Below are 288,358 nucleotides of genomic sequence, written 5' to 3'. Positions count from 1 at the left end.
AATTCCCTCAATGCGGCAATGAACTGAGCAGTGGTGTCGCCCGGTCTCTGAGCACGCCGACGGAACTTGGTACGCTGAGCAACGACATTAATCTTCAGTACAAAGAAGATTTCTAGCGCATCACAGGCGGATTTGTAAGAAGTGCCAGTGTTGGCAAGGGAAAGAAAAATTCTGTGCCTAAACAGTGCAGCAGTAGTGCGCGTTTTCGTTCGTCTGGCATTTCGTTAGCAGTCAATGCTAGCAGGTAATTTTCGAACATCTGAATCCACCCGGGGTTTCAAGCAAAGCAAGGGGTTGTGAAATTCCGATCCAAGTCATCCTCGTCGCCAATATGTTGTTTATGTAGTAGGGTTGTAGTCGGATCCAGAGACAGGCACGGACGGTACATTCATAGAGTGTTTTACTTAACTTCTTCTTCGGTAGTTCTCAAGCCTAAGTACAAGGCTGCGCATTAGTATACAGCGACACCGCAGGAAGGGGAGTGTATTACACGACACCACACAAATTCCTCCCCCTTTTTAGTTGTAGTACTTTATGTTTCGATCATTTTCTGTTCGCGGGCCGATTGAAAAATCCTGAAGGGCCGCATGTAGATGGTAAGGCGCCCGCTTTGAGACTGGGAGGTTCGGGTTCGCGCCCCGGCCGAGTCATTCCTAAGACTTAAAAAGTGGTCGGCGGCGCCCTCTCTTGGCTGCGGCTGCATCGGGTCAGATGCAATCGACATTTCGTTCTGTGTACATTGTTACACAGAATGACAATACAAGGAAATTATTATTATTATTATTATTATGTGGCTTTCTGGCTTTAGTTTGCCCATTCCTGATCCAAACAAATTTGTAGTGTTCATCCCACAAAGTAACGTTTTATCATATTATCATAGTGCGTCTGTATTTTAGGAGGATACATATAGGTGGGTATTCATAATTTTGGCAGATTTGCTCCTCCATGTTGTTCTGAGTGGTAAGATCCAAACTTTAAATGGACGGTGTGCCTCCTAGTGGTACAAAAAACTTTAAGTAAAAAAAGAAACATTGAATTTAAAACTAGGCCAAAATACATAAACCATTATACAAATATTATAATGTTTTGTGAAGAAAAGATATATAGGTTTAGGAATTTCTTTATTTTACGTAGTGGTATCCATACCTAAGATTCCCGCCATATTTGAATGCTGTCTTCCTGCCTGCATTAGACAACAGTGGGGCTTCAACGTCACTGTGTTAATGCTACAGATAAATACAGAAGACTAGATAGGACAGTCGGGTCAAACTATGAGAATCTTCCAGTACATGTGGACAGAGACAAAAAAAATCTAAAACAGAATGCAGGCTAATTGTGCTGCAATCACGCCATACCATGGAGTCCTGGAAAGCTGGAATAACTTTTCATGGGTAAAAATGTTTTTGCCTCTTTTAATTTCATTATTTAATCTTATCGAGAGAACAAATTGTCCCTAGGTGTGAATGAGCGAGCGAGTTGTCTGTCCCTGTGTGCCCTGTGATTGGCTAGCAACCAGTTCAGGGTGTCCCCTGCCCACTGCCCAATGATTGCTGGGATGGGCTCCAGCACCCCCGCGACTCTACTGAGGATAAGCGGTGCAGCTAATGAGATGAGATGAGAGGCCCAGTAGCTACTTGGTGGCTTACATTGTTTCAATGTTTTAAAAATAAATTAAAAATGAGGCCACAGCCTGCACCACATCGCCAGACTCCTTTCCCTTGATTTACAAGGCGCAAGTACAAAAACAAACATCTTGTAAAATGGTCCTATTTGAGGGTTTCTTGAACAGTTTTAAACCTTCATGTTGCTAAACTGTATATGGTCACTTTAATAGACATCAAAACTAGATGAATGCCCAAAGCATTTTGAAAGTGGCCACGCCCACATACAATGATGCTGGACTGTAACCTTTCATCTTTCTAATATTTTTATACGCACACGATTGTTCTTTTATATATACATATACATATAAATAAATATAGGGTGTGCTTGAGAGCGCGCCCCCTGAGGACTCCTTCATACTGCCGGGAGACTTCAAAGCTCACGTGGGCCATAACAGTGAGATCTGGAGGGGCGTGATTGGGAAGAACGGCCTCCCTAACCTGAACCCGAGTGGTGTTTCGTTATTGGACTTCTGTGCCCGTCATTGTTTGTCCATAACGAGCACCATGTTCAGACATAAGGGTGTCCATATGTGCACTTGGCACCAGGATCCCCTAGGCCGTAGTTCGATGATCGACCTTGTTGTCGTTTCGTCGGACCTGCGGCCGCATGTTCTGGGCACTTGGGTGAAGAGAGGGGCGGAGCTGTCAACTGATCACCACCTGGTGGTGAGTTGGCTCCGATGGTGGGGGAAGATGCCGGTCCGACCCGGCAGACCCAAGCGTGTTGTGAGGGTCTGTTGGGAACGGCTAGCAGAATCTCCTGTCAGAAGAAGTTTCAATTCACACCTCCGGCAGAACTTTGTCCATATCCCGAGGGAGGCGGGGGACATTGAGTCAGAGTGGACCATGTTCCGCACCTCCATTGTCGAAGCGGGTGATCGGAGCTGTTGCCGTAAGGTAGTCTGTGCATGCCGCGGCGGCAACCCTCAGACCCGTTGGTGGTCACCGGCGGTGAGGGATGCCGTCAAGCTGAAAAGTCTTCTCGGGCCTTCCTGGCTGGCAGGTATAAGCTGGCCAAGCGGAATGCGGCTTCAGCAGTTGCCGAGGCAAAAACTCGGCCATGGCAGGAGTTTCGCGAGGCCATGGAAGCTGACTTCCGAACGGCTTCGAGGAAATTCTGGTCCTCCATCCGGCGTCTTAGGTGGGGGAAACGGTGTGCCATCGACACTGCGTATAGTGCCGGTGGGGCGCTGCTGACCTCGACCAGGGACGTTGTGAATCAGTGGGCGGAACACTTCGAAGACCTCCTCAATCCCACCGACATGTCTTCCTCTGGGGAAGCAGAGTCAGGGGACTCTGACTTGGGCTCCCACATCTCTGGGGTTGAAGTCCCCGAGGTGGTCAAAAAGCTCCTCGGTGGCAGGTGGCGGGGAGTCGATGAGATCCGCCCGCAGTTCATTAAGGCTCTGAATGTTGTGGGGGTTTCATGGTTGACACGCCTCTGCCACATCGCGTGGACATCGGGGACAGTGCCTCTGGACTGGCAGACTGGGGTGGTGGTTCCCCTCTTTAAGAAGGGGGACCGGAGAGTGTGTTCCAACTACAGGGGAATCGCACTTCTCAGCCTGCCTGGTAAGGTCTATTCAGGGGTACTGGAGAGGAGGGTCCGCAAGAAGGTCGAATCTCCGATTCAGGAGGAACAGTGTTTTCGTCCTCGCCATGGAACACTGGACCAGCTCTACACACTCAGCAGGGTCCTTGAGGGTGCATGGGAGTTTGCCTGTGTTTTGTGGACTTGGAGAAGGCATTCGACCGTGTTCCTCTGGAGGCCCTGTGGGGGTGCTTCGGTAGTATGGGGTACCGCACAGTCTTATCCAGGCTGTGCGGTCCCTGTATGCCCGGTGTCAGAGTCTGGTCCGCATTGCCGGCAGTAAGTCGGATTCGTTCCCGGTGAGGGTTGGACTCCGCCAGGGCTGCCCTTTGTCACCGATTCTGTTCATAACTTTTATGGACAGAATTTCTAGGCGCAGCCTTGGTGGGGATGGAGTCCGGTTTGGGGGCCTCAGCATTGCGTCACTGCTTTTTGCAGATGAAATGGTGCTGTTGGCTTCCTCAGGCCGTGATCGTCAGCTTTCACTGGAGTGATTCGCAGCCGAGTGTGAACGGGATCGGCACCTTTAAATCCAAGACCATGGTACTCAGTCGGAAAAGGGTGGCATGCTCCCTCTGGGTTGGGGATGAGATCTTGCCCCAAGTGGAGGAGTTCAAGTATCTTGGGGTCTTGTTCACGAGTGAGGGTAGGATGGAACAGGAGATCAACAGACGGGTCGGTGCAGCGTATGCCGTTATTCGGACCCTATACCGGTCTGTCGTGGTGAAGGGGGAACTGAGCCGAAAGGCAAAGCTCTCGATCTACTGGTCGATCTACGTTCCTACCCTCACCTTTGGTCATGAACTTTGGGTCATGACCGAAAGAACACGATCCCGGATACAAGTGGCCGAAATGAGATTCCTCCGCAGGGTGTCTGGGTTTTCCCTTAGAGATAAGGTGAGAAGCTCAGTCATCCGGGAGGGACTCTGTGTAGAGCCACTGTTCCTCCGCATTGAGAGGAGCCAGTTGAGGTGGCTCGGGCATCTGATAAGGATGTCTCCTGCACGCCTCCCTCGGGAGGTGTTCCGGGCACGTCCCACCGGCAGGAGGCCCCGAGGGTGACCCAGGACACGCTGGAGAGATTATGTCTCTCGGCTGGCTTGGGAACGCCTCGGGATCCCGTCGGATGAGCTGGAGGAGGTGGCTGGGGATAGGGACGTAGGGGCTTCCCTTTTAAGGCTGCTGCACCCGCGGCCCGACCTCGGATATGCGGAAGATAATGGATGGATGGAGATATATATATCATCTCATCTCATTAGCCGTACCGCTTATCCTCATTAGGGTCGCGGGGGTGCTGGAGCCCATCCCAGCAATCATCGGGCAGTGGGCAGGGGACACCCTGAACTGGTTGCCAGCCAATCGCAGATATATATATATATATATATATATATATATATATATTCAAATTAAAATTAGAGCGCTCGTCTTGGGATCAAGAGTTTGCAGGTTCGATTCCCGGCTCCTCCGTGTTTTATATTGAAGTGTCCTTGGGCAAGACACTGAATCCCTAATGCCCCCAATAAGCAGGTAGGCGCCTTGCATGGCTGACTCCCCATTGGTGTGTTAGTGTGTGTGTGAATGGGTATGTGTGAAGCACATTGTAAAGCGCTTTGGGAAGTCTTCATTGACTTTAAAAGCGCTCTATAAATGCAGATAATTTACCATTTCAGTAGTAACAGCACGTGTTGGTGTTACCTGCATTAATATCAGTTGTAAAAATAGCAAGTAATTACGTACATAAATAACTGTGGCCTTGACCCAACCAATACCGCCGCCATGTAGGCACGCTAGTTAGTGGCATGCCACAGCGTGCTGACGTTTCTAAATCTTCTATAGATATCTGTGGTGTTGCCACAATGTCTCTAAGAGATTTCCCCGCCAATACGACGTCACTGACCATGAACTGACCAGTGTGAAAGTAAACTGTTTTTTGTTTGGTTCTTAGTGACGTCATGTAAACATGTTTTATTCCTGCCGCCAGTAGAATGCGCTATTGCCCTTGACAACCGACAAAGGGGACGAAAAAGAAATCCAAACCGGAAGTTCTCTCCTATTTCAATTTCTCACGTAAATCTTATTACAATTTTTTCCCTCAGCAGCACTCTAAATGGTAAGAAAAGATGATAATGCCATCCTCTTGTATTTACGGACAGTCTTGAATTCGTGATGTCTATGAGTGCAGTGTGTTTTTTGTTAATTATTATTTTGGCCTGGCTACCGTCAAGGGATTTTTTTGTTTTTTTTTATTGTTTGTTGTTGCTTGGGCGTTGTCATGTTGATATCGTCACTTGAGCAAAAACACTTCATTATTTATTTTACTATTCATTATTACTAGTATTGAATTCTAAGTCTGAGCATTTGTGGGTTGTAGCATTCTAGTTCTTCCGTATATCACTACACTCTTGTTACAATGCAATATTCTTTTACATTACATTCTTATTATATCTTAACACACTTTTTCTTAGCACGACTTTGTAATTTTTTCATACCTTCTTATCCTGACCGTCATTTATCTAATTTCTTCAAAGTCTTTAGTACTTGTTTTACACTGGAGTGCCACTTCTACATACAGTTACATACGGTGGTTCACAACGATGATATCAATTACGATTTTTGTTTTAATCTCGTCAAGGAGAAAATCTTGAGTAATTTTTGGAGCTGCTGAAATTGCACCCAATATTCAACAAACATGTGACATAAATTTGATCGAATAGTCTTTGTCATTAGTATCAACATTGTGAAAAACGGTCTATGCAACAAGATTAGACTTGGCTCTTCAGGGTAAACATGTGATGAAGACTAACTCTTTATTTACGAAGTATCATGCAGACCGCCTGGAATTTTCAGAAATCATGCTATGTTTTGGTCATTTTTTTTTCAGAACAACCAAAACTTTCAATATCTGGCATTATATATACCATAATTATGAGCTAAGAAATTGTAATAAAAGTTCTAAATGAAAAACAGAATAAAAAAAAAAACTACTTTTTTGGATGATAAAATATATACCGGTATACTAAAAGGTTTTTGAGTCTTGCTCTCTCAGTTGTCCATATATTGTCTAGGGCTGCAACTAACGCTTATTTATATGAATCTGTCAATTAATTTATTTTAATTAACCAATGAACCAGGATTTTAAAAAAACACATTCTCAATTCCTCCCCTTAATTCAATTAAAGAAGTTTTATACAGATAGAAAAATAGTGCAAGATACAACAGAATATTCTATAATCCATCCATTCATTATCTGCACCACTTATCCTCAGTAGGGTTGCGGTGTCAGTAGGGTCGCGGGGATATATTATAATATTAAACAATAAAAAAAAGAAATCCAAATATTTATCAATTAACTTGACAATAAACCAAAATACCTACAAACATATGCTTATACACCTGCAAATATATAGGATTTTTTGCCCTACCACATTTTTCTAAGATCATATTATATTTGGAATTATCATACCAAACAAAAAATAGATAGCAGCACATTTTGTGTTTAGCAGGTTTTTTTCATCCACAAAAAATGTATATAAAGAAATGTTAACCCACTTTTCAAAATGTTGTCAACACATTTGTTAATTTGTTTGAATCTTTGAATAGGATAAACATTCCCAATATGAAAAAGGCTTCAAGTTATTGTCTCACCTGTTTTCCGGCTAAGATGCCCATGCTACACTCTTGCGGGAATTTGATCGCAAAAAAAAAATAATTTTGGCGAGAATAAAAACCTATTTCTGTCTGTTCCAACTCAGATTATTCAATGTAAATAACACTTTCAGTGATTATTTCAGTTTCGGACAAAATTTAAGGGCGTTATATTTCAAAACAGTCCATATTCTCCATAACGTTTCAAGAACAGCATTCAATTTACTCTAGGTACGTCTTGGATTGGGATTTTAGGCAAATTTTGTTGGAATGGTAAAGGGTTAAGAAACTTTTTTATATAAACTGTCTTTGCGTCCCACTGCCGGACCAAAGTGAACGATGATGACTGTCAAACACAATTGCACTTGAACATTTACTGATTTAATTATGCTGCTATTGATTTTGATTTTACCTTGTCTGAACTTTTACTATATATTGGGTTATCTATGAGTAATGGGTTTTTATCTAAATTTACTTTGAATATTTATAGACCTTTGCATTTTCTGTTAACTGTGAATGGATGGATGACTGGACGCTCCAAACGAAGTTTCGTTGTTCTTTGACAATGACCATACATTTTCTAAACTGAATTGAACTGAACTGAAGTGATATGCATAAAAAACTGGTAGCTGGCTCTTTGCGCTAGTCATGCACAAAAAATATTATCTGCCTTAAAAAAGGTAATATACTCCTGATCTATTGTCATGTCTAACATATGCTAATTAGATTCATCAGCGATATAAATGTAAATGTACTGATTTATACAGTCCTTTACAACAATCCAATCAAGTGATTTAAAAATAGGAGAGATATACGCATGTCTGCTGGTGTTGGTTAAAATAAAGGGCAGAAGCGTTCTGCCCAAGAAGAAGGCTACTGATATACGACTGGTAAATGGCAACATTAAGCGCATTGCAATAATCCAACATTGAGCTTATTAAGGCATGTATGGCTTTCTCGCAAGTCAGGACATCTTAAAAACAATTTAACTTTTGCTAAAAGACACCGCTGAAAGAAGCTCGTCCTCGCAACATTGTATATATGTTTGTCTGAGGTGACTGTCAAAAGTCACACCCAGGTTTCTGACAGTTGAACTCAACAAAAAAGACAGGGTGCAAAGACAGGTCATCATGGTATCCCCAAACACCATATATTGACTTCTGTCTTTGTTTCAATCAAGACAATGTATTTTGTTATAATGGTGGCCTGTTACACCGCAATCCACACAGCTGTTTGATGTAAATTATGGAAAGTTGATGAAATAAATAAAGAAGGATTTGGAAAGATGGGAAATTTTGCCCTTAAGCCTTATCAGAAGGGTAGAAACAATTAGAATGAACATATTACCAAGAATATTATTTCTTTTTCAATCTCTTCCTATTCTGATCCCGGCATCCACATTTAAAGTGTTAAATAAATTGATATCAAAATTCCTTTGGCAAAATAAGAAACCTAGAATAAAATCCAAAACCCTTTTAGCTTCTAAAGAAAAAGGGGGCCTAGACCTACCCGATATTATTATTGAGCGGCCCTTATTTTGTGGATTACTAGAGACAAAAATACAATATGGGTGGACACGGAATAGCAGTCTTGTCCAAATGTGCCTGTGGAATCCTTACCATTCATATCAGTAGTGATGTGGAAGAAGTTGAAAATCCAGAATGAATGGATTAAGGGAACTATTAAAACAATCCCCGAAAAATAAAAATATCAAGGCCTGTGAATAGGGCTACAAAAATTGCGAAAAACCCAGACTTTAAACCTGGAGTTATGGATGTAGGATTTGAAAAATGGGCCCAAAAAGGATTGATGTTGATTACCCAAATGTTCGAAGGACAGGCAATGAAATCGTTCGAACAACTCCAACAAATGGTAAACGATCTCCATTTATACAGCGCTTTTCAAGTCCATGAAGACCTCCCAAAGCGCTTTACAATCTGCTTCACACTTACCCATTCACACACACACTCACACACCAATAGCGGCCATGCAGCCATGCAAGGCACAGACCTGCTTATTGGGGGCATTAGGGATTCAGTGTCTTGCCCAAGCACACTTCGACATATAACACGGAGAAGCCGGGAATCGAACCTGCGATCACTTCATCCCAAGACAAGCGCTCTACAAGAATTTGACCTACCTAGAAATGATTTTTACAAATATTTGCAACTAAGGCATTACCTCCAGAAACATGATGAATGGGGGAAAATATGTAAGGAGCCAACTAAAGTTGAAGAATTATTATTATCATACTCAAAAGGACAATTAATCAAGAGGGTTATCTCAAAATTGCATAAAGCTCTGCGGATTGATCTCTGTAATGAGAGGGTGGTTAAGGGAAAATGGAAACAAGAAGCTAATGTAGCGATAAAAGATGACGAATGGGATAAAACTTTGAAAGAGGGACACAAAATAACCAGCAGTCCGACATGGAGGGAGTTTGAATGGAAAGTAAAAATGCGATTCTTCTAAACACCCTCTATCACTTCAAAATATAAAAATACCTCCAATCTATGTTGGCATAACTGTGGGAGGTCGGAGATTTCACGCATATTTTCTGGAATTGCCCTGTAATATTAAATTTTTGGAGAAGTATTCGGACAGAGATAAAATTAATTATTGGTTGGGAGTTTGGTTGGACCCAGTGACCTATGGATTCTGAATTTTACCAGATGAATTATTGACTGGTCAACATAAATATGTACTAAGGGTTATGCTTCTGGTAGCAGAGAAAATGATCACAGCTTCCTGGCTGAAACCACAACCTCCTGACATAAAACAATGGAGAGAAAAATTAAAGCAAAAGTACATTATGGAAAAAGTCACTGCAAGACTTCAACTGAAACTAGATCAATTCAAGAAAAGATGGAAGCTTATTACACAATTTTTACTTGATGTCTAAAGACCTCACCTTTTATTTTATAATTTTTGTTTGTGGTTGTTTCCTTTGTTATTTATGGGTATGTCAATTGTATACATTTTTGTTTGTGTTGCTGTATGATGAATGAATCAACCCTCTGTCTGTGTGTGTGAGAAATAAAAAGTTATAAAAAAAAAAAAATAACGGTGGCCTGTCGAGCCTTTTGAGACTTTGTGATGAAGAGAAAGGTGGGCGCGTTTGACATGGGGAACTTTTTTTCTGTCTAAAAATAAAGTGCAATTGAACCTCAACTACATTAGGTGGCAGCAGCTCTCTCATTGGCAGTGTGAATTTGGTGGTAAAGCATCCACGCTTTGCACTTACATAGCCAAGAGAATGAGTATGAAGTGCAGACATAAGGTATTGCAAACCCTCCATTGACACCATTAAAAAATATATTTAACTGAGATGAGAAGACAGGAAAAGAAAGACTCGGATAAAGAGAAAAATGAAAGCCCCCCCCCCTAAAAGTATAGAAGAGGAAATTTACCAAAACATATGTAGCAGCTTCTTGGGGACCGCTGTGTCAGACGATATTACCTGTGTGCTTGCTATCGTTAAAAATGTTGGCAGCAGACCGCATGAAGCCAAATAAAAAAAGCTATCAATTAATACCAAAATCAGGCTGATAAGACGCTTTTTGGGGCAGGGGAGGAGGGCGCAAAAGTTGTTCTTCCGATGGAGGTGTGTGACAGAAAATAATTGAGAAGCCAAAGCTCTGAACCCTGAAATCATGACTTGATTTGACCAGCAGCTTTCAGGTTGTTTATCCTGAAAACTCTCAGAAAGTGGAGTGGCTGCTGGGCCTTCCCTGCCAAAGCCCTTGTGTTGACTCAATCAGGATGATATGTTCGATATTTTTGATTATCGAATTGTAATTTCTCATCAGATGTGCCTTCATGTGATTGATTTATTGTGCAGGCTGAAGTGGAGGAGACCCTCAAGAGGATTCTTGGACAGAAAGGAGTTCAGGGCCTCATTATTGTCAACTCAGACGGTGAGATTACTGTACACTCCCTTCAGTTCCAAGTAGCAATCGGAATTTCGTCTGATTTCTGAGAACCAGCTTTGTCTGCTCGACTTGCTAAAAAAGGTTGCTCTCTCATTTTCCAAACGGCTCTTCAGATTACTTTTGAGGGCTTGGAGGGGGTGGTTAAAGGCTATTCAAGTAAACATGACTTGACTTCTTTTATTACCTTAAATAATCCTATTGGTAAATTGAGAAATGTTTTTCCATATACAATTTGTAGTACAGGATGTAGTACAGGTCATCCATTTTGGTTTACTTTTGCTGTAATTTTGGATTTGACTATATTTTTAACCTGTTTTTAAAGTTATACTACCTATTTTTTTATTTTCTGGAAAAATAACAAATACTTCTTAAAATTAGCACAGATGATCCAAAAATTAATTTTTTTTTACTATGATAAGACTTTATTTAAGTAAAAACCTTTACTTTATTATTTTGTATGTATTTTTTTTGTTTACAGTGCATTATTAAACAGCTTCATCAAACAAAATATTCTATTAGATATACTGTACTATGTCATCAGCAGATAATTTGTATATAAAAAGCAAAAAGTATTCTTCTGTCACCTACTGATATGGATGCATGTTATAGTTACTCAAGTGATTATTGGATGAAAGTAAAGATAGTGGCCAAAGGTATGCATTTGTAAAGATAAAATTGGGGAATTTTCTGCGGCACACTAGACGAGGCCTCGCAGCATATTAGTGTGCCCCGGCACACTGGTTGAAAAACTCTGTATTAGTGCAAAGATTTCGTATCCATTATGGACATTTTTTATGGCCCATACAAACAATTAAGATAGTGTTTTCCAGCGGTAAAAGCTACATATTACTGTCATTTTATCCACCACCTACGTTAGAGCTTTTCTCTTCAGATCCCAAAATATATTTGCGATTTATTTAACATCTAAAAATCATATGTCTTGATAAATGCACACATTTTTGTGATCTACAAAATACATGACTCAAACTGATTTCTTCTTTTAATGGTACTGGAGAAATTGAAAAATTGGCTCTAAAAGTCCTGTGCAAGTCTTGTGCAACATTGGCAACTTTTCTGTTGACCCACGCAATCAATTTGAGCAAGAAGCATGAACAGTTTATCTTTGGAGACTGCTCCCTTCTGTTAAGTCGCCACCATGCAGTTCTCATTTCTCATTAGTTTTTGTCAAGTCATGTTTATTTCTGGGTTCGAACGGGGTCTTGAAATCCTTGAAAATTCTTCAATTCTAATATTGTGTTTTCAAAGCCAGTAAAATGCTTGGAAGAGGACAGGTCTATTTAGAAAACTGTCTCTTTTGGCTATGCTCACTGAGAAGATTTTGTTGTTTTTAATTATATATTATTGACTGGGAGGTTCGGGTTCGCGCCCCGGCCGAGTCATTCCTAAGACTTAAAAAGTGGTCGGCGGCGCCCTCTGTTGGCTGCGGCTGCATCGGCTCGCTACAACGGGTCAGGTGCAATCGACATTTCGTTCTGTGTACATTGTTAAACAGAATGACAATACAAGGAAATTATTATTATTATTATTATTAATGATAAGAAGGAGTTATTCACCAAAGTATTTAGTAATTTCATGTGTTTTTAAGCATTAGAAAAAATAAACAAAACAAGTTTAGCTTTTTACACATTGAACAGATTTAAAGTCACAACAAAATTCCTGAAAATGCAAAACAATGAAATAAAAATTAAAAATGTTAACTCTTTGGTGCTATAAATAAATGATAAAATACAAATAAAACCTAGTTCTATTTCAACCTATTTGGACACAGATCCTCCGAATACCACTCAAAAATAAATTAAAATAAGCTAAATAATAAGCAAATGATCAGTAGTCTCTAAGATTGAATACACTCTGCTCCAGAGCGATCAATAACATAAAAATGATTCAAAATTTGGCTCTTTCTATGGCGTTTTATACATTCGGTATTTTCTTTTTTTTTGTCCTCTGTATTGAACTCTATTATTACCCAACCCCTATAGAGCCCTTTCTGTGTTTGAAAACAATTGTGACGTTTTGAAGCTGTGCGTGCATTGTTGAAGCAGAATGGCAGAGTTAATGTCAGTTTATAGCAGCCCATTGACACAAAAAGATCATAGATGGGAACAGCTCAAAATCGCATTGTATGTGCCACCAGCACAATAGCAACTTTATTTTAGTCATCAAAGTCAACAACAACCAAAAAACTTTCTTTTGATCGGCACTGGATTTCTTCCTTTGGTGGCACTGGAAAATTTTGACTTAAAATTGCTTGAAAAGTGCTTGAATTAGGCCATGAAAAAGCTGTGCTAACCCGTTTATTTTTTGTGACGCCCTTATTCAAAAGAGGTTTCAAAGGGCTGTACAGAGTATAGACTACTATAATACTATCCCCTGATCTAAAACCTACATGAGGGCAAGGAAAAAACTCTAAAACCTCAGGATGAGGAAATAAAACCTTGAGAATGCATACCTGTCAACCTGTACGTTTTTGCCGTATAAAGTACGTTTATTATGCATTTTAAGATGTGTATAACCTACAACAAAATCTGTACGGAAAAAACGCAAATTTGTCAATTATGGGTACCATCCGGTATATACCGACCATAATGAAACGGCAAATCAATCAAGTTAAACGAGTTCGCGGCAGTAGCCTCTATCTCGGTATCGTTTTCTTCATTACAAACGAAGCGAGCGTTTGATGCTACTGTGCGCATGCGTCTGCCGCTGTAGTGCCTAATTTCGACTCCCCTGCAAAATTCTCCCCCCCTCGGTGAACGTTCATTCTGCTGCGCTTCCGACAATAGCGATCGTATTCTATATAATAAGCTTATTAAAACAATAAAGCTATTGCGTTCACGCTAGGGGGGAGGATTTTGCAGGGGTGTCGAAATTAGGCACTACACCAGAAGACTCCTCAACACCTGCAGAAGTGATGTTTTGCCATTTCATCGCAGAGCACAACATACCTCCAACAGTTGCCGATCACTTCACAAGGCTTATGAAAAACATATTTCCCAGTCACAAGGCTGCAAAAGTTTGTATTTTCTGTCCCTGTTAAATAGTCTATTTGAAATTCAAAATACAAGCATCAGTGGTTGATATTGTGGTTTGGTTTACAAAATAGAAATGCCACCTAATTTTTTTCCTCCCAAAAATATCTGTATTTACAAATTTAGATTTTAAAGTGTTATTAATGGATATTCTAGTTACTAGAATATATATTATAGTTAGTTTTTTTTTTTTTTTTGCTATTTATTTCCCTTTTATTTTCTTTGTTATTGTATGTGTGTGTCTTGCTGTCGGTCCCCCCCTCTTGACGGATATGACCAATGTAGATAGATAGTTATGCTGATAACAATTGTTCCTGATTTTTTAATTTTATTATTAAGAATATGTAGAGAATGATATAACGAAACACATGTACAATATAGCATGTCAAACTACATAAGTAAAGACGTTTGAAAAAAACAATGGTGTAAGATTATTTTGTAAGGGAAAATACGACCGTTTGTAAGGGCATGGAGCCGTGGAGGTTGACAGGTATAAGAATGGGCCTTCCAGGATGACCAGGCTTCAATGGATGTTGTAAGGGTTTTAAAAGACAATACACAGACATCATCAACATGAAATATGAGCAATCACAGAATGTCCGCGGGTCAACATTGGTCATTGGCTATTGAATATAAGTGTGTTTAAAGCCTAGATTAAAAATCAAAACTTATCTGGCCATGTGCGAAAAAGCAATTTCCTCTTGAACCTAGTGGCACCTTTGACTGTGATGACAGTAATCAAACATTTATGACAATTTGTAATGAGTCTTAAACAAGTCTGTGAAGTAATTTTGGCCCACTCTTCTTTGCAAAATTGTTTCAAATCTGCCCTAATGGTGGTTCCTATCTCATAAGTGGTATGTTGTTAAAAAGTAAAAATTAAAGGTCACATTCAAGTCAAGTCACATTTTTTTGTTTTGCCCTTAATCACAAGATGTCTAAAATGACTGCACAGGATTACAATTACACCTTTACCTGATCTTAAACCAACATGCTGGCAAGGAAAAACTCAAAACTTCAGTACAAGGAAAATAAGCAACCTTGAGAAGGGGCCTCACAAGTGGTAGTCCCCCATCCAGGATGACCAGGGTGCAATAGATTTACCATTGTGAACATCAATAAAAGAAAACAATCGGTAACATGTTGAAATTTGTCCAGTAAGTGCAATGACGCCTAAGCCTGTAAAATAGTCAAAAAAGTACATAACCGCAACGACGCAGCTTCCCATCTCTGCTGGCTAGTCAATGCAGGCGTTGACATGCTTCAGGTCCAGATGCTGGTCAGCTGACTCATCTCAAATCTTCCTTCTCCTTCCTATCACCACAAGCCAGGCAGTCGGAAAAAGACAGTAAAAGAAAAGTATGAGGTGGGCTTCAATCATAAGCTATTGAATAGAAGCGGGTCTTAAGTCTAGATTGAAAAACTTCCACTGAAGTTGTAGATCTTATCTCCGGAAGCGGCGCTTTCCACAGCACCTGGGCCCGGATGAAGAACGCTCTCGAACCTGCAGACTTCTTCTTGGCTCGTGGAGTCACAAGCAGACCAGCATTTTCAGAGCAGAGGCTCCGTGCAGGAACATAGGGGGAAACCAAATCTGAGAGATAAGAGGGCGCACGTCCATGCAATTATTTGTATGTTGGTAAGAGAACTTTAAAGTCACATCTTAAGTGGACTGGTAGCCAGTGCAAGTTAGCTAATATAGGAGTAATATGTTCAAACTTTTTTGTCTCAGTCAAAAGTCTCACTGCCTCATTTTGAACCAGCTGCAAGTTTTTGATGCTAAACATTGGGAAACCGGAAAGCAATACATTACAGTAATCAAGCCGAGAAGTAATGAACGCATGAATTATAACCTCTGTATCTAATTGAGACAAGACGAGTACAAAAGCTACTCAAGTAATATTTTTCACATGTAACTGAAACCACAGATTAGGATCAAATATAACACCTAGATTTTTGACCGAGTCGCTATGGGAAATTACATTTGTTGAGGTTCAGGGCAGTGTTTGAGAACAAATCACGAAAATGAGCTGGACCAACAACCAACCAATCAACATTTCAGTTTTTTTTTTTGGTTAAGGTGGAAACAATTAAGTGACATCCATCTTTGTATCCCAGTAAGGCAGGCCTGCAGATTTCCTCAACTTAACTGACCAGTTGTCGTCAGTTGCAGATGTAGTTGAGTGTTATCTGCATAGCAATGGAAACTAATATTATACTTGCGGAATATCACCAAGTGGAAGCATATAAATATTAGAAAGAAGGGGGCCAAGTACAGCGACCTGTGGACATCAGAATGTTTAGAGGTCAGATTTGCGTAGTTAACACATTGCGTCCTGTCTGACAGGTAGGACCTAAACCACGAGAGTACGATTCCTGAGATACCGATACATTTTTCCAGATAAACAAGTAATATTTTGTGGTCCACGGTATCAAAAGCAGCACTGACATCCAGCAGCAGTAGCATTGACGAGGCACCGGAATCTATTGCTAAGGGCCCGGTCACACAGCCGTTTGCGGCTGAATCACGGCCAGAAATTTCTGCCTGTGAGGCGGACGCTATTGGACGCTTTGAGATCGCCATACAGACGAGATACAGCAGTGCTTAACACGCGGTCGGAAATTCATGCGCGGTTGGCAGCGCGAAAAAGTTTTGCGCTGCTCAATACCTTAGAGCACGGGTACACAGCCTTTCACGGGCGTATCGAGGCTGAATCACGACCAGAAATTTCTGGCCGTGTAGCAGACGCTGTTGGGCGCTTTGAGACTGGCATATAGACGAGATACAGCAGTGCTTTACACGCGGTCGGAAATTCACACGCGGTTGGCCGCGCGAAAAAGTTTTGCGCTGCTCAAAACTTTAGACCACGTGTTAACTGCGGGCGGCACACGAGGTAATGACGCGGAAATTACGCGGAACGACGTGCTCTGGCCGCGGCCAGGGCGTGGTTACACATGGGTAGGACGCGAAATTTCAGCGGGTAATCGTGGGTGGAGCACGGTCATTGCATGTTCCGCGCCTGTATCGCGGTGTTATTACATGAAATTAGCGTGTTACGCGTGTGACGGTCAAACGCCTTTCTCCACGTATATACAGCGCGATTTGCCGAGCACACGTCAGTTGTGCTCAAGACGTCAAGGGGTGGACATGGATCCCCGTCACCGTAGTGACCTCGTCTTAATCCATTTTTATTTCTTGACATTTATTTTCATTTCATAACAAGATAATAAAATCAAAATGAAAAACTATTACAATAATAACATATTGGCTTCTTCGGTGCCATAGCTTGAAATCTTGATCTTCACGGGACTGTGTCTTGAGCGGTTATGATTTCTACAGCCCGGTGTTATGCCGAGAAATGCATCCCTGCCGAGATTTGCATCCCCTCGCTACTACAACCACTTTTACCTCGTTTTATCTCACTTTTATATCACTTTTAGGGAATGTAATGGCGAACATAACCAAAACCACTTCGTCTTGCATTTGTTGGGAATGTAATACAACTTAAACCATTCCGTCTTTGTTTTTGTTGTGAACGTAATCGAACGGTAATGCACACCGTATATAAAATCCTCCCCCCCTCGCGTGAACGCGCATTCTGCTGCGCTTCCACAAAAGCGATCGTATTCTATATAAAACTCTTATTAAAACAATAAAGCGAGCTAATTATAACAATTGGGAGATCCTAGTCTATATAACGCGTTTATTTAAACAATAAAGTGCGATCGTATTCTACAAAATGCGTTTGTTAACGCGGATGAAAAAGTCACCAACGTCAATGCACGCTTCCAACAAAAGTGATCGCAGCAGAATGCGTGTTCACGCGAGGGGGGGGGGTTGCGTAGGAGTCGGATTTGGGCACAACACCGGCTCGGGAGCTTTTATACCCGTGGTCCACACGAGAAAATGACGCGGAAATGACGCGATGAGGAAGCGGAACAGTCGCCGGCGTCTGTTTTGCGGGCATACCACCGATGAACAGCGGGTTGGCCAATTTTGTGCATTTTCCATTGCGGGCAACCACGGGCAAAAAAAAACCCGCAAAATTTTACCCGCGATACAGACGCAAACGGCTGTGTGACCGGGCCCTAAGAGGAGATCAGTGGTTACTTTAGCCAGGGCTGTCTCAGTGGAGTGATTTTCTCTAAATGCTGACTGGACAGTTTCAAAGAGATTATTTTCAGACATAAAGTCGTTCAGCTGCTGTGTAATGACCTCTTCAAGTAATTTTGCAAAAAGAAGTATTTCTATTTATTTGTGTCAGGAATTCCCATCCGCTCGACTTTGGACAACAGCAGCACGGTTCATTACGCGGGCCTGATCCACCAGCTGGTCATGAAGGCACGCAGCACCATCCGTGACATCGACCCACTCAATGACCTTACCTTTCTGCGACTGCGATCCAAGAAGAACGAGATTATGATTGCACCAGGTCAGTCCCCGCTAGTAACATTTGAATAGTTTTGTACAACGTTGGAAACATTATTTACAATATGATTATACATGGCATTCCAGGATAAACATGTAATAAAATGGTAAATGGTTTTCATTCATATAGCGCTTTTCAAGTCACTCACCAGCATTCCCATTCCTCAAACCTAATGTATTTCACTCCGAACAGCTCTAATAAAAATAAGAAAGAAGGACACAAGTGCTAAATAAAGGAAAGCACAAGGGCTTTTTGAACTCAGTTGGGCATTGTTGACACATACTTAATAGAGAAAATATTTTAACTTTTTGTGGACAACTCAAATGACACAAACCCAACTTAAATAATAATTAGGCAAAGATTTGTCTTAGTTGCATTAGCCGGAAATCTAACTCTGGCCTCCATAGGAGGCCAAAATAATACCACTAAATTCATGTCAATTTAATCTACAAATTCCTCCAACTTTCATTGAGATGGTGCGCAATTGCAAGTCTGTATCTGGACGCAGGTTTTGTACAGGTGCTTGAAGTTTTTGAAAATGCTTGAATTTTAAGGTTGTGTTTTGAAGGATTTAAGTGTTTTAATTTTGACTGGATTGATTGTAAATGCTTAAAATTGTTGCCATGTTTCTCAACATGTCTGCTTAAAAATAATGTCGACACTGCTTTCTGGTGTCTTCGTTTTGCCATTACATTTCTTCACTCATAATTAACGGCAACTCGCATAAGTTTCTATGGCATTGTCCTATGACGCGTCATCGCCCCCAAGGGTCACGCCTAAGAGGACAGGTGCATGCTACACCTAAACAGGGCACTATGAAATGTCTTAGTGAAAGTATTACGTTTCAAGTCAGGTTTTTTGTATAGCCCTTAATCACATGGAGTCTCAAAGGGCTGCACAGACCACAGATTATTGCCAAATACAGTATATCACATCATCTAAAATCTACATGAGGGCAAGGAAAAACTCAAAAACCTCAGCACGGGGAAAATGAACTCAGGAGGTAAAGCACTTACCTTGGGATCAAGAGGTCGCAGGTTCGATTACCGGCTCCTCCGTGTTATATGTCAAAGTGTCCTTGTCCTTTTCTAAAGATGAGGACTCTAGCATTCTTTTGATACGTCCTATGCCTATCTAGGTACAGACATTAATTTTCTGTATGCTTTCAAAAATGAGTCAAAATTGCAAAAATTGGCTGTGACCCGGACTTTCTGTTGAAGAAAAACATCCGGCTTTGAATGAGTTTCAATTAAAGACATTAACTATGGGCCATGCAAAAAAATAGGCAGCATTTCTCAGTGGTAAATTGTAATCCTGCAGCTGAAAATGCAAGTTACATATTAATGTAATTTTTTTATTACATCAATTTAAGGAGGGATTTGTCTCAAAATTATATACACACGTACAGTTCAGATCCACAAATATATTTGCGATTTACTCAAGATCTAAAAATCATGTGTCTTGATAAATGTGTGCAAGATTAAAAATCACATGCGAAAATCACAGATATATTTGTGGATCTGCAAAATACATGATTCACACCAGATTTTTTTCTTCTAATTGTATTGGAGAAATTGAAAAATTGATTTTGAAAGGGCTTGAATTCGACCATCAAAAAGGTGTACGAACCATGCATTAAGCTTGACCCATAGGGGGTATTGATGTTTCACAGCACAATGCCACACAAACTAATGCCAGCTACCGTTCATCACGAAGGAACAAGAAATCCAGTGGCAAAATGAAGAGCAGTTTTAAACCGATTTGTGAAAATCAAAGGTACATTCACATTAGATTATTTTTCTTATTGTACTGGAGAAATGGAAAAATCGATTTTGAAAGTCCTTAAAAAGGTCTTGAATTTGACCATGAAAGGTGTATGGACCATGCATCAGGCTTGACCCACAGGGGTCGATGATGTTTCTGAACAATGCCACACAAACTAATGCCAACTGCCCTTAATCACAAAGGAAGAAATCCAATGGCAAAGTGAAGAGCAGTGTTGGCGTCATTCTTAAACAGACTTGTGAAACAATTTCAAGCATTAACAAGTACTTGACCCCAAATTCCATCACTTTTCAATCCTTGAAAACACAACATTAAAATTTAAGCATTTAAGGATTTCAAGCTCTAGTACAAACCCTACAGTTTAAAAATGCAACAGGCCAAATGTCATCGTGTGGAGATGATTCTAATACTTCCAAATTATACAGTTGTTCTCAGTATCAATTGTTTTGCTTGTTTCAATGTTCGTTTTTGGCATTGCTAGTATCTGTGCTCTTTAACTTAAGGTGCGTCGTTTTAGGACTTCCTAAAAAAGTTGAACATTTTCTCTGTTGTCCAGTGGTTAGCACATTCGGCCAACACGCAAAAAGTCCATGGTTCAAACCGGGTGGAAACATTTGTTGGCCTGGACAGAGATGAGCGCCACCAGGCTGTACTTGCTAAAGACACACCAATTGTGCCCTTACGACCCTAGTGGTTAAGGGAACCCATATCCAACTGAGGTCAAAGATTCTTTATTAAAAAAAAATCCCCACCGCGCCTTACTTCTTTGTTATAAAGGGCTAAACAAATAAACATGACTTCACATGTACTTTCACGTGATGAAGAGCTTAATGTCATAAGCCAGGAGATGGTGGCAGCAAGTAAGTTACATATTCCGTACAGCTCCTTAAGGATTTACACTTTGTGTTGAGTCGAACAAGTTGTCATTATTACTATTTTCTTTTATTTTAATTATGTTGTATGTACTTCTGTGGCATTTGTTTCCTTGAAAATAGTTAATTTTGTATTGTTGTTTAACTGGTTCATGCCAATTTTGTTTTGTAATGTTCCATACATGCCAAACCTTTGACATGAAAGGCTGGTAGATTGTATTTTTTTTTTTTTTTTTTTTTTTGCGCCCAAAAAACGATCCTTTTTTAGTGTGCTTCATTTAAACAGATTTTTAATGCGATCGTTGGAGCGGTTCATCGCACAAAGACTTTGTCTTGCTTCAAAATAAAGGAACCGTTGACTAAAATACTGGTTTCAGGTCAATATGTTTTTTTAAGTTGTTTATAGGAACTGTACGCAATTTGGAACCTTTTTACTGACTGCCGCCATCTCCCGGCTTGTGTCATCATTCTAGCCTATATCAGCTCGTTCATGATGCGTGCAAGTACGTGCATTACTTAAACTTACTCAACTAAGTCAGTTAGTTCTTTGTTCCTTTTGTCTCTTTGTTTACTTATCCTCACTGTAAATGTGGAACTGGAGTCGTCCAATTTCGTTGTCACAGCATATCCCATGTTGTAACAATGACAATAAAGGCATATTCTTTTCTATTCTAAAGTTTGCTTTTTTCATCTTTCTTGTAGTATGGGTTGGCATGTACACCGTACTTTAAAAAGGCCTCTTCTTATTTTCACCATTTCTTTCACTTTCACAAGTATCTCACTCTCTCATCATCACTCTCCAGCACTGCCCCCCCTCTACATATCTCCTTCTTAATGTGTTCCACCCCGAACCGCTTTGCTCAAAGTAAGATAAAGTAGGTACAAAGTACCGCATTTTCCGCACTATAAGACGCACCGGATTATAAGGCGCTACAATGGGAACGTCGACAAAACAGTCAGATAGTTCAGTCAAACTTATTACCCCCCTAACATTCCCAAAGCTTGCAAAGAAGCAAATACGTGTCATAGACACGTGCGGATGCGGTGTCCGTACGATGTCACTCAAATGCATCGTTCCATCATTCGGAAGGTTAAAGTCTTGGGATTCAAGAAATGCCAACCATTCCTTAATTTCTATTTTCTTTTTCGCTCGCAACTTTGCTGTGCATATGACAATAAACACTTGGAATTGAGTATAATTTAAAAATAGACACTCTATTCCATCCATTATCACAGAAACATCGAGTTCAGTCTGAAACAAGATACACAGGGATCAGAATTTTCCGCGGATCCGCGGATTTCCGCTGTTTTTGAACCCCAAAGGCATTCCGACTTTTTCACTTTTTCTCTTGCGTAGCAAACAAATTCAAAATCCGACTGTCTCACCCTTTCCTTTATTGCTCTGGCGCACCCTGGCGGCCGTTAGAAAAATTGGCCGCATTGTTGCTCTCAAGCTGCAGGGACTGAACTGCATTTGAACTTATCTTGCAGTATTTACAAAAAAATCAGTTATGTGGGCAAATTATTTTAATCTTCTAAAAATGTTACTTAAATGATAAATATAAGCATGGTTTTGGACAAGTAAATTGCCTAAAACCCAGGAGCTTGGGGGGGGGGGATCTCCGCCCTGCTTTATTCCTGGACCCTGGCTATTTCAGCTGAAAATGAAAATCTCCATTCTGATCCCTGGATACAGGGACAATATTAAACCCGGAGTAGCTCACCGAAGTCGTTGTGTTCATAATAATGTGCAGCCAATGTCCTCTTATATCCGTGAGGGTAGTAAATCCAGGAGAATAAAATATTTATAAATACAGAATAGAAAAAAATGCTTTCTCTATGCCGTCAGCCACGTGCTATACGCATTTATCTTTTTGGGCCAATTGCAGGCTTTGTTTTGCCGTTCAAGCCAATGCCAGCCTGTAAATGATAAAAAGGATCCTCCCCTTAACCTCCGAATAACTTTAGCCAATAGTGATCCATTCAAATGATGATTGACACAATGGTTAGTCAATGAAACACCGGTAAACGAATCCCAGCATACACCGCGGACTACTGGGCGTTCGGGGGGAAATCTAGTCGGCGGCTGCAAGTTAGTTGCAAGACTTTGTGAATTAATATTGATCCATAAATAAGGCGCACTGTATTATAAGGCGCATGGTCAGCTTTTGAAAAAAATAAAGGCTTTTAGGTGCGCCTTATAGTGCGGAAAATACGGTAAGCAAGCAGATAGAGACGCTCCCCTACTTGCAACCATTCGACTTGCGTAAAACTGTAGATACGAACATTTTTTTGGGGATGTCGAAAAATATCCAGGCATTGCTGTAAGATAGATTTTGTAGTGTGTGGACCCTTTTCCGAGTAGAGGACATTACTGTAGTTCTTTTTTTCGACGCTACTGGCGTGTCCCGCTGTGAGAGGTCACCCAGCATCCACCCGTAAGTAAAAAAAATCTGATTTCCTTTTCCTACTTTGTATGTAAACATCTTTCCTTCACCGGCTCGTAATCGCACCGCTGCCACGTGTCGTTTTGTGGGGGTAATGGATTGCTCCTCCTTCCTGAAAAAACACTTACGGTCTCTTTGGAGAGCGACAACCATCAGCACCCGTCTATTGAAAATACACCGAACTCTCTCCAAAACTAAACTTTCGCGCTCCCTTACACTCTCCCGACATTCGTCGCCCTACTGACATCATTCATGCGCACCTCACATTCTACGCTTACACTATCTCCAGCGCTCTAAGAACTTTGACATTTTTAGTGTTTAATATCTCGTACATCCGTTCAATATGGTTGGTGGTAAGTGTAAAGAAGAGGCGAGTCCTTTCTTTTTAAATGAAAGTGAAATAAAAAAGCTTGATGCGGTTAAGAAAATGGTCTGACGTCTTTTTTTCGGCCACTTTTTACCAAGGAGTAGGACCTATTGCAAAAGTAAGTTAAACCTCACTTTATTTATCTTTATAGAGCATATTATTTTATGAAATGTTTATTTTTTCGTACAAAACAATACAGGTTACTGATACAAGCCTTAAACATATATAGCAATGAAGCAACTTACGAACAAATTAAACTTACGAGCGATCGTCCGGAACCTAACTCGTTCGTAAGTCGGGCAGCGTCTTTATGCGCCGTGCAAAACAAAGCATAAGGGTTCATTTGACTAATTTGGGCATTGTTTAAAAATACCTAAAAGATGAAAAAAAAAAAAAGTAACTTAAAACTTTTTTGACACCTCAAACCACGCACCCCACCTTATCACTAATGAAACCTGCTGTCTGCATTATTTCACCTGAGTTGTTATTTCTGCAGATAAGGACTATTTCATGATCGTCATTCAGAATCCATCGGACTGAAATCCCGAGACTGCGTTCCTGTTTTGAGCATGACAAGGAACAAATATAGCAGCAAGTTACTACTATCAACAGTTTTTGTCTTTGTACCTTCTCCTCCCTCCTGTTGCTATCTTATCACACATATAAATTGTATTCAATATTCAGATGATTGTAATAAAATTGTCTGATGAAATTCACCTGACTGTCTTCAAAGCTCAATATTTGTGATCAAGTTGGTTGAAAAACTTTTTTGTTAGAATGCTTTGTTTTGGTCAAACATGACAAATCATTGGGTCGAGGGCCCAAGCCTTCATGGACCCTAAGCAAAATTGGATTTGAAGCCCCCTTATTACTTGATCATTAGATAGATAGATAGATAGATAGATACTTTGTTCATCCCCGAAGGGAAATTCACATTTCCAGCAGCATCCCTGAGCTGAGAACAATCGAGAACAATCGAAAATAACACGGGAGCTGCTGGAGTGGCTGCCATTCGTGACGGCGCCGGAAGAAAAGATTCAATTTGAATCATGTACAAACAAACAAACAATTGAATCATGTACAAACAAACAAACAAACAAAATATTCATGTTTCAATAAGTGGAGTGTTAATAAAATGGGGGGAAAATTATTTCTGATACTGATATAACCAGGTAAAACTAATTTTAAGTTACCTGTCCAAATGAATGTTGTGCCATCTCACCTTTCCCACTCTCTCTCCTCTCACCTTTCCCACTCTCTCTCCTGCAGTTGACTTGCTGCTGCTCGCTCCTGAAACTAATACTTACCTCTTTGTGTATTGTGCAGTCCCTTCTCAAGTTATCTAATCTAGTTGAAATGTTCTCAATGTAACTTTCGATGACAATGAAGACAATTGGAAATCCTGGGACAGTTACAGTCGTTACTGCACTTCTCTCCGGTCTCCCGAAGTCCAAAATCAAGAGCCTTCAGCTGGTGCAAAATGCTTAGTACACATATGTAGGGATTTTTCTAGCTTCAGTTTTGAAAATCGTTAGGATTGAAACGAATATGATTATTGCAATCAGTTAACAACTTTTCTTCTATATGTTGCTTGTGCTTCACCATGAACCTTTTATTTCTTTGAAGGATGCTAGAAAGTCCTACACTGATAAAAAATAATGAATTATGTTATCACTTTGAGTTGTTGGAGATCTGAATTACTAATCCCCCCGAAAATTGAATCAATGAACCAGGCCGACTGAAACGGCACAGACATTTTATTAACACAAAGAATTAATGATGGGGAAAAAAAAGGCTGTGGGGGGAGCGCCAGAGATTATGGGAGTTTTCGACCCCTGAAAGTCACTAGCACAAAAAGTTTCCCGTTATAATGCTAATCGATTTTGGGAGATTCCCTTGTACAGAAAAAAACTCTCAGTCCCAAGAACCAGCAAACATGGAGTTAAATCAGAAGCCGTCCCCTTATTCGTTGTCGTGGAGGGATTTAGTCTTGTGCAATGTATGGCCCACGTGCTGATCTCAAAGCCGCAGTGTGGGCCTGACCGGATAAGCCAAGCGGACGTCGTGCGAGACAAACCAGCCAGGCAGAAAAAAAAAAAAGAGAATGGCTATTCCTCAGCCAATTCTTTTTTAAGGACCAGTGAGTGGCACTTGACCATATTATGCCTCTTTGGGTGTCGTCTCAAATAGCTAATACCACCAGTATCGGATGACTGTGTTTGAAATTGCTGAACTTGTTAGAAAGCCAAATAAGTGAGAAATTTGCGTAATGTTCTGTACTTGAGGATGTCCCTCCAATTCACATAATTCCGTAGGGTAAGAATGTCATTTTACAATACATAACCTTGAATGTTTTAATTACATTCAATTACACTCAGTAGTAGTCGCGGGGCTATTAGCAGCCGCTTAGTTTGCTTATGCCTTGGGCCTATTAACAATTAGGTTTGAAACAAGTCATGTTTATTTATATAGCCCTTAATCACAGAGTCTCAAAGGGCTGCACAGATCAAAGACTTGCAAACTACAGACCATTATGACACCATCCCCTCATATAAAACCTATGAGGGCAAATATTACACATATTATCAACATAAAATATAGGTCATTCATATGCTTATAGAGTAGAAGTGTGTTTTAAGCTTAGATTTAAACATTTCCACTGAGGTTGCAGATCGAATCTCAGGGGGAAGGGCCTTCCACAGCACCGGGGCCCGGATGGAGAACACTCTCAAACCTGCGGATCTCTTCTTGGCTCTTGGGATCACTAGAAGACCACACTTTGATCGATATGCGCCCTTGTAGGCAAACATTACAAGGACATGTTGGCAAAAAGTCAATTAGTTATTGCAGATTTTTGTTCCCTATCTGCCGGTCCAGTTCTAATGTCTACATCTGAAGCTCATGCATCCCTTGGACAATAACCAATTTCCATTGCGATAGCCGTCTGCAATTAACAAGCAGGAACATGTCTTTTTCATGTCGTTTTAAACTTTTTTTAAACCCAGGCCCGCTTTTTTTAATAAGTTTTGAAACCTTTTGTACTTCTCTGAGTATTTTTAAATCACAATACTTTTTACTTGAGTAGATTTGTGAAGAAACTCTTACTTTGCTAATTTAGGCTACATTGAACAATGAGCAAACGAGTCATAATAACAGCTAAACGCTCACGGCTACATACTAACGCGTCATGCTAATAAATTATGCTAACAGCTTCATGCTAACAAATTATGCTAACAGCTACATGCTAACTAATAATGCTAAGGGCTAATTGCTACCTATTCATGATAACGTCTAGATTATAACTCTTTCACGCTAATGAATAATGCTAACGGATACATGCGAAGAAGTAATGTTAACAGCTAAATGTTAAGGGTTACATGCTAACACGTTAGGTTAAAGGCTACATTTTAACGGAAAGTCATTTTATTACTTTCGTTGTTTTTATCCTAAGAAAAAAAAAGCCACATCTCCATGTAGATAGCACAGTCCTCTCTCCCACTAAGCTCCCTCGATCAATCTCTCTGTTTATCCTGAGTAGGTGACCGACAGGCAAACTTTTAGCACCTCTCTCTACCTGGACTGCTGCTGCATCCTGCCTGTTAGGCAGAAGAGAGGGGCAAATCTACACCCACACCCTTATCAGATGCTAAATATGACAGAGGCAAATGGGACTTTTTTTAAAAACGTAGACAATGCCAGGTGTTTTTTGTGTGGTAAAATGGTCAAATTTACACTAACACATGAAAAAGGTTCACCCTACAGTAATCCACAAGCTGCAACCAAAAACGTTAACATGCTGTTGCCTTTTTTGAACAAAAACCTGTATATCTCTTGTCAAGGCAACAGAGACAAACGGGCTTCTCTGTTACATTACTGCTTTTTTTATTTGACTATCTTGGCTTTGGTTATGAAACAGTTGTCATAGAAATATATCCATTTATTTTTCTATACTCCTTAAGTTTAAACTGTAATTATTTAAAAAAAAATAAAACATTTTTAGTGCGTAAAATCTTTGTGCTGTGTTTATTGCAAATACAAACTAACTCAAGGGGGAGGGTTCCATTATTCAATAATTAGGACATTTCCAAGCAAAAGGTATCCATTTCACTACGGTGTATTCACCAGGATCGGATTGATACCCAAATTCCCTGCACCCCCCACCCCAACTGGCAGATCTGTGATAAAATTTTCAATCCATTGCCATAACTGGTCAAATCATAAGTTTTGTAGGCCTGCACAAGTTGTCACATTGTCCAATCTGCTTCAAATATAGTCTGTTACATAATGCAATGGAGGGGATGCGGTGACGACATGGTGGAATCAAACCCCGCTGGCGACGACGACCCGGTGACTGGAGCGATCGATAGTCGTAGAAAATGAAAAATTATTTTACGACACAACCTTCCATACTTTTGTTAGTCTACTTATTATACAGAAATGAGCTTTATCATGCAGACAAGACAATGAAACATTTAGACATGTCAGAGTTCAAGTCAAGTCACATTTATATAGCCCTTAATCACAAAAAGGTCTCAAAGGACTGCACAGGATTACAATTACAAAATTGCACAATTACCTGATCTTAAACCAGCATGCGGGCAAGGAACAACTCAAAAACCTCAGTGTGAGGAGAAAAGAGAAACCTTGTGAAAGGACCTCACATGTGGTAATCCCCCTTCCAGGATTGACCAGGGTGAATCACAATTAGCATTACTGTACACAGAATAAAAAAAAACTCTGTTGAGGTTGCAGATCTTATCTCCGGAGGCAGGGCGTTCCATAACACCGGGGCTCGGATGGAGAACGCTCTCGGAGTCACAAGTAGACCGGCATTTTCCGAGCGCAGACTCCGTGCAGGAACATAGGGAGAAATCAAATCAGAGAGATAAGAGGGTGCAAGCCCATGCAAACATTTTTATGTTAATAAGAGAACCTTAAAGTCACATCTTAAGTGGACTGGGAGCCAGTGCAAGTTGGCCAATACAGGAGTAATATGCTCAAACTTTTTGGTCTTAGTCAAAAGTCTAGCTGCCGCATTCTGAACCAGCTGCAAACTTTTAATGCTAGACATCGGGAGACCAGAAAGCAATACATTACAGTAATCAAGCCGAGAAGTAATAAACGCATGAATTAAAACCTCTGCATCTGATTGGGACAGCATCGAACGAATCTTCGCAATATTACGGAGGTGGTAGAAAGCTAGTCACTATGGGTGATATTACATTTGTCTAGGTTCAGGGTAGTGTTTGAAAACAACTGACGACCGTGAGCTGGACCAATAATTAACATTTCATTTTTTTCTGGGTTAAGGCGTAAAAAATTAAGTTACATCCGTCTTTGAATCACAGTAAGGCAAGCCTCCAGATTTCTACAACTTAAATGTCCAGTTGTTTCCAGTGGCACATACAGTTGAGTGTCATCTGCATAGCAATGGAAACTAGTATTATACTTGCGGATAATGTCACCAAGCGGGATCATATAAATACTAAAAAGAAGGGGGCCAAGTACAGAGCCTTGAGGAACACCACAGGGGACATTAGATTGTTTAGAGGTCAGATTGCCATAGTTAACACATTGCATCCTGTCTGACAGGTAGGACCTAAATCACGAGAGTACAGTTCCTGAGATACCAATGCGTTCTATACGAACCAGTAATATGTTGTGGTCGACAGTATCAAAAGCAGCGCTGAGATCCAGCAGCAGTAACATTGATAAGGCACAGGAATCTATTGCTAAAAGGAGATCATTGGTTACTTTAGCCAGGGCTGTCTCATTAGAGTGATTTGCCCTAAATGCTGACTGGACAGTTTCAAAGAGGTTATTATCTGACATAAATTCATTTAGCTGCTGTGCAACGACCTTTTCAAGTAATTTTGCAAAAAATGGGAGATTTGACACTGGCCTATAATTACCTAAGCTTTCTGGGTCAAGGTTAGGTCGCTTAAGCGTGGGTTTAATGACGGCAGACTTGAAGGCTACAGGAACAATACCCGAGGATAGCGATATATTAATAATATTTAAAACTGATGGTCCTAAGATCCCAAACAGATCCTTCACCAGTGAAGCTGGAAACGGATCGAGCAGGCATGTAGTTTGTTTGGCCCTACTGACCATCTGTGTGAGATTATCAAGGGACAAATCATTGAAACTGGAGAATGTTTCTGTGAACAACCGCCGACACGGTCCTTACCTAACACCCCCACATCTATGAGATAGGAGGATACAGAGCGTTCTTTTAAAATTTCATTCCTGATTAGTTGATTCTGTTTATTAAAAAATTCCATAATGTCGTTAGCAGAATAAGTACAACTATTTGAGTTAAGTTGTTGTCTGGTAAGTTTTGACACTGTCAAACAAAAATTTCGGATTATTCTTATGTTTAACAATAATCTTAGAGAAAAACGATGCTTTAGCTGAGGCAAGAGCTACTTTATATTTCAGCAAACTGTCACACCAGGCCAGTCGAAAAACTTCCAGCTTAGTAGTGCGCCATTTTCGTTCAAGTTTTCTGCAACTTTGTTTGAGTAACCTAGTTTCTTCAGTAAACTAAGGTGTATTCTTCTTAGGTCGGAATTTATGCCTTAGGGGCGCCACAGAATCAAGAACATTAACCAAAACAGTATTGAAGTTGTTTGTAAGTGAGTCAACAGACAAGTCAAGTCAAGTCATTTTTATTTGTATAGCCCTTAATCACAGTAAGTCTCTAAGGGCTTCACAGATTAGTACACTATGTTACACAGACTATTTTTCAGCCAACAAGAAGAGTAGGTTATTATTCATATGCAATGGAGTAGAAGTGAGTTTTAAGTTTAGATTTAAACATTTCCACTGAGGTTGCAGATCGGATCTCAGGGGGAAGAGCATTCCACAGCACCGGTGCCCGGATGGAGAACGCTCTCGAACCAGCAGAACACTTCTTTGCTCTCGGGATCACCAGAAGACCGGCACTCTCAGATCGTAGTACGAAGGGAAGGCTGCAGTAACCGTAGGTAATAATTCTTTTAAGGCTAATATCGTTTTAGGGCGGATATTGCGACTGCTAAAGCCTAAATTTTCCTTATCACAGTAAACATTAAACAGCACCTCACACTTAACAAAATAGTGATCAGAGATGGCATTAGGATACGGTAACACTGTAACATTTGAGGCTACTACGCCACGGGTCAGAACGAGATCTAGAGTGTTCCCATCTTTATGAGTGGGCACATCAACTATTTGATTGAAACCAAATGTATCAATCAGTGACTTAAAAGCAAGTGCAAGTGAATTTGATGGTGAGTTTATGTGAACATTAAAATCACCAATAATTACAACATTGTCCGCATAAGTTACCAAGTCTGTTAACAGTTCCGAAAATTCTTCTAAAAAAATTGAGTATGGTCTAGGTAGGCGATACACAACAACTAAATTGGTGTTGACATTAAGGACCTCATAACAAGTGCTTCAAACGTTTTAAAACCAGTATTATGGGTCTTGTGCCTTGCATGACGGCAGATGCGGCCCGAATTCCATACGACAGGAATATTGTTGATAGGTGGAGTAGCAGGATGACTATTGGTAGAAAATAATGTTATTTCTTCTCCCTCCTCACCTAACAAGGGAGAAACAGAGGTAAGAAGCACAGAAGAAGATGCTATAGAAGAGTACAGATCAGGGTGTATGGTGCAGTCAATAGAACGCTCTAAACTACAAAAACTATGTGAATTGCATGTTAAGTTTAAGACTCATACACAAAACCTAAGACCTTTTCAAGGCTTTAATTTGCAGTGATTATGAATTTTTTCAGGTTATTAGGACCTTGGGGAAACCCTATTTTTAGGGTATGGGTTGGTATTTGGACAATCCTTTTCTTACTTTCACCATTTTAATCCTGGAAAAAAAACTGTGCAGAGTGATGGCCATGGTTAACATTTTATTTAAGAAGCGCATTTAAAATTATAAAAAAAACTATGTACACTGCAGTTGCATGTCATTAAAAAGGTTTGTGGGGGTGACAATATTTTTTTGTACCAATCTGAGCATGTTACACTGATTATATGGCTTGCGATTGGTTAAATTAGCGATTTAAACAAATACACACACCCTTTCATAGTTACTTGTTTGACAAGGGCGCTCTCAACCACTGTTGAAGATTGGCTATAATTCAAGATTCACCCGATATACATTCCAATAAATGTGACATTCAAAATGACATAAAAAACCCTTAATGCGTCAGTGAAGATTATGTACAAATTTCCAAACAAAGTAAACAACCGTGGTAACCTTACAGAAAAATTCCTGGGACCTTGAAAGTACACAAGTCAGTAAATTACTTAAACATTGTGCAACCCTTCCAAAGGCATCCTGCAACATGAAAAATAGACAGCAACCCAAAAGTTATGTACCGTATTTCCGAGACTGTAAGTCGCAGTTTTTGTCATAGTTTGGCCAGGGGTGCGACTAATACTCAGGTGAGACTTATATGTGAAATTATTAACACATTATATCATTGAGTTTTAAATTGTAATTAAAGTTACTGTTTATCACTTCACATGATGTTTTCACACTTTAAAGCCGGAGAGCCCTCTAGGCCTGTGTTGAGAACTTTGAACCTTGAACGAGACTTGAGAAGCTTTCGTTTACCTTCCGATTGGGGGGAATTGTTTTCCTGCAAAAGTGACCCCGAGGAGGAATATTTCATTAGCTTTAAGGATTTGAAGTGGAATTCGAACGAATAGCGGGGCGGCCGATTATCGTGCGGATATTTGAGAATTTGACAGACATCGGTATCCGCATTCTTTTTTCATTCACGAACCAATTATAACGTCTTTCTCTTTCTTGCTTGATTGTTCCCCACTTTTGTCCCTGCTCTCATTAAATACATTTGAAAAAAAGACTCCTCCCCTGATAGAAAAGCGTGTGTGTGATTAAGAGATAGCATAAAAAGTGTACTTAACTTGTTTTAGAGAGGTACGTTTAGGTGGAGACAGATAAATTACCTCTTATTATAACATGAGTGCATAAATCAAGCGTGTCGGTTTGCGATTGAGAGAGCGAGCATAAAAATCATGCTATAGCTTGAGTGGAATAACATTATACAGACGCTCCCCTACTTACGACCATTCGACTTACGAAAAGCGTTAGATACGAACAATTTTTTCGGGATGTTGAAAAATATCCAGACATTGCTGTAAGTTAGATTTCATATTGTGTGCACCTTTTTCCGAGTACAGGACATACTGTAGTGCTTCCTTCCGCTGCTACCGGCGTGTGGTGGCTATGTGAGAGGTCACACAGCATCCACTCCGAAGAAGAAATCCACTTCCTTTTCCAAGTTTGTGTGTAAACATTCTATACTGTATCTCCAGCGCGCTAAGAACTTTGACATTTTTATTGTTTAATATCTCGTGCATCCATTCAATATGGTTGGTGTAATCTCGCTCGTAAGCAGGCCAGCGTCTGTATAATAATGGAATAACATTAGTCTCTCTGGACAATAAACTGGACCATTTAACAACTGGAAGTGGCATCGAACCGCGAGATGACGAACTGCTGCGCTAAAATTCCGACGAAGACATGGTTAATCTTATCTATCCCGGCTGATGTTCAAAGAACCTGTGCGGGTCAGATGTATCGACATTTCGTTCTGTATACACGTGTACACGAATGACAATAAAGTAAATCTGAATCTGAGTATGTCAAATTTTCAATTTATGAGCTCCTTTGAAATGCTGTTGCACTTTTTGTTTTAAGTTAATTTCAGTCATGTTGGTTATATTGATATTTGTATTCATTGTATTAAAAAACTGGTAGCTATTCATGTTTTCATGCTAGAGTTATCTGAACAACTCTTAGTATGTTATGTTGTTACTGACTAGCGTGTCAAGTAGCCTTAGTATACTGTGTTCTCTTTTTTTATTTGTAAATGACATGTATATTTTTGGCGTAGGATTTTATCAAATAAACTTCCCCCAAAACGCGACTTATACATGTTTTTTTCCTTCTTAAAAATGCATTTTTTGCCTGGTGCGACTTATACTCCGGAGACAGTCCGGAAAATACGGTACCTGTGCCACTTTAAGTCATAAACAATTGTGTTCATAAGTAAGCAGGTTCTGCCAATTTTTCCAAACGCAATTTGGCAAAGCAGGTGCCAGTAGTCATGCGCTTCATTTGGATGTCTTGTGGACACTGTTATGATGGTGCCCAATATCATTGGGAGCTCTTAAGCTCAAAACGACTGTAAACCTGCTTGGATTTCATCTTGTTGTACTGGTTGACTAGATCCAGCTTACTGTGGCCCAAAGTCATGCGTTTCTGGTCCTGTCTGGTTATCTGGTCCTGCCTTTCTATCTGGTCTTGTTGGCCACTTTGCTTCTCTCTGCTACTTTTGTCTTGTTTTACGATCTCCTTCGAGACCTTTTGCAAGGGCGGTGGGAGCGGAGGAGCCTGCTTTCTCTCGGGCTCACTTAGTGAGGGATCAGGACCCGCCCAAGCCACTGTGCCGTGGGGAGAATCTTTGCCTGGAGGCGGCAGAAAGAAGTCCGACAATTTGTGAAGGAACTGACCAGATGAGCTCCTGTGCTTAGGGCCAAGTTTGGATTCGGGCACTAGTGGCGGGGTGCCGCTTCGGTGTAGGCGAGGAGGTGGCGGTGTAGCGTGGAACGGGGTGACTTTATGCTCATAGAGTCCAAGAGCTTGGAACTTTGAGTGCACCCCCGCCCGGTGGGCCCACATAATTTCGGCTGGGTTAGCTTTGGTACGCTCCAGCCCGTAGGCTAGAGTCCGGCGCTCCAAAAGTGGACTGTGATTCATGGCGCCGTTGGAATTTGGGAGCTGGGGCGCCAGGTTTTGGAGGCGCCGCTCAGCGCCGCGTCGCTCCAAACTGAGGTGCAAGGCCAGCGGTTCAGCTTTGTCAATGCCTTGAGTCACTTTGTAAATGGGGTTGGAGTTTAAGCCGGGTACTGCCTTGACGCTGGACAAGCTGCTTCCCGATTGGCTGCTGGAGTCAGAACTGGGCCGCTGCCTGTTGGTTAAAATGACCTTTTAGTATGACAACAAAGATATACAACGAACTGGCAGAGTGACTTTACATAAAACTTTGTATCATAAGGCATACATAAAAGTCTCAAGTTTTCTTCAAATTGAGCGGCAAGCCCTATCGTCCAGTGCACCCTGTCTGTATCTTATGTAAAGCAGGGGACATAGACCAGCTCAATGGCCATAGGGTCGGGTGCTCGCCCTGAGACTGGGAGGTCACATGTTCAAACATTGGCCAAGTGTTAGACTTAGAACATTTTTGGGTCAAATCTGTTGTTTTTATGAGATCGTTCAATTTTCCAAATAAATGCGAGTTGTATGCGATCTTCTGTGACTAGTATGCGAGGACGTGACGTCACACACAATGCGACCATTGTTTGCCGAAGTACTTATGGGTGAAAACGCCATAGCGTATCTAGCTGTTTGAAAGTTATCGTCTTGGTGATTCTGTTTCATGAAACTGTCACTTTTCAATGTGGAGCAGGACTACGGTGGCGCAGAAACCTCCAGCTGATTATGATGAAAATAATGGATTGTCTACACTTGTTTGAGCTTTCACAGAAGCAGGCAACATTTTAGAGGAGCCGCACAGCACGAAAAGTCACTGTAAAAGTGAAGAACGTGAACCTTATAATGGAGATTTAGCACATCTTTTTTGGTCAGAAACAGAGGGCGAGGATTTTTACTGATTTGTTTGCCATTAAAAAATATGAGTATCGAACTCTGTTTTATATCAGCTATTTTTGAAAAAAAAAAAAAAAAAAAAGTTTTTATCTGTGTGTTTTACAGTGTGTACAATTCTTAAAGAAACCACAAACAAACTCAGTTTGGCTCCTGCTGTATTTTTGAATACGCAAACTTGTATGCTGGTCAGTGTCGTAAGGCAGCCTCAGCAGATGACACCCACGCTCTATCCAGCTACAGAGACTGTGCCTTTTAACAGAGTGCGCCCTATGGTCGTGAAAATACGGTACTAAGTCACAACTAGATTTAGAAGAAAAAACTGTTCAAATATTTATGTACACTTCATTTTTAGCATGGAATTGCCTGATTTTGTTTGTGAAAAGCTTACGTTCCCTCATTGATTTTAAAAAGTAAAGGAATGGCTTAAAGGGAATGAAACCTGTCATACCGTAAAATTCTGTCTATGAATATGAGTATATATAAAAAAAAAAACACACACAAACAAAAAAACATTTTGTACATACATAAGCCGCACATGACTATAAGCAGCATGGGCCCAAGTTGTAACATTAGATATTTACAAAGAAAACGGTACACAGAAAGAGTTTTAATATACGGTACCTTAACCCTTTGATGTTGCGAAAAGTCGCGGCTCATAGTCTGAATTTTACGGTACAGGTTGTTGGGAAGTTTTGAGTGAAAACTAGAAAAACCCACGCAGGCACGGGTAGGACATGCCATAGAATACATATAACTGGCCTTGTGTGGAGGCCCAGGCTACTGCAACCTCCCTGACAATGACCTAGCAGATGAGCAGGCCAGACTCTGCTCCTCTCTTCCCCAAACTATGGCCCCGTTAGAAGCTCAGACTCGTCATTCGCAGGAGCTGCCAACCCTCACAATCAACCCACCCCCGCCTTATCTCCCTTACTTCCGGATGTGTGTCCAGCCACCATTCATCCCTCCAAATGACAACATTTGACATGGGAAATGAAGATGATCGGTGGTGAAGAAGATTAGGCCGAGCCCCTCGAGCTTTTGTGCCACACACTCCAAAATGCCTATAACCAACGCTGACTGGGATTCTCTTTTGGTGAACTAAAAAGCCTCCCACAGGCGAGTCTAGCGATACTGAGAATTATCCTCAGGGCCCTCAAGTGATTAAACAACAACAACAACAACAACCTCAGCAAGGTTCTGGTCCTGAGGGAGCAAAGTAACCCCAGACCATCACACTGCCATTACCATGCTTGACACTTTTGGCATCATGTTCTTTGTGTCAAATTCTGTGCCATTTTTACGACAGATATAACGGGCTGAATGCTTCTCAAAAGTCTTGAGAATAATCAAGATGTTTTTGGCAAATGTGCCAAGAGTCTTTAGGCGCTTTTGCACTACACGGTTCAGCCTACATCGCCTCGCCTTTTTTGGTTTTCAGTTATGAAAAAGTACCTAATTATTGGTCCTTGGCACCACAGTTTTTATGTACCACCTCTGTCGAGGTTCCAAAAAACATTGTGGGTCACTGACGACCACTGATTGGTCAGCAACGTCAGTCACTGTCGACCTCTCATTTGTAAGAAAATAACTTCTCCAAGAGTTTCACCCCTAGGAAATTTCCGCCATTTTAGCTCGCATGTTATCTTTACAAAAAAAAAATATTTTTTTCGAGTTTTAGCTACCCGTAATTCTGCCCGTGGTCAGTTGGCAAGTGAGAGGTCGACGGAACAAAATTGAAGTGGGTCCAAGTGCTTCATATTAAGCTATAGGGTAAGCTAACGTCCGTAGCTAATATGAACATGTGTGCTCAATCATGGTAAAAAAAACACATAGCTCATTATTATTTAGGTCTTAAAGTCTCTTTTTAAATGTTTGCCAGGATGTTTCATTTATATTTTTAAAGCGTATGTGTTGCAATGCAGTGTTAACCATTTTCCATGGCCATTAGCAGATTACTGATCTCACTTCACATATAAAATAAGTCTATTTAAATTATGTCCTTTCATTTAAAAAAACATTGAGAGTTTGTGATTGCTTATACAGTAATAGGATAGCATTTGCCAGTGTATTATGACAACATAATGGGTTTTTCAACCTTTTTGAGCCGAGGCACTTTTTATTTAATCTTAAAGTTCACCGCCATCTGTAGAAAATATTCAAAAGTTCATTTTTAAAATCTCAAATTATAATGACACTAAAATAAGATTATAAAAAGTTTGTTTTTTTCATTTCGGTTCACTAGTTTACTGTAATTTGGGATTTTACTACATTTTTAACGAGTTTCTCATATTTCACAACATTTTAATCTTATTCTTTTATAAACATAACAACAACAAAAAAATATTTAAAATGAGATGAAACATATCTGCCAGGGGAACAAACATTTTTTTTTACTATGTTCCAACTTTTTTTCCAGAATGTTTTTTTTAGTTAATTAAATAAAAACTACATCAGACAAATTATGTGCAAGACTTTTGACCTAATCATGTTTTCTGTGGAGTGTTACTTTCTTACAGTTGACATTTTTATTTTGTCACACACTAGCGTGCCTCGGCACTCTGATTTAAAAACACTGCAATATAGGTATCTACAATTTTCCTCTGCTACCGAAACTATCTGGATTAGCACCAAAATGGGAAAGACGGAATTGGTCTAACAAAAAACAAGTTTTTAAAAAAAGTAGTCATCATTCCAGGCTTCAACACCACATAACCAAGAAGAGACCTTTGCAACCTTACTTAAAAGGGGTGCACCTGCAGACCCAGCCAAAGACTCTTCTGTGCACAAATCTATTTTTTTTTATTTTGTGTGAACATATCATAAATTAATCTTTTAACCTATATGTGGTTCCCTTTGTTGTTGTCAAACTATTTTTAAATGTTATTTTAAATGAAATGCCAAAACCCCTGAAATAGGAAACCATGACAAAAAGTTATTAAACAAAATATTGATTTACATGGCAATAATTTATTAATGCCATTGAGGGCCATCCCAAAACTTCATCAGGATCTTCAGGTAGATAAGTGCAATTCAGAATCAGAATCGCCTTTATTATCATTGGATTGCTTCAATGAAATTACGCTTGCACTTCAGTTGGAAAAATATACAAAGTGAAGACTGATAAATAGAAAATTGTAAAGTGTTCACATTTGTAATAAAATCCACGCCCAACAGGGATAATGCACTTAAAGCTAACAATTCAACATGACAACTGAAATACCCTTCATTTGCGAAAAGCTATGGAAATCAAGTCAAGTGTAAATAAAGTAAACGGTACAATATAAAAACATTTAACAGTACGAAAAAAGTAAAAATACTTCTTCTGCAAAAAAAAATACTTATACTGCCAAAACTGTTCTACAACCAAAATACAACTTTTTTTGGACTATAGGGATGGTCAAAAACACATAAAAACATTTTTCCTCTTGCCTAGAAAATAAGTTAATACAGTTTTAAAAATATATATGATTATTTTTGAGGGAGCCACACATTATATTTTAAGACAAAATCAACAAAACCTCTCTCCAGACAAAAGCTAATTCTTCAGTGCATTTTATTTGATGGTTTCCCGTGTCAATATGAATACACCACTTAAAGTTTGTCTCCCTTCTGCAGTTACGAGTGTTGAGACTCATTTTGTCTGTCATTTTTGTTCTAAATAATGGTTTCATAAAAAAGTGTGAGCAAAGGTCTTTTGTAAAATTGCCACAAAATACTACAATCGAGGATAACAATGTATTTACCTTCAGTGCAGACACTGCTGGGGAAAGAAGAAAGAGTGCGCACTGCCTGTCCTGTGTATAGCTCTGCCCATTCCTACCGCTCACTCAATCAAATTGCTCTAGGTCAGGGGTGGCGAACACGTGGTTCTAGAGCCGCATGCGGCTCTTGGCCAATAAGAATGCGGCTCTTTGCCTCATTATATTTTCTATATACTGTGGCTCTTTGCCTTGTTTCATGTTTAGTTTTTTTGTGTGTATTGAGGGTGGACACTTTCCTTGAAATCAAAAAAAGAACAATACTTGTAGTATTGTAAGGGGAGGAGTGTGTTATGGGAAATAATATGTTTTTAATTGTGTGGGTTTGTGTATGTCTGTCTGTCATGGCAGGTCAGTGCGTGGTGTGGCTCTTTGACTCTCACAGTTCAAAATTTCGGCTCTTTGTATCAAACTTGTTCGCCACCCCTGCTCTAAGTGCTTTGCCAAAGCTTTTGGTTAAAAGATTTGTTTTGGGTTAAAATCTGTTCTGTGAGTTTTCATAATTAAATGTACCAACAGTGGACCTAAATTGTTTAATGAGCTTCCATATAAATGATTATTTAGCGATTTACAGCCAAAACGGGGTCTGCTGGTGTAACACCCTAACTGTAAACCGTAGTAAAAATTGTATTCAATAGATGCTGGACCAAACCCCTGTACTATCAACATTATTTTTGCTTTGAATGTACGTCAATTGGTTCCATATGAAGCAATTTATTAAGGATTTCTATTTGATCTCCAAGACATATAAACTCATGAAAAGGGCCATAAATGGCTCGGAAGCCATATGTACTTATGAAAAGAGCCATATATGGCTCGCAAGCCATATGTACTTCTGAAAAGACATGCTAATTCAAGCTTTAAAAACAGACAAAACATTAAACTTGTGCCAAGAACTTTCAATGGTGTGCCTCGAGTTTTTTTCTTAAAAATAATGTGCCTTTTTAAAAAAAAGGTTGATGCTAGATTTGAAGGGTTGCAGCCACACACACACAGGCACAGGTGGGTTATAAATTCCTAACTATTTTTGAGCATGCTGATCCACTTTAACCTTCCTCAAGAGATACTGTGTTGCCATGCTTACCTTTCTGCAAGCAGATCGGCCTTGATGAGCGGCGTGCATCCAGTCATCATCAGAGGCATTTGGTAAGGTGGGAAGTACGGGACCCCATCGTCATCCTCATTGTAGAAGCACTCAATGATTTGGGAGTCGGCGTACAAACAGCGGAACTCGCGGTCGAAACTCTCTGTGATGCGACCAGAGAAATGCATCACCATGTTGCTGTGGACTTGAGCTGACAGCCATGTGAAGCTGCAAGCATGCGCAGACATACAAAAGAAGACACATGTGATCAGGAAATTACATTAACACACACATTAAGGCATTTAATCAAACAAGTTCATCAGCAGCAGTTGCAAAAACAACTGGCTTAAGTACAGAGTTCGTAAACCTTTTCATGGTCAAATTCAAGCACTTTTAAAGTGAAATTTTGAATTCCTCCTGCACTATTAAAACGTATATCAGAGGTGTCAAACAGTCGGCCCCCGGGCCAGAACAGGCCCGCTAATGTATTGAATCTGGCCCAATGCTGAAGGAAGCGCAAGAGAAAAACGAGCTGCAAGTTGGAATATGTCCACTTGATGTTGTCAAAGCCAGGTGCCTCTCACAAAAGCTGTACTTGTATTTCTCTCTCTCTCTCTCTCTCTCTGTCTCTTTTGTTTCTCATGTTTTCTCTCTGTTTATCTCTCTCTCTCTCTCTTTCTCCATTTCCCTTTCCTTCTCCCACACTCTCTTTTTCCCCCCCTCTCTTTCTCTTATTTCTTTCTCTCTTTTTTTCTTTGTCCTCAATCGACTTGACCGGTCCCCAAGAGAATGTTTGTTAGATCGTTTGGCCCGCGAATTCAAATGAGTTTGACACCCCTGACGTATATCATGATTAGCTTCCAGACAATTTTTTTTTTTTTTGTCTTCAGATCTAATAGGTTTTGAACACACTTGTACAAGTTCTTCCTTCTGTCAGTGTCAAGATTGAAACCAAGGGGATTTTGAACCCATAATTCTTCTTTTCCAGACAATTCATTAGGTGTAAAATGGTGATCAAATGTTCAATTTTTTTTGAGTTGACTCCCATAATCCTTAAAATCTTCCAAAGGTCTGAGCAAGTTGACACCAATGTTCCCTATAACCTTCCACAGGTCTGAGCAATCACACAAAGTCGCTTGGAACAACAGGGAGAAACGTCAATCACAAAGTGTGGCAACCAAATCATTAGCCAACATGTCCAAAACCTGACATAAAATTAAGTTACATTCTGCTGGCTTTCAAGCAATAGTATCTAGTTTTTCAAATTTTAATGAATTGGCTAATGTAAGCAGAATGGCAGCTGAGTGGTTAGCGCGTTCGGGGCACAGTTCTGTGGTTATGGTTTCAAATCCAGCTGCCAGACTTCCTTTGCGGAGTTTGCATGTTCTCCCCGTGCCTGTGTGAGTTTTCTCCGGGAACTGGTTTCCTCCCACATTCCAAAAACATGCATGTCAGGTTAATTGGGCAGTCCAAATTGTCCCTTGGTGCGAGTGAGTTGTCCGTCCCTGTGTGCCCTGCGACTGGCTGGCAACCAGTTCAGGGTGTCCCCCTGCCCACTGTCTGAAGACAGCTGGGATGCGCTCCAGCACCTCTGTGGCCCTACTGAGGATAGTCGGTGCAGATAATGGATGGATGGCTAATCTAATATTAGAAAAGTTGCACGGCCTACATTAAATGAGATTACCGTTTTTAAAAAAAATATCACAATACAAACATTTTGTGGATTTATTTAGTTGGTTGCACACTACAAATCTGTATCACACTTTTTAGTGAAAGTAAAATGTTGGCAAAAAGATTGACTATTATTTTAAAATAATTTGCAAAAAATTATTTGAATGTAACACATGAGAGATCGGGGGAGACTCTCAAAAACTATTTTTACCCATTTTTTTTTTTTTTTTACCCTTTTCACTTTTTCTTTTTTTGCTTCTGATTTTCTAGGTTTTTACGTTGTTTCTCACCCCTTTATTTGCTTTTGTTCTCTAGTTTCCCTTTTCTTTTATTTGTTACTTCAGTTTCTATCCATTCTTTTTTTTACTTTTATCTTGCTTTTACCTTCTTTTTTCCAGTTTTTCCCTTTTTTTCTTCTCGTTTTTCTTTATTTTTTTTCCATTTTTGTGCCATTTTGTGCATAATGTTACATAATAATTGGTAATAAGTAGATGAAAGAAACAAAAACAATCGTACGAGCTCTTTGGAGGCTGTTAGTGATCCGAACCGAAAGAGCAGCTTCTCTGAAAAAAGAGAAGCTTTAATGGAGCTCTGTGTGCCAGCCAGTCGCAGGGCACACAGGGACGGACAACTCACTCGCACCTAGGGACAATTTGGACTGCCCAATTAACCTGACATGCATGTTTTTGGAATGAGGGAGGAAACCAGAGTTCCCGGAGAAAACTCACACAGGCACGGCATCATTGACATAGTCGCGTAGGTAAGATTATGTGCAGGCAATAATTAAAGTAAACCATACTCGTCCCTCTATATTTAAATGTCTTAATGATAAAAAAACAGCACAAGAATAATCTTTTTTTTTTTTTTTAAGTAAACTCCTTCATTTTAAATCGTATATGTGCATTTGACAAGGCATGTGATTTCAACCCCTAAACATTACTGTAAAATTCGCCTAAAATCTCAATCCAAAACGTACCCAAAGTAAATTGAATGCTTTTCTTGAACCACGTGGAGAATATGGACGGTTTTAGTCTATTTTGAAAGGTAGGACTATGAAGTTTTGTCTCAAACTGCAAGTGCTACTAACATTGAGTAATCTGAGCTGGAACACACAGAAATAGAAGGTTTATATTCTCACCTGAATTGTTTTGCAATCAAATGCCTGCAGATAAGTGTAATGTGCGCATATTAGCTGGATAACAGGTGAGACAATAGCTTGACGCCTTACCTGGTACCTTGTCAAATTTGATAACAATCTGAAAAAATAAAAATATTTTACACATTTTTCTTTTGTCCCTCCAGATGAAAAATATGGCTCAAATCCAATTTTACGTTGGCCAATTTTTTAGACATAAAGAAAGAGTTGTAGATGTTTGACTATTCTTTCCAGTAGTCAATCAATGATTGTGCACATTTGCGAGTGATGACTGCCAGTAAAAGTGGATCCCAGGTTCCATGTATGGGCATTCATTTTTGGCTCTGATTTGAATACACACCTGGAAAATGGCATACAATTACGTTGGGAATTTTATTGGCTAACCAATGTGTCAATCATCATTCAAATTGATAATTACTGGCTGAAAAAATTCAGCGCTAAAGGAGGCAATTTCCCTTTTATCAAACAACACAACGCCTTTTTGGCTATTGCGGGCTGGTGACCATAAAAAAAAGCCTGCTATAGGCTGAGAGCAATTAAAAGGTCAGAGGGTAACGACCATATTGGGAATGATTTTACGCACCTGTTTATTTTTAAAGGGGAGTTTTAAAGCGAAACTGACGACATGCAATAAGGGGTGTCCATCGAAGCACTGGACCCCCACCAGTTTGCCTACAGGGCAAACCGCTCCACTGACGACGCCATAAACACAGCACTTCACACCATGCTGAAACACCTGGACCACCGGGGGAGCTACGTCAGAATGCTCTTTCTGGACTTCAGCTCAGCCTTCAACACCATTATCCCGGAGATCCTGGTGGAGAAACTCACACACCTAGGAGTCTCTCCCTCCATCTGCCACTGGATAATGGACTTCCTCTCCAACCGCCCACAGTCCGTGAAACTCTGTAACCACATCTCTCCCACGCTAACACTGAACACTGGCTCCCCCCAAGGCTGTGCACTGAGCCCCCTGCTTTTTACCCTCTACAGCTCCGAGTGCTCACCGACCCACCCCACAAACACTATCATTAAGTTCGCCGACGATACCACCTTGATCGGCCTCATCTCTGAAGGGGACGAGGCGGCATACAGGGATGAGGTGGAGTCAACAACGTGGTGTTTGGAAAACTACCTCATACTGAACACCACAAAAACAAAAGAACTGATACTGGACTTCAGAAGGAATGGCAGGAATCCAGAACCACTCATCATAAAAGGAGACTGTGTAGAGAGAGTCCACTCTTTCAAATTTCTGGGTGTGCACATCTCCGACGACCTCTCCTGGACTGCAAACACGAGAGCAGTGGTAGGAAAGGCCCAGCAGCGACTGCATTTCCTGAGAGTGCTCAGGAAAAATAATCTAAAACAGCAGCTGCAGGTGTCCTTTTGCAAAGCCACAGTGGAGAGCATTCTAACATACTGCATTACGGTGTGGTATGCTGGGTGCACAGCAGCAGACAGGAAAACGCTACAGAGGGTCATCAAAACAGCCCAGAAAATCGTCGGTTGCTCTCTGCCCAGTCTGGAGGACATTGCCTGCTCTCGCTACCTCAGCAGAGCAGAAAACATCATCAAGGACTTTTCTCACCCCAGCCACCACCTCTTCGACCTGCTGCCTTCCGGCAAGCGCTCAGGAAAACTCTTGAGCGTCGTAGAAAAACAATTGTATGCTCACTAATGTCACGAACATAAACATGATGAGTGGAGTGTTAAAAAAAATACATCAGTGATCACTTTCCAATATTCACTATATATGACTAATATTAAGGCTGGACGATTTTTAGAAAAAAAAAACTTAATTGTGACTTTTCTGACCAGTATTGCAATTTTGATGCAATTCACAATTTTAAAAGAAAGGTGCATTTTTCTGTGTTAGTTTTGTTATTTTTGCATGACCTACCTATATACATTCTTGCTTTAGTGGAGTCGGTAATTAGTGGGGGAAAAATAAAAATACTAATGGCATCATGTCATGAATATGTTATATAAGTAATGCCTAGAATATGACAATATTACAACTGTTTTTTTTTTTTTAAGATTTTGAAGAAGACACAACCCATGGGCCCGTGGCCTCGGTCATAAAATAGTAATATGTGGCCCGCCAGTAATGTTAATCACAGTATAAAATAATTTTCTACAAAAATCACCATTTCTCTTGATGATGGCAGTAGCCCTTTGGCCACCTTGCCCTTGGCTTTCTGTGAGAGTTTTAGCCCAACCAATTTTCGACTGTAATTGAAAAAAGGAAAAGTTGAGTTTTATTCCCGTGTCATCAGCAATCTGTGACATTTATCCATATCAGTAGGTGGCAACAGATTGCTATTTTTTCCTTCCATTTTTTTAATATGCTCATGAGTTACTACAAGCAAATATATTTATTAAACTTAATGTATTCGAACTAAAAATTATCAGTTTAAACTTTAGTGGACACAAAGTAAGGAGAGACAAAATCATTGGATTTTCAACGTGCGAGAACAGGGCAAGAATCCTGCTCTAACGGCCTTCCACTAAGCCCTTTCTTTTTATTAAATGTTTGCACAGAAAAATAACAACAATAGATCAAATCATGTAAAAATCCTGCATGTGGTTTCGAGGATTTATTGTATTGTTTTCTTATTTAAAAAAGAAAAAAAAACTAAGATGGTTTTTAAAAAAAAGGCCCTGGCTAATATTTTTTGTTCATTTTAAGCATTATTTTTCTTATGATTGTTATGTTTTTTGGTATGTTTCTAAACAAAAAAAAATAAAAAATGACAGCAAAATTATACACCAAAATGAATAATAACCAGTGACATGTTATAAGGGAATGGGCAGGGCACCTGTATGATACGGCAAGGATAAACCAGTGAAAGCTGTCGGCCCTGCTGTTGAACACAGTGTGTTGTGTCACCCTGACCCGAGTGACAGGGTCACTTTCTTGTGTCCCATTTCATCTGGAGGGACGAAAGCATGACTAACTTGGGTGCCAAGGTGCTTAACTTGTTTGGGTGTTTGGGCATTTGGATTGGCCACGGTCAATTTTTTTGTGTTTTTTGCAACTTTTTTCCATTTTTATTTTATTGATTTTTGTCTATGCGTTTGTCTTGCTGTCGGTTACCCCTCTCGAGGGATATGACCAGGATAGATTGATAGATTAGATCCTGAGCCGGGTAACCACAAAGGAAAAAAAACAATACTGTCAATTTAGGCAATAATATAATTTAAGTTATAAAAAAAAAAAAAGTAGTGCTGGGGATTCCTTTTTAAAGATTTTCGTAGGACAGTGTGCCTTGAGATTTTTTAATAAAAATACGTGTGCCTTGGATAAAAGATTGAAAAACACTGCCATATATTGAATACTGGATCTGGTAGCCAGCTGGTGCCTTGTTAGCGTGTCAAACAGCATTAAAAAGTATAAAGAGTATACTTTCAGTACCTCAACTAAAACGAGGGAAGAGGTAATAGTAATAATAATAATAATAATAATAATGTTGACACCATTAGCGCAATCAATTTTCTACCTACAAAAACCAGATAATTTAAAAGTAAAAGAAATCCCCTAGTATTATTGTCCTTTATTTTTCTCGAGCTGAAAAGTAAATTTCTATTTGTAAATTTAGTATAATTTCTAATTACACGTTTTGATTACTTGGACACCAGAACGTTGGTTTGCAAATGTCTTGTGTTCTATTTTAACCCTCCTGTCTTGCTGTAGCCAGTTTAAGTGTGTTTCAGCTAACAGGCTCGAAGCTTAATTTAAACTAGGGATTATGTCATGTTAGCTATCTGCCAAGTTATCCAGGTAAAGCAAAATCAGAATAAAAAGTTTTATGTCCTCTAAGTCACCAACGCTGAACTTGAGCTTGAAGCCTGCTGTGTAAAACACACACCCAAAAACTGGCTGCAAGACACAAGGATAAAGATAAAACACAAACATTTGCAACCAAAGGTTTTCATCACTGAATGTCCTACAAATTGACATTGTAGGGACATGGCAACACCGATACGATACCTGCCATTGATGCTCAATCATTCCTAATTCAGGGTTCGTAAACCTTTTTTATGGCCAAACTCAAGCACTTTTTAAGCAGGCCAAGTTTCCATATTTTCTCCAGTTTTATTAAAAGAAAAGAATCCAGTGTGAATTAGAGGTAAGATCGGGCTAAAAAAAAGCACCCGAGCCCGACGCAGGCCCGAGGGGTATTAAACCCGACCCGGACCGAGCCCGACTAATTAACTGGATTTGCTGGCCCGGCCCGAGGGGGCCCGAAATTACATATTTTATTTATAAGGAGGGGTGATTTATGATAACAAATTAAACTCTGCCTTTTGTTACAACATCTAGGCCTAAGTTAAATAAAACTGTATAAACATTTACATCTTTTATATTTCTGTGTCTGCACTGCAGATGTTACATTAAGCGACAATCTGTCATTGACGTTTTTTTTTTTGAGGTAGCGAAAACATTTAAGGGCGTCCGTCATTTTGACGACTTGATCATTGGGCCATAATCCACAGCAGCAGTAGTAGTACGTCCTTAAGATTTTAGCGCACCACTTTCATTCAGGGGGTGTTGACGTGTTGTGCCCTTTTCCGACTCCTATGCAAATTCCCCCCGCCCCTGATCGTATTCTATATAAAACGCTTATTAAAACAATAAAGCGAGCTAATTATAATAATTGGGAGATCCTAGTCTATATAACGCGTTTATTTAAACAATAAAGCGTGATTTTATTCTGCAAATTGCGTTTAACGCGGATGAAAATGTCACCAACGTCAATGTACGCTTCCGACAAAAGCGATCGTATTCTATATAAAACGCTTATTAAAACAATAAAGCGAGCTAATTATAACAATTGGGAGATCCTAGTCTATATAACGCGTTTATTTAAACAATAAAGCGCGATCGTATTCTACAAATTGCGTTTTTTAACGCGGATGAAAATGTCACCAACGTCAATGTACGCTATGATTTCCGCAATCACAACTAATTGTACACAAATAATATTTATTTGATTTACTATATTCCTTGGTCTAGTATCCATACATAGTTTAAGTATATATTTTTAATGAACATATATTTATAATTATCAATTAATTAAAAAAAAAAAAAAAAAAAAAAAAAAAAAAAAAAAAAGCAGGACCGAACCCGACCCGACCCGACCGTATGACTGACATTTCAGGCCCGACCCGGCCCGAAATTGCCTCGGGTTCGGGTTCGGGCTCGGGCTCGGGCCATAAATCTTAGGTCTAGTGTGAATCGTGTATTTTGGAGAGCCACAAATATATCTGCAATTTACATAAATGATTTTTAAACATGCGTGTGCAATTATCAAGACATGATTTTGAGTAAATTGTGAATATATTTGCGCATCTTCAACTATATGTGGAAACATTTTTGAAACAAATCTCTCAGTGTAAATATGACGGAACAATCTACTACTAAGAAACGCGACAATAACTTTCTACATGGACCTAAATCCATAGTTGATACATAAACCTTAAACTTATACACATTTCATAGTGCCCTGCTTATATGTAGCATGTAGTCAAGCAAGTCATCTCCATGTGTTACCTTCTGCTGTGAAATTCCCTGCGGGGATGAATAAAGTATCTATCTATCTATCTAAATGACTGTAAAGTGCTGATTCTTTCATTGAGATGATTTTGATCTTTTTGTGCACACTTTGCAACGAGCTGTAAGCGGATTTGTTCCTCTTTTAACCATGGTGTGTATATTTTGGCATCTTAGGTGTTCTAATGCACCTTTCCGAATGCAAATGTAGGGAGCGATGACGCTTCACATGACAATGCCATACAAAGCACTGAAAAGGTAGCCTCTGTGTAGGCGTCATTTTAAAAACTACCATTATTTTAGTTTTCGTCGTTTAATGCGTCGAGTCAGACTGCCAAGAAACATGGCAAGAATTTAAAGCATTGTCCAGCACTTTACCCAAATTTAAAATTTAAGCATTTTCCCGGATTTCAAGCACCCATTTGAACCCTGCTAGTTCTGATGGTAGCGAGCACAGAATGTGCTGGATTTGCCTGCGCCTAGCGTTAAGGCAAACCTCAAGCAACCAGAATGACAACTTGCGCTGGAAATTCTTAAAAATTGTTCTTTGCCTACAGCCAAAACAAACGAAACACGGTCTATGCAAAGAGAATGTATGTTCACATTCAAAGCTTTTGGGATTGAAGGACATGTAGCTTCAAAGTACATTTAATCTAAATGCGGATAATGCAAAACAATCTTGGGTTTTCCGTGCATGGTTCAATGTGGGCAAAGAAAAAGCAGGCTTGCTGCTAAACTTGTCAAGACAATAAGAGCCAAAATTCAAAGTCGATTGGTCTATGCCACAGGGAATTTCTCAACTTAAAAAAAGCTCAATGAAAGAACAGGAAGAACTCGGCCAAATACAGATCCATCCTGCCTCCGTTCTGTTTTACTTTTGCAGTAATATATTTTTCTCTTTATTTGGTTCTCGGGATAATGTGCGGGGGGCAAAACACCGAGATCTAAGTTCTTATGTGATTGAAGCACCGTTTCATTTATCCATCATCCGTATTTTTCAGACTATAACTCGCCCTGTGTCAAAGTCGCACCAGGCAAAAACAAATGCATAATTAAGAAGGAAATAACATGTAAGAGTCAAAATCGCTTTTTCGAGGAAAATTTATTTGATAACCAAACACCAAAAATATGCATGTCATCTTGAAAGGCAATTTGTAAATACAATAGAGAACGGGGTATACTAACGTTGCATGAACGTGCATATCTTAGAATCGCCCTTCAGTAACAATGTAGCATATTAAGAGTTATTCAGATAACTCTAGCATAAAAAACATGATTACCTGTCAGCTTCACTCCAAATCACTAAATTACATAAACGGAGCGCTACCAAGCTTGTGGTAGCGCTCCGTTTATTGTGGATGGTTTCTGTCAAACTGGTGCAACAGCTTGCTGAAGTACAACCCCTAGCAAAAAGTATGGAATCATCAATCTTGGACAAGTACTCACTCCAAAATTTTATTCTGTAGAGCAAACTCAGATACAAAGCATGAAAAAATAGTAAAGGTTTTCAAAAGTGCAACTCCTTGGCATTCAGTAACACTAAAATAAATGAATAAAAAAAACTTTGTGGTGGTCAGTAAAAGCTACTTTTATAGACCTAGCACAGGGGAAAAATATGGAATCACTCCATTCGGAGTAAAAAAATATGGAATCCTGTAAAACAGACAAAAAAATAACAATGAAAACATAGCATTATAGGATTAAGTTGCACCCCCTTTGGCTTTTATGGCAGCTTGAAGTCTCTAAGGCATGGACTTGATGAGTGACAAACGGTATTCTTCATCAACCTGGTGTCAACTCTTTTTGATTGGGGTTGCTGGATCATCATTGCAGGTAGGAACCTTGCTGTGGCTAATTTTTTTTCAATTTCCACCGCTGGTTTTTAATTGGGTTGAGATCTGGGCTATTTGCAGGCCATGACATTGACATGATGCGTCTTTCTCCTAGGAATGTTTTCACAGCATTTGCTCTATGGCATGATTCATTGCCGTCTTGGAAAATCAGTTGATAATCCTCAAACATTTTTTCAATTGAGGGAATAAGAAAGCTGTCATTTGTCTTGTTGTGCATTTTCTGATTTCAAGACATACAGCCTTTAGTTGTTTGTCTTGACGCCGACGTTTCTTCCTTGGCCTACCACTACGCTTTAAAAACCATCCCATACTGTTTGCACTTGGTCCAAATCTTCGATACAGCTGACTGTCAACAGCACACATCTTTGGCAATCATACGAGTAGAGTTACCTTCTTCAAGAAGTTTGACAATCCTGTCTTTGGTCTCAAGAAACATCTCTCTTGTTGGAGCCATGATTCTTGCCAATCCACTTAGTCCAAAAGCCCTCCAAGGTGGGATAACTGCATTGTTTTAAACTGCTGATTAACGAGCAGACTTAATCTAAGCCAGGTGCCCATTTAAGGAAGGAAATTGACTGTGTATGTCCTTATTTTCTACTCAAAATGCACTGATTCCAAATTTTTATTCCACATTTATTTCCCTGCACCTGCTCTATAAAAGTAACATTTACTGACCATTGCAATATTCTTTTCTCTATTTTTTTGTGTTTCTGAATGCCAATATTTTGCACTTTGGAAACCCCTTACGATTGTTTCATGTTTGTGATCTGAGTTTTTTCTACGGAATAAAATGTCAGAGAGGGCTTGCACAATACTGGTGAGTCCATACTTTTTGCTAGGGCTTGTATAAAGCAGCCCTTGCCTCTGCTAAAATAGCATATTTCTTTAAGGTAATTGCTGCACAAAAAATGGTTCTACCTACTCAGCTCATGATTATATGGTCTTCTTTAATAAGAAGATTCAACACATCCGGGAAAAGATTTGTAATGACCATGTAAATACGCACATGACAAGGATCTGGAAATCATAGATGCACGAAATGGTGGCTGTCTGGTGATTTCCCCCGTTTTATTGATATGTCACCTGATAATCTTACACAGCTAATAAGTACGGCTAAACTGACTACTGACCTGTTTGACTCACTTCCGGCCCCACTGATTAAAGATCTTTTTGGGGTTCTTAGACCTTCAGTTTTAAATACCATCAAGATATCGCTATCCTCAGGTGTTGTTGCAGCAACTTTTAAGTCCACTGTCATTAAACCTACACATAAACAACCTAACCTTGACCCGGAAAGAATATGTAATGACAGACCTGTATCAAACTTTAGTTTCTTTTTAAAGTACCGGTACTTGAAAAAGTTGTAGCACAGCAGCCTAATGATTTTATGACAAAGATAAATCTTTTTGAATTTATGCAGTCAGGATTCAGGCCTAATCACTATACTGAGACAGCCCTGGTTAAGGTAACCAACGATTTTCTCCTAGCAATGGACTCTGGTGCTTTATCAATGTTGCTGCTGCTGGACCTCAGTGCTGCCTTTGACACTAAGGGCCATAATATTTTTCTAAAACAGCTAGGGAAAAAAATCGATTGGTCTCTCATGAACTGTTCTCTCATGGTTCAGATCCTATGGCTCAGATAGGGGGCATTGTGTTAGATAAAGTGAAATGACCTATGAAACCCTTTAGTGTCACCTGTGGCGTTTCGCAGGGCTCAGTTCTTGGTCCCCTTCTTTTCAGAATTTATACGCTTCAGTTGGGTGATATTATTTGCCGGTATAAAATCAGCTTCAATTACTTTACAGATCATACTCAACTGTATCTTCCAATGGAGGTTTCTGCCCCACTGAATTGTGGAAATTTGGAGAACTGCCTCACTGAGATAAAAACAAGGATATCTCTTAACTTATTACGCCTCAACCCTGAAAATAATGAAAAATAAATTGTTAGTACATCTAAATGCTGTGACTTGTTTTCAAACTGCTCTAAACATTGACAAATGTAATATCACCTAGAGTGACTCAGTCAAAAATCTAGGTGTCATATTTGATCCCAATTTGACCCTCCAAACAAACGTTAAGAATGTTATTAGAACAGCTTTTTTCCATCTTCCGAAAAATGGTAAAATTTGCCCTATGCTGTCCCAGTCTGATGCAGAGATTATAATTCATGCGCTGTGTTCTCGGTCTCCCGAAGTCAAGCATCAAAATCCTGCAGCTGGAACAAAATGAAGCGAGGCTTTTAACTAAGACAAGAAAGTTTGATCACATTACCCCGATTTTAGCTTACTTGCATTGGCTTTGTGTCAGTTTCAGATGTGATTTTAAGGTTCTGTTGGTATAATACGAAATTATTATTTATATCTTTCAGCCGACGCTTAGAAAATGCTGTTCTGCTAGTGATCCCAAGAGCCAAGGAGAGAGATGCAGGTAAGAGAGCGTTTTCCATTCGAGCCTCGGAGCTGTGGAATAGGCTACCCTCTGAGATTCTATCTGCAACCTTCATGGAACTGTTTAAATCTAGGCTTTAAAACAAACTCATATTCTATAGCCTTTGAATAAACTAGGTTTGATGTTGACAGAGTCTGCGTATTGCAACAGCCATTGCAGCCTGGTCAATGTGGAAGGGGGATTACCTCATCTGCAGGCCCTTCTCAAGTTTTCTTAATGTCCTCATTCTGAGGTTTTCCCTTGCCCTCTTGAAGGTTCTAGATCAGGGGATGGTGTAATAATAGTCTGCAATTATCTGTGGTCTGTGCAGTCCTTTGAGATTTCTTGTTATGAAGGGCTATACATATAAACATGACTTTACACATGACTTAAATCCAATGAAATATTAATCCTATGTGTCACTTTTACCAGAAAACAACTCCCAGTAGGTCCCTGAGGTAGAAGAGGCACCGGCATCCTCCTTCCACTTTTATGACATAGGCTTAGTGCGCCCTCTTGCAGTTTTATATGAAAATAACATGTGAAGTAATATACAGTACCGTTTTAAAACTCAATGACATAATAATGAGTTAATGAAGTCACATATAAGTCTCACCAGAGTCTAAGTAGCAGCGCTGGCCAAACTATGAAAAAAAAATTGCGACTGATATTCTGGAAAATATGGTATGTAACTATCCAACAAGCTATTCTTGGATTTGGAGGGGCTCATTCACTTATTCAGAATGGGTCACAATGCAAGCAGCACCTCTCACAGGAAAACTGAAAAAAAAATGTACCGGTACATCGTTTTAGTAGCAGTAGCAAATGCACACAAGACCTTTTTTGTGTGTACAAATAGGAATCAGTCAAATTAGGGTGGACTCACATTGGGGCCATTTCCTCTGTATTGTACTGGAGTTCGGCTTTCCCACCTCACCTAACCTCCCTTTAGGCTTGCACTCACAATACTCCACTAAACTGTCAGGGCTCAGTTGCCTCCAAAATATACGTCAAGAAGACGACGACATGGTAGGAGGGTGTTTGTTTTGGCGGTGAATGGAGCGCAAACTCAATGCCACGGTACACACTGTACATGGCACATTAGTATGTGATATCATGGTTAAATTTTGGTTGGCAAATACTCCTGTGTTGCATATGTGACTTATCACACAGTGGTCTGGCCTACCTCTTACAAGCGTTGCTGCCTGGGGATCGGTTAGATGCTCAGATGGACTGTGCTCACACTACCTTTAAATACGGAATAGCAGCAAGAGTGCTTGGCAGAGGTACAATGGCGCTCGTGCTCATATGTAAACAAAACTAGGACTGCAACTAACGAGTATTTTAATAATCGAGGAATCGGTCGATTATTCTTACGATAAATCAATGATTCAGATTTTTTTAAAAACACATTTTTAATTTCATCCTATATTCAAATATTGAAGTTTTGGGCGGATATAAAACAATACACAACAAAAAAATATTCGATCGGATAAAACAATAAAAAAACAAGTATTTGACAAATAACAAAAATACATACAAATGTATGCGATACAGTACACCTGCAAATACTTTTTTCCTACCAACTTACCCAAAGATCTTTTAGACTCATCACACAAAACAAAACCAAAGAATCAGCAATAAATTAAATTTTTATGTGTAGCAAAAATTTGAAAAATGTAAACCTCATTTTAACACTGTTGTCAACAAATTGTTTTTTGGGGTTTAAATCTTTGAATATGATCAACATTCCCAATGTGAAATATACAATATACTTAAAAGGCTGCACCTTGTGTTGGATAAACATCTCATCATTATCATTTTACTATATTTTATTAATTTATTTTCATATTTTTTCTCTATATTCTTGCAGCACTTTCTGTTCCCTTGTTAACTTTGACTGTTTCATGCCAATTGTGGTTGTAATAATGCAATGTTAGGAAAATGATTTTAAAAAATATATATACTTTTATAAAAACGGTCTCAAGTGCCCTCTGCCAGACCAAAGCGGTACTACAACTTTACGACTTAACAACGAGATCCAATAAACTCATTTGCATCAACATGCGTATTGGCTTATAAATTGGGAACCACGATGAATCGATGAGGTAATTCAATGCCAACGCTTTTAATGATCGATTTTATTCAATGTTATCGATTTTTTGTTGCAGCCCTAAACAAAACAATGCCAGAGAGAATGCCACTACCCCCTAAAGTAGAGGAGGCTAGGGGAGCCCACCCAACTATTTGAGAACCACTGCATTAGTTTGATTGAGCACTTAATCAAAAATCCAATTCCCGGTGTGACTTTTGACATATCATCTTCCTTCTCTTCTTTCTTTCCAAAGTGAAGGAACAAGTTTGATAGAGTCTTAGACCCGGCCGTTTGAAGAAAAAATTATCTTATTAAGAACAAGCTAAAAAATTGAATTATTATTGGAAGGGATGGGCTCGATCGACTTATTTTACTTCATCTCTTTTCTTCCTCGGCTCATTTTATTAGCATCTACATCCTTGCACTCACACTAATACATTAGTACCAGTGGCTGGTTGTGAGAGTCTGCAAAGCCTTCTCTGTGGCCTAAAAAATTCAAAATCATGTAATGGTGATTATATTTTGTCCATCCATACTTATTAAATAGTTCCAAATTTTTTGTCAGCTTCATTTCATTGCCTGTCTGGTTGCACTGCTTCCAGATGTGTTCTTCCATATTTAAGCATTTAACGAATTACATTTTTTCCATTACTTGTTGCTAGGTTCAGAAATCCTTTTGGATACCTTTAGGATGAGATTTGCAGGCCCTGGCCTATAAAATCAGTCTTGGTGAGAGCAGTTGGTGTAGCCCAAATTACAGCCCATGAGAAAATTTTTACTGGGCCGCGGCCTCTGTTATAAGATTAATAATACAATAAGGTTGACCGCGTACAAAATACATTCGCAAAAAAAAAAAAAAAATTAAAAATCCCTTGCTATTTGCTTTTGGATAGAATTTTAGCCCACCCTATTTCCGACATGGTGACTGTGGGTAAATAAAAAAAAGAAAATTGACAGTGAGGGCCACCACTTCCAGGCGATGTAGAAATTTGAGTATTTTTCCACCAAAATCCGACACTGCGTCAGCCTAATTTGCCAAAAGACTATGGTTGTTTTCAAAGAATACAATATCAAAAAGCAATGCCACGTCAAACATGCATACCACAAAAAGCTAACTGGTATCGAACGCTGTGAAAATGTGAAGAAACTAAAAGCTGTTGTAACAGCACAGCAGCGCTTTTTCACAAAGACCCTGTGAGTCAAATGAAAATGCTTCAGAGGGAAGCTATGAGGTCGCTATGCTGATCACCAAGCACTGCAATATATAGATTTCACCTTTGAGCAAGTTGAAAATATATACTTTCGGGGCATTTTCACTCGTGCCGGTTCGTTCACAAACGACTAATATCTAGTTTGGTATGCAGCTTAAGGCGTAGTTCTATAATCCACGGCACACCACTGATTAGTACAATACAAAAACAAAAAGCTTGCTATTGTTGTCTTCATAAAAAGAGGCAACTGTATGTTCATCCAGTGTTGGGATGGTTAACTTTTAAAAATTCAATCCAATACGGTTACTAGTTACCTGTTGAAAAATGTAATCAGTAACGTAATCCTAATAGCATAACATTGCAGTAATGTAACTTCTTGATTGTTTTTTAATTACTTTGGAATTACTCCGATACCAGATATGCTAATAAAAGACAAAATAAACAATATAAATAAAATGTAAATGTTTCCAAAAATTAGAAGTCAAGTCCTTGGATGATAACAGCAGTTTCACAAGTGAAAAGGCATAACTTGCACTGCACGATGATTTTGTTCTCCTTTTCAGCTCAATGAAGAAAATAGTGACAACATTTCCAACCAGTAAAAGCATTATTTTTGTTTAGGGCCATACCAGGAACTACACTAACAAAGTGTTGTTGTGGTGTATGCGTGTCTAGGGAGTATAGGCGGTCATGCAAGTCAGGTAATATGAAACGGTAATGAACAGGGAGTAAAACATTCTCATAACATAATACAGTGATCCTATTGTGGATTTTAAAAAATTAACTGCAAAATACAAATCAAATCTACTAAATGTCCTTGAACGCATCACTAGAACATGACTGTGCTGCCTTATACGGAGAGGTGGGTATTAACGAGTTACATTTACCATATTTTCAGGACTATAAGGCGCACCCCCAAAAAATATTTTTTATGTCATATTTTCCATACATAAGGCGCACCGGACTACAATGCACCACAGTGGGAACATCAACATAACAGTCAGATAGTTCAGTCAGACTTATTAACCCCTTAACATTCCAACAGTTTGAAAACATGCAAATACGTGTCTCAGACACGTACCGACATGGTGTCTGTACGATGTCACCAATCACTCAAATGCGTCATTCCACATATCATTAGGAAGGTTAAACTCTTGGGATTGAAAAAATGCCAACTATTTCTTAATTTGTATTTTCTTTTTTGCTGACAACTGTGTGGACAACGAAGTAAGAATTTCATCGTGCAGGAAAAAATTGTTCTTTTCTGTGCATATGACAATAAACACTTTGAATTGAATTCAATTGAATTTAAAAATAGACTTATCACAGAAACATCAAGATCAGTCTGAAACAAGATACTGGGAAAATATACATTAGTAAAAGCCACTAAGTCAAGGAAGAAACTCAACTTTTTTTTTAGACTGCATACACCAAGAAGGCTTGGTACACTCCAAAACACGCAATAATGCCGACGAATAAAAGAAAAAATCCGCCAAGAAGCATCTGCATCATTAGACGTTGCTTGTTGCTGGCTGTCTGTTTAGCCCCATAATTCCTGTTTACAAATACAGACTAGTAAAAAATATTTTCTCCATTCCGTAGAAAAACCTAACGTGTGATTCACGTTCATCTTTTTTGGCCAATTGCAGGCTTTGCCCCGCTTTAACCTATGCGAGCCTGTAATTGCTAAAAAGGACCCGCCTCCTTTACCTCCGAATAACTTAAGCCAATAGTGACCGATTCAAATGATGATTGACACATTTGTTAGGAAATGAAACGCCGGTATATATGCATACACCACCGACTACTTCGCCTACGGCGGAAAATCTATTTGGCGGCTGCTTGCCTTAGTTGTGAGACCCCGCGACTGAATATTGATCCATATATATAAGGCGCACTGTATTATAAGGCACATGGTCAGCCTTTGATAAAAATAAGGGCTTTTAGGTGCGCCATATAGTCGTGAAAATACGGTGAGATTTACCTAAGTACGTTTTGGGGCATTTTGTAATTTTATGAGTATTTTAAAATCCCTACACATTTTTCTTCTATTTGAGTAGATTTGTGAAGAAACTGTGCTCTTACTCTGCAGTATTGGGCTACATGGAACACGATATTCACATCATCTCCACGTGAGTACGCGTTTCTCTGTGTCTGTTAAGGCACATTTATTTTTTCAGAGATGTTGTTCCTATTATTTAGGTTTGTATAGTGACTCAAAACACCATTAGGTGGTACTTGTGAGCTGGTTTAGGAGGTTGTTTTTTTAACTGTATTGTATGGGCAGTGTTTATTTGTAGCCTCACATAGATGTATATTTTTTTAATCCACAGATGGTTTACACAAACAAACTAAGTACACACACTTACAATTACACAGACTTATATCTTATTGTTGATTGGATGGACTTCGATAATTATCTAATAGAATGGTTGTCTTTGGAAAAAAAATCTATAAATGAGACGTGGCTACAGTGACTTAGTACTTGAGTAGTTCTTTCGCCAAGTACTTTTTAAAATTTACTCAAGTAATTATTTCAATGAAAATTTTTACTTCTACTTGAGTCATATTATTTTGAAGTAACAGCAGTACTTGAGTAAAACTTTTGGCTACTCTACCCACATCTGCTTATAAGCACACAATTAAGCAGCCTTACTTATTAAATGCAGATCATTAGGTTTGGTGTCACTTGATTGCTGAATACTCCTGCAACGCTCTCATTGTCACAGAAACCCCTCGATCCCTCGGCAACATTCTCTGAAGGGTAAGATTTTTATATTCACTAACAAAGTAAAACAGAATGTAGCTATGGTGATGCTGCCGTCTCAAGCACATGGTACGAGAGTGCTGAATTTCTCCACATGGGAATATTCTCCACATTTACAACTAAAAAATAAAATACTGAAATCAGGGACCAGCTTAATCCTCCTATTTGGCCTTGTGTCACCAGTAGCGAATGATAGGCAGCAAGGAGGGAGGGTGGCGTGGCTTATACAGGAACAACAAACCAATGGGAAATCAATGGGGCAAACGTGAGCAAAAATCCAAAAATCAGAGTTCGAACGCCGGTACGCTAGGGTGCGATGCTGAGCGGCGTACGGGTGTTTTAGCCCCTAATTATGCCTCCGAAGAAGGTCGGTGCAAGCAGGACAGGTGAAAAAAGACAACTTGTTCGTAAAACTATTGCCTTTAAGAAAGACATAATAGCTAAATATGAAAGAGGTGTACGAATTTCCGATCTTGCTAGTGAATACAGCATGGCTAAATCTACTATCAGTACGATAGTAAAGAATAAGGAGGCTGTGAAATCGAGTGATGCGGCTAAGGAAGTTAGCGCTATAAGCAAGCAACTGCCGCAAGTTTTGGAAGAGGTTGAAACACTTTTGATGATTTTTCTCTCCCCACCGTCCACCACAAAGGTAAGAAATCCTATTCATAATCCTTTCTTTTAATTTTTACACGTTCATGTTAGCGTAATCTTTCGTATGGAAGATTACGCTAACGCGAACATACGATTAGCCTGGGTTAGCTTCATGTTTACGTTCATGGTAAACATTCAGGGTGTTGGAACGAATTAAAACGATTTTACATTACTTTTAATGGGAAAAACGATTTCGGTGATTGAACAAGGTTCTGGAACGGATTATGGTCGAGAACCGAGGTTCCACTGTACATTGTACTTTTTTTTTGTTAAACTGGCATGAGACCTCAGATATGTCTTATATGTCTATAGTGACGACTCTGTACATACATAAATCACTGGGTCCAACCGCAACTCCCAAACAATAATTAATTTTATCTCTGTCTGAATTTAATATCACAGGGCTATTCCAGAAAATATGCGTGAAATCTCCGACCCTCCCACAGTTACGCCAACATAGATAGGATGTATTTTTATATGTTGAGGTGATAGAGGGTGTATAGAAGTATCGCATTTTTAATTTCCATTCAAACTCCCTCCATATCGGACTGCTCGTTATTTTGTGTCCCTCTTTCAAAGTTTTCTCCCATTCGTAGTCTTTAATCGCTACATTAGCTTCTTGTTCCCATTTTTCCTTAACCACCATTTCATCATTACTGAGATCCATTCGCAGAGCTTTATACAATTTTGAGATAACCCCCTTTATTAATTGTCATTTTGAGTATAATATCAATAATCCCTCAACTTAAGTTGGCTCCTTACATATTTTCCCCCATTCATCATGTTTCTGGAGGTAATGCCTGAGTTGCAAATATTTGTAAAAAACATTTCTAGGTAGGTCAAATTCTTGTTGAAGTTGTTCAAAAGATTTCAATCCCTGTCCTTCTAACACCTGGGTAATCAACATCAGCCAGTTTTGTAGCCCTATTCACAGACCTTGATTCAAGTCAAGTCAAGTCATTTTATTTTTGTATAGCCCTAAATCACAAAGAATCTCAAAGGGCTTCACAGGTTATTGCACTATATTACACAGACTATTTTTCAGATTATTATTATACATTCCCCTGCTCTGGAGCCGACGAGAAGAGTAGGTTATTCATATGCTATAGAGTAGAAGTGAGTTTTAAGCTTAGATTTAAACATTTCCACTGAGGTTGCAGATCGGATCTCAGGGGGAAGAGCATTCCACAGCACCGGTGCCCGGATGGAGAACGCTCTCGAACCAGCAGAACACTTCTTTGCTCTTGGGATCACCAGAAGACTGGCACTAGTGAATACTAGTGCCAATTCACCGGCAAAGTTGTGATTTTTTAAAAATTTGGTATTGTTGACCATGTTTCAATAGTTCCCTTAATCCATTCATTCTGGAGTTTTAACTTCTTCCACATGACTACTGATATGAATGGTAACGATTCCACATTTGGACAAGACCGCTGTTCCATGTCCACCCATATTGTATCTTTGTCTCTAGTAATCCAATGAATAAGAGCTTTAATTTGAGCTGCCCAATAATAATATCTAATATTGGACAGGTCCAGCCCCCCTTTTTCTTTGGAAGCTAAAATGGTTTTGTATTTAATTCTAGGTTTCTTATTTTGCCAAAGGAATTTTTGATATCAATTTCACAGTTTAAATGTGGATGCCGGGACCAGAAAAGGAAGAGACTGAAACAGAAATAATAGTATTGCTAATATGTTCATTCTAATTGTTTCTACCCTTCCAATAAGGCTTAAGGGCAAAATTTCAAATCTTTCCAAATCTTTCTTTATTCCTTTCATCAACTTTCCATAATTTGCATCAAACAGCTGTGTGGAATGGGGCGTAGTAGTCACCCCCAAATATTTAAACCCGTTATTTGTCCATTTGAAATCAAATCTATCAATCTATCACCTCTGTTGGACATTTTCCTGATATAATCATTGCTACTGATTTGCTCTCATTATATAAATACCCAGCTACTTCTCCATATACTTTAAAGATTCTCCAGCAGTGGTGGTATTGATAATCTCTTTTTGTTAGCGCATAGTTAAATACATTATGTAGTACTGGTGTTACTTCTTCTTTAAAGCTTTTGTAGAACACCCCTGGCAATCAATCAGTTCCTGGTGATTTGTTTGTTTTTAAGGTTTTTATTGTATCCTATGTAGTTTTTCCAAAAGGTTTCGTGCCGTGCAGTTATCCGAATAATTTTCTGAATCATTAAATAAATCTTTATAATAATCTGCAAACGCTTTTGCAATACCTTTGGGTTTTGCTCAACATTGTTTAGAAATAGGATGTTTTATCCGTGAAATAATTCTATCTGTTTGGGCTTTTCTAAGTTGGAAGGCTAGTAATCGACTGGCTCTATTGCCCATTTCATTTCATATCTCTGATTCATAAAAACGGAAAGCCCCTTCTCCCTTATTTGTTAAAAGTTCATCTAAGATCAAAGCGGCGCTGCCACGAGCGGCTGCCTTTTCCAGCAGCTGCCCTATTGTTTTATTGTCTGCTCCTATCTTCGGTGTTTTTTCTTCCCGTTTTGACAACTACACTATGGATTACTTCTATCCTATAGACATGGGTTTTAACGCACAAAAAATGCGTGTATTCAAGGAATTTCAACTCCTTGCCCTGAAGAATTCTCGTGCCGGCGTGATGAAGGGGCCTATCGTGGAGGAAAAGCCGGAGCTAGCGAAGCGGCTAGCGGCGTTATAAGTCTTTGGTACCATCCGTAATCATGGTAAATGCGAACTCACGACCAAATAAGATCATCGAGTGCTTTTGGAAAACATCGGAGTGCACAGGGAGCGCAGTTGCTGTGTTTTGCGGAAACGTGGCTCACGTTTAGCATTCCGGACGCTAACGTGTAGCCACACGGAGCAATCCGGCTTCAACGCCGCTAAACGGAGACAGCAAAGCCGGGGGGAATCGGAGAGGAGGCGGACTTGCTAACACGAGGTGGTGTATCCCTGGATTTTCGCAAAGAAAAGTTTTCCATCTGCCGCAGGGATGTCGAATTTTTGGACTGGCGTGACGTCATCCACTTCGCTACAAGCACCCCTCGGGCATCATGTTCATCTGTTAATAAACAACAGGGTAGACTGCTGGAAGTGTGAATTTCCCTACGGGGATGAATAAAGTATCTATCTATCTATCTATCTAATTTGCCTCTTGTTGTTTTTAATACCAGCAATCTGGATTCATTTGGCGTTCTTTTATGTTCTGCTTCTAGTTCTTAATCTTATCCTCCAATTCTTTTTGATTACTTAATCGGGCTCGTTTCAATCGAGAAGATATTTCAATTATTTTCCCCCTTATTACAGCTTTCCCTCCCTCCCATAATATTGATGGAGGAACCTCTCCGTTGTCATTGATTTGAAAATATTCCTTTATACGCTGCTTTATTTCCTGTTCTACATTTTTATCTGAGAGGAGAGACACATTCATCCTCCAATACATGAAATGTGGTTCATTGTCCAAAATTAATTTTAAAGTAATTGGAACATGGTCACTTATAGTAATATTTTCTATACCACACTCCACTACTGTGTGCATATGTTGTCTTGAAATGTAGAAGAAATCAATCCTTGAATAGCTGCCATGACAGTTTGAATAGAAAGTATAGTCTTTTGTTTGGGGTTCTTATTTTTCCAAGGATCTATCAGTGCCAGTTCGTTAGTTATGTTATTTAAAACCCGTGACCTCTTTGTACTTGGTCCATGTACTGATGTCCATGTCCACTTTGCCATTTTGTACAGTATTAAAATCACCCCCTATTAGTAACATTCCCTTCGCACAAGTGGTTATTAATTTGCTAATAATTGAAAAGATCTCCCCTTTTCTTCAATTGGTGCATAAACAATCATTATTGATATTTCCATACCAGCCATTGACCCTATCATCATTATATATCGACCCAGATTGTCCTTCACTTCTTTTTCGACTTTAAATGCTACACCTTTTCCAAATTAAATTGGTACTCCCCTTCTCTTACCATAAGAGGCGTAAAACACCTGGTTAACCCATTCTCTTTTTAATGTCTTATGTTCAATCTCTGTCAAATGTGTCTCTTGTAATAAAGCTACGGAGATTTGCAATTTTTTGAGTTGATCTTCTTTCTCGTAATGGGGTGGTTCAGCCCATGTACATTATATGAAACAAGATTTAGATAGCTCAAGTTTTATATTGAGACCCACTGGATGGATGGAACTCCATTGAAAAAACAAACTAACTAACAAACACACATAAGACCCCACCAAAAAGAAAAAAAACACACCCAAAAAACAGAAACACATGTCTTCCAAGAGTCCCATCTGAGAGTTGTGGCTACCCTCCTGGAAATATGCACTCAGTGCTTGAACAACTTTTGTATAGTTGTTCATAGTTATAACTAACTAAATATTTTAGTGTAGCTCTACACAAAAAACAAAATATTGCTTTAATTTAAAATAATACGTTTACTAACTTCTAACTTATTGAATACTTAACAAAATGGGTAGAAATGGTCCTTTTTCCTTCACGCAAAATCAGAACTTAGCTTTGTTTTACTCCATGAGAGCCTGCTGGTCTCCTTCTGTGATGGGGTGTTCCTTCGCCTTCCTCTCGTTCCAGTCACTGTGGTTCAAATGTTCTTCGCCACCATCCTCTGTAGTGTCTCTGTCTTGTCTTCTTTCACGTCGATCCCCATTTCTTTTAACAATGGTGCTGTATCCAGTAGTGTGAAAAATGGCTTTATTCCTGAGTCCAGAAACACCTTCAGCTGAGCGGGGTATGGGGAATGTGCCTTCACGTTTTTCTCCTTTAACTTTTTGATGACGTCCCTCACTTGTTTCCTCCTATTTTGAATTTCCATGGTGTAGTCTTGATTGATGTAAACAGTCTTGCCTTCATACGTTGTCTTTTGTTTCCATGCTTCCTTCATCACGGATTCTTTTACTCTGTAGTCAACGAAGCGCACGATAATTTCTCGCGGCGGTGCCGTTTTACCTTGAGGCTTGGCCACCAGTGAGAGGTGTGCTCTCTCAATACGAATGTTCATGTGTCCCGTTGTTGGAATTTTCGATTTGATGAAGCCTGTTATGAAGCCGATTGTATCGTTCCTCTCGGCACCCTCTGGAATGCCATGTATTCTAATGTTGTTGCGTCTTGATTTTGACTCCAAATCCTCATACTTCGTTGCTAATTTGGCAGTTTGCCGAATCAGGAGGGCTGTGGAGCGCTCCAATCGCGCCGTTCGATCTTCCATGTTAGAGTTTAGCTTCTCCATGCGCTCCACTTTTTGCTCCAGCAACACAGTCCTTTCCAGAAGCTCTTTGATACTTTTCTCAAGTTTTGCCATTTCTAATCTTGTTCTCTCTGGCTGCTTCGGCATGCTCTTGCCTTAATTTACGTATATCTTCTAGTATGGTCAAGACGTGTCTGCCGCCGGCCGGGGCTGTCCCCTCTGCTCCCTCGGTCTGTTTCTCCTTTGCGCCAGTTTCCTCGACAAGTCTCCCCTTCTTGACCCTATCTTATTGAAGTATTTTTCTTTGATACAAATTACAAATGATCCACTTTCAGTTGTTTCCCTGGTAGGCATTACGTTAGTTTGTAATGGTTTTTGCCAGAGCTACTTTTCTTGCTGCCATGGTAACACGGCGCCACCGGAAGTCGTTAAAAAAAACTAAAAAAGAAAAAAAAAACTGAAAAACTTTTAAAATTAAGTAATTGGTATGTGTTACGTATTACTGTTCTTCAGTAACGTGCCCATCACTGCTCATCACAGACAAATCATTTTAGGCAAAATCTCCAAAATGGGTCTGCATAGACATGTGGAGTTTCCGCCTGAAAATGTCAAGTTCCTGAAGGTGTGTGATGTGTAGACACACCCAGCTAGCAAGCTTGAAATTCCTTCAGACAGGTTGATGGGGAAGTGGAGCCCCACCTCTCATTCCAGTATTAGGGCTAGTTTGTGCAGTCGCACCTTGCACGCCAAACATCTCACTCAACTATCATACAAGATGTTGGCCAAACCAAGCTCAAGCCAACTCTTGACGGTTATATACGAAATGCAAACTAGTACCGGACAATGAGCTTTCGTGCCTTTAATATGTTAAAAAAGCAAAGGACTAAAGATCGACTGATATGGGTTTTCCAGGGTCAATACTGACAACAATTACAGAGATCCCTTGGTTTTCGCAATTAATGTGGACCAGAACCACCCGCGAAAACTGAAAACCTGCAAAGTAGTGTGTAACCTTTTTTTTTTTTGGGACGTCTTCATTTAGAGGAAAATTGCAGACTCACTGACTGAGAATGACAAAGCAATAGAGAACAAATGGAAACCGAGTACTGAATTTTCCAACCCTAAGGCTCACAAAAAAAAAGTTTTGGATTTTCTTCAATATGTGTGGCGCGCCCTATCGTGCAGGGCGCCCTGTGTGACATGCAAAGCGGCGGACGAAGAAAAGTTCGGTGGCCTTAGGATTTGGCGCCCGCCCCCTAAGCAGGGGGGTCACAGGTTCGAACCTTGGCCGAGTCTAGACTTAGATGTTTTTTGGGCGAAACCTGATGTTTTTGTGAGTTCATTCCCATTTCCAACTAAATGTGACTCGTATGCCTTATCCTGTGTAAACGTGACAAGTTTCCAACACGCAATGCGTCCACTGTTTACGGAAGTACGGCAATCATGGATGCTAATGGTGTAGCAAAATTTGCAATTTGAAAGTCTTGGCGATCTTGTTTCTTGTCTCATTTTTCCAACAGAACCAAGAGTACAGTGGAAGAGAAACTTCTAGAGGATTATAGTGAAAAGAACGGATTGTCGACGCTTAGGCTAACCTGTCTCGTTCCAACTTTCGGAAACCCAAATGCTTGTCTCTGTTGTAACGAGGCCACAGTGGGTACCCGTGCCCTATCGGTGCGCCCAGTGTATGTGTTCTATACAGAAATATAACCAGCTAGAGATTGCGCCTTTTAGCACGGTGCACTGTGAGGTTGTAAAAATACACTACCATTCGACATTATTTTGGGGGGGATCTACGTGCGTGCGAGTCGGGGCTTGCAGAGAGCGAGATATATATAGATATATATATATATATATATATATATATATATATATGTCCATATCATCATCAAATCATTTTCAGTCAGATGCAGAAGAAGGCAGAGCAGTGTAGCTGAATATCTCTCTGAAACCTTTTACAACTAAATCAATTACAATTTCATCACAACTAACTAATGTTTGGATTAAACCAAAAACTAACTGTCTACGACTCTTTCAGTATGTTTTGAATGGGTATTCTGGCTGTTATCCTTTGTCTCTTTATCCCTCATTTTGAGGAGGAGTACAGCACTGTGCACATAGCTCCGCCCACCCCTACCGTCCACCAATCAAACTGCTCCGTGTGCTTGGCTGGCGTTTTTGTGTTTTTTACAGTTTAATGGGTTTTCATCATGTAGTGTTATAACAGTGAACATAGATTGTTCCATATGAAGCATTCATTAGCGCTGTACAACCAAAATGGGGATCTCTTGGTGTGAAACCATGACTCTTTATATACTGGACGAAACCGCTCATTTTAGTAGCGTTACATCGGCTATACATGCACCAAACTCAACTCTGTGCTTTCAGAATTTTATCTCCCAGCCATATGTACGCTCGAAAAGAGCCCTATCTGGCTGGCGAGCCATATGTACTCTCGAAAAGAGGCCTATGTGGCTGGCGGGCCATATGTACTCTCGAAAGGAGCCCTATGTGGCTGGCGGGCCATATGTACTCTCGGAAAAAGCCCTATGTGGCTGGCGGGCCATATGTACTCTCGGAAGAGCCCTATGTGGCTGACGGGCCATATGTACTCTCGGAAAGAGCCCTATGTGGCTGACGGGCCATATGTACTCTCGGAAAGAGCCCTATGTGGCTGACGGGCCATATGTACTCTCGGAAAGAGCCCTATGTGGCTGACGGGCCATATGTACTCTCGAAAAGAGCCCTATCTGGCTGGCGGGCCATATGGACTCTTGAAAAGCACCCTATCTGACTGGCAGGCCATTTGCACTCATAAAAAGAGTACTGGCTGCTGAGAGATTATTGTACAAACTGAAATTGTGTTTGTATCCTTGGTGACCAAAAATCAGATTAAAATTAAAATACAAAAAGTTACGCCTTGTACACCAGAAATTGCACAATGTTGCACATCATTTTTCAAAATAGGCCTGTTTGAGACCTACCTGTAAGATCCCGCTATCACTTCTTCGCAGTCAATGATCATAAACTTTTCTAGGACTTGGCCAGTGAACTTCCTGCCACTCTTTGTGCAGTACGTGTCCCCGCACACGCTTCGTATGCGCATGTTCTGTAGGGAAAAAAACAGGACATCAGTTGTAACACCAGGAAGGTGATTATTAAGGAGCAGAAAGTCACAGTGCCTTACTGCAGTATTCTGAGCTAAAAGTTTGCCAAGTTGTTTTCAGGGAGCCATATTAACTCTTCTTTGTCTCAACTTTGCATCAAACATGATTGAGAATCATTTATCTTTTCAATCAGCCTTAATGGAGAAAGGTTGATGTGTCCAATTGCAAAATGTTTAAGGTATTTGTTGGCACTTTTTTTTAAATTGGATTTATTTTTTATTTCCCAAATCAGTTCTACAACAATGATAGCTGTAATGCAAACATAAGCGTACAAATCCCCTGCTGGAAACAAATATTCTTTTGAGAAAAATAAATAAATAAATAAATAAAAAAGGGACCAAACACTGCTTAGTTTTTCATCAACATCTTGATTTAAAAAAAAAATAAAAAAATAAAATAAAACAATTATAAAAATACTTATGAATGTGTGAAAAAAAAAAACCCACAATGGTTCCATACAGACTTGTTCGATTGGGCCAAGGTTCTTCTGAACTACATCTTGTTATTAACATCGCTTGTGGAGTCCGCTTCCTCAACCACCATTGTTTTTCCCTTGCCTGGTTTTCTTGGCAGGCTGGGGTTCTAATAAGTTTTCAAAGAGGTCCGCTTCAGTATTATGTGCATTCTCCGACTGCTGCTGGTCAAGAGTCTCAGTGTGATCAATGGGCTTAGAATTCTTGCCGCGGATTGCTTTAGTGCAGCTCTCCTGGATCTCTCCTGAATTTTCGTGAACTTTCAGGACCCACCTCAATGTTCTTTGGGGTTTTCGGGATTGGGTGGAATTCTGCAGATTTTTGCTCGATTGAGACAAATCTTTGGAGGATTTAGCCAGTGGCTTCCCTTTTTTGGCCATTTTTTTTCTAAAACTGGACCTGGAAGTTCTTGGACCTCCTCATGGGAAGAGTGGTGTCGTGCTTTCCATGCAGATTGTGTTTAGCACTTTTGTTTAATGTCCTCTTTTAAAGTACTTTTCACGCCTTTTCCCTAGTGTGCTTCTTCTCAAGAGCAGATTTTTCCTCAGAGGTCGTAACATCTTCCGATGGTTTTTCCCGACTGCTTCGTTTGAGTGCGTCTCAACCGCCCTTCCACAGCTGAGGGGAGCAAACAAATGGAAGAGAGACCTAAGAAAGTATAGAGAATGAGATGACTCTGCTCAGAAGAGGAGGAAGAGGAGCAGGAAGTCAGTGGGGGATGTGAACAAGGAACAGGAAGAATGGAAAAAGAATCAGAAGGTTACCACTAAAACAAGAAGGGAGGAAGGAAGTCTGCAGGAAGATGAACAGGAGCAGCCAGAATCATCAGAAGTTTGGGGAGACGAGTGATAGGTCAGTGGAAATATGGAAAGGTAGTAGGAGACCTGTGAAAGATGAAGAAGAGAAGAAGAATAAAGTCAAATGAAAGTGAAGGAAGACGAGATACAGGAAGTTGCACCTATTGCAGTCATGCTCTACGTATTAGTGATTATTGAAACCGATTTGAAGATAGAGATAGATAGATAAATACTTTACTCATCCCCGTAGGGAAATTCACACTTCCAGCAGTATCCTTGTGTTGAAACTAAAATCATAATAAAATAAAAGAAGTAGAATGTGTCATAATAGTCTGTAATAATAGTTTGCAATAGTCTTTGATCTGTGCAGCCCTTTGAGACGCTTGTGATCAAGGACTATACAAATAAGGATGACTTGACTTGACTGACTTGAATACATAAATAGTCAAGTCATTTTTTGTTTGTATAGCCCTAAATCACAGAGAGTCTCAAAGGGCTTCACAGGTTATTACACAGACTATTTTTTTCAGACTATTATTACACCATCCCCTGATCTGGAACCAACATGAGGGCAAGGAAAAACTCAAAAACCTCAACATGTGGTATCCCCCTTTCAGGATTACCAGACAGCAAAGGATGTTGCAATCACAAATAATACAGAGATATTGTCCAAGAAAAGTATAGGTTATTCATATACTATAGAGTAGAAGTGTGTTTTAAGCTTAGATTTAAACATTTCCACTGAGGTTGCAGAACGGATCTCAGGAGGAAGAGCATTCCACAGCACCGGTGCCCGGATGGAGAACGCTCTCGAACCAGCGGAACACTAATACCCAATATAACGTGTTGATATAGAGTATTTAAATAGTGCTGCATAAAATACACGCTGTAATAAAAAGAGGGTAATATGTAAATGTGGGGGTGGGGTTTAATGTGGTCTTTTACTCCCCCAGGTGGAGTTAAAGAGCCTCGTGGCATGAGGAAGAAATGATCTCCTCAGTCTGTCCGTGGAACAAGACTGTGATAGCAGTCTGTCGCTGAAGCTGCTTTTCCGTTTGGAGATTAGATAGATAGATAGATACTTTATTCATCCCCGAAGGGAAATTCACATTTCCAGCAGCATCCCTGAACTGAGAACAACACAATAATAAAGCAAAAAGAATACAATTTACAAATACCCAGTGTGACGTGCAAATGCCCTCTGTAGCGTGTTATATAGAATATCTAAATAGTGCTACACAGAATACATATTGCAATGAAATTCGGTAATATGCAATGTAGGTGGGGTGGTTTAATGTGGGCTTTTACTCTGCCGGTTAGAGTTAAAGAGCCTCATGGCATGAGGAAGAAAAGATCTCTTCAGTCTGTCCGAAGTACAAGACAGTGACAGCAGTCTGTCGCTTTAAAGTCCGACGTATACAGGGTGAATAGGAACGGAGAGAGCACGGTCCCCTGCGGCGATCCCGTGCTGCTGACCACAGTGTCCGATGTACAACCCATTTTATTTCACATACTGAGGTCTGCCTGTCAGGTAGTCCGTAATTCATGCTACAAGGTGTGAGCTTACTCCCATCTCTGTCAGTTTACCACTAAGTAGCAGAGGCTGTATGGTGTTGAAGGCACTGGAGAAGTCCAAAAATGTAATCCTCACAGCACCCTTGCCCCGGTCCAGGTGAGAGAAGGATCGGTGTAGCATGTAGACTATAGAATCCTGCACTCCCACCTTCTCCTGGTAGGCAAATTACAGAGGGTCGATGGCGTGGCGGACCTGTGCCTCAGGTGGTGCAGCAGCAACCGCTCCATGGTCTTCATCACATGTGATGTCAGAGCGACCTGCCTGAAATCGTTGAGTTCCTCAGTTCTTGATTCATTTGGGACTGGGATGATGCAAGATGTTTTCCACAGCTGAGGCACCCTCCCCTGTTCCAGGCTCAGGTTGAAGATGCGCTGTAGAGGGTTTCCCAGCTCCAACGCACAGGCCTTCAGCAGTCGGGGGGATACTCCATCTGGACCAGTTGCCTTGCTGGTTTGCAGCCTCCTCAACTCTCCACACACCTGAGCTGCAGTGATCTTGAGTAGGGGGATGTCCTCCTTCATGTTAGTGTCCAGAGGGGGAGGGACAGCTGCAGTACTCTGGGGTGAGAACGAGTGGGGGTGGTCAAAGTTGTTTAACCGGTTAACCCTCCCTGCATCTACTCCCATGGCCACACTCTGTTTGGTGCTGCAGCCGGTGATGGTCTTCATCCCTTCCCACACCTCCTTTATGCTGTTGTTCTGCAGCTTTTTCTCCAACTTCCTTCGCTTCCCGAAGCCGGACTCTGAGCTCCCTCTGTACTCGTTTTAGCTCCTGCTGATCGCCATCTTTAAAGGCCCTCTTCTTTTGGTTCAGAAGGCACTTTATGTCGCTTGTGATCCAGGGCTTGTTGTTGGCATAGCAGCGTACACTTCTTCCATACAGTAGTTGATGTAGTCAGTCCTGCAGTTTGGCACCTCCACAATGTCCCCACTGCTGAACCCCAGCAGGACATCCCAGTCTGTACATCCAAAGCAGTCTCTCAGAGTCTGCTCTGCCTCAGTAGACCATTTCCTGAATGAGCGTGTGGTTGTTGGTAGCCTCCTCACTTTTGGTTTGTAATGAGGTTGTGGTCTCATTTCCTGAGGGCAGGCAGTGGAATTGCACTGTATGCGTCCTGTTTGCATACAGCAGGTCAATAATCCCATTACCCCTGGTTTTGCAGTCCACATACTGGAAGAAAAAGGGCAGTGTTGTATCCAGAGTCACGTGATTGAACTCCCCAGAGATTAACACGATGGCCTCAGGGTGCTGTGTTTGTAGTTTGGCAACAGCGGAGTGGATGACGTCACACGCTACTTCCGCATCAGCGCGGGGTGGGATGTAAACAATAACAGCAATGGCGTGTCCAAACTCTCTGGGCAAGTAATAGGGACGCAAACTTACGGCCAAAAGTTCGACGACCCGGCAGCAGATAGAAATCTTTGTGTTTACATGCACCACCTCGTCTTCACGTATATAGCCAGTCCGCCCCCTCTCCGCTTCCCGCAGGCTTTTGTGTCTCTGTTTCCCCCAACAGCTCGACGTTAGCGTCCGGGATAATAGACGTGAGCCACGTTTCGGTAAAGCAAAGCAAACTGCACTACTTGTATTGCTTTGATGTTTTTCACGAGCACAGCCAGTTTGCAATCTTATTTGGTAAAGAGTTGATATTCCCCATGATTATGGACGGTACCAAAGGCTTACATCGCCACTTCGCCGTTAGCCGCTTAGCCTTTACCATAGCACTGCAGCCACGATAGTGCCCCCTCACCTCATCAGGTTAATGGGGAATCACGCCGGCAGAAGAATTCTTCAGGGAAAGGAGTTGATTCCACGAATAAACGCCTTTTTGTGCGTTAAAACCCATACCCATAGGATGGAAAGTAATCCAAAGTGTAGTTGTCAAACGGAACGCAAACACTGAAGATAGAAGCAAACAAAACAATAAATCACAAAAAGAGTAAAATAACACTGAGCTGCTGGAAAGGCTGCCACTCGCAACAGCGCCTATGCTCAAATAATGAAAGGGTCCACCCCAGATGGGACTTTAACCCACAATCCCTGGTTTAGGAGGCCAGTGCCTTATCCATTAGGACGAAGAATAATGTGTTGACCGGGAATCGAACTTGGGTCAACTGCTTGGAAGGCAGCTATGCTCACCACTATACCACCAACGCCTGATGAACAAACATGCACAATATCAATCAGGCACAATTCATTCCAGAGGACTTTTATTATATTTTCAACAAAGCAATGGTCTATCTATCCATCCATCCATTATTGTTAGGTTAACCCCAACACTTGTAATAAAAACCTGCACTCAAAGAAGACACAGAGACGTGAGTATCACTTACTTGCAAGGAGAGATGACCATAGACTGCCTGTTACAGTCTACTAGACACTCTGAAAAAGTCTAGTTCGTCCTTGCCTTTTTATTGTATTAGGAACGCCCTAATTTACATGTTTCTTCTGCTAAAGGGAGGGGGAGTGACAAAAAAACAGTTTGAGATCTGTTTTCACAACAACATCTTATCGTATCAACACCGGTTTAAACTTACAACAAGTTATTGTATCAACAATATTACTACTATTGAACTAGGCCAGAATGGCACACTAAGCAAGAATAGAACACAGTGTGCAACAGTAGAATAACTTATTTACAGTTTAAATCCATCAATTATCTGCACCGCTTATCCTCAGTAGGGTCGCAGGGGTGCTGGAGCCCATCCCAGCTATCTTCGGGCAGTGTGCAGGGGACACCCTGAACTGGTTGCCAGCCAATCGCAGGGCACACAGGGACAGACAACTACCTCGCTCATTCACACCTAGGGACAATGGTCTACCCATGTCCCTCAAAAAGGTGTGCTTCTGTTAATCAGTGAAAAGAAATAATGATAAAGTTGGACAAAAGACGTACATTAGATGTTGTAACCTTTCCCATCATGTTTTTGTCATACTTCAGTTATAAAATCAAATAAGCGTAGGTGCGTATTGTGATGATGCAAATGGAATCAGAGTGAGGAAAGCAATGATATCAGAGAAGAGAGCACGTACCATCACCTTTAAATACAAAGATTAATTTGGAGCAAAAAACATTCTACAAACGCGGTAAAGTCGTCTTTAGAATTAAAGGACATTTGATTTGACGGTTGTTGTAAAAACTCGAATTTAATAGAAAGTGTTGGAACATTTTCAAAGATAGTTATTGGCAATTTAGCAAGTGCTTATGGAAGGTATGAATATTGTTAATTATAGGACCATTTAAGGTGAGGATTACAAAATACATCAACGAAGGCTAACAGCATGGTGCTTTTGCAAGCGTTATATCCCCTGCCCACTGCCCGGAGATGGCTGGGATGGGCTCCAGCCCCCCCGCGACCCTAATGAGGAGAAGCGGTACGGCTGATGAGATGAGATATCTGTCATTACACTTTGAAAGAATAAATAAATGAAACTTTTAATTAGAACTGAACATAACAAAGCAAAAACAAAACAAATTTTAAAAAAAGAAAATAAAACACACAAACAATGTTATCGTACATGTTCGAAAAGGAAGTAGGAAGAAGCATATAGTATATATATACCACAGCCATATCCCCTTAGTGGGATGTGGCTAGAGTCATTTCTGACACTTTTTGGGAGATTGATTCAGAGGAGAGAATTCCCAGCCCCCTCGCTCAACCCAACTGAAGTGTTGGGAGTCATTAAGGTGACCAAACCCCCCAATTCCAACCCCTAATGCTGAACACCAAGCAGGGAGGCAACGGGTACCAATGTTTAAGTCTTAGGTATGACTCAGCCGAGGCTTGAACCACAACCTCCCGGTCTCGGGGCGGGCGCCATACCCCCAAGGCCACCGAGGAAGAAGCATATGCTTATTAAATCCTACCCCCAGACTTCATCAACAATTGCATTGGCTCTGTGGATTCAGTCTCTTCTTTATTATCATCAGCATCATCACCATAGCTAATTTTACCATCATCATTATCATTATTGTTATTTCCACGCATTTTCGGCATATTGTATAATTAGAGTGTATATTATGATAACAGTTTCTTGGGTGCTCATGGGGTAACTGAGTGCTATGTGGTGTGTGTTTTGCGGCATACAAGTATCTTTGGACCTGCTACCTTAGGGGGTCAGCCCCCAGGCATCAGGACCACCATTTTTGAGTGTCCTGATCTGTGCATTAAAAAGACAAGGTACGGGAGCTTGAACCAGATGCAAGCATCAAGCTCTCACTTGTCTGCTCTAACTCTGAGATGTGAAGAATATTTATTTTTAAGATGTATATATATTTGATTGTATCCCCATTTGTTTGTTTTTTTTCACCTCATAGGTTTTTTTTGTAAAAATAGATCCAGATTGTGATGGATTTGCATAATTTGATGGTGACAGTTATATAATAACAATGTTCAACAATATCAATAAGCAGAGACATATATTTGATAATGATAATGATAACAATAACATTATAGTCATGTTAGTATTTGCAATAATAAAAAGCTTAATTATTAACTGGACCCAGTTGTAGATAAGGCTTCTGCTCCACATATTATTTGAATACCAATAATACTACTAATAATAACAATAATAGTCACATAAATGTTAAAATAATAATCATCATAATAACAGTTATAATACCAGGTCAATCTAGGTTAGTTTCACCCATCTATTAACCATATAATGCTAGTAATCACTAAATATCATTCAGACACCAATAATGACATTATTAAAAATGAATGACAGTTGTAAATATTATTAATATTATCATCATAGTATAATAATAACAACGTTGATTTGCTTGCATCTTCCATTTCATTCAGACACCATTTTCTTCCTCTCTGTACTTTGCCAATATTGTTATTTTGAATGTGAATATTTGGACATTGTTTGAGCTCATTGTTTCATTAAACAGTAGATACTTCAGGTAGCCGTGGCAAACGTTATCTAAACAAATCACAGGGATGTACAGAGTGTCGGTATCTGAAATCAAATTAAACGTGTGTGCTCAAGTGTTGTAAAAATAACATCTTTTAAATCATTGTAAAAATAAAAACTGAGATATAAACTACACTGACCAGTTGTCCATACGTGGAAACAATTCAACAATATTGAATAGCTGAGAAAAGGAAAAATGATTTGGCATGGAAGGATATTGCCATTTTTCAAGGAATCATAGTTTTGTCTCCACCAATATTATATTATGTGATCACTTCAAAAAATATATATATCTACCAACGTCTCATTTACTTATGAGCACAGAAAGGGTTTAATCAAATTCTCTGCTGAAGTGCTGACAGACATCTGCACAACATCTACACAATGTGCCTTACCCAAAAAAATATATACGGCCAATGAAACGACCCATCCTGCACACTGTCTATTCAGCCTCCTGCCCTCTGGAAAGAGTTTCAGAAGCCTCCGCTCCCGGACTGCTAGACTCACTAACAGCTTCATCCATCCACCAGGCAGTGAGACTTCTAAATTCTCTTCAAACCCAGTAAGACTAACTAAATACTTATGACTGCATATTAACTTCCACACACCTGCTAATTGTATTATTATTTTACCTAGATTATTTTATCTTTTACATTTGACCTTTTGTTGTATTACTGCCACTACTGCTGCTGCTTGGAACATTCCATGTCAATTGCATTACTAAAAGGTCACTTGCACTTACTTTTAGTATTATTATCTTTCCACATTCTATTTTTAGTTAATTGATGAACAAGAATAGAGGAAGATAAATTGGTGAGCTATACGATTTTTATGTATATCCATGTTGTATATTTGGACTGGTGTAAAATTACAGCTCTGTAGGATATAAAACACACTGAAAAAACACACTTGCACACTGATTTACAAGGAAATTTGGAAGTGGCACTCCACACCAAAAAAGTTGCTGACCCCTTGTTCTAAACTGATTGATGTGAAGAGTGTCTGCACCACAGCAGACATTTGGTCAGCCCAAAACCGTAGCTACTTTGGAGTCAAATGTCATTGGATTGACAAACACAAATTAGAGAAGTGTTCTGCTGCTTTGGCCTGCACCAGTCTTAAAGGTTGACACACACACAATGCAGTTGCATCTAAGCTAAATGAAATTTTGACACCCTCTCGAAACAGAATGACTGATATCCAAATGGAGCAGGTCTTACTGTTCTGTTACAACAAACAACACTGTGCTGATCAAACCCAATGAATCAGGTGTTTTTTTTTCTCATTTACATTTGTTTAATTTTGTTGCCTTGAGTTTTTCAATGCAATGTTCAAAGACTTTACTCTTGACAATCCATTGCAGTGTCCACAGTTGTAAAATAACAAGACAAATAAAATGTGATGTAGAAGTGGGTGTTTTGAGACGCTTTTGCTTTGAGATCTCGCAGCCAGATGAACATAGGTCAATACTCATTTAAACCGCAAATTAATCCAAAAGTAATCCAAAAGTAACTAGTTACATTACTTTAAAAAAGTAATTGAAAAGGTTACACTACAATCACATTTTAAACCAGGTAACTTGTATTTGGAATGGATTACATTTTTTTAAGTAACTTACCCAACACAGGTTATGAGTTGGTCCACACCAATGCAAAGACCAAACTTACATCTTTGGCTGAAACGCTCGAGTACCGTAAATTGTAAACCGTATTTGCGGTCACGCATACATAGATTCAGCTGAAACGGATTGCAGACAGGTAAGTATATGTGAGGTTGCTTACACTCATGTTGACACTATGCACGTCTAGAGAAGAGCACATGTCAGTGAAGATTTGAAGATTCTTGTGGTCCAACAGGATATATACGGGAACTTGGCGCTTGCTGGACGCTTCCATCAGGTCACACAGCAAATCCACATCACTGAACTCATCCATGACCAGGGCGATCACCTGCAACATGCATGCACAAGTTAGTCAGAATAAGCTGTCCAGAGAAAGCTTTCGAGGCAGACCAGATAAAGAAAACACTGTATACTAACTAGGGCTGCACAACTAATCGTAATCCAATTGATATCCCGATGCAACGTGTTGCAATTGTGTAATCGCAAGCAGGGTTGGGTAGGGTTACTTTAACTGGATTACTTATAATTACTTTTGGATTACTCCAATACCAAATATGCTAATAAAAGACAAAATAAACTAAATATGAATAAAATTACTAAATTTTGTGCAGGCTTGGGGAGTAACGGAATACATGGAACGGCAAAAATGATGTTGGCAAGCTGTTTGGATTTATTTTCGTTTTGTTTCTGTCGCATTTTATGTTAGTTTTGCCGGAGATCAAAAAGATCAAAGCCAGGAGAGAAACCTTACCTAGTGTTGTGAATCATAATTTTATTCATATTTAGTTTCTTTCGTCTTTTATTAGCATATTTGGTATTGGAGTAATCCAAAAGTAATTGAAAGTAATCCAGTTAAAGTAACCCTACACAACCCTGATCGCAAGACACTGCGTTTTTTTGAAGGATTTATAGTCCCATGTTTGGAGTATGAAGTGCTTGGCCAACCGAAATTTAGAGGAAAGTTATAATGACAATAGCCAATAAAAGCGAGGCAAAGTTTGCAGGCAAAGTTACCATAACAAACTGCTATGCGACGCGAGAGCTAGAAGCCATAGCGGCTCGTTACATTGAATATGAATTGTATACCAAAACATTTTATGTAACTTATGACCATCAATTGTGAATGTGCTCCAAGGGAATCGTATAAAGTTGGACTGAATGCAAACCCTTGCGTGGGGATTGTGTCAATAAGCCCGATTTTGCAATTTTGCTTAGATGGGTGGCAGTAGTCTTGTTAGTTCATTTACCATCAAAATATCCAATTTATTGGAATTGGGGTTAACAAAAATTGAATTAATTTGATGAATTTGTCATTTAAAATCCCCCTCGGCCGACGACCCTAGCACGGCGCGCGGTTCTCGTTTCCCGGCGTGCAGTTTCGGTGCGGCTTCCGCTTCACCGCCCCCCCTTAACCCCACAGGTCCCCCCCAGCTACCCCTTTCCCCCGCGGCCGCCCGTCCATCGGCCGGAGCCATCGAGGGCCGTGTAGCGCGCGCGCGTGGGCCGCTAATTTGTCTCAGATCGTCCCGGGCGGACTTAAAATCGCCAAGCTGTACGACTCTTAGCGGTGGATCACTCGGCTTGTGCGTCAATGAAGAACGCAGCTAGCTGCGAGAACTAATGTGATTTGCAGCTGCGATTGGCTGGCAACCAGTTCAGGGTGTCCCCTGCCCACTGCCCAGAGATGGCTGGGATGGGCTCCAGCCCCCCCCCCCGCGACCCTGATAAGGATAAGCGGTGCAGATAATGAGATTTTTTTTTTTTTTTTTAAGGGGCGTCACTACATCGCAGATTTTCACTTTTAGCGGGTGGTTTTGGTCCCCAATAACCGCGATAACCGAGGTCTTACTGTATTGCGAAACTGAGTACAGTACAATATTTGAATTCATTTGAGTTACTCAAAGCTGGGGGTTAGCGTATGTTGCGTTTGCAAAAGCTATACCTGTAATTACACTTTCTTAAAGCAGTGGATATGGAAATGGAAGTCACCTCAAGGTCGTGGTGTACAAGGTAGAGAAGTGCTAAAGCGCTCCTGCCACAAGAAATAAAAAAATAACGTAGTATTCCCGGCCTAAATACGTTAAAATAGTGAATTTGATCTCCAAGCTAGATTTTCTGGAAAAACAAATGCTATTCTGAAGATATGCTCCTTTTTTGAGTTTATTTCAGTCAAAGTTGACAACATAAAGGTATGTTGTATTCCATGTTTTGGTGACAAAGTGCAAGCAAATTTTCTTACAAACACTGTCTTTATTTCATGTTTGTAACATTTTATTATCTGACGTCGAGAGAGCTGATTTTAAACAAGAAGCCTAGTTACTCTTTTTATTTAAAATATTTTTGCTTATTATGTTATTTTATTTCTTATTTTATATTATTTTGTTTAAATAATCCATATTAATAGTATTTCTGTTACAATAAGGCAACTAATATTGTTTTAATAAAAATGTAGAAAATAAAGTATTTACAATGCTAATGTCAATTTTGCATTAAGGCAATGTTTCACAGCCTCTGCAAAATGTAAATGAAAAATCTATTCATAATATGATGTAAAACCAAGTAATCAGTAAACTGTGGCAAAACAGATCGCCCAACCCTAATGGATGACTTTTTGACCTTGGGGCTCAAGTTATCCAGGCCCATTGGTAAATAATGATGTGTTGATCAGTTATGTTAAGTTTTATTTTTGTGGGTCTTTATTTCTTACCTGGTGGATTATTATTTACAATCGATAATGATTTCACGGGCAGTAGGTTTGTTGAAATCCTGTCTTATCGTCACAGTGCAGGAATCGGGAACATATGGCTCACAAGCCAGATTTGGCTCTTTTCATGAGTAGATACTGTATGGCTCAGAGATAAAAATGCTACTTGTGCGAATTTCCTATGAAGCATTCCAATTTTTATGCACAATTTAATAGAACAGTTGTTCCAGTCCAGCATTCAAAGGGCCCAGTCTCAACTACAGTCTAGTAAAGGTGTATCACCAACAAATGTCGTTTTGACTGGATGTCACTAAGAAACCCTTTATATGGAAACTCAATAAATTATTTATGTTCACTGTTGAGACTGACAAGACACAGCACAAACTGTAACCACCCAAAAGTGCCAGCCAAGTACACAAGGAATTTGATTGGGTGAGGAACTATGCACACAGCATACGCACCCCTTCTTCGCCTTGCCCAGCACCGAAGGTAAATACGATGGTATCCCCATTTGCAGTATTATGTGACATTTTTCAAAGTAACTTTCCTCACATCTTATTTACAAAAATAATTAAGGTCAAAATGATCCTCAACGATCCTAATTGTGGGAGGGAAACAAGTTTGAGGTGGTATATTCATTGATATGGGACACAGGCTCTGGCATCATTATTATTTTAGCAATTTTATCTAATAGTCAAATTTAGCTTTTGACTGGGCAGCAATTTTGGTGTTTTTTTTTTTATGGCTCTTTCAGTCACACTACTGCTATAGTGCAATGGTGCACACTAAACTCTTTGTTCACAAACTATTTATTCGCAACTTCTGAAATGTCAAACTGCCCACTAAGAGCGGTGCCCACTATCAATTGCAAGAAATGTGCTGAAATGCTCCCAGTGCAAGAGGAGTCAGAAGGAAAATATTATCACCCACGAGCAAAATGCGTGTGGTGATAACGTTTTCGTTTGGGATCCAAGTATATTTATCTATTTGTTTGTTTGTTTGATTGTGTGTCCGTCTACCCATGAAAAGGGGAAGGAGTAGATACGACAACCATCTTTTAAAGGCAGTTACAGTAGGTTACCCTATATGTAAACAATGCTAAAAAGCTAACTCAGCATGTTTTACTTTGTTGTCTCATAATTTAAAACAAAAGGAAGAGAAAAACGAAGGAAAAAATTAGAAAAAAAACAGAAAAAAAGAAAAGAAAGAAGGAAAAAAGTAATTTGAGAACAAAAAGAAAATAGTAACAGCTAGGAAAAAATTAACACAATGAGATTTTTTTAAAGGAATTTAAAAAAAAAAAAGTAGAAAAAGTTTGTGTTGCATTCAAATAATTTCCAATTATATCAAGTGAATCTTGTTGCCAAAATTGTACTTCCACTAAAAAAATGTGATTAAATACAGTTGTGTATCGTGCAACCGACTAAATAAGCCCCCCAAAATGTTAGTATTATGCGACAAAAGATATTAGGAAAAAAAGAAATGGAATTCTTGAGAAAGAATTGTTGTAAAAACAAATGACGTTTGTAGGCCGTACAACCTTTGCAATAATACATTAGTCAATTCATTCAAAAGTGAATTTTTTTTTGCATTGCCGGAAATTCAGCAAAATGTAACGTGATGTCAAGTTTTGGACATGATTAGTTGCCACACTAGGGGTTGCTGTTGCTCACTGTTGTTTCAAGCGTTGCTCACCAACTTTGTGTGAACGCTCAGACCCGTGGAAAATTAGAGGGAACATTGCTGAAAAAAACTGCCAAAAAAAGCCTGTTTGAGTGTCTGTCCAACCAGAAAAAAGGGGAAGGAGTTTAGATATGACAACCTTATTTTACAGGCAAGTCAAGTATGTAATTCTAGGGGTGAGAATGCCCCGAAAAACAGATTCAGCACTTTTGGTGACTTAGCAGTGTTCCTATTCAACTGAATCTCTCTTTAATGAGTTGAGCCGAAAAAGACGGTTCTCTAAAAAGAATGTGGCTGTGCAAGTTAACATTTATACATGTAACTTTTTGGCTTATTGTGAACTTGTTGCTCCCAGGGTAACTGGTTATTGTGGTCCTAAAATAACTCCAGCACACAAAGGCAACAGGAAGGAATTAAAGCAGATACAGTACGAAACAGTGTTGTGAGAACGCGTTACAAAGGAACGCGCTCCTCGAAGGCAATTACCTTTCTCAATAACAAATACTGAAACACGTTGCTGTATTACGGGGTTCTTACATCTTTTTCATGGCCAAATTCAAGTACTTTCAAGGCCATTTTTTAAGTTTTTCCAGTCCCTTCAAAAAAAGAAATCCCGCAGACTGGTAAAAGCTTTTTTTGTCGTTTGTCGCTTTGGTAACTAAATTGAAGTCGCTATCTTGCTGCTAGCTTATACTTTGTGCTATTTTAAACTGTGCCTATTTATGATCTACGATTGTTTTGTGTCAATGGGCTGCTATAAACTGAAATGTATTATTTCATTCTGCTTCAAAGATGCTCGCGCAGTTTGGCTACGTTGTTGGGTAATAATGGAGTCCAAACGAAAGGCAAAAAAAGAAAAAAGAAAGTAAAGTATCTATTTGAAATAATTAATATATGATATTGATTGTTCTGAAGCAGAGTGCATTCAACCTTACAATCTTAGAAAGTGCTGATCTTTTGCTTTCTGTTTACTTATTTTAATGAAATTTTTTGACATGTTTTTCAGGAGATCTGTGACTAGATTTGTTAAAATAGAATTGTAAACAGTTCATTTTTTTACATTTTATCATTTTATAGTACTAAAGAGTTAGTATTTGTAATTTAGATTTTATTTTTTAACTTTTTCAGGGATTTTTTTGCTCAACTTTAAATCTGTTCAGTGTGTAGAAATCTAAAATTGTTTTATATTTTACCAATTATCTTTTAGATAAGTGACAATTTTAATTAATATTTCATGTGTTTTGTTGGGATCCCCTGCACAACATATGAAATTAGTCATTACTAAAAAATTTGGTGCATGTTTTATTATACTATTATAATATGTCACTAAAAGAAATCTGCAATAGACACGGCAATGTAAATAAAATATAGTACTTCAGCCAAAATTCAAGCATATTCCTGACATTAATTACAAAACATTAAAATTCATGCATTTTCAAAGATTTCGTGCACCCGTACGGACCACGGTATTAACAAAATGATTTAACTTCACGGTCGTTACTACTGTGTTATTCCTGCTACTTATTGCTAAATGCTCCGGCATCATTCATGTTGTCACATAAAACCCTCAATCCGCCAGCAACATTCTCTGAGTGGCCATGTTTATAACCTACAAAGTACAACAAAATACAGTTATGTCGGCACAGTCTCCCGATTATATTTTTTATTAAATAAAATCCTCAAAAAAATGGATTCTTAATTGCATTTTTTTTCATGTAACAAAACAATCAAATATTCTGTATTTAATAAATGTAGTAACGAAGTTAAACTTGAGGCGGTACCATACAACAAATAAGTCACGACATTCTCCACAGAATGTGCTGCATCCAACTTTCATTTTGATAGTAGGCTAATATATATACATACAGCATGTGTTGCGTTCATTAAAAGACTTTCAGTAAATATGGCTTTTAATTTTTTGTGTCTCCTGACATTTTTTTTCTTTTGGTACAATATGGCTCTTTAAACATTTTGGGTGGTCGACCACTGAGTTAGCTTGTTATTCGGATTGCAAACCTGTTGAAAAATAATCACTGGGAGCTATTTGTGCTTAATGTATTGCTTTGATTTATATTATCATAATGTTATTGTTTATTTTCAAATTAAATGTAATTTACTCGAGTTGACTTCAATGGTCTGATTGAATGGATTTTTTAATTTTATAAATAAGACATTGCTATAGTTACTTAGTACTTGAGTAGTTTTTTCATCAAGTAATTCTTTGAATGACTACTGTTTACTTCTACTTGAGTCATATTACTGTATACTGAACTTAACAGTACTTTTACCTGAATAACGTTTTGGCTACTCCACCCACATCTGCTCAAAAGTTCCAAGCACATTTTTCTCACACTCTCTAGGTCTTTCCGTGTACTTGTACCTTCTTTGCCTTGTTGATGAGTGAGCGTATGGTGTCTTTGACGTTGATAGTCTTGTCCCTCTGGAAGTAGATCTGCGTTTCCGACGGTCCGTACATAAGCGGGGCGTCCGGCCAGCCAAGCTCCAAAACCGGCGGCTCGTCATCCGTCATGCTAGGGAAATATGTCCCAGAGGTTAGCTCTGACACGACGTCGTCAAAGTGGTCGCTTTGGCCACCATGTAGCTGTTCCTCGTGTTCCCCCGTTCCCGCAGCAGTCACCGGGCCGGTCCCGCTCTCGGCTCCTTCCCTAAGCCGGCTCTCGCCGTCTTCACCAGCAGGGTTCAAATCCCTATAGTGCGTAATGTAGCGGATCTCGGCGTCGGACAGAAAGCTGAGCTCCCGTTCCTCTGTAAGGACGCGGCGGTACTCGCGCTCGCCGTGCTCGAGCAGCGCGTCGGTGGCCAAGCGGGCGGCTTCGCTATGGCTTAGCTCCAGCGAGGACACCTGCCGCCATGGATTTTTCAGCTCTTCTAGGCGGGCCGCCAGCTTGCCGAGCGGCTTGCGGCCTCCGGCGGCCGGACGCAGAGTCTCCGAGGAACTCATTTCTACGGACCCTCGCGCAAACTTTCAGCAAACTTGTCCCCGAAGAGGAGACCAGAAAATGCTGCAGCGCGGCGTCCGGTGATAAAGAACTCGAGAAAAAAAGGAGACTGAGTTAAGCGACGAAGGTTTAGTGACTCGGTTAATTTGTTCGTCGTTGACTTTGCTACTTGCCAGGTTCCGGATTACCTGTTGGGACGTTACCATCTCAGCCCCACCCTTTGCCGCGAGACTTCCGTTAGCGAGAAATGAGTTGGCTTGACGTTCGAAAATGAATATTCATTTCACGTTAAAGGTGGGTGGATCGATCGAAACGTCGATATTATCTATAGAGGGCTCCGCGCTTTGTGCTAAAAATAGTAACACGGCTTCGTGCCGCCATCTTGGAAGTCTGTCGATTACAAGCGGTGATAGCAAAAGGAGTAAATATTTACTCAGTTTGTCTATTTATTTACTCAACTAGCTTCGTTTGTGTACGGATTTTGTCCATCAACACTATGGAAAACTACGTGGAGAGTTTAGACAAGCAAGCACGCGAGCGGTACGCTGCCAAGTCGCATTTTATTGGAAAATTGGATCCCTACAAAATTAAAAACAAGGACTGGAAGTCTGATCCCGATTTGTTGCCGTGTGTGACTTACATCGAACTTGTTAACTATCTTATTTTTCACCCAAGCCCCTTTTGTGAACTGAAGGATTTTCAAAATTACAAAAGTATGGAAGCCTACGACAGATTTGTGTCTGGTTGGGTTCGGGATGTGTCTGTGCACACAAGCGAAGGTGATGAAAACAAGATTGTGAAAGGGAAAGTTCTACATTCTCAGAGTTTGTCTCAGCCAAGTTTACAACCATGGATCATTGTTGACAAGTCATCATCAATTCTGTGTGCCCATTGCAACTGTGTTGCAGGTTTAGGGGAATGTTGTTCTCATGTTGCTTCCCTTTTGTTCTATGTTGAAGTTAAAAATCTTATGTTATAAACAATTTGACATACTTTAAGTGTGCTTTACATACTCATGGGTCACAGATGGTTAGAATATTATTTTACATTTTTTAAACAATTTTACAACAACAGTAGATCAACATCTAGATCTTTTAAGAATATTTTTTCAGAAATGTTGCTCAAGAAGCAACACCTACAGTATTTAACCTAGCCATACTTGAATGGTGTCGACAGATGTACATGAAGTATACATGTCCCATAACCTTTTTAAAATTTATTTCTACATCATAAATAATTCAATTTACCTGTCAGAAAGTGGTCAGAACAAACACGAACACAGTCAAGCTTTGGCAAATTCGACCGGTTGATAGCTGCCAGCCACATTCGTCTTCGCCGTTCACTTTTCTCCTGAGCTTCAATCCCCTGATTGTAAACACACTTCGGAAGTCTAAAGAAGCCCTTCCCACACTTTTCCCCTCGGCTACAACAGCCAACAATAACGCACGTCTTCGGCATTACAATGTAGAATCTAACTGGTTCGCTGAACAATAACAATGAAGTTAAAAGCTTTGTGGACTTCCAAAATGGCCGCCAGAAATGCATTGTGGGTAATCTTAGGACCTCGAAGCACTCTATACCAGGGGTGGCCAACTGTTTGGAGTTGGGGCAGAATTGGGTTCAGAAATTTGGTCAAGGGGCCCATACTGGAGACCAATACATTTTTTTTTTCATTTATAAATTAAAAATACATGTAGACATCTAATTTTATATTATTTATAATTGTTTTCAAACAGATTAATTTCATCAAATTGTTTTTGCAATTAAAGCAAAATGAAATACTAGGTCCCGGTTTTCAGCACTAATTATGATATTTAGTTTTGTATTATTACCATAGTTGTATTTATTTATTCCGATTTTTTTAGTATTTCTGCAGTCAGATGTAATTAAAGCAAAATGAAATACTAGCTCCCGGTTTTCAGCACTAATTATGATATTTAGTTTTGCATTATTACCATAGTTGTATTTATTTTATTTTTTTTACGATTTTTGTAGTATTTCTGCAGTCAGAGTTTTGTTATATTTATGTAGTATTTTTGTAGCATTTCTATAGTATTTTTGTAGTATTTCTGCAGTAGTATTTTTGTAGTATTTCCATTGTGGTAGTTTTGTAGTCTTTCTGTAATATTTTTGTTGTATTTTTGTAGTACTGTATTTCTATAGTGGAGTTTTTGTTTTATATGAGTAGTACTTTATATTCATTTATTGTATTATAATATTACTGCAGTGGTATTTTGAAGTACTTCTGTCATAGTATTCTTTAAGTATTTCCATAGTAGTGTTGTTTAGTACGTGTACAGTATTTCCATTGTTTTGTAACATTTCTTTCGTATTTTTGTAATGTTACTGTTGTAATATTTCTGTAGTAGTATTTTTGTATTATTATATTATTGACATTTATTTAATGTATTTATTGTAGTATTTCTGTAGAATTATTTTATAAGTATTTCCATAATAGTATTGTTTAGTGTTTCTGTTGTATTTTTTTAGTTCTTGGGTAGTATTTCTATAGTTGTATTTTAATGTATCTGTAGTCGTATTTTTGTTTCATAATATTACTGTAATTTTTAAAGTATTTACAGTGAAGAAAAAAATTCATCATAGGTCCATGTCCACTGCAAACTGTAAATCTCATTGCATGATTTTTTAAACAATTTATTTTTGTGATGCAGCTGCAAATAAGTATTTGAAACCCTTTGTATAATCTAGATACTAGATTCTAGAACTATGACCCTGAAAGACCTGTTAGTCATCCTATTAGGAGTCCACCTGCACTCCATGTATCATCCTGTTTGAGGTCATTAGCTGCATAAAGACACCTGCCCATTCCAGACAATCGGTAAGACTTTAAATTGTAACATGGCGAAGACCAAAGAGCTGCCCAAAGACACCAGAGACAAAATTATACACTTCCACAAGGCTGGAAAGGGCTACAGAGCAATTGCCAATCAGCTTGGTGATGTAAGGTCCACCTTTGGAGCAATCAGAAAATGGAAGAAGCTAAACACAACAATCAATCTCAATCAGAGTGGAGCCCCATGCAAGATGTCTCCTGGTGGGTTTTTTCTAAAAAAGGTGATGAATCAGCCCGGCACTACACCACAGGGGTTGGTCAATGACCTGAAAATAGCTGGGACCACTGTTGCCAAGGTTACTGTAGGTAATACACGAAGACGTCATGATTTGAAATCATGTATGACATAAAAGTTTCCCCTACTTAAACCAACATATGTCAAAGCCCATCTTAAGTTTGCATATGACCATTTGGATGATACAGAGGAGTCATGGGAGAAAGTTTTCAGGTCAGATGAGACCAAAATAGAACTTTTTGGTCATGATTCCACGAAGCGTGATTGGAGGAAGAAGGATGAAGAGTACAATCCGAAGAACCCCATCCCTACTGTGAAGTGTGGGGGTGGAGGGATCATGCTTTGGGGGTGTTTTTCTGCACATGGGACAGGACGTGTGCACTGCATTAAAAAGAGGATGACTGAGGCTGTGTATTGTGAGATTTTGGGGAACAACCTCCTTCCCTCAGTCAGAGCATCTGGTGGCTGGGTCTCCAACACGACGACCCGAAGCTCACAGCCAGGAAAACAAAGGAGTGGCTCCGTAAGAAGCATATCAAGGTTCTAGCATGGCCCAGCCAGTCTCCAGACCTGAACCCAATCGAAAATCTTTGGAGGGAGCTCAAACTCCGTGTTTCTCAGTGACAGCCCAGAAACCTGACTGATCTAAAAAATATCTGTGTGGAGGAGTGGGCCAAGATCCCTCCTGCAGTGTGTGCAAACCTGGTGAAAAACTACAGGAAACGTGATCTCCGTAATAGCAAATACAGGCTACTGTACCAAATTTTAACATTCATTATCTCAGGTGTTCAAATACTTATTTGCAGCTATGTCACACAAATAAATCATTAAAAAAACATGCATTGTGATTTCTGGATGTTTCTTTTTAGTTTATCACTCTCACAGTGGACATGCACCTACGATGAAAATTTCAGACCCCTCCAAGATTTCAAAGTGGGAGAAATAGCAAAATAGCAGGGTGTTCAAATACTTATTTTCTTCACGAACATCGTAGCATTGTTGAGTATTTCTGCAGTATTCCTGAATTATTTGTGTAGTACAGCGATCCCTCGATTTTTTTTTCTGTTAATGGGGACCAGAAACACCCACGAAAAGTGAAAATCTGCAATGTCGCGGTGCACCTTCATAAGAACCCCCCCAAAGGATTAAACTTCTTTTGAGATGACGTCATTACCGACAGTATACGGCTGTAACAAAATACTATAGATATAATTATAACACATAATTGCAGTTGAATAAATGGTTTTATTGTCATTATACAAAAGTAGAACGAAATTAAAGTGCTTCTCCTTTCAGAGTAAGAAAGCAATTTAGAGAGCGGCTGGTCGACCTCGAATTGAGCCAAGTCTCAGCCATAATGAAATACAAGAGTTCTGAATTTAGCGGTTTCCCACGATTTTTAGCTTCAGGTAATCCATTTCCTTTTTAACGGATCTGATGTTTCTGAAATACAGGCTCGGCAGGGGTAGCTTGTCAGGGTTGTTAACTTGTCAGCTTAGCCGTAGCAGTAGGTCGGGCCTGCAGCCTCGCTATTGGTTTCTTTTCTGATGCGGCCTCAGTCCATTCCGAGACCTGATAATAATCCACGGAGAGCCGGCTAGTGATCAGCCGTCTTTTTGCGGTCTTCTGACTTTTCTCAGTGTCCGATTTAAATTATACCTTTATTTTACCTGTAACGAGCCGGTAAAAACTAGCTATAGCCGTGCAAGGGGTTTGTTTTTATTCTGAGACGTAGACTGAGCATGCCCACACGAGCTGTTTGACTGACAGCAGATACCACTCTATTACAGTCGCGCACAAAAACAGTAATGGCCACCCAACACACGCCCACATAACCTGCCCCCATGATAGCATATACTGTGTGCTGTCTGCTGCGGAACACAATGCACGATACATTGATATCAATGACACAAAAGACAATTGAATTAAGAATCCTTAAAGGAGTGAACCTGCAATAACCGAAACGTGAAGTCGCCACAGGTCTCTGTATTTCCACAATAGTATTTTTGTAACATTACTATTGTAATATTCATGTGGTTGTATTTTTGTATTATAAGATTACTGTAGTGGTATTTTTGTAGTATTTCTGTTGAAGTATTTTTTAAATATTTCCATAGTAGTATTGTTTAGTATTTTTGTAGTATTACTGTAATATTTTTTGTAGTATTCCCATAGTAGTATTTTTCAAATATTTCTTAGTGTTTTTGTAATATTACTGTTATAATACTTCGGTAGTAGTATTTTTGTATTATTCTATTACTAAAATAGTATTTCTGTAGAAGTATATTTTAAGTATTTCCATGTTGCGGATATAAACAAATCATTCTAACAAACATTTATTGACCAATTGGATTAAAGAGCCAAGTTCATTTGTTTCACAACTCGTCTTGCGCTTTTGGAGTACCACATACATTTTCAGTTCATTACATTTGGAAAATAGATGAAAAACATTGTTTAGTTGTTCTGAAGGTTGGCTACACACACTTTAGGTGAATTCTTTTTACCGTTTTGATAGTTCAATACACTTTAATCAAGACACATACAGTCTTTGATTTATGGACTTTTCTTTTACTAATCATCTACTGGAGAAGCTTGAATATAACCCAAAACAATAATAAGAAGACAAAACAAAGACAACTAGAAGTTGAGAACAACGTTAGCTGTATTATTACGTTATTGTGCAGTGGAACCTCGGTTTTCGAATGTCTCTCAGTTCGAACATCGGTGTTCGACCAAAAATTTTGAGAAATTCTTGCTTCGCTGTTCGGTCAAAAATTCGGAGTTCGAACGCCGGTAATGCGTGAGTGCGTACGCTAAAGTGCGATGCTGAGCGGCGTACGGATGTAGATCGTGTAGATCGCCCCCACCCCTCGTGACCAACTGTTATCACGTGCGCACTTGCCTCTTTTTGCTTTCGCTTTTAATATCGGTGGACGGAGTGTTTTAGCCCCTAACTATGCCTCCAAAGAGGGTCGGTGCAAGCAGGACAGGAGAAAAAAGAAAAGTTGTTCGTACAACTATTGCCTCCAAGAAAGACATAACAGCTTAATATGAAAGAGGTGTGCGAGTTTCCGATCTTGCTAGGGAATACAGCAATCTCCTTCTGCTGACCACCACAAAGGTAAGAAATCCTATTCATAATTCTTTTCTTTATCTTTTTTTTTTTTTTTTTTTAACACGTTCGCGTTAGCGTAACCTTTCGTACGGAAGATTACGATAACGCGAACGTATGATTAGCCTGGGTTAGCTCTATGATTACGTTGAACATTCAGGTTGTTGGAACTGAGCCCAAAATTTAGGGTGTTGGAACGGAGCCCCCTTTCCAATGAAGCGCTAGCCACTTGTGGTGCTAAATGACTTGTAAACGACCTGATTTTTTTATTTTTACACGTTCATGTTATGTAATCTTTCGTACGGAAGATAGCTTCATGTTAACGTTAAACATTCATGGTAAACATTCAGGGGTGTTGGAACGGATTAAAACGATTTACATTATTTTTAATGGGAAAAATGATTTCGGTGATTGAACATTTCGGTTCTCGAACAGGGTTCTGGAACGGATTATGGTCAAGAACCGAGGTTCCACTGTATTTTGATAGAATTCCCCCTTCAACGTCACACCAATACCAATACCTAGCAACAATGAGATGTTCTGCAAAGTTCTGCTTCAATGAAGATGACAGCCCAGTCTTTATGTGCTCGGCTGTAGAGCGAAGAGGAATCCTGGTAGACTTCAGAGCCGGTTGGGATGAGGACCACAGGATGCAGAGTGCTGAAGGATAGGTTGACTGCTGGTGGCTTGAGGCTTCTCTGAGGTCGCTGGCTTTATCAAGCTTGGCTGCTGACTTGGCAAAGTTCTCTGGCTCCTTGTTGAGCTGAGACTTGGTCAGGACCAGCCAGGATTTAGATCCAGTTCTTCTTGTTAGGATATGCGTTCTTGCTGGCCAAATTCAGACTGCCCTTGCGAGGTGAGACGTGTACCAGCTCTCGGTTCCAGTCTCCTGTGAGGGGCGGACCCTCTGTGGTGGAATTGTAATGGCAAACTTTGATTTGCAAATTAAAGCTAACAACCCCCCTCCCCAACCCCACGTTCCACCAGTATCAGTCAGATAACATAGCTATGTGATTGACTTAAAACACAGTATTCACTTCACAAGTTTTTACATTGTTTGATCATTTTCTGACATTGCAAAACGGAATTCTGACCAAACGTTGAAAACTCTACACATTTTCCATCCGCAACCAGGTCAGGCTTATTTGGAGGTTGTTGGACGTTTGGTTTCGGGGAAAGGGTTTCCAATGCCGCGCAGATTGGGAGGACTTCGGCCCAGAAGAGAGAAGCTGCATCGCTGCGTCCTACCTGGCTGATCATGAACTCCTTAGGGAGTTTTACAGGGCCCACTGGTCAGACCAGCTGCAGCTCATCCTTGTCAGGACACCGGAGGATAAAAATAGCCCGGACCAGCCACTCAGTGCGTAATCGTTGACCATTATGCACCTGTTTGCCTGACCGACTGCTTCCTCATACGTCCACCCTACTGGATTTTCACACCACGGCTCTCCTGAGGTACGTACTGGGACTCAACCCGTCGCTACCCTCCTTTTATGTATAATTAAAAAATGTTTATATGACGCTTTAGTTTTATTGCGTCTCCATGTATATTTGTTTTTAGGTCCGTTATGGCTCTTTCAAAATTTTCAGTTGGTAACCCCAAGTTTAGTGGGTGAGGAATATCCTGGAATATTCTGTTTGCCAGCCTAATGATGAACCTGATTTTTAAGTCTGAGACGTTGGGTGTGGTTAGACCGATAATTTTAGCTGCTGTGTGTGTGATACATGTGAGTTTGTTCCTGTTCGTGGAGCAGTACAGGACGATGGATTGAACAATGCTTTGATACAGGGTTAGGGAACAAATGGCTTGTGACCTAGGTATGGTTCTTTTCATGAGTACATCTGGCTCTGAGATAAAATAAAAACTACACTAATTTTCTCTATATTGTTACAATTTTAGTACTGAGATCCCATGGTTTTTGCTGTCAATAGTGACCAGAACCACGCGTAAAAAGTGAAAATCCGCAAAGTAGCATCACACCTTCACAAACGGCCCCAAAAGGAAGTCATGACTGACTGAAAGTATATGACTGGAACAAAATAACAACTATAGATCTACAAATAATAACACACAACACACAATTCTGTGTGCAGTTGAATAAATGGTTTTATTGTCATTGGACAAAAGTAAAATGAATTGGAACTGCTTCCTTGAGTGCTTCTTTCAGCGTAAAAAAAAAGCCATTTAGAGAGCGCGAGCATCCAGTGTCCTCGAATGGAGACAGATCCCTGTACAGTATATACCAGACCACCAGAGAGGAAGCATGGAGGCGGAGGACGAGGTGTAAGCAGGGAGCAGTGGGCTCTCATGAAAAGGTTTGACATTTGACATGTGGAATGTGGGGTGCACCCTCATGGACTTAGGCAATTGGAGCCGGACTGCGGTTGGAAGGATCACTTTCTCGATGGGAAATGGACCAAGGAAGCGAGGTGCCAGTTTACGCGACTCCTCCTGGAGAGGTAGGTCTTTGGTTGACAGCCACACCCTTTGGCTCACACAGTAGATGGGAGCAGCAGTTCTTCAATGGTTGGCCCGGGTGGTGAAGCTGGCAGCGGCCTTGAGGAGTGTAGCCCGGGCTTGTAACGCCGGCATCAACGGTAAAAAGCAAGGGCTAATGGGCACGTGACTTCCCCTTCCTGGCAGGTAAACAAAGGTGGCTGGTAGTGACTTTGGAAAGGGGACATACCAATGGCCGAGCAGGAAAGTGAGTTGTGGGCCTACTCTACCCATGTCAATTGCTTTGCCCAAGAGTTGGGGTTGCGGGATGTCATGCACCGCAGTGCCTTTTCCAGTTCCTGATTAGCCCGCTCTGACTGACCGTTAGATTGGGGATGGAATCCGGATGTTAGACAGACACTGGCTCCAAGCATCTTACAGAATTCCCTCCAAAAGGCCGAGCAGAATTGTGGACATCGATCCGAAACAATGTCCTTGGGAAGGCTGTGGATTCGGAAGACTTGTTCCAGGATCACTTGTGCATTTTTTTGGGCGGTTGGGAGCTTAGGGAGGGGAATGAAATGTGCCATGTTGCTGAATCTGTCCACCACGGTGAGAATGACATCATGCCACTGGTAGGGGGCAGGCCAGTGACGAAGTCGAGAGAAATGTGTGATCAGGGACGTGTGGGTATGGGCAGAGGCTGGAGCAATCCGGCAAGGGGCTGGCTGGACGACTAATGTTGGTTGCAGGTGGGACAGGCTCGTACAAATTTCCATACATCCCTTCTCAAAGAGGGCCACTACAACCGCTGAGCGAGCAGGTGACAAGTACGGGTAGAGCCAGGATGACAAGCCAAACGGGAGTCGTGTCACCACTGGATGACCCGGGACCTTTGGTTTTCTGGGACAAAGACGCGATCAACGGGGTAAGTACTTGGATCTGGCTGATTACGGAGAGCCTCCTTAACTTGCCCTTCAACCTCTAGTGTCAGGGATTCCATGACACAGGAACTAGGTAAAATGGGTGCAGGATCCTTAGAGGGCATGTCACCCTTCTGGAACTGGCAAGAGAGGTCAGGAGCGGGGCTGGTGGGTACTGACCGAGGAGTTATGTGGTAGCACACAGACAGGTTTGATGGCAATCATCTCCCCACTCTCTGATTATCCCGGTCTCCCGATCAAGGTGGGGGTTGTGCCTGCGGAGCCATGGGTAACCCAAGATAAGGGTCTGTCCTGCTGAAGAGAGCAAATTAAACTGGATGGTTTCCTGATAGTTCCTGGAAAAAGTCAGGGAGACAGGGACTGTAACATGGTTAACGGTGCCATGCAGGTGTCCATCAAACACCAATGCAGGAACAGGAGGGGTTAAACGGTGGCTCTCAAGTCCTAGTTGATGTGCGAGCTTGAGGTCTATAAAGTTGGCTTCAGAGCCAGAGTCCACCAGAGCAGCCAGAGTGTGAGTTGAATTGGCCGTATTGAGCCAAACTTGTAGTTGGGGTTTGCGCTTAGAGGGCTGGGGATCATAGGGATCAGCCGGACTCCCTCTACGTCCGGTGAGACTGGGCTTTTTAAAGAGCTGGTGGAAACACAATGACCATCACCTCCACAATATAGGAAGAGGTTAGAGGTGGTGCGCCACTGACGTTCTTCGGGAGAGATAGGCTTGCCCAATCTCCATGGGCTCGGATTGATCCAGCTGACTAGTAGCAGCTGAAAGAGGTGCTGTGGAATTTCTGAAGCAAGTGTTGGTGGCTGGTGGGTTTTGGCACCCTCTCTCACGACGGAGGGTCTGTATTCTTCGGGCAATCCGGGCAGTCAGGGCGATGGCTTCATCAAGAGCGGAAGGCTGTTCATGGGAGACCAACTCGTCCTTGATGTAGTCTGCCAGGCTATGGAGGAATGCGTGCGCCAATGCCTTTATGTACCATGAGCTTTGCCTTGCCAGGGTCCGCAAGTCAGCAGTTCCAGGGCTGCCTCTGTAGTTGACGAACCCAGCTAAAAAATCTTCTCGATCTCCTTAGCAAACCGTTCAAAATCTTCACATGCAGGGGTCTTTCTTTCATACTCCCCAGAGTCGAGCTCGGCCTGTCAAGTGAGAGATAGCATAACCAGCTTCGCCCCTTCAGTTGACAAAAGTCCTATGCTGCAGGTTGAACTGTAGTCGGCAACTTGTCAGGAACACATGGACCTGGTTAGGGTCCCCATTAAATTGCTCTGGATTACCGATCTTGGGTTCCAGGGCATCAGCTGCGGCAGGGACTGGACCAGAGGGCAGTCTGGTTGGGGTCAGGCGAGTTAGTAACTGTGTGATCTCATCAGGATTTTGTTGCTGCTGCAGAATTCGTTGTTGTTGAATCTGGCCAAGCTGCAACTAAGACGCGTTGTCCCCGTTCATCTGTTGGACCTCTCCAATAGTGTGTTCAAGGCGCCGTACGGCGGTGGGTGGTTCAGAGGGGTCAATGTCCATACTGGCAGAGACGTGTGCAGGCTCCATGGTGGTTAGATTGTACTGTCACGGATCAGACAAACGAGGACCACAATTGCGTCACGTTAAGAAAGGGATGGGGGAAACGAGAGAGGTCTTGGAGTGAAGAGAAGTCTTGAAGTGGAGATTTTAGACTACCTTTAAGGAAGATGGCTTGAATAATGGAACGAAGAGGAAACCGAGCAACAAGGTTGGTGAGCGCAGACAAACAGGTTCCGGGTGTAGCTTTGCAGTCGATCTGACAAAGGTAGGCTGTAAGGCAGGGCTTTAAATACAGAGTTCTATTGGCAGGTAATTCAGAACAGCTGGTGGTAAACGAGAACAGACAGATGGAACAGATCAGGGTGCAGTAACAGAGCAGGGAGGTGATTGGTGCTGGTTACTGGTAGAGAGAGAGAGCTCATGACATGAATAAAAGCATACACCAACCTATCACAATCGGGCACACAGTCACACCCATCAAACACAGAGTGGCCCCTATAATCTATCCCCGCAGTTTGCTGTTCAACAGAACACAATGGAGGATACAATATCAATGAAAATAAGGACAATATAAATTAAATTAAAAATCCGTGAAGAAGTGAACCGGCAATAACCGAAGTGCAAGATAGGTAAGGGGCTTCTGTATACAGGTATAGAAAGCCAAAGTGACATTGTCTGTCCATGGTTTGCTCCAAAACGTATAGGGAATAGTCCAAACGACAGTTTACAGTCACAGTGTTTCACCAACAGACTCTGTACATCTGTACATCTCTATGGAATCCTGCGTATGGAAGCTCATTAAACAATATATTTTCACTGTTGTGACACTTTCTTATGAAAACCCACAGAACAAATTTTTAACACCTGAAAACGCCAGCCAAACAACCACAGCACTTTGATTGGCTAAGCAGTAGAGGTGGGTGGATTTCTGCACACATAGCACATCCCTTCCCTCACTTGCGCGCAGCGCTGTCTGAAACCGAAGATGAATACATCCATATCCCTCTCATCGGCCAGTATTTTGTGATAGCTTTCTAAAAGAACTCTGCTCGCACCTTGCTTTGAAACCAATATTTACGACAAAAATGATAAAAAAGTTAGATTTTTTAAAAATACATTATTGTATTTTTTTTTTATCAGTCAGACATTAAAATATAGAGAGACAGGTGTGGTTTACTTTAATTATTGCCTGCACAGTTAGATTATGTATTTATGTGACCTTTCTTATCTTTTGTGACTATGTCAATGTTGCTGTGCAATGTTTCGTCCTTTTTTAGAGAAGCGGCTCTTTCTGCTCTGTTCACTAAAAGGAGCTGGCTCTTTTGGCACACAAATGGCTTTTTGGGTGGTTTTTGTTGCTTTCATCCATATATTACCAATTGTTATGTAACATTATGCACAAATTACCTAAAAAGAGGAAAAACAAAGCAAAAAAATAGACATAAATGAAAAAAGAAACAAGAAAAAAGGATGAAACAGCATAGAAAATACAAGCAAAAAAGAGAAAGAAAACAAAAAGGGCAAGAAAAAAGAATAAAAAGCCAGGAAAAAATAAATAATTAAGTAACAAACAAAAGAAAAAGAAACTACTAAACAAAAAAAGGCAAAACAAGTAGTAAAAGGCTTGAAAAAAAGAAACAAAAAGTCTGGAAAAAATAAACAAGAGAAGAAAAAAAAACAGAAAAGGTTCAAAAGTAGAGCAGCGAAAGCAGCAAAAGGACTAATTTTGGGGGGTCTCTGATCACTCTTGTGTTATATTCATCATATTGTGTTTTTTTTCTGTTGCCGGAAACTTAGCACCAATGTAACTTGATTAGATCTTAGGTTTTAGACATGTATGAAAATGATTGAGTTTCCACAGTTTTGGAATTAATGTTGCTTACCATTACTATTTACAGACTTTTTGTGATTGTTCAGACCCGAGACAGCTTAGAGGGAACATTGCTCCCAAGTATTTGAAGGTTTCTATTTCAAATGTTTATCTGTTTGTTGGTTGGGTTTTGGAATTAGAATTTACTTGTGTCCTCCCCGTTTGCTCTGAAAAATTAAGAGGATGTTGGTGGCCACTCCGCCTTCTGAGTCAATATTGAGTCAACTCTCACAAGGATGTTCACAAAAAACAGACAAAACATAACATGATAGGTGAACTGCATACAGAGGGGGAGGTGTGTGATTAAAAGCATTGGTGGCCGTCAAGGCCTGCAAGGGCTTCTTTGCTGGCCTAAAAAATATCTGAATGATTTGATTTAATGATATCCTTTTTTTATTAAATAATAATTCAAATTTGTCTGTCGGCTCCCTTTCCTTGCTTTCCCCGTGGCTGCGCTGCTTCCAAACGTGTACTTTCATATTTAAGCATGTAACCAAAGTTTTAGCCATTACTTGTTGCCAGGGTCGGAAACACGCCTGGAGGCCTATAGAAACAGATTTACAGCTCCTGAGACATTGTCACTTATGTGACTATAAAACTGTTGATTAAGCTAATCAGATTTCGAGTTGGCAACACCAAGGTCTGCTTGAAGGCATTAGAAAACATCAGCAAGGCGGCGGTAATGCTCCAAAATCTGAAGTCCATTATTCTACTAAATTATAATAGTATTCGTATTTACACTCTACAGCGAACTCACTCATTTAAACGTTAAATCTTTATACATTTAGGGGAGGGGGGCGCTGTAGCAATATACAGGTAGGAGTAAAGATGTGTTCACGAGTGCTCTGACACTTTTTACTTAATTAGAACACATAACTTCAACAACTTTGTTGTAAGTATCGTGAAGTTTTATGTAAGCGGAATATATAGTACCTCTGAAGTAAATAATGTCGAAAAAGGGGAAATGCAGAAAAACTGACCAACCTGAAGTAGGGCCTGACCAGCCCTCGGACTCGATGGAACGGCGAAGCGCGCGGATGTGGATGAATAACCCGACCCCTCAAACTGTGTAGTGCTAGCTGCAATTATCGCATTACGGGACGAAGTCACCTGGATTAAAAATGATATGTGCGCTTCCATAGAGGCATGCATACAAACAGTCTGCACTGAGCTGAGAGAGGAGTTGGTAAAAAGGAGACACCAAAGTCCATTGCGGCTCTTCAGGATACTATGGCGAACTCACTCATTTAAACGTTAAACCTTTATACATTTAGGGGAGGGGGGCGCTGTAGCAATATAGGAGTAAAGACGTGTTCACGAGTGCTCTCACAGTTTTGACTTAATTAGAACACAAAACTTCAACAACTCTGTTGTAAGTATCGTGAAGAGACGTAATAAGTCTTATGTAACCGGAATATATGGAATCTCTGAAGAAAATAATGTCGAAAAAGGGGAAATGCAGAAAAACTGACCAACCTGAAGTAGGGCCTGACCATCCGTCGGACTCGATGGAACCGCGATGCCCGCGGATGTGGATAAAGAACTAGCTGCAATTATTGCATTACGGGATGAAGTCACCGGGATTAAAATCGATATATGCGCTTCCATAGAGGCACGCATATAAACAGTCTGCACTGAGCTGAGGGAGGAGTTGGTAAAAAGGAGACACCGAAGTCCATTGCGGCTCTTCAGGACACTATGGCTTCGTATGGAAAAATTATTACAGAGATTACAAAGTCAGCCACTATAATGAAGTTACTACTTTCCGTCGTCAAGTCACAAGCCTCAAACTCAAAGATGGAGAAACTAGCTGGGAAAGGCAAGGACCTGGAGGCGCATTCCAGGAGACATTACATTTGAATAATCGGAGTCCCGAGGGAGCAGAGGGATCCCGACCCCGGGAAGTCATCGCCGGCCTGCTGCAAGACCCTCTATCCCTGGAAGATAAACCCCTAATTGACCGAGCACATCGGACCATGCGGAAGAAACATGATCCACACGGACCTCCAAGACCCTTCGTCCTGAGGCTACATTATTTTCATGTACTTGAGGACATTCCCGAAGAGCATCTGCGGTGAAACAACTAAGAGAATCTAAATTTTCCCCGATTCCCTACCCAACCACCACCACCTCCCCCCCACCCCCGGCTGTGGCCAAGCAAAGCACTGTTTAACCGCTCCAGGAAAATACTCCAAAACATACCCGGGGTTAAGATAACGTGGTGACTTTGAACATGGATATCCTTTTGTTCTGTTGCTAACCGGCTAGTTCGGTAGCCAACCCAGATGTAACACTAAACACCTGACTTCTGGATATAGACCTAGGTGTTAAATGCACTGCCTGACACTAATATTTTGTGTCATATATTGCATGTTCGCACGCAGGGTGAGGGGAAGTATTGTAATCTGTGCTGTATGTTATGCCCATAGAAGTTTTCAACCTTTTTACGGCATGGCACACTTTTGGATTGAAAATCCCTGAGACTGTCTAAAATTATGTAAATTTTCAAATTCCATGTTTATTTTTGGTTTATTGTTTTGTCAAACTTATATTATTATGTTGCCTGAATAAGCAGTATCCCATTTTATTCTATAATTTGCAGTCACCATAGCTCAGGAGGTAATACAGGTTATTCATTTGGGTAATTAATATTTCTGCAATTTTAGATTTTAATATTTTAGGACATGTTTTTACAAGATTTTGTTAATTTTGATATTTTTCTTCCGGAAAAGTAATAATAATTACAATGAGCAAAAATTCCTTTTTTCTAACTTGGGTTTTTTTTAAAGAGAAAATAATATCTAAAAGGAGCAATATTATGTTTTTTTTATTAATGCTATTATTTATTCGCTTTTTCTTTATTTGATTTTTAAGAGCAATCTTAAAATGTTTTTACATTTGTTTGAATATAAATATATCTCTGTACTGCCTCATGAGAAAATAAGTCGCATATTTTTAAAAAAAATATAGTAATCTGTTGCCACCTACTAGTATGGATGAATGTTAGTTATCTTGTCGATCATTAAAAGAAACCAATGACACTGAAAATGACATGGCTTTTTGCAAAGATAAAATTGGCAATTTACTGTGGCACACCTGACATTGTCTCACGGCACACTAGTCTGACATTGTCTCACGGACAGTTCACGGATCCCTTAGCCCCATGGGTCGTCGGGGCTCCAATATGGACGCAACTCTGAACTGCCTTCTCCACGATTGACGGTCCCTGGCCTGTTGTTGGGTCGTGGCAAAGTTGGCACCAGTCCATTCCCTAACGTTGTCCTCCCAGTTCTTTTTCGGTCTCCCTCTCCTCCTGCCCCCTTGGACTGTGCCCTGGAGACTAATTTGGGTCCGTCCTGATGATCTTGGGACGTGACCATACCACTGAATTTTCCGTCAGAAAACAGTTCTTCGTAGGGTCCGATGTGCCCTCTGGTGGTGTTGCGCACTGTTTTGTTTGTCATATGGGCTAAGTAGCTGATGCATTGCATCTCCATTGCCTGGATTTTCTTTACCAGTTTGTCTCGCAAGCATAGAGGAAAATGGAAGTAACCAGCGCTTGCATGAGTCCTATCTTTGATTTCCATTCCATTCTGGGTTGATGCTTTGTTTGGTCGATTGAAAAAACACCGGTGTATAGAAAATTGGACAATATTGTCAATTACAATCAAACATAATAGAGGGCGGCAATGCACCAAAGTGATAAATGCCAACCGCCGTTAAACTGGAAGAAGAAGAAGATTTTTCCGTCATTATGTCGCAGGGGTAATGACGTATTCACCCGACTCACAGCGGAAGTCAACACGTGGGGCCCAAGCAGAAGCCGCGACTAATTAGCAAAGCAAACGTTCCTTTTCGCATTCGAAAACAATTTACGCTGTCGGCTGTCCAAGTTCATGCGTTTTACCCGGGTATCTGTCTGGGATTCACAGTCATCCACGCCGAGATCACACTAGAGACCTGGAAGCACCACAAGATTTTTTTTTACGTTCTCTATTTGACTCGGTGACACCAATGGCTGTGCGTGCCTCCTTCGAGAAGAGCAATGAGATCGGTTGCTTCGCCAAACTCACGAATACGTACTGCCTGGTTGGCATCGGCGGGGCGGAAAACTTTTATAGGTGAGCGCTGCCTTCCACATTACGTTCCTTTAATACTTGATGCTATGCGCGTAACCAGCCCAATTCAACCCAAGCACCCCCAAAATTACAGCATTTCAAAATCTTTGTTCTCTTAACATACCTGTCAACCTCTACGGCCCCATGCCCGTACAAACTTTCGTATTTTCCCGTACAAAATAATCGTAAAACATATTTTTGGGGGGAATGATGCATGACGGGAAATCCCCAGGCGCCAGACGCATGCGATTGACAAATTTGCGTTTTTCCGGAGAGATTTCCTCGTATGTCGTACTCGTCTTAAAATGCATAAAAACGTACTTTGTACGACAAAACCGTACAGGTTGACATGTTTGTCCCGAACACAGGACGGGTTTAAACAGGAGCGTTTCTTGGGGTGGGCAGTGCCCACCCACGGACAAACTCTGCCCACTCAAAGAAAAGTGGATGTAGTCATGAGAGCAGTCTTGGCAGTGCATATGTCATCCAGTTCATATAATACCAACGCTGCCCTACCTACGGGTGAAATGTGTGTGCGTGTGTATATATGTATATATGTGTATGTATATAATATATATTTATATATGTGTGTGTGTATATGTATGTATGTAGGTATATCATGTGTGTATATATATATATATATATATATATATATATCAGTGGCTTGTGAAACTATTTGGCCCTCTTGAACTTTGACCTTTTGCCACATTTCATATTTCAAACATAAAGATATAAAAATATTATTGTGAAGCATCAACAATAAGTAGTACACAATCATGAAGTGGAACACACTTTATTGGATGTTTTAAACTTTTTTAACAAATAAAAAAAGTGGGTGTTCAAAATTATTCAGCCCCTTTACTTTCAGTGCAGCAAACTCTGTCCAGAAATTCAGTAAAGATCTCTGAATGATTCAATGTTGATCTGAATGACTATCCATGATAAATGGAATCCACCTGTGTGTAATCAAGTCTCTGTAAAAATGCACCAGAGGTCTGTTTAACGAGGAACACACCAGGAAGGTCCGGGATTCGGTTGTGGAGATGTTTAAAGCTGGATTTAAATACAAAAACATTCCCAAGATTTAAACATCCCAAGGAGCACTGTGCAAGCAATAATATTGAAATGGAAGGCGTGTCAGACCACTGCAAATCTACCAAGATTAGATCGTCCCCCTAAACTTTCAGCTCATACAAAGAGAAAACTGATCAGAGATTCAGCCAAGAGGCCCATGATCACTGTGCATGAACTACAGAGTTCTACAGCTGAGGTGGGAGAATCTGTCCAGAGGACAACAATCAGTCGTATACTGCACAAATCTGGCTTTTATGGAATAGTTGCAGAAAGCCATTTCTTAAAGATATCCATAAAAAGTGTCGTTTAAAGTTTGCCACAGGCCACCCATGGGAGACACACAAAACATGTGGAAGAAGGTGCTCTGGTCAGATGAGACCAAAATCGAACTTTTTGACAACAATGCAAGACGTTATGTTTGTCGTTGAAGCAGCACAGCTCATCACCCTCAACACACCATCCCCACAGTCAAACATGGTGGTGGCAGCATCATGGTTTGGGCCTGCTTTTCCTAATGGTTAAAACATACTCTTTGAACTGAACTATAGGAGACGGCTCCCCACCAATCAGGAGCTGGTTCGCTTCTTTGTGCTTTTTTCCTCTTGTGATTGGGTAACATGCATGGTTTTTTTTTAAGGGAATTTGAGTCAAAAACAATCTTGAGTGTAAAAAGGGTTACAACTGTTTTGTATTTATTTGTTTACTGTACAATTGTGTATATTTAAATTAGTTTGCTGTGTTTTACATAACAAATTTTCTTTATTTTTGGATTACATTGTTCACTTTTTGTTGCACAGAAAGTCAATACTTTTTTTTTTTTGCTTTTCTAAAGATTCAGATTTGTTTGACATTAAAAGTTGATTAGTTTGAAATGTTTGAAAGTTCACTGTAGAGTGAAATAATAAATGCTCTCGGCGCCCGCTTTGAGACTGGGAAGTTCGGGTTCGCGCCCCGGCCGAGTCATTCCTAAGACTTAAAAAGTGGTCGGCGGCGCCCTCTCTTGGCTGCGGCTGCATCGGGTCAGATGCAATCGACATTTCGTTCTGTGTACATTGTTACACAGAATGACAATACAAGGAAATTATTATTATATTATTATTATTTTGTAGTATCATAATAGATTTTAGACTTTGGTACATTACGGCATATAGCTGACATTTTTCATGCCTGCAAGAAGGCCTTGATGTCCCCAACTTAAAACCTGTTTGACTTAAGATAACCAACACCCAAAAAAAAACATACATTTTATTGCTCTCAGTCTTCAGAAGTCGTTTTCCCCCAGCGTTATGCACAAGCCTAATGATTTTTTTCTTTAATCGAACAAGGTATTCTATATTACTCTCGTATGTATTCCCTCAAATCTTCACAATAATCTAAAGAAGGAAATCTACATTATATGAAGGGTTTTTTGTTCAAATATACTGTATGTCAACATCTATTCAACACTTATATTCTTTGCTAATTTGAATTGTACTGTATTTATAGAGGTTTCCAGCTAAATTAATGGCTAAAATAACTCAAACTTTTCCTATTTCAACTTCTTCAGCGTGTTCGAAGGCGAGCTATCAGAGAGCATCCCAGTGGTCCATGCATCGATCGCAGGATGTCGCATCATTGGACGCATGTGTGTCGGTAAGTGTGTATGTATATGTCTATGTATGTATATATGCACGCCCCTGGGTGTTAAGCTGCGCTGTTTCAACAAACGAAGAAAAGTCACTTTCGTTTCCTGAGGCTAACATGGCGTAGCATGCTAGCGATGGAAAAGAGAAGGGAAACTCGTTTAGATGGACCGTTACGCTTTGAAACATTGCCCGATGGGAGTTTTTACAGGGCGAAAGTAATATATATGCCTTGCAAAGCTGAATTTAATTACCATCGCACACTTCTTCCCTAATGTATCACTTGAAAGCCAAGCACCCCGGTGTGGTGGTACAGTCGGGCAGCGGACCTCGTCAAGTCATTTTTATTTGTATAGCCCTAAATCACGAAGAGTCTCAAAGGGCTTCACAGATTATTACACTATATTACACAGACTATTTTTCAGAATATTATTATACATTCCCCTGCTCTGGAGCCGACGAGAAGAGTAAGTTATTCATATGCTATAGAGTAGAAGTGAGTTTTAAGCTTAGATTTAAACATTTCCACTGAGGTTGCAGATCGGAAATTCAGGGGGAAGAGCATTCCACAGCACCGGTGCCCGGATGGAGAACGCTCTCGAACCAGCAGAACACTTCTTTGCCCTTGGGATCACCAGAAGACCGGCACTCTCAGATCGTAGGCTTTGGACCGGGACATAGGGGGAGATCAGATCTGAAAGATACAACTTTGGATCAGTTTGGTGCTCTACAATGTTTAGATATGGAACTTCACTATTGACTATTTTGTTTATGGAAGAATTGTCTTTGGCACCACAAGCTTTATGCACTTTTTCTTTACTTGGTATGCATATTTTGTTGAAATATTTACAACTGCTTTTCAGCAAATTTACAGTTTAACGGTGTTGACATAAAGTACTTGAAAAGCTTAGTTATGAAAGCTATCTTTGACAGTCTGGATGCATGTTAACTGTACCTCATATAGGGCTATACCATTTAGCAAAATAAATGGCATCTTATTTTTCTATAGATATTTTTTTCATATTTAGTGTCCTTTGTAAAATCTGGATTTAATGACTGAATCCCTATTAATTGCAAAAAATGTATTTAAAACATAGATTAATTAATTTTAATCTATTCGTGTGTGTGTGTGTGTATATACGAAGAAAATTTCAGACCCCTCACTGATTTCTAAGTGGGAGAAATAGCAAAACAGCAGGGCGTTCATACTTTTTCTTCATTGTATATGTATATATACAGTGGGTATTAGTTTGGCCACTTGTTCTTAAATTTGATTTCAAAAGGCATTTAAAAATTCTTCAAAAGTCTTTAATTTAACTTGCCGGAACCCTGTAAAATATGTACTGGATTTTTTTTTTCCTTTCAGTAAGACCACAAGTCCCCTCTTATGAAGGCCACCCCAAAAAAAAGAAGGGGCCACACTACTTAGAATATTTTCACTATTTGGATGGTTCTGGTCCCCATTAACTGCAAAAACTGAGAGATCGCTGTATATCCGAATTCTCGTGTTTAGAGGTGCTTCTACAAAGAGGTACTGTACCTCTGACTTGGGCGTTTGCAGGAAATCGTCACGGCCTGCTGGTTCCCAACCCTACGACTGACCAGGAACTCCAGCACATCCGCAACTGTCTTCCCTCCTCTGTTGCCATCCAGAGAGTGGAAGAGCGTCTGTCAGCCCTGGGCAACGTTATCGCGTGCAATGACTACGTGGCGCTCATCCACCCGGACCTGGACAGGGTCAGATCCAATGCAGGTGTACTTTTCGTCGATTAACAGACTGACTGGGGTTTGGGTTTGTCCCTTAGGAAACTGAAGAGGTTCTATGCGACACACTGAAGGTAGAAGTGTTCCGCCACACAGTGGCCGATCAGGTTCTGGTGGGCTCGTACTGTGTCTTCAGCAACCGGGGTGGACTTGTGCACCCCAAGACGTCCATTGAGGACCAGGATGAGCTGTCATCCCTCCTGCAAGTCCCCCTTGTGGTGAGTCCTTGACATTGTTGGCCTCGTTACTGTTAAATGCGTACAGACGCTCCCCTACTTTTGACCATTCGATAGATGCAGACATTTTTTTTTGGGTTGTCGAAAAATATCCAGATATTGCTGTAAGTTAGATTTTGTATAGTGTGCACCTCCGAGGACAGGACATTATTGTAGCGCTTCTTTGCTGCTACAGACGTGTGGTGGCGCTGTGAGAGTTCACCCAGCATCCACCCCGAAGAAGAAATCGGGTTTCTACTTCCTAGTGTGTAAACATACAGCACAGTGCTACGTGTACTGCCTCTCCAGCGCGCTCAGAACTTTGATGTTTTTATTGTTTAATATCTCATGCATCCATTCAATATGGTTGGTGTGAAGTGTAAAGAAGAGGCGAGCGGTTTCTTTTGAAATGTAAGTGGAATAAGAAAGCATGATGCGTTTGAGAAAATGGCTTCCTTTTGGCCACTTTTTTGGAGGACCTCTTGAAGCACATCTTCCAAAAGTAAGTTAAACTCAACTTTATCTTTTTATAGAACATATTTTATGAAATGTTTTTTAGTACAAAATACACTTTACTTATACAAGCCTTAAACATACTTCTATAAACCTTAGACATACAAAATATAGCACTGAAGCAATTTACGAACAAATTCAACCTACGAACAACCACTCCTTCATAAGTAGGGCAGCGGCTGTGATTAGTTACAGTTACGAGGTATTTAATTTAAAAAGTAATTTTTAATTTCAAACCCCTACATTATGGACACCCAACTGTAGTGTGTTACTCTGAAAGTAACTATCTAGTTACAAAAAAACGTATATGTTTGCATTGAAGCTGACCACATAAAACTGTTTTAAAATAGCCATATAACAAAATAAATGGGAGAAAATGTGTAAACCAACCTGTAGAAGCAGTCAAGTTTTCATATTTCCTGCCTTGTGCAATCTTGAGAGCTTGCAAACGAGCAGTTGGCAAGGACTCTTTATCCGTTTTGTCTCTGGGCTTCAAACTACTCAAAGATTTCTGCCTCCATTTCTAGGTAATGTCCAAGATGATTTTTTTTTTCATCCAGTCATGGTGTATAGCAAAAAATAGATTTAAAAAAAAAAAAAAAAGACTTATTAGCACACTTTTTCTGCAAATTCTGCACTCACGTTTGCACCCATTGATTTGGTATTTCCTGTGTAAGCCACGCCTTCTACCCACATGCTGCCTACCATTCGCTACTGGTTATACAACAAATATGCACATTAAATTGACCTCCTGATATCAGTATTTTATCTTAAATCTGTAAATAGAGCTTAGATGCAGGTATACCATAGGGGAAATGTCTCCTAAGAAGAGAAATTCAGTGTTCTTGTACTATGTGCTTGAGACTGCCTCACCGTAGCTCTATAGGTTGTACTTTTAAGGTAAATAGAATCTACATCTACCCTCTTAACCCTGGCAGGATAAACGTTGATACATTGTGAATGAAGAAGGAACAGTTGGTATTCAGAGGACCTTGTGACTCGTGTTGTGGTTTTTAATATGTAGCGGAGTAAAGCACCTTGTTGAAACGACAGGTGAGTTACGGAATTTTATAAATAAGGGTTCAAAGTACTCTTTACCAAGATTGGTTCCCGTGACAGGAATGTGTTCTTTTGTAAAATGTTAGTCCCAACTAACAATCAACCGATATTGTTTTTTTCAGGGTCCATTCCAATTATTAGTATTAAGAGAAGGCCGACAACCAATATTTGGAGACCATTTCATTTGTGCAATAGCTTTAAGATTAGTGTAAGAAATTTTTATTAATGCAAAAAATAAAGAATAATTCTTATGAATTCAAATAATACTTCAATGGCTCTCTGAATCCTTTTACAGTAAATAAACTAGGGGGCGTTCTGTGTTTACCTTCTAAATGTCTGTACTCTTACTCCAGTCTGCAGCCTGTGACTGGAAAGCCTCTGCTTAAGTGTCTCTGCCCTTGGTAGCTTATCCAATCATAAGGCATGAGGTGGGTTGTGACAGAGACGGGAGGCAGGATTGAGAGAGAGAGGCTATGTTGCATTTTAGACTAAATAACCCAGTTTTATATGTATTTAATCGACCTGTTGAATAAATATAAATGCAGATACCGGTGTCTGTCAACTTAGCAAATATCAGTGCCGATAATCAGCCCGTCCGATAATTCGGTAGACCTCTCGTCCCAACACTGATGAGCATTTGCCAGCTTGGCCGACCCTGTAACGCGCTTGTGATGCAGACTGGTACGGTGAACCGAGGCAGTGAAGTGATCGGGGGAGGAATGGTTGTCAATGACTGGTCTGCCTTCTGTGGCCTCGATACCACCAGCACGGAAATGTCCGTCATTGAAAGCATCTTCGGTTTGGGTGATGAGGCGCGACCTTCCACCATCACCACAACCATGAGGGACTCGCTCATTGACAGGTAGCATGCTTCCATTGTTCACTATAGACCCTTTTATTTGTTTGTTAACATTGTGACGTAAACAGTGGACTGGGCTTAGCTTGGGGGCAAAAAAATCTCCACACTGATTAAAGTACTGCAGATACCAGGCTTTTTTTCTTGCTGGTTCGGTTTTTAAGTGTCATGTTGTGTGTTTTTGTGCTACAATCAGAAAAAACGCTAGTGATCGTAAATTGAAGTTTTACAGGATCCCAGCTGACACTCTTGATCTAAGAAAAAGAAAAAAGTAGGAAGCATTAAAGCGAATAGTGTAGACTGAGGAACTTCATGTCAGGTAAGAGAAATAAAATGTTTGATTATTGCTACTGACCCCAATATTACTATTATATCAGCAAGATATCTTCTTTTTTTCTCAGCTCAGGCCAACTGCTAGCGTGTAGCCTAAAAACCAACGATAGCCTTTTAAACACTGCGTGGGTTGAAAGTAAGAGCAGGATGGCATTGCAAAATTTTTTGCCCACACAATCTAAGTCATTTATTAGATATATTTAAATATAGATGTATTTATTTTATATTTTAGAAGAAGCACCTCTTGGTACTTTTAGGATACACGCTAACATTTAGCTGAAGTTGGGAAAATATCACCTTACGTTGCCTATATAATAAGTAATACAGACTTGATAGTACCGATCACAAACATTTTATTTCTCCTCCCTGATGTGTAGAGTGCGCTGCAAAATCAAGCATCTTTTCACACCAATGCACTCACTATAACTCTCTATTTTTCTTTGACCAGGAGTGTCTGCTGGGAACCTGTAAAACTTACAATTTACAATCGCTAACGTCTTTTCGTCAGATTGTGGCACACAAACACACATGCAGTTTAACACCTGTAGCAGAAACAAAAGCTGGATTCCTTCATTCTGTTGACCAGTGCAGAGTTTTCTTTTGCCTCCAGCTTTGACTATGACATCACGTAGGCTATGAACTGGTCTATTCTCACACAGGTAAGCGTATTTTGTTGGAGAGTAAAGAAACATGACTGTGTGTGCTTACAGCTTGGCGTAAAAGAAGCAGCAGTCTCGCATCAGATCAACATTTCAAACTTAAGATTTTTAGAGTAGGCAAAAGCTACTTTGATGCCTCATCTCATCACTATTATGGGGCGGTACAGCAACAATGGATGTTTGAGCAATCCGACCAGGCCTTCTGTCCCGGAACACTTGGCAGCGGTGTGAAGAACGTCCAGTGACAAGGTCACAAGTAAACCTGTGGGGACTCAGTCATGATCTTCAGTTATGTTCCCGGGAGAACTTAATCATGTCAAAAATCACCATTGAACTTTTGAATCTGATGTAGTATTTTCTTCCTTTTTTCCTTGTTTCCCCAAAATGACATTCTCTAGGTGTTGAATCTTAATTGTGGTAGAGGAAAATACAAACCTACACAACCGAACCTGACTTGAATTGCTTTTGAGCTGGGGTCTCAATTTGCTTGAGTGGGCGTGTGAGGTTGATACAAAACACTCGGACAAAAATATTCCACTGTTCTCAAATATCTTTTTAAAAATTCTCTACACAAAAGAAAATATGAAGAATTGATATGAAAATAAATATCAATAATGAATTAATCCATAGTCCGCTAGGGCTGCACTTATGTATTCGGTGAATTCCAGTGGTAAAAGTCATTTGAAAAAAATTGATTTGAAGCTGAGCGCTACATTTTGTTACCACTTGGCACAAAGGGCTACCGATTATATATGCATTTCTAACATGGCAATTTATGTTATTACTATTATGTCACTGTTATTACCAGGTTATTTTTTGATAGTTGAGTTTAAATAGGCTTAGTCAACCACTAAAGCGTCATGCCAGTTTGAAATCACATTTCTTGGCAGATCACAATGACAGGTGAGATATTTTCAGAGCTTAGGCTATTCACGTTGGAGACTACTGATTTAAATAATTAAATGTATGAATTGTCTATAAGCTTTTTTTCCCCCCAACTATGTTACATAACATGCCTTACTTAGTGAAAAAAAACTAATTGCCTTTTTGCTGATACGGATACTTGAAAAAACTAAAAACCTGATGAAAGGATGGGCAAAAATTTCAGTCTACAAACTAAAAGCTTGAAAACTGAAAATATTTTCCAAGAACATTTTTCAACAGAGACATAATCGTGAAGTCGAACCAAATTATTTCATCATTTTATATTTACTACAAAAAAAGTAAAGTCGGTGTTACAAAGATATTGCCCTTCTGTTCTCTCAGCTCAGCTGACTGACTCCAGAAGTTCCCTGAATGATCCAATGCCGACCTAAATGACTAACATTGACAGAGTGCACTTGTGTGTTAAGTCTCAATTTGAATGCAACTGAACAGACCGCATTATGAAGACCAAAGAACACACCATGCAGGTCCGGGTTAAAGTTTGGGAAAGGTTCAAATAAGGAATTAGATACAAGAAGATTCTGTAACATTTACACATTTCCCAGAGCATAAAACCACTGCAAACCTACCCAGACACCAGGTCTTGTGCCTATATACTTTCAGCCCGACTCGAAGATGACTAAGAGAAGCAACCAAGAGGCCTCTGCAGGTATTTACAGGCGAGGTGGAACAATCCATGCAGATGACAACTATTAGTTGTACTCTGCATAAATCTGCCCTTTATGGAAGAGTGGAAAGAAGAAATCCCTTTCTCAAAGAAGACCATAATAGGCCTGTTTGGAGTTAACTTGAAGCCACAAGGGAGAACCAAATAAAATGTGGAACAATGCTCTACTCAGATGAGATCAAAATTAGAATTTTGGGCTGAATGCAAAGCATTACATTTGGCGAAAGAAACGCTGCACATCACCCTTAAAACACTATCCCTCCCTGTCAAACTTGGTGGTGGCAGTATCATGTTTCTAGCAGGGAATCTGTTGTAATTTGTAACAGACCTGAAAAGGGGCGCAGGCTCATTAAAAAGAACATTAACATTAACAAAGCATCCAGAATGGAACTGATTAAAAAACAACATTAGGTGTTAGAGATTTGTAAAATAACAAGGAGCCCCAAGATATATCGCCCCAGGACCATCTGTGGGAAAGGGGGAAAACCGTTGCAGCGCCTGGTGAAAACACTCAGTGAGACATAGCAGGACACCAGTCATGAAGCACCTCACAGTACAGGAGACCTCTCCACGGCTGAGTCCCATTCTTCGCACTTTCACTCGCTATGTGCCCTAGTCACTCGGTTTTGCGCGTTTACGTGAAAATTGGGTGTGTCCCGTTACTCTCAAGACCGAGGGAGAAGTGCCCTCAAACCATGTCATAACCACTTAAGACCTAGGGAGCTCTCTACCTCACTTGGCGGCGAAGTGACTACCCAGAAGGCTTTGCGAATTCTCAATATCAACAAACATGCCTGGAAAGGAACCGCACAAATGTAAGTAGTTTTCCACAACCACGCATGTATTTGCAACGAAATGTATTGAGATATCTTAGTTAGACGTAAATGCAATAGGAAATCGTATTTTCGCGTTAATACATGAACATTGCAAAAAAAAAAAAAACTTTACGAAGTGCACAAATCTACCGAGGGAGCTGCCAATAAAGAATCTTCACGCTACAAACTGTAAAGTAGGATAACTGCAGAAAATCACGGTTCAGCCCATCCCTGTTTGTATCTTAAACAAGTCGTGCTTCTACAGCTACATGGCCAGTCGCTAAAGTAGCATAGTCAGAATAACGTTCTGGAAATATGCGCTTGATTACTGCACACAATTTCGGGTGTCCTGTTTTATTTACAATATGATTCTTTCATGTGAGATTAGAATGCATTAGTTTTCATCATGCATCATAAGTAATGTCTCCGAATTTCACGTGGAAATACAGTTGAAACAAATTACTATCACATAGTCCACTGCCTTCTCTGTAAACACGTATTAAGTAAACTAATTACCTTCTCAAAAGGTTGTACAAATGTGGAGACAATTCTAAAGCATATGTGATGCTGGCCAACAGAATGCTCTTACAGCCTTAAGAATAACATGTCAATTTTGTGTATCTATTCACTATCAATTATCCAGAACACATCCTATGATTTCCTGTCTCACATCAACTTGTTGAGCATCCTATACACAGTTGTTTTTGTACAATACACCAGCATTAGGTAATTCTTGTTTTTTCCACCCAACCTAAAGGCCACTGTAGAACGTCCCGTGGAAGAGCTGGTCACCATCACAGCTACCACACCATCCACACCACCGGGCACGTCGCTGGCATCTTCTAATCCGGCGCCAAACCCCAAATCACCCAGAAAAAAAAGGAAGCACGATACACCCCTTGACTTTTTGAAAGCGGAGTCTGCCGGAGTGAGGAAAAGGCTCGAGGAAACTGTGGCCAAAACTGAGCGGTTCCCGTCCTTTTTGGGAAGCTTGTGGACAAATGTCCAGAACAGTAACATCTCTGCAATGTTTCCCTTTGTTTTATAAAAGGGAAATATTTCATTTTATTAAGAACTCAATAAAGTTCCAGTATGTGTTTTCCAGCTTTATGGAAGTATTGGTATATTTTTGTTACAATATGTGACACATTATTTACTATTATGTATTTCGGCCCAATGTGAGTTTGTTTTTCTGAAAGTAAACTATTATTTAAGCTGGAGTGTTTTGTAGTTGTTTTCTGTCCAACAGTCACACAGTTCACACACAGTATCTCCCATCATTATGAAATAAACCACCAAGGTGTTACTCAAAATAAAGATGTTTATTGAATAGTAATGCAGAAAAGCACAGAATACAAATGTGGGTCTGACTTCCAGAGCCTAAAACATGGCTTTTGGGCAATTTATTTCATATTAACTGTGGACAATTCTGTGTACGATGGACCTTGGAACCCTGAAGACCCGTGACACCACACGGTAGGACAGACCGTGGGCCAGCCAGTACACGTAGATCAGGACCTCCAGCCATGGCCCTGTTCCCTCTTTAGCAGCTCCTGCAGGGCCCACATAACCTTCTTGCTCAACCTTAAGTCCTGAAAGAATTCTGACTCCACATCGAACCATAAGCACAGAATGGGAACATTCCTGTCCAACCTGTCCACGCTTATGGGACAGCCACTTTAGAACACAATAAATAACAAACAATTTAGACATAAATGTAGGCAAAGAAAAAGACCGCTTTTACTGTGATGTAAGCATCATGAAAAAATGTTGAAATGACCTTTTTTATATCCAATGACAACTCTTTTGAGTTAAATTCCTTATGAACTAAGGTTTTTGGGTCGTACAGGGAAGTTTGGTGACGATATTATGTCAGCTTAAGGGTCAGGTGGACTGTTCTTGTGTTTGTTTACTTTTCATCATGTCACACACTAAAGACCCCTACTATATGTCATAAAATGGCATTAAGATACTAATAAGTAGATTGCCATTTATGTCTACACAAACATAGGGTATTATGTGAACGTGCGTTGAATGTTAACCGTTACTGTATTTGACCGAACGGGTCATTTTTTTTAATGAGTGTACGTACCTTGTAAAGATGAATCAGCACTACGTAGCGCCGAAGCACGAACTCTCCAACTGACACACCACAGGTTGAGACTCGAGTTGTTTACATGTGACGTAGACCAATAAGTTACTGAGGTCTACAGCCAATTCGTATTACGGCCATCTACTTGTCTGGAGTGGAACCTTGCAAGTGTCGCCCAATTTCTTAGGGGACAATCTCCACTTTACACTCCACTCACGGAGGGCACTCCCCTATCGAGGGACCTCACTGGAGGGTTCTCAGGGCCAAGTGAGAGGAATGGGATTGGGCCCACATCTGCCGCATCCTTCGACCAGAGTCCCGTGTCACACAACCCTGGTGGAGAAATTTTAGCTTGGGACTAGGAGAAGATGGGCAGTGACTGGCCATCACTGCCGGCCCGCCAATTTGTGGGAGTTGTGGTCCTCAGTCAAAACAGCCAGTGACAGTTGGACACCACCTGATGACATCTCCTGGTTAAAAGCTAAACTTACTTTTTGAGTGACTGGGTATGGTAGCACTAGTTTGTGTATGTTATAACAAGGTGTTATAATGACCAAGCTTTCAGACCTGTACACAAACGATCAACGTCAAACCTTAAGGCACATGAGATGTTTTGTAAGGAAATATTTCTGTTTCAAGATGCGCAAAACTTAGACATATCCAAAAAGACTTGTGCAGGGTTTGCATGGTCGCTTAAAATCCGTGAAAATGTTTGAATTTTTTTGTTGTGATTTTAAGGTTGGTGAAAAGCTTGACTACTTGGGGACTAAAGGGGACTGCGCATAAAACAAAGAAAAATAAAAAATGAAGTTGACTTAAAAATGTCACCGAAATGGCAGCGGTAATTGAATTAGATTGTCATGTGAAGTGTCATCGTCCCCCAGGTATTTTAGTACCGGTGCATCAGACCAAGAGGGCATCATCAAGTGCTGTCTGTGGTGAAGATAAGGGCAAGGTTTGATGCAACATGAACTATGCAGAGATGGCAGCAAACACTGATAAAATGGCAATATGGCTCTTTCAAAATTTTTGGTTGCCAACACCTGTTTTAGTAAAAATGTTTTTTAATGGTTGAGTCTATTCAACTTTACCTCATAACATTAAATAGTAACTACATAGCAATAACAGGTTTAGTTATTTAGAAATGCGTTTCAAACTGGGTGGCCTTTGCTTCTAATTAGTAACGAAAAGTAGCTTACAGCTTCACAAAGATTGGAGACCACTATAGAATTTGTAAAATGCTAAGGGGAAAAAAATGAAAGGAAAAGAAGAAAATACATCAAGAAAAAATAAACAATGAGAGTAAAAGTGGGGAAAGCAAGCAGGAAAAATAAAATAAAAGTTAAAAAAAATAATTGAATAGCAAGGTGAATTTTTTTTAAAGAAAAAATAAATTAAAAAAGCAGATGGGGGTCCCTTTTCTCTGTATATTCAGGGATCAGAATTTTCCGCGGATCCGCGGATTTCCGCTGTTTTTGAACCCCAATCCGACTTTTTCACTTTTTCTCTTGCGTAGCAAACAAATTCAAAATCCGACTGTCTCACTCTTTCCTTTATTGCTCTGGCGCACCCTGGCGGCCGTTAGAAAAATTGGCCGCATTGTCGCACAAGCTGCAGGGACTGAACTGCATTTGAACTTATCTTGCAGTATTTACAAAAAAATCAGTTATGTGGGCAAATTATTTTAATCTTCTAAAAATGTTACTTAAACGATAAATATAAGCATGGTTTTGGACAAGTAAATTGCCTAAAACCCAGGGTTTTTTTTTTTTGGGGTTGGGGGGGGTCTGGGGCTGGACGCTGGCTATTTCAGCTGAAAATGAAAATCTCCATTCTGATCCCTGTATATTTCTACTAAGAATGTAATATTCTGCACAAAATAAATGAATACATTTTAGAAAATTCTATTATTTAACAAAATTATAACACTTTCACTCTGCCTCAAACTTTTACTACTTTAACTATTTAAACTTGTTTATACTAAGCAAATTTAAACTGAAATCCCTGCGCAAAACCACAAAATGTCTATTGAATAATTGACTTGTCAGCCAGGGGTCATCAGTAATTGATTTTTGGAAAAAAAATAAATATTTAAGTGCGAAAAAATTAATGTTAATTTTTTCGCGGCAAGGCCAATTAATGGGTATTTATTGGATTTCTAGCCATTAATTGGAAATTTAATGGTATACTAGCCGTGTCAATATGGTTGAACAAACTGGTCCCTCTAATCTAATCTAACCATTTTTTCCTTCGGTCCCATAACCGTGCGAAGATTACAATCAATACAGCGTAGTAGTAGTGGTGTACAACGTGTGCGTATGTGCATCCACGATGTACGTGCTTGAGGCAAAACGTGAGCCAATCAACAAGCCCGATTTTGTCCCGACCAATAAAAAGCTGCTTTGCAACCACACTACGTACGTACAGCTACCGTGTTTCCCCGAATATAAGGCCGGCCTTACTTCAAAATCATCGTCAAAAATTGAGGTTTTGAAATAAAAATATGTGCAAAAGTAATAAATTTTCGCTAAAAATTTCTTAGAAAAGCATTGCCCTTGTTAAACAACGTTGATATCTACGGTTTTCATAGGTAATATGAGCCTCTTATTTGCAGGAAGGTTGAATTTCATTTCTCATAAAAAGCTGGGCCTTATATTCAGGGCGGGTCTTATAATGGGGGAAACACGGTAGCTTACGCGTATGCATGCACTGTCCCGATTGTGCGTGTATGTGACCTTGACCGCATACGAAATGCTCGCGCGGCGTGAACATTTGCACGTTTATTGACGCAATCGACTAACAAAAAACCCGAATATTTTCGCAATTAATGGGTCGCAATAATTGATAATCATTTAAATTTTGCAATAAATGAATTTATGAGTTTAAGCAACCATTCCATTAATTGTTCGCAATTAATGGCATTAATTTTTCACCAATCATTTATTGCTGACCCCTGTTGTCAGCGTAACAAATAAACTAAAAATACAAGAATTAACTTTATTTAAAAAAGCTAATCATGAAATGCATCCCTGAAAATCACTGGAAACGGTACTGTGCAAAATAAATTGGGGGTAATAGTTGTCGTGCCAGTGCGTTTATTATTTCTTTTTTTTTAAGATTTGTAAATTTATTTTATTTACATAAATTTGTACATTTTAACTTTTTTAGGGATAATGTTTTTCAATATTAATTATTTAACTGTATAGTTTGTTCTTGGGCAGCGCGTGTGTGGCACAGTTCTGAGGTCATGGGATCAAACCTTACTGTGTAGAGTTTGCATGTTCTCCCCGTGCTTGCGTGGGTTATCTTCCTGGCACTTCCGGTTTCCTCCCACATTCTAAAAACATGCATGTCAGATTAATTGGTCGCTCCAAATTGTCCCTAGGTGGGAATAAGCGAGTGAGTTGTTGGTCTCTGTGTGCCCTGCGACTGACTGGCAACCACTTCTAGGTGTCCCCTGCCCACTGCCCGAAGATCGCTGGGATGGGCTCCAGCAACCCCACTGAGGATAAGCAGTGCAGATAATATATGTATGGATAGTTTGTTCTTTATTTCGTACGGTATATGTTGTTGCACCAAAAGTCAATATTTTAATTAACATTTTGTAGTGTCACCCAGGTATTCAAGCTAAGTTTTAATAAGTTAAAATTTCACTGCATTGTGAAAATAAATGCATTCTATTCTGATTTTCATATTAGAATTTAGTAATGGATTTAAAAAATATATATTTTTTGTGCTTAATATCACATTAAACCCTGACTCTTCTTTTCTCTTTTTGTTTCTATTTTACTACCCTTTTACTTCATTTTGTTGCATTTTTGTTTTTTATTTTACTTTTTTCTTTAGTTTCTTTTATCTTAGCTTTTACCCTTCTTGATTTTTTTCCTTATTTGTTTCTTTTTCCAGCTTTTTACTCCTTTCTTGCTTTTTTCCTGCCTTCTTTCCTTTTCTGTATTTTTTTAAAAATTTCATTTCTGTGTTTCCTTTTTTCTCCCACTAAAACAACCTGAAGAGCTGTTTGAGAGCCGATTTAAACCAGCCAATTATCCTGACAACCATGTTTTTGGAATGTGAAAGGAAACCAACGAAGGGGGAAAACATGCAAACGCCACACGGGGAGGCTGCAGCATCTGGACTTAAACCCTGGACCTCCGCACAATAGGCTGCACATAAACCACCCACCCATATGTATGTGTTAAATACAGAAATAGAACCAGCCACGGAGACCACCTTTTAACCTGGTGTGCCCTATGATTGTGGAAATATGGTAATCAGAAATAACGGGAAAGTGGACATAACACGGTGCAATAATAAACATAGATCTTTGGAGTGTATAAAAACACTGGTAATTTTTTACATGTATTGTCTCAGTCCTGTCTGAAAAGAAAGGGAAGAAGCCATTTCATTTGGATCCCCGGATCACTGACTTTTGCTCTTCATAATCAATTAGGCAACAGATTGCTACAGAAATAGCCAATGGCGCCACCTTCATTTTGAAACCAGCATGTCGAATGTCCTCACGGAAGGTTTTCAACCATTAATTGCCATGCATCCCAATACACGTTTATCAGAGATGGGTACTGGAGTGTGTTTGTTTTGTGCCTGGCCTTGCATGCTTTGTCATTTATGAGTGTGTTCCCTTGATAATTCAAATCAGGGGTTGGGAATCTATGGCTCGCGAGCCATATATGGCTCTTTTCATGGTAAATCACTTAATAATCCTTTGGGGTGCATCCGGAAAGTATTCACAGCGCTTCACGTTTTCCACATTTTGTTATGTTACAGCCTCAATCCAAATTGTATTAATTTAATCTCTTATGTCAAAATTCTACACAAAATACTCCATTATGACAATGTGAAAAAGTTTTTTTTTTTTACTTTTTGGAATTTATTAAAAATAGAAAACTAAGACCGATTGGCAAAAGCAGGCGTCATTGGATCAGTTTTTCAAGAAGCGCAGAGCAAAAAGGTAAATTAATATTTTTATCAATTTCACCCATCCATTTTCTGCACCGTTTATCATCAGTAGGGTCGCGGGGGTGCTGGAGCCCATCCCAACCATCTTCGGGCACTGGGCAGGGGACACCCTGAACTGGTTGCCAGCCAGTCGCAGGGCACACAGGGACAGACAATTCGCTCGCTCATTCACACCTAGAGACAATTTTGACCGGCCAATCAACCTGACATGCATGTTTTTGGAATGTGGGAGGAAACTGGAGTGCCCTAAAGAAACCCACGCAAGTACGGGGAGAACATGCAAATTCCGCACAGGAAGGCTGGTAGCTGGATTTGAATCCATGACCTCAGAACTGTGCCGCACACGCGCTAACCACTGCGCTGCCGTGCTGCCCTAATATTTTTATAATTTCCTATATTTTTTGTTTTTTCCATGATATGCTTCTCATTTGATTTGTTTATTTTTATTGTATGGTAATGTAATCTTAACATGTATTTTTTCATGTTCTGATCTTCTCTTTTATGATTTATCAAATAAATATAATGTACTTTTGCGGGGCTTGGAACAGATTCGTATTTTCATTCAAAATGTGTCCCTACTTATTACGTTTTCAGCTTTCGTAGCTACTCACAGAATGAATTAAATTCATAGGTATAGGTACCGCTGCATAGTAGATAGATAGATAAGATACTTTATTCATCCCCGTAGGGAAATTCACACTTCCAGCAGTATCCTTGTGTTGAAAATAAAACAATAATAAAGGAAAAGGAATATAATACATAAATACCCAATGTAACATGTTGATATAGAGTATTTCAATAGTGTTACATAAAATACACACTGTAATAAAAATAGGGTAATATGCAAACGCAGGGGTGTGGTTTAATGTGGGCTTTTACTCCCCCGGGTGGAGTTAAAGAGCCTCACGGCATGAGGAAAAAAGTAGGGGGAGGTCCATGGGGCCTGTTTTGAGGCGAATGTGTTGGTGAGTGGAGACGGTCTGAGATGGCAGCAGCACTTTTAGCTGATGCCCCATCTGGAGAGCAAAGTGGCTCCGCTTGACAATGATCAGCCTGGCAGTCCGCCAACTCAGCAGTATCTCTTAAATTTCCTTTGGCTTGGGTTGTAAAACTCCAGGCTGCTGCTGCTGCTCCTGCTGTAGGTGAGCTGACTGATTGAGTGGAGTTGCTGCCATACAGGTTGAATGGTTTACTGGTGGAAAAGACAAGGGAACACTGTTGGTTTAATTGAAAACAGAAATAAGAAACAGCACTATCACTATTATTCTTTTCACAGAGGTAGGCAGACACTTAAAATCCAATGTGTAAATCAGAAGATTTTTTTTTTCCAATTACTAATCGACCCTGCACACATGGCCCCTCCCTATGGATGGATGGAAATCAAAAGCTTGGCCTTTTTAACTGAGCTTTTCCTTCACCATGGGCATACAATGCACAAATCTTCCTGTCACTCTCCTTTCCCATCCTGCTCTAAGTCGTGAACAAGACCCCAAGATACTAAAACTCCACCACCTGAAGAATGTACTCATCTCATGTTGGTGAAGGCGTGTCACCCTTTTCCGACTGAGCTCTTTTTCTCAGATATGGTCTTGTATTGTGAGCATAATCTGGGATTTGTGAATTGTTAATAGTATATAAATGTGACATACGTTGTGCTGGCGCATTTTGTAGGGGAACAGGAAGCACTGCAACGCTGCTGTTGGGAGATGACTGATTTGGTGCTTTGTCCAAACTCCCAACTACTGGGTGCAATCAAAACTGCAAAAGCAAGTCAGAAAGTAATCCTTGAGTATTGAATTGAGTTTGCACTTCCACAATACTCATGCGATGGACTGACCTTTGTCAGTGAAGGACGGGTTAGGGTCGCTGCATGGTTTAAAAGCCGGACTGATTCGCTGATGGAGAAATGCCGTGTGCTAGGAGAAAACAGTGGCAAGTTTGCCTATTACATACTTGACTGAAAGCCAGGACCCATATTTGCATCAACCAGTCGTGCGGGACTCATCTTCACCTTCCACTCTGCTAATAACAAACTGATAACATAGTAATAATAGTAGTTCCCATCAATGTTCACTCTAAGCTGCGTATGCACGCATTTGCGCACTGCCCAGTCATTTTCAGCGCACAAGATAAGCTACCCTGAACATAAAAATTAGGGCTCGAAATTGCAAAATCAATTCAGTAGCAAATTTGACCAGAATTACAATGCATGCTGGCAAAACAGCATGGGTTCCCTCCACGTTTTTTATGTGCATATTTTAAAGTCAATGTTAGCACGAGACTGAGTAAATGACAGCAAGCGTGCGTGCAAGCTCAATTATTGCAAGAGAGGGAACAGGGCTGGGGGCAGTTTGGGGTGGAAGGGGACAGAGTTTGTTTTTCAAAACATAATTATAACTTTATAAGACATTAATATATAGAGAGACATGTGTGGTTTACTTTGAGCATCGCCTGCACAGTTCGACTAAGTAGCTATGTGACCATTTAAAATTTACCAACAGCACTATGTCAATGTTGCTGCAAGTTTACCTCTTTTTTTAAAGAATCGGCTCTTTTAGCTCAGCTCACTAAAAAGAGATGGCTTTTTTGGCACCCAAACAGCTCTTGAAATTGTTTTTGTCGCTTAAGTCTGATTATTTTGTAACATTAAGCCCAAAAAGACTTACAAAGGGCCAAAAAAAAAGCGAAAAAGAAGTCAAAAGCTAGGGGAAAAAAGAAGACAAACAAGAAAATAAGAAAAGGAGGGGAAAAAAGTTTAAGTTAACGCTTCATGATGAACTCTTTTGAAGGTATGGCCTTCCATATAAAATAGAATTAGACCAGACTCAGACATTTTTAGCACATATAAATACACATCAAAATAACTTCTTGTTTTTTAAACATTGAACATTGTGTACATCTGTTCTAGGGTAAGCCAACATAGTATTTGAGGCAACATACTGTCACTTTGCTTGAGAAAAATATAAGGTTATTTATAACGTTAAGCCCTCTAGCTTACGCTAGCCAATGTTAGCTCTTGGCTGGACAGTGGGACCTCACTACTTCGCGGTTCGACGTTCGCGGCTTCAGAGCTTCGCGGTCTGTAATGGCATACCTGCCAACTACTACGGTTCTGCCGTAATGAGTACGGTTTTCTTGAACCCACTACGGTGTTTCGGTTTCATTACAAAAACTACGGTTTTCCCCTTAAAAAAAAAAAAAAAAAAATCGTAAATAAAGAACGAAAAACATTCCACCGCGAGATCGCGAAGTACCATTTCAAACAAAGGCTATCGGCACTGCCAGTCGTCTGCGCATGCGGGAGGTTTATTTTTAGCTCAATTGGAGCACTGCCATTGTTTAATCGGCAGCGAGAAGGAACCGAGATGTAGGTCACGGTGCTTTGAATAGATCATGGAATCTACCGGAGAAAAAGTGCAGAAAATTGTGAAACCGAAACGAAAATTACAGTGCTTTCGTGAAGAATATTTCAAAGCTTTCCCTGGAGTAATTATCAGATCGAGAAAAGGTGAAAATTACGCGAACTGCACACTGTGTAGACAAGACTTTTCTGTGGGTCATGGAGGAATTAGCGACGTTAAAGACCACGTTGGAACGAAAAAACACAAATCAAATGCCAATGACAGTAATTCCAGCGGCAAAATCTCCACTTTTTTTGTCGCCCCAACCGATTCTTTGGACGTCATAAATGCCGAAGTGTTATTTACTGAAGCGATCATTGAACATGGTGTTCCAATCGCTATGGCCGACCACATGGGACCGCTTTTCAGGAGAATGTTTCCCGATTCTAAGATCGCTAAAAAATATGGTTGTGGGAGAACGAAAACTTCGAACATCGTTCAGTGCCTTGGTGAAGAATCATCACAAAGCATCGTCGATGTCATCAAATCTTCGCCTTTTAGCATGTCTACTGATGGAAGTACAGACTACGACGATGTAAAACTTTATCCAATTTGTGTACGATTCTTCGATAACCAAACAGGAAAAGTTCTGTCAGTGCTTCTTTCGTTGAGAGAATGCAACACGGCATCGACGGGCGAGAACATTTTTAAGATTATCGAAAAAGAAATGAACTCGAACAACATTCCCTGGGATAATTTAGTGTGTTTTGCTGCCGACAACGCCGCTGTTATGCTTGGATCCAAGAAAGGAGTCGCGTCCTTCATCACAGAAAAATCTCCATCGGCATACATCGCAGGTAATTGACTATGCAATTTATTCAAAATTATTATTATTTCATATCGATGTGCCTATTACGAAAACGCTGCAAGCTGATTAATTTATGGTATCAAATATATCACTTGAAAATACAATTTTCCATAGATTCTTTTACAGTACTGATTTCAATTATAATATTGAGATATTTTAATTCAAGTAAAATTTGTCATTTAATTATTTTTATGTGCCCATAGTAATCACCTTGAGATGTGTGTTTGTATAGATGTAATTAATTAGTTATGTTTTACAAAGTAGTTTCAGGAAATGTCATGTTATTTCTTATACTCCTAATTTTTAAATATCAAAACTTCAGATAATGTTTTTAATAAAATATTACTAAAATTACATGATTTAAAGCAAATTACAATCCATCAGCCATAGGTATATGAGGACTTGCATTAACCATTACCACCAACATTACATCTCTTGACATTATGACTACAGTATTAATTTTTACTACACCATGACAACCTTGTTTTTATGCATTTAGATTATGTTCCAGAATTGGGGATATTATCTATTTATCCATGAACATTTACAATTTTTGCAATTAATTTGCAGGTTGTTCCTGCCATCTCATCCACTTGGCTGTTCAGAGAGGGGCGAAGCAATTGCCAGTGAAGCTAGATGATCTGCTTGTGGACGTGTTCTACTACTTGGAGAAGAGCAGCAAACGCAAGCAGGCACTCCGACAGTTCCAAGAAGAGGAAGGTCTACCCAAGGCCAAGATCCTGAAGCATGTGTCAACGAGATGGCTGTCCCTGGAGCATTGCTTGGACCGACTCCTTCAGCAGTGGACGGCTCTCATCAAGTTCTTTGAGGCAGAGGTGGGTCATGAGAAGAAGTCCAGCATGCCATCCAGCAGAGGAAGAAAGAGGCCCTACACTCCTGATGTGAAGAAGTCGGAGGAGAAGAAAAGGAAGCTGGACACGGCCGCTCCTCAGGCAACAGATGAGAAAGCAGACTCCTCCAAGACCTTCGACTTGGCCAGGTACATGTTCAAGGAGAAGGAAGTGGCGGACAAGTCTAAGAAGGTGAAGGAGAAGAAGAAAGAAGATGACACCAAGACCAGCAGCAGCAAAGCCAGCCTTATCCTCACCAAGATGAGTGACAAGAACACTTTGTTGTATGCCCATTTCTTGATGGCAGTCTTGCCAATCTTCAACGAGACCAACACCTTCCTCCAAAAAGATGAACCCTGCGTGCATCTCTTGCACCATGTGCTCTCGACTCAGTTCAGCAAGCTCATCATGTGCTTAATGAAGCCAAAGGTCATCATCGCTGCCAGTGACATCACAAAGGTGAACTTTAAGGACCGGGCCAACCAGAAGGACGACGAGGATCTCTTCATGGGAACCAACTGCAGGGACTATGTGGCTGAACATGCAAAGGAATGTGACCTCACCACTTTCTTTTCCAGTGTCAGGGCATTCTACAGCAGCACATGCAGCTACATGATCAGCGCATTTCCCTTTGGGGATGAAGTTCTGGTGAATGCCCGGATGCTGGATATCAGCTACAGGCAGGACTGCAAGTTCAGCCAGGTGAGATTCTTTGCTGAGAGGTACCCTCACCTCCTGACCAAGGATGACAAGAGGAGTCTGGAAGAGGAGTTCCTCGTATACCAGTGCGATCCACTCACCCCTGCCATCACAGAAGCTGAGCGAGTGGACACAGCGTGGAACGAGCTCTCAAAACTCAAGGACCCAGCCACTGGCAAGGCCAAGTTTGGAGCCCTCTTCAAAGTGGCCAAGTCTGTGTTGGTGATTTATCACAGCAACGCAGACTGTGAACGCATCTTCAGTCATGTCAACAAGAACAAGACGGAGTTCCGGGCAAGTCTATCGACCAAAGTGCTTGGCAGCCTGATGACTAGGAAAATGATGATGACATCATCTGGATACAAGTGCCACAGTGTGACCCATTCGAAAGACCAGTTGAAAAAATCAAAACGATGCACAATGGAAAACAAATAATGCTTAGGCTGTAGCTTGTATAACATGGAGAACATTTGGATATCATTAATTTTGCTAAAGTGAATCAACCCATGCATGTTTATGGCTTTTCAGTCTCTTATTATCTGCTTTTCAGCGGAGAAAAATCTTTTGGCCTCGCATGTTCAATTGACTCTGGTGTGCCTTGCTTCACTTTGAGAAGTGACTGATTCAATGGAGCAGTGACACTTAGAAATGTGCCAGTGAAATTGTTTGCATGATATATATAGATTTAGCCTTTAGTTTGTTTATTGCTTAAATATGTGCTGAAGTCAGTTAAGTGAAATTGGGAATTTCTAAGATGAGAAGTGACTGCCTCAATGGACATACACTTGTATGCAGTGCAGTGACACTTGGAAATGTGCCAGTGAAATGTTTTCTTAGTTAGATAATTAGTTTAATTATTGTTTGCCAAATTTTGTTTTATCTTCAACTGCTTCCAATAGTTAAATTGCATGTAAAATTTAAGTATTAGTCAGTGTTGGGCCTGGTTGTTATTTTATTTATATAAAAACTGATCAAAATCAATTATATAATTATTCACTCACAAATATATTGGAATATCTCAAATAACAAGTTTCCAAACTAACCTGAAAACCAACCCAAGAACCAACACTGAATAATATTACTTCAATGATAAAAAATTAAATGTTTTGTTTCTTATTGTATCAAATATTGAAAAGAAAAGAAAACTATGAGGGTTTTCTATGACTTTGTTATATTAAATACATTGTTGAGCTTTAAAGAACTTTCTTTTGATTATTTCCATCAGTACAGTTTAGGTAAATTGACTGTAAACATGAGGTTGTGATTGTGAAAAAAATGTAAAATTTGTTACTTCTTAGCTGCATTTTAAGCCCTGAAAATGCTAAAAATCCTTTGACTTCAGGGGGGCTTCACCCCCCTGAACCCCCCACCGGACATCGTCCTGGACCTGACCAGGGCCTGCGGCCCCTGGACCCTAGCTACTAGGCTTTTTCACTTTCAAAAGTTGGCAGGTATGTAATGGTCTAAAAAAAAAAATTTTTTTTTTTTGAAGGGGCGTCGCTACTTTGCAGATTTTCACTTTTTGCGGGAATCCCCCTCGGCCGACGACCCTAGCACGGCGCGCCGTTCTCGTTTCCCGGCGCGCGGTTTCGGTGCGGCTTCCGCTTGACCCCAGCAGAATAGTTGTAATACAGTATTGAGAAAAGTCAACGTGGTTTTCAGGTCCACTTTTTTTGCAGTGCATCTCAGGCCCTCCTGGGGGGCGCGAGGCTCCGTGTTTGGTTTTTAACTTTCCAAAGAATCAATTGCAATCGCATTCTTTACACTACGGAGCAGTATCACTCTCATTTGGTAATGTAATGTTTCCATTTTAACTTCCCGCCATGCATATAGCACAGCGTATAAGCTTTGAGTATGAAGTGTAGATGCAAAGTGGAGCAGACGTAAAAGTGGGGAGGAGAGGATTTTTCCTATTATAGGAGGGGCATGACAAAATGATTGAGAAGCGCTGATTTAATGTAACGCTCAAGTAAGAATAAGAAAGTGAGGAGAGAGAATCATCAAAAGAATTAGAGAAGAGAAAGAGAGATAGAGCAAGAAAAAGAGTGAGCATAAGAGAGTGGGAGAGCAAGGGAATGAGAAATATGAAAGTAAGAAAAAAAGAAGGTAAGAGCGAAAGAGATAAAGAGAAAAAAGAGAGAAAACAGAAATTAAGATGAGAAGGAGAGGGGGTAAAAAATGAGAAAAAGGAGAAAAAGAAGGAGAGAAGAAAAAGAAATAGCGTTCGAGGGACAGTCAAAGAGAGAAGGAGAGAGAGAGAAATAAAGGGAGAAGAAAGAAAGAGAGCAATAAAAAGAAAAACAGAGAAAAAAAGAAAATATATCAAATAATCCTTTTTGCAAGGAACTCTAGCTAATTTCTAAAGATTTTACAAACCTGAATGGAACTGAAATCAGTGTCAGCCAGAATGAGCACATTTCCTGCTTCCCTGTAGATCAAAACAGGCATAATCAATAAAACGCTTTTTTAACTACACCTCGAAATGTTATGTACAATAAAAACATTCATAAGCAAACATATAAAGCATTTAGACGCACATAGAATCAGGTAAGGAAAAATGTCCAGAATATGCTAATCAGCCACAATACGCCCGCACAGCGTGTATCGTAATGACTTACATTTACGCCATTACATTTACTTGAGTGAGTTTTGGGAATTTTGTTTATTTCTGGGAGTAATATTAAATCACCATACCAGGGGTGTGAAACTCATTTGAGCTGGGTGCCAAATTCTAGAAAAACAATTTAAAGGGTTCCAGACTATTAGATTAAAGAGAAAGAGATTGGGAGAAAAAGAGAAAAGGAAAGAGAGAAAAAGAGAAAGAACAAGAAAGACAGAGTAAGATAAGAAAAGAGAGAGAACGGGAAGAGAGAGGGAAACACAAAAACAATAGAGAGAGAAGAGAGACAATGAAAGAGAAAAGAGAAAGAAAGTGACTGAGAAACAAACAGAAATAGAGTGAAAAAATTGAGAAAGAGACAGAAGAGAGAGAATAAAAGAATGAGAGGAGAGAAAGACAGAGACCAAGAGAAAAAGAGAAAAAAAGTGAGCCCAAAAGAGAAAGAGGAGAGAAAGAGAGGATTGGAAAAGGGGATCAGACAAGAGAGAGAGGGTGAGGAAGAAAGAAAAAAGGAGAGCGCAAGAAAGAGAGAAAAATGCAAGAAAGAGTGGGAAAAAGAGAAAGAAAGAAAACAAGGAAAAAGATAGTAAAACAGTGTGAAAAAGAGAAAGAGAAAGTGAGAAAAAAGGAAAAAAGACAGTAATAGATAAAATGAGTGATATCACGCTTGTGGTTTTCTTAAATTTTAGGATGAAAATGGTGAAAGTAAGAAGTGGGCAGGGTTTCAAATACAGTCCGAATGCCAGCCCAAACCCCAAATGGGATGAAAAAGGAGTTTATTCAAGCGCATCTAAGAATATTACATACTGCACGCACAACAAAAGGAGCTGCAATGATTATTTCAGCCAAAAGATGGCATCAGCAAGTACAATATTTTTGACGTTACATCACCTTTAATAAAAAGGAAAATAGATAAGAAAAAGATTGAACCTGTGCTGAAGAAGATTGAAGCTTTTTGGGCCTGTAATCAGACTGGTGGAAATGGCCTGGTCCAAGGCATAGGGACCCTGCAAAATTTCAACAATGCAAAAATGGCATTTTCGAATAGCTATTACGGGTTTTACAATTTTTTGATTTCTTGTTTTTTTTGCAAGAAATACTTCGTTTTCAACTACAGACACGCTCTGCCTACCCAAAGAAAATTGGATGTAGTGGTGAGGGCAGTCTGAAAAAAATTAAAATGACAAACTTAAGGAAAATAAACTCAAGTATAAAAAGAAAAAAGGAGAAAAAAGTACTAAAGTAAGAAAAAGGAAAACGCTTGGAAAAAACAAAGAAAACAGCAATGGAAAAAATAAAATAAAAAAAGAATAATAAAAGAACAGAAAAAAAGAAAAAAAGAAAAAGCTAGAAAAAAATGAATGAAAAAGAAAAAAATATAGGAAAAAAATGAAAAACAGAAAAAAAGAAGAAAACAAGCAGGAAAATATACAAAAAAGAGCGGAAAGCAAGAAAAAAAAGAAAAAAATACTAGGAAAAAAGAAAATAAAGAAGAATACAATAAAAAGGAAAATGAAGAACAAAATCGTAAAAAAGCAGGAAAAACCTAATTAAAAAGCTAGGAAAAAAGAAATAAAGAGAAAAAAAGAACAAAATAAAAAAAATATGGTTGAAAATGAAGTAAAAAGCTATAGGAAGAGGAAACAAAAAAAGAGAAAAATAAATAAAAAACCAAGGAAAAAAACAAATTTTGCGGAGTCCCTTTGTTCAGTTTATTACCTATAATAATGTAATATTCTGCACAAAATAAATAATTCAGTTTTTGAAAAATCTATTATTCTCCTAAATTATGTGCAATTTTGTTTTTAGGGTTTATAGTAATATGCCCCGACTGAGCCTCATGTCAGGCAAAAGCCCTGCTGCAGACCCAAATGTATTTTGATCAATTCCTTTGCAATGAGGAGTGTGCACCTCCCAGTCATCCAGCTCTGAGAACGGATTGCGGGCTACTGCAAAACACAACACTACTATAGCTTACACTGGTAAAAATATCAACCAAAGTAATAACGTTGCGGTAAGTACCAACAATGCCCACACATTCGACCAACCCTATCAGCTTGGATCAGCACATCCTTACTAAACAATCACTTCAGGGTATTTACCAGAGGACACTGTGGATAAGTACTACAAAAGGAACCAGTGAAGGGTTTTTAGGTGGACAAAAACCCCCAAACTAAAATGTACCGTTAGATTATTAAAATGTATCTCTGAATAAACGGGTTTTCAGCTTTATTAGTTTTTCCATTTTGTCAAATCCACGACTTTTTCTTATAAGAGAGGGGAGAAACATTTTATCGATGTCTTTTTAGAGGGAGAACTCTCCCCTGGTTCAATAGTCCAGAGCAATTTAGCAACTTTGTAATGCATGTCCTCAGACTTGTTAACCTGAATGCCCATTTTGCACATCTGGTTAGCTACTCCTCTTGCACTATCGGCACTATGGTATGGTAGAATACTATACGTAGCCATAATACAATACAACTTTTACTTATATCTGTACATTCGAGGAAACTGTGCGGGTCAGATGTATCGACATTTCGTTCTGTATACACGTGTACTAGAATGACAATAAAGTAGATCTGAATCTGAATGAACTGCTTCTCTTCAGCCTATTTTCTCTTCATCCAACTACTCGGTCTGGTCGCGGAAGTTGAACATGCGGCGAGACAAGGATAGTCTACGCCAACAGTACCCAGGTAGATACATGTGGGGAAGCAAACCCCTAATCCCGTAATAAAACGGCTTGGAGAGGGATGGGCACAGCCAGGGTGCACTTGCCCAAGACACACCACAGGAAGTGGTGCCCGACAACCCAGGGGGTTAAGGGATCGATGAACGGTTAAAATGATTTGAATAACTCTTACATGGCAGAGGCTGCTCTTCATCACCTTGAACTGATCAATAAGCTTCTTGTGCAACGGACGCATTTCTGGATGCACCAACTTGTCGTGCACGGCAAGGCCGGCTCCCAGGACACGGACCTGCAAGAGAAACCAGGTTTCTCAGTGGTTTCTGCCTTTTAAACTGTAATTGTTCCAAAACTGTGGGATAGAAGGGGAGGATAGAGACAGAGGGTGAAAAGGGAGGTCCCTTAATCACTATTCACTTTGTATTGGTTTACTGTTGACTTTTTGATGTTGACAAAATATTTGTGCAGTTGTAAATGTCTAATTGACCAGTTGTCTCAGGTTAAGTTTTATTTATTTATTTTACACCAAAGTGTTCAACACACTTTATATAGTTGAACTGATTACTTCTGTTGTGTGAAAATACTTGAAGTACAGTAACACATGTCACTTGAGCTGTTGTCTGAGGAGAGATTCTGATTTATTCAATGAATTAAAACTCAATATCGTTTTACAGTTGACTATTGTTGTGAACAAATTACTTAAAGTACAGTAGGATATGTCTACTTGACTGGATGTCTCAGGTTGTAAGCGTTAGATTTAATTGATTAAACTTACTTTGTATTGTTAACTGATGATTTTTATTTTGTTATATTGTTTACTGTTATTTTGTTGCTCTTCAAATGTCTGTTCTTTTCAACTCAACAAACTCAAATACTGCTCAGAAAATTTAGAATTCTTTGACATACAGCAATTTTTTTTAAAGTAACGGAAATAGTTGCTTTCTCTTGTAACTAGTTACTTTTACTATAGAGTACCTCAGTTACTAACTTAGTTACCTTTTAAAGGAAGTAGTGAGTAACTAAAAATAAAGTAACATGCACAACAATACTTACCTGCTCCTGCATTGAATGTTTCAGCTGTGTGATTTTTACAGCATCCTGTGGGTGGCTGCTGATGTAATCTCTATCAAAGAAAGCCTGAGAGCCACAACCAACCAATGCTTTTAAATCTTTAGCAATAAAACAGTCACAACCACAAAATGCTCATTTAGACAGCAGGAAGTACTATTGCAGGAGGAGGACAAGAAATGTGAACAGGAATCGCAGAGTGCAAAAATCTTCTCCTGAATTATATTCTCTAATTATTCTTATTCTTAAATTCACTATGGTGCTTTAACCATTCACTGAAGCGCTTTACAACACATTTTACTCTTAACCCATTCACACACACGTTTACACACCGACAGCGGATAACTCAGGAGGAGCCGGGAATCGAACCTGAGACCTACTGGTCCCAAGACGACGGTCTCCTGAGCTACTAAAATACTGAAAACAAGCCAGCTTAAACAGACAAGTTTGGTTGTGTGTCACGACTCACCAATATCGAACGGTAGGCAGCGCGTGGGGAAGGGGGCGTACATTATACAGGCAAAATAAACCTACACACTCAAGGGGCAAATGTGAGCACAGAGTATACGGTAAAAGTGTGCTGAATTTTAGTGTTGGAATTTGTAATTTTGCAATACACCATGTCTGAACACACGTGAAAACGTCTTGGACAATTACCCAGAAACCGAATCAAATGGAATCAAGTGGTTTGAAGACAAAACACAATTACTTTTTAAATTAAGTAACTTAACTGTAAATAATTACTTTTATTCAGTAATGCCTGCAACACTGATCATGGACCGCCCTTCCAATGTAAAAGTGATTGTCAGCAATGTTACTTTTTGCACTTAGGAATTCCTACAGCTTTTTTTGTAGCTCATTTGTGCTTGGAATATTCTTCAACTTCAAAGAAACTGCGCATCTCCAGATCTTATTTTGACCAAAATTTCATCTCACTACCTGGATTCAAAAACGAACACGAGGAGGAAGTCAAATGGTTTTTCTTCAAAACTGGAACCTCCTGTAGCGCATTCAATGTAGGGTCAGCATTTCGTTTTGCAATATCAGAAAATCATCAAACATTTTCAAAACATGTGAATTGAATACTCGCTTTTTAATTCAATTTTATGGATTGAATAATCTGGCAGATACTGGATAAATGTGGGGTCGTGGGGCATTAACTCGCATGTGCACATTAAAGGTCGCTGTTACAACTCCCCAGGGGGCTGGCCAGACCGGAGCTGTGAGCAAACGGCTGAGAAACGTAGTCCAGTTTGATAAAAGCCAGCGAGCTGACAAGAGGTCTGCCTTACAAGAGGCTCAAAAGAGTTCTTTTTGAGCCGGCAAGGGGACAAGAGGTCCAGCCAAACAAGCAGCACAGGACCAAATTCTGGCTCGCAGGCAACCAAAAAGGTTCTGACCCAGTCCCTGCTTAAAAGGCAACCAGAGACAACCAAGTCTCCAGCCTTAAAGGTTCCTCACTGCTCAAACACCGAAGGCTTCCATCCAGACTGGGCTTTTGCATTCATCAAACAAACCACATTCCTTCTCATGCCGTTTCCTCATTGGTATGACGTATAAGGGTAATTCTATCAAATTTCAATAACGTAATAATCAAGCCAACTTTTTTTTTTATCATTTTATTAGTGCCAGTTACGATTCAAACTTCAATTTTTTTTCCCTGTTTTATTTCCTTGTTTTGCTTTGGGTTCTTCAACTTTCTTCTGTAGATGATCAGTAAAAGAAAACTTCATAAATCCAAGAGTGTGTCTGTCTTCATTAAAGTATACTGTTTTTTCAAAAACTATAAAAATAGTTTACTTAAAGTTGTGTGCACCCACCTAACTAAAAATGTTTTTCATCTTTTTTTCCTGATATAATGATCTCAAAACATATGTGGTGCTCCAAAAAGCCGAGACAAGTTTTGAAAAGAATGAACTCGGCTCTTTATTTTAATTGGTCAATAAAGTATTGGTAAAGAATCATGTATCTACTGCCCAAATTTCACTGTACTCCTGCAGTGTAAATGGCCCTGTTTTGATAAAAATGTGTCAGAATTCCCACCTCCTGGTATCTGGCAACGCCACCATTGACAGCGGCGTCCACAACTCCATTGAGCGTCATGCTGAGAAGGTTTACGTTGTTGCTATGAAGCTGCTTGAGCTGATAGCGGCTGATCAAAGTGCGAAGCTCCTGGTTTTTGTTCTCCACCACACTGATAGCATTTTCCAGAGGACTCACCTCTACCTAAAAAGGTATTTTTTGATGTTAATAGGTTAATCGAAGTATATACCTTGATAGCATGCTTGGGTCTAATTTGAGGGCCATTTTTCTGAGAGCTATCCAGCAAGTACCGTATTTTCTGGAATTTAAGCCACGTCCACTATATTATTACACGCGGAGCAAATGGAGCGGCCGAAACAACATAGACGCTTTCGTCGCTATTCCTGATAGCATAGCCGTATCATTTCTTCCTTATTATGTAAATTGATCGCAAAAGACAGTTCAAAAGAGTCTCAATTATTATATTTCAGATTCAGATTCAGATCTACTTTATTGTCATTCTAGTACACGTGTATACAGAACGAAATGTCGATACATCTGACCCGCACAGTTTCCTTGAATGTACAGATATAAATAAAATGTTGTATTGAGTTGGAGTATTGAGTACTAATAATATACTAAATAATTATGGCTATGTATAGTATTTTACAGTAGTGCAAATAGTGCAAGAGGAGCAGCTAACCAGATGTGCAAAATGGGCAGTCAGGTAAACAAGTCAGGTAAACAGTAACAATAACACTGTAACAATAACACTGTAAGTACAATAGTGCAGAGAAACAGATGTGCAAGGAGTGGCTAGCTATAAAGAACTGCCAGTAGTGCAAAAAAGTCAAACAAAACCAATAGATGTACATATTAGCAGCAGTTTAGATTTACTATGTGTTTGATTGACCATTTAACAGTCTAATGGGCAGGGGGACAAGACTATTGTGGAACCTGGTGGTCCTGCACCGCACACTGCAGTACCTCTTCCCAGAGGCTAGCAGAGTGAACAGTCCATGATGGGGGTGAGAGGGGTCCCTGATAATGTTCTTAGCTTGGGATAGGCAGCACTTCTGGCCAATGTCCTGAATGGAGGGGAGAGAAGTCCCGATGATTTTCTCTGCTGTCCTCGTCACCCTCCTCACACTACCCCAGTTGGAAGCGCTGCAGCCTCTACACCACACATAGATACAGCTGGTCAGGATACTCTTTATGGTGCCCTTGTAGAATGTGATGAGGGAGGGTGGGGGCAGGTGGGCTCTCCTCATCCTCCGCAGTAAGTACAGGCGCTGCTGTGCCCTCTTCACCAGTGATGCAGTGTTCACGGACCAGGTGAGTTTGTTTGTGATGTGCACTCCTAGGAACTTGATGCTGCTGACAACCTCCACAGCCTTGTTGATGAGAAGTGGGGCATGGTTGGGCTGGTTTTTCCTGAAGTCGATAATGATGTCTTTAGTTTTGTCAACATTCAGGACCAGGCTGCTGTCCCTGCACCAGCCCACCAACTGCTCCACCTCCTCTCTGTAGGCCAGGTCGTTGTCGTCCCTGATGAGGCCCACCACTGTTGTGTCGTCCGCAAACTTCACGATGTGGTTTGTGGCTGACATAGGGACGCAGTCGTGTGTCATCAGGGTGAACAGCAAGGGGCTCAGGACACAGCCTTCGGGGGAGCCCGTGCTGAGGGTGATGACATCGGAGATGTTCTGACCAATCCGCACTGACTGGGGTCTGTCAGTGAGGAAGTCCAGCAGCCAGTTCCACAGGGGGGTGTTGAAACCCAGGAGTCTCATTTTGTCTACCAGGTGTTGTGGGATGATGGTGTTGAATGCTGAACTGAAGTCCAGGAACAGCATCCGCACATGGGTGTTCTTCTCCTCTAGGTGTGTCAGGCTCAGGTGAAGCGCAGAGGAGATGGCATCCCCGGTGGAGCGGTTTGTCCGGTAGGCAAACTAAAAGGGGTCGAGTGAGGAGGGGAGACTGGAAGTGATGTGCTTTTTAACCAGTCTCTCAAAGCACTTAATTATGATGGGAGTCAGTGCAACGGGCCGGTAATCGTTCAATGATAAGATCTGGGGGTTCTTTGGCACTGGGATGATGGTGGTAATCTTAAAGCATGATGGTACCGTGGCTTGGTCTAGAGAGGTGTTGAAAATGTCTGTTAGTACACAAGCCAGCTGATCGGCGCACTCCCTAAGGACCCGCCCTGGAATGTTGTCCGGGCCTGGAGCCTTCCGTGTGTTGACCCTTCTCAGGGTCTTCCTCACGTCAGTTGAGTCCAGGAGGAGTGCTCTTTCGTCCTGATGTGGAACCGCTTTCGCTGCAGGGGTGCAATTTTGTGCCTCGAACCTCCCAAAGAAGTTGTTGAGGTCATTCAGAAAGTCCATGCTAGTGTCCTGCACTGGGGCGGTGGTTGGCTTGTATCTGGTGATGGCCTGAATGCCTTTCCACATATCCCTGGTGTTGGTTGTGCTGAGGAAACGGTCCTGGATTTTTTGACTGTGCGATCGCTTTGCTAGTCTGATAGCACGGTTCAGGTTAGCCCTCGCTGATCTCAGCGCCTCCTCGTCACCAGATTTAAAGGCAAGGTTCCGTACCTTTAGCAATTTGCGTATCTCAGCAGTCATCCAGGGCTTCTGATTGGCACGGGTGCAGATGGTTTTGGTATTGCTGACGTCTTCTGCGCATTTACTGATGTAGGCTGACACAGACATGGCGTACTCATCTATATTTATTTTGTTGCTGTAAGTGGCAGCCGATTTAAACATGTCCCAATCTGTGCATTCAAAGCAGTCCTGTAGTGCCTCCATTGCCCCCTCAGTCCACACCCTCACCTGCTTCACTGTAGGTTTTTCTCTGGTCAGCAGGGACTTGTATGCAGGAATTAGCATTACAGAAAGGTGATCTGATGAGCCAAGGTGGGGCCGGGGGGCTGCTCTGTATGCTCCTCTGATATTTGTGTAGGCCAAGTCTGTGTTCCTACCTCTTGTAGCAAAGTCGACATGCTGGTGGAAATGCGGGAGAACTGTTTTCATGTTGGCCTGGTTAAAGTCCCCCGCCGCAATAAAAATGCATTCGGTGTAAGCATGCTGCAGTTCACTCACAGTTCGGTAAAGAACGTCCATTGCCTCCTTAGTATTAGCGCTGGGGGGCACGTACACGGCAGTAATGATGGTAGCACTAAACTCCCTCGGTAGGTAGAAGGGTCTGCAGATCACCGTCAAAAGTTCAATGTCTCATGAGCAGTGATTCGAGATTATCTTAGCATTTCTACACCAGTTGTTGTTTGTATAAATGCATAGTCCGCCACCCCTGCTCTTACCGGTGAGCTCGCCGCTTCTATCAGCGCGGAAAGCAGTTAGCCCCACAATGCTAACAGCGTCATCCGGGATAGATGAGTTTAGCCATGTCTCCGTCAGAATTAAAGCACAACAGTTCGTCATCTCGCGGTTCGATGTAAGTTCCACTTGTAAATGGTCCAGTTTGTTGTCCAGGGAGCGAACGTTGGAGAGGAAAATGAATGGGAGAGGCGTTTTGAAGGGTTTAGCCTTCAGCCTAGCCGTTAGCCCGGCCCGACAACCTCGCTTCCTCCCCCGGTCACAGCGCCTCCTCTTGCCTTTTTTCTTCGCTGCTTTGTAGGCCGCTGGGTCTTGTTGACGTAGCACTCCGAGGCTAAGTAAACACTCCAGAGTGATCGTAGCAACGAGCGCTAGATATCTGGATGTTCGCATATCCAGCAAAAAACTGCGATCGTATATTAATCTGCAGTTAGAGTTGTCTTTGTTCGCCCTCAAAAACTGAGTCGAAGACTGGGGTTTTTGACCAAAATGTAAGAAACGGCTGCATCTGTTGGGAGCAGATGCAGCCACAGCCGTACAGGGCGCCGCCATTTTCCTTAAACAGTTATATTCATGGCATCAAGGTGTCCAAAGACGCTAATAACCTTTCAAGAGTGGATAGAAAATGTTGGCCATCTATGAGGAAGTCAGGAGCCCCGTACCAACTACACAAAGAAATAGATTCTGACTTATGAGACATAACAGTAGGACTGGCGTCTGCCTTGCGTTCTTATTGGCTTAAAACCGCTGTCAGATCTAAAAATTGCGCACTGCCCAGACCTTCTCTGCGCACAAGAAAATCTAACCAGCACATAAAAATCAGGGCTCAAAATTCCGAAATTAATACACCAGTCTTGCAAATTCAGCCAGAATTACACATGCGGGCAAAAACAATGCGGGATCCCCCAATTTCACTATTTTTATGGTCCACTAACAAACAGAAAAAAAACCTGCCGGGACGAGCAGGACATAACTCTCTAGCACTCCCCTTAGTCCCCTTTCTTCAAGCTTAATGTGTAAAATAAACCATAAGGGCTCTTTGAACTCAGTTGGGCATTGTTAACACATACTTAATAGATTAAATATTAAACTTCAACTTTTTATGGACACCTCAAACGACGCACCCCACTTGTAATATGCAAGTTCAAGGAACATTGTGAATTATTTGACCACTTAACGTCAATGTAGTCTGTCGTGCAACCGTGAACGAGTGCTAAAAATCACATGTAAAAATGCAAAATATGGCGATTTATAGTGACCATGATGCACATTTTTTCTTGTATATTTTTGCCCAGCCTTTCGCCGGGTTTTGGGTTTTCCGGGTATCTGTAGCAGCAAGAGGCCATTTGTGTCCTCTACATTTAGGTGAGGCTCATCTTATATAATTCTATAAAAAAAATTCTTGACCCATGAGTATTTAAAAAAATGCACATTTATATGATGATTCACATTTTGTGTTCATTATTTAAATCAATATTCTCTTTTTTTTAATAAATGACCTTCTCTTACCACTAAAAGTCACTGAATAATATACACTCTCTTTAAATGCAGCTAGCGGATTAAGTTTTATCACTGATTAATTAATTTTAATGATAATTCTTAATGTTTTTTATTTAGATCTTATTTTGTTTAAGGAATTAAGGAATGTTTTTATCAGAACTTTTTTGTGAGGAGCATTTTGACCCAACCCTATCTAGACCTTGGCTCCAGCAGGCCACATGTAAATGGAGTTTGAGTCCCGCTGGTCTATGCCATCATTGGTCCCGCAGTCATTTTCTCACCAGCTCTCTCTTCTCCACCTGAAAGCAGCATGATATTCCAGGCAAAGGATAGGAAAGGCTCAAGGTTGTCCTTTCGATCCAAAGACTCTGCAACACAGCAAAGGAGTATAACTTAGCAAAATGTAACACATTTGTTTTTTTTTTAATCGGGCATTATTCAAAGCTCTCAAAATTGTAACTGAAAGTGCAGTTTGAATACAAAGAAAGAATACTCAATATACCCGTATTGCGACAGTCATATGATTATACTACATAGTATGAACGGAAGATTTCTGTAGGGAAAGAGTGGGCTCGTAACTTTCTCATCCAGAATGAAAGGGTCCCATTCATTTTAAATGGGAAACTTGGTCACTATGGTAACCAAGGAAGTTTCCAGAGGTGGCCCTAGTGGGTCACTGGCCTACATTAAATGTAACTATGAGCAAAAGGAATACTAATAAGTGGATGCTAACGAGTAGCTGCTAATGAGGAGATGCCAACGGCTAAATTCTTATGAATACATGCCAACGAGTAGATGTTAAGAGCGATGCTAAGTGCTACATGCTAATCAGTCGTGCTAAATGCTACATGCTTACGAGTCATGCTAAATGCTACATGCTTACGAGTAATGCTAATGGCTCCATTCTAAAGAGTCATGCTAAGGACTTCATGCTAATGAGTAAATGCTAATGAGTCATGCTCATGACTACTTGCTAACGACCACATACTATTGGGGAGCTGCTGATGAATCATGCTAACAGAAAGTAAATACTAACGAGTCATGCTAACAGCTACATTCTAACGAGTCGATGCTATTGAGCCATTCTAACTCCTACATGTTGACGAATAGATGCTAACGAGTCATGCTTTTTTTAAATTCCTGTTTTAAAAAAACATTTTCTCTTCTTTTTGTCTCTCTTTGAGAAAAGCTGGGTGTAATAGGGTTTTTTTTTGCTCACTTTCAGCTTCCACAGTCTTTGTCATCCATGGACTCATTTTTGGTTAAAATACACGTTACAGTGACATCTATATATGAAACACTGTACCTTTAAGAACAGCAGAATGTTTTTATCAGCGTTGTTTTTATGGAAAACCCCGTTTGGCCCAACCTCACTCGGACCCTAGATTCAGCTCCCATCTCAATTGATCGCGCATTGATCTTTGGCCTGAGCCCCACTCGAAATTCAAGTCGGGCCCAAAATGTCAATCATAATATTCAGGCTTCTCTCTTGCTGACTTTTTAAACTGCTAGTGTATTTGCATGGGTGTGAAAGTGTCTGTATGGGAGTATACTTGTGAAAGTGTTGACGTTATTTATGAGAGCAAGTATGATTTACTTCTCAAACAGCCTCTCATAAATTTTTTCTATCTCAGATATCACCGTCTTTTAAAAAATGAGGAAAGTACACGCTGTACATCTTCAATGTACCGTATTTTCCGCACTATAAGGCACACCCAAAAGCCTTTATTTTTTTCAAAAGCTGATCATGCGCCTTATAATACAGTGCGTCTTGTAAATGGATCAATATTAAGTCGCAAAGTCTTGCAACTAAGGCAAGCAGCCGCCGACTAGATTTTCCCCCGAAGGCAAAGTAGTCCGCGGTGTATGCTGGGATTTATATACCGGCGTTTCATTTCCTAACCAATGTTTCAATCATCATTTGAATCAGTCACTATTGGCTAAAGTTATTCGAAGGTAAAGGGGGCAGATTCTTTTTATCATTTACAGGCTCGCATAGGCTAAAGGGGCGATACAAAGCCTGCAATTGGCCGAAAAAGATGAATGCGAATCACACGTTGGGTTGCACTACGGCATAGAGAAAACATTCTTTACTATTCTGTATTTGTAAATATTTTACTCTCCTGGATTTACTACACTCACAGTTGTAAGAAGACCATGGTTACGTATCATTATTGAACGTGATGGCTGTAAGAGAACTTAGGTGAGCTATGCGGCTTTATATTTTCCCGGTATCTTGTTTTAGAACGATCTTGATGTTTCTGTGATGAGTCTATTTTTAAACTAAATTCAATTCAAAGTGTTTATTGTCATATGCACAGTAAAGAACCCCGTTTCCCTGCACAATAAAATTCTTACTTTGCTGTACACAGTTGCCAGCAAAAAATAAAATGGAAACTAAGAAATGTTTGGCATTTCTTGAATCCCAAGACTTTAACCTTCCGAATGATATTTGGAACGATGCATTTGAGTGATTGGTGACATCGTACGGACACGTTTTTGCAAGTTTTTGCAATCAGAAGGGATTTAGGTTTGTGGATAACTGGCCTGCTTTCTGGGGCCGACCTGACCTGCTGAGGAGAGACGGCCTTCACCCTAACTGGGAAGGTGCTCTCACTCTTTCTAAAAATATAGATTACTGTTTAAGCCTTCCATGACAGGGTACACTAGTGCAGGCCAGGTCACAGGTGATTAGTGAACCTGTAACCACGGGTGTGGAGTCTGTAACGCTAGAGCTAACTAGCGCTATGCTAGTGTCATGCAATTCACATAGTTTTTGTAGTTTAGAGCGTTCTATTGACTGCACCATACACCCTGATCTATACTCTTCTATAGCATCTTCTTCTGTTCTTCTTACCTCTGTTTCTCCCTTGTTTGGTGAGGAGGGAGAAGAAATAACATTATTTTCTACCAATAGTCATCCTGCTCCTCAACAATATTCCTGTGGTATGGAATTTGGGCCGCATCTGCCGTCATGCAAGGCACAAGACCCGGGACCGGCAGTATAATCCTGTGGAGGTTACCACTAAGGTTGCCATTAAGGTTCACAACTTGCGAAAGGTTTCAGCTCAGTCCACAGTGCTGAAGCTTGGCCTTCTGAATATTAGATCACTAGCCTCCAAGGCTTTACTAGTCAATGACCTTATTAATGAACACAATCTTAACCTTATTGGCCTTTGTGAGACCTGGTTAAAACCAAATGAGTTTGTAGTGTTAAATGACGCTTCTCCCCCTAACTTTGCGAGTTCGCACTTGGCACGACCATGCAAAAAAGGTGGAGGTGTTGCTCTTATATTGGAAGGTAAGTTGAAATTTACTCCTAATACCCCTACTTGTTTTAAAACGTTTGAAGCACTTGTTATGAGGTCCTTAATGTCAACACCAATATATTTAGTTGTTGTGTATCGCCTACCTGGACCATACTCATTTTTTTTTAGAAGAATTTTCAGAACTGTTAACAGACTTATGCGGACAATGTTGTAATTATTGGTGATTTTAATGTTCACATAAACTCACCATCAAATTCACTTGCAATTGCTTTTAAGTCACTGATTGATACATTTGGTTTCAATCAAATAGTTGATGTGCCCACTCACAAAGATGGGCACACTCTAGATCTCGTTCTGACCCGTGGCGTAGTAGCCTCAAATGTTACAGTGTTACCGTATCCTAATCTCTGATCACTATCTTGTTAAGTGTGAGGTGCTGTTTAATGTTTACTGTGATAAGGAATATTTAGGCTTTAGCAGTCGCAATATCCGCCCTAAAACGGTATTAGCCTTAAAAGAATTATTACCTATGGTAACTGCAGCCTTCCCTTCCTACACTGGGTCTGTTGACTCACTTACAAACAACTTCAATACTGTTTTGGTTAATGTTCTTGATTCTGTGGCGCCCCTAAGGCATAAATTCCGACCTAAGAAGAATACACCTTGGTTTACTGAAGAAACTAGGTTACTCAAACAAAGTTGCAGAAAACTTGAACGAAAATGGCGCACTACTAAGATGGAGGTCTTCCGACTGGCTTGGTGTGACACTTTGCTGAAATATAAAGTAGCTCTTGCCTCAGCTGAAGCTTCGTTTTTCTCTAAGATTATTGTTAAACATAAGAATAAACCGAAATTTTTGTTTGACACAGTGGCGAAACTTACCAGACAACAACTTAACCCAAATGGTTGCACTTTTATGGAATTTTTTAATAAAAAGATTCAACTAATCAGGAATGAAATTTTAAAAGAACACTCTTTATCCTCCTCCTATATCAAAGATGTGGAGGTGTTAGGTGTGGACCGTGTTGGCGGTTGTTCAGAAACATTCTCCAGTTTCAATGATTTGTGCCTTGATAATCTAACACAGATGGTCAGTAGGGCCAAACAAACTACGTGCCTGCTCGATCCGTTTCCAGCTTCACTGGTGAAGGATCTGTTTGGGATCTTAGGACCATCAGTTTTAAATATTATTAATATATCGCTATCCTCGGGTATTGTTTCTGTAGCCTTTAAGTCTGCCGTCATTAAACCTACGCTTAAGCGACCTAACCTTGACCCAGAAAGCCTAGGTAATTATAGGCCAGTGTCAAATCTGCCATTTTTTTGCAAAATTACTTGAAAAGGTCGTTGCACAGCAGTTAAATGACTTTATGTCAGAAAATAACCTCTTTGAAACTGCCCAGTCAGCATTTAGGGCAAATAACTCTACTGAGACAGCCCTGGCTAAAGTAACCAATGATCTCCTTTTAGATTCCAGTGCCTCATCAATGTTACTGCTGCTGGATCTCAGCGCTGCTTTTGATACTGTCGACCACAGCATATTATTGGCTCGTCTAGGACCCATTGGTATCTCAGGAACCGTACTCTTGTGGTTTAGGTCCTACCTGTCAGACAGAATGCAATGTGTTAACTATGGCAATCTGACCTTTAAACAATCTAATGTCCCCTGTGGTGTTCCTCAAGGCTCTGTACTTGGCCCCCTTCTTTTTAGTATTTATATGATCCTGCTTGGTGACATTATCCGCAAGTATAATATTAGTTTCCATTGCTATGCAGATGACACTCAACTGTATGTGCCACTGGAAAAAACTGGACATTTAAGTTGTAGAAATCTGGAGGCTTGCCTTACTGAGATTCAAAGATGGATGTCACTTAATTTTTTACGCCTTAACCCAGAAAAAACTGAAATGTTTATTATTGGTCCAGCTCACTGTCGTCAGTTGTTTTCAAACACTACCCTGAACCCAGACAAATGTAATATCACCCATAGTGACTCGGTCAAAAATCTAGGTGTTATATTTGATCCTAATCTGTCGTTTCAGTTACACGTGAAAAATATTACTGGAATAGCTTTCTACCACCTCAGTAATATTGCGAAGATTCGTTCGATGCTGTCCCAATCAGATGCAGAGGTTTAATTCATGCGTTTATTACTTCTCGGCTTGATTACTGTAACATATTGCTTTCTGGTCTCCCGATGTCTAGCATTAAAAGTTTGCAGCTGGTTCAGAATGCGGCAGCTAGACTTTTGACTAAGACCAAAAAGTTTGAGCATATTACTCCTGTATTGGCCAACTTGCACTGGCTCCCAGTCCACTTAAGATGTGACTTTAAGGTTCTTTTATTAACATATAAATGTTTGCATGGGCTTGCACCCTCTTATCTCTCCGATTTGATTTCTCCCTATGTTCTGCGCTCGGAAAATGCCAGTCTACTTGTGACTCCGAGAGCCAAGAAGTCTGCAGGCTCGAGAGAGTTCTCCATCCGGGCCCCGGTGTTATGGAATGCCCTGCCTTTGGAGATAAGATCTGCAACCTCAACCCAAGTTTTTAAATCAAGGCTTAAGACACACTTCTATTCCAAAGCGTATGATTGATGCCCACCTCATATTCTGTTTTGTCCTGTCTTTTTCCGACGCCTGCCTGGCTGATATGAAGGAGAAAGACGATTTAAGATGAGTCAGCGGACCAGGGTCCGACCTGAAGCATGTCAACCCCTGCATTTACCAGCTGGCAGAGATGGGAAGCAGCGTCGTGTCCGTCATAGACTTTCTGGACCAGTTTACAGGCTGGGGGTATCGTTGGCGTCATGCTCTTTCCGGACATCTTCAACAACTTACCTAATGTTTACTATTATGTGTACAGTAATGCTAATTGTAATTCACCCTGGTCAATCCTGGAAGGGGGATTACCACATGTCAGGTCCTTTCACAAGGTTTCTCTTTTTTCCTCACACTGAGGTTTTTGAGTTGTTCCTTGCCCGCATGCTGGTTTAAGATCAGGTAATTGTGTTATTTTGTAATTGTAATCCTGTGCAGTCCTTTGAGACATTTTTGTGATTAAGGGCTATATAAATAAATGTGACTTGACTTGACTTGACACTGTTTCCGTACATGTCTGAGACACGTATTTGCCTCTTTGCAAGCTTTCGGAATGTTAAGGGGGTAATAAGTTTGACTGAACTATCTGACTGTTTTGTTGACGTTCCCATTCTAGCGCCTTATAATCCGGTGCACCTTTTGTGTGGAAAATATAGGACCAAAAACTATTTTTTTGGGGGTGCGCCCTATAACCCGGTGCCCCTTATAGTGCGGAAAATACGGTAATAGTTACCTAAAAGAGGCGGAATTTTGTCAATTATGCATTATTAAAGAACATATTCCCACACAATACTGACAACAGTATCTTGTGCAGTATATAATGTAAAAACACTACCAGTTTAATTACCTTGAACTCGTTATTAGGATCTTTGGGTCCTTTATGAAAAGGTCGGTCGTGACAGAAATGATGAACATTGTTAACCCGATAAAAACTCTTGATCCGGTCAGGGACCCGCTCCAATTGTAGGAAGTCAAGGGCTTCAGGAACTGGTGTGACCGCGTAAATCTGGAGATCTGGACACTGCTGGTCAAAGAAATCGCAGACAAAACTTCTATGCATTCTCACAAACACACAAAAGCAGGATACACTGGGCGTCACACTGCAGGATGGCTTCATCAGGCTGGTTTGGGTGCTGCATGGCGATGGCTCGTGGGAACTCTCCCAGCATCCTTTGCTGAAAGGCCTCTAGTCTCTCATACTCGTGACCGCGGCACACAAACTCTTTGTTCTGGTAAAAAAAAAAGTAATTATAGTCTTACACTGATATTTTGACAATCGCTCAATTAGCTAAAAGCAGGTGTCAGCAACCATTTTGACCCAAAGAGCCATAATAGCAAAATATTTTGCTTTTATTAGAGAGCAAGAGAAAGAGAGCAGTGGTTAGCTTGTGTGCGGCACAGTTCTAAGGTCTTGGGAACCTCCTGTGTGGGTTCAAATCCAGCTACCGGACTTAATGTGCGGAGTTTGCATGTTCTCCCCGTGCTTGCGTGGGTTTCCTCCGGGCACTCCGGTTTCCTCCCACATTCCAAAGACATGCATTTCAGGTGGATTGGCCAGTCCAAATTGTCCCTAGGTGTGACTGAGCGAGCGAATTGTCTGTCCCTGTGTGCCCCGCGATTGGCTGGCAACCAGTTCAGGGTGTCCCCTGCCCACTGCCCAATGATTGCTGGGATGGGCTCCAGCACCCCCGCAACCCTACTGAGGATAAGCGGTGCAGCTAATGAGATGAGATGAGATTGAAATAACAATCATGCGAGAGCCGATGTCCCATATAAAAAAATATACCACTTCAAACTTGTCTCCCACCCACAATTACTTAAGATCATTGATGCTCATTTTGACCTTAATCTTTTTAGTAAATAATGGTTTCAAAACAAGGTGCAAGCAGAATTATTTTGTAAATATGTCACCAAATACTGCAAATGATAAGGATATTGTCGTATTGGCCTTCAACACAGACAGCGCAAGTGAGAGAGAGGAGAGCGTGCTGTGTTGCATAGCTCCGCCTACCCCTACCTACTCTTCCAATCACATTGTTCTTTGTGCACGGCTAGCGTTTGTGGGTAATTACAGTTTGATGTGTGGGTTTTCATCATGAAGTGTCTCAACAGTCAACATAGATTGTTTAACGAGCTTCCATGTCGAAGATTATTTAGCGATTTACAGCTAAAACAGGGTCTGTTGGTGGAGTTCTTTTCTAAACATGTCACACAAAACTGCAAATGGAAAATTCATGCATACATTTCCTTTCAGCGCAGTGTTCACCTGTGCGAGGAGAGTGTACCTTTTGAATACCTCCGCCCTTCTCTACAACTCACCCAATCATATTGTTCTGTGTGCAAGGCTAGCGTTTGTAGGTAATTAAAGTTTGTTATGTGGGTTTTTATCATAAAGTGTCCCAACAGTGAACGTGGAATGATTAATGAGGTTCCATATAAGGAATTTAGTGATTTACAGCCAAAACTGGGTCTGTTGGTGTGACACCTTGTCTTTAAACTGTAAAACATCGCCCTTTATATACTGGACCGAACCTATATCAACAACAATGTTGCGTTGCCTTTGTACGTGCCCTACTCAGTTTAGAAGTGGAACAACACAAATGGAATTTGCATGAGCAAAATATTATCTCCGAGCCATATGTACTCATGAAAGCCATATATGGCCCGCGAGCCATAGGATCCCGATCCCTGGCTTAAAGGAACACAGTAATATTTAACCAATTGATGTTGCTGCATTGTGGAGTGCCTTGTTTACCCAACCTTTTTTGAGACAGCAATTTTTTTCATAAATAAATCTTGAGGCATCGTTCATCGAAAATGTATGATGAATGAATACCTGAATTAATATGTTTTGTTTAAAGTTAAATTATCAAAATCCACAGTATGTTGTTTTTTTAAATCATCATTTGTAGTCACCGTGGCTGAGGAGGTAATAATGATTATTAATTATATTCAAAAATTTGTATGTGATTTTGCAAGAAAGATTAATAAAAAAGTTAGTTTACTAATACTGACCATACCTTCTTCTTAAGTAAAATAAGAAAACTTGTAAAATTACATTTTTAACTTTAATTGAATTATTTTACTTTGGTTGATCAACTTCTTGAAATGAAATACGTTATTAATGATATGTATTTCCCTTGACTACCTCATAAGCACATAAGTACCAAAAAAAAAGTAATCTGCTTCCACCTATTGGTACAGTTAAATGTTACAGTTACTTGGCTGATCACTTGAAGAAACAAATACAGACACTCCCCTACTTACGACCATTCGATTTACGTAAAACTGTAGATACGAACAATTTCTTCGAGATATCGAAAAATGTCCATACATTGCTGTAAGTTACATTTTGTATTGTGTGCACCTTTTTTCCGGGTACAGAACATTACTGTAGTGCTTTTTTCCCCCGCTACCAGCGTGTGGTGGCCCTGTGAGAGGTCACCCAGCAGCCACACCGAGGAAGAAATCCGGCTTCTACCTCCTAGTTCGTGTGTAAACATACATACTTTACTTATCTCTAGCGCGTTAAGAACTTTGACGTTTTCATTGTTAATTATATCATGGATCCATTCAATATGGTTGGTGTAAAGTGTAAAGAAAGTGCAATAAGAAAGCTTGGTGCGTTTGAGAAAATAGTCGGAACGCTTTTTTTGGACACTTTTTACCACGGAGGAGGATATCTTGAAGCACATCTTCCAAAAGTAAGTTAAACTCAACTTTGTTTATCTTTATAGGGCATATTATTTCATGAAATTTTTATGTTTTAGTACAAAACAATACAGGTTACTTATACAAGCCTTAAACATACTTCTATAAACCTTAAATATACAAAATATAGCACTGAAGCAACTTACAAAAAAGTTCAACTTACGAACGATTGTCCTAAACTCGTTCGTAGGTCGACCAGCGTCTGTTTACTCAAGAATATAATAAAATAATAAAATTGGGCAGTATCTGCAGCACACTGGAATAGGTGTCACGGCACACATGTTAAAAGAATAAAAAATACAGAACAGAACAGAAAAACAAATAATCCACAACAGCGATAGGAGGAGCTTCGGCAGTTTTCTAAAAAAATAAATCATAGTGATTTTCAAGGACAAGGGGCGCTCCCAGGAGGGGCAAGCGGTGCCCACCCAAAGAAAAGTGGCTGTAGTAATGAGGACAGTCTGGGCAGCGCATATTGTGTATGTCAGTGGACATTGGCGGGGGACTTTCCTGCACCAACAGCACACAGTTTGTGCTTCAGTACCAACAGAGGGAGCAGCCTCCCAGCACAGTCCTTTGTTGTAGCGATGGGAATTCCGTCTCTATTTAAAGAAGGGGCTCTTTTGGCTTGGCTGACTAAAAACAGACGTCTTATTTTAATTATTAGGGAGCATTTTGCACAAAATGACCTCAAAAGGGGAAAAAACATTTAAAAAAAACATGAAAAAGACAACAATGAAAAATGAAATCAAAGAAGAAAAAAAAATGAAAAAAATAAAAAATAGAGAAAAAAAGGAAAACTTAATGAAGGAGTAAAAATAAGTAAAAGGCTAGAAACAAGTAGACAAAAAAATGAAAAAAATTAACTGGGGAAATATTAAACAAAATAAGTAAAAAGCCAGTAAAAAGATAAGTAAAAGCTAGGAAAACATAAATTGAATTGAATTGAATGCCAAGTATAACGAAATTTGAGCTTCACCACAAGTTCACGCAAAAATAGGAATAAGAAAATATGTACAATAAAAATTGAATAAAAAGGTAAGACAATTTGTGCAATAAAACCAGTATTGAGCTACTGTCGGCTATATATAAAGTGTCTGAAGAAGTAATATTAGGTGCAAATATGCTGTTATATGGCAGTGTAAAATGATGATTAAGTCCGGTTCAGTTTTTTAATGCAAACTAGAGTGGAGAATGGTGACAGCTCCTAGGAAGAAGCCGTCTCTGATTTGTTTTGGCTGGTATGGCCCTGTAGCGCTTATCAGAGGGCAGCAGGTTGAACAAATGGAAGCCAGGATGTGTGTAGTCTCCGAAGATGTTTTTTGTCCTTCCCAGGCACCGGGAGTTATAGCTGGAGGACAGGAGTGTGCTGTGTTGGTGGTCGCCCTCTGCAGTCTCTTCCTGTTCACTACTGTACAGTTTGAGTGCCACACAGACACAACATAGGTCAGCAGGCGCTCAAAAGCTGACAGATAAAAAGTCACCAGCAGGTTGATGTTATGTTGCTCCTTCCTGAGCACTCTCAGGAAGTGCAACCTATGCTTTGCCTTTTTGTTCAGTGTGAAGGTGTTCGCTGTCCAGAAGAGGTCGGCAGAGATGTGGAGCCTGAGGAACTTGAAAGACTTCGATTGCTCTACACTTTCGCCATTCATATACAGGGGGAAGTGGCGGATGAGTTCCTTGGTCTTGTCAATATTCAGGTTGTTGAGGGCGCACCACTCACTACGTCTAGACCTCATCTCTGTAGGCCGCCTCGTCCCCCTCTGTGATCAGCCCCATCACCGTTGTGTCGTCTGCAAACTTCACAATGATGTTTTCAGGGTGGGTGGGTCTACATTTACAGGTGTAGCGGGAGTAGTACAGAGGGCTTAGCACACAGCCTTGGGGCAAGCCAGTGCTAAGGGTGTGGATGGTCCCAGCTTCACGTGCTGGGACTGGTTGACCAGAAAGTCCTTAATCCAATCACGAGGAGCATTCTGACACATCTACCTCTTCTCTCGAGGTGGTTTGGAGCAGCACAGAAGGCAGTGGATATTGCGTCCTCTGTGGATCTGTTTGGCCAGTATGTACACTTGGTCCAGGGTGGGGGGGAAGACAGGCTCTGATATGTCTCAGCACCAGTTCCTCAAAGCACTTTGTGATGAGTGGGGTGAATGCTACTGGGCGGAATTCGCTGAGATTGCCTGTGGGTGACTTCTTTGGGACTAAAATGGCACATCTGTCGGGGGTTGTCGAGTTGCCCTTTTATCTTCTCCTTATGGTCTGCTTTGGCGGCCCTGATGCCTCTCCTCAGGTTGCCCGAGCTGTGCTGTAGAACGCTCTGTTGCCGGATGTGAAGGCTGGAGCAGTGAGCTAACCTGGCTGGTCATCCACGGCTTCTGGTTTGGGTACACCTGGATGGTGTTTGCCACAGTGACCTCACCCATGCATAACTTGATGTACAACAGTTCTGTGTCCATGAATGTTGCCAGGTCCTCATGATGGTAAGTGTTCCACTGTGTCTGCTCAAAACAGTCCTGGAGTTGGGGGAGGTGATGATGGTCTGTCTCTTAGCCTTTGTTTGCTGGCTGAGGGCGGTGTAGGCTAGGGCCAGAAACAATGAGAGGTGACTGTCCTGGTTGGTGGAGTGGTATGGCTCTGTATGCACTTTTTATGTTGGAGTACACATGATCAAAAGTTTTACCTTTTCTTTTGGGCATTTAACTTGCTGGGTAAAATTTTGGTAATACCTTTTTTAAATTTGCCCGATTAAAATCACCTGTGATGACATGTGCACCGTTTGGGTAGGCACTCTGGTGTTTGTTTGTAACGTCAAGCAGAAGAGAAAGAGGGTCTCCCACATTAGCGTCTGGTGGTTTGTGGACAGCAGTGATGATAATGGCGGCTAGCTTCCTAGGCAGAAAGAATGGTCTGCAAAATTACCGATATGAACTCCAGGTCTGGGGAGCAATGCCTGTCCAACGCGGCTGTTGTTCCACCAACCTTCATTCACATAGATGCAAAGCCCACCGCCTTTTTTTTCCTGGGGTCGCTGGCTCTGTTTGCTCTGTGTAGCGGGCGGCCAGCTAGCTATAGTGCTTCATCGGGTATTTGCAGATATAGCTACGTCTCAGCGATTAAAAACCTGCAGCAAGCTGTGTTCCCTCTAAGCTTTCACAGGTCTGAGCGTTTACACAAAGTCTGTGAATAATAACGGTGAGCAACATCAAAACCAAGTGGGGCAACCAAATTATTATCAAACATGTCCAAAACCTGAATAAACTTATATTTTACTGACTTTCCTGGCAATGCAAAATTATTATTTTTACATTTTAATGAATTGACTAATGTATTATTGGATAGGTTGTACGGCCCACAAATGTCAGTTGTTTTCACAAAAAAAAATCTCCCCCACAAATCAAGGGAATAAAATTGCAGGGAAAAAGATAAATGGAGAAAAAAAACATGAAAAACAAAAAAATAAAACAAAAAAAGAATTAAAAAATGAAGAATATATTGGAAAACATAAAAAAATAAAAGGTTTTGGAAGTGGCCACTAAGATGTCAGTGATGTCTGAGCCTCATCTTACCTCATGTAAATGCAATTTTATCCACCTGTGAGCATTTCTAAAAATGCACGTTTGTATAAAAGTTCATGTATTTTTGCTTATTTTTTCAATCAGTATTGTTTTTTTTTCCTATGAATATTTTTTACTTCTAGGAGGTGCTAAAGAACACTCATTTTCACTTCAAACTTTCGTATAATGGTAGGGGCCTCAAAACTGTACAGACTATTAAACCATCTCCTGATCTAAAACCTACATGAGGACAAGGGAATAACTCAAAACCTCACTCAGCATGAGGAAATTAATAACTTTGAATTAGTGTAGTGATAAAGTAACCTTTTCGACATTGGTAAGGATAATAGCAAATGGACATCTGGGTAATATATCCATTTTTAGCCATGAAAAGGGTCTCAGTTTGAAATGGGTTGTTGACCACTGTTCTAGAAGCCCTCTCTCAACCATTTAGGACTTTTGATTGGAATGCAAGGTTTAATTGACCCTGAGGAAGAAAGGAAACTTTCTGCCATAGAACCCCACGCGGAAGAATTCCGGTTCTGGACGCTCTTGCTCCATGATGTGGTCAAAATATACTGCCTCCAATTTCTGCAAACAAACATGCACAAAAAGAGACCAATTGGGATGAAATAGCCAAAAATCACAACTTCAGTTTCTTCAATCTAATCGCTATGGGGTACATTTGAGGAGTGGGGGCAAGCACAAAGGACATATACACAGCTTGTAGAGGTTAGTGATATCACCACAAAGACTTAAATGAGATTGTGAACCCCCCCAAAAACTTTTACTCCATTTCAACGGGATATTCAGAAAGAAGGGCAAATGCTGCAATTCCAAAATACAGGTTTTGTGTGCCGCGCCGGAGGTGCGTAGTAACAAGTTACATTTACTCGAGTACGTTTTGGGGCATTTTTTACTTTTTGGAATATTTTTAGATCACTTTACTTTTTACTTGTGTCGATGTTTGGAGAAGAAACTGTACTCTTTCCCTGCTACAATAGGCTACGTTGAACCCGTTACCTAAATCCCCTCCACCTCACGCATCCGTCTGTCACTGCTTCCATTTTGTGAGAGACCTCGTTTCTTTAATTTAGATTTGACCAGTAATGTTTTAGGACATTGCGTCTTCTTGGACTATTTTTAAATCACTTTACTTTTTACTTGAGTAGATTTGTGGAGTAGAAACTGTACTCTTTCTCTGCTACAATGGGCTACGTTGAACCCGTTACTTAAATCCCCTCCACCTCTTGCATCCATTCGTCTGTCACTGCTAAGGCGTTTTCGTCTTGTCAGAAACCTCGTTTCTTTTGTTTAGCTTCGACCAATAACCCAGACAACATACAGTTGGCACTTGTGAGCAGTGCTAGAAACTTGTTTTACTGTACTGTATGTGCAGTGCATATAGATATAGCCTCACATATAGATTATTTTTTAATCCACAGAAGTTTCACCAAAACAAACTGAGCACTTTTACTCAAGTAATTATTTTGGATGACTACTTTTTACTTCTACTTTAGTCATATTATTCTAAAGTACCAGTACTTTTGTTGTTGGGGCGGCAGTAGCTCAGGAGGTAGAGCGATCGTTTTAGGATTAAGGGATCCCAGTTCGAATCCCGGCTTGTCCGTGTTACTTGTCGAAGTGTTCTTGGGTAAGACACTGAACCCCCAATACCCCCAATAAGCAGGTTAGCGCCTTGCATGGCTGCACAGATCACGGCCGCTATTGGGAAATGTGAAGCACAATGTAAAGCGCTTTGGGAAGTCATTGACTTGAAAAGCGCTATATAAATGCAGATCATTTCATTTCATTTCATTTCATTCAAATACAATTTTTGGCTACCCTACCCACTTTTGCTGGCGCCCATATAGGACCTGGATGCCGCATCTCCCATTTAGTTTTTTGGAACCAAAAGGGATCAGATTACCTCATCTATTCTTCTATTATGATTTCTTATTATTTTGCACAAGTGCAGTGGCATCATATACACAGTCATTCACACTGATGGTCAATTAACATAATGAGACTGCAATTACATGTTAACAAGAATCACATGTGCAACACCTCCACTCTGGCTAATTTTAGTACAGTGTCAAAGTAAACAATATGTACAATAAATTCTATCACCATACTCTTTTGCTACAAATCTAGCTTTAAAAGTCTCAGGTTGGGAAAGGCTCTCCAACAGTAAAACCCAACGTCCCCCCACCGCTTTCTTCCCCATTCAGCACTGTACACAGGGTGTGTCATTCTCCTTTAATGCTGAAATTATATCCTCCATTGCCTTGACTCAATTTAGACATTTTGGAACACATTGCCTGTTTATACGTTTTAGGTACATTAAAGCCTCTATAAAAATAGTCCTCCTCCTGTTCATCTTCAATATCTTCCGTTTTACATTGTGAATCTCTAAAATAAGCTGGTGGCCCTCTTTCCCTTTCTGGGTAGTGCCGTATTCCCCCACTATCAACTTGACGGTAGATGGTGTACTACTCTCATCCCTTTTACTCTGTATGCATCTGGCTTGTGGCTGTTCTAATATAATTGATACCTCAACATTTAAAAAAAAATATGTGTTTGGATCTGGTTTTCATTCAATATGGGTTTGAGTTGTCTGTGATTTAACACTCTTCCGGTCTGTGGAAAATATACTTTATATGCAGAGCTATCATATCCAATAAAAATACCCTTGTCACACCTTGGGTCAAGCTTCTTTTTGTCTTGCTCATACAACGACCACTCTGCACCATATACCATCATGTGAGATATATTTGAGTTTTTTTCCTGTAAGAGCACCATATAGAGTTTGACCTAACCTTTTGCAATAACACAGATTGTGAATCCGTGCAGCTGTTTGCACTGCGAATCTCCATAATGTTTTGGGCAAATTGCTCTCAATTAACATACATCGACATTTCAAATAACATTCGCCACTGTCTTTCTGCCGTGCCGTTTTGATGTGGTGAGTAAGGAGCGCTCGTCTGGTGACTAATCCTGTTCTGCCCGAGCAGATTTTTTTAATTCCAGGTGAATTCTGTGTCATTCTCTGACCGTATAGTTTGGAATTTTCATATGGGTTGTGTCAGCTAAGATGTTTTCTCTAGCTTTAGTTGTGTCACACTTCGACTTTAATAGGGCCAAATCATACCACTATAATCATCTGTACCCATCTCTATCAGTTGGGTCCATAGGGCCACATAAATTTGTGTGAACAAGTGCCAATATCTGTCTCTTTTCTATTTCTTGTAGCCACAGTCTTACCCTCTACATAAATATAACAGTTTTTAACATTTTTATCACAGATTCCCTTAAATTTCATCCCTTAAACCACATTCTCCAAGCTGAAAAACATCCTCAAAAATATAGTGACCAAGTACATGTGCCATGTTTGGATTATGACAAACTTTGGACTTGTCATCTTTTGTATCAATTACTGTGGGCATATGCTGTTTATCACTAACTTAAAAAAATAACTAGTACCATCTTTAACTCTTACACACATACAAGTGTTACCTTGTTAAAATGTAATTCTGCCCGTTGCATGTTGCTGCTCTGACTGAAAAACTCTTGTGGAAAAGTTGGTATGTACATTGCATTTTTTTTTGCATTTACTGTCCACAAGTGAAATCACAGTTTTCGTCAGCATTTGCAACACCACCCTTGTGCCATCAGCTAGTTCAACAACATGTTCCTCTGGCTTGAAAGCATCATTGATGGTCTTAAACTTTTTATAGTCACTTATGTGTGATATTGCACTACAGTCAACCATCAACACTTAAGTGTTCAATGTCAACTTTGGATCACAGTCATCAATTAGCTTAAACAATATGACTGTAATGAGCGTTTTCAGTCCTGTCCTCGTCATCTGCTTCTCCCCTCGTCTTAGCCCTTACTCGTTTTCGGCTCACTGATGCAGTATTTCTCCCGTTGCACTTGCCATGGAGTTCCACTGTCTTCGCTGGTGCGGAATGTCACTCCTGTGGTCTCTTCTCTTCTCTTCCATGGTTGTGGAGGCAGGTCATGGAAACATGTCCCCTCTGATGACATCGCCAGCATGGTAACGGTCCCTGGTCCCTACGGCTCGCCTGACGTTGTCCTCTGTCCGGTAGTCCCTTTACTACCATTGCAATTTGCAGCTCGTCATCAATATTCTCGTCTTCCCATGACAAGGATGCAAATATACAGTGTAGTCTCTGCTCAAACAATATATTCAGTGACAGTTTCCTTGCTTTTCCTCTTGAGGGATGCAATTTCGCAGTACAAACTTACGACACGCGGCTCCCCCTTGTCAGCATAACCTGCACATAGAATTGTCAGTGCCTTGCGTCCGTCTCTTGCCACCTCTCTCATGACTGGGGACAAACTTTTAGTGTCAGGACTTGCACCAGTTCCGCATATGCTTGCACATTCTTCACAATGTTATCCGCTCGCACAACATTGCATCCTCCTCGTCATGCATCTGTGGCTTGGCTTTGATTTCACCGACCACCCACGCAACTCCTGGTTTGCGAGGATTCTGGTGTCCTACAGTTCGTATGATTGCTCGTCGCCATCAAACTAAAGCCAATTAAATTGCTTACCAGACATCATACAGGGCCTATAACCTGTCAGATTACCAGTAGTCATCTTCCTTAGGAAGAAGTGTAGCACAATTGGTGCTCTTTGCCAGATACCCCTTAAAACACACCACTTGTGGAGTCCGAGAGGAGTTTCATTTTGAATTTTAGATTTTTCAAATGTGCAGTGGCATTTTTTACAAGACCACCCGTGGTCAATTAACATAATGAGACTGCAATCACACATTAACAAAAATCAAATGTCCGACAGGGCCTAATGAACCGCTCCCATCTAACTAGTTTTGACAAGGTTCTGCTGCCGTAGCTGTGCAGTCCAAACAAAAATGGGTGTTTTTAGCTCCAAAGCATCACTGCATTTTGATTGGATGCTTGGCTATTGCACTTGGCTCCCACACCTCGAGTTTTGTATTCAAAAATTGTGGTGATGTTGCAAAGTTGGGTATTATTCCTTGTTTTGAAGTTAGGGAAGACAAAATCCACCAGGAAAATGAATCTAAAAGAAGTTTAAAAAAGAATCAGGATGATCTCATGATTTTGAGTGTAACTCAGGCCCTATTGCTGAACTTGAAGAGTGACAGTGACTGTTAGTGAAGGCAATCAATGCCATCTTAAATCAGAGGCACGTTGTTTTCAAAAGTGTGTTAGGATATGGTAAAATATCACTGCATAAATGAAAAAGTATTTGCCCCCTTCTTGATTTCTGTATTTTTTGCATATTTATCACTCACAAAAGTTTCAGATCATTAAACCAATTTTAATATCACACAGAGACAACCTAAGGAAATACAAAATGCACTTCTCAAATGTTTATTCCATTTATTAAGGCACACAAAAAAACCTATCCTATGTGAAAAAGTAATTTCCCACTGAACCTAATTGCAAGTTTGGCTGTGATAACAGAAATCAAACATTTACAAAAACTGGTAATGAGTCTTTCACAATGCTTTGGAGTAATTATGGCCCGCTCTTCTTTGAAATTTGTTTTCTAGCATGAACTTCTCATTTTAGGTCTCAATTGGATTTAAATCTGGACTTTGACTTGGGCACTCCAAAACCTTAATTTTAGAGTTTTTCTTCAGGATCTTATGGTAAACACCCGGATGTCCGTAAACCACAGCAAGTTGTTTTGGTCCTGAGCCAGCAAAGCAGTCCCAGACCATCACACTGCCACCACTAGGCTTTACTCTTGGCATTATGTTCTTGTTATCAAATTCAGTGCCATTTCTAGGCCAGGTGTAATTTGGTTCACACCTTACAAAAAGGTCTGTTGTTGGCTCATCAGTGCACAGAATGTTTTTTCAAAAGGCTTGAGGATAATCAAGATGCTTTGTAGCAAATGTGATACAACTCTTTGAGTTCTTTTGTGGCAGCAGTGGTTTTCACATGGGAACTCTCCTATGGATGCAATTTTTGACCAGTATATTTTGACCCTAACTGAAGCCAGCAAGGCCTGTAGTTCCTTGGATGTTTTTGAAGGTTCTTTTGTAACTTCCTGGATGAGCCGTCATCGCACTCTTGGAGTAATTTCAGTTGTTCGACCACTCCTGGGAAAGTTGGCTGCTGTTCCCAGTTTTCTCCATTTGTGGATAATGGCTCTGACAGTGCATTGCTAAAGCCCTACAGCCTTGGAAATGGCTTTTTGACATTGTCCAGACTGAACAATTTTAATCACTTTTTAATATTTTCTTCTCGAGTTTCTTTGAATCGTGACATGTGAATTTTGTAGCCCACTTCACTTTGTCTAAGATATTCACTGGACTGTAAATCAGTTGGACTATTCAAATCACATTATTCATTTAGTTGTATTGAGTACATTTCCTAATTGTGTTTTTGGGTGAAGCATGCACTTATGTTTGGTATCTGGACCTTTGCCAGAACATTTATTGACATTCTATGAGTCAGCTTATCTGTTCCCTCTTAGCTGCGCGCATGCGCAAACGCACACTGCCTGCACAAACGCGCACTGCCTGCACATTCTCAGCGCACAAAAAATCTATCCAGCGCAATGTTCCCTCTAAGCTACGTGTGTGCGCATTTCCGCACTACCCAGAGCTTTTCTACGCACAAGAAAATCTAGCCAGCTCACAAAAATCCGGGCTCGAAATTGCTAATTAGGAAGCGAATTAAGTCAAAGTTACAGTGCATGAAGGTAAAAATACAAGGGTCGTTGTGTTCTAAATGCGGTATTTCGAAGTCAAGGTCGAAGTAGAACGAAGTTGAGTAAAGTCAGTAGAGTTTTTCGAGAACCAGCTTCTTCGGCTCGGCTCGCTAAATGGCTCTTCAGGTTGTTTTTGCTTATTTCATCCCCATATGACCAAATATTATGTAAAATCATGCACAAAATGACTTAAAGGAAGGGGAATAGAACAAAAAAGAAAAAAATACCAAAATGAAAAAGTAGTGAAAAGCTGAGAAAAAAAGAAATAAAAGGAAGAGGAAAAAAATAAGGGAAAAATTCAGAAAAAAAGACAGAGAACAAAGAGAAAAAAGTAACAGCTAGGAAAAAATAAACACAATGAGATTTTTTTAAAGGAATTTAAAAAAATAGAAAAAAACAGGGGAAAAGAAGAAAAAGTTTGTGTTGCATTCAAATAATTTCCAATTAAACCAAGTCAATCTTGTTGCCAACATAGTACTTCCACTTAAAATCGTGATTAAATACAGTCGTGTGTTGTACTACTAATGACTTAGTTGCCACACTTGGGATTGCTGTTGCTCACTGTTGTTTCAAGCGTTGCTCACCGACTTTGTGAGAACGCTCAGACCCGTGGAAAATTAGAGGGAACATTGTCGGTAAACTTCCTCTATGCACAAGGACTCTAACCACATCCATGTCAACACACAAGTTCCCCTGATGCTTTTTTAGCAGACATGCTCTCCTGAAAAAGCCCAAAATATATCTTTTTATAGTTTTATCATAATAAAATACCTCAACAGATTTGCTCTGCTCCAACTTTAACGTTTGCACTAGCACATAAGTAGATGAAGGACGCACAAAGGAGAAAGAAACATTTTCTTCAGAGAAGTAAGATTGAACACCCAGAATAGAACTATTTTCCTACAAGTTTCATGGTAATAATATTTTTGTCTTTCTTACCCGGGTTTTCAGCAACTGTTAATGTGGAGAGATGTTAATGAACGATTCAGTGAGCAAATCTTTTAAACAATCTTTTTTTAAGACATGATTCAATGAATAATTATACTAATAACTGTTTTGTCAATCACAACCGTCAAACCCTGACAAAATGCATTATTAGCGGAGTAACGGAATACATGTAACGGTGTTACATAATTAGGATACAGAAAAAAGTGATTGCGTGCCGTTACAGTAACAGAAAAATAGGTAATCAAATTACAAGTATATTGAATTAAAATAAAGATTACTTTGTAGGATTACAAATTTATTTAAAAGTATATTCACAAATACATAACGTGCCGATTACTGACACTAAAGAGGCAGAAAGAGATCAATCATACACACGACTTGTACTGGGGGCCTACTTATCAGCCAGTGCATGGTTTTTTTTTGTATTTATTTATTCAGCCAGTATAGACCATAAACATGATATATACAGGAAATCATTTGACACGCGAACCTCTCGACGTGACGCGTCGCGTTTGATCGGCATCGGGTTTTTTAGACCCAACTGCTGTGTTGGGAGTCATTAGGTGACCAAACTCCCCAATTCCAACCCTTAATGCCGAGCGCCAAGCAGGGAGGCAATGAGTACCAATGTTGTAAGTCTTAGGTATGACTCAGCCTAGGCTTGAACCAGCGACCTCCCAGTCTCGGAGCGGGCGCCCTACCATCTAGGCTACCGAGCTGTGTTGCAGTAAAAGCTGTTCTTTTATAGTTGTGTTTTTTTTTTCTCCTTGAACGTAGCGCTCATTTTCTGGAATTGGCGCAAGCCTACAGTTTTGTGAGGCTGCTTAACGTGTGTTCCTATTAGTGCAGTTGTGCGCTAGTGATGCACTCAGGGACATTTTGTAAATTTGAATGTCTTTATTTTGCATTTTGCAGTTTATTGTTGTTCAAATTCCACTACATGATCACTGAATTGTTATTTTGTGAGAACATTTTACTTTATGATAAGATTTGTTGTAAATTAGCAGACCTGCATGGCCGCTTACACCATAGCATGCAAGACAACCACACTTTGTTAGTCTAGTTGCTGCCTTGGCCTACAATGAAAAAAAAAAGATTTTCCTGAGGTTCAGCATCCCCACTTCAAACAAGTAAAACTTGAACTTGGACACAAGACATCCCAGAGTTTGTTGGAAATGTAGAAAGGGAACACTTGGTGTGTTTAAAACAATATTTGGTTCTAAATGTGCTCTCAGTGATAGCTAAAACAGAGCTTATCTTGTCTGCCATGTTAAGGAGAAAGTCATACTTTTGCTTCCTAAACGATACTACGAAGTTAGAATTTAAGCACTATTTTGTAGGTCTACAAGCAACTATCGGTCTTTGGTTTCCTCCCATTCCTTCTCAAGGTTTTTTTTTTGTGTTGTGAAAGGATAGTGGGATTGTGGACGCATTCTTAAGGATGGGCTGGGCACCCGCATGATGCGGCAGGGGTAAACCAGTGAAAGCTGTCGGGCCCTGCTGTTGAACAAAAGAGTGTGTTGTGTCACTGACCCGAGTGACATGGCCGCTTTCTGGTGTCCCGTTTCATCTGGAGGGACGAAGCATGACCAACTTAGGTGCCGAGGTGCCTAACTTGTTTGGGTGTTTGGGCAATTGGGTTGGCCATGGTCCAAATATTTTTGTGTGTGTTTTTTTTGCTATTTTTTTCCCTTTTATTTTCTTTGTTATTGTATGTGTTTGTCTTGCTGTCGGTCACCCTTCTTGAGGGAAATGACCAAGATAGATAGATAGAATTTCTCACACACAATTTGACAGAGGGTTGGGTCACCCATCATACAGCAACACGAACCCAATAATATATACAATTGACATTCCCATAAATAAGCAGATAAAAAAACAACAACAACAAATGTTAATAAAAGAAATAAAATAAAAGGTGAGGTTTTTAAACATCAAGTAAAAATTGTGTGATAAGCTTCCAAATTTCTCGAAAAGTTGCAAATATTTGTGGAAATCATTTCTAGGTAGGTCAAATTCATGTTGAAGTTGTTCAAAAGATTTCAATACCTGTCCTTCAACACTTGGGTAATTAAAATCAAACCTTTTTGGGCCCATCTTTCAAATCCTACATCCATAACCCAAGGTTTAAAATCTGGGTTTTTCGCTATTTCTGTAGCCCTATTCACATACCTTGATATTTTAAAAAATGTTTGTATTGTTGACCATTTTTTAATAGTTCCCTTAATCCATTCATTCTAGAGTTTTAACTTCTTCCACATGACTACTGATATGAATGGTAACTATTCCACTGGCACATTTGGACAATGTGACATGTCCACCCATATTGTATCTTTGTCTCTAGTAATCCAATGAATAAGAGCTTTAATTTGAGCTGCCCAATAATAATATCTAATATTAGGTTGGTCCAGGCCCCCTTTTTCTTTGGAAGCTAAAATGTCTTTGTATTTAATTCTAGGTTTCTCATTTTGCCAAAGGAATTTTGATATCAATTTATTAAACACTTTAAATGTGGATGCCGGAATCAGAATAGGAGGAGACTGAAACAGAAATAATAGTCTTGGTAATATGTTCATTCTAATTGTTTCTACCCTTCTGATAAGGCTTAAGGGCAAATCCTTCTTTATTTCTTTCAATAACTTTCCATAATTTGCATCAAACAGCTATGTGGGATGTGGTGTAATAGCCTCCCCAAAATATTTAAACCATTTATTTGTCCATTTGAAATCAAATCTATCTATCACCTCTGTTGGACATTTTCCTGATATCATCATTGCTACTGATTTGCTCTCATTATTTAAATTTCCAGCTACTTCTCCATATACTTTAAGGTTCTCCAACAGCAGTGGTATTGATTAAGAGGGCTCTTTCAGCATTACCAACAAGTCCTCTGCAAACAGGGATATTTTATGCTCTTCTCCTTCCTCATCCAATATTCCCCTTATTTGCTCATTTTGTCTTATTGATTCCGCGAGTGGTTCTACGCTTACTGCAAACAAGAGTGGACTTAAACAGTCCCCTGGTCGGAATCCACTTTTAAACTCCAAGAAGTCTGAACAGTGACCATTGACTCACAGCCTAGATTTAGGATTTTTATAGATTATTTTCACCCAATCTACACATTTTTGAGGGAAGCCAGAAGCTATAAGTCTTTGATGTAAAAAGCCCAAGTTCACTCTATCAAAATCTTTTTGGGCATCCAAGCTCAGTAACATCGAGGGTTGGTCTTTATATTTTGTACTCGAAAATATGTTTAATATCCTCCTAATATTGTTTGCAACTTGTCTTCCTGGAAAAAATCCTATTTGATCTGCTTTAATTAATCCTGCTATAAATTTCTGCATTCTTTTTGCCATGATGCTTGTAAGAATTTTTAAATCGTTACACAGTAAACTAACTGGTCTATAGCTTTCACACAGCATTGGATATTTTCCTTCTTTATGCAGGACTGTTATGATGGCTTCTGACCATGATTTGGGGGGATCTCCTTTTGTTAGCGCATAGTTAAATACATTATGTAGAACTGGGGTTAATTCTTCTTTAAAGCTTTTGTAGAACGCCCCTGGGAATCCATCCATTCCTGGTGATTTATTTATTTTTAAGGTTTTTATTGTATCCTGTATTTCCTGTTGTGTAATGGGGCGAATAATTTCTAATGTATCCCCTCCTGATAGAGTTGGTAAATGTAGTTTTTCCCAAAAGTTTTGTACCGTGCAGTTATCCGAATCATTTTCTGAATCATTGTATAAATCTTTATAATATTCTGCAAACGTTTCTGCAAAACCTTTGGGTTTTGCTAAATATTGTTTAGAAATAGGATGTTTTATCCGTGAAATAATTCTATCGGTTTGGGCTTTTCTAAGTTGGAAGGCTAGTAACGGACTGTCTCTATTGCCCATTTCATAATATCTGTCACTCATAAAACGCAAAGCCCCTTCTGCCTTGTTTGTTAAAAGTTCATCTAATTTGCCTCTTGTTGTTTTTAATACCTGTAATCTGGATTGATTTGGCGTTCTTTTATGTTCTGATTCTAGTTCCTTAATCTTATCCTCCAATTCTTTTTGATTACTTAAACGGGCTTGTTTCAGTCGAGAAGATATTTCAATTATTTTCCCCCTTATTACAGCTTTCCCTCCCTCCCATAATATTGATGGAGAAACCTCTCCATTGTTATTGATTTGAAAATATTTCTTTATACATTGCTTTATTTCCTGTTCTACATTTTTATCTGAGAGGAGAGACAGATTCATCCTCTAATACCTAAAATGTGGTTCATTGTCCAAAATTAATTTTAAAGTAATTGGAGTATGGTCACTTATAGTAATATTTTCTATGAAATCATTCATTGAATAGCTGCCATGAGGGTTTGAATAGAAAGTATAGTCATTAGTTTGGGGTTCTTATCTCTCCAAGGATCTATCAGTGCCAATTTGTTAGTTATGTTATTTAAAACCCGTGACCTCTTTGTACTTGGTCCATGTACTGATGGGTACCTGTCCACTTTGCCATTTTGTACAGTATTAAAGTCACCCCTTTATTAGTAACATTCCCTTCGCACAGTTGGTGATCACTTTAGCTGAGTCCCTTTTCAAGGTTTAATTGTTCATTTATCGAAAACACAACTTTGTAATTTAATTATATTATTCTTATTTTTTCTTTTATTAACGTATTTGGTGTTGGAGTTAACTAAAAGTATTTAAAAGTAATCAAGTTACATTATATGCAATGTTATGGTACTCAGATTACATTACTGATTACATTTATAACAGGTAACTAATAACGGTATCCAATTACATTTTTAAAGCAACCCTCCCAAACCTTTTGGCCATGTCAATGGTGGCAGCTCAGTTAGATAAGGGCTTAAAGGTGGGGTGTGTAGTTTGAGGTGTCTAAAAAGTTTACAATTAACTCTTATAATGTATGTCTTAAAAGAGTTTTTTTTTTCATCCACCTATCTGCTTTTATCTTACTTTTATCAGTGGCGTTCTGGCCACAAGGCGTATTACGCTTAAGGAAGAGTGAATTGGCTAGGGGGACAGAGTTATATCACACGCATGTTTAGTAACAAAAACACTGTTTCAAATAATGTCCAAATGCTAACCCAAACCCCTAAAATATGAAAAAGGAGGAGTTTATTTGAGCACATCTATGAATTTCACATACTTGCATGCGCGACAAAAGGATCAGCAATGATATTTTCAGACAGAAGATGGAGACCATAAGTATCATATTTTTTAAGTTCCAAATATCACCTTTAAGGGACATCTTATGTCTTTTTTAGTCTTACCCGAATCCAGCTGAGACTCTGGTAGTCAAACAAGGATTCATACTGGAAGGCCAGTTCCCTGCACAAAGGAATTCCAAACTCCCAACACTGTAAGCACAAACATATTTCACACACATTCAGCACTCATAAGTTTATAAACGTTTTAGAGTAGCTCCGGCGTGGATTTGCCAAGAAGCTTTACCTTCCCTTTGTTGAAATAGTGAATGATCTTGCGGCAGACGGCTTCCTTGCGCTGCCACTCAGATTGAGCAGAATAATGCAGAATCTCTTTCAATGGTCGCTCATCCCAGTGCAGCAGCTCCCAGTAAAGCAAAAGTGTGAAAGCAGCCTCTAAACAAATCAAATTAAATTTATTTGTAAAGCACTTTTCAGTCAATAAATTGCCATTCAAAGTACTGTATAAAAACATTCAGTGTAAAATACGAAAATAAAATCCCCCTTATCTCCACCCAACAACCTAAATCACCAATTACACAGACATACACAATGGTTGGTTGGGATGAAATAAAAACAAAATAAATAATTATAGAAAGAAAATATAATTATGGAAAGGCACAGTCTCACCATGCAAGGAAAGTTACCTGAGAGAGGACCATTCACACTGGTAGGAATAGCAGCATGCGGCCTCAGGATTTTTATCCATTGAACCACACTCTACCAGTATGGTATTGTCAGGACATTAAAAAACTAGTAAAAGCACCGACCCTGAAAGCCAATGCAGGGATTTTAAATCTGGTGTAACGTGACTCCTCGATCCCCGTAAGCAAGCGTGCTGCAGAATTTTGTAGTAGGTGCAAGCTGGCAATGTACTTTTTGGTAAGACCGGAAAGCAGGGCCTTACAATAATCAAAATGAGAGAATATAAGAGTGGCTATATCTGGCTATATTCCTCAGATGATGAAAACAAACTTTAGTTATGTTTTAAAAATCTGGAATAAAAGAGCTCCGAGTCCAAGAATAATGCCTATGGCCTAACATGACAAATATCCATGCTTGTGCTCACCAAATGGCTCTTCAAATAGGTAGATAGGTGTGTGTATGTGTGTCTTACCAGTATAGTTGTGTGCCTGCAGATGCATGTCGCAAAGTTTGTGGATGTAGCGGATATACATCTCTTCCTTGTTGATGTCAGATTTGTAGAAGTTCTGAGCAATGACATTGTGTTAACACGTGACTACAGTATGTCACAAAAGTGAGTACACCCCTCACATTTCTGCAGAGATTTCATTATGTATAATAGAACATCACTGAAAAAAACATTGCTTTGATACAATGAAAAGAAGTCTGTCAACAAAGGCCATGGCCTACTGGAAAAATATACTTTGGTCTGATCAGACAAATATTAATATATTTGGCTCATAAGCATGTGTGGCGGCAACCAGTTGAGGAGTACAAATATGTTTGTGTCGTGCCTAAACCGTGGTGTTGGGAATGTCATGGTTTGGAGCAGCATGAGTGCAACTCGAATTGGGGAGTCTTATTTCATTGAAAAAACATCAATTCAAACATGTACTGTGGAATACTAAAGCAAGGAATGGTCCCTTCCCTTCAGAGACAGGGTTGCAGGGCAATGTTCCAGTCTGACAATGACCACAAATACTGTACACTTCTAAGATGACCAATATTTTTTTAAAGGGGCAAAGAGTAAACGAGATGGACTGGCCAAGCATGTCTCCAGATCTTAACCCAATAGAACAACTTTGGGCCACCCTCAAGCGGAAGGTGGAGAAGCCCAATACCTCAAATATCCCCCAGCTCTGACATGTTGTCATGGAAGAGTAGAATAGCATTCCAGTGGCAATTTGTGAGGCTCTGCTGGAATTCATGGCCAGAAGGATTAAGATGGTTCTGCAAAATCATATTGACCACCAATGTTCCCTCTAAGCTGCGTCTGTGCGCATTTGCGCACTACCCAGGGCTTTTCCGCGCACAAGAAAATCTAGCCAGCTCACAAAAATGAGGGCTCGAAATTGCTAATTAAAAAGCGAATTAAGTCAAAGTTAAAGTAAAAATACACGGGTTCCCCTGACGCTGTGTACTAAATGTGGTATTTTGAAGTCCATGTCGAAGTAGAACGAAGTTGAGTAAAGTCAGTAGAGTTTTTCGAGAACCGAATTCTTCGGCTCGGCTCACTAAAAAGAACCGGCTCTTTCTGGTCCCAAACGGCTCTTCGGGTTGTTTTTGCTTTTTTAATCCCTACACGACCAAATATTAGGTAAAATTGTGCACAAAATGACTTAAAGGAAGGGGTGGGGGAAATAGAACAAAAAAGAAAAAAATACCATAATGAAAAAGTAGTGAAAAACTGAGAAAAAAAAACAAAACAAAAGGAGAGAAAAAGAGAAAAAAAGAGCAGGAAAAATTCAGAAAAAAAGCCAGAAGAAAAGAAAGAAGCAAATAAAGGGAAAAATGGTAATAGAGAACAAAAAAGCAAGAAAAAAGTAACAGCTAGGAAAAAATAAACACAATGAGAATTTTTTGAAAAGGAATTAAAAAAAGGGAGAAAAAAAAGTTGTGTGAATGCTCAGACCCGTGGAAAATTAGAGGGAACATTGTTGACCACACAAAGTATTAAACATTAGGAATAAATACAGTTCTGTATCGTGCAACCGACTAAATAAGCCCCTCAAAATGTTAGTATTATGCGACAAGATACCAGGAATAAAAGAAATGGAAATCTTGTGAAAGAATTGTAAAAACAAATGACGTTTGTAGGCCCTGCAACCTTTGCAATCGTACATTAGTCAATTCATTCAAAAGTGAAAAATAATTTTGCATTGCCGGAAACTCAGCAAAATGTAACGTGATGTCAAGTTTTGGACATGTTTGATAATGATTTAGTTGCCACACTTGGGGTTGCTGGTGCTCACTGTTGTATCAAGCGTTGCCCATCGACTTTGTGTGAACGTCTAGACCCGTGGAAAATTAGAGGGAACATTGTTGACCACACAAAATATTAAACATCCGGAACTTTTATTTTAGGGTGTACTCAGTTTTGTTATCAGGAGTTTAGGTACTAGTGGCTACATTTTGAGTTTTTTGAGGGGAAAAAAACAATGTAAACCTCTATATAAGCTTTACACAGACAACCTGTCAACAAGATGTTTCTTCAGTGTTGTTCAGTTCAACATTATGATGAAATCTCTTTTGACATGTATAGGGTGTACTCACTTTTGTCACATACTGTACGCCACCATTTTGTGTCCACTCATTTTGCACCTTCTGTTTACTAATAACCAAGTAAAGCTTCTTACTAGGAAGTGGACAGTGCAGCCCATCTTCTTGTTCTCTGTCTCATGTTCCCTCATGACCTCCCTGCTGACAAGATGGACAATTCTCATCATGAATTGCTAGTTTAGTTCTTGCGCATGACCAATAACTGAAATCCTGACGAATAAAAGGTTAAAAATGTGTACCACCTGAAGTCCAGGATGTTTTCCACGAGTCGAAAAACCGATGTAATTAAAGACTTGCCGGACTCTCTCCATGTCTCCTGCTCTATCTTCTCCAAAAGACTTCAAGACATAAAAAAACAGCAACAAAACGGCTTCTTTTTTTACATTATTCATATGCAGTACAAACACTCTGCAATCCAAACCTCTCAACATACGATCCAAAAATGAAACTGAAACTTTAATGCTTATTGCTGTATTTTAGTGAATGTAGTAGAAGTGATTGATTATGCCTACCTCGGGTATGGCCCAAAAAGCTGTGTTCTAATCCCATTGGAACAAAACAAAGGCACAACCGCAGTGGCGTTGCACAAAAAGAGAAATGAAAAAAAGGTGGTTAAAGACACACGAAAGACTCATAATGGCAAAAAAAAATTGCCCTACAGCAAACTGAAGAGTTCTCTGAAGTTATCATCGCCTTTGCCTTCCGAAAGCAAACTGTCCAGCTTGTCTATCAGCTCAGCCTCCACCTGCACAACAGCAGCAAAACCCCAAAACGTGTTACAAAACAAAATGGTCACATACAGTAGAACAGGTATGTCCAAAGGTACAGCAGGTCTTGGAATTTTTACTGTCATAAAATTGCTAACATGTGGCTCGCCAGTAATGTTGACCGCAGCAAAAAAAAAATTCTGTACACAATTTTTAAAAAAACAACATTTCACCAGATGAGAGCAGAAGCCTTTTGGCCACCTTGCCCTTGACTTTCTGTGATGGGCAAGACTTTCTGTGCTGGGCAAGACACTGAATCCCTAATGTGCCCGATAAGCAGGTGGTTGCCTTGCATAGCTGACGCTGCTATCGGTGTGTGAGTGTGTGTGAATGGGTGTGAATGGGTAAGTGTGAAGCACATTGTAAAGCGATTTGGGAGGTCTTCATTGAATTTGAAAAGCGCTTTACATTTATCGAGTGTGTAACAGTAATAAAAGGCAAAAACGGGGGGGAGAAACCTTATAAATTGTTATTACCGTAAATTCCGGACTATAAGCCGCTACTTTTTCCCCAAACTTTCAACCCTGCGGCTTATTCAGTAATTTTTCTAACGGCCACCAGCGGCGCTCAAGTACAAAAGGTAAGATTTAGACCGGTGGAATATATGCGCCGAGGAAGACTGCAACTTCACTAAAACTGGCCGCATGCGAAAAGCAACTTTTTCGCTAGTCTGCCAGTGGATCCTGACAGCGTGGGGCAGCATCAAAAAATCCACCCTCACCAACGGGTTCCGAAAAGCCGGTCTGCTGCGTGACGGAGAGGAGGGCACAGAATCAGGAGTGGATGAAGGTTCCAGCGACAGTGAGCGTGGAACGACGTTTGTATGACAAAAGTTTCTTTCTGACACTGAGGAAGACGACTTTGATGCTTTCAGTTCTAAGGAGGAAGACGAGGACGGTTTACCGTGATTTTTACAAGTACGGTATGTTTTTTTAACAGACCCGTTCACTGTGTTGCGAGCGTGTTGCTAGCGTGTTGCTACCATTAACTGCCCGGATGAAAGTTGTATCATTATTATTAAAGCTTTGAAAACTCTCTCTGTGTACCGTCTTTCTTTGCAAATATGTGTAACCATGTATAATATGTATTTCCAACTGTATATTTTTGTAATGTATTTATTTGTATTTATTTTGGACACTTATTCTGATATGTTTTGGACGGGCGAATTAAAAAGAAGGGGCGTAACGAACACGGGCTGACTGGAAGTGGGGACCGGTAAAGGTGAGTGTTAGTGGACACGGCGGACAATAGTGGATATATATTTTTCCCACCCGTACCTTTGGAAATATACACTTTTTTCTTTGGATTACTTTCAACGGGACCCGCACTCTGCCGGTCTGCATCAAACCTTAAGTACCGCTCGGTAGCCTAGATGGTAGGGCGCCCGCTCTAAGACTGGGAGTTCACTGGTTCAAGCCTCGGCCGAGTCATACCTAAGACTTACAACATTGGTACTCATTGCCTCCCTGCTTGGCGCTCAGCATTAAGGGTTGGAATTGGGGGGTTTGGTCACCTAATGACTAAAATGGCTGCGCCCTGTTGGGCTGCGGCTGCATCGGCTCGCTACAGTTTAACTGTACGGGTCAGGTGTATCGACATTTCGTTCTGTGTGCATTGTTACAAAGAATGACAATAAAAGTAAATTCTATTCTATTCTACTTCTCTCATTTTCCGTTCATTTTGATTTTTGGACTGTGTACTTCAATGTAGGATATTCAGTTACAATCATGGGACTTAAAGTCAGGTCTGGGTTAGTTTTGTGTTTGTGTTATAATTTTTTAATGTGGGCGCATGCGGCTTATATACAGGTGCGTCTTGTGTACCGTATTTTCCGCACTATAAGGCGCACCGTGTTATAAGGCGCACCTTCAATGAATGATATATTTTAAAAGTTTTTCCATACCTAAGGCGCACCGTATTATAAGGCGCTACAGTAGAGGCTGTAGTTACGTTATGCAACCATTAGATGGTGCCGCGCTAAAGGGAATGTCAACAAAACAGTCAGATAGGTCAGTCAAACTTTATTAATAGATAACAAACAAGCTTTCCACAACTCCATTCACTCCCAAAATGAATAAACAGCTGTTTTATTATTTTCTCTGAGGTAAAGCATTTTCGTGACACATCTTTAACATCTTTGAACAACAGCAAGGCATCACATTTAAGTTTTCCTCCATTTCGTCAACACGCAAAAAAAACGTCTGATACTGTTATGGTAAATTAAACGTTACTGCAATCGCAATATAGTGACACTCAAAAACTGTGTGCATTTACAATAACAAGTGCAAAACAATAACAATAAAGCAATAACATAATAACTGTAAAATGTAAAACGTAAACACACACAAGAAAAACATAAAGCTCACTCTATCAGCTCCTCATTTATGAATCCCTCGAATTCTTCTTCTGCAGGGTTCGAATTGACCATCTCAGTGGATGGGCCTCCGTCTCATCAAGGTCGTCATTTATCGAGTCAGTGTCGCTGTTGTTGTCTGGCAGTTTTCTTCAGTCTTCCCGAAAGCTCGGACCACAGTTGAGACTGATATATCAGCCCAGGCATTTACGAGCCACTGACAGATGGTGGCGTATGTCGTCCGGCGCTGTCTCCCCGTCTTGGTGAACGTGTGTTCGCCTTCTGTCATCCACTGCTCCCACGCAGTACGCAGTCTGGCTTTGAATGCTCTGTTGACACCAACATCTAGCGGCTGGAGTTCTTTTGTCAATCCACCCGGAATAAAGGCAAGCACTGAATTAGTGTGCTTCACTTGTTTTTTGGCATTATCGGTGATATGTGAGCGCATGGAGTCGTAGATCAATAGGGACGAAGCTGTGTGAAAAAAGCCACCCAGTCTCTTCACATAAATTTCTCTGAACCATTCACTCATCTTTTCTTCATCAATCCATCCCTTAGCTTTGATGACTATGCCGGTGTGACTGATTGCCTTGAGTTTAAACTCTGCGTTGTAAGCGTGTCTCTTAATTGGAGCCATTTCAGGGTCTTTATACAAACGCACAAATAAAAGAGAATCGTTGCTTAATATTTCCCAGTATGCACAGCGCACTTCTGCTTCTACGTGAAAAATGGTGTCGGTGGCTGCTTACCGTAAGTTGCGAGACCTGTCGCGGCTCAATATTGATCCATATATAAGGCGCACCGGATTATAAAGCGCATAGTCAGCTTTAAAAAACAAACAAACAGATTTTAGGTGCGCCTTATAGTGCGGAAAATACGGTAAGTACAAGATCGGTTTTCCTCTTAAAATGTGGTGGGTGCGGCTTATAATCAGGTGCACTCTATAGTCCGGAATTTACGCTATTTGGAAAAGTTTACACGATTATAAATCAGTGGGACGAAACAAAAAACACATATAGTCAAATCACGATTTATCGGAAATGTCCTGCCTCATTAATGTATTACTGATGGAAATTACAGCTCTTTTTAAAGAAGCGTCCCCTTCGGCTCAGCTCACTGAAAACAGTCGGCACTTTCAGCTCCCAATTGGCTCTCCGGATTGTTTTTGTTGTTTTAATCCATACATTAACAATTGTTATGTAACATTATCCCCGAATGACTTTAAAAAAGGAGGGGGGATAAACCAAAAAAAGTAAAGAAAAAGCATACCCTAATAAAAAAGTACTCAAAAGCTAACAAAAACAAAAACAAACCAAGGGTGGAAAAAAGGGAAAAGTGAGAAAACAAAACAAAACAAGAAAAAACAAGAAAGCAAGTAAAATGGTTGAAAAAAGAAACAAGAAAAAAAAAAAGGCAAAAATTAAATCGAGAACAAAAGAAGTAAAAAGCAAGAAAAAAGAAGCAAAAAGCTGGGAAAAAAACAAAATGAAAAAAAAGAAAGAAAAAGGGGATATATATATATATATATATATATATATATATATATATATATATATATATATATATATATATATATATATATACACAGGGTTTGGGTAGGGTTACTTTAACTGGATTACTTTCAATTACTTTTGGATTACTCCAATACCAATTACTTTTGGATTACTCCAATACCAAACATGCTAATAAAAGACAAAAGAAACTAAATATGAATAAAATTACAAAATTTTGTGCATGCTTGGGGAGTAACGGAATACATGGAATGGTAAAAATGATTTTGGCAAGCTGTTTGGATTTACTTTCATTTTGTTTCTGTCACTTTTTATGTTAGTTTTGCCGGAGATCAAAGAGATCAAAGCCAGGAGAGAATGCTTACCACGTGTTGTGAGTCTTAATTTTATTCATCCTCCGGGCACTCCGGTTTCCTCCCGTATTCCAAAAACATGCGTGTCAGGTTAATTGGCTGGACCAAATTGTCCATAGGTGCGAATGAGCTAGTAAGTTGTCTGTCTCTGTGTGCCCTCCAACTCACTGGAAACCAGTTCAGGGTGTCCCCTGCCCACTGCCCGAAGTTGGGTGGGATGGGCTCCGGCACCCCCGCGACATATATACATACACATATAAACATTTATCGCCAGTTAAGGCAAATTTAAAAAAAACAAAAACGTGTGGAAACATGAAACATGTTGGGTTGGAGAAAGATGGGCACCACCAGGCTGTTTTGGCCCAAGATAAACCATAGGGAATTGTGTTTACAACCCTAGTGGTTAAGGGATCCAACCATTGTCCAACTAAATAAATATATCCCCAAAACTTTGAGTATTACTTAACAAAAGATACTTTTTAGAAAATAGAAATCTCATGTAAAAGTTTTAAAAACAACTGACGTTTCTGGGCTTTGCAAATCTTTCCAATAGTTCATTTGTCAATTCATTAAAATGTGCAACATAATTTTGCATTCCCGGAAATTGTGCAAAATGTAAATTGATTTGATCTCGGGTTTTTCGTTATGTTTACTCATGATTTGGTTGCCACAGTTGGGATTGACGTTGCTCATTGTTGTTCCAAGTTATGCTGACAGACTTTGTGTGTACGCTCAGAAAGGTGGAAGTGCACAGCAAACATTGACTGGGACGCATGCTAGCTAGCACATTGCTGCTGAGGAAGCTTATCATGGGGTGTTGCCGGGTGGAAACAAACCTGTTTGAAATTTCCGTTTTTGCGTTGTTCCAAGTCCATCATACCATGGAAGATGGGGATCATGATATTACGGACTTTGGCCTGAGACACCAATGTTAAGCCCAAGAACGGACCAATCATGCCGGGAATGAAATGGATTTTGTTTTCACCTGCAGAACACACACACACATTTTATCTATTACAATAAAGACAATTCTAATTCAAATTATTTTGAAACTGATGTCAGCTGAACGGGATCAGACCAACCAACTAGCTATTGTGCAAATAAATAAATACATTCCCAAAACTGTTAGTATTACATAACAAAAGATACTTTAAAAAAAAATAGAAATTGATAGTGGAGCACCGGCTTCTTACAAAGGTTCTGCCACATGCTGGAGAGTCCATATGTCATCGTCACCCTCATGTCTCCATACCTGCACATACACGTCACCACATTAATTAACCCCTTAACGTTCCTGTTAAATTGACCTAAAATCCCAATCCAAGACATACTGAAAGTAAATTGGATGCCATTTTTGAACAGTTTGGAAAATATAGACAGTTTTTGTCCTTTTTGAAAGGTAAAACTCTGAAGTTTTGTTCCTAACTGAAATAATTAATGCAGGTGCTACTAACATGCAATCATATGCCTGCAGATGAATGTAGCATGGGCATCTTAGCTGGAAAACAGGTGATGCACTGCTTGATGCCTTACTTGCTACCTTCTCAAATTTGATTAAAATACGAAGAGCTAAGCTTCGTATTTTACACATTTTTCTGAGGGTATGTCAAAGCATTTTCAAAAGTTGCCATTTGGAGACGACAAGTTTACAGCTATAAAAAGTCTGCAACAACATTTTGAAAGAGTTGTAAATGTTTGACTTCTCTTTCCAGAAGTCAATCAATGATTGTGCCAACTTGCACGTGATGATCATGCGTAAAATTGGATTCCAGGTTGCATTACGCATGTTCATTTTCCAGCTTTGATCTAATTACAGCCAGTAAATTTGTATACAATTATGTTGGGAATCTTATTTGCTAACCAATGTGTCAATCAAAATTCGAAACGGTTACTTCTGGCTGAGGTTATTCAGAACTACAGAAAGTGATCTCCGTTTTATTTAACAGGCCCGTATAGGCTAATGCAGGCTGTGGACCGTGAAAAAAACCTGCTATTGGCCAAGAGTGGTGTAAATCAAAAGGTCAGAGGCTGACTACCACATTGAGAATAATTTCACAAGTCTGTTCATTTTTAAAAGAGTGTTTTGGAATGTAACCAATGGATTATCACAAGGAGCTTCCAACAAAGCAGATATTCTTCTAAATCTACGCTCAAAACACAATTATATTCTATAGCTTATGAATGACTACTGTTTCATGCTGAAGATGTCTGCATATTGTCTGTTGCAAAATCCATTGCAGCCTGGTCATCCTGGAAGGAGGATTCCCTCATGTGCTGCCCCTTCTAAAGGTTTTTAATTTCCTCATGCTGAGGTTTAGAGTCCTTCCTTGCCCTAGTTTTTACAGCCCTTTGAGATTTCTTGTCTTTAAAAGCTATACAGTACAAATAAACATGACTTGACTTGGCTCCTTGCAAGTTCAAAATCCTTTCCTTATTTTGAGTGTTTACTAAACTTTAAACATATCAATCCTTAAAAACGCAAACAAATTAAAAAAAAAATAAAGCTGCGTGACGTCAACATTTTTAGGAAGGAGAAGCGGGGACAAATCCACACATTTAAATATAAAACAAGCTTTTACAGAAGAATTTTATGAAATGCTTACTATTCAGTGAGATCCAAATGTCACACTTCCCTGCCCCGTTATTAGCAACTAGGAACTTATTTTAACTAACACCGTGAAGATCCTGCATACTATTACAGTGTTCATAGCAGGTTGACTAGTAAAAATGAAAATAAATCTATTATATCTGTAAAACAAATTCTGAGATAATTCAACTCGGTCATAGTTTTTATTACCCCCAAAATTAAAGAAGTTTTCTGGAGGTCCAACAGCCATGCTGGAGAGCATGTGCAAAGGAAGACATCAACCGCATATATATTGGCTGTGTCCAAAAATACAAGATTACTGGGACAAATTATGGTTTGTTTTAAAGAAAATTGTCAGATACGGGATACCCAAAACATTCAAGATGCTCTATTTGGGGAACCTAACAGAAGAAATATTATAGAAAAAAGGAAGAATACCTTGTAAAAATTCCTCTAATGGCTAGCAAAAAGGTATTAATCAAGATTATGGTACAAACAAAAGCCCCCTTACCGTGGAGCAGTGGGTGTGCACTGTGGATGAATTATTTCTAATGGAACGACTCAGATTTTGGAATAAGAATACAGGAGACCCAATTTATGGACAATTGAGGAACATGGATGGATCACAGGAAAAATAAGGACACCACTAATAGACTAGTCTTCATAGTCTAAAATAATGATTCGAGCAGGGAAGATACTACCCTGCACTGCAATGTCGTCTTGTTTTATTTATTCATTTATTTTATTGTATTTTTTCCCCCCTTTTTTTCTTTTACCAACCAGCAGAGATGGGAAGCTGCGTCGTTGCTGTTGTGCACTTTCCGGACAAATCTCAACATGTTACCTAGTGTTTAATTTTGTAATTGTAATCCTGTGCAGTCCTTTGAGACATTTTTGTGATTAAGGACTATATAAATAAATGTGACTTGACTTGACTTGAAATGTGACTTGTTCTCTTTTATTGATGTTTACTATGTTTGTGGGGTCGGCAGTGGTTTAGGAGGTAGAGCGCTCGTCTTGGGATCAAGAGATTGCACTTCGAATCCCGGCTCCTCCGTGTTACATGTCGAAGTGTCCTTAGGTACCCCTAATGCCCCCAATAAGCAGGCTAGCGCCTTACATGGCTGCACGGCCGCTATTGGGAAATGTGAAGCACACTGTAAAGCGCTTTTGGAAGTCTTGACTTCAAAAGCGCTATATAAATGCAGATCATTTCATTTTTGGGGGGCGGCAGTAGCTCAGGAGGTAGAGCACTCGTCTTGGGATCAAGGGATCCCAGTTCGAATCCCGGCTCGTCCGTGTTACATGTCGAAGTGTCCTAGGGTAAGACACTGAACCCCTAATACCCCCAATAAGCAGATTAGCGCCTTACATGGCTGCAAGGCCGCTATTGGGAAATGTGGAGCACATTGTAAAGCGCTTTGGGAAGTCATTGACTTGAAAAGCGCTAAATAAATGCATTTCATTTCATTACTGTGACCCAATGCTAAATCTATTCCACCCTGGTCATCCAAGAAGAGGGATTACCACCAATGAGGCCCCTTCTCAAGGTTTCTTTTTTCCTCACGCTGAGGCTTTAAGTTTTTTCTTGCCCGCATGTTGGTTTAAGATCAGGCGATGGTGTATTTGTAATCTTGTGCAGTCCTTATAGACATTTTTGTGATTAAGGGCTATACAAATAAATGTGACTTGACTTGCCTTTTTTGCTTGTATGTTAAAAGGGGAAACAAAATTTAGTTTCAAAAAAAGAAAATTCTTTAAATAAAAGTTAAAGCCTTGGACGTTTTTAAAAATTGTTAGGATCATGTTTGTTTTTGGGAGATATTTTTTTATGATTAGTATAAAAAAAAAACTAAAAAAAGCAAAATAATACTTTCACTGCTGTCATTGTCTCCAACCATTTCAGGAAGATGGTATTAATAAGCATTACAGGAAAAACAGCTGCAGTTTGAAATATGTCCACCTGATGTTGACAAAGCCAGGTGCCAATCGCAAAGCAACTGGAGCTTTATTACTTTCTCTCTCTCTCATTATTTCTCTCTCTTTTTTTTCTATTTCCCTCTCTTCTGCTTTCTTTTTTTGTCTGTCTTTTTCACTATTTCTGTATTCGCTTTCCCTCAGTCTTTTTGCTCTCTGATGAATAAAGTATCCATCTATCTCTTCTCTCTCATTCACTCCTTTTCTTTTTCATTTCTCTTTAACTTTTGCTCTCTTCTCTGTTTCTTTCACTCATTTTCTCAGTATCTATTCCTTTCTTTCTCTTTATCTGTCTCTCTCTTTCTCTTTCTCTACATCACTGTCTCTCTTTCTCTCTTAATGTCTGTCTCTTTTTCTTTCATTTTATCTCTGTCTCGCTTTCATTATTTTCTCTATGTCTGTCTTTCTCTCTCTCTATCGCTATCTTTCTTTCTCTCTCGTTCTGTATCTTTCTTTATCTTTTTCTCTCCACTTTTGTTTCCTCACTTGTTTTTTCACTCTCTCTCTTGTTCTCTCTCTTTCTTTTTCCCATTCTCTCTTTCTGTCTTTCTTATTTTCTAACTTTTTCCCTTCCCTTTTCTCTCTCACTCTTGTTGTCTTTCTTTCTTTCTCTTTAATCTACTAGTCTGGCCCCTGTGAGAGTTCTTTTGACACCCCTGATCTAGATTACCACCAGAATTAGAATAAACATTTTAATTTATGCCCAGTATTAATCATAATCTTAATCAAACTTGAAAGCGTATTTGTCATTTTATCGAATGCACACACGGACTTTTGATTTTCTTGCAAGTCAAAACTTTATTGTTATAAGCAAAAACAAAGCTTCCATAATGCAAATGCAAATAGACGACACAGTTACTTTTTACGTCCCCATTTCAAGTCACGCTTACTTGTCTAAGATCTTCTTCCTTTTTGATGGACTCATATTTTCTAGCTGCAAACTGGGCTGGTTGATGAATAAAACTGCCAGACTGAAGTAGGAGCTCCACACCTAGTCTCAAAAAATAACCATCATCATAATCGGTAACAGCATTACTGATCCGCGCAAAAGTGTTATTGGTAGGTACCTTGAAGTCAAAGTCAGCTCCCACAAAGTTCTTAACCTGAAAGGGCGCGAGATGCTGTACTGAGTTAAGGATGATGCTGAAAAGAACAAAGGTATTGTGAAACACAATGTAAGTTTTTCTCAGAATTATTGTTAGATTTTCAGAATTATGGTTGCTTGTCAACCTTACTGGCTTGTCAGGAGCCTCATCACATTCCAGTCCCGAGGGAATACACTTAGCTTCATCAGGTTCCGAAACATGCACCAAATCTTCATCATGAACTCCTAATAAGACAAAAGTCTGTTCTCAGTCACTGTTGCCACAGTGACCTTTAAAAAAATGAATGTTACCTTCTTTTATGGTAACTCATTTGCATAACTGATTATAGTACTCCCTTGCTGTATCGCGGTTTACTACAGTATTCGCGTTTTTGATACATTGCGGATTTTGAATCAAATTGTCTTTATTGTCATTGATATTCAGTATCGTGCATTGTGTTATGGAGCAGACAGTTCACAGCAAATGCTATCACAGGGGCAGGTTGGGCTTTGTGTGTATGTGTGTTGGGTGGGCGAGTACACAAGTCAATGTGTCCACTACTACTACAGCTACTATTTTAGCCGCTCGTTACATTGAAAGAATTTCATCAATTAAATCTGTTTCTGAGGAAAGCCAGAAGAGCGTTAAGATGTGCTGATCCTCACCAGTTGCTGCGTGGAATGTTTTATGGTCAGGGAAGAGACTGAAGTGGTCGCGTCGTGAGTGAAATCAACAACGAGGCTGAAGGTCCAACTTATTGTTATGACTAAGGGGCCGGTCACACAGACATTTGCGGCTGAATCACGGCTAAAATTTTGCGTTTTTTTTTTGCCCGTGGTTGCCCGGGATGGAAAATGCGCAAAATTTGACAACTGTGGTATGGCCGGAAAAAGACGCCGGCGACTGTTCCGCTTCCTCATCGCGTCATTTCTGCGTCATTTTCTCGTGTGGACCACGAGTATAAAAGCTCCCGAGCTGGTGTTGTGCCCAAATCCGACTCCTACGCAAACACAAACACCCCCCCCCCCCCCCCCCCCCCCACACACACACACACCCTCGCGTGAACGCGCATTCTGCTGCGATCGCTTTTGACCTTTTCATCCGCGTTAACAAACGCATTTTGTAGAATACGATCGCACTTTATTGTTTAAATAAACGCGTTATATAGACTAGGATCTCCCAATTATTATAATTAGCTCGCTTTATTGTTTTAATAAGCGTTTAATATAGAATACGATCGCTTCTGATGAAAGCGCAGCAGAATGCGTGTTCACGCGAGGGGGGAAGGATTTACCGTTCGATTACGTTCACAACAAAAATAAAGACGGAATGGATTATGTTGTATTACATTCCCAACGATTGCAAGACGAAGTGAATTTGGTTATATGTTCGCCATTACATTTCCTATAAGTGAGATAAAACGAGGTATAAATAGTTGGAGAAGCGAGGAAGTGCAAATCTCGGCAGTAATGTATTTATCGGGCTGTAGAATCCATAAACGCTCTAGACACAGTCCAGTGAAAATCAAGATTTCAAGCTATGGCATCATATTTATTTTATTACCTTGAAAAGAAATGTCAAGAAATAAATATGGGTTAAGACGAGATCACTACGCTGACGGGGAGGGGTTTATTGAGGGTAATTGTTTTATCTATTTTCCTAATTATTCATTATCGATCAGATCATAACACGTTACAAAGCTTAGGAGCCGGGACTCTTACTCTCGGCCAAAAGGGGTTTTGGGGTTTTTAAGGGTTATTGTTCTATCTTCGTTATTCATTATCCATTATCCGTTATCGATCAGTTCATTATACGCTACAAAGCCTAGGAGCCGGGACACTTACTCTCAGCCAAAAGGCTAAGCTAAGGTCCTAGCCCTAAAGCCTTGTTGCGATCATTGCGAATGCACCTTTCCCGGAGGTACTGCAATACCGGGCCGATGCGTGGAGTGGACAGAGCAAGCTCTTATTCCATCTCCGGAATGCAAAAATCAAAAGGCCAAGCTAAGGCCAAGCTAAGGCCAAGCTAAGGGGTTTTGGGGTTTTTAAGGGTTATTGTTCTATCTTCGTTATTCATTATCCATTATCCGTTATCGGTCAGTTCAGAGGCCAAGCTAAGGACCTAGCATCAAAGCCTTGCTACGACCATTGTTAATGCACCGAAAGATTTATTCGAAATGAAGAGAAACTACGCTGACGGTGATCCATGTTCACCCCCTTGACGTCACGAGCACAATGGTGTGCTCGGCAAATCGCGCTGTATATACGCGGAGAAAGGCGTTTGACTGTCACACGCGTAACACGCTAATTTCACAACACCGCGATACAGGCGCAGAACATGCTATTACCATGCTCCGCCCACGATTACTCGCTGAAATTTCCCGTCCTACCCATGTGTAACTACGCCCTGGCCGCGGCCAGAGCACGTTGTTCCGCGTCATTTCCGCGTCATTACCTCGTGTTGACCACGTGTGCGGCACGCGGTTTAACACGTGCTCAAACTTTTGAGCAGCTCAAAAGTTTTGAACGCGGCCAAAAAATGAAAATTTCCGACCGCGAGTAAAGCACTGCTCTATCTCGTCTATATGGCGGTCTCTAAACGTCCAACAGCGCCCAACGACATCTACTTCACGGCCAGAAGCTTACGGCCGCGGTCCAGCCTCGATAAACTCGTGAAAGGCTGTGTCCACGCGCTCTCAAGAATTGAACAGCGCAAAATTTTTTCGCGCTGCCACCAGCGCGCGAATTTCCGACCTCGTGTTATGCACTGCCGTAACTCGTCTGAATGGCGATCTCAATGCGTCCTATAGCGTCCGCCCCAAAGTCAGAAATTTCTGGCCGTGATTCAGCCGCAAATGTCTGTGTGACCGGCCCCTAAGCTACATAACTCTCTTAAGCCACCCTTGCCTAGAATGAATGAATGAAGGAATTAGAATGAATTAGAATAGAATGTCTATTCTAATTCATTCTAACCTGCCTAGCCTGTATCTCACCTGTATCGCTGCATCATTTACCCATGAAACGGATGTCCTGGTGCTACAACTCATGGTAACTGCTACATGCTTGACTTTTGTATTTTAATCTACACAGAGACCTGGCTCATTCCGAGGGTCGCTGATGCTACTGTGCAGCTAGCTGGCCGCTCTATTGAACCATAAATTTCGTTTGACTATTGTGTAATGACATTAATGTAATGACATTGTTCCACGGACAGACTGAGGAGATCATTTCTTCCTCATGCCATGAGGCTCTTTAACTCCACCCGGGGGAGTAAAAGCCCACATTCAACCCCCCTTCACATTGCATATTCGTTTTACTTTATTATTGTTTTATTTTCAACACAAGGATACTGCTGGAAGTGTGAATTTCCCGGCGGGGATGAATAAAGTATCTATCTATCTATCTATCTATCTATCTATCTATCTATCTATCTATCTATCTATCTATCTATCTATCTATCTATCTATCTATCTATCTATCTATCTATCTATCTATCTATCTATCTATCTATCTATCTATCTATCTATCTATCTATCTATCTTTCTATCTATCTATCTATCTATCTATCTATCTATCTATCTATCTAAAGAACATTCATTTAACTGCAATTCTGTGTTTCATTTTTTTGGAGTAGATTTACAATTATTGTTTTGTTACATTTGCAAATATTATATTTTACTGATATCTAATAAGTGAATAAATGTTTTTACGTTGCAGGTTTTGACTATAGCGGGACTTTTTTGGAATATAACCCCTGCAAAATACAAATATCTCGATCTATGTTTTTTTTTAAATAAAAAATAATATTGATAGGATAGTTCATGTATTTTTGCCTAGAATTCAAATCAATGTTTTTTTTTACTAAAAAATCAATAGGAAGAACTAAATAGTACACAATGTCCCTTTAAGAACAATTTGTTTTTTTGTGCATGCCACTGATATTGTGTCACGAGACAACACAAACTTTGCAAATACCTTGAGCACTTCTTTGCTCTGGAAGCTCTCCATCAGGTGTTGAAAATGGATGTCAGTCATGTGACGAAGGAGGCACAGAATGCAGGACACGAACTCTCCCTGCCAAATGAATCCAACCGAAATCACAATCGAATTTCTGTAGGATGGTGGTACGCTGTCAGTCAGAGCCATGATGCCATGGAAAGGAACCACGATTGACGGGTCAACAACAGATACCTCCTTCCACCAGAGAACCCCAACCGGGGTTTGACTTAAAAGGTATGGATGGTGCACTCAAAACCAGGCTTGGGGAGTAACGGAATACAGGTAACAGCATTACGTAATCACACATAATCATAATACAAAGGAATGTAATTGTCTTCTGTCACATTTACAATAATAAAGACAATCAAATTACAGGTACTTTTTTTGTACTTTTGTTCCTGTTTTTTGGCGACTTTATAAGGGTACTGGTCAAGGCCATTGCCTGAATAAACAGCAGTCGAAAGCAAAGGAGTCTGGTTATTCAGGACGTCGTTCGCCAGCTGTCTAGTTCGGCCAAATCTGTAAAACTTGGCAGCGAGGGCAGCATACCATGTAAAGTACAACAAACGAAACACGAAACAAACAAGTATGAACAAAAAAAAACATGAAATGAAATGATGATTATAATTTAATGACTGGGAGCATGTGCCCCCTTCCACAGCATTCATGAATGCACCAATTCACATGTGTCTTATATTTACATATACATAATGCACCCATAGATTAATTGTATCCATCATAATTTCAATTACTGAGGCAACAGAGACAGAGAGAATATGATAAGAAGTCACAGAGTGTGTTGGGAATTTAGAAAATGAAAACTTTGTGTGTTTAAAACAATATTGGGTTATTGATGTGCTCTTAATATGAACTAAAACAAATCATATCTAATACGCTGTGTTTTTTTATCCTTTTTCTTTAAACGTGAGCACTTTTTTGTGGGACTAGAAGCAACTACCTGATCTTGGTTTCCAACAATTCTTTTTCAAAGATACACAAAATGTAGTAATTAATTTATATTATTTTGTATTTTATTAGCAGATTTGGTGTTGGACTAATTTAAAAGTAATCCAAAGTAATCGGGTTACTTTACTTTAATATTATAGAATTCGGATTACGTTACTGATTACGTTTTTCAACACTTAATTAGTAACTGTATCGGATTATATTTTTTAAAGTACATATATATATATATATATATATATATATATATATATATATATATATATATATATATACATATATATATATATATATATATATATATATATATACATATATATATATATATATATATACATATATATATATATATATATATATATATATATATATATATATATATATATATATATATATATATATATATATATATATATATATATATATATATATATAGCGTAAATTCCGGACTATAAGCCGCTACTTTTTTCCCAAACTTTGAACCCTGCGGCTTGTTCAGTGATGCGGCCAATTTATGTAATTTTTCTAACGGCCGCCAGCGGCGCTCCAGTACAAAAGGTAAGATTTAGACTGCAACTTCTTAGCTTGTGCACAAATTAAATTAGCGTAGACATATCCTCATCGTGCAAATTGCAATAAAAAAGGCACATGACGCAACATTCAAGTTAAACGCAATCGAGCCGTCCGATACAGAAGGAAACAGAGCTGACGCACGTAAAATTTACTTAGCGAGCGTGATGCTAGTGTTTTTTGAGATAAGGGAGCGTGGGACGACGTCTATGTGACAAAATGACCTTCCCATACTGAAGGAAGACGACTTTGATGACGTCGGTTATAAGGAGGAATATGAGAACGGTTTACCGTGCTTAGTCCAAGTACGGTATGTTTTTTTAACAGAGCTGTTTACTGTGTTGAGAGCGTGTTGCTAGTAGCGTTTTGCTTCCTTTCACAGGCACGGTTTGGGATGAAAATTTATTATTAAAGCTTTGAAAACTCTCTCGGTGTACCGTCTTTCTTTGTAAATATGTGTAACCATGTATAATATGTATTTGCAACTGTATATTTTTGTAATGTATTTATTTTAGAAACTTATTCTGATATTTTTTGTACGAGCAAATGAGAAAGAAGGGGCGGGGCAAACGCAGGCTGATGGGAAGTGGAGTAAAGGTGAGACGTGTTTGTGGACGCGGCCGACAATAGTGGATATATATTTTTCCCACCCTTACCTTTGGAAATATACACTTTTTTCCTTGGATTACTTTCAACGGGCACATGGACTCTGCAGGTCTGCATTAAATCTTAAGTACCGGTATCATTTTCCGTTCAATTTGCCGGCTGTGTTTTTCGGACTTTATCGGGTATTGGTTAAATTTGTGTTTGAATTGCGTTTTTTCAATGTGGGCGCATGCGGCTAATATACAGGTGCGGCTTGTGTATGTACAAAATCGATTTTCCTCCCGAAATGTGGTGGGTGCGGCTTATAATCGGGTGCGCTCTATAGTCCGGAATTTACGGTATGTGCATATATCCCAGCCATCTCCGGGCAGTGGGCAGGGGACACCCTGAACTGGTTGCCAGCCAATTGCGCACGTGGACAGACAACTCACTCGCTCAGTCACACCTAGGGACAATTTGGACCGGCCAATTCACCAAAATGCATGTCTTTGGAATGTGGGAGGAAACCGGAGTGCCCAGAAGAAACCCACGCAAGCACGGGGAGAACATACAAACTCCGCACAGTAAGGCCCCACGCAGGAGGTTCCCACGAACTCAGAACTGTGCCACACACGCGCTAACCACTGCGCCGCCGTGCTGCCCATATATATATATATATATATATATATATATATATATATATATATATATATATATATATATATATATATATTTCGGCCAATTGCAGGCTTTGTTTTGCCGCTTAAGCCTATGCCAGCCTGTAAATGATAAAAAGGATCCGCCCCTTGACCTCCAAATAACTTTAGCCAGTAGTGATCGATTCAAATGATGATTGACACATTGGTTAGCCAATGAAACGCCGGTAAATAAATCCCAGCATACACCGCGGACAACTTCGCATTCGGGGGAAAATCTAGTCGGCGGCTGCAAGTTAGTTGGAAGACTTTGCGACTTAATATTGATCGATAAATAAAGCGCACTGTATTATAAGGCGCATGGTCAGCTTTTGAAAAAAATAAAGGCTTTTAGGTGCGCCTTATAGTGCGGAAAATACGAAAATTAATTAATTAACATTAACATTAACATTAATGAATCGATGGTGTGGAAGTGGAGGAAGCATGAGGATGAGCTGCGCCAAGTAAAGAAGACTAAACAAAGTTTCAGTGGCAATAAAGCAAGTGAAGCAAATGAAGCACACTAATTCAGTGCTTGCCGTCATTCCGGGTGGATTGACAAAAGAACTCCAGCCGTTAGATGTTGGTGTCAACAGAGCATTCAAAGCCAGACTGCGTACTGCGTGGGAGCAGTGGATGACAGAAGGCGAACACACGTTCACCAAGACAGGGAGACAGCGCCGGACGACATACGCCACCATCTGTCGGTGGCTCATAAATGCCTGGGCTTATATATCAGTCTCAACTGTGGTCCGAGCTTTCAGGAAGACGGGAATTGTCCCAGAACTGCCAGACAACAACAGCGACACTGACTCAATTAATGATGACCTTGATGAGACGGAGCCGGACGTGTTGGATTGCCAATTCACTGAGACGGGCAATTCGAACACTGCAGAAGAAGAATTCGAGGGATTCGTAGATGAGGAGCTGATAGAGTGAGCTTTATGTTTTTCTTTGTGTGTTTACGTTTTACATTTTACAGTTATTATGTTATTGCTTTATTGTTATTGTTTTGCACTTGTGATTGTTTTTGCACATTACGAGTGTCACTATATTGCGATTGTACTAACGTTTAATTTACCATAAAAGTATTTTTTTTGCGTGTTGACTAAATAGAGGAAAAGTAAAATGTTATGCCTTGCGGTTGTTCAAAGATGTTAAAGATGTGTCACGAAAATGCTTTACCTCAGAGAAAATAATAAAACAGCTGTTTATTCATTTTGGGAGTGAATGGAGTTGTGGAAAGCTTGTTTGTTATCGATTAATAAAGTTTGACTGACCTATCTGACTGTTTTGTTGACATTCCCATTATTTGTTTTTGTAAAGTGGTGAAGGCAAATAAGCTATGCTTCTGCTCACCCCTTTCTGTGTACGGTATGTCTTGTTTTCTTTGTTTCTTTGTTTTCTGGTTTAGGTAGTTGCTCATTTTTCTCTATTTATACATGTTTTTGTTTTGAGAACATTTTTGACAATGTTCAGGAAGCTTTGCACTACTTTTAATGCATATTCAGAATAAGTGACAACATAAACAAAAAGAGATTCTCCTAACGCTGCTAGAGACATTGATGACCTCTTACCGCCTCCCGTGATCGGGCACTTTGCATAACTGATGACAAACTCTGCAGCAGGACTTCCAACAGGGACTCCACCATCATTTCCACCTCCTCCTCCACAGACATATCCTTAGGGAAAAAAAACATGTTTTCCGTGCTACTTCATATTTAGTTCTCTGAATCTCGATTGATTTCAAGTATTCATTGGGTATGTTTACACGCAGGAAATAGCCGGATGCATTGTGTTTCTGAATAACCAAAATTCAAGCATGAGTGATGTCATTACGTATATAGATATCATTTACGCATTCACGCTATGTTCCCACTATAGTTCCACTCTGTGAGTGGTGAGTGTGAGTGTGTGTGTATGTTACCAAAGAGCTGGCCTTGATGATAGACAGAAGAGAAATAAGAATTCCAGAGCACATCAGTGGCTCTTTCTGAGTCCATAGATAGAGACGAAGGTGATGAAGAACCACAGGAAGTATAGTTCTTCGGGGCTCTGACCAACCATAAGACACAAACGCACACACACACACAATCCTGATGTTAAATCATTGGAGGGACATTTACACACTTGATGATTCTTTAGACCAAAACAATTACCTGGGAAAGAAAAGAGCCTGCTGTTCACAGTGCGAGCGATGGCCTGCAACTTGATGGTATCTGTAGAATATTCCGAAATCTGAAGCGCTGATGGTAAACTAGCCAAAGTGCCACGCATAAATTCTGCCACTTCTTGCATAGAAAACATGCGCTGAAGCTCATCAAAAATAGTTTGCAAAGAGTTCAGGACAGCAACCTGTGGATTATGACAGTGACATTGTAAACCTCAGTCTGTTTATAACTAAATGCAATCATCTCAGCATTGTCAAAAGATTATAACCATAGCTGGGTTCCCATGACAGGAGGGTTGGAACGATTTCTTTAATTAATTACATTCAAAATGGTGGATGAAATGAAAAAGATTGAGGTGAGTATATCATCAATTTGTTGGAGGAATTTAAATGTTGTCATTTGTAATCCTAAATTTTATCAGGTCTTTACACCAGCCTTTGTGTGTGTATGCGTGTCAACAGGGTTGGTGTGATGAGAAGTGCTGGGACCAGGTATTTGCAAATAACTTTTAAGGCCTTCTAAACCTGGTTCAAAACTCCTCTTGATCGCCAGATAAACACTCTTAACCCAGAGATTGTAGGAACCAGTTTGAGCGTTTGTTTAAGAGTTCCTGGTTTTTCAGTTTCTGTTCCCTTGCTTCCCCAGAATAGCCTCGCCCATTGACCCTGTACCTCTTTCACCATCCACTATACCTTGCTTATCAAAATAACTCTGATAAGAATTGTCTCTGGCCAATTCAACATCCATATCTGTCAATTGCAGCCAATTTCTCCCCTTCTTAATGATCGTAATCCCCCTTATTAACCCTTAACGAAACTGTAAAATTCGCCTAAAATCCCAATCCAAGACGTACCCAAAGTAAATTGAATGCTGTTCTTGAACTGTTTGTAGAATATCGACAGTTTTGGTCTCGTTGGAAAAATAACATAAGTTTCGCCCCCAGAATCTTTTTGCTGAAGTGCATTACATTAACATATAATTGCAATATCGTGTTTTTATGTCATCTGGACTGATTAGGTCATTGGACCTCTGGTCAATTTATTTGAGGAGCCCTGCCCTCGGGGGCGTTGCCTTTTAAATGTAGTGGTGAGAGCATTCTGGAAAAAAAAAAAAAAAAGTTAGGAGAAAAAAAACAAAAATAAAAAATAAAACAAAAGTAAAGGAAGGCAAAATGAAGATAAAAAAAAGCAAAGAAAAAAAGTGAAACGCTAGGAAAAAAGTAATAAAAGAATAAAAGAAAATGAGAAAAAAGAAGAAAACAAGCAGGGAAACAATGAGAAAACCAGAGAAAAAGGATGAAAAAAAACTAGAAAAAATAAAAAGAAGAGAAAAATAAAATAAAAAAGCAAAATGAAGAACAAAATAAGAAAAAAATGAGCAAAAAACGAAGAAAAAAGCTCGGTGGTAAAGACACAAAAGAAGAAAAAGAAAAAGAAAGGAAAAAAGGATTATAAAAAGAAGAAAAATAAAAGATATTCGGGGGTCCCTTTGTTCAGTATACAGGTCCTTCTTAAAAAATTGCATAGTGTGATAAAGTTAAGTATTCTTTTAAGTTTAATGATGAAAAATAAACTTTCATATATTTTAGATTCAGTGCACATCATCTGAAATATTTCAGGTCTTTTTTTGTTTTATATTAAGGATTTTGGCATTCAGCTCAGGAAAACCCCAACTTTCTATCTTAAAGAATTACCATGAACATGTGCTCTAAACGAGCTATCTATCTATCTATTTACTGACACCAAGACAAACACATACAATAACAAAGAAAATAAAAGGGAAAAATTAGCAAAAACACATACAACATTTTTTGGACAATGCTTTCGTTCCTGAAGATTAAACGGGACACAAGAAAGCGGCCATGTCACTCGGGTCAGGGTGACACAACCCACTCTTTTGTTCAATAGCAGCTCTAAACGAGCTACCGAACTAATTATCTGAGTCAATGAGTTAACTCCATACACGCGCAAATGATTCCTGAGGCTGTTAAAAAATTCCAGGCTGGTTCATTACTCAAAAATCAATCATGTTGTAAGACCGCTGACCAGAATCCAGAAGGCCACCATTGACACTCAAGCTAGAGAATCATGAAATGAAAATGAAATGAAATTATCTGCATTTTCAAGTCTGATTTCCCAAAGCGCTTTACAATGTGCTCCACATTTCCCAATAGCGGCCTTGTATTGCAGCCATGTAAGACCTGCTTATTGGGGGTATTATGGGTTCAGTGTCTTACCCAAGGACACTTCGACATGTAACACGGACGAGACGGGATTTGAACTAGGATCCCTTGATCCCAAGACGAGCGCTCTACCTCCTGAGCTACTGCCGCCTCAGACTAAAGAAGAAATCTCTGAGCAAATAATAGAAGCTTTGTCCATAAAATATTGTCCGTATATTTGTCAGTTGTATGTTCAGTAACTTGATGTGCTTGTGTAACAGGGACACACATTTGATAGAGAGAATAATGCATTTTATTGATTTTTGAAGAGTAAAATCTGTGACATTTGTATCTACATACATTATATAATGAATTATAATTTTTATATCATATTCTGTGTGTGTCACAGACCAGGAACGGAGACGGGACCCAATTGCGTTTGTTTTACTCAGTTTTTATTAAAAAGGAGAACAGGACTTGCATCCACGATCCATTGATCGTCGGTCACCGGTGGCAGATAGCAGGAACGTCGAAGTGGCACTTCCGTGTCGAAGGTAGTTGTTCACAGCGAGAACAAACAGGTCGATGGCCAGGGCGGAGGAGCACACACACACACACACACACACACACAAAGTGTATGCGTATAAATATAGAGACCTAAGCTGTCAGGAGTCACAAAAGTTTGCCTAGCGTGTAGCATAGGTTCACAAAACGATCCGACGAGTGTTGTCAGGAAGGCGGGGGTTTAAAAAAGAGGAAGCATTCAATCAGCTTCCACGGCTGTTGGCGCCAACGAAGCAAACTCAGGTGCCCCGCATCAGTATTCATAACAGAACCCCCCCTCAAGGGACGGCTCCAGAAGTCCCAAAAAGAAAAACAAGAGAATACCAACACCAAAAACAAAAGTAATCAAGGGCATAGGAACACCAAAAACAAAAGTAATCCAACGTCAGCATCAGGGGGCGTGGCAGAAGCAGGATCCGGAGGAGACTGGGCGGACTGGCAGGTGTCGCAGCTGGATGTCGCAGACGGGTGACGAGACAGGCAAGCAGGTGGACGGGCAGGCAGGCATCGGGACAGACCAGCATTGAGACAAGCCGACGGGCGATCCGGGCATGCAGGCAGACGGACGTCGAGACAGGCGGGCAGACGGATGTCGAGACCGGTGGGCAGGCATGCAGGCGGGTGAACCATGCAGGCGGACAGAGGGTCAAGGCGATCAGACGGCAAGTCAGGCAGGCAGGCGGACGAAGAGTTGGGCAGGCAGGCGGACGAAGAGTCAGGCAGGCAGACAGACGAGTCAGGCCGGGCGGACGGACGAGCCAGACAGGCGGACGGGTGAATCAGGCAAGCACACAGGCACCTCAAGACAGATCGGGCATTGCGGGAGGAGGCCTGGAGCGGATAAGATGAGAGGCTGTGTGCAGAAAGGTTCGGTGGCATTCAGGCCCCAATTCCAGAACCGCCCCCGTCCGCCAGTCGAAGCGAGGGTTGTGCTTAACCAGCCACGGGTGTCCCAGGACGAGCGGTTGACTGGGGGAAGGGAGCAGGTGGTAACTTATCCGATCGCGGTGGTTCCCGGACAGTCTCATTTCCACTGGCTCTGTAAATTGCGTTACCGTGCCCAATAGATGACCGGCCAGAGCTTGGGCAGGAACTGGGGTTGGAAAGGGAACACACTTTGTCCCAATTCTACAGGCTAAGGCCGCATCAGGGATGTTGACATCGGCGCCTGAGTCCACAAGGGCGGACAGAGACTGGGTTGACCTGGGACTCTGAAGGTGCACCTGGAGCATTGGCCTTCCGGTCAAGGAGATTGGGGTGTGGACGGAACTCAACCTGACGACTCCAACCGTCCGCTGAGCTCCCCCTTTTGATGGGCAGGATGATATCCGATGTCCTTGCCCGCCACAGTACAGACCGAGACCCTCGGATAATCGCCGCTGACGCTCCTCTATGGACAGCGACGCACGATCCACTTCCATCGCCTCCGGTGGGTCTAGTAGGGTTGCGGGTGGATGCTGGAAATCAGAGGTGGTACAAATCCTTTCGGGCGAACAGGAAAGTGGATGACTCTGGCGAACCCACTCACGGCGTGAGCCGTGAGCGCGATGGTCTCGTCAAGACTGGTCGGCGGAGCATGGGACACCAACTCGTCCTTTATATAGTCTGCCAAGCTGTGGAGGTAGGCGATCGTGCGCTTTCCCTGGCGATGTTCATTAGTGATCTTGACACATCGGCTAAAGAAGATCCCGTGTTGAACAGCTTGAAAGCGCCGCTGAACCCCGTTCGAATTCTGCCGTTCCCCAGAGTCGAGCCCTCCCTTACAAATGATTAATGGTGAAGGCCACTTTGGACGCGAGGTTGCGGGGTTGTAACTCAAAAATAAGCCGACAGTTCTCTAGAAGGCACGAACCTGGGCAGGACCGCCACAAAACTTCTCCGGAGCGCCCACTCGCGGCTCAGCCGCGCCGATAGCGGATGCGTTCGTGGGTGGGACGGGCGGGGTGTGTGACGGCACAGCAGGAGGAGAATTCCCGGGGGGCGGGGTCGATGTGTGCAGCAGACTGGCAAGCACCTCCAGGAGCGCGTCAAGCCATTGTTGCTGTCGCTGGAGCAACTGATGTTGCTGCCGGACCAGCCGAAGAATGGCGGTTGCCCTCAGTCCGACGTGACCGCTGCATGGCGGAGAGAGTCTCCGTCTTGCTTCGATTGGGGCTTGTCAGAGTGTTCGCTGGGTCCCTTTGCTGGTCGGATCGTTCTGTCACAGACCAGGAACGGAGACGGGACCCAATTGCGTTCGTTTTACTCCTTTTTCTATTAAGGAGAACAGGACTTGCATCCACGATCCGATGATCTTCGGTCACGGGTGGCAGATAGCAGGAACGTCGAAGTGGCACTTCCGTGTCGAGTGAAAGTAGTCGTTGACAGCGAGAACAAACAGGTCGATGGCGAGGGCGGAGGAGCAAAAACATAAACGGGTCCAGAAAAGAGGTCGGCAACAGGTATCAGCCAGGAAACGGGGCAGGATAGAGTCAGGAGTCACAAAGGTTTGCCTAGCGTGTACCGTAGGTTCACAAAACGACAGTGTGACACACACACACACACAAAGTGTATGTGTATAAATATAGAGACCTAAACTGTGCTTAATTATACATGTCTGTTTATACCTTGTTGGGATATATCTGTTCGAAATGCTCCAAAACTGGTGAAGTCCTTCGCGTTTTGGGTGGCTCCATTCTCCCGAAGTAACGCAGCAATGATCCAAAAACACGTCAGATAGTCATGCGGGGGGGGGTTCCCTCATGGTTTTTCGCGCCTATTTATTGAGCGCGAAATACGACGCAAGTCAGTCACGTGAGCGCTAAAAATGGGGCCTCGTTTGCCTTCGGTAACATGACATGAGGAAAACGACTCGGACCTTGATACAGGCTCCTTTTAACCATCCCCCCGGGGCATGACTTGCGACTCCAGATCCATTTGTAACATCACTAGTGACCGTGTCCTGAGGAAAATTTTGAAGAACGGCCGATTCCAGACTTTGGGGGACCTGAGAAAGCAGTGGATTGAATCTGGAGTAGAAGCATCCAGAGCCACAGTGCACAGGCGTATGTAGAAAATGAGCTACGGGTCCTACATTCTCCAGGTCAAGCCACTTTTGAAACAGAAACAGCGGCTGAAACGGCTGACCTGGGCAACAGATAAGCGCCGCTGGACTGTTGCTCAGTGGAGCAAAGTACTTTTTTCGGATTAAGGCAAATTTGACATGTCTCTCGGAAATCAAGGTGCCAGAGTATGGAGGAAGACTTGGGACGAATAAATGCCAAAATGCCTGAAGTCCAGTGTCAAGTATCCACTTTCAGTGATGATCTTATTGCCATCCCACCCCGCATCTGCAAAAAGATTCCTGACCAAGTATTGCATTACTGAACATAAATATTTGATGGTTGATTTTTTATTTTTATTACAAACACTTTTATTATTGGTCGGATGAAATATGCTTATTATTTGAGATAGGGATCTTTATTTTTTCCTTACTATCTTTGCAAAAATCATCAATATCAAAACAATAAAAGGCTTGAACTAATTCAGTTGTGTTTAATGAATCTAAGATATATGAAAGTCTAGTGTTTATTAATACATTACAGAAAATAAAGAACTTTGTTACAATATGCTATTTTTTTTGAAGGACATATATTACTAACAATAATCATGTAATATTCTGCATAAAATAATGTATTATGTTTTTTAAAAAACTATTATACTAAATTATAAATACATTCATTTTCAACTCATTTAAACTTTTTAATTCTAAGCGACTTTAAACTGGAATTGCTGCATGACACAACTAAATTTCTACTAAAATGTTTACTTTTCAGTGCAACAACATATAAACTAAGAAATACAAGAATAAACTATACATCAAAAAAAGTTAATCATAAAACACATTCCTGAAAAACACTCGAAACAGTGCTGTGCAAAAAAAATTAGGGGTAATAATAGTTACGCCCCCCTGTGCATTTGATCTGCTCCCCTGAGACTCATGCCCTACCTGCTAATGTGAGTGCACCCTAAAGAGTCACCGTAGTGTGCCCACCTGAGACATAAAGACGGTCTCACACGTGGGACGCTCCAAACTGAGAATGAAGCCAATAGACTGAAAGAGCTCCTGGATGCTGCTCCGAAACTCTTCTTCTTCCATTCCACAGGTGGCCCGGGAGTAAAGACTTCGAGACTGAACAATGAATTTGAAGAGGTATTCCAGTGCCTACCAATAAATCAGCAAGTCAAGTCAAGTCAAGCAACATAGTTAACTTCCAACAACAACCATCGCAGGGTTTGTACACTTTTTTCATGGCCACATTCATCTGCTTTTCAAGCATTTTAAGACCAATTTTTCATTTTTTTCAGCACCTTCAAAGAAACAAAGCTTTCACTTTTGCAGACATTCTCATGTCTAGAGGTGCTTGTATATCAAGGTTTGACAACTCAATTAAACATCAAAACCAAAAAATATGCCATATGTAGAGACTCAAACATCTGTTTAACAAATAAAAGTACCGTTCTTTATAAATATTTTTTTATGTGAATTGATCATTTGTAAAGAATCTTTCCCCTACATTGCACTATTTATTCCAAACAGTATCACAATATCAGGATACTGTTCACTTTTTTTCAGGGTTCCTCACCTTTATCATGGCCAAATTCAACCACTTTTATGGGCATTTAAAAAAAAAAATTCCAGTACCTTCAAAAGAAGAATTCCAGCGCAGATCAAAAGAAAGGTTTTATTTTGTTGACTTTGATGACGAAAATAAATCCGCTATTTATGCTTGCACATACTCGTTGCTGTTTTGAGCTCTTCATATCTATGAATGTTTTTGTCAATGGGCTGCTATAAACTGACATGAATTCTGTTTCAATGCACGCGCAGCTTCAATACATCACACTTTTGAATTTTATCATTCGTTTATAGCACTGAAGAGTTAATTTTTTAATTTTTTTGTTTGTTTTGCATTTTCAGGGAGTTGTGTTGCTATTCAACTTCAAACATGGCAACAGCAACAATTTCAAGCATTTTCAAGCACTTCACACAAAATTCAAGGATTTTCCTGACCTTGAAAACATAACATTAAAATAAGTATTTTGAAGGATTTCAAACACCCGTACAGACCCTGCAATCACAATAAGGATAATAATATGAGTACTGTGTAATTACGCAAAAACATGCAGTGAGCAGCCAAGATAACTGGGAGCCAACAACAAAAAAATGATTACGGAAACAAACCTGAACCCAGCAGGGGAGAAAACAATTAACCTGCACGGCAGATTAACCTGTAAGCCTTCAGGAGCCTGTACACCAGGGGTCGGAAACCTATGGCTCGCGAGCCATATATGGCTCTTTCTATGAGTATCTGTGGCTCAGAGACAAATTTGATTGGATGCAAAATTTCTCCATCTTGTTCAAAACTTGTATCGTCTATCCTGTTCAGGTACACGCAAAGCCAAACCAAAGCTAAATAACATAATATTACTTCGCAGTATATATAGGGCACGTTTTTCACTACAATATACAGTCAAGGTGTCACACAAAAAAGGGGGAAAAAAACTCGTTTTGGCTGTACAACGCTAAAGAATCCTTTACATAAAAGTTCACTATATAATCTGTGTTCAGTGTTCAGATACCTTATGATGAATCCACAGAACTGTAAATACGCCAAAACACCGGAAGAGAACTTAGTCATTTGATTGGGTGAGTGGGAGGGATGGGTGGAGCTATGTAAAAAGTGCAAGCACTCCCTCCCATCTCTCGCCCTACGCCGTCTGCGCCAAAAGTGAGCTCATCAGGCTCCCTATTTGCAGAATGTTGTGACGTTTTTACACAATAACTGCTTGCATCTGGTTTTGAAACCAATATGTATGAAAAAAGGGTCAAAAGGAGTTTAACCGATCTTGAGTAATTGCAAGTAAGAGACAAGTTTAAAGTGGTATGTTTGTTGATTTTAGGACAGGGGCTCTGGCATTATTCTCTTTTTATAATTTTTATCAAATCATCAAAAATAAATGTGCTGAAGACTAAGCTTTTGTCTGGGGCGCGGGTTTAGCAATTTAGTAAATTTGTCTCATAATATATGGTGTGGCTCTTTCCCAAAATAAAATTAATATTTTTTGCCTTTATGGCTCTTTGAGTCAAAAAGGTTCCCGACCCCTGCTGTACAGGGGAGGCTATCTGGACAATATTATATGAATTGCAATACAAGCAGCGAAAAACACAAAAGGAAAAGTCTAAATCACATACCTAAAAGGCAAAACAAAAAAGGAACGCACGCTGTACGCGACGGCAGGTAAACTTACCACAAGCAGCTTTTAAAGGTCAAAGCACACTGGTCGATCAAAACATTCATAAGTCCTTCAGCGACACGGTAAGCAAAGTTCCAATTACTCCAAGTGGAAATGAGCGCTTTGCATTCACTGATTAATACAATTGCTGCCTGTTTTTCAACTGGACCCGCCACTTTTTTGATTCCCCTATGACTTCCGATAACGTCACAGCTCTAGGGGATATGAACTGTCAATTCTATTAATTTCCCAAGATCCATAGCACGTGGAATACTTTGGAACATATCTGCATGATTTTTGAGAGGAACATTAGACGATCCGTCTGTCAACCTTATCTTATCATAGAACCTTCAAAATCAAGCTGTGTGCAGTTTTAACCAAAGTCTCTTGGTCATTGAGTTCCTTTCTTTTGCCTTGTATTTCCCATTTTGTCAAATCCACACGGTTTTCCAATAAAATAGGGACGAGACCTTTCTCCGATGTCACGATCCTGTCAGTTGACTTTGAGTACCCTCACCTGCGCTCACTCCTTCAGTCCCAGCTGCCACTCGTGTCCTAATTTATCTCTCTCCTTTTTAAGTGCTTCCTCTCCAGTCACTCTTTGTCAGTTCGTCAGCGTACTTTAGCTCATGCAAGGCTAGCACTTTTGATTCCGGTTCCTTCATCTCGCGACCTGCCTGCCTACCTCGTCTTCCTGCCTGATTCCTTCCCCTGATTCCTGCTATAAATCCTCTGACCCTGGCTTCCCGATCGTCTCTGGTTCCCTGACTTGCTTGTGATCCCCGACCACGCTCCGTTCTCCTGTCCCAGCTATCCGACTTGTTCCGATCCACGACCATGCTCCGTTCTCCTGTCCCGGCTACCTGAGTTGTTCCGATCCCCGATCACGATCTGCGCTCCGGCCACGGCTGTCTGCCCCTCCACCTGTCACCGGCCGCGGAGGCGTCCTATTCCACCTGCCCAGCGAGCACCAGATCACTGTTTTTTCCTCTCTCCCTGATCCCTGAACACTTTATTAAGGATAAAGTGTGTTGTGAAACGTTATACATTTGGGCTCACTGTTTGTTCCGGTCATGACATTCGATGCCCATTGGTGGAGGAACCCTCTCCTGAACAATTGGTCTGGAGTGCATTCTGTTTTATTTTATTATGGATCTTTGTAATACAGGTCCTCAACTGAACTGCTCTCTTCAGCTTTATTTTTTCTTCATCCAAATATTCGGTCTGGTCCTCGAAATTGAAACGCAGCGTGACACAGAATGTCTATGCCAACAAGTGTCATAAATTTTTCTAGACATCACTGTGGTATTTTGTCTTTAAATTAGATCGCTCACGTTATAGAAAATAACAGCTTTCCATTTTCCCCAGTGCTGCCAAAAAAAAAAAGAAATTCCCACTCCGTATTTAAAGCTCATGTGTTTAAAATGTAGCAATATACTAGCAGAAAGCAGGAATCTGCATCGACCTGATAGCCCTTTGCAACCATCAAGAGAAAAGAAGCAGCTCTTGGTTCAGAACTTAGCCATAGTGGCCTGGTTTTACCTGCATTACATCCTGAATGCGATGACGTGGCACCACCTCAGCATAGCGCTCCATTGACCACCTCAGATATTGGATCAGCCCCCTGAAGTTCAAGTGAAACAGTTCAAAATCACACAAAGCCAGAACGCATGCAGGCAAAGACGCTAACACTCACTTGTAGGCTAAAGCACCAGCAAAGTGTTTTTGAATGTACTTGTCCATCACGGCTTGAAAATGGAAATATTTGATGTCTCTAAGCAGATTGATGATGAAAACCTAGAGACAACATTTCAAATACAGTCTAAGTGTATCTATTTAGATATATTAATAAGCATATTTATAAGCATTGATGTTATTTGCAGCTCACCAGAGACTGAAAGACAACAGGGCCATGTTTGTCCATGTCGTCATCAAAAATCGCAAACAACGTGTCCAGAATGTCTTCAAGGAACTGGAAAAAGCCAACAGAAGTCTTGCGGTTACAGTTTATCTGCTTCTACTTTTGGGCCTATTTAAAGTCTTAAACATTTATCCAATCTCCATCCATCCATCCATTATCTGCACTGCTTATACTCAGTAGTGTCGCGGTGGTGCTGGAGCCCATCCCAGCTATCTTCGGGCAGTGGGCAGGGGACACCCTGAACTGGTTGCCAGCCAGTCGCAAGGCACACCGAGACAGACAACTCACTCGCTCATTCACACCTAGGGAGAATTTGGACTGGCCAGTTAACCTGACCTGTTATTGGAATTTGGGAGGAAACCGGAGTGCCCGGAGGAAACCCACGCAAACAAGGAACATGCAAACTCTGCACAGGAAGGATGGTAGATGGATTTGAACCCATAATCACAGAACTGTGCCACGGACGCGCTAACCACTCAGCTTTCTTACCGGTTCCTAGCTCGCTTGGACATGTTTTGAATGCAAAGATCAATCAGTTTTCGCGGTTAAAGGGGACCAGAACCTCTCGCAAAAAAATGAAAATCGGCGAAGTAGCGTCACACCTTTATACTAGCTCATAAAGGGTTAAAATTACCTCAAGAGAACATTATTACTGACTGAGCGTTCATGACTGCCACCAAAATACAATTATAGACCCAGAAATAATTATACACAACACATAAAAGCAGTTGTATGAATGTTATTATTAGATAGATAGATAGATAGATAGATAGATAGATAGATAGATAGATAGATAGATAGATAGATAGATAGATAGATAGATAGATACTTTATTCATCCCCGTAGGGAAATTAACATTTCCAGCAGTATCCTTTTGTTGTTTATTAACAGATAACAGGATGGCCTCGGGGTGCTGTGTTGTAGTTTAGCAACAGCAGAGTGGATGACGTCACACGCTAGGCCAAAAGTTTGACGTCGCTGCAACAGATGGAAACCTTTGTCCCCAGGGTTACACCACCTCGTGTTCACGTAGATAGCGAGTCCACCTCCTCCCCGCTTCCCGTTGGCATTTGTGTCTCTGTCTGTGCAAACAGCGCTGAAGCCAGGTACCTCCGCGTTAGCGTCCGGGATGCTAGACGTGAGCCACGTTTCCGTAAAAAACGCCAAACTGCACTCCCTGTACGCTTTGATATTTTTCACCAGCACAGCCAGTTCGCCAGTCTTATTTGGTAGAGAGTTCACATTTACCATGATTACGGACGGTACCGAAGGCTTATAACGCCGCTAGCCGCTTAGCCTTCACCTTAGCTCCGGCTCTCCATCCACGATAGGGCCCCTCATCACGCCGGCACGAGAATTCTTCAGGGCAAGGAGTTGATTCCTCGAATAAACGCATTTTTTTCGATAAAACCCATAACGATAGGATAGAAAGTACCGTATTTTCCGCACTATAAGGCGCACCTAAAAGCCTTTTTTTTTTTAAAAGCTGACCATGCGCCTTATAATACAGTGCGCCTTATATATGGCTCAATATTAAGTCGCAAAGTCTTGCAACTAAGGCAAGCAGCCGCCGACTAGATTTTACCCCGAAGTAGTCCACGATGTATGCTGGGATTTATATACCGGCGTTTCATTTCCTAACCAATGTGTCAATGATCATTTGAATCAGTCACTATCGGCTAAAGTTATTTGGAGGTAAAGGGGGCGGATCCTTTTTATCATTTACAGGCTCGCATAGGCTAAAGGGGCGAAACAAAGCCTGCAATTGGCCGAAAAAGATGAATGTGAATCACACGTTGGGTTGCACTACGGCATAGAGAAAACATTTTTTACAATTCTGTATTTGTAAATATTTTACTCTCCTGGATTTACTACACTCATGGTTGTAAGGAAGACCATGGTTACGTATCATTATTGAACGTGATGGCTGCAAGAGGCTTTATATTTTCCCGGTATCTTGTTTTAGAACGATCTTGATGTTTCTGTGATGAGTCTATTTTTAAACTAAATTGAAATCAAAGTGTTTATTATTATATGCACAGTAAAGAACCCTGTTTCCCTGCACAATAAAATTCTTGCTTTGCTGTCCACACAGTTGCCAGCAAAAAATCAAATGGAAACTAAGCAATGTTTGGCATTTCTTGAATCCCAAGACTTTAACCTTCCGAATGATATTTAGAACGATGCATTTGAGTGATTGGTGACATCGTACAGACACTGTTTTCGTACATATCTGAGACATGTATTTGCTTCTTTGCAAGCTTTCGGAATGTTAAGGGGGTAATAAGTTTGACTGAACTATCTGACTGTTTTGTCGACGTTCCCATTGTAGCGCCTTATAATCCGGCGCGCCTTATATATGGAAAATATAGGACCAAAAACTATTTTTTGGGGGTGCGCCCTATAACCCGCTTATAGTGCGGAAAATACGGTAATCCAAATTGTAGTTGTCAAACGGGACAAAAAACACCGAAGATAGAAGACACTTAAAACAATAAATCACATAAAGAGCGAAATGACACGGAGCTACTGGAAAGGCTGTCCTTATAAGTAAAATGAAACTGGATGGCTTCTCTTTTATGGGTAAGGAAGTGATTTAGAGAGCGGCCAGTTAGTGCGCGCTAGCACTGGGTGTCCTAGAATAGACAAAGTTCTCTGAGATAATTAAAATAAAACTGTCCCAAATGTAGCAGTTTCCAACGAGTTGTAGTTCCAGGTCATCTGTTTCATAGATAATGATCCTGCCATTGGCAAGGTACAGGGTCCGCAGCGGTGGCTTAGCAGAGGTGTTAGCCTAGCCATTGGCAGTAGGCCGGACCAGAAGCAATGCTCTTTCTTTTTTTCCAGTCACTTCTGGAACCCGATAATAATCCACAAAGCACCCGCTGGTGATTACCATTTTGTTGTCCTCTTCTGACTTTTCTCAGAGTCAGATTTAACCCCTAACGTTTGTGTAAAATTTGCCCCAAATGCCAATCCTGGACGTACTGCACCCAAAGTAAGTTGAATGCTGTGAAAAATTTGAACGATTTCGGTCTTTTTGGGGGGGAAGGTAAGACTCCTATGTTTTGTCACACAGTGAAATAATCACTGCAAGTGCGACTAACATTGAGTGATCTGAGTTGAAACACACAGAAAAAAAATTGTTATACTCGCCAGAATTTGTTTTGCAAACAAATGTCTGCAGATGAGTGTAGCATGGCCATCTTAGCTGGAACCTTGTCAAATTTAATCACAATCTGAAAAACTAAACATTGTATTCTACACATTTTTCTGAGGCGTGTCTAAAAGTGGCCATTTGGAGACGACTAGTATTCTATCTAAAACCTTAGCAATGTAGCATGTATTTTACACTGGCCATTTTTTTAGAAATGTTAAAAGATTTGACAATGTTTGACTTCTTTTTCCAGAAGTCAATCAATGAAAGTGCTCAATTGCACTGGATGATCGCTGCAAGAATGGATGCCGGGTTGCATTTACGCACGTTCATTTTCGGCTGTGAATTGAATATACTCCTTAAAAATGTATATAATTATATTGGGAATTTATTGGATAACCAACGTTCCAATCATCGTTGAAAAAAAGCCTGCTAATGGCCGAGAGTGGTGCCAATCAAAAAGACAGAGGCTAACATTTATTTGCAAACAGATGTTATGCGGCGAGACAAAAGGATTACAACAAGGAATGCTAAGGAATAATTGATTCATTTATTTTTAAGGTAACGAGCTGCTAAAAGCTAGCGGTCACCATACTTCCCAGGTTGTTTCGATTTGGAAACATTGACTTGAGCATTCACCATCATATAACAGTCGCGCATGCTGACTGTCACATCCACCCAATACACACACATGACATTTTTCCCGTGTTTTTTCTCCAACCACATATCAATGACAATAAAGACAATTTAGTTCCAAATCTGCTAGTGAACCAGCAATACTTGAGGTGCAACGTAGCAAGGGGTTCTGTATTACTTAAGTTTAGCTAACTGCACGGTTCGATGTCACTTTTCTTTTGTGGTGCAATATTTAGTATCAAGCACATTTCAAATGGGTGAACTGTAGTCAATCTATATGAATTAATATCTTGATTACGAAAATATTAAGATGAGAGCAAACAATAGACTTTCAAACATATGGTAACTGAGCTAGATGGTTTCCTATTTATTGTTGTTTTGCATTTGTCATTTGATGTATAGTTCCAACTTTTTTTTCGCAACAATACGATTTTACTTCTCAGTTTATTGCCACGATTTTATGCTCTTATCACACTGAGCTGCAAATAGAAGAACAATTTGCAAATTTGGAGATTGTCGTGTTTTGCAACATTGAGTAATGTGACAATCAGTAAGTTGTGATTTTCATTCATTTCACCACAAAATACTTCATAGGAGTATGCACGCTTTTTAGATATCAAATCAAATGTATTACGTATCAAATGTATTTCTAAAGCACTTTTCAGGCAATTAAATTCCATTCAAAGTGATAAATGGTAAATACACAGCGAATAATAAGACATTCAAATCCCCACCCAACAACCCAAAAGACCTGAAACGGAATTACACAATGGTTAAAATACAGTAAAAACAAAATAAACAGTTATAGAAATAAAATGTGACTATGACAAGGCACCATACCCTACCAGTGTGGACCTCCTAAATGTGGAACCACTGAAATATAAAAATATAAATAAAAACAACTGCAGAACAACAAATATAAATGTGAAGTAAAAGTAAAATATGATATAGTAAATGTAAGGGGAACTATTGTCTAAATGTACCTTTTATACTATATTCTATACTCTTATATCCAATACATACTCTTCTTATATCTTTATACGTTTATATTTCTACAGTGCTCAATAAGTGTGTAGTTTCACGATTTCACTTGGTATTCAGAGGCAAACGCCACCAAGGTCAAAAGATGGCTTTTCCTCCCACATTCCATTCTTCTTACAAAGTTTCAGTTTTGGGAAAGTTTGACTCCCACATTTCAAGCCACTTGAAGTCTTGTGTTTATTCTTAAGGGGCCAGTCACACAGACATTTGCGGCTGAATCACGGCCAGAAATTTCTGCCTTTGAGGCGGACACTGTTGGACGCATTGAGATCGCCATTCAGACGAGATACAGCAGTGCTTAACACGAGGTCGGGAATTCGCGCGCGGGTGGCAGCGCGAAAGTTTTGCGCTGCTCAATTCTTCAGAGCGCGGGTACACAGCCTTTCACGAGCGTATCGAGGCTGGACCGCGGCCGTAAGCTTCTGGCCGTGAAGCAGATGCTGTTGGGCGCTGTTGGACGTTTTGAGACCGCCATATAGACGAGATACAGCAGTGCTTTACTCGCGGTCGGAAATTCACACGTGGTTGGCCGCGCGCAAAACTTTTGAGCTGCTCAAAAGTTTGAGCACGGTTTAAACCGCGTGCCGCACACGTGGTCAACACGAGGTAATGACGCGGAAATGACGCGGAACGACGTGCTCTGGCCGCGGCCAGGGCGTGGTTACACATGGGTCTGACGGGAAATTTCAGCGGGTAATCGTGGGTGGAGCATGGTAATAGCATGTTCTGCGCCTGTATCGCGGTATTATTACGTGAAATTAGCGTGTTACGCGTGTGACAGTCAAACGCCTTTCTCCGCGTATATACAGCGCGATTTTCGAGCACACGTCAGTTGTGCTCGAGACATCAAGGGGGTGAACATGGATCCCCGTCAGCGTAGTGACCTCGTCTTAATCCATTTTCATTTCTTGACATTTCTTTTCAAGATAATAAAATAAAAATGATGCCATAGTTTGAAATCTTGATCTTCACTGGACTGTGTCTTGAGCGGTTATGATTTCTACAGCCCGGTGTTATCCGAGAAATGCATCCCTGTCGAGATTCGCATCCCCACTTTTACCTCGTTTTATCTCACTTTTAGGGAATGTAATGGCGAACATATAACCAAAACCACTTCGTCTTGCATTTGTTGGGAATGTAATACAACTTAAACCATTCAGTCTTTGTTTTTGTTGTGAACGTAATCGAACGGTAAATCCCCCCCCTCGCGTGAACGCGCATTCTGCTGCGCTTCCAACAAAAGCGATCGTATTCTATATAAAACGCTTATTAAAACAATAAAGCGAGCTAATTATAACAATTGGGTGATCCTAGTCTATATAACGCGTTTATTTAAACAATAAAGTGCGATCGTATTCTACAAAATGCGTTTGTTAACGCGGATGAAAAAGTCACCAATGTCAATGCACGCTTCCCACAAAAGCGATCGCAGCAGAATGCGCGTTCACGCGAGGGGGTGGGTGGGGGTTGGGTGGATGTGTTGCGTAGGAGTCGGGTTTGGGCACAACACCGGCTCGGGAGCTTTTATACCCGTGGTCCACACGAGAAAATGACGCAGAAATGACGCGATGAGGAAGCGGAACAGTCGCCGGCGTGTTTTGCGGGCATACCACCGATGAACAGCGGGTTGGCCAATTTTGCTCATTTTCCATCGCGGGCAACCACGGGCAAAAAAAAAAACGCAAAATTTTAGCCGTGATTCAGCCGCAAATGTCTGTGTGACCGGCCCCTTACAGAGACGCATTGTGTTTACAAAGTTCACTATCCCTATTGCTCACGTATTATACTCACACGCCATCTAGCAACTAACGTATGTGATTTCTGTCTGAACCAATCAGAATACTCTTACGTGCACGTGGTTTATTCTATCCTCCAATCAGAATCCATGAAACGGTAAAAGAAAGACGCTCACGCTTCAGTCCATGGGACTACTTCATAGTAATCTAGAAGTATTTTGGTGTTGTCCGATGTGTGACTTTTCTTTAATAAATTAGTTTTGTTGTAACTCAAAGAGTCTTTTATTTCATCTTGACATCGTTTTGAACCTGACAGTAAAAACTAAAATTAAACAAATCAAAGGTTAATTGAAGCTGATCGATTAGAAGCCATGTTAAAAAAGTGTGTCCCCTCAGACTGTTCCATAGGTGAGTTTTGTAAGGATATCTTATGCCTCTATTGCACAATACAAGTTCGGTACGCCGGCTGCCATTCTGGACTCAGATATTATGTCTCCTATTTCACTGTTTTGCTGCTGAAGGTTGTCCATTTACTGGCCCCCAAACCAATTCAGACAAGTGATGTGCTGTGTTGTGATTTGACCTTGTTGTAGCTCCTCGGCATATCTGCCTTTCTATTAGAGCCAAAGCAGACATTTGAGTTTTGTATTCAGCATTTGGGTTGCTAAGGCAAACTCAGCTATTATTCCTCAGTCAAATGAGGAGATTTGGGCATTTTGAAACATTCCGGGGGAAGACAATATAGAACAGCAGCCGGATGTAAAAAAATCTGCTTCCTTTTCCCAGTTTGTGTGTAAACATTGTATAGTCATTTTTATTTATTTTTTAATTGTATAGCCCGTAATCACAAAGAGTCTCGAAGGGCTATACTGTCTATGTCTATACTATCTCCAGCGCGCTAAGAACTTTGACATCTTTCTCGTGCATCCCTTCAATATGGTTAGTGCAAAGTGTAAAGAAGAGGCGAGCCGTTTCTTTTAAAATAAAAGTGGAATAAGAAATTTTGATAAGGTTGAGAATATGGTCTGTTAATCATTTCAACCTTGCAGTTTCATGTCGACAAATGTCCTCCTTTTCTTACCAATTGGGACATGAATGTAGCATGTGGCAAATATTTTCAACTTGCTCATAAGGGATTCTGCACAAGGTGCAAATTCTCTGTGGTTTACTGTTCAATTGCATTCCCCAAAAATGAGATGCAAAGTCATTTCAGTGACGGTTATCAAGTGACCTATGCTAGGGGCAATGTTCCCTGTAAGTTACCTTCTTTTCTCTTTTTTATTAGTTTTGTACTTGTCATGATTACTGATGCGAGGCACCTGTGCCCGCTCCTTTGGCGCCAACTGCCTCGGACTCTGATTGGCTCCCTGTCAGTATTTAAACCCTCGTCTATCAGTCACCTGTTGTCAGTCCGTCTGCGAACCTCAGTTTACTCTAGGCAAGCTTTTTGACCCTGACTCACTCCTGTTTTGGCTCCCGTCTGTTTCCTGGCTTTCGACTTGTTGCTGATCTCGACCACGTTTTTTGCTATCCAACTGACCTGTTTTTTCCGTTCCCGACACCGCCATCGCTCGCCACGGATGTGCCTCTTACGCGTTCAGAGCGACCTTCTCCCCGCGATCACCGCATCATGTGTGCAATCCTTTCCCTTCTTCCCAATAAAATTGAGAGAAACGTATGCAAGTGGGTCCTGTCTCTGTTCTGGTCCTAACAGTACTTCTTTTTTCTTGCTTTTCTTTTTTTTCCGTTTATTTCTTTTATCCTGTTTTTTTTTTTTTTCTGGTGAGCTATTTTTAAAACTAGTCCACGGGTACGCCGGTGTACTTCAAGATTCAAGACATTCAAGATTGTCTTTATTGTCCGGTATATAGTGCTTATAAAGGAAGTGGTACCTCTACTTCCAAATGTCTCTATATACGAAAGATTCAGGTTATGAAGTATCTGAATGGGAAAATATTGCCTCTATTACAAAGGCGTTTCAGGATACGAAGTCACAAATACAGAACAGTACACGCTATACAGCACATGCTATTAGCGTGTGAACAAATCGGCTATCGCTTGAAATCTCCCTGACAACTCCTAGCATGCTCTTCGTGTCACCATCACAGTTCAGAGTTCAGAGACATAGAGGAGTAGAGGTTCTGGTAAGATGGCGGGGAGGAGGACACAGCCATCATTCAGTCAGCCCAAATTAAAGACATTTTAGCAAAATTCCATAATGTCTCAAAATTTGTGAAAATGAATCACCTGGAAAAAGTGTTAAAAGTCGGGCTACGTCTGCCTTGCGCATTTCCGACAAATTGTCAAAAATACGGCAATAGCAGACGTTATTGGATCAGTTTTTCAAGAAATACAAGGTAAAAAGGTGAATGAATATGTTTTATTATTTCCTTTATTCTTTGTTTTTTATATTAAGTGATCTCATTTTATGTTTATTGTGCGGTATTCTAATTTTAACACGTATTTGTTTCATGTTTTTAAGCTTTTTTATGGTTTATCCAAAAAATATACTGTATTTGAAGGCATGGTCACACAGCCTTTCACGGGCGTATCGCAGCTGAATCACGGCCAGAAGTTTATGCCCGTGAAGCAGACGCGGTGGAAAATGTGCAAAATTGGCTAAACCCGCTGTTTACCCGTGGTATGCCCGCGAAACAGACACCGGCGACAACACCGCGATACAGGCACAGAACAAACGTGCTATGACCGTGCTCCACCCGCGACTACCCGCTAAAATTTCGCGTCCTACCCGCGTGTAACCACGTGTTGGCCGCGTCCGTAGCACGTCCTAGCACGTTCGTACCGTGTCTTTACCTCGTGTGTACCACGTGTGCCGCCCGCGGTTACCCGTGGTCTAAAGTTTTGAGCAGCGCAAAACTTTTTCGTGCGGCCAACCACGTGTGAATTTCTTACCGCGTGTAAAGCACTGCTGTATCTCGTCTGTATCGCGATCTCAAAGCGTCCAACAGCATCTGCTTCACGGGCAGAAATTTCTGGTCGTGATTCAGCCTCGATACGCCCGTGAAAGGCTGTGTGACCATGCCTTTAGCTGGGCATTAGCACGCTTACATTCAAAATTCCTCTCTTCCGACGATGTTTTCAGGTTACAAAGCTACTCCCAGAACGAATGGAATTTGGAAATACAAGTTCCACTGTAAAAACAAACTCGGAGTCACTGGAGCTTCGAGCCACGGTTTCATGCACTGGTGCCCGGGGGCACCAGGCTGGAGATTCCTGGTGCATTATTGTAGTCTTCCCCCAAGCAAGAAATTAAAGACAGGGTAGAACTTATGGGTGCTGATAAGCTCACCTTGACCACTTCTTCTCCGCTGACGTATCGCAGACGCCCAAGAATATCACCAACCCGGTCGGGATGAGCTTTCCATTTCAGCACAGCAAGCAGGTCAACTACAACAAAAAAACATTTCACACACTTTTAGACTTGGAGTAAGGAAACCTTTACCTTAAGGTTTACAATCAAAAGGGGTTCATCCAGATGTAATAAATAAATTACTACCGTTCTGTGTGAGTTTGGTGGAAGAAAGCTGGGTAGAAATCCAGAACGTTTCCCTGGTGCTGTGCTGAAAGGCTGCATTAAAAACACCGGAGCTCAAGTCTTTTTTGCAGCAAGGCAGGCCCAGATAGAGGAGGGGGTTACACAAGCTGCTGGTCTCATCACACTAAATGCACAATGGAAGGATTGTAACCAATGAATGAAAGTGAATGTTGAGCCTCATTGGATAGTAAAAGTTACCTTATAAACAAAGAGTTCATGGCTTTGATCAGCAAGCGTGGTACCGTCGTCCCTCATCAAATGCGTAAAGGAAAAACCAAATAGTTTCTTGTCTCCTTTTTCCTTGGCTTAATGAAGCAGGGAGACGATAAACAGAGAACAGTCACGTAGTACAACATAGAGAGCGTTTAGGAAAAAATCCTCACTTGAGCAATGTCGGAACTCAAAACGGAGATGAGCGCTCCGAAATCGGTCGATGGGAATGGAAAGCTTAATGGTTTCTTTCCATCGTGGGCTGTTGTTGTGGTAGAGCACCAATGAGTGATGCTGTAACATGTATGGCTCGCCGCAGCCTAGACTAATGCAGTCCTGTATCCACCACAGCAAAATGATTAGGAGCCTATGTATTACACCTCAACTAACCTGAAAACATTGTAAGAAGAGAGGCATTTTGAATGTAAATGCGCTAATTCCCAGCTAAAGTACAGTATATTTTTTTAATAAATCAAAAAAAGCTTCAGAACATGAAACAAATACGTGTTAAAATTAGAATACCGCACTATGTATTAAACCTCAATTTTCGCCTATGTAGTGCTGGACACAGCTATGCCATTCAAAGAAATACTCGACTTTAGTGCCTTACGTGCTATTGCTTTTTATTTCTGCACAATAAATCAAAACATGGTTCAACACTGGAAAGGGCAATTCTCATCATAATAAGCTTCTAGCCATTTTTGGTTTTTTGTATCCACAACTAATCGAGTTGAAAACCCCGCCTCACAATTAACCACAATTAAGGTCAAGTCAACTGCCTCTTGTGCCACGTGTCTTCCCTCTCCTTTCTCTCTCTCTCGCTCTTTCTGCTAAGCTAACAGCCCTGTGGTGCTGGGGCGTGGCGCTGCCTGAATCACTCATCTGGGCTCGGCTCAAAATAAGATAGCTAGGCTGTAAGACATAGCGGGACAGAAGAAAAAAAAAATTGGAAACACACCTAGTTGCGGACCCCCTGGGTAGTCATTTTTTATCCCCTGGGGGACCGTAGACCCAACTTTGAGAACCACTGTATTTACATTTCTTCCCCAAATTTCAAAGGCAACTCATGTGCACTGTGTGCACTGTAAGATCAAACATCCAGTCCGATCCACCATTTCTGTTTGTCCCTCACCCCCTTTATCACCCCCCTCTGGAGGAAGCAGAGCCTATTTACTACAAAGACAACATAGACAGTTAAAACATGTTCTTTGTTCCTATATCTCTTTGTTTCATTATCCTCACTGTAAAATGTGGAACTGGAGTCGTCCAATTTCATTGTTATAATATATCCCATGTTGTAACAATGACAATAAAGGCATATTCTATTCTATTCTATTCTATGCTGTATGGCAGTGCTACACCAGTGAACACCACAGGATACAGATAAATAAATTTCCTATGATCCTTTAAGTGACAAAGCTACCAGTTGTGAGAAGAGCCTAGAGGATCCCAAAGGCTTTTTGCTATTACCCCCTTTTCTTAAGGTGAATAAGCACCATTATTTATTATTGATTAGAATTTTGTACAGGGTTCGTAAACCTTTTTGATGGCCAAATTCAAGCACCTTTCAAAGCCTATTTTTCCAGTACTTTCAAAGGAAGAAATCTAGCGCTGATCAAAAGAAGGTTTTTTTTTGTTGTTGTTGTTGACTCTGATGACTAAAATACAGTCGATATCTTGCTGCTAGCACATACTTTAATCCATCACACTTGATTACAAACACAGAAAGGGCTCTGTAGGTGTTCGGTACTAATGGAGTTCAATATGGAAATCAAAAAAAAAGAAAGTGATGTGAGTATGAGTAGTAAAAATGAGCCAAGTTTGGACTAATTTTCCGGATATTTAATGATAATAATTTTCAAATTTTCAATCTTAAAGGCTGCTGATCGTTTGCTTTTTGTTGACTTATTTTAATTGATATTTTTTGCATGTTTGTGAGAAGATTTGTGTTTAAATTTGTTAAAATACAATTGCAAATAGGTCATTTCGTTTGCATTTTATCATTTATTTACAGCACGAAAGATTTAACACTTTTAATTTTTATTTTATTGTTTTGCATTTTCAGGAATTGTGTATTGTTGTGTGACTTAAAAAATGTTCAGTGTGTAAAAATCTAAACAATAATTGTAATTTACAATTTTTGGGGGTAGATATGTGAATATTTGTATTTAATGTGTTTGTAGAGTTCTGTTGCAAAACATGCAATTACAAACTACTAAGTAATTTAGTGCATAATGTTTTATTATTATTGATAATTTATCACTAAAAAGATTAATTTTTGAAAATCTGAAGAGCTGTTTGGGAGGCAAAAGAACCGAGCTGAAAGATTTGCTTTTCGAAGAAGAGTCGAAATTCCAATGAATAATCTGATAAACCTGTCCTCTTGGATGGGACAGTATAAGGCAGTAATGCTTCACATGACAACTCCATAATGAGGTCTGGAGCCACCACCGGCGTCATTTTAAGAACTTTTGTTTAAAAAGAAATTTTAAAGCACGGTCTATTGAGTTAGATTGCCAGGGAAACACGCCATTGGAAATAATTTAAAGTATTTTCAAGCACTTTACCGTAATTCAATCATTTTCCTGACCTTGAAAACACAACATTAAAATGTAAGCATTTTTAAGGATTTCAAGCACCCTGAAGAACCCTGTTTTACACACAATGACCTTTTTTCCTATTGAAAATAGATGGAGTAGTGTTTTGCCCTACGATTATGCAGATATTTTGAAAAATAGTCCTGCGCCAGGGCACCCGGGGAATTTAGCTTCAAAGTTGACCCATCTAGCTCATTTCCTCTAGAGCTGTGATGTTATTGAAGAAACACATCACTTTCAACCTGGCGAATTCCATTAACACAACATGTGAGGCAGCTCCAAAACAGATGGCAATTGTAGTGAACAGCGATTGCATACAACTAATCTTTACATGTAAAAACTATGCTTACCCTGTCGCTGGGGAACTTGGGACTGTTTTGTCCGAATTGCGTTCGTTCTTTGTCTCTGCCTCCTTAGGGTAGGCGATGATGGCTTTTCGTTTGTGGTTTTTGTTGCGTGTGTCGCGGTTTGTAAACTATTGTCCGAATAGCTCCCTGTAAGCATTGGGGCTGTTGAAGGCTTCCTGTTTTGTTTGCTCCCAGTTAAAAGCATATTGTATTTTTACCGGCAAGCCGGCTAACCCGTCGTATCCAATGGTTTATTCCCTGCCAGGTTCGCGTTTGCCACCATAGCCACATTTGTTTGGTTGTTGGTTCCCGGTCAGCCTAGCTGCTCACTGCGTGTTTTTTGGTTGGCCAGCCTCGTGTTCTTTCGCCAAGCCTGGGGGTGCATTCCGTTGACTTGTCTCGGTTAGCTAATGTTACTTCTCCCAGTGTTATTGTTCCCGGTTAGCCCCTTTTTTGCTAATCACCCTTTGTTGTACCATTGCTGCACCCACCTTTGGCAAAACGCCTAGGCACTCTCCACATAAATATTCAAAACTTGGCTTAAAACACTCTTGTCATCTTTGACTAGTTAACATGTAAACTAATATGGAACTGGCTTGCTCGGGTGGTGGTGTTCTTCACATAACGTCACCACTCAGGGAGTCAAAGAACAGACATGCCGTCTTCAAAATGCGCTATCTTGAAAAATTATTGGAATATACTAAAGAGATATATACAGTGGTACCTCAACTTACAAATGTCTCGACATACCAAAGTTTCAGGTTACAAGTGGGAAAATATTGCCTCTAGTTACCAAGTGTTTCAGGATACCAAGTAAAAAAATACAGGAGAGTATTCACTGCCATTCACCGCTTCAAGCGTTCTTCCTGGCAAGCCAGTGCATACCCGAGAATCCCGGCATGCTCTTTGTGACCCCTTTCTGCTCTGTAAATAGTCTACTGTATGATACTGATACAAAGAGCTATCATTCACAATGGACCCGAAGAAAGACATGCAGAAAAGTGAACAAGAAAAATTAAGTGGAAGAGACTTTTTCTGGCCATCAAAACAAAGCAAAAATAAAAATGTATGAAAACACACACCGCTGTGCACGAAGAGTTCAGAAACAACAGCGAGGAAGACGCAGCCATCATTCCATCAGCACAAATTAAAAACATTTTAGCAAAATTACACAAAGTCTCGAAATACAGAAAAAGGAATCATCCCAAAAAAGTGCGAACTATTGCTCATTATGATGACGTCTGCTTCGCGCATATCCGACTGATTGTCAAAAGCCAGCAAAGGCAGACGTCGCTGGATCAGTTCTTCAAGAAACACGAGGCAAAAAAACTGCGGAGGACCAGTTAACAAAGCAGACAGTTAAAAGTTTAATTAGGTTCATTTTTTGTTTTTTTGAATTGTGTGCCTCTCATTTTATGTTTAATGTGCCATAATCTAATTTCAACATGTTTTATGTTCTGATGCTCGTTTATGATTAATAAAAAAATATATGATATTTTTGCGGGGATTGGAACGGATTAGCGCATATACATATAAAAGCCATCTCTATTTACAAATGTTTCGTGTTACGAAGCTTCTCTCAGGGCGAATAAAATTCGTAAGTAGAGGTACCACCGTATGTAGATATTATGCAATAAACATGTACTAAACATGTAGAATTTTGGGGATAGCTTTAAGCAACAATTCTCCCTGATGTTTTGAAATATTTATCAGAGAAATATCCCATCAACAAATAAAAATTGTATATGTTTAATCAATCACAAATCATGAGCAAGTTGTTGACCTTCCACCCTTGAAAACATGTCTATATGCGCTACATAACCTGTACAAGTTCTCCATCGGCGTAGAGTACATAAACGGCAACTTCAATGTTTTTCTGGACACTTTTTCCTCCTCTCTCAAAATCCCCACATTCCAGCGTCAAGTACAGGTCGTTACGGATGTTACCTGTAAAGGCAATGAACAGTGTTGGGCATGTTATTTTAATAAAGTAATAAGGTAGAGTTACTCACTATTTCTTACAAAAGTAACTTATTTTCTGAGCAGTATTTGAGTCAGTTGAATTGAGAGGAACAGACAGTACAGTTATTGTTGTCAGGAAACGCGCCAGGAAGCAGGAAGTGTGAACTCAAATGCGTAGACGATCTGTCACTTTAATTGGAAAATAAAAGTTGTCCGACACACAGGGACCAAAGACAAAACAAAACAGGCTTAAAGGCAATCAAAATTACAAACAAGGCATTTACTCAGAACAAACAGGCATGAACACGTTTTCCTCATAGTGAAGCAATGGTCTGGTAACGGGCAGTCCCAAAAGGAGCGCTTAAGTATCCCACACGCAATCAAGTCAATGTGTCTCAGCCGGTGTCAAGGGGCGGGGCCAGCTGGGTGCCATGACGACCGTGCAGGACATGACAGAACCCCCCCCCCCCCCTCCTTCAAGGGACAGCTCCTGAGGTCCCAAAAGGAAACAAATTCATCACCCCACAGAAGGGGTCGACGCTCCTGATGAGGGCAACCCCACACCCCCTTCCGAAAACACAGGATTGGAGTCAGACAGGAAAGCAAGGGAGTCAGACAGGCAAGCAGGGGGGTCAGACAGGCAAGCAGGAGAGTCAGACAGGCAGGCAGGGGAGTCGGACAGGCAGGCAGGGGAGTCGGACAGGAAAGCAGGGGAGTCAGACAGGAAAGCAGGGGAGTCAGACAGGCAAGCAGGAGAGTCGGACAGGCAGGCAGGGGAGTCGGACAGGAAAGCAGGGGAGTCAGACAGGCAAGCAGGGGAGTCAGACAGGCAAGCAGGGAGTCAGACAGGCAAGCAGGGGAGTCAGACAGGCAAGCAGGGGAGTCGGACAGGCAAGCACGGGAGTCGGACAGGCAAGCAGGGGAGTCGAACAGGCAAGCACGGGAGTCGGACAGGCAAGCAGGGGAGTCGGAATGGCAAGCACGGGAGTCGGACTGGCAAGCACGGGAGTCGGACTGGCAAGCAGGGGAGTCGGACAGGCAAGCACGGGAGTCGGACAGGCAAGCAGGGGAGTCGGAATGGCAAGCACGGGAGTCGGACTGGCAAGCACGGGAGTCGGACTGGCAAGCACGGGAGTCGGACTGGCAAGCAAGGGAGTCAGACTGGCAAGCACGGGAGTCGGACTGGCAAGCAAGCGAGTCGGACTGGCAATGAAATGAAATGAAATGATCTGCATTTATATAGCGCTTTTCAAGTCAAAGACTTCCCAAAGCGCTTAAAGCAAGCAAGGGAGTCGGACTGCAAGCAAGAGAGTCGGACTGGCAAGCAAGGGAGTCGGACTGGCCAGCAAAGGAATCGGACTGGCAAGCAGGGGAGTCGGACTGGCAAGCAGGGGAGTCGGACTGGCGGTCGCCGGAGCAGAAGAATCAGACATGCGAACGGGTGAATCAGGCAGGCAGACAGGTCGACAAGCAGGCATGGCAGGCGGACATCGGGACAGGCGGACGGACGGATCCCGAGACTGGTGGGAAGGCAGGTGGATGGGCGGACGTCAAGGATGGACCTCGAGACCGGTGGGAAGACAAGCGGACGGACGTCGAGACAGGCGGAACGACGGACATCGAGACCGGTGGGAAGGCAGGCGGACGGACGGACAGGCTGGCTTTAATGTTGACGGGGACCTCGGACAGCTCGGTGCCAGGTCTTTCCGGAAACCCCACTCGAGGCACAGCAATTGCCACGACGGGCGGGCCGTGGTTCGAGTTGACACGAAAGGCGACCTCACTGGGCGATTGCCAAACGGCGTCCTCCAGCTTTCCCCAAATTGTGTTGGGATCGTTCGCTGAGTTTACATGGCGTGGCCAGACCATTCTGTCAGGAAACGGGCCAGGAAGCAGGAAGTGTGAACTCAAATGCGTAGACGATCTGTCACTTTAATTGGAAAATAAAAGTTGTCCGACACACAGGGACCAAAGACAAAACAAAACAGGCTTAAAGGCAATCAAAATTACAAACAAGGCATTTACTCAGAACAAACAGGCATGAACATGTTTTCCTCATAGTGAAGCAATGGTCAGTCCCAAAAGGAGCTTAAGTGTCCCACACGCAATCAAGTCAATGTGTCTCAGCTGGTGTCAAGGGGCGGGGCCAGCTGGGTGCCATGACGACCGAGCAGGACATGAAATGAAATGAAATGATCTGCATTTTAAATAGCACTTTTCAAGTCAATGACTTCTCAAAGTGCTGCTCCACATTTCCCAATAGCGGCCTTGCAGCCATGTAAGGCGCTAACCTGCTAATCCCTTGATCCCAAGACGAGCGCTCTACCTCCTGAGCTACTGCAGCCCCATCACATGACAATTGTGTTATTTAACCTTGTAACTTGTATTGCAACTCACTAGCAACAGATATATCCTACACTTAAAGTGCAACAAAAATAAACAGAAAACAATATCATAAAATAACAATCAGCAGTAAACAATAAAAAGTGAGTTTAATGAATAAATTCTAACTCTCACAACCCGAGACAAACGGTCAAGTAGCCATAGGCTACTGTACTCCAAATAATTTGTTCACAACAAATGTCAGTTGTGAAACAATATTAGGTTTTATTCTACAGAATTAATCACAATCTCAAGTCAGACAACTGCTCAAGTAGACATATGCTACTATACTGTAATTCAGTTATTTTCATAAAAGTAAACTCTGGTCAAAGACGTGTTTGGTATTCCAAAGCGCGATTAAGTGTTTTCCCAGCTACCGTACACTTGGAAAATGTGGCAACCTGTTTACATTTCTGCCCTCAGGACGGAGGTACAGGAGTCTGAAATGCAGGGCAACCTGTCTAAAGAAGTCTTTTTACCCCTCTGCCTTTAGACTCTTAAACGGCTGCTGATCGAACAATACACCACAGACACGTTCAGCACACTCCAGACACTTTAAACTGGACCATACTTGGACTATTCTTGCACTAGTCACTTTAAACTGTATTTTATCCTATTTTTATCTAAATGCCTAAACTCATCTTGAGTTAATTTTATATTTTTATATTTTTAATATTGGTAATATTGTCTTATGTATACATGTATATACCGGTAGTTTCTTAGTTTTATTTCGCTGGCAATTATGTGGACGGCAAAGTAAGAATTTAATTGTGCAGGGAATCGTTCTTTATTGTGCATTTGACAATAATCACTTTGAATTTGAATTCGAAAATCGGCAAACAAGTTCGATACTCTACGCCACCGGCGCTGCACCTTTTTCCTAAAAAAAAAAGTGGCGTCGCACACAGTCGGCGCTGGGTGGATGGATCCACAAAAGTGCTGAGTACATGACACCTTAAGCGTTGAGATACTTCACAATATCATTAAAGCTGCAAATAAATACAGATACAGTGGAACCTCGGTTTTCGAACGCCTCTCAGTTTGAACAAATCGGTTCTCGACCAAAAATTTCGAGAAATTCTTGCTTCGCTTTTCTTTCAAAAAATCGGAGTTCGAATGCCGGTACGCTAGGGGCGATGCTGAGCGGCGTACGGGTGTAGATTGCCCCCACCCCTCATGAAGAACTGTTGTCACGGCAACGCGCACTCCTTTTCTGTTTTTGTTTTTCAAAAGCGGTGAAGGGAGTGTTTTAACCCCTAATTATGCCTCGGAAAAAGGTTGGTGCAAGCAGCAAAGTTGCTACAGGTGAAAAAAGAGGAGTAGTGCATATAACTTTTGCATTTAAGAAAGAAATAATAGCAAAATATGAAGAAGTGTGCGAGTTTCCCCTCTTTCGGGAATACAGCATGGCTTCTGCCGACCGGTAAGAAATCCTATTCATAATTATTTTCTTTATCCTTTAACCGCTCACCACTTGTTGTGGAGACCCGGGTGCTAAATGACGTGTAAACGACCTGATTTTTTTATTTTTACACGTTCATGTTAGCGTAATCTTTCGTACGGAAGATTACGCTAACGCGAACGTACGATTAGCCTGGGTTAGCTTTACGTTAAATATTCAAGATAAACATTCACGGTGTTGGAACGGATTAAACAATTTTACATTACTTTTAATGGGAAAAAACGGCTTCGGTGATCGTACAAATCGTTTTTTGTACAAAGAAATGGAACGGATTATGGTCGAGAACCGAGGTTCCACTGTATATGATACAAACCACTTAATATTCTACAACAGGCATTGGGACACTATTTGACCCAAAGAGTTATAATAGCAAAATATATATAAACACGCGAAACCAGACAAAAGCTAATTTTTCAAAGCATTTTATTTCTCTGTGTGACGTTAGATGATTTGATAAAATTATAAAGTAAATTAATAAAAATACAACCAGAGCCTGTGTCCCCCCAAAAGTATATGGCTTGATCACTTTTCAGCTCATTAGCGTGAGAGAAAGGGGAGCTTGCTAGCAACATCCATTGAGACCTGGTCATCCTTGAAGGGGGGTTCAGACTGTACAGCCCTTTGAGACTTCTTGTGATTAAGGGCTATACAAATAGTTAAGTCAAGTCAAGTCATGTTTATTTGTGACGCCCTTAATCACAAAGAGTCTCAAAGGGCTGCACAGACCACAGATTGTTGCAAACCACAGACTATGACACCCTCACCTCATCTAAAACCTACATCAGGGCAATTAATATACCGTATTTTCCGCACTATAGGGCGCACCGGGTTATAGGGCGCACCCCCAAAAAATAATTTTTGGTCCTATATCTTCCATAGATAAGGCGCACCGGGTTATAAGGCGCTACAATGGGAACGTCGACAAAACAGTCAGATGATTCAGTCAAACTGATTACCCCCTTAACATTCCCAAAGCTTGCAAAGAAGCAAATACGTGTCGTAGACACGTGCGGATGCGGTGTCCATACGATGTCACTCAAATGCATCGTTTCAAATATCATTCGGAAGGTTAAAGTCTTGGGATTCAAGAAATGCCAACCATTCCTTAGTTTCTATTTTCTTTTTCGCTCGCAACTTTACTGTGCATATGACTATAAACACTTGGAATTTAGTTTAATTCACTCAACTCATCACAGCAACATCAAGATCGTTCTAAAACAAGATACCGGGAAAATATAAAGCCGCATAGCTCACCTAAGTTCTCACGTTCAATAATGATACGCAATCATGGTCTTCTTACAACCATGAGTGTAGTAAATCCAGGAGAGTAAAACGTTTACAAATACAGAATAATGAAACATGTTTCTTTATGGCGTAGTGTAGCAAGCATGCTATTCAGTCATCTTTTTCGGCCAATTGCAGGGTTTGTTTTGACCCTCTAGCCAATCCGAGGCTCTGAATAACTTCAGCCAATAGCGATCGATTTAACAGATGATTGACACATCTTTTTCGGCCAATTGCAGGGTTTGTTTCGGCCCTCTAGCCTATCCGAGGCTCCGAATAACTTTAGCCAATAGCGATCGATTCAAATGATGATTGACACTTTGGTTAGCCAATGAAACGCCGGTATATAAATCCCAGCATACACCGCGGACTACTCCACGTTCGGGGGGAAGTCAAGTCAGCGGTTGTTGCGTAAGTTGCGAGACCTTGTGATTTAATATTGAGCCATATATAAGGCGCACTGTATTGTAAGGCGCATGGTCAGCTTTTGAAAAAAATTAAGACTTTTAGGTGCACCTTATAGTGCGGAAAATACGGTACATATTATCAACATAAAATATAGGTTATTCAAATGCTATAGAGTAGAAGTGTATAATATTTTAAGAGCGATTCCTGTTCAATACCTTATGATTGATGCCCACTTCATACTTTTCTTTTCCTGTCTTTTTACGACTGCAAGAGTTGGTAGTGATGCAAGGGAGAAGAACGATTTGAAATGAGTCAGCGGACCAGAATCTGGACCTGAAGCATGTCAATGCCTGCATCAACCAGCAGGCAGAGATGGGAAGCTGCGTGTTTACTGTTGTGGAATTTTTGGACTATTTTACTGGCTTGAGGTGTCGTTGCTATCAGGCACTTTCTGGACAAATTTCAACATATTACCTATTGTTTTCTTACATTGATGTTCACTATGTTTTGTGTTTGCCAATGCTTAATCTTTTGCACCCTGGTCATACTGGAAGGGGGATTACCACTTGTGAAGCCCCTTCTCAAGGTTTCTTATTTTCTTTATGCTGAGGTTTTGAGTTTTTCCTTGCCCGCATGTTGGTTTAAGATCAGGGGTGTAACTGTAACGTGTGCAGTCCTTTAAGACATCTTGTGATTAAGGGCTATGCAAATAAATGTGACTTGACTTGAAACATTATTAAGTGCGTTTAACACTGCAGTGTATAGTACATGAATTAAACTTTCACAACCTGAGACAATTGGTCTGGAAAGAATCTGCAATTGCGCTTCAAATGTTTTGTTCTCAACTAGTCAACAGTAAAACAATTTACGATCCTTTCTCCCTACCTCTCTCACTCCCTTCCTTCTCTCCCTCCGTGTCACTACTCCCACCTCTCTATCCCACTGTCAATTAGTGTTTAAAGACGCAGGAACCACTAAAAAATAATCTTACACTAGTTTCCTCTAAATTAGAAGCTAAGTATAGTGAATTTAATAGCGCTCTTACCCGTGATCTTGGGGTAGGACATTCTCCATTGTGTAAAGTTACTGTTTTGTGTTATTGTAGATGGGTGCCTTTTTAGGTTGAACAGGCCGTGTTCATGCTTGCGTGTTGTTGGTGAATAAATAATGATAATGATAATGTCCTTCTTATCGACGCTGATTTCCACTAGACAAACTAACGCACCTCTTTTGACCCTCGTAATGGTAGCTCCAGAAAAATAATTAAGTCAATTGCCCTGTTCCTTAAATTATAACGCCATTACGTAACAGGGGCAGCACGGCAGCGCAGTGGTTAGCGCGTGTGCAGCACAGTTTTGAGGTCGTGGGAACCTCCTGCGTGGGTTCAAATCCAGCTACCGGCCTTACTGTGCGGAGTTTGTAAGTGTTTGTACGTGGGTTTCCTCCGGGCACTCCGGTTTCCTCCCACATTCCAAAGACATGCATTTCAGGTGAATTGGCCGGTCCAAATTGTCCCTAGGTGTGACTGAGCGAGTGAGTTGTCTGTCCCCATGTGCCCTGCGATTGGCTGGCAACCAGTTCAGGGTGTCCCCTGCCCACTGCCCGGAGATGGCTGGGATGGGCTCCAGCCCCCTCGCGACCCTAATAAGGATAAGCGGTACAGCTAATGAGATGAGATGAGATGAGATGAGATGAGGAGATTACGTAACAGCATTAATTATAACATTGTCATTCCCAATACTTGTAATTAATGATGCCACGAGTGTCCTTGGACTGGTTCCTTACACAACTGGAAGCTCACCTGGCACTATGACATCGGCGAAGCCGAGCATGCGTGTCATGGTCATGCCCTCAGTTGACAGCCCTTTGTTTTTATGTAGAAGTTCCTCCTCATTACCGCGCAAAAGCTGCAATGAAATGACGACACCTGCCACAGAACAAGAGCTGCTGAGTTATCTGTCTACGGGAGACCAAGACAAAAAATTTGCATCCAACGCACAGATACAATACAACCAGTGGTGGGCAGTGTTAGGCACATTACTTTCAGAAAGTAAAACTGCTTCGTCCAAAATGTTGTTGAGTTAGTAACTGAATTACTCCATAGTAAAAATAACTAGTTACCAGGGAAAGTAACCCGTTACTTTTAAAAAAAAGTTGTTGAATGCCAAAACATTTTAATTGTTCTGAGCAAATACGACACGGTGTTTCGACTATTTTTCGAGAACCGGCTTTTATTCTCAGCTCACTTAAAAGATCCGACTGTTTCGGTTATCAAACAGCTCTTAAGTTTTTTTTTTTGCTTTATTCCCTACCTTACCAACTATTATGTAACAGTGCATGTAATGACCTAAAAAGGGGGTGAAATAAAAAAAGAAGAGAAAAAAATATAGAAAAAAAGAAAAACAAACGGAAAATACAACAGGTAAAAAAAGGGATAAATTAGGTAAAAAGAATCAACTTTACATTCTTATATAAACACATTAACACTGTAAAATAAAGGAAATATAATAAAAATATTTATAAATCTAACAAAAAAAGGTGAAATGCAAACATTGTTAACCTATTTATGCTCAACAAATTTAAAGTCGACAACACAGAACCCCCAAGCCCCATAACGAGCAATCACAAGAGAAAAAAGGCATCTCGGAGGGAACAGGCTGCGATTATGGGAAGCGGCTCCCTTCGGTCACTTACAAGAAGCTTATAGAGACTTTACATAGGCCAACGACATGAGTCATGTGCTGTCAATACTCAGCCCTCATTGGCCTTTTCTTTTGGGGCATTTGTAAATACTGTATTTGTAATCGCTATCAACTATATGGTGAATGGTAACCTGACCTGAAAAAACGTGACATAAACAACTCGGAGCAGAGAGGAAAGTCGCTTTATTTAATGTAACGAACTCCTTTTAACCATCAGTATTGGTAACAGCGTAATCGGGGGAAAAAATTACAAGTTAGAATACCCCGTTACTGAAAAAATAGCGCTGTTACGTCACTGCTTATAAAAATCATATCATGGAATTATATTTTGTCCATAAATATTTATCAAATCATTTCAAAATGTCTGTCAGCTTCCTTTCATCGTTTTCATATTCAACCCTTTAAACATCCTGTAAAAATCACCTCAAATCCCAATCTAAGACGTGCCCAAAGTTACGTTGTTGTTGAACCCTTTGAATACAGTTTTCGTCTCTGAAGTTTTGTTATCAACTAAAATATTCACTGCAAGTGTTACTAATATTGAGTATCTAAGTTGGAACAAACAGAAACTGATTTTTCTTTTATCCTCGCCTGATATTTTTTTTTACAAAATATGCTTGGAGATGAGTAAACCATGGGCATCTTAGTTGGAAAATAGCTAGGACCAAATCATGAATCCTTACCTGATCACAATCTGAAAAACTAAACATTATCATTTAGCATGTTTTTTTAAGGCTATGTCTAGGTGTTACTAAAAGTGGCCATTTGGAGACTCCAAAAGGACCCTTTAAAAGGACAAGTCTAAAACCTTTTCATCAGTGTATTTGACTTCAGCCATTTTTTTAGACATTGTGGGTTTGGGTTTTTAGCGAGGAGGGAGGAGAAGGATGCTGTAAGTGTCATTAGCCCTCTATACCGGTAACCAGCACCTATCACCTCCCTGCTCTGTCACTGCACCCTGATCTGTTCCACCTGTCTGTTCTTGTTTACCACCAGCTGTTCTGAATTCCCTGCCAATCAAGCTTTGTATTTAAAGCCCTGCCTTTCAGCCAACTTTGTGAGACTGTCTGCAAAGCCTACACCCGGAACCTGTTTGTCTGCATTTCTGACACTGAACCAGGACCTGTTTGACCCTTCTGCCCCGGTCGTCCAGACTCGTGTTTTTTTTAATCTATCTATCTACCCTTGATTACCCAGGTGAAACGGGACACAAGAAAGCGGCCATGTCCCTCGGGTCAGCGTGACACAGCACACTTTTCTGTTCAACAGCAGGGCCCAACATATTTCACTGGTTTACCCCTGCCGCATTATACAGGTGCCCTGCCCATCCCTTAGAAAACGTCTAAACATCCCACTATCCTTTTACGACACCTCTCCACTCATTCATATCAACAACAAGAGCTCTAACTTCCACTATATTTAGACCTCTTTCCTGCAGTGCACTCATAACACCATCCATCCACATCAATCGCAGCCTTCCTCTTGGTCTCGTTTCAACTACTTCAGCTCTGTCGATCCTCTTGAACGTTCGCTCCTCGTCCATCCTCTCCATGTGTCCAAACCAACCGAGTACTCTCTTATCCACATGCTTGCTCAGTTCCTCTACTACTCCAGTTCTGTCTCTAACAATTTCATTTCTGTCACTATCCAATCTTGTTACTCCTAACATACTCCTCAAACACTTCATATAAAAAACATTTAATTTCCTTCTCAAATCTGAGTTCAGGCTCCAAGTCTTTGCACCATACAACACAGTCGGCACAATCACTCTCATACAGTTCCCTCTTAACATCCATACTCTTGTTGCTCATCACTCTCCTCAGACCACCCAAAACCTTGCTTCCTTGACTAACTCTGTGTAATACCTGGCACTCCATTCCACCAACTGCAGCCACATCAAAACCCAAGTACCTAAAGCTTTCAACTTCCTCCAGCACCTGTCCATGCAACCTTATTTCTAACGCCATGCCCACTCCATCACGTGAACACTTCATTACCTTACTCTTCAAAACATTCACACATAACTTACGCCTATCACACACTCTTCCAAACTCCATTACAAACCTTCTCAATGTTTCCTCAGAATCAGCCACAAGCGCTGTTTCATCTACTAACAACAACTAACTTACCTGCCACACCGTTCCACTGTTATCCATCATCTCTACACCTCTGCCAAATACTCTTGCATTCACTTCTCTCACCACACCACCCATGTACACATTAAACAGCCATGGTGACATCACACACCCCTGTCTCACACCAGTCAACACAGGAAACCACTCACTTGTCTCACTCCCTACTCTTACACATGCTCTGCCGTTCACATGAAAACTCAATGCTTCCAACAACTTTCCACCCACTCCATACATTACCATTACTTTATATATTACCATCACATTACTATCAACTTTTAAGTTAGTCCAGCATAACATATCATACCTCACCTAAGGCCCTATTTGTTGCTTATGCTAAAGGACGACTAACTCGTACTATTTATTTTGTAAACTTTACAGACATCACAAACAACCTTTACAAACATATTTTCACATATTATCATCCTCACAGTAAGTATGTTAACAGTATATACATCTCACCTGAAAAATAGACAGGGTTGGGTAGGGCTACTTTAACTTGATAACTTTCAATTACTTTTGGATTACTCCAATACAGAATATACTAATAAAAGACAAAAGAAACTAAAATATGAATAAAATTATGACTCACACCCCTTGGTAAGCTTTCTCTCCTGGCTTTTGATCTCTTTGATCGACAGAAACAAAATGAAAATAAATCCAAACAGCTTGCCAACATCATTTTTGCCGTTCCATGTGTTCCGTTACTCCCCAAGCCTGCACAAAATTTAGTAATTTTATTCATATTTAGTTTCTTTTGTCTTTTATTAGCATATTTGGTATTGCAGTAATCCAAAAGTAATTGAAAGTAATCAAGTTAAAGTAACCTTACCCAACCCTGAAAATAGATGGTAAATGTCAGTCTCACACGACACCATTTACTTGTTGACATTAGGTATTATTTATTGAGCAAAACTTATTAAATCACGTGAGGTCCCGTGAGACTTGCCCCAAGCACCCTTCTCTAACCTGTGAGACTTTGCCATCTAGTGGTGATATACTGGTACTTCACTTACTCTTTCTGCTTTACAAAACTCAATACCCTAAAAAATACAAATACACTTCCCCTAACAGTCAAATACGGATTAAACAACATAAATATCCCAAAATATAATGTTTTAACTAGTCAGCAACCCTTGTTGCGCCACAATGATAGCTGTCCATAGCACTTGTTTTTTTGATTGTAGTTCATTGTTAATGAAGAATGGTTGATTCTGGTTAATTCTTGTGGCAAAAAGTTGAAGTCATGGATGGCTAAAGGCCTTACCACTTGTTATTCACATTCATTTTTTAGTTGATGAACAAAAATAGTGGAAGATAAATTGGTCAGTTACACCAGTGTTTTTCAACCAGTGTGCCGGGGCACACTAGTGAGCCGTGAGACCTTGTCTAGTGTGCCGCTGGAATTTACCCAATTATATCTTTCCCAAAAATCAGGCCATTATTCAATATTTTTGCAATCTTCAGACGAGGAACTGTAATTGTCATCCATATTAGTAGGTGGCAGTAGATTTTTATATACTTTCTATGTAGTAATTATCTGCTCTTGAGGTAGAACAGTACATTTAATAACTTAATTTGTTTAACAAAGCGGTTTAAGATTGCACTGTAAAAAATAAAAACATAAAGCACATCATTCTTTTTCATTTTAAGTATTATTTTTTTCTTTTTATATACTAATTATCTGCTGATGCGGTAGTACAGTGAAATATTTGACATAACTTAATTTTCAAACATTTTCGACGGACGGTGTGCCCCGAACCTTTTTATTAGAAAAAGTGTACCTTCGTTCAAAAAGTGTTGAAAAACACTGAGTTATACGATCAAAATGTCTATCCGTGTTGTATATTTGGACAGGTGTAAAATAACAGCTCTGTTGGATATTAAAAAAATGTTATGCGAGTCATTAATCTTGGTGTGGCACACTGATTTACAAGGAAATTTGAAAGTGGCACTCCACACCAAAAAGGTTGCTAAACCCCTGCACTACACCAATTATCAGGAACCACAGCACTTAAAAAGCATACATTCAACAAGCGTAATAACCAGTCAATCATAGCCGTGCCACCTTTTTTCAAGCATTCAGTAGTACAACCATCCAACCCAGGCGCCTTCCCCCCTTTTATTTATTTCACTGCCTCTTGCACCTCCCATGTTTCCACAGGCTTGACATTTAAATCACCGAACATGGGCATTCTCCCCATACCCTCGATCACCTTGACTCTCACTTCTCTCCAATCCTCCACATTTAGCAACTCCTCAAAATACTCTGCCTATCCCATCCTGACTGCACTGCTACCGCTAACCAGCAATCTACCATTCTTATCTTTCACTTTCTCTTCCTTTCCAGACTCGCTCTTTCTTACTCTTTTCACTTCTTTCCAGAACACTTTTCTCCTTTACTCAAAGTTCACTCCTATCTTTCAACACTATTCATCATTTGCTTTCCTTTTTGCTGCTTCCACTACCGCTTTTACCAACCTTTTCTTCACTTAATACCTTTCATACACAGCACCACTCTTATCTTGCAGCCACTCCTCAAATGCACGTCTCTTCTCTATCACAGCCTCTGAGACCTCATCATTCCACCATTCACTTTCTTTCCTAATACCTCGACCAACTTTTCTCATTCCACACACTTCTTTCACACTCCTCAACACTGCCTCTTTAAACCACTTCCATTCCATTTCCACACTCTCCACTTCTCTTCTACTAATCCGTTCATACACTTCCCCTATCCTCTCTTTAAACTCTCTTTCCTTTTCTGCCTTATTAAACTCTGACATTTTCACCTCTTCCCTCACACTTTTACAACTAGCCCTCCATGATCCATCTATTCTCACTTTTCCTTCCACATAAAAATGATCAGACACTCATTTCACCTCTAAACATTCCACATCCAACAATCAACTTAACATCCCTTTCCTAACCACTACATAATCTATCAGTGCTCTGTCCACCATCTCACCACCATCCACTCTGACAAAGGTATACTTATTCACGTCCCTCTTTTTAAACAATGTATTTCCAATCACCAACTCATTTTCCATACATAACTCAATCAATTTCTTCCCACTCTCATTTCTTCCTGGTACTCCATATCTTCCAATCACATTTCAAACGTTCCATCACCCAATCTAGCATTCAAGTCACCTAGTATTACCGCTTTCCACCCTTCTTTCACACTTGCCAAACATTCGGACAAATCCTTCCAGCACTCCTCTCTCTCCTCAGCACTTTTTTCTCCAGCATGTCCCCCTGTAAATCCAGACTTTCTACCATACGAACCTCCAAACTGTAATTCACCCTTTCCATTCATCTTTTTTTCACTCAAGGCTAACACATCAACCTTCCTTTTATATAGATAGATAGATAGATAGATAGATAGATAGATAGATAGATAGATAGATAGATAGATAGATAGATAGATAGATAGATATAGACAGACAGACAGAACGACAGACAGGTAGCTAGATAGATACTTTATCCCGTAAGGAAATTCACACTTCCAGCAGTATCCTTTTGTTGTTTATTAACAGATTAACAGGATGGCCTCGGAGTGCTGTGTTGTACTTAGCAACAGCGGAGTGGATGACATCACACGCCAGTCCAAACGTTCGACATCCCTGCAGCAGATGGAAATCTTTGTGCCCTGGGTTACACCACCTCGTGTTCTTGTAGATAGCGAGTCCACCTCCTCTCCGCTTCTCGCAGGCTTTTGTGTCTCTGTCCCTAACAGTGCTGAAGCCGGGTAGCTCCCGATAGCTCCGGGTAGCTCCACGTTAGCGTCCGAGATGTTAGACGTGAGCCACGTTTCCGTAAAACACAGCAAACTGCACTCCCTGTACGCTTTGATGTTTTTCACCAGTCATCATCCTTACGATCTCTTCTTTCTTCCACTCAGTCGTTTTACTTCCGCATCCTCTCACATTTAGTGACCCTATAACTAGGGTTTGCGAGACCTTTTGGTCTCCCGCCCTTCTATCTTTGCCTTGCTGTTTTTTAGGGAGTAGAGATAGAGAGGAGAGGATCCCCCAGTCCCCTCGCTCCCTCCACTTTAGTCGCCTCTTACGACACGCAGCCGACCACGGACCCCTGCATGTGAAGATTTTGAACGGTTTGCTAAAAGAGATGGAGAAGGTTTTCGACCACAGAGGCAGCCCAGGAACTGCTGACCATCCAGCAAGGCAGAAGGACCATAGCTGACTACTCTTTTGACTTCCGGACCCTTGCAAGGCGAAGCTCATGGAACATGGAGGCATTGGTTCACGTGTTCCCCCATACGCTGGCAAACTACATAAAGGACGAGTTGGTCTCCCATGAACAGCCTTCCATTCTTGATGAAGCCATTGCCCTGAATGCCCGGATTGACCGAAGGATACAGACGTCGGGGTCGTGAGAGGGGGCGCCAATACCCACCATCCACCAACAGTCCCTGTCTCCATGACTCTTTCTGGTAACCATCAGGAAACCATCCAGTTTCATTTGCTCCACTTACCAGGTCATCCCCTTATCCTGGGTTACCCATCATGGCTCCGCAGGCACAACACCCACCTTGATTGGGAGACCGGGATGATCAAAGAGTGGGAAGAAAACTGCCATCAAACCTGTCTGCATGCTACCACATTATCACCTCGGTCAGTACCCTCCAGCCCCGCTCCTGACCTCTCTAATGCCCAGGGAGGGTGAATGTATATCAATATTCAAACAATGTGATTATTTTTAAATTGACTTACAAATGCCTGTTTTAATGACATAAAAAGTGATGAGTTTAAATTATTGATAGGAGAAGTTTCCAAAGTTATTTTGGGGATGGGTCCTTAGTAGCCTTTTGGCTTCAATGCATCAACCCTTTGTTTTTTTCAGGTGACTCGTTCATTTTGTGAAATGATGTTTTTTTAAAACTTGGAATAAAATGTGAAAATACAAAATACAAAATTTAAAGAGCGGTGTCATACCGTAGTTGTTCCCGGCTGCAGAATACTTGGTAGTGCACTTGTGGATGATGTTCTCGTGTATTTGGTACCATTCACTCTCATTGTTGCACCTGGATGTTGGAATTTTAGTCAAAATAATGTCCACACAGTATGTGCGCGTGTACGATAAGTTTGTTCTGAATTTACTATTAGAAAGGGTCAAAGGATATTTCATAGGATGCTTGTTTCTTATTTTGACTCACTGATGTTTATTGTATTTGACTATTGCATCATTGTTGCTATCGGCAAATTGTGTTGCTGTTCTTTGATTTGCACACCCTATAGGGGCTGATCTGTTTTTTTGTAACCTTGAAGATTTCATAAAAAGAGGATTGAAGATTTCATAAAAAAAGAAAGCTCGGAGGAGCGCTATAGGTCCGGAAAAAATTCTCTTATCTGACAATGTAAATATGTCACATGTTAAAGATCTGGAAATCATAGATGCGGGGGCGGTGGGTATCTGGTGATTTCTTCCCGTTTTAGTGATTTTTGATATTCTTACACAGCTGGTGAGTGTGTCTAAAGTGACCACTTACCTAACCCACTTCCAGACTGTGTGTGCTTGCGTGTCTTTCTGAGAGTGAAGCAGACAAACTTACATGTACATTTTGAGGAAAAAGTCTTTCTCCACTTTCAGTATTGTGTGCAAGACATCACTCAAAGCAAGAACAGCGCAGCTGTAAGGGCGACGGTACTGAACATGAGCTGGAACTTTTTTGTTGTCGTTCGGTAACATTTTTCCTGCAAAATTACATTGTGAGTGTTGAACATTTATGTTCTCCATTGACAGAGTGACTCTTTCCTGCACAATGATTTACCTTTGCGGATCACCTGTGAGATTATATATAGATCTCGCTTCATATCTTTGTTTGTTAAGTCCTGCGCAAAACAAACACACAATTTGTTACAGCGCAAGCTTGGTAAGCAGAATAACAAGTAGATCGGGGTGCATCTTAGCTTACCATAAATAGAGTTGTTAACTTGTCCAATTTTTCGGAAAATTTGGGCACGCCATTTTTGTTGAGTCTCACCATGAACTTTTCACTGAAAGAAAGAGAGGACGCCGGGTTTATATATATACATACACATACACATGTGTATATATATATATATATATATATATATATATATATATATATATATATATATATATATTCAGATTCAGATTCAGATTCAGATCTACTTTATTGTCATTCTAGTACACGTGTATACAGAACGAAATGTCGATACATCTGACCCGCACAGTTTCCTTGAATGTACAGATATAAGTAAAAGTTGTATTGTATTATGGCTACGTATAGTATTTTACCATAGTGCCGATAGTGCAAGAGGAGTAGCTAACCAGATGTGCAAAATGGGCAGTCAGGTTAACAAGTCAGGTAAACAGTAACATTAACACTGTAACAATAACGCTGTAAGTACAATAGTGCAGAGAGCAAATGTGCAAGGAGTGGCAAGCTATAAAGAACTGCCAGTAGTGCAAAAAGTCAGATTAGCAGCCGTTTAGATTTAGGTTAACTATATGTTAGATTGACCATTTAACAGTCTAATGGCCAGGGGGACTAGACTACTGCGGAACCTGGTGGTCCTGCACCGCACACTGCAGTACCTCTTCCCAGAGGCTAGCAGAGTGAACAGTCCATGATGGGGGTGAGAGGGGTCCCCGATAATGTTCTTAGCATGGGATAGGCAGCGCTTCTGGCCAATGTCCTGAATGGAGGGAAGTGCCTCTGCTGTCCTCGTTACCCTCCTCACACTACTATATATATATATATATATATATATATATATATATATATATATAAATATATATATGTGACAAGAGCAAAGGACATACCGTAAATTCCGGACTATAAGCCGCTACTTTTTCCCCAAACTTTCAACCCTGCGACTTATTCAGTGATGCGGCCAATTTATGTAATTTTTCTAACGGCCGCCAGCAGCGCTCGAGTACAAAAGGTAAAATATAGACCGGTGGAATATATCCGCCGGGGAAAAATGCAACTTCTTAGCTTGTGCACAAATTAAATTAGCGTAGACATATCCTCATCATGCAAATTGCAAAAAGAAAGGCACATAACGCAACTTTCAACCTAAACGCGATCTAGCAGTCCGGTACCTTGCGAGCGTGTTGCTAGCGTGTTTTTGAATAAGGGAGCGTGTTGCTAGCGTGTTTTTGAATAAGGGAGCGTGGGGCGACATAAATGTGACAAAGTCTCTTTCCCATTCTGAAGGAAGCGCGACTTTGATGACGTCAGTTATAAGGAGGAAAATGAGAACGGTTTACCGTGGTTTCAACATGTACGGTATATTTCTTTTAACATTCCCGTTTACTGTGTCGCGAGCGTTTTGCTACCATTCACAGGCACGGTTTGGGATGAAAGCTATAATATTATTATTAAAGCTTTGAAAACTCTCTTGGTGTACCGTCTTTCTTTGTAAATATGTGTAACCATGTATAATATGTATTTGCAACTGTATATTTTTATAATGTATTTGTTTTAGAAACTTATTCTGATATGTTTTGCACGAGCAAATGAGAAAGAAGGGGCGGGGCAAACACGGGCTGACGGGAATTGGAGTAAAGGTGAGACGTGTCTGTGGACGCGGCCGACAATAGTGGATATATATTTTTCCCACCCTTACCTTTGGAAATATACACTTTTTTTCCTTGGATTACTTTCGACGGGCACCTGGACTCTGCAGGTCTGCATCAAATCTTAAGTACCGGTATCATTTTCCATTTATTTTGCCGGCTGTGATTTTTGGACTGTATGGGTTAATTTTGTGTTTGTGTAGCATTTTTTCAAAATGGGCGCGTGCGGCTAATATACAGGTGCGGCTTGTGTATGTACAAAATCGGTTTTCCTCCCGAAATGTGGTGGGTGTGTTTTGTAATCAGGTGCGCGCTATAGTCCGGAATTTACGGTAGTTTGTTTTTCAACCAAAAATTGTGAAAGAAAGGGATCTATTAACCATTAAAAAAAGCTAAAAGTGTATTTTTGTATTCCATATGTTACTTTATTTCATGTTGCACTGAAAGTTAAACATTTTTACTTTATATTTTGTTGAGTTGTGTAGTTTTACAGGGATTCTTGCTTGACTTTATTAGTAGAAACAACTTGGCAGTTTGAATTAAGTACTCTCAAAGGTAATTGTAGCGTTTCTGTAGTGCAGTGATTAGCACACGCGAAGGATTCCTGGTTCAAGACACACCAAAAAAACTGAGGAGCTGTTTGGGAGCAGAATTAGTCGGCTCTTCTCAGTGGGCCGAGCCATAAGAGCCCATTCTCGAAAAAGAGCCCATGACTAGTCTGATGCACCTGTCCACTTGGATGCGACCAGTATGGGGCAGTGACTTCTGTTTAAACGTTTTTCCACACGCAGTAACGCTTCTTATGACAACTAATAATTAGTAATATAGCTACCATCGGTGTCATTTTTACGTGCACTTTTTTTCTTTTTCTTTATTCATTACACGGTCTATTGAAAAAGACTGTCAGGAAACATGGCAATGGCAACAATTTCAAGCACTTTTAAGCACCTCACCCAAAATGTAAGCATTTTCCTGACCTTGAAAACACAACATTAAAATTCAAGCGTTTTCAAGGATTTCAAGCACCCTTACAAAACACTGCCTTTAGTAGTAATTTTGGTCATGCACGTGGTTTTAACAGGGGTCTGGAACCTTTATAGTCCAAAGAGGCATAAAATCAAAACTATTTAGATTTTTTTTTTTAAACAAAACTCAACAAAACCGCCAAACCCGCTCCCCAGAAAAACATACATTTTCAGCTCATTTTATTTACTATGTGATGTTTGAAGTTAAATAAGAATAATGATGCCAGAGACTGTGTCCCATATCAATATAAATATACAACCTAAACTGCGTCTCACAATGGCAGCTCAAACAGCTCTGAATTAAGCAAAATAATAAAAAAATTGCTCAAGTTCTATTTAATCTCTGAGCCATATGTACTTATGAAAAGAGCCATATACGGTTCGCGAGCCATAGGTTCCCAACTCCTGGTCTTTAACCAACCTGATGCTTTTCCCTTCCCTCAAATCATGGAGCCAGAAGAAGATGTCGCTGTCCTCTCCAGTGTTGTTTGAGTTGAAACTCTTCATGCTGAGCAGTAAGTGGTGTGGAACTGGACCACCAAACAAAGGGACACTACCAGGCCTTTGTTGAGGTTTTATCATCTGTGTGTTAAAGACGTTGACGCAAATAACTTGTGTATTACTTCAAATAAAATTTTGAGCTTAACAAAACGTGTGCATGTTAATGGTGGGGGGCAAAATTTAAAATGTCCTTAAAAAGTTTAAAATTAAGTATTCTCTTTAACGTTCCTGTAAAATTCCTCTAAAATCCCAGTCCAAGACGTATTCAAAGTAAATTAAACCATCTGGAGAATGTGGACTGTTTTGGTCTCTTTTAAAAGGAAACACTTTGAAATTTTGTCCCAAACTGAAAAAAAACACTGCAAGTATTACTTTAGTAATCTGAGTTGGAACACACATAAATAGAAGGTTTTTATTCTCTGATATTTTTTTTCCAATCAAATGCCTCCAAAAGAGAGTAGACTTGAGCGTTGGGGAGGCAGCGTCAAGAAGAAGGATGCCTCTCGTCTCAATAAACTGGCTAGGAAAGCGAGCTCTGTTGTGGGCAAAGAGCTGGACAGCCTAACAACAGTAGCTGAGAGACGAGCACTGAAAAAGCTGAGGTCAATTATGGACAATCCATCGCATCCACTACACAGCATTATCTCCAGACAGAAGAGCAGTTTCAGCGACAGACTGCTGTCACTGTCTTGTAATACGGACAGACTAAAGAGATCTTTTCTTCCTCATGCCATGAGGCTCTTTAACTCCACCCGGCAGAGTAAAGGCCCACATTAAACCACACCACCTACATTGGATATTACCGAATCTTACTGCAATATGTATTCTGTGTAGCACTATTTAGTTACTCTATATAACACGCTACAGTGGGCATTTGCACGTCACACTGGGTATTTGTATATTGCATTCTTTTGGCTTTATTATTGTACTGTTCTCAGCTCAGGGATGCTGCTGGAAATGTGAATTTCCCTTCGGGGATGAATAAAGTATCTATCTATCTAAAGCCTTACCTAGTATCTTGTTAAATTTGATGACAATCTGAACAACTAAACCTAGTATTTTACTCATTTTTCTAATGGTAGGTCTAGGCGTTTCCAAAAGTGGACATTTGAACACGAGCAGTTCACAGCCCTTAAAACGTTACACTCCTGTATTTTACTTTGGCCAATTTTGAGACATTGTAAAATAGTTGTAAGTGTTTGACTTCAGTTTCTAGAAGTCTATCCATGATCGTGCACACTAGCGCGTAATGATGGTACTTAAAAATGAATGGTTGGCTTTGCGCACATTTACTTTCTGCTATGATTTGAATTTCCTCCGTGAACAGAATGGGGTTCTTTTTCAGCCTGGGAGTGTAATACCGAAACCAGCCGACTAAGGAGGAGGAATTCCAATGAATAAAACAGGAGCGAGCCTTCATTTCTTTGGAAATAAATGTAGGTTTATGTTGATAAGTTAACAGAAAACACATAATTCAAAGGAAAATTATATAAAGATATACTGTAGATGAAAACGTGTTTACCTACAGTGGCTTGTGAAACTATTTGCCCCCTTGCACTTTGTGACCTTTTGCCACATTTCAGACTTCAAACATAAAGATATAAAACTGTAATTTCTTATGAATCAACAATAAGCGGGACACAATCATGAAGTGGAACACACTTTATTGGATACTTTAAACTTTTTTAACAAATAAAAAACTAAAAAGTGGTTGTGAAAATTATTCAGCCCCAATAAGTTAATACTTTGTAGCACCACCTTTTGCTGCGATTACGCTGCAAGTCGCTTGGGGTATGTCTCATCGAGAAACTGATATTTTTGCCCATTCCTCCTTGTAAAATAGCTAGCTCTCAGTGAGGTTGCATGAAAAACGTTAGTGAACAGCAGTTTTCAGTTCTTTCTACAGATTCTCAATTGGATTGAGGTCTGGACTTTGACTTGGCCATTCTAACACCTTGATATGTTTTTTGGTGAACCATTCGAATGTAGCTTTTGCTTTATGTTTTGGATCATTGTCTTGTTGGAAGACTCAGTCTCAGGTCTTTTGCGGACTCCATCAGGCTTTATTCCAGAATGGTCCTGTATTTGACTCCATCCATCTTCCCATCAATTTTAACCATCTTCCCTGTCCCTGCTGAAGAAAAGCAGGTCCAAGCCATGATGCTGCCATCACCATGTTTGACTGTGGGGATGGTGTGTTGAGAGTGATGAGCTGTGCTGCTCTTACACCAAACATAGCGTCTTGTATTGTTGCCAAAAAGTTCGATTTTGGTCTCATCTGACCTTCTTCCACATGTTTGGTGTGTTCCCAGGTGGTTTGTGACAAACTTTAAACGACACTTTTTATGGATATCTTTAAGAAATGGCTTCCTGCCTGCCACTCTTCCATAAAGGCCAGATTTGTGCAGTATACGACTGATTGTTGTCCTATGGACAGATTCTCCCACTTCAGCTGTAGACCTCTGCAGTTCATCCAGAGTGATCATGGGCCTCTTGGCTGCATCTCTGATCAGTCTTCTCCTTGTATGAGCTGAAGGTTTAGGGGGACGGCACGATCTTGGTAGATTTGCAATTTTCTGATACTCCTTCCATTTCAATATCATTGCTTGCACAGTGCTCATTGGGATGTTTAAAGCTTGGGAAATCTTTTCCTATCCAAATTCAGCTTTAAACTTCTCCAAAACAGTATCTCGGACATCTTCACGATGCTCTCTGCGCTTTAAACAGACATCTGAGACTATCAAAGTGCAGGTGCATTTGTTCAGAGACTTGATTACACACAGGTGGAATCCATTTATCATCGTTAGTCATTTAGATCAACATTGAATCATTCAGAGATGCTCACTGAACTTCTCGATAGAGTTCGCTGCACTGAAAGTAAAGGGGCTGAATAATTTTGCACACCCACTTTTTATTTGTTAAAAATGTTCAAAATATCCAATAAGGCAGGGGTGGCCAACCATTCAGCGACTAAGAGCCAATTTTTCGTCTGTGTTACTACAAAGAGCCACATCATAGTTGTTAACGGGGGCGAGTTGATTATTTTTTTTCTTTGTTACTAAAAAGCCACATTATACACATAAACATCTTTTAATCATGTACGCACGCATACACAAATCTCTACTCGACTAGATCTGATGAAAATAACCACACCAACATGATAATATCAATCATTTTCAACAGTTAACATTGTGAGCACTGTTCCAGATCCATTATCGACTTGAGGTCTGAGAGCTTGGGATAGTCCTTGTCCTTCTCTTCCATGAAGTTTCACTGGATCCAAAAGCTCAAAGAAGCGAGATAGTACCTGGCTTTTTGACAGCCACCTCACAGTGCAGTGCAGCGGCAGGTCACCTGGAAGTCCTTGGTCCAGTTCAGCGATGATATTCCTGAATATCCTCCGGTTAAGCGCATGTCACAGCATATCCCATGTTGTAACAATGACAATAAAGGCATATTCTATTCTATTCTATGTGTGCAGATGAAGTTGACGATTTCCATCACAGGTTTCATGACGTTGTCAAATTTGAGTGATTTAGACACGAGATGCTCCCTGTGGATGATGCAGTGGAAATCCCAAAAGTCTGAGATGTTTGATCAGCTTTGTACAGTCCCACAAGCCTGTTCATTGATCCGATGATGGCTGGCGCTCCATCCGTAGCTCTTGCAGTTAGTTTGTTTGCAGGTCAGTGTGCAACTGTTATTCAACAGCTGCATTAATATCGGATATTCTTCGTTCCATACTGTGGCGAGACAGTTGAACATCTGATTTGCTCTGTTTTAGTTTGTTGTCTACACGAGCCAAGATTTCAAAGGCGTCAATGACGCATTTTTAATGAATTCTCTTTCGTTGTATAGCTTTTTAGCCCGTGCTATGTTCCAAGCTAACTGATAAGAAGCAAGCGTTACGGTCTCAGAGTGTTTCATATTTTTTTTGAAAGAAATGCAACTGTTTTTCTGCTTTGCTTTTCGTAGTCAACAACTTTTTCTTACTAAGTTCAGTCCCTTTTGGAAATTCCTGTTCGATGTTAGGGTGGAGTGCGCTGAATTGACGCTGAAGATTTGAAGCTTTGAAATGTGCTAATGCCGCGTTACGTATAAGGCAGATAGGCTTGCCATTACGTTCAATAAAATAATATAAACTCTCCTATTCTGGCAAAAACGTCCTGTGTTCTTCTTCATATTTTAGTTTGGCTGTGCCTTTTTACCTGCCATTTCAAGAGGTAATTTCACATAAATTGACTACAATACATTTTGTCAAACAAATATTTTCTCGTCGCTCGTTTTACGTCACTAAAACAGACATTCATTGTCGGAGTGCCATCTAGCTGTAGGGAAGGCAAATTACAGTGCCGGCTAAACATTCTTGATGCATGTCATGTTACAGCTTCGAAAGAGCCGCATTAAACCAGTTTATAACAGCTCCTAAAGAGCCGCATGAAACTAGTTCAAGAGCCGCATGCGGCTCGAGAGCCGCGGGTTGGCCACCCCTGCAATAAGGTGTGTTCCACTTCATGATTGTGTCTCACTTATTGTTGAATCTTCACAAGCAATTACACACAAAGCAGTTTTATATCTTTATGTTTGAAGTCTGAAATGTAGCAAAAGGTCACAAAGTTCAAAGGGGCGAAATAGTTTCGCAAGCCACTGTATGTAAAGCATCAGTAATTTGAAATAAAAATTGCATTTGCCATGCCAACAAATTGTTATGTTTATACTAAACTCTTCGAACTCTTATGAAGCAGCTTTACAAACATTGGAAATAGGCTACTTAAAACATCAAGATCCTCCCAAGCAAAGCACTGGTCTCTGATGACAATGTCATTGTATATAGCATAGATGGAACTAGACTATTTTTGAGGGTGCTCAAGCATCCCCAAATGAAAAATTAAACCCAAGAGCTCCCCATTTCTTGAACTCTTTTTACCTTATTAAAGGACAGGATAGGATTAAATGATGAAAAACGCAAGATATTTTTTTGGGGGAGTAAAACAAAAAAAAAATGTGGACAACGCAGCCTCGGAAATACTCCACTACCTTGAATTGGTTTTGTCCATTTGATTCAGAGCACCGCTCATCTCCTCCCCACCTCCCACTCCTGTTTCTCCTGGCTACCATAGTACTTTTTTTTCTAAAACAGGTCCTTGTAGGTTATCACAGGCTAAGAAACATAAAAAAAGCTTACAATCAACCAAGAGTTGTGTCAATCAAAAGGTCAGAGGCTAACAGAAGTATTGAAAATAATCTGATGAGTCTGTTTGTTTTCCAAGGGGAGTATTGGAGCCAACAAGACGAATACAACGAAGATCGTCAAACGATGAAGGAATGCTTTGTAGTGGATTTTATTTTTATTTTTTCACCAGTTAGCATTATCGTGTGTTTCGGAGTTAATATTTAAATGTAACCACAATATATTTGCAAGGAATCGTGTCATGAGTAGTCAAGTCAAGTCAAATTTATTTATATAGCCCTTAATCACAAAAATGTCTCAATGGACTGCACAGGATTACAATTACAAAATGACACAATTACCTGATCTTAAACCAGCATGCGGGCAAGGAACAACTTAAAAACCTCAGTGTGAGGAGAATAAAGAAACCTTGAGAAAGGATCTCACATGTGGTAATCCCCATTCCAGGATTGACCAGGGTGAATTACAATTAGCATTACTGTACACATAATAGTAAACATTAGGTAAGATGTTGAAAATGTCCGGAAAGTGCGTGACATCAACAACGCCCCCAGCCTGCAAACCAGTCCAGAAAGTCTATGACGGCCACGACGCTGCCTCCCATCTCTGCCAGCTGGTAAATGCAGGGGTTGACATGCTGCAGGTCAGACGCCGGTCCGCTGACCTATCCCAAATCATCTTTCTCCTTCGTATCAGCCAGAAAGGCGTCGGAAAAAGACAGGACAAAACAGAATATGAGGTGGGCATCAATCATATGCTTTAAATAGAAGTGTGTCTTAAGCCTCGATTTAAAAACTTCCGTTGAGGTTGCAGATCTTATCTCCAGAGGCAGGGCGTTCCATAACACCGGGGCCCGGATGGAGAACGCTCTCGAGCCTGCAGACTTCTTGGCTCTCTGAGTCACAAGTAGACCGGCATTTTCCGAGCGCAGACTCCGTGCAGGAACATAGGGGGAAATCAAATCGGAGAGATAAGAGGGTGCAAGCCCATGCAAACATTTATATGTTAATAAGAGAACCTTAAAGTCACATCTTAAGTGGACTGGGAGCCAGTGCAAGTTGGCCAATACAGGAGTAATATGCTCAAACTTTTTGGTCTTAGTCAAAAGTCTAGCTGCCGCATTCTGAACCAGCTGCAAACTTTTAATGCTAGACATCGGGAGACCAGAAAGCAATACATTACAGTAATCAAGCCGAGAAGTAATAAACGCATGAATTAAAATCTCTGCATCTGATTGGGACAGCATCGAACGAATCTTCGCAATATTACGGAGGTGGTAGAAAGCTATTCTAGTAATATTTTTCACGTGTAACTGAAACGACAGATTAGGATCAAATATAACACCTAGATTTTTGACTGAGTCACTATGGGTGATATTACATTTGTCCAGGTTCAGGGTAGTGTTTGAAAACAACTGAAGACAGTGAGCTGGACCAATAATCAACATTTCAGTTTTTTCTGGGTTAAGGCGTAAAAAATTAAGTGACATCCATCTTTGAATCTCAGTAAGGCAAGCCTCCAGATTTCTACAACTTAAATGTCCAGTTTTTTTCCAGTGGCACATACAGTTGAGTGTCATCTGCATAGCAATGGAAACTAATATTATACTTGCGGATAATGTCACCAAGCGGGATCATATAAATACTAAAAAGAAGGGGGCCAAGTACAGAGCCTTGAGGAACACCACAGGGGACATTAGATTGTTTAGAGGTCAGATTGCCATAGTTACCACATTGCATCCTGTCTGACAGGTAGGACCTAAACCACGAGAGTACAGTTCCTGAGATACCAATGCGTTCTAGACGAACCAATAATATGTTGTGGTCGACCGTATCAAAAGCAGCGCTGAGATCCAGCAGCAGTAACATTGATGAGGCACCGGAATCTATTGTTAAAAGGAGATCAGTGGTTACTTTAGCCAGGGCTGTCTCAGTAGAGTGATTTGCCCTAAATGCTGACTGGACAGTTTCAAAAAGGTTATTTTCTGACATGAAGTCATTTAGCTGCTGTGCAACGACCTTTTTAAGTCATTTCGCAAAAAATGGCAGATTTGACACTGGCCTATAATTACCTAGGATTTCTGGGTCAAGGTTAGGTCGCTTAAGCGTGGGTTTAATGACGGCAGACTTGAAGGCTACAGGAACAATCCTCGAGGATAGCGATATAGTAATGATATTTAAAACTGATGGTCCTAAGATCCCAAACAGATCCTTCACCAGAGAAGCTGGAAACGGATCAAGCAGGCACGTAGTTTGTTTGGCCCTACTGACCATCTGTGTTAGATTATCAAGGGACAAATCATTGAAACTGGAGAATGTTTCTGTGAACAACCGCCGACACGGTTCATACCTAACACCTCCACATCTTTGATATAGGAGGAGGAAACAGAGCGTTCTTTTAAAATTTTAAAATTAGTTGAATCTTTTTATTAAAAAATTCCATAATGTCGTTAGCAGAATAAGTGCAACCATTTGGGTTAAGTTGTTGTCTGGTAAGTATCGCCACTGTGTCAAACAAAAATTTCGGATTATTCTTATGTTTAACAATAATCTTAGAGAAAAACGAAGCTTTAGCTGAGGCAAGAGCTACTTTATATTTCAGCAAACTGTCACACCAGGCCAGTCGAAAAACCTCCAGCTTAGTAGTGCGCCATTTTCGTTCAATTTTTCTGCAACTTTTTTGAGTAACCTAGTTTCTTCAGTAAACCAAGGTGTATTCTTCTTGGGTCGGAATTTATACTTTAGGGGCGCCACAGAATCAAGAACATTAACCAAAGCAGTATTGAAGTTGTTTGTAAGTGAGTCAACAGACCCAGTGTACGAAGGGAAGGCTGCAGTTACCGTAGGTAATAATTCTTTTAAGGCTAACACCGTTTTAGGGCGGATATTGCGACTGCTAAAGCCTAAATTTTCCTTATCACAGTAAACATTTAACAGCACCTCACATTTAACAAGATAGTGATCAGAGATGGCATTAGGATACGGTAACACTGTAACATTTGAGGCTACTACGCCACGGGTCAGGACGAGATCCAGAGTGTTCCCATCTTTATGAGTGGGCACATCGACTATTTGATTGAAACCAAATGTATCAATCAGTGACTTAAATGCAATTGCAAGTGAATTTGAGTTTATGTGAACATTAAAATCACCAATAATTACAACATTGTCCGCATAAGTTACTAAGTCTGTTAACAGTTCTGAAAATTCTTCCAAAAAATTTGAGTATGGTCCAGGTGGGCGATACACAACAACTACATAAATTGGTGTTGACATTAAGGACCTCATAACAAGTGCTTCAAACGTTTTGAAACTAGTAGGGGTATTAGGAGTAAATTTCAACTTATCTTCCGATATAAGAGCAACACCTCCACCTTTTTTGCATGGTTGTGCCAAGTGCGAACTCACAAAGTTAGGGGGAGAAGCCTCATTTAACACTACAAACTCATTGGGTTTTAACCAGGTCTCACAAAGGCCAATAAGGTTAAGATTGTGTTCATTAATAAGGTCATTGACAAGTAAGGAGGCTAGTGATCTAATATTCAGAAGGCCAAGCTTCAGCACTGTGGACTGAGCTGAAACCTTTCACGAGTTTTGAACCTTAATGGCAACCTTAGTGGTAACCTCCACAGGATTATAATAATAATAATAATAATTTCCTTTGTATTGTCATTCTTTGTAACAATGTACACAGAACGAAATGTCGATACACCTAACCCGTTGTAGCAAGCCGATGCAGCCGCAGCCAACAGAGGGCGCCGCCATTTTACCAATGTTATAAGTCTTAGGTATGACTCGGCCGAGGCGCGAACCAGCGACCTCCCAGTCTCAAAGCGGGCGCCCTACCATCTAGGCTACTGAGCTGGTACTGCCGGTCCCAGGTCTTGTGCCTTGCATGACGGCAGATGCGGCCCGAATTCCATACCACAGGAATATTGTTGAGAGGTGGAGTAGCAGGTTGACTATTAGTAGAAAATAATGTTATTTCTTCTCTATCCTCACCTAACAAGGGAGAAACAGAGGTAAGAAGCACAGAAGATGCTATAGAAAAGTATAAATCAGGGTGTATGGTGCAGTCAGTAGAACGCTCTAAACTACAAAAACTATGTGAATTGCATGAATCTAGCATAGCGCTAGTCAGCCCTAGCGTTACAGACTCCACACCCATGGTTACAGGTTCACTAATCACCTGTGACCTGGCCTGCCCTAGTGTACCCTGTCAAGGAAGGCTTAAACAGTAATATATATTTTTAGAAAGAGTGAGAGCACCTTCCCAGTTAGGGTGAAGGCCATCTCTCCTCAGCGGGTCAGGTCGGCCCCAGAAAGCAGGCCAGTTATCCACAAACCTAAATCCCTTCTGATTGCAAAAACTTGCCAGCCACCGGTTTAGCAAGACTAGTTTGCTAAACCTCTCATCATTGCCTCTCGCAGGGAAGGGGACAGAGACAATTACTCGATGCCGACTCATCTTTCTGGCGAGATTACAGGTCCTAGCAATATTTTTCTTTGTAATGTCAGATTGTCTCATTCTAGTATCATTAGAGCCGACGTGAATGACTATATTGGTGTAGCTAGCCCTGTCCTGGTGTCTAGGTTTGCTCGTCAGCTCCCTCAAATTAGCCTCAATGTCGGGTGCTCTGGCCCCAGAAATACACATAACCGTGGCTGGGGTGCTAAGTTTTATGTTACAGGTGATGGAGTCACCTATAACTAGGGTGCAGGAGCCAGTAGACCGGGGTGGAGTGGGACTAGCTAGGGGGCTGAACTTGTTATGCGTCTGAAATGGCTCACCGCGATTAGCATGCCGTTTAAGGCTAGTGCTAACCAGACTAGCAGGTTCGCTACAACCCACGCTAGCAGTGGTGTCCGAGGCACCTAACATTTTCCGTTTAAACTGCTCTAGCTCACGGACACGTCCCTCTAGAAGGGCTACTTGCCTACGGACACGGGAGCAACCTTTACAGCAACCCATACTCACTTGTAAGCGTCGGATGCCAAAGAGCGTCTTAGCAGCCGTGGGAGGGGATGCCCTTCAACAACGATCTGCAGCAGCTTCCGACTGTAAAACAATTGTGCACGGCACTTACCTTGCGCCAATCGTCCGAGATACTTACCCGAAACTTTTCAACTGTTCAAGATAAAAAGTCTCAATCCAGAATTCTGCTATAGTAGGAATCTGAAACAATCTTGTAGACGCGACGACGTGAGCAACACAAAATTCCCGAGTAGAAGTCCCCTTCACTTTTGGATGAGTTACGTCAGCTGTTGAGTTTTCAAATATCTTGTTTCAGACTGATTGTGATGTTTCTGTGATGCATATATTTTGAAAATCTTTCCAATGATATGGCATAACATATTTCAGTGACTGGTGACATTGTAGACACGACATTGTTTACCAACGTCACACGACCTAACGTTGGTAAACGTCAAGGGGTTAAGTATGTGTTAACAATGTCCAACTGAGTTCAAAGAGCCTTTATTTATTTTTTGTTCCACTGTGGTCATCTGCTTTTATCCTTCTTTTACCCTCGGTATTCCGTCCACAGAAAGCGCGTCTAATAATTTCACATACTTGCGCGTGCGACACAAATATTTCAGATTCAGATTCAGATTCAGATCTACTTTATTGTCATTCTAGTACACGTGTATACAGAATGAAATGTCGATACATCTGACCCGCACAGTTTCCTTGAATGTACAGATATAAATAAAATGTTGTATTGAGTTGGAGTATTGAGTACTAATAATATACTAAATAATTATGGCTATGTATAGTATTTTACAGTAGCGCAAATAAAGCAAGAGGAGCAGCGAACCAGATGTGCAAAATGGGCAGTCAGGTAAACAAGTCAGGTAAACAGTAACAATAACACTGTAACAATAACGCTGTAAGTACAATAGTGCAGAGAAACAGATGTGCAAGGAGTGGCTAGCTATGAAGAACTGCCAGTAGTGCAAAAAGTCAAACAAAACCAACAGATGTACAGATTAGCAGCAGTTTAGATTTACTATGTGTTTGATTGACCATTTAACAGTCTAATGGCCAGGGGGACAAGACTATTGTGGAACCTGGTGGTCCTGCACCGCACACTGCAGTACCTCTTCCCAGAGGCTAGCAGAGTGAACAGTCCATGATGGGGGTGAGAGGGGTCCTTGATAATGTTCTTAGCTTCGGATAGGCAGCGCTTCTGGCCAATGTCCTGAATGGAGGGGAGAGAAGTCCCGAAGATTTTCTCTGCTGTCCTCGTCACCCTCCTCACACTACCCCAGTCGGAAGCGCTGCAGCCTCCACACCACACAGAGATACAGCTGGTCAGGATACTCTCTATGGTGCCCCTGTAGAATGTGATGAGGGAGGGTGGGGGCAGGTGGGCTCTCCTCATCCTCCGCAGGAAGTACAGGCGCTGCTGTGCCCTCTTAACCAGTGATACAGTGTTCACGGACCAGGTGAGTTTGTTTGTGATGTGCACCCCTAGGAACTTGATGCTGCTGACAACCTCCACAGCCTTGTTGTTGATGAAAAGTGGGGCATGGTTGGGCTGGTTTTTCCTGAAGTCGACAATGATCTCTTTAGTTTTGTCAACATTCAGGACCAGGCTGTTGTCCCTGCACCAGCCCACCAACTGCTCCACCTCCTCTCTGTAGGCCAGGTCGTTTTCGTCCCTGATGAGGCCCAACACTGTTGTGTCGTCCGCAAACTTCACGATGTGGTTTGTGGCGGACCTAGGGACGCAGTCGTGTGTCATCAGGGTGAACAGCAAGGGGCTCAGGACACAGCCTTGGGGGGAGCCCGTGCTGAGGGTGATGACATCGGAGATGTTCTGACCAATCCGCACTGACTGGGGTCTGTCAGTGAGGAAGTCCAGCAGCCAGTTCCACAGGGGGGTGTTGAAACCCAGGAGTCTCATTTTGTCTACCAGGTGTTGTGGGATGATGGTGTTGAATGCTGAACTGAAGTCCAGGAACAGCATCCGCACATGGGTGTTCTTCTCCTCTAGGTGTGTCAGGCTCAGGTGAAGCGCAGAGGAGATGGCATCCCCGGTGGAGCGGTTTGTTTGGTAGGCAAACTGAAAGGGGTCGAGTGAGGAGGGGAGACTGGAGGTGATGTGCTCTTTAACCAGTCTCTCAAAGCACTTCATTATGATGGGAGTCAGTGCAACGGGCCGGTAATTGTGAATGATAAGATCTGGCACTAGGATGATGGTGGCAATCTTGAAGCATGATGGTACTGTGGCTTGGTCTAGCGAGGTGTTGAAAATGTCTGTTACTACACAAGCCAGCTGATCGGCGCACTCCCTAAGGACCCGCCCTGGAATGTTGTCCGGGCCTGGAGCCTTCCGTGTGTTGACCCTTCTCAGGGTCTTCCTCACTTCAGTTGAGTCCAGGAGGAGTGCTCTTTCGTCCTGATTTGGAACCGCTTTCGCTGCAGGGGTGCCATTTTGTGCCTCGAACCTCCCAAAGAAGTTGTTGAGGTCATTCAGAAAGTCCATGCTAGTGTCCTGCACTGGGGCGGTGGTTGGCTTGTATCTGGTGATGGCCTGAATGCCTTTCCACATATCCCTGGTGTTGGTTGTGCTGAGGTCCTGGATTTTTTGACTGTGCGATCGCTTTGCTAGTCTGATAGCACGGTTCAGGTTAGCCCTCGCTGATCTCAGCGCCTTCTCGTCACCAGATTTAAAGGCAAGGTTCCGTACCTTTAGCAGTTTGCGTATCTCAGCAGTCATCCAGGGCTTCTGATTGGCACGGGTGCAGATGGTTTTGGTATTGCTGACGTCTTCTGCGCATTTACTGATGTAGGCTGACACAGACATGGCGTACTCATCTATATTTATTTTGTTGTTGTAAGTGGCAGCCGATTTAAACATGTCCCAATCTGTGCATTCAAAGCAGTCCTGTAGTGCCTCCATTGCCCCCTCAGTCCACACCCTCACCTGCTTCACTGTAGGTTTTTCTCTGGTCAGCAGGGGCTTGTATACAGGAATTACCATAACAGAAAGGTGATCTGATGAGCCAAGGTGGGGGCGGGGGGCTGCACTGTATGCTCCTCTGATATTTGTGTAGGCCAAGTCTAATGTAAGAAACTGTTGGGAGCAGATGCAGCCGCAGCCGTACTGACAGACTGCACTGATGAAGATTGCGTTTGCAAGTATAATATTTTGAAGTCAGGGACACAACCTTTAAAGGTGGGGTGCGTAGTTTGAGGTGTTCTTAAAAAGTTGAGAGTTAAATATTTTCCCATTAAGTATGTGCCATCAATTCCATATTGAGTTCAAAGAGCCCTTATACTTTATTTTTCACTGCACCTATCTGCTTTTATCCTACTTTTATCAGGCCTGTTTGAGGGGGAACAAACCCCCAAAAAGTAGAAAAAAGAAGAGTTTATTTGAGCGTGTCTAAGAAATGCACACACATTATGTGTTACTCTGCTGGCCCAAAGTCATGATTGCAGCATTAACTTTTAAATGCCGCACTCCACCATTAACATCTGTGTTGCAGAACTGACAAACCTGTGAGTCATTTTGGATGTTGTTTCTGCTCCTAAGATGCTGAGAAAAATAATGTGTTTAACAAATCGAGAAGAAAGAAGTTGAACAAATGAATATACAATTTCAATGTGGTGGAAAGTAGTAAACTCACCATCTTGTAAAGTTCAGAGACGCTGACCTTATCTTCATCTACCATCTCAAACTCTTTTCTTGGCACTAAGTCCAAACCCAAATGCCTGGTCATACACAATAGGGTAATAACTTGAGGGTGAGTGAGTGAGTGAGTGAGTGAGTGAGTGAGTGAGTGAGTGAGTGAGTGAGTGAGTGAGTGAGTGAGTTTTCTTACTGGTTTCCCCAGTCCAGTCTGGTAGTCACGTGTCTTTTGATATCTTGTTTGCGTTGTTGGGTAAGCTCCTCCACCAGTAGTTGCCTCCTCAGTTCCATTAGCTCTGACATCAACTGAGCCACTTGGAAGAACAGATCCATATTGTGCCTCTGAAGTGACCATCAAACCATCTCATATTTCAATTTGTTTTTTTACTTTGGAGACTTTGTCAACATGAAGTAAGGTTTCTGTCAAAGAAATATAGTTTAACACCAGTTTTACTGTTGAAAGGGATGTGAAAGTCAAGTTGGCCGCCCTAACCAATATAGAAATCTTGGCGCTACTTTTGAAATATAGGCCACCCCACAAACAACAGTGTCATAATGTGCTTGCTTTCATCACTAGAAAACAATTAAGTGTACAGATGTTTTTTTTTCGTTAATTGTAATTAGGGCCGCAATATTTATCCATACATCCATTATCTGCACCGTTTAGCCTCAGTAAGGTTGCGGGGGTGCTGCACCCCATCTCAGTTATCTTCGGGTAGTGGGCAGGGGACACCCTGAACTGGTTGCAAGCCAGTCGCCGGGCCCCAAAAATGAATCGATAAACTTTTTTAGAAGCGTTGACAACAAATTTCATCATCGATTTGTCGTGTCGTGTGATTTATGCTTCATTCAGTATATTAATTCAATGTAAATAAGAGAATGCATTGAATTTCCTCTTGATCCGGTGACAAATTTGTCGTAGCATTTTGGTAAGACAGAGGGGACTTTGATGCACGAGATTCTCTTATTCCAAATGCAAATTATTTTCATATTCAAATTGCATATTTACAAATTGCATTTACTTTCCAGTTAGCAACCCAAAATGCTGGGCCATATTGTACCAAAAAAAAAAACAACCAAAAAAAAAACTGCAACCCTTCGGCACATCGTAGTATCGATTAGATTTCAATAATCGTGCAGCCCTAGGCCAGACCCTGGCACAAATTGTGCACAAACAAAACTAGGACAATTCAAATGGGTTTTGGGGCTCAGATATCCACATCTACAGTATATACAGCTGCCTCAAGTTAATGTTTGCTTCCTTATTTAGATCATAATTTGGTTGCGACAGTGTACTCTTCATCACTTGCTCTAATGTTGTTTACCACAAAATTAATCATGCCTTATCAACATTTGGTACCAAAATTAGGCAGTTGCATTTTAGGGTACATAATTGTATTTTCATTAATTGAAAATTCTGTTCAGCCCACACAAACCCGTTTAAAAAGTCGTCTGTTTTGTCTTGTAATGTTTTATATGTAATTTAATTCCTTGTTTGGTTAAATCATATATTTTCAGTCCCATCTACAGTGCATTGAAGTCACTGAAGCTTTGTTTAAAATAATTTTAAACAGCAAAATTGATGTTTTCAGTACAGCACGCAGTTTTCTGCCGTCGCTGAGTGACTGTATATCTACAGTACTTTGAGGTTGCACTGCCAGTATGTTTTACCCACTTGTGCTGCAACAAAAAATGGAAAAAGATAGAAAAGGAAAAAAAGCACGACTAAATAATAAAAAGAGTAAAAAGCAAGAAAAAAGAAGTAAAAAGCTAGAAAAATATAAACAAAATGAGAAAAAATACAGAAAAAATCAAATGAAAAGTAGTAAAAAAACATGGAAAAGAAGAAAATGTTTTTTGGGGGTCTCTTTGATAGGTCTTGTGTTGCATTCAAATAATTTCCAAATATATAGTAAATCTTGTTGCCAACATTGTATTTCCACTAAAAAGAGTGGTTAGATACAATTAGTTCTGAATAGTTCAACCAACTAAATAAATCCCCCAAATTGTTAGTATTATGTAAAAAAACATATTTTTCAAACCAGAAATCTCATAAAAGTGTGTGTACAACATATCCAATATTACATTAGTCAAATAATCAAAATGTAAAACATAATTAAGCATTGCCAAAAACTCATAAAAATATAACTTGATTTGATCTCGGGTTTGGACATGTTTGCTTATGAGTTGGTTGTCACGCTTGGGATTGATGTTACTCACCGTTATTATTCAGAGACTTTGTGTGATTGCTGAGACCCGAAGAAAATTACAGAGAACATTGCAATGACCAAACAGAGTACAACATTGACTAAGACATTGTTTTTTCGAGACTCAGAATAAAAATATGGATTAGCATAATTCACTTTCCCCTAAAATTAAAATGGTCTCACTCACCACGTAGAGTTGTTTCCAGAGCAATGCCCATTCTCTAAGGGTAATCGTCACCTCAGTAATCACTGTGTCTTCTACAGGTACAACTGTCTCACCAGGCCTAAGAAAACACATGTATTCATACATACTGTAGAAGAGAGCTATCATTATAGATTTTCTGTTTAAAGAAAGGTTGCATTTATTTTAGGCTTCCTTCTGGTGTCTCAAAACACTCAATATGTGTGATGCGCACAGTTATCATGTATTAATTGTTAGGTCCATCACCTTACATCTCTGAAAAACACACAATAAGTAACTAGAGACATTATTTAGCTCATGAGGAGATGAAGTCAGTTCTAGGCCTGATTCCCACCTGCCTAATACTTCACCAACTCCGCTTGCTATTCGCAGAATTGTTTGGGAAAAGAAGTTTAGGGAAGGAACAAAGGGACACTCCATTTCTATACAAGGGAACATCAAACAAAAGAATGCAGCTTGGATTTGTTTGAATCCAATTTAAAGTTGCTTAGTATAAAAACGTTTAAATGAGTTAATGGTTCACAGTAGAGTGAAAAATAAAAGTTATTATAATTTAGCAGGATAATAGATTTTTTTGAAAAAAATAGTATTCATTTATTTTATTTGTTTCTGCTGGTATTATTCTGTTTTCTGTCTTTTATTTTTTGTTTATTTTTTTTGCCGTTTACTTCTTTTTTTAGCTTTACTATTTATTCTTTTTCCTCTCCTTTTGAACTTTTATGTTTTGTTTTTTTCTTGTTTCATAGCTTTCTCCTTTTTTCTTTTTTTTTTCAGACTTCTCTCACTACTACATCCAGATTTCTTTGCGTGGGCAGGAGGTGCCCGTGGGTGTGCTTTAATTTTTTGTTCTGAAAAGGCAGCAAAAAGCAGCAAATTGTTGAGGGAGTACATGATGTCGTTAATCAAACTTGTGTGACTGTTAGTCTTTGTTGTTTTGGATTCGAGCAAGGCAAAAAAAGGGCGTTTCTCTCTGATTGCTGTTTGGATTTATATTTGTGTATCTGTGACACCTACAAATATTTACGTTTATGGTCAGGGGTATTACCAAGGGGGGGTCAGTAGTAGCTAGTGCCCGCTCACGTACATGCTCTGCCCACCCAAAGAAAACCTGAGAGCAGCCTGAAAAAGGGGAAAAAGGACAAACAAAAGAAGAATAAAAACAAAATAAAAAGGAAAAGGAAAAGAGAGAAAAAACAAGAACAAAAATGAAGCATAAAATAGAAGTAAAATCTGTGGAAAAAAAGAAACAACAGAATTTAAGGAAAAAGAAGGAAAGAAGAGGAAAAAATTGAAAAAAAAATAAGACAAAGAGGAAAAAGAAAGAAAAAAAGAAAAATCTAGGAGGAAAAAGGATACAAAATAAGAAGAAAAATAAAATGTAAAAGGAAAAACAAAGAGAAAAAAAAGAAAAGGAAGCAAAAAATTATTAAAAGGCTAGAAAATAGGAAACAAAAAAGGAAGAAGAGATAAAAAGAAGAAGAAAGCGAGCAGAAGGAATGATAAAAAGAGGAAAAATCAAATAACCACTTCTGGCTGCAGCTGCATCGACTCGCTACAACGGGTCAGGTGTATCGACATTTCGTTCTGTGTACATTGTTACAAAAAATGACAATACAAAGGAAATTATTATTATTATTATTATTATTATGGTAGCACTTGGAAGTAAAAAGCCCTTTTTAACAATGGTAAATTTGATTTCTGCCTTGTGAAACCAGTGGGGTACCATTATAAGGTTCTTGGTAGTTTTTTTTTACCAGTGGTAGTCCTACCCTTTATTGGTGACAGCACATTTCTTCAGATGAATGTAGCTGCATGGAAAAAGGCCCTGCAGCAAGAGGAAGGTAACCATGAACACACAATTTTAAGACGATTGTGGAAATCAGGGTTTATTAGGAATATAAACAACATAAAAGGGAATATGAATAACCAAGAAAGCCAAGGAAGACTCTTACTATGACATTTGATCTTCTGCTAGAAAATCCTCTGTACCATCCTGAAAAAACAAACAAAGGTTAAGTCTGTTTTTTCATATTCGACTGGAACTGGGGTCAGCGACCCGCGGCTCAAGAGTCTCATGCAGCTCTATGAATTGAACAAAATGGGGGAAGGGACTTTTTATTTAATATGTCTTCTGTTAACATGACACAAAACTAATGTCTTCCAATGCTGTGAAAATTTGTAGAATAAATACTATATTTCTTATTACATACATTAATTATGAGACTGGAGGGAAACCAGCACCTTCGCTTGTTTTCCTCTCTCTGGTCTTTTCTGTTAGAGCTGAGAAGAGTGCAAGTTCGGCTCCTTTTTTGTCGCGTTCACTCTCTCTTTTTCGCTTTTTTTCTTTCTCCTGCTTCCTCACTCTGTTCCTTGTTTCTCTCGCTTTCTCTCTCTCTCTTTCATTCTGTCTTTTGTTGGATTGTTTCCTTTCTTTTGCACTATTGTTCTCTCCTCTATCTTGTTCTCATTCTTTCTATTCTCTCTCTCTGACTTTCTCTGTTCTCCCTTTCTCTGTTCTCTCTCTGTCTTTTTCTCTCTCACTTTCTTTTGTTTTCTCTTTCCTATTTTACTTCTGTCTTTCTTTCTTTATTTGTCTCTCTTCTTCTCTTTTTTTTCTATTTCTCTATTTACTCTACTAGTCCGGCCCCGAAGATAGTTTTTTTCGCGCATGTGGCCCCCAAGCTAAAATACGTTTGACACCCCAGGACTAGTCGATGCATGTGAACATACACAATGATGAAATGAAATGTAAGGTAATGTTTAATGAGAGAAAGTAATAATATCAAGTGTTACCATTGTATTTTTCCAAAATTTGAACACTTTCGCCAAGCTCCAACATTAACGTGTGAGGGCCAAAACTGCGGAAGCTGTAGATGGCTGTGGAGGAAAGAAAAAGCACATTAAGGAAGCCTGTATTACATTGTAAACAGATTCATCTCTTGCATGTTACTCAAGTTTTGGCACTATTTTTACTAAATTTTCACTGTATAACATTAGGAAAATTTACTATTTTGGGTATCGATTATCGATCCAATCAAAGTAAATATAGATAGTATGTCACAATTGCCCATTGCCCTCACATGGGCCCGCTCGTTTGGCACCAGTTGCTGCTCGTTGCTTGATTGGCTCTCCTCCTATTTAAACTCAGAGCTCTCATTCACTCCTTGTCAGTCCGTCAACGAACCTCTGCAATTGACTCTGTCCGGTATCCTGCTTGTGTATCCAGTTTCCGGTATCGATCCCGCCTGTCTCTTCCTGTCCCGTATCTTGCTCCAGTCTCCAATATCCGGTATCGATCCCGTATGTCTCATCCTGTTCGGTATCTTGCTCCAGACTCCAGTATCCAGTATCGATCCTGTCTGTCCCGTCCTGTCCGGTATCTTATTCGTGTATCCAGTATCAATTCTGTCTGTCCTGCCCTGTCCGGTATCTTGCTCGTGTATCAGGTATCAATCCCGTGTGTTCCATCATGTCCGGTATCTGCTCGTGTATCTGGAATCGATCACGTCTGCCCTGTCCGGTTTCGATCCCGTCTGCCTCTGGCTTCCTGTTTTCCCACGCCTGACTTCTCTGTCTCACTTCTTCCGCCAAGCGATTGCCGAATCACTGGCGTTTGTGTTCACGCACATGACTGTCCTATTCCCGTGAAATAAAGCTTGTGTGCGTCTGGGTCCACTGTCTCTTTGGGTTCTGACATAGTATCGATCTATATCAATTCGTTAGATACTCTTTGCTTAGAAATTTAATGTAAATGTAAACAGTCTGCATTTATAAGTCAATGAAAACCTCCCAAAGCGGTTTACAATGTGCTTCACACTTTTTCCCTTTTACACATGATCTAACCGATAGCAGTTTCAGCCATGCAAGGCAACTACCTGCTATCGGGGCCATGAGGGATTCAGTGTCCCAAGGACACTTCGACATATAACACGGAGGGGCCGGGACTCGAACCTGGGACTTCTTGATCCTAAGACAAGCCAATGCCGCCCCATGATCATTGAGTAATTGCCCCTTTTCCTCTTTATAGTCCTAGTTCCTAGTTTATATTTTCAATATACACAACATAGTTTTTATGCAACCAAATGTTTTCTTTTTATTAAATAACTACATTAGCAACAATAAAGATATACAAAAAGAGGAGCCATATAATGCAGTCAAGTAGGTAGCATATTTCCTTATGTTGGGATAGTTTTCAGGGGTCGGTATTGGGCAGGATGATTATCTGCACCGATACTTGGGAATTTGACGAATGTTTGTATTTATCCGACAAGTCGATTATCAAGTGTCAGTTGCAGCCAAGAGTATCTCTCCCTTGCTCCTACTCCATCCCTGCCCTCCTCCTCTCCCTCGCTACCCACCTTGCGCCTTTTGATTGGATGAACGACCGGGTGCGGAACTACTGATGCAGGAACAATATTTTTAGAACAGCAGGTCCGCTAAGTCGTCCCACATGCCTGTGTCTGTGATAGAAAAGCATGTTTGCGATGCAAAGATAGCATAAAAAGTGTAGTTAATTTGTTTTAGATAGGGACGTTCAGGTGGAGACTGATATATTAGCTCTTAGTCTTATCACAACGTTGGTTGGTCAATCAAGTGTGTGTGTTTGCAATTGAGAGAAGAGCATAAAAAGCATGGTAAAGTGGAAGGCGGCGTGATTAGCTGGTATCATAACATTACTTTGGCAATCTGGCTCTAAAACAGTGCCCACACTTTTCAATTTGCCAGCTCCATTGAGATTTTGATGCAACTTTTGTTAATTTAAGTAATGTTGGTTTTATTGACATTTTTATTTATTGATTTATTGTTAAAAAAAATAATCAGGGAGCTATTTAAGTTTTAATGTACCTTTATAGAAGTTGCGGTAAAGCCTATTTTTATTTCCTGCACTATTTTTGGATTAAGTAAAAGTCGTGTTAGTTGTTTTCAAATTCTAAGTTATTTACTGTAATAAGGTTTTAGAGAGCTATTAAAGTTTTGTGTTGGATTTTTTAACAAACAAACAATTTTTATTAAAAAAACGATTCTCGGCTCAAATATCGACCTCCTCATCATACTAATAATCAGTATCGGTATCAGGCCTGAAATACCCATATCGGTAAATCCCTTGTGATTTTTTCCTAAAAGTCCAAGAACTGTCCATGAGTCCTGGATTTCAGCTTGTAGTCTAAAAATCTCATCTTCCACTCTAGAAAAGTTCTGGTGAAACAATGCTTCGATTCCGGAATGATGTTTCGGTGGCTGCTGTTGGCATAGAAAATCAATGTTTCACTGTGTGTTCAAGTTTGGGGACCAGACTGAGTATTCGAATAAATAGAGCTTAAGAGAGCAGTTCAGTTGATGACTTTTATTACAAAGTTACAAAATAAAATAAAACAGAGTGCACTCCGGACCAATTGTTTAGGAGAGCGTTCTTCTTCCAAAAGGCATCGACACACTATCTCTCCTTTCTCTTATAGGAAAAAAGGCGTAGATTTGAGAAAATGGAACACAAAAAGCACTAGACAATTCCCGCGGCAATTGTAAGAGTTGTGATTGATCTGGAAGATGATCCCGGGATAAAACATAAAGCTATTAACTGGGAAAGCTGAATTTGTAAATTTTTACTTGGTTCTGTGGGGGGACTCTGCCACCCCACACACCCCCTTGTACCCGAACGTTCATTTGAGATGGTCCCATTCAAAATGAATGGGAAATTCTGGGTTTTTAAATCGTCAGTTATGTCGTCGTGGTGACGGATATCAGTAACCAAGAACATAGCTGGATACTCCTGGTCGAGCTGGAATTTTTGATGTATAATTCGTCATGGTACTCCAAAAAACCTCAAAGGAGAAGCGAGTTAAAGTTTTATTCGGCGGGATTCTAAGTAAAAACTAGACAATTCCCGCGGCAATTGTAAGAGTTGCGATTGATCTGGAAGATGATCCCGGTATGTATATATAACCCCGGTTGTTTGCATTATGAGTTAGCATTAAGTTTTTAGCTCAGAGAGATATTTCTGTCATTTTTTACTTGGTTCTGTGGGGAAACTCCGCACCCCCACACCCCCCCGGTACTGGCAAGTTCATTTGAGATGGGCCCACAACCATTAGCAACAAGGATATGCCTTGTGGAGGTCTAAAAAACACATTCATGGTAAAACCATAGTAATAACACTGTTATTACACTTTAAAAACTTTTAAAATATACATGTTCAAATAGAATGGGCCGTTCGATTTGAATTGACCCATCCGGAATGTATTGAGCCCATTCAATTTGCTGAGTCGTTTGCATGTTAGCATTAGAATAATTTTTCAGCATGAAGAAGTTAGCATTTAGCCGTTAGCATCACTTTTTAGCATGTATCCGTTAGCATAACTCATCAACATGAGGCCATTAGCATAATTTGTAAACATGAAGTCGTTGCAATATTGCCATTACCAAATTTTTTTAGCATGAAGAAGTTAGCATTTAGCCGTTAGCATCACTCTTTAGCAGCTCTCCATTAACATAACTCATCAACATGAGACCATTGGCATAATTTGTAAATATAAAGTCGTTAAAAGATTGCCTTTACCAGAATTTTCCAGCATGAAGAAGTTAGCATTTAGCCATTAGCATCACTTTTTAGAACGTAAATATTAAGTCGTTAAAATATAGCCGTTACCAACATTTCGTTCTGTATACACGTGTACTAGAATGACAATAAAGTAGATCTGAATCTGAATCTGAATCTGAATTTTTTACTATGAAGAAGTTAGCATTGGCGACAGTGTTACAGCTAGCTTGCGCAAATACTTGGGCTGGCTGTGCCAGCCCAACTAATCACCAACAGTGTTTACAGCTAGCTTACGCTAATATTTGGGCTTGCATAGCCAGCCCAACACTTGCTAGCGGCGCACTTGCTAGCGGCGCACATAGGTGTTAGCACCCTTTCGCTTACATACACTCTTTGGAATTCACCATTTATCTATGGTTAAAGGTAATGTGGGTCGGGCCCCCTCAAGCCACCCTGGACAGTCCCTGGTTCCTATGACTACCCTTGGGAAAAACCTTGTTTACCATGGCTCCCCATTATATTGAATGGGCCTGTGTATTCCTGATGGGAGAGTCTCAAAATACATTGGAGCGGATGGGGCCTTTTTTGCGTCTCCGGGTGACTCGTATTGCTGTCAAAAGACAACCCACAAGAGTCCCGGTTGGGCCGGAATTTTTGGTACATGAATCGTTGGGTTACTCCAAAAGCTCTGGGAGGAGATACCCGTTAAATTTTGGCGGAAGAAGATAGATATAAGTAGACAATTCCCGCGGCAATTGTAAGAGTTGTGATTGATCTGGCAGATGTTGGTAGAGAACCGGTAGTGTTGAGTTGTTAGCATTATGAGTTAGCATAAAGTTTTTAACTCAGAGAGATGTATTTGTAATTTTTAACTTGGTTCTGTGGGGGGACTCCGTTAGCATCACTTTTTAGCATGTACTCATTAGCATAACTCATCAATATAAAGCCATTAGCATAATTTGTAAATATGAAGTCGTTAAAATATAGCCATTACCAAAAAATTTTAACATGAAGCAGTTAGCATTTAGCTGATAGCATCACCTTTTAGCATGTAACCATTAGCATAACTCATCAACATCATTATCATAAATTGTAAATATGAAGTCATTAAAATATTTCCATTACCAAAAATTTTTAGCATAAAGAAGTTTGCATTTAGCCGTTAGCATCACTTATTAGTATGTACCCATTAGCATGACTCATTAACATGAAACAATTAGCATAATTTGTAAATATGCCAGCCCAACACCTTGCTAGCGGCGCACATAGCTGTTAGCATCCTCTCGCTAGCATCCACTCTTTGGAATTCGCCATTTACCCATGGTTAAAGGTAATGTAGGTCGGGCCCCCTCAAGCCACCCTGGACAGTCCCTGCTTAGTCCCTACTAACCTCTGAAAAAGCCCTCGTTTCCATGACTACCCATAGAAATAAATGGGCCCATGTATTCCGTATGGGAGATTCTCAAAACCCATTATTCCGGATGGGGACTTTTTCTGGTCTCCGGGGCCCCGCAAGGCGACTTGTATCACTGTCAAAAGACAACCCACAAAAGTCCTGGTCGGGCCGGAATTTTTGGTATATGAATCGATGGGGTACTCGAAAAGCTCTGGGAGGAGTTCCCCGTTAAAATTCGGCGGAAGAAGATAGATATAACTAGACAATTCCCGCGGCGATTGTAAAAGTTGTGATTGATCTGGAAGATGATCCCAGCATGTATATGTAACCGCGGTGTACGTGTCCCACCAAAGATCCACATTCACGCTAGACTGGATGATGAGGTTTTTATTATTACAGTTTCTGCAAATGGATGAGTCACAACATTAGCTTTTTCTGCTGGGTTTGATCTATTTGATCTCTACAAGGGGAATTAATATTTTGTAAAACAGAAACAAAACAAAAATAAACCTAAACAGCTTGACAATATCAATCACATTACTATGCATGGTGAGAGATTTGTCAGCTGGGGTTATAATGTTTAAAATTAACTTCTTTTGTGGAGCACCAAAAAGTAGTAGTACATGTAGTTCTCTCTAGTAAGACTAACAACAAACCCCGCCTCCTGGTCACATGTTAGAAGCCAAAACCAAACCCCACCCCATACCAGCAGATGGCACTGTTGGACTCAGCATTGCAGGACATTTACCAAAAACTATACACATATTTCAGCAGGAATTTCAATAAAACAAAAGTTATTATTACACCCGTTACATACACCCCCCTGAAATTCTGCTAAATATAGGAGTGCTACACTAAACAGAAAAAAAAAATCACATGCCAAAAAGGCAAATACTGATGAAAAAGAGGACACGAAAACTGGTACAGTATTACAAGGAACAAACTGAAGTGCATGTCAGTTCTAAAACTCTCCCAAAAAGGAGTGTGAAAAGAAAGGCGGCGATCAAACTCCTAACTAAGCACAGACTCAAAGATGCCTGTTACATCTCTGAAATATCAAACATTGTTCCTGTAGTTGTAAGTGCTCACATAGGCACAATTCTTGTTTCTTACTCAAGCTTTGTTACTCAAACTGAAAGTGCATCTCTACTGAACTTAAACTAGGAACTAGCAGATATTGTGGACAGAGAATTGTCACCTACCAACTGGTCATTCATCTGATAAATAAGACGACTAGGAGGCCTGATGGACTGGCGGACCCTAAGACCATAACGGTTAGGTTGAGCACAAAAAACCTGAGCTTGAAGGTCTGGGACAGTCAAGTCTAAACAGTCAGTATCAGGGGAGTCTGTGTCCGGATGGTCAGTGTTCAATGGGGTCTCGTCTGGGAGGACAGTGTGTGGTGGGCCCATACCCAAAGGGATCATGTTTTCAGAGCACTGTGATGGGCTTTCCGTATTGTCACTTGAAGTATGGTCAACATCTTGTTCGGGGATGTGCTGACTTCCTCGACTGGATGTATAAACTGTGAGAGAGTCAGACTGGGCATCAGATCTGCTGTCTTGTGAGTTATCCTCCACCTCTGGATGAACTTGCTCTTCACCTGCCTGTATCACCCAGTTTACTGTACGGACATCACTGTCTTCAACCGCGTCAGGTAAATCAGGGCATACATCACTTCCATGCATAGCAGCGTCACACCCTGAGTGTTCAGATTCGCTGGCCAGAGCATCCTCACAGGGCAAGAAGCTAACAGAGAGCAGCAAATTCCTGTGAACTACCTTCTCTTTGCCCGTCAGGCAATCCTTGACTCTATAGACATTGAGATCAGGCTTGACTGATATGACTTCATACGGGGTCGACTCCCACTTATCTGCAACTTTGCGTTTCCCCGGGACACCTCTGTTGGCGATCAACACCCGGTCTCCCACGACGAGGGGTGATCCTTTGGCCCTACGGTTGTACAGCTTGGCATGGCGAGTCTGTTCTCTGAGAGTATTCCTCTGTACAATCTGAGCAGCTTCATGTAGATCTTTCTTCAGATGGCTTACAAAGTCAGAGTAGCTGACAACAGCATCATTGGTATTAGCATGTTGAAACATGATATCGACAGGGAGACGAGGGATCCTACCAAACACTAGGTAAAACGGTGCAAACCCTGTTGTCTCATGCTCTGTGCAGTTATAGCAGAATGTGAGCTGCTGCAGCATTTGTGGCCACTTTGCTTTGGGCTGAGGGGGAAGGGTTCTGATCATATCTCCCAATGTTCGGTTAAATCGTTCTGCAATACCATTTCCCATGGGGTGGTACGGAGTCGTATGGGATTTCTGCACCCCTTCCATCTCTAGAAGCTCTTTGATCAGTTTGCTCTCAAAATTGGCTCCCTGATCAGAGTGGATACGCCGAGGGAAACCATAGACAAGGAAGAAATCCTGCCACAGACGGCGAGCAACTTGTTTGGCGGTTTGATTCCTGCAAGGGAAGGCGTGCGCCATTTTGGAGAAATGATCAGTTACGACCAGGACATCTACAGACTTGTTCTCTTGCTCAGCAGTCCAAAAGTCTATACAGACCAACTCCATAGGCTCAGAGGTGACTATGTTCTTGAGTGGTGCACGGTTGTGTGGTTCCGGTGTTTTCCCTACTACACAACGCTGACAGGATTTGACATAATTCACAACATCACGTTCCATGCCATTCCAGAAGAATCGTTGCCTCACCAGAGACAAAGTACGGTTCTGGCCTTGGTGACCTGCTGAGTCATGTAAACCGTGAAGGACTTTCTGTTTCAATGAATCAGGCACCACAAACTGGAAGATTTTCTTGGCCATGTGAGGATCTTTCCTTATTTTGTAGAGCATGCCATTCTGTATGGTGAGTCTGCTCCAATGCTTCAGTAGTTTCATCACACTAGGCGACTCGACAGCTCTCTCACGCCTGGTAGGTCTCTTGTGTCTATGCACAAAGTACATGGTTCTGCTTATTGTGTTGTCCTGTTCTTGTAAACCAACAAGCTGACTCTGTGGGAGTGCCGTTGACTGATCTCCCTTCTGCAGAAGATTGAAGTTGGCATCCGTTCCCATCACTTGACCCACGCCACCAGTGGACTGAGCACTGAGGACAGCAGCAACTTCTTCTGATGTCACAGAACCATTGGAGCCTGATGGAATTGCCCTTTTTACTGACTCATCTGATGTCCCAGCACTCTCGTCTACAACAGCGTGACAATTGTTGGATACTCTAAACACCTCTTGCACAGTACTGTTGTTCACCCTGTTGACTTGGTCCAAGAGCGAGGTATAGGGCTCGTTAACAAGGCGATGACCCACACATGACCGTACAAATGGCTCACGGCTTAGAGCGTCAGCTACGATGTTCTTTGGGCCAGGAATGTACTTCAGGTCAAAATTGTATGCAGCTAGCTTCGCTACCCACCGCTGTTCACACGCATCAAGTCTTGGTTTGGTCAAAATGTATGTTAACGGATTATTGTCGGTCCACGTGGTGAAGTGTCTTCCTTTCAACCAATGGCTGAATTTATCACATACCGCCCATTTCAAGGCAAGAAATTCGAGCCGGTGTGCAGGATAGTTGAGCTGGGAGCGAGAGAGCGTTTTACTTGCAAAGGCGACTGGTCTGGCTACTTTTCCATCAGGTGGCAGCTGTGACAGGACTGCTCCAATCCCATCGAAGGATGCGTCGACAGCCAGAATAAATGGCGCATCAAAATCTGGGTGGGCCAGAGTGACACCTGTCACGAGGTTGTGCTTCAGTGTTTCAAATGCGTTCTGGCATGCATCGGACCAATCAGCAGGCGTCAGCTTCACTTGACCTTTCCTCACTAGTTTGCGGCCTTTCTTGCACTTATGCTGGGCACCAGATTCAGATGTGAGCCTGAACAGAGGTTTTGCCTTCGCAGAACATGCTTCAATGAAGCTTTGGTAATACATGACCATGCCTAGAAAATATCTTATTTTACTAGGGCACGGTGTCTTTCCGTCAGACTCCATTAGGTCAGCGACTTGTGCGTCATTTATCGCTCTCACCTTCTCGGGGTCAGTCCGAATTCCATCCTCACTGATGACATGCCCAAGAAATTTCACAGTCCGTCTGAGAAAAAAACACTTTTTGGGTGCGAGTTTGAGGTTGTGTTCCTTGAGGCGAGTAAACACCATCTGCAGGCGTTGGAGTGCAACTTCCTCTGTGGGGGCAAACACCATCAGATCGTCGAGGTAACATAATAGGCTCATGAAATTCTGATCACCGAATATCGACATCATCATCCTCATAAACGTTGCTGGGCTGTTGCAAAGTCCTTGAGGAAGCCGGTTGTACTCGTGAAGCCCGAAGGGTGATGAGAATGCCGTGTACTTTTTGTCATCAGGGTGCAAGGGGACATTGTAGTAGCCTGACGTCAGGTCCATCGTGGAGAAAAAGGCATTTCCCCCAAGTGCGGCCAAAGCATCAGCTTGCAGACCCAGAGCTTCCAATGTACGCATCATGTCCTCTTCTGACCTGGGTTGGACCTCCGTGCTCTGTACACTCTGCATGTTGCACTTGACCTCCTCTGCACTGGGCAGGTCTTCCGCTGCGATACAAGGAGACACATCTGCAATTTTTCTGTTTCTTCTCAGCACCACAACTCTGTCCGTGGGATTAAAGACTTTAACAGGCACCCATCCATCTCCCCAGAGTGGAGTAACAACTCGCCCGACAAGGACTTGTCTGGGCCCAGCCTTAGATTGGGTTGGCTCAACGACCACTGTGCTGCCCGCTGACGTCCCGGCCAACTCAGGTAACTTGCCCCAAATAACGTACTCGGTCCGTGGACTCAGCGTCACACAACTCTTGATTTTTACTGTCCCTACCTTGTCTGGAATGCAATCACCTCTCCATCTCTCTGTGTTAGAGAGCATTGACAGGAATTGACTGTGGTTATCGGACAGACCGTTGTCAGGAGTGGAAACTAATCTCCAATAGCCGTCAGTACTTTTCAATTGAGTCAAAATATATTTGATGGCATTGCTGTCAAGGATCATCTGTTCTGTCTGGCCTGGCACAACCATTACTGGCATTATCATTTGGCATCCGTAAACTGTGACGTGAATGTCGTACATGTCTCTGGGAGAAACTTGGTGTCCACCGCAGCCTACAATGACATAGTTATCGGCTTTGTAACTCATCATGTCAGGGACGTGCTGCAGCAGGGACTTGGCAGTTGCCTCACTTACTGTACAAGCCATCGACCCGCTGTCTAACAGCGCTCTGAAAGTGGGGCCATCTTGCACAAGTACAGGTGTGTAAAACAGTTCGTCAGTCTCCGCTATTCTCTGAAACCCCTGAAAGATCAGCTTCTTCGATGGAGGTATCGTGTTGCTATACAACTCATAAATTGATTTATTATCTTGCATGTCAGGCATCACATTAGTGGTGGGAGGTATACTCAGTTGATCTGCACTGTTCTCCCCTAAGCGCAGATCAGTTAGTTTCCCTGAGGCAGTGGGACAACTTTCGTCACTGGACAATCACGTCGAGAATGCCCTGGGGCATGGCAGTGAAAGCAAAGTTTTTTTTCTCGGCAATGAGAGAGAGCACTGTGTTCGACTTCTTTGCAAATGATACATGGCTTGGCAGTGAAACCGTTCATTCTGTCTCCAGGTCGCCTGGTTGGAGCTCGCCTTCTCTCTTGTAACTGGTTTGAGGTAACACGTATCAGAACTTTCTCCAACATACTTATAACGTCCGTTAGAGGGACATACTGTGTGCTCGAAGTCTGAGGTGGCTCGTGCATGAGGGTTGGACCATGGTTCACCTCAGCTTTGTGTACAGCAATTTCCGCTCTATTCGCAGGTTGTTGCAGGGAAGCTGCTTTGTAGCTCTTCTCAGCGTGGTATTCATTCAGCACCTCTAGTACTTCACATGCTGACCACTTATCGATGGTTTTAGATCTGTAAGTGAGTGCCAGTTCTTTGCAAGGGCAGTTCCTAATAAACATGCGAGTAACTTCTATTTCAGGGTTGTCAAATGTTTTGCCCTGCTCACTCAAGCAGTCAGAGGCAAGGTCAGCTGCTCTGTTTAGTCTCAGCCAGTAGTCATAGGGGTCTTCCTGGTCTTTGGGCAAAGTTGAATAAAAGTCAGCTAAAGGGACAGCAGAGTACTTGGTACAGCTAAAGTGTTTCCTGAGAACACTATAAATCATGTCAGGGCGGGTATAGACGTCTATATTACTGTTTCTAATGCCAAACCTAACTACATCTTTAGCTTTTCCTCTCAAATGCGTAATGATTTCCTCGGCCTGCTCTTCAAGCCTCACATTACTCTTCTTAATAAATGTCTTCATTAGATCTTCCCACTCATGTAATTTTATTGAGTCTGAGCCATCCCCAATAAATGATGGTGGTTCTTTAACTTTTCTCTGTGTAACCACCTGAACCTGTGTTACATCTGACACATAACTAGGCTTACTCAATGTGTTTGCTACATCTTGTGTGGCAGCAGCGCTAGGAGCTTCTGTATTGTGTGACTGTACACGTGAAAAGAATGCTATCAGCCAATTTATGTCCTATCTCCTGAATAATATTTGTCATCTGATCAGCTACACCCTCAGAAATGTCACTCGTGCTCTGATTAAACATGTTTCAAAGATGTAAATGAGTCAAAATCACAAAATAAATCAGGAGCCTGCGTAACACGTCACTGTCAATTTTAAATACTGTGAGCTGATGGCTTCATGAAACGATGTGGCAGGTAGGACAGTCCTCGGTTCGGAGAGTTTGATAGAAGTCACGGGTCACGGCACCAATGTAACCGCGGTGTACGTGTCCCACCAAAGATCCACATTCACGCTGGACTGGATGATGAGGTTTTTATTATTACAGTTTCTGCAAATGGATGAGTCACAACATTAGCTTTTTCTGCTGGGTTTGATCTCTTTGATCTCTACAAGGGGAATTAATATTTAGTAAAACAGAAACAAAACAAAAATAAACCTAAACAGCTTGACAATATCAATCACTTTACTATGCATGGTGAGAGATTTGTCAGCTGGGGTTATAATGTTTAAAATTAACTTCTTTTGTGGAGCACCAAAAGATATGTCTTACCTTTGTAGTTCTCTCTAGTAAGACTAACAACAAACCCCGCCTCCTGGTCACATGTTAGAAGCCAAAACCAAACCCCACCCCATACCAGCAGATGGCACTGTTGGACTAAGCATTGCAGGACATTTACCAAAAACTATACACATATTTCAGCAGGAATTTCAATAAAACAAAAGTTATTATTACACCCGTTACATATATATAACCCCGGTTGTTAGCATTACGAGTTAGCATATTGTTTTTAACCCAGAGAAATGTTACTGTCATATTTTACTTGGGCCCACAACCGTTAGCAACAAGGATATGCCTTGTGGAGGTCTAAAAAAACATTAATGGTATTAATATTGTAATAACACTGTTATTACACTTTCAAAACATTTAAAATGTACATGTTCGAAAGGAATGAGCCATTCTATTTGAATTCGCCCATCCGGAATGCATTGAGCCCATTCAATTTGCTGAGTCTTGAGCATGTTAGCATTAGAATACTTTTTCAGCATGAATAAGTTAGCATTTAGCCGTTAGCATCACTTTTTAGCATGTAACCATTACCATAAATCATCAATATGAGGCCATTAGCATAATTTGTAAATATGAAGTCGTTAAAATATTGCCATTACCAAAATTGTTTACTATGAAGAAGTTAGCATTGCCAACAGTGTTTACAGCTAGCTTGAGCGAAAACTTGGGCTGGCTTTGCCAACAGTTTTTACTGCTAGCATGAGTAAGCTACGCCAGCCCAACTGATCACCAACAGTGCTTACAGCTAACTTGCGCTAATGTTTGGGCTGGCTAAGCCAGCCCAACCCTTTGTTAGCGGCGCACATAGCTGTTAGCATCCTCTCGCTAGCATCCACTCTTTGGAATTCACCATTTACCCATGGTTAAAGGTAATGTGGGTCGGGCCCCCTCAAGCCACCCTGGACAGTCCCTGCTTACTATGACTACCCTCTGGAAAAGCCCTCGTTTCCATGACTACCCATAGAAATGAATGGGCCCATGTATTCCGGATGGGAGACTCTGAAAATACATTACAATACATACAATACGGATGGGGACTTTTTTTCGTCTCTCTGGTGACTCGTATCGCTGTCAAAAGACAACCCACAAGAGTCCCGGCCGGGTCAGAATTTTTGGTACATCAATCGTTGGGTTACTCCAAAAGCTCTGGGAGGAGATACCCGTTAAATTTCGGCGGAAGAAGATAGATATAATAATAATATAAGATATAATAATAATAATAAAAAGATCTCGGGGGATTATATTAGTTGTGCCTGCTTTGCCCAGAGAGATGTTTCTGTCATTTTTTTACTTGGTTCTGTGGGGGGACTAAACGAAAACAAAGGACCGAAAGAGAAAAAGACCGGAGGGAATTTTTTTTTTTTTTTTGTCCTACTTCTTTTTTTTTTTTCTCTTTTCTTTGTCTTTTTTTGGGGGCAATTTTCTTTTATCTTTTATTTATTTTGCTTTTCTTTCAATTTTCTTATTTATCTTCTTTTCAAAAGCAATAAGGTGCATTTTGGTCACTCTGAATCTCATTTTTTGTCTTCCTCCTTTGTGCTTTTAGCATTGGTTTTCGGTGGAATGACAGAATACAGCAATATCTAGTGGTCAAATAATACACACTATCCCGTTAACTTTTATATTAGGGCACGGGCCTGAAACTATCCTCCTGGGGCCCACAATTGGCACCTGTGCCGTGAGTTTGAAAGCCCTGCTATAAATTAATGGACTCACAATGGTTAGACTTAAATAAAACTAACTCGCAAAACGATAGTCACAATCTCTCAAAAACAATGAAAATCTCCATCTCGCTCTCTCTCTCTTTAGCTCTCTGAACGCATGAACCCGCTTGCTAAACCAGGGGTGGCAAAACTTTTTAAGTTGCACTGGGTTGAAAAAAATTGCAAAAGGGCCAGAGGCAAAATATATGGCTGATGTATTTAAAAACAGCTTGCTTGGGGTTGTCCATCGATTCGATGATGACCATCTTCTTTTAATTGTGAGTCTGCTGATGTTTGAACAGTCCGATCCTGGATCCACAGATGCGGTTACAGACAGAGCATGTGAAGGGGGCGCTGGGGGGAGCAGGGGTGGCCTGGCGAGCATGTCTCTTTGCACGCTTTGCTGCACGGTGTTGCATGCGCTGTTCCTCCATGTAATCCACTCCCTGTGAGCAGTGGGAGCGCCAGAGGTCTCGGCAGGAAGCAAGTTCCTCCAGTGAGGAGGGGTTTATCCGACATCTCTTCAGGATGTTCTTCATTTGGTCTTTGAACCGCTTCTTCTGCCCACCAGCACTGCGTTGGCCTAGATGTAACTGACCATAGAGGATACGGCATGGCAGTCTGTGGCTGGGCAGTAATGTAGTGATGCATACAGCTCTGTAGACCAGCATTTTGGTGTGGAGTCTAAGGTTGTTGTTTTGAAAGACCCTTCTCCTTAGTCGACCAAAAGATGCTGATGCTTGCTTGAGACGGCTCTGGATCTCATCATCCAATGAGCAGGTGTCAGACACTTTGCTCCCCAGATATTTGAAGGTGGGAACCATGAGCAGGTGTTGCCCTGCTGCAGTGAGGTTTATTGGGTTTGGTAAGAGGTCAGCACTAGACTGACAGAGTACTTCTGTCTTCTGGGTGTTGATCGTCAGTCCCATTCTGGTGTATGCAGTTACAGCTGCCGAGAGAATGTTTTGCAGAGCCTCCGGTGTATGGGCAACCAGGGCACAGTCATCAGCATACTGTAGCTCAATGATGGTCTCTGAAATCAGTTTGGTAGTTGCCTGTAGCCTCCTGATGTTAAACAGGTTACCATCAACCCTGAAGTTGATGGTAACTCCAGCCTGCTTCTCCATCCTTCTACGTAGCAGTGTTGTAACACAGACGAGGAAGATGTTGAAGAGAACTGGAGCCAGCACACAGCCTTGCCTCACTCCAGTTTCGACGCCAAAGGGCTCTGAGCTGTGTCTTCCAACTACCACTCTGGCCGTCATCCCTGAATGGAACTGTGCAAGAATGGTGAGAAACCTGGGTGGACACCCAAATCTCTTCAGGACTTGCCACAGTAGGTCCCTGTTCACTGTGTCAAATGCCTTTGAGAGATCGACAAAGGCGATGAACAAGTCATTGTGCTGCTCACGGCATTTCTCTTGGAGCTGACGTATCACAAAGATCATGTCGACTGTTCCCCTGTCCTTTCGAAAACCACACTGTGACTCTGGGATGACGCGTTCCGATATTGTGGAGATGAGTCTGCGGAGCATGACCTTGGCAAGGACCTTTCCAGCAGTGGCCAACAAAGAGATACCCCTACTGTTGGAGCAGATGGATTTATCTCCTTTATTCTTGAAGATGGTCACAATGTTCGCATCTTTCCACAGTTGCGGGACACACTCTCGTCTCCACACCTCTGAAATGTATTAAAACAGTGTCCGTGTACAGAGGTAGCCTCCTACCTTGAGAAGTTCAGCTGGGATGTTGTCAGGTCCAGGGGATTTATTGTTTTTCAGGGTTTTGACTGCATGCAGGATTTCATCGAAAGTTGGCGGGAGGTCGAGGTCTGGCAATGTAGGATGTTCAGGGAGCTCTGAAAGGACAGTTGGGTCCACTGGGGTGGGCTGGTTGAGCAGGGTGTTGAAATGCTCAGCCCACCGCTCCACTATCATAGCCTGATTCTTGATTAGAGATGTTCCATCAGCAGATGGAGCAGGGAGCAGTTTCTGGGGCCATAGATGGTTTTTACTGCATCATAGAAACTGTGCATATCGCTTCTATCAGCGTGGATTTCATTGGCTTTTGAGATCCACCACTCATCTTGCAGTTTTCTGAGAGTTCTCTGGGCCTCGGAACGAAGGGCTTGCCATAGCTTTTTATGGAATTGAGATTGTGGGTTGTTCAGGGTGGCTCTGTGCGCCTTGTGCATTCTGTCCAGGAGGGTTGAGATCTCTCCGGCATTCTGGTCAAACCAGTCCTGGTGTATTTTAGTTTTAAAACCAACGGTTTGGGCTGCAGCGTCAAAGAGGGTGGTAGATATATAGGTCCACTTCTCATCCATCCCAGCCTCTGACATGACCAGCTGCTCACTGTTTGCCAGCCTCTCAGCTAGAGAGCAACGGAAGTTGTCAAGGGTGTCGCTACTGGAGAGTTTGGCACAGTTGAGTGTCTTCCTCTTTGAACCACCCTGACGTGCTAGGGGCCGGACATGCATTCTGACCTTTGTCAGAATCATGCGGTGGTCGGTCCAACAGTCTGCCTCACGCATAGCTTTTGTAATGAGCACGTCCTTCAGGTCAGCCCTCCTCACGATCGCGTAGTCGATCAGGTGCCAGTGTTTGGACCTGGGATGCATCCAGGATGCCTTATATTTATTCTTTTGTTGGAAGATGGTGTTTGTGATGGTAAGGTTATGTTCCGCGCACAGACTAAGAAGTCTCATGCCATTGGAATTAACTTTTCCAATGCCATGGGCACCAATCACACCATTCCAGTTTTGCAAGTTCTTTCCGACTCTTGCATTGAAATCACCAAGCAGCATGATTTTGTCATTCCTCGGGATGTGACTGAGGATGTCATCGAGTGCCTGGTAGAAGCGATCCTTCTCTTCATCATTCGATGGCAGTGTTGGTGCATAGGCACTAACTAATGTGACGTGTCTGCATTTTGCAAGTGGGATGCGAAGAGTCATTAGTCTTTCATTGACACCCACTGGTGACTCTGTGAGCTTCAGCAGTAGGGTGTTCTTAATTGCAAAACCAACTCCGTGAAGATGGTGTCCGCCCATGGGGTATCCCTTCCAAAAGAATGTGTAACCCTCCCCCTCTTCATTGAGTGAGCCTTCCTCAAGGAGTCTGGTCTCGCTGAGCACTGCCACATCCACATTATATCGCTTCAGCTCGTTGGCAATGAGTGCTGTTCTGCGCTGTGGTCTGTCCAGACTGGTATCCAGGAGTGTCCTTATGTTCCATGCTGCAATTCTAAATGCTATTGTTTTTCGACCGCATAGTGGAATGTCCCGACAGGCGCGGTTTCCTGTCCGGGTACTGTGCTGAGTGGGCAATCTTTAGGCCACCTTTTCTAGGCCTTTCCCCAATTGGGGTGAGCAGTGCGGCCACTAAATAGTGCTGCTCAGGGGTCTGCCGGAAACAGCTGCCACTCAATCTCAGCTGCTAACGACCCTTGCCCTGTGCCGCTGACGTGCAGAGGTCCAGCTAAGAGCTTCCAGCTCATTCAAACCTGCTCCCGTCACTGGATACTCCATCGCCGCCAGACTCTTGTGGTCGGGGACTCAGGTAAAAGAGGATACCTGCGCAATGATGGTTTTTAAAGTGGCGTAAGGGGTGCGCTTTCCCCAACGCCACTATCTTGATTGTAAAGAAGATGGTTCCAGTGGCAAGGGAGACCCTAGACGACCGGCATCTTCCTACAACTGCAGGCGGCTGCCGGGATCCAGGCCTGTGGGAAACCGCCTTAAAGCGTGCCGCCACTAGCTTTTGGGATCACTCTTAGTCTGGACTCTACCCCTCGACCTGTTCGGCTTGGGTAACCCTGCCAGGAGTACGAGACTCCCGCCGTCATAGCTCTAGGGGTCATGGAGACGCACAAAGTGCCCCACCACGATAAGGTGGTGATCCGTCTCCCACATAGAGAGTAGGTGTGGGTGATACTGTGATTTTTGGTAATGATCCAATACAAGTAAATACATGCTATTATTGATAGATACCAATCCGATAACGATCCGATGACAACATTTTTCTGCCCGGAAATCTCATGATCATTTAATAACTGAACCCCTTGCCCTTTAAGTTAGTTCATAGTTATGACTAAAAACAGCCTACAATTTGTCTATTTTTTATTAAAGCCCTTGTGAGTAATATTTTACCACTAGGACCACTGTTGTCTAGTACGAAGGAAAACCAGTGCTAAATGATCACTGTGTAACAGGGAAAAGTCAAAACTATATGAATGACTATTACAGTTCCTCGTCTGAAGATAGCAAAAATACTGAATAATGGCCTGATTTTTGGGAAAGATAAAATTGGGCAAATTCCAGCGGCACACTAGACAAGGTCTCACGGCACACTGGTGTGCCCCGGCACACTGGTTGAAAAACACTGCGTTTAAGGAATATGGACGGCTTTGGTTTCTTTTGAAAGGTAACAAACTGAAATTATCACTGCATGTGCTACTAATATTGAGTAGGAAATAGAACAATGTTTTTATCCTCACCTCAATTTTTTTGCAATCAAATGCTTGCAAAAGAGAGTAGCATGGCCATCTTAGCTGAAAAACAGGTGAGACAGATGGCTTACCTGGTCCCAGGTCAAATTTGATCAGAATCTGAAAAACTGAACATTGTATTTTACACATTTTTGAGGGGAGATCTAGGCATTCCTAAAAGTGCCCATTTGGAAACAACAAGTTTACAACACTAAAAATGTCTAATTATTTAATTGACTTCTCTCCCAAAAAACAATGAATGATTGTGCATACTTGCGCGCAGTAATGCTGCGTAAATATGGATCCCAATCTGCATTTGCGCACATGATTTGAATTGAATACACATTGGGAAGAAATAAATTACATTTATGTTGGGAATTAAACTGGCTAACAGATGTGTTAATCATTATTTCATTTGGTTACTTCTGGCTGAAGATATTCGGTTCTACAGGATCAATCAAAGGTCAGAGGCTACAACTATATTTGGAATAACTTTACGAGTGTGTGTCATCTAGGGGAAGTTTTAGAGGGATACTAAGTAGATATTATTTTAGGCGTTTTTTTTTTTTCTCTGTCGACATTATCATGAGTTTTGGAGTAAATATTTTAGACGGTTGAAATCACTGGACGGTCCTGAAAGTAATGACTCAATGTTTACGTACATTCAACTAATTTAATGACTGCGAGGGGACGTAATTGGTGAGCTTTATCGTTTTTGGGTATCTTGTTTCAGACTGATCCAAATGTTTCCGTGAGGAGTAATTTTTGAATCCCAAGAGTTTAAGCTTCCCAATGATATGTGACATGACGTATTTCAGTGACTGGTGACATCATACAGATACGTATTGGTTTACTAACAGTCCGATGGCCATACCGGCAGACTGGCAGAACGTTAAGGTTAAAGGCTTGAGTAAATAATTGATTTAATGATGATGTATTTTTCTGCTTTTTATTTTTTTATGAAAATGTTTATCTTATATAGGAACTTTGGTGTTAGAGTTCATATCAAAGCGGCGCTGCCACGAGCCTTTTCCAGCAGCTGCCCTATTGTTTAATTGTCTGCTCCTATCTTCGGTGTTTTTTCTTCCCGTTTTGACAACTACACTATGGATTACTTCTATCCTATGGACATAGGTTTTAGCGCACGAAAATGCGTTTATTCAAGGAATCAACTCCTTACCCTGAAGAATTCTCGTGCCGGCGTGATGAAGGGGCCCATCGTGGAAGAAGAGCCGGAGCTAGCTAAGCGGTTAGCGGCGTTATAAGTCTTCGGTACCATCCGTAATCATGGTAAATGCGAACTCACGACCAAATAAGATCATCGAGTGGTGGTGGAAAACATCGAAGCGCACAGGGAGCGCAGTTGCTGTGTTTTGCGGAACGTGGCTCACGTTTAGCATTCCGGACGCTAACGTGTAACCACCCGGAGCTACCCGGAGCTATCCGGCTTCAACGCAGCTATACAGAGACACGAAAGCCGGGGGGAATCGGAGAGGAGGCGGACTTGCTAACACAAGGTGGTGTATCCCTGGATTTTCACAAAGAAAAGATTTCCATCTGCCGCAGGGATGTCGAACTTTTGGACTAGCGTGACGTCATCCACTCCGCTACAAGCACCCCTAGGGCATCATGTTAATCTGTAAATAAACAACGGGGTAGACTGCTGGAAGTGTGAATTTCCCTACGGGGATGAATAAAGTATCTATCTATCTATCTATCTATCTATTATAGAAAGGAGCTAAATGTGTATTTTTTAATCCAGGTGAGTGCAGTTGTATTGCTTTGAACAGGGCATAAGTGATACTATGTTAAGTAAAATATCATCGGGTGGTTTGTTTCCTCAAATGTTCTCTGGTTGATAAATCTTAGTATGAAAATGCAGCTTTGGGGGTAGTTCCTATCTTTAGCGACATCCTGTGGACCGTGGGAAAACATGTGAGATTACATTTTTGGTGAGGAAGCGAGCACCGAAGTGTAATCGCATTAACTTAGTGACCTAGAAATGCATGCGTTTACATGTGGGCGTGTGTCAGTTTGTGTGTGTGTGTGTGTGTGTGTGTGTGTGTGTGTGTGTGTGTGTGTGTGTGTGTGTGTGTGTGTGTGTGTGTGTGTGTGTGTGTGTGTGTGTGTGTGCAGGCTTAAAAAAAAGGATAACGCATTTTCTTTTTTTAATCAGAGACCATACCCTGATGCAGTGGCATCACCAGACAGAGTCTCCACGGGGGGGTTCATATAAAAGATATGCGGGGCACAACTATTATTATTCCCCTAAAAAAAACATTTACACAGCACTAATGCACCTTAAACATAACCAACAGCACATCCAGCAGCAGCTTACTCACCGAAGAACAGAAAGTCTCCTGAATCAACAACATCCCATCAGAACTCATATGAAAAGGTGGTGAGCAAATTATAGACATTTTGACAAAGCTTTGCAGAAAGATCTGGCAAACAGGACAGTGGCCATTTGCATGGAAAAGCTTTCAACTCCTTCCAGCACCTGTCCATGCAGCCTTATTTCTAAAGCCATGCCCATTCCATCACGTGAACACTTCATCACCTTACTCTTCCCAACATTCACACATAACTTATGCCTATCACATACTCTTCCAAACTCCATTACCAACCTTCTCAATGTTTCCTCAGAATCAGCCACAAGCGCTGTGTCATCTGCAAACAACAACTGACTTACTTGCCACACTGTTCCACTGTTGTCCATCATCTCTACACCTCTGCAAATACTCTTGCATTCACCTCTCTCACCACACCATCCATGTACACATTAAACAGCCATGGTGACATCACACACCCCTGTCTCACACCAGTCAACACAGGGAACCACTCACTTGTCTCACTCCCTACTCTTACACATGCTCTGATGTTCATATAAAAACTCTTCAACGCTTGCAACAACTTTCCACCCACTCCATACATCACCATCACTTGCCACAACGCCTCTCTATCAACTCTGTCATACGCCTTTTCCAAGTCCATGAAAGCCAAATAAACATCCTTACCTTTTGCAACATATTTCTCACACACCTGTCGTACTGCAAACACCTGATCCGCACATCCTCATCTTATTTCAAGATGGCGACTGCGCATGGATACATGCTTGCGGCGAGCTCTCCAGCTAATCTTCTATTTATTGCCGTTCTCTTGTCTTTTTTGCTTTCACTTTTGGACACATGTGTGGCCAAAAACACTTACAGTAGGGACGAACTTATTCGGTTGGGAGGGCGTCTAAATTTCGATTATTCGGGCACTTTTTATACCGCCCATGATATACCGAGCGAACTTCAAAGAGACCCGGCATCCTTGTGGACAGCTATTCCTCTTAAAAAACGGCGGCGGCGGCCCCGTAAAGAAAGAAAACAGAAACGTGGTTGCCGTGCAGGTAGATGTGTGAAGCGTGTGAAGTCCAAGCAGCAAGATGGACGCGAGGATGTAACTAATTCCACCATTCATTCCTCGCCGGACAACCGACGCTTTGAACTCAGCGCTCACGAGCGGCCACAACGCCGGGAGCTTTTGAAGATCTCGACAAAGACTACAAAGAGTTCAGCTAAGTCAAATGATTCAGCAAAGCTGAAATTTGGTCTGTTAAATATTAGATCGCTTGCTCCAAAAGCTTTACTTGTTGATAACATTATTCGTGATTATAAACTTAACTGTATGGGTCTTTGTGAAACGTGGTTACGCCCGGATGAGCACTTAGCGCTAAATTATGCCTCTCCCCCAGACTACGAGAGTAGTCATATAGCACGCACGCTGAAAAGAGGTGGTGGTGTTGCGCTAATCTCTGAAAAATCGCTCAAATTTAATACACGTACCTCTAATAATTACAAAACGTTTGAGGCTCTTGTGATGCGGTCCCCTCAATTGTCAATTGATGTAATAACTATCTATCGTGCACCTGGGCCATACACAACTTTCTTAGACGAATTTGCTGAACTTTTGTCTGACCTAGTAACCTATGCAGACAAAATTATAATTATGGGAGACTTTAACATTCATATGAACTCCCCACACAGTTCACTTACTATTGCGTTTAGTTCTCTAATTGATGCATTTGGTTTTACTCAACTGGTTGACTTGCCAACCCATAAAAATGGGAACACGCTAGACTTGATTCTGACTCGAGGAGTTTTAACCTCAAACATTATGGTGCTACCGTGTACTACTGTTATCTCTGATCATTATTTAGTGACATTTGAGGTGCTAACTAAATGTAAAGTTAATAAAGCTGAGGGATCTAGCGGACGCAATATAAGCACTGGCACAGTTTCTGAGCTCTTTGAACTCCTTCCTGGAGCAGTTGCGTCCTTTCCTAAATACAATGGCTCGATTGACTCACTCATGAATGAGTTCAATACCACCCTGACTAGTGTGCTGGATTCAATAGCGCCCATAAAACTAAAATCACGTCCTAAAAGACGCACACCTTGGTTTACTGATGAAACTAGAACCCTTAAAAAAGAATGCAGGAAATGGGAGAGAAAATGGCGCGCTACCAAGCTTGAGGTTTTCCATCAAACCTGGTGTGACAGCTTGTTAAAGTATAAAGCGGCCCTTGCCTCTGCAAAATCGGCCTACCTTTCGAAGGTGATTGCGTCTCAAAAGAACAACCCCAAAGCCCTTTTTGACACTGTAGCATCGCTTACAAGGCAACAGCCTATCGCAGACAGTTCGACACACTCTGCTCAGGACTTAATGGTCTTCTTCACTAAGAAGATTCAATGCATACAGGAAGAAATTGCAAAAGATATTGTTAGTACCACACGTATTAAAGGACTGAAATTTACAGATGCACGACAGGGTGGCTGCCCTGGGAAAATGGCCGGTTTTAGTGAACTGTCACTTGATGATCTCAAACAAGTGGTGAATGCGGCCAAACCGACAACTTGCCAGTTCGACCCGCTCCCAGGTTCACTTATTAAAAGTCTTTTTAGCGTCCTTGGGCCTTCAGTTCTAAATATTATAAATACATCACTCTCCTCAGGTGTAGTTCCAGCAGCTTTTAAGTCCGCCGTTATTAAACCCACACTGAAACGACCCAACCTTGATCCAGAAATATTAAGTAATTACAGACCTGTGTCAAACCTACCTTTCCTCTCTAAAGTACTCGAAAGAGTAGTGGCACAGCAGCTGAATGCTTTCATATCGGAGAATAACCTTTTTGAATCCATGCAATCAGGATTCAGGGCTAACCACTCTACTGAGACAGCTCTGATCAAGGTAACAAATGATCTCCTAATGTCAATGGATTCTGGCGCTTCATCACTTTTGCTGCTGCTGGATCTTAGTGCTGCTTTTGACACAGTACGCCACAATATCCTACTAGAACGGTTGGAAAAATGGATTGGTCTCTCAGGAGCTGTCCTCTCGTGGTTCAAATACTACCTCTCAGATAGGACACACTGTGTTAAATATGGTGAAACGACATCTGAGCCCTTTAATGTTACCTGCGGTGTTCCGCAGGGTTCAGTGCTCGGCCCCCTACTTTTCAACATTTACATGCTTCCGTTAGGTGATATTATTCGCAAGTACAATATCAGCTTCCATTGCTATGCAGACGACACTCAACTATATCTTCCGTTGGAGGAATCTTCCACACTAAACTGTGGAAATTTGGAGGCCTGTCTCACTGAGATAAAAGAGTGGATGTCACTCAACTTCTTGCGTCTTAACTCTGAAAAGACTGAAATGTTAGTCATTGGTCCTTCTAAATGCCGGGACTTATTCTCAAAAACTGCTGTGAACATTGACAAATGTCACATCACACAGAGTGACTCAGTTAAAAATTTAGGTGTCATATTTGACCCTGAACTATCCTTTGAGATGCATGTAAAACAAATTACTAGAACTGCCTTCTTCCATCTTCGCAACATTGCTAAAATCCGTTCAATACTGTCTCAGTCTGATGCGGAAACAATAATTCATGCATTTGTTACCTCCCGTCTCGATTACTGCAATGCACTACTCTCCGGTCTCCCGAAGTCCAGAATCAAGTCTCTTCAGCTAGTACAAAATGCCGCAGCGAGGCTCTTAACCAGGACAAAAAAGTACGATCACATAACACCGATTTTGGCTAACCTGCATTGGCTCCCAGTTAGCCAAAGATGTGACTTCAAAGTTCTCTTAGTATTGTACAAAATCATACATGGACTTGCTCCCTCTTATCTTTCAGATCTGATCTGCCACTATGTCCCGGGCCGAAGCCTACGATCTGAGAGTGCTGGTCTTCTGATGATCCCGAGAGCAAAGAAGTCTTCTGCTGGTTCGAGAGCGTTCTCCATCCGGGCACCGGTGCTGTGGAATGCTCTTCCCCCTGAGATTCGATCTGCAACCTCAGTGGAAATGTTTAAATCTAAACTTAAAACTCACTTCTACTCCATTGCATACGAATAACCTACTCCTCTTGTCGGTTGAAAATAGTTTGTGTAATATAGTGTAACAATCTGTGAAGCCCTTTGAGACTCTTCGTGATTTAGGGCTATACAAATAAAAATGACTTGACTTGACTTGACTTGACTTTCCTGAAACCACTCTGCTCCTCCATCACCACCTCATTCGTTCTTTCTCTCACTCTCTTAATCAAGACTCTTCCATACAGCTTACCCGGCACAGACAACAAACTGATACCTCTCGAATTGCTACATTCATACTTATTACCTTTACCCTTATACAATGGCACCACACATGCACTACACCAATCAACAGGAACCACACCACTTAAAAAGCATACATTCAACAAGCGTACTAACCAGTCAATCATAGCTGTGCCACCTTTTTTCAGGCATTCAGAAGTACAACCATCCAACCCAGGTGCCTTCCCCCCTTTCATTTCTTTCACTGCCTCTTGCACCTCCCATGTTTCCACAGGCTTCACATTTAAATCACCCAACACGGGCATTCTCTCCATACCATCGATCGCCTCGACTCTCACTTCTCTCCCATCCTCCACATTTAGGAACTCCTCAAAATACTCTGCCCATCTCATCCTGACTGCACTACCGCTAACAGGCAATCTACCATCCTTATCTTTCACTTTCTCTTCCTACTCACTGTTTCTTACTCTTTTCACTTTTTTCCAGAACATTTTTCTCCTTTCCTCAAAGTTCACTCCTTTCTTTCGACACCATTCATCATTTGCTTTCCTTTTCGCTGCTTCCACTGCCGCTTTTACCAACCTTTTCTTCACTTTATATTTTTCATACGCATCGCCACTCCATTCAATTTCCACACTCTCCATTTCCCTTCTACTAATCCGTTCATACTCTTCCTTTATCCTCTCTTTAAACTCTCTCTCCTTTTCTGCCTTATTCAACTCTGACATTTTCACCTCTTCCCTCACACTCTTCTTATAACTAGCCCTCCACGATCCATCTATTCTGTTTTCCTTCCACATAAAAATGATCAGACATACCACTCATTTCACCTCTGTAAACATGCACATCCAACAATCTACTTAACATTCCTTTCTTAAGCACTACATAATCCATCAGTGCTCTGTCCACCATCTTGCCACTATCCACTCTGACAAAGGTATACTTATTCTCGTCCCTCTTTTTAAACAATGTATTTCCAATCACTAACTCATTTTCCACACATTACTCAATCAATTTCTTCCCACTCTCATTTCTTCCTGGTACTCCATATCTACCAATCACATTTTCAACCGTTTCATCACCAACTCTAGCATTCAGGTCACCCACCTAGTATTACCACTTTCCACCCTTCTTTCGCACTTGCCACACATTCGGACAAGTCCTTCCAGAAGTCCTCTCTCTCCTCAGCGCTTCTTTCTGAACCAGGTCCATATGCACTCATAAACATCCATACTTCTACACCCCACTTCAACCTCACCCACATCAATCTGGAAGATATCTCTTTCCACTCCCCCAGTTTTTCTTTTGCTTTCTCACTCACAAGCACAGCCACTCCTTCTCTAGCATGTCCACCCGTAACTCCAGACCTTCTACCATACATACCTCCAAGCTGTAATTCACCCTTTCCTTTCATCTTTTTTCACTCAAGGCTAACACATCAACCCTCCTTATAGTCATCATCCTTCCAATCTCCTCTTTCTCCCACTCAGTCGCTTTACTTCCACATCCTATCACATTTAGTGACCCTATAACTAGGGTTTGTGAGACCTTTCGGTCTCCCGCCCCCCTTTCTTTGCCTTGCTGTCTCTTAGGGAGTAGAGATAGAGAGGAGAGGATCCCCAGTCCCCTCGCTTCCTCCACTTTAGTCCTCTCTTACGACACACAGCGGACCTTGGTGGGAGAAATCTCTTACTTCTCACAAGGAGAGGGCCCCTCCCCCACAGGGACACAGGCGGACTGGTTAGCGCGTGTGCGGCACAGTTCTAAGGTCTTGGGAACCTCCTGTGTGGGTTCAAATCCAGCTACCGGACTTCCTGTGCGGAGTTTGTATGTTCTCCTCGTGCTTGCGTAGGTTTCCTCCGGGCATGGTTTAGAGCAGAAACCGTTCCTTCCACATTCCAAAGACATGCATTTCAGGTGGATTGGCCGGTCCAAATTGTCCCTAGGTGTGAATGAGCGAGCGAGTTGTCTGTCCCTGTGTGCCCTGCGATTGGCTGGCAACCAGTTCAGGGTGTCCCCTGCCCACTGCCCGATGATTGCTGGGATGGGCTCCAGCATCCCCGCGACCCTACTGAGGATAAGCGGTGCAGCTAATGGTAACGGCATTGTAACAGCTGAAAAAGGAATTGGTTAGCCCATTGCTGAAGTTAGCTTACCTTGTTACTGAAAAAAACTATTTGGTAAATCGCATATATATTTGAGGTTCTGCAAAATACATGATTAATGCTGGATTTTTTGTAATGGTACCGGAAAAAATGGAAAATTGGCCTTAAGAGTGCTTGAAACGTGCTTTAATTTGGCCATGATAAAGGTGTACGAACCCTGTATTGCCAGCCTTTTCAGGCTAATGCTGACTTGAGAAAGCAACAATGCAGGGACATCATCACGGCAGGGACTTTAATCTTGTGCACATACACGCACAATCGACGAGTGTCAAGTGGCTTAGCCTAGTGCTCTACATCCCACAACCATCTGGACATACTAACACACAAACAAGCATCTCTGTATACCCTTGTGAGGACATCCACCAGGAGCGATTTTAGGTTCAGAGCTTTGGGAATGCCGATAACACAGAGTTTAAGGTTGATTAATTTTGATTTTTTATTTCACTTAAAGTGATTTAGGATTATTCGACAAGATTTAGAAGTGTCACTTCTATTTTGTGAATGTCACATTAGACTTTGTGGTTAGCTGAAACCCTATTACTACGCTATGCCCAGTTTTTACTCATTGTGTGAATTTCCCTACAGGGATGAATAAAGTATCTATCTATCTATCTATCTATCTAATTTAATTCTAACATAGTACACACAAACATACATATAGAGAAGAACAAGTGTGTAACTATTCTATTCAACACTTCATAATTCCCCCCTACACTTTACAGATTAGGTTGTGTTGCCTGACCTTGAAGGTTGCAAACCTGTCAATAACTTTTTTGTGTTGCAACCAGCTGCTGGAGTCTGTTTTGAGCCGTGGTCCTACGAAGCCAGGTATGGAGTGGGCGTAACGCGCTGCAAGACCCTTTGCAACGTCAGTTGCTTATTGAAATTGGGAAATCTGAATAACTGCCTTCAGAGTCGGAAACATTGCAATATCCAGGCGATTGTACACTAAAAGTGTGTCTTCAATGGCACCAGACCCCCTCTTTTTGGCAACCATTACATCTGCTGTTTCAAAATCAATACCATAATGCACTACCAGTGTTGAGAATAGAGGCACAGACAAAAATATAGTCACAAGTAGGACTGCATGTGTAACGGGTGTAATAATAACTTTTGTTTTATTGATATGTTGTATAGTTTTTGTGTAAGTGTCCTGCAATGATGAGTCCAACAGTGCCACCTGCTGGTATGGGGTAAGGTTCGGTTTTGGCTTTTGACTTGTGACCAGAAGGCGGGGTTTGTTGGCAGTCTAACGGCGTGCTGTCAACGGTAAGACACGATCTTTTGGTGCTCCGCAAAAAGTTAATTTTAAACATTAAAACCACAGCTGACAAATCTCTCAACATGCACAGTAATGTGATTGATGTTGTCAAGCTGTTTGGATTTATTTTCGTTTTGTTTCTGTCGCCTTTTATGTTAGTTTTGCCGGACGTTGCATGTTGTGCTAAAATGCTAATTCCCCTTATAGAGATCAAAGCCAGCAGAGAAGCTTACCATGTGTTGTGTTGTGACTCATTCATTTGCAGGTAAATTGTACCCGTTCTTTATACTTGGTATTGTTATTATTTCTATTTTCTCATATATAAAAAAAGGATGATGTTGGTTAAAATTCAGTTTAAAGAAAAATATGTTGAATTAATTCTAAACGTTAAGAAACCACTATACGATCTCTTGTTAAAAGTATCTTGTTAAAATGGATGTAAAAATGTATTGTGATGGTTGATATTCTAAAATATATTTAATGTAAACTGAAAAGAAAGCTCTTTGATATGTTTGGGGCAGTCTAACAGCGTGCTGTCAACGAGATCAAAGCCAGCAGAGAAGTTTACCACGTGTTGTGTTGTGACTCATTCATTTGCAGCAACTGTAATAAAAACCTCATCATCCAGTCCAGCGTGAATGTGGATCTTTGGTGGGACAGGTACACCACAGTTACACATGCATGAATCCCATGAAGCAAGTCTTGATTCACACCAGAAACCCACCTATGTGTTCTCAAACACTAATTGTTTTATGACCAAGAAAATTAGAATTAAGTATCATAATTACATGATGATTAATAATAAGTAATAAAAATAATGTAATAATAATAATAATAATAATATCAATTCATAACTTTTAAAAAAATGTTAATTGGTTTTTAGATTATCCATCAACATCTGATAATAATGTGGTCAACCGATGTGGGGAAAAAATACATAATTATAGAATACATCTTAAACGTTTTTCTTAATGGGATGTTTTCAACTTCAGCCACTGTTCATATTTTGTCTCCGGGAGTTTGGTTGCAATAGACTCTTATCATAACATATTGCTTTTTTACAGAAAAAAACAACTGCCCATGTCCATGTTGTCATGATTACCCAAGTGGAGCCACCTGGGGTAATCATCTGACGCGCGGAAATGCGCTTCCTGATTGGTTTATGTTCCCTTTTTAAGAACGCTACGCCGAGACCTGGTTGTCTGAGGATTACTTCTGTACCCCGTATGACTCTCCCGATTACATGTGCCTTCTTGTTTACCTGATTCTGCCTGCCTGCCTGCCTGCCTCCGATCCGACCTGCTTCCGTCCCACGCTACGATCTTCTCTCCAGTCCTGGTAAACTCGACCTGCCTCCGTCCCACGCTACGATTGGCTACGTCTTTCGAAGTTGTCTTCTCGGCGTTGCTGCTGCTGACGTTCGACGGTCATCGCGTCTCCCGCTAACCCTTACGCTTCCCCAAATAAAGAATTGTACGAACGCTCTGGGGTCTCCTGCTCTGTTCTGGTCCTCCCTGACACATGTTGGTGCTGGGAGGATGACCACACACTTACAGACACGCAACAATTAAGATACTATTCATTGTTGCATTCTATCAAATACAGCTGAAATGAAGACTATTATCTGTTGATAATAACAAAGTAATGAAATTGGGTGGCAGTGGAATCATCAGACATAAGACCCAGTAGGGGCATATCAAATGCATGTGGTGGGCACAACATTTTTGCTCTGCTGGTTTTCTCTTCATTTTGTTTTTGTTTCTTGTTTATTTATTTTTTTTAACAGTCGTTTTTTTTTTTTTTGAGTTTTTCTTTGTTTCTTTCTCCTAGCTCTTTACTTATTTTTTCTTGCTCTTTTTCTTGCTCTTTTTTATGTTTTGTTTACATTATGTTTTATTTTTTTCTTCTGTTGTTTACGAGTGCATTTGCGTTCATCTGCACGGACACTCTCTGCCAACCCAAAGAAAAGTTGATGTAGTAAGTAAGAGCACAAATTAAGAAAAAGCAAGAAAAGAGAAGTAAAGACCTAGAGAAAAAGAAACAAAAAGAAACAAAAGAAGGGAAAAAGGGAAAATGGCGTACGAGATGAAAACCAAGAGAAAATGAAGTAAACAGGAAGCAAACAAAGAAAAATGAAGAGAAAAATAAAAGAAAAAAACAAGAAAAAAAACGCAAAATAAATGGGGGAAATATCATGAAAAAAGGCAGCTTTTGATCTCAGTATATAACTAATAATAATGTAGTATCATACACAAAACGTATTACTATATATTTCTAATTTGTTATACTACTAAATTATAATAGCATTTTTTTCACCCTGCATTGAACCTTTACTCATTTAAACTTCCAACCTTTTTCATTCTAAGCACTTTCACTTCAAGTAACTGGAGTCCCTGCGTGACACAACAAAATATCAATTAAAATATTGTTATCATAGTTGCATTTGATATCCACCCCCCGTGAGACTGCTGTCTTCTGACGCCATTGGCTCCGAATGAACTCACCCACTCCGAACTTCTCATTTTCAGTTAGCATCCACATGGCGTCAGAGTTTCAAGACCTCTCGAAAAGCGAATGTTAGCTCCTAATGCAGTCAGGCAAAATGTATGAATCAAAAGACTGGTTGAAAACAAACGACTGCTCCTCCACTTAGGGGCTTCTCCATTGGAAACGCGCAGTCACATCACAACGAGAATGCGCGCGGCTCCCTTAAGCCGATCAGCACCGACAAAGCGTTGCGTGTGCGCAAAGATGCGTGGACAAAAAAGGGACCCGATTTATACACGTATGGCTTTATTGTCATTTTATAAAAACAATCGTCAGGATATGGAGCTGGGGCATTAACAGGGGGGTTGGGGTGTAGGGGTGGCTAGTACCCACCCACCGACATGCTATGCTTACCCAAAGAAAACGGCATGAACGGTGCATTCGCAATGATCGCAGCAAGGCTTTAGGGCTAGGACCTCAGCTTGGCCTTTTGGCTGAGAGTAAGTGTCCCGGCTCCTAAGCTTTGTAGCATATAATGAACTGACCGATAACGGATAATGGATAATGAATAACGAAGATAGATCAATAACCCTTAAAAACCCCAAAACCCCATGTATTGGTGAGAGCAGTTAAAAAATAAATTGAAAAAATGTATTTAAAAGACAAACAAATGAAGAAAAAAAAGGGGGGGGGAGAAAACCAAAAACAATAAATTAAGCAAGAAAAAAAGAAGTAAAAGGTTGGGTAAACAGAAACAAAAGAAAAAAAAGCTGGAAAGAAAGAGGAAACAGCAAGAGAAAAAAGAAAATTGGAAAAAGGAAACAAAAGAAGAAAAACATAAAATGAGGGGGGGAAGAAGAAAAAAATAATTAAGCAAGAAAAAGAAGTAAAGAGCTATGAAAAACACAAGAATAAAATAAAACAGGGAAATAGGGGGTGAGACAGCAAACAGGAAAAAATTCAAAAAGAGGGAAAAATAATTAAAAAGCTAGGAGAAAAGAAACAAAAGAAGAAGAAAAAAGAAAATAAAAAAAGACAAAAAAAGGAAAAAGGCGGGGAAAAAAAAGACCCAAAAAAGTTTTCGGGGTCCCTTTTTTCAGTGTATACTAATAATGTAATATTCTGCACAAAATAGAATATAACTTTTGGAAAAATCTATTATTCTCGGGTCAGGTCAGGTATTGGAGCAGGAATGCTAAGGCACTTCGCCACGCTCACACTACCCCTCCACTACCCCGGCCTTCTCCGGCCCATCGCCCAGGCAGATGCCTGGCCCATGCCCCAGCCCTCTCTGTATCCTTCCAGGTGCGAGAGCCGCGATACACGCGGGCGACCCACTCTGCCGGTCCAGCCTCTCGGATCCCTAACAGATAGGATTCGATGAGCTTGGTACGGAAACTAACGATCAGTTCCCCTTAATATAGGGGCGAGGGACGCTTGACCAGACCATGCCTCTATGGGCGTGGTCTTAGATATCCGATCCTGCCAGTATTGGGTAACGGTCTAGAAGTTGTGAAGCTTGTTAGAAAGCCAAAGAAGTGAGAAATTTGCGTAATGTTCTGTACTTGAGAATGCCCCTCCAATCGACATAACTACGACGGTGAGAACATTATCTTATCAATACATTGCCTTCGATGTTTTAATTACATTCAAAACTTCATGTTATCAGATTTCATTATGGTGGTACGTTCGGGAACTGTCCAAAAGGGGACGCAGTCGTTCCATCTATTCCAAAATTCTAAGTTTCTTAGAAGTCAATTTTGTGTTTATTTGCTCTACACAGGAGAAACACAAGCCCAGCGACTCCGCTTATTCACTCAGCGTCAGGAGTGCCCCTACCAAGCCCGCCTGGGTTTTCGCAAAGATCACTCGGTCATCAGCAAAGTCCAGATCTGTGACCCATTCCTCACCAAACGACACTCTGCAGTCCCCTCGCCCCACCACCGCCCCTATAATTGGGTCCATGGAAGCGCTGAAGAGGGATTGGGCTAGCACGCAGCCCTGTCTCACCCCAGAGTAAACCGGGAAGTAACAGGAAAGCATACCCACAACCCCCTCAGCACTCTCTGGACCTGAATACAGGGCGGAGATGAGCCGGAGGAGCGGTAGGGTATTACCCTTTCCCTTCCAGATGGGGACAATGAGGCCCTTTCTCCAGTCAGTAGGGATGACCCCCGAGTTCCAGACAAAGCAAATGAGTGCAAGTAATCGCTGGAGGACGGAGTCACCGCCAGCTTTGAAGTCTACGTGTGGATTCCACAGATCCCCCGCCACTTTTACGTCCTTTAGTTAATCAACCGCCTTTCTGGTTTCTTCCAGGAAAGGTGGACAGCAATCTAGGGGGATCAGTGACCAGGATATCGTCTTCGTGCGCAAAGAGGTCTCGGTGAGGTGGATCCACCGCATACAGCTCTTCAAAGTACTCAGCCCAGCGGGCCCCAACCTGAGTCAGATCAGACAGGACCACAGGGCACCGCGCAGGCGGCCCCATAGACCAGAGCGCCCATATAGCTCCGTAGGCTAGTTGCGAGTTGCCGGTTTGAAGGCCGCTCTAGACCCACCCACAGAGATCACTAACCCTCCTCTCATGGTCGCTGCGCATTGCCCAAATGGCTCTCCACCTCCGCTCCCTGCGCAGCTCGGTCTAGCTATCGAGTTTAGCTCTGCGACACGCCTCGATGAGTTCAACAGTTTCCTCTGTGACACAATCCCGAGATTTCCTAGGGAGGCTCGGAATGGACTCATCGGCAGCATCCAGAACGCAGGTTTTGAGGAAGTTCCACTCCTGTTCCATGTCATCAGGGTAAGCAGCTCCCGCCAATGTTTCCCCAAGCTTGCTGGCATACGCATGCGCAATATCAGGATCGGGCAGGCGGGACACTTCCGTCCGTGAACGACCGACCAGCGCCTGCCTAGGGGTCCTGAATCGCAGTCTCAACATTGCAGTTAGTAGCATGTGGTCACAGTTGTAGAACTGCGCACTTCTACATACCCTACAGTTTTGGGTCCATCTCCAACGCCCGTCTACAAGAATGTGAACATTCTCTTTCTTCGTGACACCGCCATTGGAATACCAAGACCAGCGTCTAGAATCCAGTCTTTGAAACCACGACCCAGCAATCCTCAACCCAACGCTCGACCCAAAGTCGAGCAGCATTGAGGAGCTCTGGCCGCGCTTTCCGGATCCGTGAGGACAAACAGAAGACTTGTATCCAGCTCTGGAAGTGCCAGTGGTTGCATTAAAGTCTACCAGGACAATAAGAAAATCGCCTCTAGGAACTGCATCTACCACCGATTGGAGTTTGGTGTAGAACGCTTCTTTCATGGAGTCATCACTCACCCCAGTCGGAGTGTACACTGCGACAAGAGAGACATTCCCCACGGAGTGAGCAAGTCACAGTGGCATAATGTGCTAACAGACTGGTGAAACCTCCCGAACCTAGGGGACTAGACCTCAGGCAACCGTCACCCCCTCAGTATGGCAACCGTCTCCACGGCCAGACCAGTAGTAGGTGTTGCCACCACCGTCCACACCACCGCAGTACACGGCCTCCTAACCTCAGAGAGGGCAGCGACAGCAACACCCGAGATAAGAGAGGTACGCGGGAGTCCTCGCGGACAGAGGTCACGTTCCAGGCGCCCATCCGGATCGACCACCTCAGATTCAATCGAGGGGGTGGAGAGCCAGGGGTCAACATCTCAGTACCGAAGCGACGCTGTAGCTCCCAAACCGACCCGGTTGTTCCAAGGTTTGCTCCCATTCCGTCGATGGGTGCCCCACAGGCTTTGCCCTATCCTTTTCATGCAACGCCTATAACAGGCTTCGGGAGTACTCTCTCTGAGCGGGTTTCGACTGGGTTTTTGGCTATTTGCTGCAGAGAAATTTCAGGAGGAGGGGGTACAAACCCCAGCTCCCTAGGCTCCAGAGGCAAGGGTCGCCATTCCTTTTCACATCGCACAATGCCGCAGGAACATTATTCTACTAAACCATTATAACATTTATTTTTTCAATCTGCTGTGAACTTTTAACGCTTTTAAACTACTTTTAAAAATATTGACTTTTAACTGCAAAACAATTTAACTACAATATAAAAAAATAAACTGTGCATAAAAAAAAAATGCTAATCTTGAAACACTTCCCTGAAAAATACTTGGAAACAGTGCTCTGCAAAACAATTTGGCTGGTAATCTGAGGTGGGTAGAGTAGCCAAAAAATTTACTCAAGTAAAGTAATGTTACTTCATAATAATACTACTCGTAAGAAGCAAAAGTAGTTATCCAAATACTTACTTGAGTAAAAGTAAAAAAGTACTAAGTGAAATAGTTACTCAAGTACTGAGTAACTGAAGCACCGTGAGAGTAATTGATTTTTTTTGAATAGCCAATCAGATCATCAAATTATCAAAGTCCATCAAATCAACAAAGAAAACCTTTAATTTAAAATTAGATTAAAATACTCATTGTACATTTAAGTGCTTTAATAAACATTCATCCATCCATTATCTGCACCTCTTATCCTCAGTAGCGTTGCGGGGGTGCTGGAGCCCATCCCAGCTATCTTCGGGCAGTGGGCAGGGGACCCCCTGAACTGGTTGCCAGCCATTCACAGGGCACACATACAGACAAATCACTCGCTCATTCCCACATAAGAACAATTTAGACCGGCCAATTAAACTGACATGCGTGGTTTTGGAATGTGGGAGGAAACCGGAGTGCCCGGAGGAAACCCACGCAAGCACGGGGAGAACATACAAACTCCACACAGGGAGGTTTGAACTTTAATCAACAATAAAATAAAAAAACAGGTTGGCTACAATCACACTCTCATAATACTCATGTTACTCATCACTCTCCTGAGAGCACCCAAAACCTTGCTTATAGGGTCACTAAATATATATATCTAGTAAAAGTAAAGGTATAGGGATTTTAAAATAGAATAGAATAGAATTTACTTTTATTGTCATTCTTTGTAACCATGCACACAGAACAAAATGTCGATACACCTGACCCGTACAGTTAAACTGTAGCAAGCCGATGCAGCCACAGCCAAACAGGGCGCAGCCATTTTTTTGTCATTAGGTGACCAAACCCCCCAATTCCAACCCTTAATGCCGAGCGCCAAGCAGGGAGGCAATGAGTACCAATGTTGTAAGTCTCGTATGACTCGGCCGAGGCTTGAATCAGCGACCTCCTAGTCTCGGAGCGGGCGCCTTACCATCTAGGCTATCGAGCTGCAAAATACTCCTAGAAGTACATTTTCCAAAACGTATTCAAATCAATGTAATGGAGTAAATGTACTCTGTTACCA

General features: G+C 40.9%; 5 protein-coding genes and 1 pseudogene across 10 annotated transcripts; 3 read left to right on the top strand and 3 right to left on the bottom strand.

The window, feature by feature from the left end:
- The first annotated feature begins 5,225 nt into the window (after nucleotides 1–5,225).
- dynlrb1 (dynein, light chain, roadblock-type 1) lies at nucleotides 5,226–24,499 on the top strand. Its single transcript, XM_088337400.1, has 4 exons — nucleotides 5,226–5,365; nucleotides 10,742–10,817; nucleotides 18,148–18,315; nucleotides 24,280–24,499. The coding sequence occupies exons 1-4, from the start codon at nucleotides 5,363–5,365 to the stop codon at nucleotides 24,321–24,323; spliced, it is 291 nt and encodes a 96-aa protein (XP_088193526.1). The 5' UTR covers nucleotides 5,226–5,362; the 3' UTR covers nucleotides 24,324–24,499.
- Nucleotides 24,500–31,682: 7,183 nt separating this feature from the next.
- Nucleotides 31,683–85,165, bottom strand: sack1c (scaffolding CK1 anchoring protein C). 3 transcript variants are annotated; one of them, XM_088337396.1, is made up of 6 exons: nucleotides 84,251–85,165; nucleotides 77,644–77,811; nucleotides 69,334–69,453; nucleotides 67,914–68,038; nucleotides 40,329–40,556; nucleotides 31,683–34,788 (listed from the first exon to the last, which is right to left on the bottom strand). In XM_088337396.1, the coding sequence occupies exons 1-6, from the start codon at nucleotides 84,830–84,832 to the stop codon at nucleotides 33,975–33,977; spliced, it is 2,037 nt and encodes a 678-aa protein (XP_088193522.1). In that variant the 5' UTR covers nucleotides 84,833–85,165; the 3' UTR covers nucleotides 31,683–33,974. The 3 variants fall into 3 exon arrangements, with proteins under 3 accessions (XP_088193522.1, XP_088193524.1, XP_088193525.1); XM_088337398.1 differs by having other exon boundaries at nucleotides 69,337–69,453; XM_088337399.1 differs by lacking the exon at nucleotides 69,334–69,453 and having other exon boundaries at nucleotides 84,251–85,163.
- A 16,396-nt stretch (nucleotides 85,166–101,561) lies between these two features.
- eif6 (eukaryotic translation initiation factor 6) lies at nucleotides 101,562–110,468 on the top strand. Its single transcript, XM_088337395.1, has 6 exons — nucleotides 101,562–101,928; nucleotides 104,546–104,631; nucleotides 106,183–106,358; nucleotides 106,427–106,603; nucleotides 108,850–109,034; nucleotides 110,072–110,468. Exons 1-6 carry the CDS (start codon nucleotides 101,822–101,824, stop codon nucleotides 110,079–110,081), a joined length of 741 nt encoding a protein of 246 aa, XP_088193521.1. The 5' UTR covers nucleotides 101,562–101,821; the 3' UTR covers nucleotides 110,082–110,468.
- A 9,696-nt stretch (nucleotides 110,469–120,164) lies between these two features.
- Nucleotides 120,165–283,263, bottom strand: LOC148363495 (dedicator of cytokinesis protein 3-like). Of its 4 annotated transcripts, none has more exons than XM_088337390.1 (51): nucleotides 283,068–283,263; nucleotides 252,077–252,160; nucleotides 251,236–251,276; nucleotides 251,053–251,108; nucleotides 249,269–249,365; nucleotides 247,068–247,216; nucleotides 246,873–246,957; nucleotides 246,743–246,781; nucleotides 232,966–233,126; nucleotides 229,886–229,967; nucleotides 229,742–229,802; nucleotides 229,523–229,664; nucleotides 228,906–228,994; nucleotides 220,915–221,040; nucleotides 213,438–213,562; nucleotides 208,845–209,007; nucleotides 208,660–208,766; nucleotides 208,423–208,585; nucleotides 208,216–208,313; nucleotides 198,303–198,386; nucleotides 198,111–198,211; nucleotides 197,957–198,038; nucleotides 194,172–194,342; nucleotides 187,402–187,597; nucleotides 187,170–187,297; nucleotides 186,820–186,924; nucleotides 182,406–182,504; nucleotides 178,582–178,676; nucleotides 178,414–178,489; nucleotides 178,237–178,337; nucleotides 173,976–174,034; nucleotides 173,619–173,767; nucleotides 168,458–168,543; nucleotides 168,311–168,337; nucleotides 168,041–168,136; nucleotides 167,876–167,939; nucleotides 165,673–165,766; nucleotides 164,803–164,951; nucleotides 164,622–164,708; nucleotides 152,135–152,239; nucleotides 145,468–145,609; nucleotides 145,228–145,394; nucleotides 138,794–138,880; nucleotides 133,696–133,878; nucleotides 131,638–131,721; nucleotides 130,760–130,876; nucleotides 128,826–128,902; nucleotides 127,652–127,703; nucleotides 121,354–121,432; nucleotides 121,166–121,274; nucleotides 120,165–120,708 (listed from the first exon to the last, which is right to left on the bottom strand). In XM_088337390.1, the coding sequence occupies exons 1-51, from the start codon at nucleotides 283,102–283,104 to the stop codon at nucleotides 120,420–120,422; spliced, it is 5,445 nt and encodes a 1,814-aa protein (XP_088193516.1). In that variant the 5' UTR covers nucleotides 283,105–283,263; the 3' UTR covers nucleotides 120,165–120,419. The 4 variants fall into 4 exon arrangements, with proteins under 4 accessions (XP_088193516.1, XP_088193519.1, XP_088193517.1 ...); XM_088337393.1 differs by having other exon boundaries at nucleotides 167,876–167,936; XM_088337391.1 differs by lacking the exon at nucleotides 220,915–221,040.
- On the top strand, nucleotides 122,735–126,476 carry LOC148363497 (uncharacterized). The gene is made up of 2 exons (XM_088337394.1): nucleotides 122,735–123,714; nucleotides 124,296–126,476. Exons 1-2 carry the CDS (start codon nucleotides 122,910–122,912, stop codon nucleotides 125,708–125,710), a joined length of 2,220 nt encoding a protein of 739 aa, XP_088193520.1. The 5' UTR covers nucleotides 122,735–122,909; the 3' UTR covers nucleotides 125,711–126,476.
- Nucleotides 180,330–180,465, bottom strand: LOC148363496 (U2 spliceosomal RNA; annotated as a pseudogene).
- Nucleotides 283,264–288,358: the final 5,095 nt, after the last annotated feature.

The sequence above is a fragment of the Urocampus carinirostris genome, chromosome 6, assembly GCF_059441175.1.
Source record: "Urocampus carinirostris isolate Australia breed hairy pipefish chromosome 6, RoL_Ucar_1.0, whole genome shotgun sequence".
NCBI classification, from domain to species: domain Eukaryota; kingdom Metazoa; phylum Chordata; class Actinopteri; order Syngnathiformes; family Syngnathidae; genus Urocampus; species Urocampus carinirostris.
This window is presented reverse-complemented; position numbering and strand designations above follow the sequence as displayed.

What these genes read in the sequence shown, in the direction of transcription:
- LOC148363495 (XM_088337390.1), bottom strand. Translation starts at nt 283,104, where the DNA reads ATGTGGATGCTAACTGAAAATGAGAAGTTCGGAGTGG. An exon ending in ACATCCAAAATGACTCACAG is followed by an intron (nt 233,127 to 246,742) that starts GTTTGTCAGTTC and finishes TTTAACACACAG; the next exon opens with ATGATAAAACCTCAACAAAG. An exon ending in GCATTCAGGATGTAATGCAG is followed by an intron (nt 194,343 to 197,956) that starts GTAAAACCAGGC and finishes ATTTATTGGTAG; the next exon opens with GCACTGGAATACCTCTTCAA.
- LOC148363497 (XM_088337394.1), top strand. Translation starts at nt 122,910, where the DNA reads ATGGAATCTACCGGAGAAAAAGTGCAGAAAATTGTGAAACCGAAACGA. An exon ending in TCCATCGGCATACATCGCAG is followed by an intron (nt 123,715 to 124,295) that starts GTAATTGACTAT and finishes ATTAATTTGCAG; the next exon opens with GTTGTTCCTGCCATCTCATC.
- sack1c (XM_088337396.1), bottom strand. Translation starts at nt 84,832, where the DNA reads ATGAGTTCCTCGGAGACTCTGCGTCCGGCCGCCGGAGGCCGCAAGCCG. An exon ending in TCATCAACAAGGCAAAGAAG is followed by an intron (nt 77,812 to 84,250) that starts GTACAAGTACAC and finishes TGCATGTTGCAG; the next exon opens with GTGATCGCCCTGGTCATGGA. An exon ending in GTGATAGCGGGATCTTACAG is followed by an intron (nt 40,557 to 67,913) that starts GTAGGTCTCAAA and finishes GCATGCTTGCAG; the next exon opens with CTTCACATGGCTGTCAGCTC.
- eif6 (XM_088337395.1), top strand. Translation starts at nt 101,822, where the DNA reads ATGGCTGTGCGTGCCTCCTTCGAGAAGAGCAATGAGATCGGTTGCTTC. An exon ending in GGGGCGGAAAACTTTTATAG is followed by an intron (nt 101,929 to 104,545) that starts GTGAGCGCTGCC and finishes CAACTTCTTCAG; the next exon opens with CGTGTTCGAAGGCGAGCTAT. An exon ending in TCCTGCAAGTCCCCCTTGTG is followed by an intron (nt 106,604 to 108,849) that starts GTGAGTCCTTGA and finishes CTTGTGATGCAG; the next exon opens with ACTGGTACGGTGAACCGAGG.
- dynlrb1 (XM_088337400.1), top strand. An exon ending in CATTATTGTCAACTCAGACG is followed by an intron (nt 10,818 to 18,147) that starts GTGAGATTACTG and finishes TATTTGTGTCAG; the next exon opens with GAATTCCCATCCGCTCGACT. An exon ending in CGAGATTATGATTGCACCAG is followed by an intron (nt 18,316 to 24,279) that starts GTCAGTCCCCGC and finishes TTATTTCTGCAG; the next exon opens with ATAAGGACTATTTCATGATC.